Consider the following 288,358-nt stretch of genomic DNA (forward strand, 5'->3'; position numbering starts at 1 on the left):
TTACCTTTTGTTTGAGCACTGTGGCATTTCCACGTGGCACAGGTCAAAGTAACACGCCAATAATTCACCCTATGTCCAAATTATTGATACAAGTAGGCATATAGATTTTCTATGAAATCCATAAATGGGAATTAGATTAAGTTACATTTAGGCCCCAGAGATTGTGTCTTTGAGTCACAAGATTAATAAAATGCACAAGTAATAATACCAGTAGAGAACGTTACTGGATGTAGAATGAATAAAAAATTCTTATGATGAATGTCCTACCTGTCCATGATGCCCAGCATCTGTTTACATAAACTGTTTACATAAATGCAGGGCTATGCGCAAGGAGCGAGTTTGGATAAAGTTCTCGAAGCACCAAGGGTTGGTGTACTTGTTCTTCCATCCAGGAGCTATAGACATTCAGCAGGGTAAGGTGGGATCCCTCGGCTTGGTGGAACGTGGCCTTCTTCTGGTCAGCCAGGGCCTGCTTGTCCCGGGGCGGCACAGAATAAAATGACAAAAGCGACGACTGGCCATCAACTGATCAACACCAATCACATTAGGCTACAACTGTCTCATTATGGTCTGAGGCTTCCACCAATATATGACAAGTTAGGGAAGTCATTCAACCATAATTCACCACCATCAACAAATGTGATAGCTACGATAGCAGACGATTTTGGAAGTAAACCCATAATAACCCACCATGCACAAGGGTATCCAAATCCTACAGAGGGTACATGTGCACAAGGACTTGAGCATTTGCACGCAAAGTTGTACACTCCACCATGCATTTCAATAGAGAAAACAATCCAAATTTTAGTAAGCTAGTTAACCTACAGTTGAAGTCAGAAGTTTACATACACTTATGTTGGAGTCATTAAAACTAGTTTTTCAACCACTCCACAAATTTCTTGTTAAGAAACTATAGTTTTGGCAAATCGGTAAGGACATCTACTTTGTGCATGACACAAGTAATTTTTTGAACAATTGTTTACAAACAGATCATTTCACTTATAATTCACTGTATCACAATTCCAGTGGGTCAGAAGTTTACATACACTAAGTTGACTGTGCCTTTAAACAGCTTGTAAAATTCCAGAAAATGATGGCATGGCTTTTGAAGCTTTTGATAGGCTAATTGACATCATTTGAGTCAACTGGAGGTGTACCTGTGGATGTATTTCAAGGCCTACCTTTAAACTTAGTGCCTCTTTGCTTGACATCATGGGGAAATCAAAAGAAATCAGCCAAGACCTCAGAAAAAAACCCCACAAGTCTGGTTCATCCTTGGGAGCAATTTCCAAGAGATGAACGTACTTTGGTGCGAAAAGTGCAAACCAATCCCAGAACAACAGCAAAGGACCTTGTGAAGATGCTGGAGGAAACAGGTACAAATATCTATATCCACAGTAAAACGAGTCCTATATCGACATAACCTGAAAGGCCGCTCAGCAAGGAGAAGCCACTGCTCCAAAACCACCATAAAAAAGCCTGACTATAGTTTACAACTGCACATGGGGACAAAGATTGTACTTTTTGGAGAAATGTCCTCTGGTCTAATGAAACAAAAAAAAGAACTGTTTGGCCACAATGACCATCGTTATGTTTGGAGGAAAAAGGTGGAGGCTTGCAACCCGAAGAACACCATCCCAACCGTGAAGTAAGGGGGTGGTAGCATCATGTTGTGGGGGGTGCTTTATTGCAGGAAGGACTGGTGCAGTTCACAAAATAGATGGCATCATGAGGGAGTAAAATTATGTGGATATATTGAAGCAACATCTCAAGACATCAGTCAGGAAGTTAAAGCTTGGTCGCGAATGGGTCTTCCAAATGGACAATGACCCCAAGCATACTTCCAAAGTTGTTACAAAATGGCTTAAATTCAAAATTTACCCAACTTATTGTGGGAAGTTTGTGGAAGGCTACCCGGAACGTTTGACCCAAGTTAAACAATTTAAAGGCAATGCTACCAAATACACTCAATTGTATGTAAACTTCTGTATTTCGCTAAGGTGTATGTAAACTTCCGACTTCAACTGTATGTCAACAAGTAGTAATATTATATTTTGTTAGCCAACGAGACAAAAAATAACAGTTTTATCCAACTGCAGTGAGTTACATTTTAATGTGATGCTAGCTTGTCTTCTGCTAGCTAGCTCCCTAACATCTGTAGATATTAGCTAATATGTGTGCTGTATAACAAAGTTGGGATGTGCACATTTGAAACCAATTCGAGAGACATCAGGCAATTTAAGTAATGCATCAATACATTTATTATCAGCCAAAACTAGCAGAATGTGGGGCTGACATTCAGGTAATTTTGATCGCTAGCTAACTCGAAAGCTAACAATATTAAACATGATGTTTTATGACAAAATAGTAGTTGCAGACACAGCAGATACATTTATTCTAATTTGAATAGCTTTCACCATTGTAAAGCTCCAGAAGTTGATTTATTTTAACCGTGCATGTTCTTTCTGTGATTTTCACTTACACCACTCACTGGCCTGGAGGACATTAATAATAGCCATGGTTACACAGTATTTATGGACCTATGATCGGAGGTTTCTTGGGCCTGGAGAAGACGTTCTACACAGGCAGCATGGACACAACGGTGAGCATCTCCTTACTGCATGCCCAGGTGGACGGACATGCTCGGCTTCTTACACAGCACGGGCTCCAGAGGGATCTCAGCCCTCTGACACAAAGAAAGAGACAGACAGAGGGAGAGGAGTGGGGAAGAGTGTATAATATTTAATCACATTCATTACTATAATATAATGGTTGGGGTCAAGGCAATTTGAACTCAGACTAGTCACTGACCAATTTTAAGTTAGCTTGTTGTTCCATACTCCATTTTATCCAGCGAGTAAACCTTTGTCAATCAAATGAAATTGTATTTGTCACACACGCTGAATTCAACAGACCTTACAGTGAAATGCTTACTTACACGGCCTTAAGCAAAAATGCAGTTTAAAAAAAATACCAAATAAAAGTACGAAATTAAAGTAATTAGGGTGGCTGGAGTCTTTGAAAAATTTCAGGGCCTTCCTCTGACACCTCCTGGTATAGAGGTCCTGGATGTCAGGAAGCTTGGCCCCGGTGATGTACTGGGCCGTACACACTACCCTCTGTAGTGCCTTGCAGTCGGAGGCCAAACAGTTGCAATAGCAGGCAGTGCAGCAACCCATCATGATGCTCTCGATGGTGCAGCTGTAGAACTTTTTGAGGATCTGAGGACCAATGCCAAAATCTTTTCAGTCTCCTGAGGGGGAATAGGTTTTGTCGTGCCCTCTTCACGACTGTCTTGGTATGCTTGGACCATGTTAGTTTGTTGGTGATGTGGACGCCAAGGAATTTGAAGCTCTCAACCTGCTCCACTACAGCCCCTTAGATGAGAATGGGGGTGTGCTCGCCCCTCCTTTTCCTGTATTCCACGATCAACTCCTTTATCTTGATCCCGTTGAGGGAGAGGTTGTTATCCTGGCACCACACGGCCAGGTCTCTGACCTCCTCGCTATAGGCTGTCTCATCGTTGTCGGTGATCAGGCCTACCGCTGTTGTGTCATCAGCAAACTTTTGTCCAGGTGTGAAAGGGCAGTGTGGAGTGCAATAGAGATTGCATCATCTGTGGATCTGTTGGGGCAGTATGCAAATTGGAGAGGGTCAGGGTTTCTGGGATAATGGTGTTGATGTGAGCCATGATCAGCCTTTCAAAGCACTTCATGGTTACAGACATGAGTGCTATGAGTCGGTAGTAATTTACCTTCGTTTTCTTGGGCATAGGGACTATGGTGGTCTGCTTGAAACATTTTGATATTACAGACTCAGAGAGGGAGAGGTTGAAAATGTCAGTGAAGACACTTGCCAGTTGGTCAGAGCATAGTCGGAGTACACGTCCTGCTAATCCATCTGGCCCTGCGGCCTTGTGAATGTTGACCTGTTTAAAGGTCTTGATCACATCGGTTGCGGAGAGCGTGATCACACAGTCATCCGGAACAGCTGGGTCCTGTAGTTTAGCATCTGCTTCATCTAACCACTTTGTTATTGACTGAGTTACTGGTGCTTCCTGCTTTAATTGTTGCTTGTAAGCAGGAATCAGGAAGATAGAGTTATGGTCAGATTTGCCAAATGGAGGACGAGGGAGAGCTTTGAACGCGTCTCTATGTGTGGAATTTTGTATAACAGATTTAAGTTTCCCTGCAATAAAGTCCACGGCCACTAGGAGTGGCCTCTGGATAAGCGTTTTCCTGTTTGCTTATGGCGGTATACAGCTCATTGAGTGTGGTCTTAGTGCCAGCATCGGTCTGTGGTGGTATGTAGACAGCTACGAAAAATACAGATAAACTCTCTAGGTAGATAGTGTGGTCTACAGCTTATCATGAGATACTCTGCCTCAGGCGGGAAAAACCTTGAGACTTTCTTAGATATCGTGAACCAGCTGTTGTTTACAAATATACACAGACCGCCACCCCATGTCTTACCAGAGGCTGCTGTTCTATGCTGCCGATAGAGTGTCCAACCTGCTAGCTGTATGTTATTCATGTAGTTGTTCTGCCACGACTCGGCGAAACATAAGATGTTACATTTTTAATGTCCCGTTTGTAGGATATACGTGCTTTTAGTTCGTCACATTAATTTCCCAGTGATTGTACGTTGGCTAATAATACGGATGGCAAAGGCAGATTAGCCACTCGTCGCCTGATCCTCCTTCCGCGAAATATCAGTCTCTTACTCCTGCGAATGACCGGGATGAAGGCCTGTTCGGTGTCTGGAGTAAATCGCTCTCGTATGTGTTATGTACCTTGAGAGACAGCATGGTGCTGGACAGGTTAGTTATCTGGATCTCAGGCACATTGCTGGTGAACACCTCATCTCTGTATGCTCGCTCTGTAAACAGACGGTAGCATTAGTTCTTCCTGCTCTACCAGACTGCTGCTTAGCTTGGGCCTGAGAAAGATAAAGATAGCGATTCATTTTGATTGGATTTCAGTTTAATACTTTGGAAAAACACAAAGTATATTCATCATTAAAAAAAAAAAATTGTGTTCCTTCTCCATGCATGATAATGATATCTGCATATATCTATTCAGCCTACCTGGGATATGGGGGTCACCACTAGTTGGTCGCTGCCAGTCTTGGAATTGTAGACATTCTTCTTCACAAAGCCTGGGTCCACCACATAGTACATCTCATCATTGGTTAGAGACATCTCAGCAATGTTAGTGACAATTATTACCTGCATAATCAAATATCACAAAATTATTAGGCTTAGGCCTTCCTCCAATATCGGGCATGTGTGGCAGCAGAAGAGTGTGTATGTGTTTTTGGGACCGTTCTGGTTTGTGTTAGGGTGGGCCCTTCTGGTACCTTTCTGCTGCAGGGGGGAGCATGGTCAAAGATACGGGTCTGCATCTCGCTGGGCAGGGCGGAGTAGACCAGTAGGATAATGATTTCAGGCCCTTCAGGTCTCAGTGACTTCATCCGTTCATTCAAGGTGTGTCAATCTCCTCCTGACCTGCCAGAAACACCGGGACATCACCTGCAAAAAAGGAGCGAAAGAGTCACTGATGGCCGAATCCTAAACTTTTTTGGGGCGGCAGGGTAGCCTAGTGGTTAGAGTGTTGGACTAGTAACCGGAAGGTTGCAAGTTCAAACACCTGAGCTGACAAGGTACAAATCTATCATTCTGCCCTTCAACAGGCAGTTAACCCACTGTTCCTAGGCCGTCATTGAAAATAATAATTTGTTCTTAACTGACTTGCCTAGTTAAACAAAGGTAACATAAAATAAAATAGTTGGTCTTGGGAGTTATAGGAGAGATGGATGAGACAAAACCCCTCACTATGGTCATTGGTGGCACTAATTGCAGTGTTTGTCTACATAACCTGGTTCAAGTATTCATGACATTACCCTGAAGAAGGCACAGTGATGCCCAAACGTTGGGGATTAACCCAGTAAATTGCTGGGAGTTTATATATGGAGTGTGTGCCTTTATAGTTTATTCGCCGTTAGTCAGCACCTCCACACACAATCGTTTTTCCGGGTGTGCGCCAGCTCATGTTTTTTATGAGACAAAAATAAAACAATGTAAACTGATGACCTGGAATAAAATAAAATAAACGTTTAGGCACGCGCCATTGTCTCTCCTACTTCATCTTGTTTTTATAATGTTAGTATAATATCAATATGAATGTTATGTAAAAAATTATGGAATTATATATGACATTAGAATTATGCCTTAATCAATTGACTTGATGGATCATCTTCTCACACAAGCTTTTATCGACGGGTTAGTGGTTAGAAACATGTATCTTTATGATTCTGGGGGCCAATTACCTTCTGTCAAGCTATGGAAATGTGACGAGCATGATGAGTTTGCCGTTTGTGAAGAGAATAAAGACATCCATTCTATCGAGACACGAGGAGAGCGCATGACAAGGACAGCTGGAGCCTGCCTGATTGGTAGGGCTAAGCATGAACAGTAAAGTATGGTTAATTTAGCTATTATGTCATCCAGTTTAGTCCGATGTTAATATTGTAAGGCTAAATATTGTGGTTTGCGTAACATTGCGATGTTCTAACCTATAGCATTAGTTATTCAAATCGACAAAAACATGAAATTAGGTCTGATGGTATATTTGTTGAAAGTGACGAGCATTACAAGGCAGAAACATGGAGATAAGACAGATATTGTGCACTCCTCGCCAGCTGTTACTTCCATCCCAAGGCTGTGTTACTCCCGCCCCGCCGGCAGGTACAAAAGTAACATTGCGGTAGTTCTGTTCTCAGTCTATTTCATTTCAACTCACTGACCCTAGAAATGAATGACAGTTGCTAATGGCAGAGGACATATACAGTGCCTTGCGAAAGTATTCGGCCCCCTTGAACTTTGCGACCTTTTGCCACATTTCAGGCTTCAAACATAAAGATATAAAACTGTATTTTTTTGTGAAGAATCAACAACAAGTGGGACACAATCATGAAGTGGAACGACATTTATTGGATATTTCAAACTTTTTTAACAAATCAAAAACTGAAAAATTGAGCGTGCAAAATTATTCAGCCCCTTTACTTTCAGTTCAGCAAACTCTCTCCAGAAGTTCAGTGAGGATCTCTGAATGATCCAATGTTGACCTAAATGACTAATGATGATAAATACAATCCACCTGTGTGTAATCAAGTCTCCGTATAAATGCACCTGCACTGTGATAGTCTCAGAGGACCGTTAAAAGCGCAGAGAGCATCATGAAGAACAAGGAACACACCAGGCAGGTCCGAGATACTGTTGTGAAGAAGTTTAAAGCTGGATTTGGATACAAAAAGATTTCCCAAGCTTTAAACATCCCAAGGAGCACTGTGCAAGCGATAATATTGAAATGGAAGGAGTATCAGACCACTGCAAATCTACCAAGACCTGGCCGTCCCTCTAAACTTTCAGCTCATACAAGGAGAAGACTGATCAGAGATGCAGCCAAGAGGCCCATGATCACTCTGGATGAACTGCAGAGATCTACAGCTGAGGTGGGAGACTCTGTCCATAGGACAACAATCAGTCGTATATTGCACAAATCTGGCCTTTATGGAAGAGTGGCAAGAAAGCCATTTCTTAAAGATATCCATAAAAAGTGTTGTTTAAAGTTTGCCACAAGCCACCTGGGAGACACACCAAACATGTGGAAGAAGGTGCTCTGGTCAGATGAAACCAAAATTGAACTTTTTGGCAACAATGCAAAACGTTATGTTTGGCGTAAAAGCAACACAGCTGAACACACCATCCCCACTGTCAAACATGGTGGTGGCAGCATCATGGTTTGGGCCTGCTTTTCTTCAGCAGGGACAGGGAAGATGGTTAAAATTTATGGGAAGATGGATGGAGCCAAATACAGGACCATTCTGGAAGAAAACCTGATGGAGTCTGCAAAAGACCTGAGACTGAGACGGAGATTTGTCTTCCAACAAGACAATGATCCAAAACATAAAGCAAAAAAAATACAATGGAATGGTTCAATAATAAACATATCCAGGTGTTAGAATGGCCAAGTCAAAGTCCAGACCTGAATCCAATCGAGAATCTGTGGAAAGAACTGAAAACTGCTGTTCACAAATGCTCTCCATCCAACCTCACTGAGCTCGAGCTGTTTTGCAAGGAGGAATGGGAAAAAATGTCAGTCTCTCGATGTGCAAAACTGATAGAGACATACCCCAAGCGACTTACAGCTGTAATCACAGCAAAAGGTGGCGCTACAAAGTATTAACTTATGGGGGCTGAATAATTTTGCACGCCCAATTTTTCAGTTTTTGATTTGTTAAAAAAGTTTGAAATATCCAATAAATGTCGTTCCACTTCATGATTGTGTCCCACTTGTTGTTGATTCTTCACAAAAAAATACAGTTTTATATCTTTATGTTTGAAGCCTGAAATGTGGCAAAAGGTCGCAAAGTTCAAGGGGGCCGAATACTTTCGCAAGGCACTGTATAAGTTGTTTGTCATAAAATAGGTTCCCTCTAGCTCTATCAATCTCAGGGGAAAAAAGTGTTACTTTCGTCACACACACACACACACACACAGTAGTCTCACAACTATAGATTTTATTAAATGCGTGTCTATGCGCTCCCTCACTAAATCTCAATGTTCTGTATGGAAAAATAACTTTTTCCCCGAGGTGGCTGGTGAAGACTAGAAGAGCGCTGGGCTGAATAAGGGAGGAGAAAGAGAGAGGAAGGAGATAGAGGCTGGGTAGTGAATGTTTTTTTTTTTGGGGGGGGGGGTTCTACTCAGCAGCGAGGCAGACTTTATTGCTTTGGAGTGGCTCTCACAGTGAAGGGTACTTGTTGGAGTCTCTCTGCCCAAGTACAATTGCTCAAACGAGGAGATGTGTATTTAATTGCCTAGTTAAATAAAGGTTAAATAAATAATGGTTAAATAAAGGTTAAAGAAAATAAATACATAAATAAAGGTTAAATAAATAAAGGTTAAATAAAGGTTAAATAAATAAAGGTTAAAGAAAGGTTAAAGAAAATAAATAAATAAATAAAGGTTAAATAAAGGTTGTATCTTATCGCAGGCGCTGAAGTGTAGACATTGTGGATGTATGCATTGTAACCATTTTTAACCGTACCTGGGGGCGCACTCATGAGGACCTGCATGACGGTGATGAGATTGGTATCCAGGTGGTCTGTCTCCGGCTCTTTGCAGTAGAGCACCTCCACTGGGAAAGTGCGTCCTGGGATGGTGAAGATGGGCGCCTCAAAGTAGTACTGGGAAAACTCAAGTCAAATCAAAGGTTATTTGTCACATGCTTCAGAAGCAACAGGTGTAGACTAACAGTGAAATGCTTACTTATGGGCCCTTCCCAACAATGAATAGAATTTAAAAAACATGTTTTTATATTTTTAACTTGAGAGCATCTAGTGTTGACGAGGGCACAATCAGCATCATGTCTGGGCGTTTCTTGACAGATGATTTAAAGGAATTAACACACCACTCATTATACTATTCTCAAAATGGAAGGAGTCAAGGAAATATTTAGACTGTTTTGCTGTTATGAACAAGACCATGTGCACCTTCTTGAGTAGATCAAAGAGCATGTCAGTATGGAGTCCTCTCGTGGGCCTCGTCAAGCATGACGAGGGTGTACTGACCCATGTCTGGGTCTATTGGACATTCCCTCGGCAGCATACCATATGTCATGTACTTACTTGATCATCGTCTCAGGGCTGGTGCAGAACAGATGGTGTAGTCCACCTGGTGTGGAAAATAATTGAGAGGTGAGAAGTCCCTCATACACAAAGTCACTGACTAAAAGCAAATCCAAAAGGTATACCAAGGTAAAACTGCTCACTCAACTCCTGGCCCAGACAGCAACCATACTCTTCAGAGACTCTCTTGGCCACAGACGGGGCACAGACGGAGTGCAGCCGATCTTCCCCCGAGTGGTGTAGCCTGCCTCGGCCAGGTACTGGGTGATCTGGGTGGTTTTCCCAGAGCCAGTCTGGCTGCCACACGACGGGGCTGAGTGCAGCCGATCTTCCCCCGAGTGGTGTAGCCTGCCTCGGCCAGGTACTGGGTGATCTGGGTGGTTTTCCCAGAGCCAGTCTCTACAACCACAATCAGGGTCTGATTATCGTGGACAGCCTGTCATAATGAAAAAGAGAGGTGACCAAAGCTGGATACCATGTATCATTTAAACCGTTGAAGTAATATTGAAGTCAGGTAACCTTACAAATAAAGCAATGTCTGACAAACAACTTTATTTCTCTCTATATGGCAATGTCTATTGTTGACTTGTGTGAGCTTCTCCTTTAGCTTGTAGATGGGCAGGCTCTCTCTCTCTCTGCTGCAGGATGGTAAGCTCTGTCTTCTTGCCATAAGAGGCCTGGTTACCGCCAAAGGCATGTTTCTTCCACTCCGGGAAGCCATCTGGCATCATGCCAATGCCTCTGATGTTGGCTGCAATCTGCCTTCCATCAACTGTGTAAGAGGGAAGTGTGTTTAATTGAGATGAACTGGCATGATATTTAACCTCCACCCCTTCAGATGACTGGTCTAGGGCCCTGGCAGGAACCTTCCACCCACACAACCTCTCCTACCACCCTGGGCCATATAGGACACAGCACACTATAGCAGGCCACTCTATCCGGCCTGTTAGGATGCTAAAGGAAAGCAGATAACCATCTCCAGCCCTGCTAACCCTGAGGGCTACTGCTGCTACACTGGAGGAAGCCTGACGTCGTCGGTCGTGCCTCAGACTGGGTCGTCTCTAGTTGAGCTTCATAAATTTGATTTTACACATAACTCTAACCTTTACCACACAGCTAACCTTATGCCTAAACCTAACCTTTAAAAAAAGGTTAGGTTTAAAATGTGCTTTTAATCCTAACTCTAACCTTAACCTCACTGCTAACCTTATGCATTAACCTAACCTTAAATTAAGAAAAATTAAACTTTGTGGCTGTGGTAACTAGTGGAAACCATCAGACTGGACTTTGTTTTACTACGTGGTAGTTACCTTTTAGAGGGCAGAAAGGACGCATGAGGTAGAAGCCCAGGGATAAATCACATGGTGGGAAAGCATACTGTATGTCTACATCTCTAATACAATGTTTGTGTGTGGCCAAGGCCCTTGCTTGTCGAGGTCAACAGGAATGCATCCATCTCAGCCATTTGATGAGCGTGGTTCTCCTTAGCCTAAGCACTCTGCATCATGGCTGTCTGGGACAGCGAGCCGTCTGGATTTTGACAGAGGGAAAGAGAGATTTAGTTGTTCACACTACTAAACAGGATGAAAACAGTTAGGCCTGAAAGGTATGGTGAAAGTAGGGTGGAGAAAAAGGGTAAAGTAGGGTAAAACATGTTAAAATCATCCTGATTGCGAAGCTCAACAACGTCAGTTATAGATTTGAACATGATGCGTGAAAAATGCTAATATCGCTACTGTGACCTGAATGGGATTTGTACCTGAAATGCTAAAATGTTAGCATTTGGAAACAGTGCCAGGGAAACTAAACAAAAGTATGGATTGCTGTCATCCTTTGTCAATAGACTGCTTACAGGGCAAGCAAACCAATTTGTAGTTTTGTAATTTGTGTGAACTATCCCTTTAAGTACCTTACTGTGATTGTTTTCCAATGTTTTTTTTTAAATTAGCTACTTAGCAAAGAGCAATTTCTCAATAAATCATTTTGATAGGACTGTCTGGGAGTGGTCTGAGTGGGGAGGGAAAAACAGAAAACTAGCTGTTAATGGCAGAGAAGTTCAGAAGTATCTTTCTTATTTGTCTATTAACTAATTTACCACCTGGTGATGGCACCAGGAATGCCAAAAGTCCCATCTCACCAAAACAGGATGACATTTCTGGCAGTCATTTCAAACAGATCTTACACTAAAAGGACATTATCACTTTCACAGTATTATCCCAACCTCATAGTGTGGAAATATAAAACACAGCAAAATCACATTTTGGACTGCACTGGGCATTTAAGTTCTTCAACTCTGAAGTCTGCCATTCACTACAGCACAGGTGTCACTCATTCTACGGAGGGCAGAGTGTCTGCGGGTTTTCGCTCCTCCCTTGTACTTGATTGATGAATTAAGGTCAGTAATTAGTAAGGAACTTCCCACACCTGGTTATCGCGGGCTTAATTGAAAGGAGAAATTTAAAACCTGCAGAAACCAGGCTCTCCATGGAATGAGTTTGACACCACTGCTCAACAGCATATGTTTTGTTTTCAGAAAAAACGCTATTTTTGGTCACGTTCCCCATTCTCTGATTTTACATGCATCAACTAATGGTCCAGTGCCACACCAGGCACCAGATTGCAATAAATCATGTGGTTAGCTAATATGTAAAATACCTATCCAGGCGTTCTAAGATCGGGCATGTGTCAGCAACACCTGGGCAGAGGAACGTGCCCATTGACAACAAGCACATTACATAATAAACTTTGAACTTCGATCACACTTCTGGGTTCTGTGTGTAATACTTCAATTGTGTCACCGGGTGGGGCTAAAATCATTGTCAATATGACCATTTTAACCTACACCAGTGTGGCTGCCAATTACATTTTCTAAATGAAACATTGACAACAATGAGAGCAATACAATATTTAATGAGGGCAGAAAGTGTAAGGAGTACATTAGCACAGTGAAACAATCACTCAAAGCTAAATAAAGACAATGTCCGAGTACATAGTTCCATGCATTTCCCTTCGTTTTATAAAAGATAGCCTACTATAAAAGATAAATTCTGTTTTAGGAGAACAGTGCTCTGAGACAAAGACATTCACCCACTTTTCAAATTACTACCCAGTCCCCTTCCTACTCAATTTGTCCTTTTTCTGAAGTTTTCACCACAGGTCAGATGTGACATTCAAGTAAAACGAACAAATAAAACAGCTTCGTTGTCCTTGATGCTCAGATAGAAGATTGATTCTCCTCATGGGGATGAGACATTGACTCATATTACCCAAATAAGCCTGTAAGGACAGGGGAAGCAATGACCTGGCCCCTTAACAGTCTCACTTTGCTAGTCGTCTTCTATACAGATCAAGAGAGAATTAGGCCTACCAATACCTCAGATCAAAATGAGTGGTTGAATAAAATCAGCTGAGCAGACACAAAACACATCATTTACACGTCTAAAACAAGTAGACAATGCCCCAGCTTGACCAATAAGTAAGAGTTAGTGAGGCCTGTTGGCACAGGCACAATGTCTCTCCACGGTATTTCTCTACCAACTGATACAGGACTGTGTCCATCTCTTCCTTTGTGTGGAGATACAGGATAGACATTCTAGCGCCGACGGAAGGCGCGGGAGATTCTCCATGCGTTGGGCTCTTCGTAGCGGTTGTAGAGGGGCTCGAGGCGCTGCTGCTTCTTCTGTTTGCTGAGGCGTGTGGGGTCGGACACTTTGAAGAAGGCCGGTGAGAACTCTACCAGCCAGCGTGGGTCAATGGTGGTCACTTCCCTCATGTACTCTTTCGTGGTCAGCACCAGCTCGTGGTACACCACCCTATGGGGCAAGAGGATAAGGATGTCCAAGATGTCTCAGTAACAGTTGACATTCAATGTAAAACTAGTGACTAATCCTTTAGTCCCCATGGTTATCAGAAAAGAGTGTTGACTCACCACTCAGGCTGGCGGTTGAACAGGGCACTGGAGGGGTGGATGTACACCACCTGCTGGTCAATGAGGGTACGGTAGCCTTCCTGGGGATCCTTTTTGGCTGCGTTCCGGAAGAAACCACTGCAGATGGCCTTCTGTACACGCACTGTGGCCTTTCCACAAGTCACCACGTCCAGTTTGTGTCTGAAAACAGGTCAAAAAGTGTTTTGGGTTTGTGTGAGAAGATGTCCTGTGAGGTGTCTTTGTCAGACGTACAATTAACTCCATTGTCGAATGGATAGCGGGTACTACCTGTCCATGATGCCCAACATCTGTTTGCGGATGTCCTGGGCTCTGCGCAAGGAGCGGGCCTGGATGAAGTTCTCGTAGCACCAAGGGTTGGAGAACTTGTTGTTCTTCCAGGAGTTATACACTGCCAGCAGGGTAAGGTGGTCTCCTTCGGCCTGGTGGAACTTTGCCTTCTTCTGGTCAGCCAGGGCCTGCTTGTCCTGGGACAGAGAATAAAAAGGACTGTTAGTCACCAAATGGTAAACAAAGGTACACCGTAGAACTGCCTCAGTGAGTTCTCCACCCATAATGGTAAACCTCAACACAACAGTAACCTGTGCTGCAAAGAAAACAACATCTAATCAGGATTCCCAGAGGAGCGATAGAACCCTATTTCAGTGTTTATGAGTCCCGTGATTTGCTGTACCTTGGGCCTGTAGAAGACGTTCTGCACAGACAGCATGGAGACGATGGTGAGCATCTCCTCACTGCAGCCCAGGTGGACGGACATGATCAGCATCTTACACAGCATGGGCTCCAGAGGGAACTCTGCCATCTGACAGAGCGAGATGGGAAGGATTCATTAGTTGGTCGTGATTCCTCACTGTCACGTTTCTTAACAATCGTCTCCTTTTTTTGGGCTCTAAACTCCATCTTACCCTGCGTCCAAGGCGAGTGAGCAACCCTTCATCGTCCAGAGACCCCAGAGTGTAGAGCTGCTCCATGGCCGTGATCAGTGTCTCCATGGGTGGCGCGTCCATGAAGTCAAACGACAGCAGGTCATTGATGCCCATAGCCTGAAGAAAGTAAGGAGAGAGGGAGGTGAGAGGGTGACACCGGATGAGTAGGTCTGCGCAGACAAGTATATATAATCACAGTGAAGATTGCCACTTTTGTTACTGTGTGCATACCTTGAGAGACAGCACCGTGCTGGCCAAGTTAGTTCTCTGGATCTCAGGCACGTTGGTGGTGAGCATCTCGTCTCTGTAGGCTCTCTCTGTGTACAGCCTGTAGGTCTTCCCTGGACCAGTTCTTCCAGCTCTTCCAGCCCGCTGCTTGGCTTGGGCCTAACAGAGAAGATACATTGAACAGAGAGGTTACATTGAAGCCCTTAGTATACTAAATCCTAATTGCAAGGTACGCAAAGGGATTTAGACAGGCAGAGGGGTTACAATGTGGGAAACATTTAGAATATGAATTGAGTGATTAACCAGCCTACCTGTGAGATGGGGGTCACCACCAGCTGGTCAATACCAGTCTTGGAGTTGTACACCTTTTGCTTCACAAAGCCTGGGTCCACCACATAGTAGATACCGTCGATTGTCAGAGATGTCTCAGCAATGTTAGTGGCAATGACGACCTTTCTGCTGCCGGGGGGAGCAGGGTCAAAGATACGGGTCTGCATCTCGCTGGGCAGGGCGGAGTAGACCGGTAGGATGATGAGTTCAGGCACTTCAGGTCCCAGTGACTTCATCCGTTCATACAAGATCTCACAAGCGGTGTCGATCTCCTCCTGGCCCGTCAGAAACACCAGGACATCACCTGCAAAGAAGACGCGAGAGAGGACAAAGTGAAGGTTGATATCTGTTGACAATCAAGGTAGAATCTCAACCTGACATTTTAGAGCAATGGATTTTCATTTAGGTCAACGACTTTGAATTACAGTTTGACTATAGACTAGATATAAAACATGTTAAAACCATACCCGGGGGCTCAGTCAGGTGGATCTGCATGACGGTGATGAGACTGGCATCCAGGTAGTCTGTCTCCGGCTCTTTGGTGTAGAGCACCTCCACTGGGTAGGTACGCCCTGGGATGGTGAAGATGGGCGCTTCGTAGAAGTACTGAGAGAACTTGACGGCATCAAGTGTGGCCGAAGTCACAATGAGTTTCATGTCCGTGCGTTTCTGCACCGTCTGAAAGAGAGAGAGGAGAAGGGTGTTTGTGTCTCCTTGACATTGTAGAGATGTTTAGAGCCTCAAGTCAAGGCGAAACGAGGCCCTGGTATACCTTCTTGAGCAGACCGAAGAGTACGTCGGTATGGATGGTCCTCTCGTGGGCCTCATCCAACATGATAATGGCGTACTGGCCAAGGTCCGGATCTATCAGACACTCCCTCAGCAACATACCATCCGTCATGTACTTAATCACTGTCTCAGGGCTGGTGCAGTCCTCAAAACGAATGGTGTATCCAACCTGGAGTGGATGAACGAAGATAGAAATCACTAAAATCAGCATTGTTCTGCGATCAGATGTGTTAGACATCGCCTCATGGTCACATGTGTTAAGATATATGCAGTGTAGAGCGATCACTCACCTCCTGGCCCAGACAGCAACCGTACTCTTCAGAGACCCTCTTGGCCACGGACATGGCTGCCACACGACGGGGCTGAGTGCAGCCGATCTTCCCCCGAGTGGTGTACCCTGCCTCAGCCAGGTACTGGGTGATCTGGGTGGTTTTCCCAGAGCCAGTCTCGCCAATAACAATCAGGATCTGGTTATCGTGGACAGCCTGTAATAGTGGAGTACAGCTGTGAGCAAAATCAGATGGCAGGAAATGATTAAAAACAGTTGATGTTGACATAAAAATAACCAGCAAGGTAACAGAAGCTAACTGTTGCACAAACCTGTATGAGCTGCTCTTTCAGCTTGTAGATAGGCAGGCTCTCTCTCTGCTCCAGGATGGACATCGCTGTCTTCTTGCCATAAGAGGCCTTGTTGCCCCCAAAGGCATGTTTCTTCCACTCCGGGATGTCAGTTGGCATCATGCCGATGCCTCTCATGTTGGCTGCAATCTGTCTCCCATCAACTGTGTAAGAGGTTGTGTGTTTAATAGAAATGAATTGGCATGATATTTAAAGTAACTGTCCAGTGAAAATATTAACTTTTAAAAGTAAAATTCTGTTAACTCATACCCACATAAATGTTGTTAACTCCTCCTACACAAAACTCCCACATCAAACAGACCGCTTCAAAATTGCTTGCCATTTCCTTAGAGTATATCATACTCCTTAGGAGGATGAGCTGGCCAATCAGTGGTCTAGAGGAGGATGAGCTAGCCAATCAGCAGTCTACTCGATTGAATATTTCTAATGACCAGTATACACCCACACCATTCCAACACAGGAAAGCTGCTTTTTAACATACTGGGAAGGAAAACTATTTCACTCATATTGTAAGTAATTCCAGGTCATATTTCATAGAAATCTGGAAACACTGGACATTCACTTTAACATCCATCCCTTCAGATGACCAGTCTAGGGCCCTGGCAGGTACCCTCCACCCTGGGTCATTTAGGACACAGCACACTACAGCAGGCCACTCTATCCGGCCTGTTAGGATGCTAAAGGAAAGCAGATAACCATCTCCAGCCCTGCTAACCCTGAGGGCTACTGCTGCTACACTGGAGGAAGCCTGACGTAGGCGGTCGTGGCTCAGACCGGGCTGGGTTTTGGATTACTGTATGCTTCCACACTGACTTACCGTCAGGCAGGGGGTCTACCCAGTGTTTGTTCAGGCCCATGGGGATGGAGTCCATCTCGGCCTCTCGCTGACACTGCTTCACTTCCCTCCTCTCCTTAGCCAAAGCACTCTGCATCATGGCTGCCTGGGACAGCGAGCCGTCTGGATTCTGACAAAGGGAAACAGAGAGGGCTGCATTGGTTCACACTACTAAAAAAGGAAGAAAACAGTCAAACAAAATTGCCTTGAAAGTAGGATGGTCAAGGCCACACGGGAACATACCTTGACAATCTTGACAGGGCTCATGTCCATACTCTGTTTAGTGTGTCCTCTCAGGAACGGAGGCTCCTCCTCCACCAGCTCAATCTCCAGGTCCTCGTCTGAAAGAAAGACACAAAGCTATTCAGAACCCAACGCACTGATGTGAATCTCAGCCGACACTGGTTTTCTATACACAATAACAAAAGACATGTTTTACCTTCTTCGTCATCTACTTTGGGGAGGATACCGGTCTCCTCATCAAAGTCAGGGAACTCCTCTTTAGAAAGAACATTAGCAGCAATCATCTGAGGGCAGATCATTTTAAAAAAAGAGCATGATTAGATCAAAATGACATTAAAACAACAGGCACGATGTCTTGATAAGCTACGCGTGTACACATACCTGTTTGATCTCCCACTTCTCGGGGTCCGATATCTTGGTCAGCCTCTTGCGCTCCAGTGTGTCGTCCTCCAACTCAGGGGCGTGGCCCAAGTTGAGGTTGGTTGGGCGGTCGGGGTTCCTCATGATTTTCTCCTCCTCACCATCAGGGCCCTGGTTCCTCCTCCGGTTGGGGTTCAGGTCCTCCCCTGTTTCCTGGTCTACATCCTGGAAACCAAGAGGGGAACAAGTGTTTCAATAATTCAGAAAGGTCTTTCATAGTCCTTTCCAAAAGTTTCAAATTCCTTTTTTTTTTGCCATCATGATTATCAGAGCTTGTTGAGAGACCACATTTGCTCCATATAGTATATCACACCCAAAGGACCGTAGGCCTTGACTTCATTCCCGCCTCACCTTCATACTGAGACTGGTCTTGGAGCCAGTGAAGGACAGCACCTTGATCTTGACCCTTTGACCTTTCTGGACCACATCAGCCACATTGGCAACGCGTCCCTCTCTGCGCAGCTCGGAGATGTGGACTAAGCCCTCCCAGCGTTTCCTACAATGCGAAACAAATAAGGCTTTCAACACTGGCCACTCAAAAGCAAACCAAGTTCAAACACAAACTAGATCCATTACTATTGAACTAATGACCTTCGACATAGCATTAACCCAACTGATTTACTGACCTCAGCCCTTCCAGTTGCACGAAGCAGCCAAACTGCATGATGCTGGTGATTTTGCCATTGAAGATGTCCCCTACAGTAGGCTCCTCTGGTGGAGGACGGTCCACGTGTTTGTCCTTCCACCGGTCCGAGCCTTCCTTTGTGTCCCTGTCTCGGTCTCTGTGGGGGCTGGGGGTACGGCTGCGCTCATTCCAGCGAGACGCACGTTTCTTACCACGGTCACGGTCCCGCTCACGGTCTCTCTCTCTCTGACGGTCCCGGTCCCTAGAGCGAGACCTAGAGCGTGAGCGGGACCGAGAACGGTGACGCCGCCTCCTGTCCCGGTCTCGGCTCCGACTTCTGCTGTGCCTCCTCTTTTTGTCCGACCTGAGAAATACAAAACAGGTCACATAACCTATGTAATAACTGAGAAAAACGTTGCACTTGAAACCAATAAGAATTTTACTGGTGAAAGCCCTTTACCTGCTCTTGCTCTTTGAGTCTGATCTGCTCACACTGGGCATGAACATCTCCAACTCCTTCATGGCAGCGTCGGCGATCTTCACATCGTCTTCATCCAATATGGCCTTGGGGGAGGGGGTCCGAAACGGTAGGCCAAATGTCAGCAGGTCAAAGTCAACCACAAAGTAAAGCCTATAATATACATTTCACCTGCGAATTAACCAGGTTATAACAACAACAAAACGTACCTTGGGAGCAGGATCGTCTGGCCTGCATAATGCAGGAAACAATTCCTTCAGCTTGTCCTTGTCACTCTTCTGCTTGACCACAGGTTCAAAGGCTAAAATCAGAGTAAAGGGTCAGCAACTCAGCATATCATCAAGCCCACAACATTGTAACAATAGCACATGCACTGAGTGTACAACACATTAAGGACACCTGCCCTTTCCATGACATAGACTGATCAGGTGAAAGCTATGATCCCTTACTGATGTCACTTGTTAAATCCACTTCAATCAGTGTAGATGAAGGGGAGGAGAGGTTAAAGAAAGATTTTTAAGCCGTGAGACAATTGAGACATGGATTGTGTATGTGTGCAGTTCAGAGGGTGAATGGGCAAGACAAAATATTCAAGTGTATTTGAACAGGGTATGGTAGTAGGTGTGAGATGTACCAGTTTGTGTCAACTGCAACGCTGCTGGGTTTTTCACAAACAACAGTTTCCCGTGTGTATTAAGAATGGTCCATCACCCAAAGGTCATCCAGCCACTATGACAACTCTGGGAAGCATTGGAGTCAACATGGGCCAGCATCCCTGTGGAATGCTTGACACCTTGAAGACTCCACGCCCTGACTAATTGAGGCTGTTCTGAGGGCGAGGTGTAACTCAATATTAGGAAGGTGCTCTTAATGTTTTGTACACCGAGTACACATAGCCCAGCCCATACCTTCAAAAATGTGCGCTAAGTGAAAAGCACACATCACATCAGAGGATACAGGTGGAATACAGATCACATACCTTTGCTTGAAGATGCCTTTGGTGGAGGCCGCATCGTTTGAATAAGTCTGAGCAAATTGCCGACGAGTGAATCCTGAAAGATGGAAAATAAATGTTACGTCTACATATCAGTTCCATAAACATCCATTTAGGTCAGGGGTCTCCAACAGGTCGATCGCAAGCTACCAGTAGCTCACAGCCCAACTATGAGTGGCTCGCCAAACAATTCTGAAAGTAGAAGCAATTTTCACGTATTCCACCGCACAACTGTCATAAACGAATCTCACAAGTATCAGACCCCGTAAGCTCCCAGCTACTATCTAATCAACGCAACGTTGACATTATCCCAACCCTGGTTAGCCACTACTGGCTTAAAAAGCCAAATCTAACACAATATCTACCAATTAATATCCAGCAATATTGCCCGCGTCTGTCTGTGTGGTGCATGTGTTTGTCTATCACTCTGTGTGTAGCCAGTTGATGTGGGTTGACAGAAATAAACTGTTAACTGCAAAGTCGGCTTACCTGGCAGATGTACACTACAGTTCAAAAGTTTTCGGGTCACTTAGAAATGTCCTTGTTTTTGAAAGAAAAGCAAATTTTCTGTCCATTAAAATAACATCAAATTGTTCAGAAATACAGTGTAGACATTGTTAAAGTTGTAAATGACTATTGTAGCTGGATATTTTTTTCTGGAATATCTACATAGGCATACAGAGGCCCATTAACGCAACCATCACCCCTGTGTTCCAATGGCAAAATGGTTTTCTAATGATCAATTAGCCTAACAACGTGCCATTGGAACACAGGAGTGATGTTTGCTGATAATGGGCCGCTGTACGCCTATTTAGATATTCCATTAAAAATCAGCTGTTTCCAGCTACAATAGTCATTTATAACATTAACAATGTCTACACTGAATTTCTGATCAATTTGATGTTATTTTAAATGGACACCATTTTTTGTTTTGCTTTTCTTTCAAAAACAAGGACATTTCTAAGGGATCCCAAACTTTTGAACGGTAGTGTATATAATTTGTATAGCAGAAGTATATCATGAGTAAGCATATTGTTTTATATATATTTCTTGTTATTTGCAAACTTTGCCATGAAATGAGCAGCAGCTGTACAGAACCATCACTAGACCGGCACAGATGGCACATTCCTTACTTGCTAGATGCGCAATTAAAGGGCCAGATGCTCAATTAAAGTGGAATTACACACAATAATCAGACCTAAAACAATATTTAAGCATTGACATGGACTCAGAACATTCAATTTTCTTGATTCTCAATTGTACTTTTCAGATGTAAAAAAATATATATATGTATGAGATTTTATAGACCCCCCCCCCCCTCCTAGAGTTGTTTATTAACCATTAATTGACCAGGTATATTGACAGATAACAGTGCACTACTTTCTCTTTTACACTAAGGATCAGGGGAGAGAAGAATGTGTCGATTTGAAAGCTGGAGAAACTTACTGTGAATTCTGCTCCATTTTTCAGCAGAAGTGATTTGAAGCCATCAAATGTTGGTTGCTTTTCAGCAAGGCTGATGACAAACTCAGCTGTAAAACAGCAAAGAAAATAACCACATTAACCACGTTAACTAGTCCTAAACATTTCGAGTGTAGCTTTGATTTGCTCGCTAAAATGGCTACTATAGCATATCAGCTAGGGGCAGCGAGAAAGTTCGCATCGTTGTTAGTAACGTTATTAGCTGACTAAACTCAACTACACGGTTTACTAGTTAGTTACCTAACTTAGCTACGCTAATGAAATCATTAACTAGTTTAATAGCTAGCTGGTTTACCCGAGAAGATGATCTCGAGTTGCTGCTAGCTAACGCGTCGCTAGCTGTTAGCCATTGTATTGCCAACTAACAAATATTATATTGAAAGTTCACTTTCAGTTTTACATACCTAGATCTTTATCACTTATCCCCAAATGGTTGTCGAGTTCTGTGCACACTTTGGATACCAACGAGAGGTATTCCAGTTGTTCTAGCTCGTTATCGCCGATGTGTGACATTATCCAAGAGACTGTTTTGTGTTCAGAAGAAAACAGCAGCATTCATTTTTTTTTTGGTAAGTGTCTCGTCAGCGACACTAAAAAAGTACTTCCGGGTAACTGAAGTTTGTAAACGTGTCAAATAAGAGTCCCCACGTAATAGTATAGCAGTGTCAATAACCTGTATTTAGTCATGAAATATGAAAAATACTTCTCTGAACATGAACAATTATTCATATTTGCTCATTTTTAAGTGACATTTGATTTAAATGTGTTTTAAAACATGTCCCATTGTCAAATAAATGCCTCCAATGCAAATAACTGTGCATGAAATATAATAATATATTATATTCCCTACAAAACTTTTGCATAGCCACCTAGAATAGTTTTTGCTCTATTAGGCAACATGTTTTCCATGATTTGGTGGAGTAAAAAGCCAGCAAAACTCCATTCAATGACCCATGAAATGACACCATATATGGATTCTACTGACCCTACTGAGTATTCTACAATACTTTTACTGCGGCACCTATAATCGTTTTTAAAATTATTATAAGCCCATATGTAATGCATATACAATGATTTGCATTGTACCACATTGTCCAGGCACCCCACTGTAAGCTGTTAGACCACAGTAAAAGTCCTGCAACACTTCCTATGACATAACTTTTTGTTCAAACTCTTGTATTCTAGGGACTTTAGAGAGTAGACTGGACCCTGGTTTTATGGACAAAAAATATATTGTTTTTCCTGTACAGTGCAAGTTGTTTGTGCAATACAACCAAAATACAATTCTCTTTAGTTTAAATTTTCCCCCCATGTAGTTATAATTTCTTTAACATAATTTTAACATTATGCTCTGTGCAAAGCTGCAAAAAAATATTGATATTGTATCACATGCATAGCGTTTTACCGTGGACTTTTATTTTGAAGGCAAAATCTGATAACCAGTCTTAGTGTGGATAGCTGGTGCTGCTGCCATGCCGCTATTACTTTTTTTGATGATGGAGAATGACACCATTTCCGATTCTGCCGGAAATTACTATGTGTGGTGTAGTTCTTCAATTTTGTCGCCTGGTGGTGCTAAAACCATTCCCGAGCTGGACGCTCGTGGAGCATTTAAGCCCTGAACAGCGCCTGACAGGTGACAATGTCTCCAAGGCTGCGTGCCGCCCTCAAGACCAGAACCAATCGAATGAAGGGACGACGAGCCATGTTCAAACATATCCAGAAAGCTGAAGCATAGAGTAAAACATGTAATGTAGCCAGCATCTTTCAAAATTAAGTCAACTTTATACTGATATTACACTGATTGTTTGTTAGCTAGAAGCTCACTTGGCTAGCTAGTCTTGTGAGCTAGCAGTTAGCTAGGTAGTCGTGTTAGTTAGCTACTGTAGCTAGCTAGTTATTTTTTGCTGGTTGTGAGCTTGCATAACTGATATGTGCATAATTATAATGGGCACTTCCTGTTTTATGGGTAATATTTACATGTACAGAACTCCATTCCTGGCAGGCTGATTAGATTAGCTTTCAGCCTCAGAGCTTGAGCAGCTCAATAGCAGCTTTAGAGGCTGATGAAGTCACAATGCTGCCTTGTAGGCTGTTTCATGGGAAAAGCTCCTTGCAGGCATATTAGCCGTTAAAAGTACCTTATAGGCTGATGCCTATGATCCAGTGGGTAAGCTCTATTCCTGCCAGGCTGATCAGATGCAATAGCAGCCTCAGTGACTCATAAATTAGGATGCTGCCTTGTTGGCTGTTTCATGAGCACATTTTTTTTTTATCATTCTGAATGGGGTCAACACTGCTACATGACCTTAATTGTAGTCATTCTTCAAATCGGTGATAGGATGTACTACTTCAAATCAAATTTTATTTGTCACATACACATGGTTAGCAGATGTTATTGCGAGTGTAACGAAATGCAGGTGCTTCTAGTTCCAACAGTGCAGCAATATCAACAAGTAATCTAACAATTCCACAACAACTACCTAATACACACAAATCTAAGTAAAGGGATGGAATAAGATCTGCGCTAAACAAAGAATCAAGATGTTTATCTGTCTCTCTGTGACCGCCAATAACATCACAACGAAGTTGACTACAAATACAAAGTTGCCAATGTCTTTTCAATTGTTAAGCAAGCGAAGGACAAATTAAATGTTAAATGAATGCTTAAAATGGAAACAGAGAGAACTGCATTAAAATATAAATAGCCTACAGTATAGGCCGCACGTACAGTAGGCCTATATAATTAAATATTACTGAACTCAATTTCATGTTCATTCAATTGAGTTCTATTTTGATAATTGTAGGCTACTGTCTGTTGTTGTTTTTTTGCCTCAATACATTTCATGATGTGTAACAACAAGTGTACAATGATGTGCCAAATCTTGATTTAGTGCATTGTTATAGGGTAAGCATTAGAATTAGCCGCCTCAGTATTTGTTTCTAGGAGCTGATCTGTCATCAGTAATGTGGAATAATTCTAATGTTAAAGTCAGATTTGTATGGAGAAAGCTGATCTGAGAACAGAGTTGCCTTAGTATTGACACATGCCTCAACGACGCACTTAGCAAACTTTCTCTCTGCGTGGTGTTTTGAGAAACGTATGTATTTCATTGGCTGTTGTAGGAAAGATGCATCATTAAAACACTCTTAAGCCTAAGTGCCATTGCTATCGGGAAACCGGGCCTTGAGCAGTTTATTTTTAAGTGAACATTCCTGGCAACGGTTTTTGACGATTATTTTTTATTTAAACTAAATACAGACAAGACAACCCTAAAACATCTGAACACCTCTCTTTCTAGAAGCATGAAATAAATCTGTACTAGAACCCTACAGTGCATTCGGAATGTATTCTGACCACATGACTTTTTCCACATTTTATTAGATTACAGTCTTATTCTAAAGTGGATTAAATATAAATCTACACACAATACCCCATAATGACGAAGTGAAAACTTTTTTTTTTTTTTTTTAAATACAGAAATACCTTATTTACATAAGTATTCAGACCCTTTGCTATGAGACTCGAAATTGAGCTCAGGTGCATCCTGTTTACATTGATCATCCTTGAGGTGTTTCAACAACTTGATTGGAGTCAACCTGTGGCAAATTCAATTGATTGGACATGATTTGGAAAGGCACACAACTGTCTATATAATGTCCCACAGTTGACAGTTCATGTCAGAGCAAAAACCAAGCCATGAGATTGAAGGAATTGCCTGTAGAGCTCCAAGACAGGATTGTGTCGAGCTACAGATCTGGGGAAGGGTACCAAAAAATGTCTGCAGCATTGAATGTCCCCAAGAACACAGTGGCCTCCATCATTCTTAAATGGAAGAAGTTTGGAACCACCAAGACTCTTCCTAGAGCTGGCCGCCCAGTCAAACTGAGCAATTGGGGGAGAAGGGCCTTGGTCAGTGAGGTGACCAAGAACCTGATAGTTACTCTGACAGAGCTACAGAGTTCCTCTGTGGAGATGAGAGAACCTTCCAGAAGGACAACCAACTCTACAGCACTCCACCAATCAGGCCTTTATGGTAGATTGGACAGACTGAACCACTCAGTAAAAGGCACATGACTGCCTGCTTGGAGTTTGCCAAAAGGCATCTAAAGGACTCTCAGACCATGAAACGAGATTCTCTGGTCTGATGAAACCACGATTGAACTCATTATCCTGAATGCCAAGCATCTGTAGGAAACCTGGCACCATCTCTACGGTGAAGCATGGTGGTGGCAGCATCATGCTGTGGGGATGTTTTTCAGCGGCAGGGATTGGGAGACTAATCAGGATTGAGGGAAAGATGAATGAAACAAAGTACAGAGAGATCCTTGATGAAAACCTGTTCCAGAGCACTCAGGACCTCAGACTGGGGCAAAGGTTCACCTTCCAAGAGGACAACGACCCTAAGCACACAGCCAAGACAATGCAGGAGTGGCTTCAGGACAAGTCTCTGAATGTCCTTGAGTGGCCCAGCCAGACCCTTGACATGAACCCAATGGAACATCTTTGGAGAGACCCGAAAATAGCTGGGCAGCAACGCTCCCTATCCAACCTGACAGAGCTTGAGAGGATCTGCTGAGAAGAATGGGATAATCTCCCCAGGTGTGCCAAGCTTGTAGCGCCATACCCAAGAAGACTCGAAGCTGTAATCGCTGCCAAAGGTGCTTCAACAAAGTATTGAGTAAAGGGTCTGAATAAACATGATATTTCAGTTTTTTTCCCAAATACATTTGCACACACTTCTGAAAAGCTGTTTTTGCTTTGTCATTAAGGGGTACTGTGTGTAGATTGAGGGGGGGAAATGATTTAATCCGTTTTAGAATAAGGCTGTAACGTAACAAAATGTGGAGAAAGTCAAGGGGTCTGAATACTTTCTGAATTCACCATGTCATTTTAAGACACAAAAACCTTTTATGTTATACTTTTGTTCTATTATATTAACAGTGAAATATAAAAAATAAGTGTCTTATGATTTTAAAAAATGTTGTGAAATGAATTCCAAACTAACCGAACGTAGTTCACATCTTAATCATATCTAATAACTCGTTCTTCCCATTCACAATTAGACATCAGATTTCCTCATCAACATCCTCCCTTAATCAACAATTGACTAGACTAGACTGGTTCACGTAAAATAAATGCTTTTAAGAAATGAAAACAAAATCTCCATATGCATGAGCTGTAGGTAGACTGGACTCCTGTAGGACTCCTTTAGAATTCTGGAACCCCAGGCTCAGGGCAGTAGAGGATCTCTAGCTTTGGGTATGGAGTGACTGAAGGGACAAAATGCACAGTAACACCCAGGAAGAGAGAAATGGGACACACAGATCATATACAGCAAAACCTAAATAATACTATATTGTCTTCTTTTCAAGAAAGACACAATATGCAAGAGTTTACTATGCATGCAAATCGGTCCATTCTAATCTCAATAAAGGCCATATAGGCAACTAAGACAAGAGGTTGAGTAGAGACAAACACAACAGCATAGAACAGAGCAGTGAGACATACAATGAATGGGGAGAGAGAAGGGAAATAGATACCATAATCTGGTAAGGGACAGATCGAAATTTACTGGGGGGAGGTGCCGGTCAAACTAAAGGTATCATTTAAAAAAATGCGCCCCCCTCCCCAAAGTTACAAATATTTTCACATGACCCTCCCCTTGTACTGTAAAATCAATTAAACCCCCCCCCCCCCCCCCTCATATAATTAACTCTAAATAATGTTTACGACCACAAATAACAATAAATGTAGCGACTCTGTGTTTATAAATATGGATATCGACTTTGCAACTTCAGCATGCTTTTGTGGCACAGTTGATGGGCCAGAAGGATGATGTAAAACTGCTCATTTACTGCAATTCTACACATTTTGTCATAGGGGAACGAGCTCACCTTAAATGCAGAAGAATACTCTGATATCTCAGGTAAGCCTCATCAGTTGCACTGTCCTTTTAGAGATCAATAGACTGTCATGGAACTGAAAGTAGGAGTCTCGTAATTTACTACCTAGCATATTTAAACAGGGCTTGTTTATAGCCATAGCAGTGTTGGATGACACAGGGAATCACCGCGCCATGGCAAAATGAGTAGAATTGCATGAATTGAGTTATAAAATTGCAAAATCTTCTCTCCGGCCCATGACAAAATATGTAGGATTGCAGGAAATTTACTTTAGAAAGTCATTTAAAAATATATTTTCTGTCAAAAGGGGGGCCGCTATTACGAGGGGGGATACATTTTTGGGTGGCCCTCACACACATCAAAGTTGCCCATCCCATAGCTACATCACCATGGTTTAGAAGAGGGTGAGTAAAGAGAGAAACGTAAAGGGAGGTGGAGTGTGAGCAGTAGCTACATAGTGTGTGTAAAATAACACATGCGCAGAACGTGATCCGGATTCTAAGCTTTGAGAAAGAGGTTTCTGTAAGGGTGGGGCAGAGGGCGAAAACTCCATATTCGTAGCCAGGGCCTAGAGTTTACACCATAGAGAATGATAGAGGCCTCTAGTGGCCAAACAGCAGTATTATCATGGGCAGCGCGATTGTAGGCTTCCACCATTTTAGTGTAGTCAACAGGGTGGGACTTCTGTTGGAGTCCTGTCCAACCGGGTCATCAGGAGGGATCAGCCAATCATGAAGAAGAAAATTGACTACTTCAAAATGGAGATTGCCTCAATGGCGCTGCCCATGCTGTCACAGACGCTATAATGGCACATATAGAAAGATCAGTTCTCTATCTATCTCTATGGTTTACACACTGTGTTGACATAACACACTCACATACACTTTGCTTTACACAGCAGTTCACACAGGGCCAGGGACCCGGTGAACTATGTGCGATTCATTGTAGAATTTGACAGTAGTGCTGTTTTTTTTTGTTGTTGCGGCATCTCATGTCCTGATAACAAGAAAGAGCCACAGAACATAGTCAATAGGAGAGACTTGCACTTTTTCTCTCGCTCTCCATCTTTCTCTCCCTCTCCCTGTTATGTAATAGATGGCCAGGAGAGGTTGTAGGCGTGATGTAACCTGACAGACGCGGCATCCTTCCTGCTCATCCCGGCATTACCCGCCCTTTTCCTCCCATTCCTCTCTGCACGTCCGCACTCACTGACCCAGTCCCAGGACCGCCTGCTTCCTCTCATCTTTCTGTCTGCTTACCCTCTCTCTCCCTGGGCCATCGATGCAAGCAGAGTATAGCCTCACTGGCTGCCCCCTGCTGAGGCCTCCTGGATCTAAGCTCCTTATGCCCCGGCTAGCATATTCCCATAACCCACTCATAAACACACAGCAGCACTGAATCACTGCTATCTAAGATGAGCTGCAGCCACAAGTGCATCATCTCTCTTTCTCTGCACTCTCTTTTCAATGTGAGTTTTTACAACTCTAGGGAGTTGAATTGGTTTCCTTGTCTTACTTTGTTATGCTGAGTTACCCAGCTGCCCTATTTTTCAAACCTTTCTTTGCACTACCGTCTCTGAGAACTCTCTCCTTCCCCTCAGCAGGCCTACTTGCTCCACCTCCTTTTCTAAAGTCTCTTCCCTTCCCTCGTTAAGATTTTTTGTGTCCTTTATCCCCCCAAATTCTCTACTAGTTCTCGCCCACAGCTCAGGCCCCAGCCAAAGGCTTTTATAAGGATCCCCACTCCCCTCTTCTCTTTTCCAGCGTGGTGTAGCCTACATGTTCCTATATGTCACCTGACCCGGCAGAGTGGAGCTGAGGACACCCGAGAAGGGATGAAGTGGAGACTCTTGCGTAATGGACTTATACGTGTGCAGACGTGTGTGTTTAGCCTATGTGTATGCGAGCGAGAGGGATGGAGGGGGAGTAGAATGGGAGAGGGAGGGAGAGATGGAAAGTGACAAAGAGCGGGAGAGGAGTGTAGGAGAGAGAGTGCGGGCAAAGAGAGGGTACCACTGTCAGAGTCAATTCCTTGTTGCTTGTTTACAAGTGACGCGGGAGAGGAAGGGGTGCGGGTGACAGGTAGTCATGCCCCTGTGTTTGGCATTACTTTCCCCTGTTTAACCGTCATGGGGGAATTATCCACAGAATGCAGGGCTTTTTCCATGTTTATTTCTTGTCACTTCATCTGAGCGGTTTGTTGCATTAATGAGCCTGGGGCAAAAAAGAGAGGAAGGAGAGAGATCCAAATAAATCTGTACGGTTGACTGACAGGCAGGAAGTAAATTCACAATGCCGCTACATGTTCAGTATGACAATGGCCGTGTTCGAGAGCATCAAATCCACAATGCATCGTGGGTAAATGTTGACTGATCTACAAATAGTAATGAGTTATTTATGGTGCTAAAGGATTCGTAGATCAGTCAGTCGGCAGTCGCTTGCGCCTACAATGTTGAACAAGCCCAAAATGTGTTTGGCTGCGTTTAGACAAGAAGCCCAATTCAGATTTTTTTTCCCACTAATTGGTCTTTTGACCCATAACATCAGATCTTTTCAAACCGGATCTGTTTCAGAGCTGATCTGATTGGTCAAAAGACCATTTAGTGAAAAAAGATCAGAATAAACACAGCCATAGTATTGGAGAAAGAGTGCGTAAGAGCGAGAGGGAAAGTTTCTGAATGCCCGTACACGTGTGAGTATATACTTGAATTGACAGCACAGCTGGCTGCAATGTTTGCTGCTGAGTGGAAAATTCCTACAACGGAGTATGAAGAGAGGGAAAATAGGGAAGAGGAAAGGAGGGGGCCACTAAGGGGGCAGGCAGGTCTAGGGTCGGAAAATCAGGGGAGGGATTGGTTGGTAGGAAAGCTGCCATTGTGAGATCACAGCCCCCACAACAGCTTCCACCTACATGGTGATTGAGCGGGCTCCTTGCAAAAGATTCATAGCCAAGACAAGAAAAGTATCAATGAGAAAACGCTGCGTGTCTGCTATAATCTGTCAATTATGTGACTCTTTCAAATTGACTGGCTTTTGGGCTGACTTTCACATTGATGAAAGTATAGGTTTTTGTAGAGCTAGGTTTTGTATATTGTTCATCCCACTTCTGATTCTTGTAAAATCATGGCAGGTATACATCTATGTGCAAAGCTTGCCCATGCTGACCTGAAGCTGTGAAGCCTGGGTAATGCAGTCTTTTTGCTGCCAGGCGGTGAACAGTCAGCCTGGCCATGTCCTCACCTGAGGGACCCCTCACACCGTGCTCTCTGGGAGTGTGAACGCTTGGGATGATACCCTCCGCATCAATTGTTTATAGGAAAACACACCTGCAATCTAGTGCATTTAAATCATCCCTGTTTGTAAAAAAACAACATGAGACCTTTTTTAAAACCATATACGACACTTTGAAATCTAACATAGAGACATCCGAGTTGATCAGCCACCAAAGTGGAGAGAATTCAGTGTGACATGTAGCCTACTGATGTGACTTGTACTGAACAGTGTTAGCAGCCCCATCCATTCAATCCCATAGCGATGTGACATGACAGGTTCTGTTTACTCATAATTTGCCGCAATTTCTGCATGACGCGTTTCCATCCTTGGCTGAGTGCAAACATAACTGAGCAAGTGTACATTTCCTACATCATTTCCCCCCCCCCCCCCGAAAAAGCCTCCACTTTTCCACAAAACATTTTTTGAAATCGTGAATATTTCAAAACATAAAGAGCAGTGAAAATGTTTGTTTATACGTGTTCTTATTGCAGTGGAAAGATGCGTGCCAATCTGTTTTGGGTATATACAGTACGTGTTTCTGTAAAGCAGTGTCTGGGAGGGATGGAGAGAGACGTTAGGGGTTCTGGTGGTGGGAGGGGACACTGACAAACACTACTTGCTTTTGTTTCCAGGCCTTTCTTTGTGTGTTAGACAAACAATCAGTCCGCTCCAGAATTCCCCTGTTTACGTTCCCTTGGCGGTGTCTTTTCCTCAGGACGGCGATGGGGGGTCACTGAATTGGGAAATGCAGACTGTTTCGATGTGTATATGTCAGGTAAACATGGGTGAAGTCAGTGAAGTCCACACAACCCATCTCCCTTCCTTCACAAGCATTCTTTCATAGTGGTGCCTGTCAACAGATGTATCAGGTAAGGCCTGGATATAGCCTACTCAGTGTACTGTATGTCTAGCCGTGCTGCAGTAGACTACATTAAACACTGGATCGAACGTTTCACTTGTCTCCTACTCTCACAACTACTAATCATTAATTAAGATAATAATCCGTTGTTTCTCTCTCCCCTATCATTACCTGCCAATTACCATAGTTTGCTAAACTGAGACTAAGCTTTTTTTTCCTGACACATTCGCTTACCCGATGCTCAGGTAACACACTTAACAAAGGGATGGAGGAGGAGGCAATAACAGACCAGGGAGCGGGAGAATTTAAATTTAGTCACATATTTATTACATAAATATATAGTAAAATAGACCAGCGACAATTACCATAAAAATATCTTCCTTTAAAATCCTGACCATAAACAAAGATTTGAAAATCACACACTGACAATTACAAACACGCTGATTGTCTGGACCGGTCATAAGCAGCCCACCACAAAAACCTGACATCACACCACCCACTGGACTCTTATTGGAGAGGGAGGGTTCAGATGCTAGGGCGAGAAGGGGATAGGACGAAGGTACAGGTTCAGGAGGAAGGGGGTGGAGTTTGGGTTGGGGTTAGTTGGTTGGTGGTGGTGGGTGTGATGACGGTGTGGGTGGTGTGAGAGGAAATCACAGTATATATATTCAGAGGTTTTGTGTGTGTGTAAGAGAGTCTTTTGCCCAGAGCTTGCCTACTGCCTGCCTGTGTTTGACTACCTTGTGTTTGTCCCTGTGCTTTGTGGAAATTGATCCTGAATACTGTTCGTCATGTCCTTGTAACAGTGACTGCATCTGAGATAGAGGGAGAATCTCAATTGCATACTACTCGCGTCCTCTCTCCTTCTCAAAACCCATTGGATGGGAAAGCCAGAGGTCCTTCCCCTCTGACCTTTTCCTCCAATAGGTTTTGAGGAGAGGACTCGAGGGGTATGCAATTGAGATTCTCCCAGAGAAACTGAGGAAGAGAGAGAAAGATGTAAAGAGAGAAAGTATCAGGTCCCTACTGGTGACAGTCTTTAGCCTGTTGAAGGCCACATGTTTGTCTGTGTACTTTGTCCCCTCTCTGACCACCACAAGTTGCGGCAGTCTCAGATCAAGACTACAGCCTTGCAATATCCTTTCTTCAAAGTGTCTGTTGTACACTGCAATCACACATATCCAGACTGAACCTCAAGGTAAGAACTACAGGGTCATCTGGCTTTTTCCAATGGCTGCAGTCGCTTAAGAACCCCCCCCCCCAAAAAAAAAAAATAATCTCATTCTAGAGGCTCTGTTTAAAGTTGAGGTGTCATAGGGAACGTGTTCTGCAGTGTGTTCAAAGACAGGTATACTGTACAGACACAGGGTGTCATTACATAGACCTATGTGTTACGTGGCTGCCACAGACTGACCTCTGACCTGACCTTGCGAAATGTCATGGCCCCAGAGTATCTGTGAAACACCCACCCTCATAACCTCCCTGCAGCCCTCAGCAATCGCAGTGAAGCAAGGAACCTAGATAGAGGTCAGTGATAGAAAAGTATACCAAAAAGTCTTAGTTGTAGTAGACAGCGTGTTTTCTTTCATATATTTTGACAGATTTGCATGTACTGCTGGCTGAAGGTTTTGAAGTCTGTTTTATGTATCAATAACCACAAATACACTGAGCAGTTGAACAACGGACTGGTTGAATTTGTTTTGTGTGTGTGCGAAACAAAAATGACTCAAAAAGAGAAAATAAATTCTAACCCATCGGTATTGAGGCTCACAACTTTCCATTGGTCAAATTTGGTAAGACAATAAAACCCATAGCTTTGAATCAGGTGTCATACTTGAAGTGCATCGTCGAGATCTTTTGAATAAAATTGGCACGTGGCCCCTCTCTGGATCGCAAAAGTTCAGATAATATACAGCGACACAAAGATCATACACAAACATCTGTACACAAACACCAGGACTGGAGAACAAAACCTCACCCAGAGTGCAGTCTCTATTCCAGGACTGGAGAACAAAACCTCACCCAGAGTGCAGTCCCTATTCCAGGACTGGAGAACAAAACCTCACCCAGAGTGCAGTTCCTATTCCAGGACTGGAGAACAAAACCTCACCCAGAGTGCAGTCCCTATTCCAGGACTGGAGAACAAAACCTCATCCAGAGTGCAGTCCCTATTCCAGGACTGGAGAACAAAACCTCACCCAGAGTGCAGTTCCTATTCCAGGACTGGAGAACAAAACCTCACCCAGAGTGCAGTCCCTATTCCAGGACTGGAGAACAAAACCTCACCCAGAGTGCAGTCCCTATTCCAGGACTGGAGAATAAAACCTCACCCAGAGTGCAGTCCCTATTCCAGGACTGGAGAACAAAACCTCACCCAGAGTGCAGTCCCTATTCCAGGACTGGAGAACAAAACCTCACCCAGAGTGCAGTCCCTATTCCAGGACTGGAGAACAAAACCTCACCCAGAGTGCAGTCCCTATTCCAGGACTGGAGAACAAAACCTCACCCAGAGTGCAGTTCCTATTCCAGGACTGGAGAACAAAACCTCACCCAGAGTGCAGTTCCTATTCCAAGACTGGAGAACAAAACCTCACCCAGAGTGCAGTCCCTATTCCAGGACTGGAGAACAAAACCTCATCCAGAGTGCAGTCCCTATTCCAGGACTGGAGAACAAAACCTCACCCAGAGTGCAGTCCCTATTCCAAGACTGGAGAACAAAACCTCACCCAGAGTGTAGTCCCTATTCCAGGACTGGAGAACAAAACCTCACCCAGAGTGCAGTTCCTATTCCAGGACTGGAGAACAAAACCTCACCCAGAGTGCAGTTCCTATTCCAGGACTGGAGAACAAAACCTCACCCAGAGTGTAGTCCCTATTCCAGGACTGGAGAACAAAACCTCACCCAGAGTGCAGTCCCTATTCCAGGACTGGAAAACAAAACCTCACCCAGAGTGCAGTTCCTATTCCAGGACTGGAGAACAAAACCTCACCCAGAGTGTAGTCCCTATTCCAGGACTGGAGAACAAAACCTCACCCAGAGTGCAGTCCCTATTCCAGGACTGGAAAACAGTGGTGACACAGAGGCAGTTTGACATGGAGCCTTAGACTGAATTTAGTAGTGGGTAAGGTACTGTAGTATCGTACCATCCCACTGGGCACAGATGTCACTTCAACGTCTGTTCCACGTTGGTTCAATGTAATTTCATTGGAAAAAAAAAAAAACGGAAAGAAAATGGAAACAACGTTGATTCAACCAGTGTGTTCCTAGTTGAATGGGTATTGTTAAATCTATGGGCTCAATTAGACCAGTCTGTTACTGTGTGAGAACATTTGGTCCCTTCGCTGGATTTCAAAACTAGCTTAACAGAGCATTTCTCTGGCTTTCCATACAATACAAGGCTTTAGTGGAGCGTTGGCCGATGGACTTGCAGGGTAACCTGCGCTGGGAGTGTACATGTCAGATCAGTGCCATGGGAAAGATAGGAGACAGCATGGGAAAAGGAGGGGTTAAGAAAAGCACCCTTTGAGGCCTCACTTTCAAACCTGAGCAGTCCTGACCGATCAAACCCGTTTTCAACCTGACAAACATTGCATATGTATTCATACAGATGGCTAATTCTCTAATTTATATATATATATATATATATATAATGTGTATATGTTAATTAATTGTACATTCCTTGCTGCCTAGGGATATATTTTCCACCACACCTTCTACAAAAATATCTGCACAATTAGTCACCTCAATAGACATTGTACGCACATAGGTAGTCCAAGCAGCATAATGCAGACCAATCAATTCACCAACTGTAATCACCTGCCGTCAAAAGCTCCTAAAGGTGTTACCTATTAGTGCTATTAATTAATTGGCAACAATTTGGTCCAGTAGTTAACAGACACAATTACAGGCCAATCTGATGAGATCGCCAGAGCGATCGCTTCACCCCCCTTCACGCGTTATAATATTTACAGCTCTCCATGTCTGAGGTAGTGACCAGGTCACAGCGCAGGTCAAGGAGCGGAGCTCCAAGGGCCATAGAGGGGTTATAGTGCTTTTCAATGACCATAGGTCAACATACTACTGTATACAAGCACATCTAGAGGAGGGTTTACCGATAGACACCTGACAGTCATGACTTTTAAAAGTCAAAATGACAAAATGAAGTCGCACACAAGTACGTGCCCAACCTCTTTCTCTAGACCACACACACACACACACACACACACACTCCTATTCCTGTAGTATAGTTATCATTGTATCATTGGCAGGATTAAAATGTCATAATATGGTTTTCAATAGATCCCTCTGAACTCAAGTTTTTCTTGCCTCTGTTGCATCAGAGTTGCCTTCACGTGGGTGTTGGCTCTAGTCAGTTCTAATCCTCTGTAACGATATCCTCATAAGGTTATTCTCCAAAAACGTAAGCTGGAAAAACATATTTCTCCCAAGTTCCCAACTCTATTACCTGCATTTTCTCAAAGCAAACCAATGAACGCCCACACCAATCATCAATCTCTATACAAAATACCGCAGTACAGTGTCACAGAGCAGCAATACAAAACGCAATCAATAAGGCATCCAACACCTGCCATGCCCCTAGCGGCCAAAACAAGACAGGACAAACGGAACACTATTAATATTAACAGTCTGTTTTCCACTTGCAAGCTGAACGTCATTTCAGCCGAGCCCTTAAGTTGTACCCTGCTCGCATTCTGCACTCACGAGGTACAAGCCCCGCACACACCTCCTAACGGTTCCAACCCCCCCCCAACCCTCTCCGCCCAGCTTATTGAACACTCTTGGCTACATTCTTCAAGGAAAATAATAATGGAGGTCTATGACAAGGCTCAGTTTTACAGAAACCTGTCTTGTACCGCGGCCTCAAAAGATGCTTAGGGAGTTGGGGACAACAAAGAAGGTCTGTGCTTGGTCAGCACGGCAACCATCCACAACACACACAGAGGCACGTGCACACCCAAACAGACACAGAGGGACACACGCAACACAAAACGTACATACACACACAACCTGCTGGGACAAAAACTGGTTGAATCAAAGTTGTTTTCAGATCATTTCAACCCCAAAATTCGGTGATGATGTTGAATCAACGTACAGGAATTTGGTCATTTTTTCACCCAACTTTTAACCTAAATCCAATGACATGGTGAATTTTGTTGGTTGATTTCACGTTGAATTCACGTTCTTTGACAACTCCACCAAATGTAAATCAAAACTAAAAGTTGAACTGATGTCTGTGCCCAGTGGTACACACATCCAACACAAACAAATTTGAGCCGTACCACGCTTCCAATGGATCACAAAGTATTGGACATTAAGCACACATCAATAGAACAGGTCATGACACAGGAGCAAAGCTTTTCCTCAGATGGCGAATTGCTGCCATATTGGATGGAAGCCATTCATGTGGACCATTAGCCAACTGTGTGGGGGAGCTGGGAAATGCTGCTTACTCTTTAGCTGTAAATTCATACACCAGAATATCAAGCAGGAATCCACTGTCTGTGATGGTTACAATTCATTTTATACACTGCATGTGTTTCTGTGTGTAGTAAGCAAAGGTGGGACATGTTCCTTCTGGACCATAGGGCATAATTGGTTTTGGGGCAAGGAACTGTCCCAAATACAGAAAACTCCTGTCTGAGTGCTCACCGTGTTGTCAGTGTTTATCACCAAACACGTGAACACATGCACCCACATTCAGCCACCCACCCACACTGAAACAGACAGATAGAGAGACAGACAGTAACACACATAGAAATAGTCTCTCGTTTGGGTCTAACAAAGCTATGAGGGTATGGTGCTGTTTCTTTGCAGAGGGAGAAAGGATATGGGGAAATTAAATGGAAAAGGGTCGTTCCACCAATTCGGTGCCTTTTGAGAAGTGTACAAAACATTTTTGGGGGGTGATTTCACAAAATGTTTACCTTCTGTCATAAAGATCTTTTTTTTTAAATGTTATCCCATCTCAAAAGGTTGAATAAAAATGACCATAGTAAGTGCCTATTAAGTGCCAAATAAAGTAACAGGGTTGACAAATTAATCTTGAATCAACCATGAATCCCCTTAAGACAGGGGGGATGGAAGCTTGTTCTGTGTAACAGGGAGGGGCAATTGAATTCAAGCTTTTAATTATTTTTGTCAAAACATGCCCAGTCTGTCTATTTATTGGTAACAGGGTTGATGTGTTATGCTCGTCCCAGTCAGTTTTCCACCACAAATCACCAGAAAATGGCAGAGTAAAACCAGCTGACCTGCTTTTACACTATGATTTGTCTGTTAATGTTCAATATTTATTCATATATATATATATATTTAATTTAATAACTATTATATATATATATATATATATATATATATATATATATAATAGTTATTAAATTGAGAGTTCAGCTCACATCTTGCAGAATTTTGGCACTCAAGCAAGACTTTAATATGGAATTTATTTAATTCTCCATGTGATCTATATTAAAAGGCACTTAATTCAATATAACTGGCTTTTAAAATTGCAATATTTGAGCACAATTTCTACTTAAAATAGCAAAGGGATTGGGTGGAACGATCCAAAACCAAAGAGCAGGAGAACAGGACGCAAACAGTACATACCATGACATTCTCCATCCAGAGAGCAAAAAAAGATGAGCTAACAATGGTGGTTCATCTAATGTTTATCATCATTTATTTAGAAAATGTTATTTTTTCCTGAGAGAATCCTTCAATAGCTTTCTTATCCAGTCCGGGAAACAAGTGTGTGTCTGCGATTGTGTGTGTGTGTGTGTGTGTGTGTAGAATGGGTCACTGTGTTCTAGCCAACACTCTCATGGGTGGGTGCATGTTAAAACTAATCATGCAAATTCATATTGTCTCACGGTTAACAACCTAATAGGGTCTGACAAGACCAGCACCACTCACTCAGATATTTCACTTCATTAAAAGCTTACCCAGAAACATTGGTTAAACATTTTTTTGTCAACAGCTGTGGCTTCGAGGCTACACCAACACTTATATAACGGTTCAACTAGTTCAAAGTAACAGTTCAAATGGAAGCGCTATTTGGCCATTATCGGGTACAATCAGTGTATTTAAAGTCTACATGCTGACACAATCAACGACTACTTTTCTAGAATATTCTCCAGACAGCCTTTAGAATCTAGGCTGCTGAGAGTGCATCTCAACAACGTACGTGCTGCTATGTCAGTGCACGGCCAGTTAAAGCGGTCTTGTTTATGTGGTAACTTGGCTCGTTCATCAGTGCATTCGCCTGTGTCTCGTGAGTTGCATGTGTCTGACCATCATGAGGAGAGGTTAGAGGTCATCCTGCCAATCGCACGTTACTCGCATCTCACCAACGTACGTAACTCACCTCCCACTGAGCACCATAATGTCTTGAAGTACATTCATTTGGCCACTACCCACTAAGCACGGACTTACGCTGACGTCTTTTGGAGTACTGAACTATACTTTTCTTTACCCTCTGACCTCTTTTTTTGGTGCGGTTTTAACATCCACGGACCAGAGCGAGTCTGAACCAATCATAGACGTTTATGTTTGGTTTAGATTTGGTCTGGTCTGGACCGGCCTTTATTTGGCCCAAACAGACATCTATAATTGGTTCAGATTTGGTCCGGACCGGCGTTAATTTGGCACAAACATATACGTCAATCAAAGACATCTATGATTCACAAGTTTGGAGAGCACAGTACAGCAGTGCACAGTACATTACAGTACAGAAAGGTACAGTACGATACAGTAGAGTACATTAAAGTAAAGAAGGGTAAAGTATAGTTTAGTACAGTAGAGTACAGCACAGTAAAGTATAGTACAGTATAATATAATGTATTTTACCCTACATTACTCTTATACTCTACTGAACTAAACTGTACTCTACTGTACTGAATTAAACTGTACTGTAGCTACTGTACTGAACTGTGCTGTAATGTACTGTTATGTTCCAACTTGTGAAACATAGCCTAGACATCTATGATTTGTTCAGATTAGGTGTGGTCCGGACCAACCAAATTTGTACTTGTTTGGGGGCGGAGCTCATTAGGGCTCCCGAGTGGTGCAGCGGTCTAAGGCACTGCATCTCAGTGCAAGAGGCGTCACTGCAGTCCCTGGCTCGAATCCAGGCTGCATCACATCCGGCCGTTATCGGGAATCCCATAGGGCGGTGCACAATTGGCCCAGCGTCGTCCGGGTTTGGCCGGGGTAGGCCGTCATTGCAAATAAGAATTTGTTCTTAACTTACTTGCCTAATTAAATAAAGGTTCAATTTTATATTTACAAATAACACACAGAATGCTTTGCAAGTGTCTGTTTTTACATTTAACATGTACATTTTGGTCATTCCGCAGACTTACAGTCCATTAAGGTAGATAAACAACAACATATCACAGTCATAGAAAGAAAATAATATTTCTGTAACCGTGGTCTGCTGGTTTATTCTGTAGGTTGGAATGCTTGGAACATCAAGCTCACATAAACGCATGTGACCGGTGGAGGAAATAATAAATAATAATATTTGCTGCAATCTTCAGATGGCTCCTCTTTCCTATATTCAATTGATTTATTGTTATATAATTTATATAAATGTTACATATTTTCAACTTTCATTCAGAATGGAAAATTAACCTTACTTCAACGTCTGGAAAATACGTATTTTCGACATCTCTTCAACGTGATTTTGCTTACTGGGTAGATTCAATATTTTTAACGCTCAACTGTGCAAGTGATGAATTTTTCTCACTCTAATTTCTAAATGAAAAATGCAAAGACACAATTCACGTCTGAGGCTGCATGGGCCTTGTTAGGGTATCACTGAATTGATCCACCAAACCATGAGAGTGTTGTATCGTGTAGACAAATACTGTAACACAGATACAGCCATGCACGTACGCACGCACGCACAGAGATTCCGGAGCAGTTTACAACAGCACAACTCTATCCAATCTTCTATGATATCAACAGCGTCCTTCCAACTCCACTTGTCCTTTTGCCATCTCAACGAGTGGGCTTGCTGGTCCCCAGGCACCAACCGGTGAGCTAGGTCATGGTTGGAGTGTGAAGACAGGGCCTTTGGGCATCCCGTCAAACCTGGGTCCATTCACTTGAAAGCCCTGAGCCTCGGCACACACAGAGTAGCAAGGGTCTTTGCTCCCAGATCAAATAAGGATCACTGGGATTCATGCAGTTGAGTTGGGGGAATCCAGACAAGGTTGAAACCGCTTTAATATAAGCATGGCTGGCAGGCTGGCTCGCCAGTAAAGGGAGCACGCTTTTGGAGGGGTTGGAGGGGAATTGCATAGACATCTTGCTACTTGCGTTTCTTTTTTTGTCTTCACAAAGCTCTACATTTGGTAAAGGTGGAGCAAACAAAGCCCCCAAAAAACAAAACATCACAGACAATCCTGTCCCTCTTCCCATGTGTCAACCTGTTGGACTGAACCATGATAAGACAGCTGATGAATGGACAGGGGTGTTGGGGGATTCCATTTAATTGGCTTTCCTAAATGAATGTAGTGGGCAGTAGCCAGGCAAGCTGATATATTGGAAATATTAGTGAAGTCTTGACATTCCCCTACCCTTTGTTATTTAAGGACTTTAGATCAGTGATTCTCAACTGTTTTTTTAATAAAAATAAATAAATACTCCAGTCTGAGCTTAAACGACTTAAACCAGGTAGAAAGTGTGATAATGAATTTAAATGTGTAAATGATTTCATCTCTGAAAATGTTTTCTTCAATATAGAGCTGTTAGCAGCACTATTTCGGTTGATTTCGTGGGTCTCAAGCCAGTGAGTTTATTAACATTCTTCATCAAGAATATGAGCAAAATTATAATATTGACAATGAAAGAGGTGGGGATGTTGTTCTCATCATATAATAGTTTTCCAGATTGTATGTTGGCAATTATTTTTTGAGATGAAAATATTGGGTCGCGAGTGAGACAACCGGATTCATTTTGGGTCCCGGGACAAAACCAGTTGAGAACCACTGTTTAAGGTCACTAACCCCCCCCCCCCCCCCCCCCCCTCCCACTCTCTACCCACTCTCATCATTAACCATGAAGAGACCAGTCTGTTGTAGGTAGACACACATTGTAGCCATGAAAGCATTAAGATTTGCTGCCAGGACATACTGTAGGGATGGCTAGCTATCTCTTTTCTGAGAACAAGAGGCACAGGGTCAGTTTAATAAAGTCATGGGGTAATTTTGAATATGGGTCGACATGTGAGAGTGCACACACAAGCACACACACAGATGTATGAAGCATTAATATACATTGCACATTTTTTTTCTTACTTTACAAGATGGCGGGATGCAGGAGCTGGCAAGGAAGTGCTCAAGCCTCAACATCCAGTATGTGAGTGTTGCATATGATTTTACATATACTGGTTTTTCATATTTCATTTTCTGTATTTACGTCCTTGGTTATGGCCAAAATCAAACAAAATAAAAATCAAACAGAAACATAGTTTTTTTTTTTTGGGGGGGGGGGGGTGAAAAAGTATTGCACCTTGCAGATGGGCAATATTCTCAGTTTGTTTGTGTGTAACATCGATGTGACACCACCATCCGTTCTGCTGGTGAGCGGAAGTGAGGTTGCGGGTGCCGGGCTCAAATCCAGCCCCGTCCTGTCAGCTACATTCAATACCATAGAGCACTCAGCCATTACAAAAGACTTCCCCCAAGCTTTGGGCCATTCACATTTGGCTTCACTATATATGGTTATGGAAATATCTGGGAGTGGCCAACTGCCAGCCAGCAATCCATTTCAGCATCTGATGATGATGCAAGACTTTACTAATGTTAGGTATCCTATCCACGATCCTCCTAGAACCAATTTAATAGGTAGCAAGCGCAAAGGCTTGAGGGTAAGTCTTCTGTAATCACTGCATATGCGCACGGGCCACAAGCACATATCGTTTTGCGCACTTCCACATGCGCCCGTGAATCATCACTCCTCCCAAGTTCATTTGAGTTTTGTGTTGTGTGAGGTATGAGAAGATTGTGTTTCATTTTTTTAACGTTTTTTTTGGGGGTTGCATTATTTTTCCTGTTTGTGTTTTTTTTTTTTTCAAAGTCGTCTTTCATTAAAAAAAAGGAAACAAAATATATATAAAAAGAAAATATTCCTGTTTTTGTTTGTTGTAAATTCCTCTTGATAAAAGGGACGGACAATCGGACAAATACACAGACAACAGAGAAGTCAACACAAACTATAGGTGATGTGAAAAATAAGTGACATTTCTGTCTACGTTACACTGCACGCATCGTCAAAAAGTGACTACGGCTGTTCTTTTTTTCCCGTTTTACACAGAGCAGTCTAAGCGTCATAAACAAACATCAACAAAAAATAACATTGAGATAAAATGTAGAGAGAAAGAAACTGCTTATTCTCCAAGCGTTGAACTTTTGTTCAGGAGTCTTTTTAAAGTCATCTTTTTCCTCATTTCGCTTTTCTGGGTTCATAATCATACCCCCCCCCCAAAAAAAAAAATTTCCTCAGAAGGTAAAGCAGCATTTCAACCCCTATTGTCACACACATACCCAATCGGCTCACGAGAATGAAGGACATCACTATTGCGATAACTTTTTTTCTGTTATTGATTCTTTTTCAAAGAAGCTTGGAATTTAATCCATTGAGTGCCGATTCTGTTTCTCTTGCCGATCGTCTCCATTTGAAAGTTGGTGGCTCTCCTTATGGAAAGCTGAAGGGGGTATTTGTGGAAATGAGGGGGGGGATTAAATGTTACAATGCGGAAGTGAAGGGGGAGACCATCTGATATACTGCCATCTCCCCCTTCTCCAAGTTCACAAACGGTGCTTCGACAACGGGCGACGATCCCCCTCTAACCCATGCCAGATGAAGGAAGTCTCTCTGTCCTGCTCCCTTCGCTCTCTCCTACTCTCTCGTTCACTCGCTCCCACTGCTCCTTCGCTGTTCACATTCATTCGGCGATGCCACCCTAAGTGAGCTGCTATGGCCATCCTTGTCTCACAAGGGAGAGGCCTAGATTCCGTTTGGTGTCCAGGGACGTCTCCTGCCCAGTGGGTGACGGTTGGAGGAAGGCTGTTGATTTAATACTGACAATGTGACTGGGTTGGTTGGGAGCCCCGTCCCAGTGGGCCTCCATTAGAGTAGGCCAGGACTCCCAGAGGAAGGTTCATGACTGACAGATGAGTTGGGGCTAGGTTGTGCAGTTGCTGATGAGGGTGGGGAGAGGGGTTTGGACCACTGCAGTAGTGCAAAACCCAGACCAGCGTTGCTTGGGCCAGGGCCGGGGGTGGGGAGACTAGTGGAGTGGGAGGGTGGGGCACTGTGGAAGGGGATTCTGGCTGCTCCACCAGAGCGGTCTGAGGTCTGCTTACAGTGGATTTCTTGGTTGACTCCTCCTCCAGCGGTTGAGGTTGAGTTTGGACTCCTCCTACGGCGGTTGAGGTCGAGGCAGCGACGCTTGGCCATCTGCTATGAGTACCCGCCATCCCGATCCCGCCCGTCGCTCCGCGTCTTCAGGCGTTCATCCACATGCTCCCGGGGTGCTGAAACCCATCCGTCCATTCATCCCTCCCTCCGCCTCGTTCACTCGTTCAAAAACTACTGCTTGGCATTCAATAAAAATATGTTGTATTTGAACTTTTTTCCCCTCAAAAACAGTGGTAAACACAGCCAGTGGCCTGGCCTGGCCACCTTGGGGTTCTACGCTTCCTCACGGTGTATCGCTCCTCTTCCAGGGTGACAGCTGGACTGTCCATTGTACTCCGTCACGTGATTGATTTGCTTCAGTTTCAACAGAAGAAAAAAAAGAGAGTGATTCCAAATTGAGAAACTTGGTCCCACATAACAAAAAAGAGAAAAGCTGAACATAATGGTTACCATCCTCCCCTCCCCCGAAAAAGAGATAAGTGACCGTAGGGAAAGGCAGGCCCTCCTGTCTTCAGTGGTATTTCCTTTTGTCTGAGTGATAACACTGACATTGTGTATCCTGTGTTTGTATGATTTGTCTTAATGTATGTGTGCCTACGAGGTCACACGTGCCTATGTGTGTTTGTTGAGTATCCTTAAAAGTGTGTGTGTGGGAGGAGGCTGGGGGCAGCTGCCCTGTGTCCAGAGGTGAGGTAGAGCCTGGCGGCGCCCCAGCCTTGAGGGTGTGCCCACTTTGAGGTAAATGGCAGCCGTCATTGGCCTTGCCCTTTCTCAGTGACCCCTACAGTAACGACCGACTGTGTATGGAAGCCTGAAGGGGCCATACTGAGCTGAGTCACACAGGCGCGGATTCAGACTTACTTACCCTGCAGGTCAGGGCTACAGCACAGCAGTATATACAGTAAATAAGGCTTTGAGTTTCTGAGGGTAGGGGTGTGTGTGTGTGTGTGTGTGTTTCAGGATGCTGTTCAGTCTCCAGGCACTGAATCTGCTTGCCAGCTATTAAATCTATATTTTCCCTCCCCCCCCCCTCTCCTCTGAGAACTCCTGCCAGTGGCGCTTCTCCTTCTTTCTCTCTTTTGTTCACTGTTATGACCTTCCTTGGAGAGAAAAGGGCTCAATTGTCATTCATGAGAGGGTCTACTGTTGGCACCAGAAGCACAGGCAATGACAAGGCAGGTCTGCCCAGTGTGTGTGTGGGTTTGAGAGAGTGCCAGTCACAGGCGCTTGCCTAATGACAGAACCAAAGGTAGATACGGAGCCGTGGTCTGTAGTTTTACACATTTACACATTTCAGACAACTGGAGTAGCCTTATAATACAGCACCTGACTTGGTTAAAAACATGCTCACGGTCCAGTCTGAAAATGGCTCAGTTGTGTTCAGCCGTGATTGTAGGTACTAGTAGCTTTACTCTACGGTAGGAGTTATATGGCACACTCAGTAACTCTGTGTGTGTCCGGGTGTGTTGTCAGTGACGTATCTCCTGAATCATTGTCTTACACTAATTCGGGGAGTATAATTAACTGACCGGTTTTAAAAGATGGTTGCCATAAATTCAAACAGGTGCAAACCTGCAAAGAACACCATCTAGTGGCAATGTGTGACAACTGAGGTGCCTCCAATAGGGCTCTGAGAGGGGAGCCAGAGTGTGTGTGTCTGTGTGTGTTGGCCTTGGCAAAGGGCTGCAACTCCCACTGGATAAAACACCGTGCTCAGACAGGGAGGGCCGCCAAACTGATTCCCAAAAACAGGTATGAAGAGGTGGTAGGTCAAAAAAAATGATATCCTGTTTGTTTGACTCCTGCTGCTGGTTGCGTTGTTTGTTGTTTACCACGTAAATGTCGGAAAAACACAAGTCCTGCCAAAATCCTTCCCAGCTTCAGAAAAACATCCCTTCCTTTCCCAAGATGCCTCAAGTCGCTCCACTACTTCCTCCGGGGGTGCCACTCACACTTCCTGGTCCTCGAAGACCTCTAGGAAGAGAGGGGGGAAAAGTTCCGTCGGACACTCCACCTTCATGTGGAGGAAGCGGCTGGCGTGGCACGCCCCGATCATGCGCAGGTCCGTCACCTTCATCAGCAGCTTGGGCCAGAAGTGGGGAATGTTGTGCTTGCGGTAGTTGATGTAGTGTTCAAACGCCAGCAGGTAGGTCTCCTGGCATTTCTCGATCTTGTCAATGTTCGTCAGGCCCGAGCGGTCTGTGGCCGGGGGCAACGGGAGGGAGGGAAAAAAAGTGTCAGTAAACGGAGAGGGTAAAATTCCACCTAGCCTATCAGAGAGAAAGATGTAGGCCAAGTTGTTTTCAGCTAATAGTACAGCAGATTTTATTTATACTTACTTATAGTTCCTTCAGATCCACACAAAGTGCCTAGGTAGTAGTGGCTAGGGGGTGGATTTGGAACTCGGCCTGAATCCTCTGACCTGAATGACCTCAGTTGACCTCTTGCCATTGACCCTTGACCCCGTCCTCACCTGAGCTCATGAGCAGCACGGCCTGCAGCAGCGCCACCTCCGTGTCATCCAGGTTGAACTGTGCCAGGCTCTTGCCCAGGTCGAAGATGGCATCCGACACCACGCCCAGGCCGCCGTTCTTCAACTGCTCCCGCTTGACTGCCATCTCGCCGCTAAGGGTCAGCGTCTCACTCTCTGGGTCGTAGCGCACGGCGGCGCGCAGCGACATGATCTCCATACAGCAGCCTTTCAATAGGATGATCTGGTCCTCACAAGGCAGCTGGACAGAGGAGAGGAGAGAGGGAGGAGGGAAAAGACGTGAGAGTAACAGCAGAGTTTATTGGTCGGTCACAGTAATAGACTGAATTGTACACCAATATAAATACCTAGATTTTCATCAAATAGTAAGATAGCACAAAGGTGTGTGTGTGTCTGTTTGGTTTTACTACTTTTACTAAAAAGGCTATTTTATGCTTAGGGGTGAGGCTAAGATTAAAATTAGGGTTAGAATTAAGGTTATGGTAAAGGGTTAGGTTTAGGAGTTAGGTTTGAAGTCAGAAGTCCCCACAAGAATAGTAAACAAACAACAATTTCACCAACTGGGGACATTTTGTTGGTCCCCAAAAGGTCAAATGCTATTTCTAAAGGGGTTTAGGGTTAAGGTTAGAATTAGTGTTAGGGTTAGAATTAGGTTTATGGTTAGGAGCTAGGGTTAGTTTTAGGGTTAGGTTTGGGGGTAAGGTTAGGTTTTGGGGTTAAGGTTAGAGTTAAGGAAAATAGGATTTTGAATGGGAATTAATTGTATGTCCCCACAAGGTTAGCCGCGCAAGACTGTGTTTGTGTGTGTGGGGAGCGTGCATTGATAGCGAATAGGATGGGTAAGATCTGGCAGCAGCCTGTTCATGTCATGTTCAGTTCAGAGAGAGAAAGGAGGAGAAAGGGAGGGCAAGAGAGACGGTTAAGGAATGTAAACAACATTAACTTGAAGGCCCTTTTCCATTCTTCGATTGGAATTTCAAAGGACATTTACATAAGTCGACATTCTTTCCAGCTGCAGTGGTGTAGGCTTCGTGTGTAGTGTATGTAAAATAATGTTATATCAGCAGCAGTCTACGTTTACCCATTCAGCCATTTTGTTTGCCCTGTGACCTTGTTCCTCAGGGTGTCGTCAGAGAAAATGTACATCATGCACATTATACATATTTCAACATGCACTTTCTACATGCATAAACGTAGTGTAGTCAAGGTGCCAATATTCCCTCAAAGTTCCTATTGCATGTCATTGTGGTGTGTATATTCCTTAGATGTGCTGTGATTCATACAGTGTGCTGAGGGGGCTTACATTCCACGCCCACACACACACACACAGGGCTTTACCTCCGAGAACATGGGCAGTTTTTTGGCAAAGTCGACGACGCGGGTGATGGCAGGGGTGATAATCTTGGTAAACTCACTGAAGGCCTCCAGGTCCACCTTGTCTCCGTCCGACGTGGGGGCCACCGGAGACTGACCTATGTCCTCCGGCTAGGGGACAGGACAGGGGACACAGGGACACAAGTCAAGAAACTTGAGTTAAGTCCTTTGTTATGCCATGAGAGTGTGTTAATTTGGTTGCTAGTAAGATGCCATGAATTAAGCACATCCAACAAAAGTGTGAAATTAGATATAGCAGACATTACGACTGAATAGTTTTAAAAAATATATATAATAATAAATAAATAAAAATGGTTGACATAATTGAGGAAGATGAGATGTGTAGTAAACAACTTCTTAGAGCGCTAAAGAAAATCCACTTAGAGATACAAAGCTCATGGTCATATGCAGAACATGTGGTTGGTTTACATGCACCACTAGCAGATGGGATTCTACGAGGCTCTCTAAAAGACACATCTGGCTTAAACTCTTAACCTTAGTCCATCCCATTTCATTGTGAGTTGAGAAAAGGCTGAAATGTAAAATAACATAAGGCTTTGTCTTATTTTATAGAATTAAGGACGCACAATCTATACAAAGCTTATGGATGGCGTGACTGTCAGGATTATGCGCCCGAGAGTCAGGTAATTACCTAAAATTGGAATAATACAATAATGCTTTGATTACAGTATATACATTTTCCTCAGCCTAACTAAAGCTGAGTTTCAGTGGTTCAAGGACAGCTGTGTTTATGTTTCAGAATTGAGAAATAGTTATATCTTGACAGAACAGAAAAACAAACGAATTTCAACTGAAAACATGCCACGTTCTACAGCTCTGTAGTGAACTAACTCAAACCAACTGCAAAATGAACCTGTCTAGGTTTCAAAGGTTGACAAAGTCATTCTGGGGTTAAAGACGGTAAACCAAAGTATGCTAACCCTGTCTAAGCCGCTTGTTAAAATAGGTCAAAGATCATGCATTTACTGTCTTTTAAACCACTCTATTAGCAAACTGAGGTTTGAAGCTAGGTTGGGTGACCAGACTGGCATTACAGGGGGGGGAACTGGTACACAAAAGTAAGGGTCAACAATCCATTGTAACCAATGCCCTCAAACAACCTCATCATCACTCAAGCAATTCAATTTGCAAAGGGGCTCTTTCCATCTTGACCTTCAATCAAATAGGTTAGACATAATATAATGGGTCCTCTGCAGGACACAGGGCTGGAGTTGGAGTGGGCTGGAGCTTTTTGATTTGGCCGGTGATTTTGATTCTAAGTGGCTGGGCGGTAAATGTAGTCTATGGCTTGTTAGCTACTGTTAAATGTAACTTATTTACTAGCATACATTCTTGTCCAGAGCGACTTACAGCAAGTGCTAACAAAATGCATTACATACTGTAGAAAATGTATATTAAAGGGAAAATTCACCACTAGACACTATCTGGGGTGTTTTTCCAGTCTCCCTACATAATTATGAGTGATAAGAGGGAAAATTCACCACTAGACACTATCTGGGGTGTTTTTCCAGTCTCCCTACATAATTATGAGTGATAAGAGGGTGGTTCAGACATAATTATGCATTATAGCTGTATTATTTTTTTCGTGCCAGGAGACGTCATTGGTTGATTGAGCCTGTTCATTAAATTACTTCACCAATCAGTGCGTATACAGCAGGCAAGCTAGTTGTTTACGTGCTTGATGGACAGACAAGTGGGTTTGAGGAGGCTTGAAGCACCGGGCATTTGTTATGACATGCATTATATGGATTAGGTCCACAGAATTATACCTAGGAGGAGCGGCTTCTATGGAGAAACGTTGAATGTCCTTTGAGCTAGCTATTTATTAACAAGCTTGAGCTAGCAAGCTTTTGTGTGCAGAGTGGCACCAGAATTAAAAACGCGTCTTACCTTTCTGTAGTTAATCAATCCAACGTGAAAACTAGGCCTATGATATCCTTAACTAGCATTGAAAAAGTTAATTAGTTCTTCTCAAGCTAATTAAAAATATATATATTCTGAATAAAGCTTCAACGTGACATCAGTAACCTATGGTTCGGGGGGCAGGTAGTTTAAACACGCACAGGCAAAGATTTTCAGCTTGCAGGCAGACAATGGAATACGTTTCTGGTTGACAAGAGTGGGGGCTTTGCATAGGTGCTTTGTTGCGTTTTGTTCTGTTCTGAGTAGAAAAAAAATGCCTGGAACATAAAATAACGTTATTAACCGGTGCCCATGCTTCTAAAATAACGGTACTGTTCGTGGACAGTATTGGTCACTTTCATTCCAGGATCCATGTTTGTTCTTTTTGAAAACGTATTAGATGGTTTTCTGATATGTTCTCTGAACCGGTTCCAACCCCTACAGACAGCCCTATTTATGTTAGCCGGAATACATTGAAGACAGCGATAAAAAATAATTGCGAGACCAGCAAGCAGCAGCGGCGGCCTAAACCAGATGAATCAGGAGGGCAAATGACAGTAATTTTGCTGCTGCTAGCTAGCTAGCTATATAACCTATATTTTTACACGAGGCGGTGTTGTTCAGTACAGTACAATTTGGTGATTGATTCGGACATAACGGGGCTTGCTAGTACCACTACAAGCCAAGCTATCAACGTTTAGCTATACCTAACATGTACTGTAGTCTAACGTTATAGCTAGCCTCAGTGCCGCTCATTAGGAACAAAACTGGAGAAATGTTTGGATGATGTTGGAGAGTAAAGGAATGACTGGCCTTATGACTCTAGTCTTGGAGTAACTATACCGCTGTGTTGTAGCCAGCCAGCTAGCGTGTCTGTTGGATATCTCTGTTGTCTGTTGGATACACCTTGCTGCTACAGTAAGAATACAGATGGTACAGTGATTGTCCATGAATGTCTACGTGTTTTTCGTTTTTCTCTCACAGACAATACCACTTGGATTTAAAGAAGTTGACTCAAGAAAGAGTTATTACACTTTTTTATCCAAAGTGTAATTAATAACTTCACCATGCTCAAAGGGATATTCAATGTCTGTTTTTTTACACATTACCATAGGTGCCCTTTTTTGCGAGGCATTGGAAAACCAGTTTTTTTTGTTGGTTGGTTGAATCTGTGTTTGAAATTCACTGCTCGACTGAGGGACTTACAGATAATTGTATGTGTGGCGTACAGAGATGAGGTATTAATTCAACAATTGTTAAACACAATTACTGCAAACAGTGAGTCCATGCAACTTAATATGTGAATGGTTAAAGTTGCAAACCTGTAACTTTTTGGGCGACCCGACCAAATTCAATTAGAAATGTGAGTTATAGATCTGTCATTCTCATTGAAAGAAAATCTAAGATGCTTCCCGTTCTTGGTTTTGTACATCAGCTTCAAAACAGATATTTCAATGGTTTAGTTAGATGGTACAATGATTCTCTACACTACACTTGCTTGTTTTGTCGCAAACTGAAATTGGTCTTAGAATTTTAGCATCCAGGAAATGGCAGAGCGATTTCTGCATAGTGCATCTTATTTAGGCTTGCCATAACGTGTTTGAATTCTTATTGACTTAAGACATTTCAGCTTTTTAGACATTTGTAAAAAATCTTGAAAAACATAATTCCACAATGAGATAGTGTGTAAGGTGAGTGACAAAAAAATATATAAATGTAATACATTTTCAATTCAGGCTGTAACAACAAAATGTGGAAAGTCAAGGGTGTAAATACTTTGAAGCCACTGTATGCAAGTATTCCCATTAGTATATATTTTTCTACTGTATATACAGTATGTCATACATTGCCATAACTTCCTGCATGTAAACTCACCTCGGTCTCCAGAGCAAATAAACGTTGTCTTGAAAACAAATCTGTTTTATTTTAACATGTTTACTTGCCAACAAATTCAAGTTTAAATGATACACCAACAACCATCATTTGTTTTAGCAGTAAGATTGAAGCTAGTTTACCAAAGTACATTTCATGAATATCACAATTTGAAGTCGGCACTATTGGTTTCTAATGCAGCTGGAATCATTTAGTCACTTGTCAGTACACTTGTATAAAATATATATATATATAAAAAAAATGTATAAAACACCATTATATACATATGTTCAACAGCTAGCAATAACTATACCACAATGCAGTTGAGCATACTAGGCATTCTATATTATACTACAGCATCAGTCTAACTGAATATGGATGATTCGTTGGTTGAATGTTCCTGGCAGGTTCCAGAATGTTTGTGTGCTGAACGTCTTCTTGTGTTGGGTAATGGCAGCTGGTTTAGCAGGCTTTGGCGCTGTGGTGATGTTCTTCACCACCCACTGCTTCGACCTCTTTGCAGATGATTTCTATGTACTGCAAGTCTCCTTGAAAAGACATGAAGACTGTTCATGAGAATGTGTAACCATACAATAAACCATGTTAATCTATAAACAAAAAAGGGTACAGTAGACTGGTGTGTTTTTTTTTTTACACTTAAAGTCAATAATTGGGCATTGAGATGGGCTGTTAGCAAATATTTGAAAAGTTTGAGGGGGGTTTGACTTGTAGACAGTCTAGTCATTTATTGTTACATGCACCAACAGTTGAGTAGACAAGCACTGCCAACAATAGTGTGAATAGGCTAGAAGAGTATACTAACAGCCCCTCTCCCCCTTGCCCATGACTCTTAGTTCCATTATATATAAAAGTAATTGGACGAAGGCGTCTTCTGTAAGGGGGAGTTTTAAGAGCCTCGACGCTCCGTCTGAACATTAACATGCATCGCTTGCAGCACGGTTTTGGAAGCATAAGGACATTATCTTTCATATCAGCGAGAAATAATGTTAAAAAACAATAGGTTAAATTGATTCACACCTTTATAGGGTTAGGTCTACCTGTGCTAATTAGCTATCAGCGTCTTCGAACGGCTGTATGTAAATGGAAGACAGACACCACAAACGTGTTGTCACTGAAAAATAATGTTGGCTGCAGCTGTTTTAAAACAGGTTATGTGTATTTTGCATTTGTGATATGAAAGTATAGGGATATATGTTTCTAGAACCGTACCACAATTGAGAATCGATTCACGTATAGATGGAGTATTTGGCTGTCTTAGCTTCCAGAGCCAATTCGCCCTTTTAACAGAACATGTAAGGTCCTTGGACTAAAGAGTAACGCTAGCCTCCTTTAGTCCAATATTGGGCTACTCTCCCCCATGCCAAATAACTGATTGCAAGGGTGTGAAACATTTGAGGAGCACTTGTCTTGTAGACAGTTTAGTGTATTGGTGATTTTGTTTTCTCAAGATGATATTGTGCTTTCATAAATACCCTTGGCTGTCGTGGCTTGGTTCAAAGTCAGATGATGTTGGCCTTGAGCTTATTCCAGGCTTAAAGTTGTCATCCAATGGGTCTAAAGGCTCTGTACTACTAAAGCTGGTGTCATGGTCATGGTCGGCAAGATGAATCATCAGCAGCAGGATTAGTCTCTATGGCACACAGTAGTCAGTGATTAGCCAACATTTTACTACTTTGTCCCCATCAATACACGCTCAAAGGTACTATATTCACCCCCCCCCCCCCCCCCCCCCCAAACGTTAACAGATCATGCATACTAACCTTCACACACACATACACACAATACCCACCCCCAACAGACACCAGCCAGTCAACCATACCATCCCCTCCTTACTAATACCTCCTTTTCTCAAAATGTAGACTTCAAGCCTTGCATGAACAATCAACACATCTTCCATAATACAGAGAACTACAGTAGAGGTTGTAGCCTACTTGTAAACACACCAACTATGACAAGACACGGACCATGTTTATGCCTAGCTCCAGTAGATGTATTTGCTCATCATGCAGTCATGGAAAGATTTGGTAAATTTTCGTATGGTATTTTAGGTGACTTACACTAGTTCCTGGTGCTGAGCTTGATGTTGATGCCACTGCAGATGTTGTTGGAATCGGACTCTAAATTGAACACAACGTTAGTCTCTGCGGTAGTTAGTTAGCTAGCTAACGTAACCTAAAGAAGCTAACGCTAACTTGCAAAGTTACAAATCACATCACCAGATAGCAGCTGGCTAATTACATATGATATGCTTTGGAATGTCTAGCCAGCGTATTGTGAAAGCCAGTTATCAAAATGTTGGTTTAGATAAACACATGTAGTTTGCTAGCTAGTTAGTTAGCTAGGTAATATTAGCAACGTTACCTCGACTTGACTTTTTTTTCTGCAGCGTTGATGTTGGCTGATTGGATCCCTTCCTCTTCGAAGTGAAGTAGGAAATTGATGGAATAGCATCACTTTTCAACAGTCGACGACATGGAAAAAATCATCAGTTGAGACTTCAGTTCCGTTTTGAAACACTCTGGCTGAAAGTGCTGGTTACAAATACAGGCATTTGTATATTTCTCACATCAACTGGATACACCTCCACAGAGCGGTGGACATACGTCCTGAAATCTGGATATTATCGTTTGCTTTACAACCACGAAATGTAGCTGGCCCGTTTCTACCGGTGAGATGCAGAAACGCTCGTATTTGCGTGTAGTGAGGATTTTTCAAATATTTTTTTTATGACACATAGGATAAGTTAACATATTAATGGACATATATAGTGAAATAGAGCATAGGACTTTTTAAGCCTCATGTACATATTTTTCTGCTTATAATTTCTGACATTTGGAAGGCTATTTGTTAGCCAACTTGTCTATAATTAGATATGTGCAGCTTCTCTTCTGTCATTACTTAATGCTCGTCTAGAACTCTAAATAAGCCCTTGCTCGCTAGAATGTCATAAATCAACAATCTAGTTGAGATTGGTTAAATTTGAGGACATTTAGGGACCAGGGAGATTTCCAAATGACATCAGTTTAAAGGAAATGAAAAGCTGTGAAAACGATCAAACAACTGATAGTATTTCATTTAGTCTTGAATGTCAACTTTTATTCTCTCAAGATGCGGAAAGAAATAAATCAAATTTCTCAACTCCTGTTCCCATTTGTATGCCATTTGATAAATGCAAAGAGACATCACTTACAAAACATCAAAATGTATGCATACACTGCTGTCCGCTCGAGTCTCAGTCACACCACATTTTGGAGTGTATTCCACAAGTTCTCAAGTCTCAAGTCTATTTGCTCATTTTTCATGCGACTGACATGCGGTAATGACAAATAGAATCTTTGTTTTAATTATTGTGATATGTCCACATGTTTTACCAGTACGGCATACCCCTACTATTTATTTACTGGTACTCCATACCAGACCTGTTTCTATTAAAGTGTTAGAGGTGAAGTACTATATTCATCTGTTAGGTTAATCATATGACTTCAGGCTAGACATGTGTTATCTTGGTAGTAGGTGTGGTTCAGGAATGCTCTCAGCATTCTTCTAATGCCTGGCATTTGAGTCCCATTAAATTAGCACTGCTGTGCCCAGAGCCACATGTGATTTGTATCGCTGTGCATTTCTGATGGGCCGTGTTGTAGGCTATTTTGGGAGTATAAGTTGATAGGACATTTCTGTTATGGTGTGATGTCATTGCGTCATCACTTTTGCTGAGCTTTAAAACACACACACACACACACACTCACACACACACACACACCGACCACAGCGCCAGAGAGAGACACATTATGTCACTGCTGTGGCCAACACGCAAGCACATATACATTTCACACACATACTTCTCACTCTCTCTGTCTCTCCTTCTGTCACTCACTCCCTCTCTCCACATTGAACCATTAGTACTTAGTTCTCCACAGTAAAACCATTGCTACACCCTTGTAACATGCTATCCCAAACCTACAGTGTCTATAAGGTCCCTAGTCTAGAAACTCTAGGTTTATGGATGAGACATGTTTTAAATGTTATATGTGTTCAGGTATTTATAGAAGAGCGTTATTTTATATATTGGCTGGTAAACCTGCAGCTTGCTCAAATCCAATGTTTAGTTTTGGGTTGGCAGTGCTTGGACACACCTCGTAATGGTTAGGGCTATTTAAACAAGCAAATTGACTGTGGCTTTGCGGGTTAATTGTCTGTGGTATGGGTGATTCTCTCAATCTAGAGCCTTTATGGGAGAATTGGGGCCTTACACTGGTGTGTATGTGTGCGTGCATGCACATGTGGGTGTATGAGGGGGACATTGTATCGTAAGTGTGTGTGAAAAATAGCACATAGAAACATAATATATCTTTAAGTGTGTGTACATGTGTGTGAAGAGGTAGCTTTATCAGTGTTTGTGTGTTTACACCAAACGTCCCATTTCCTCCCCCTCACACCCCGCCACTTCCTGAACACGGTTGCCTAGCAACACCGACGACGACACCTGCCATACACAGTGAGCCTCTGGGACCCCCGCCCTTTTCCTCCCAGGTAGATCACCCGTTCCTGGGGCACGTTGCTAATAAAACCCCCTGCTTATTTCCAGGGCTTAGTGTCAGCCATGCTGTGAGTGAAGAAGCCAGCTGATAACCCAGCACCCGCTAGGCCTAATCCCTGGCTAACACTTCCTGCCGCTGTGCGCCCAGAGCCACCTGGCCCATGGAAAACATATGGAGATCAGTAGTCCTACCAGTACTGCCACAGGGTATCCTGACAGGAATAGCCCGGACAACATGGGAACATACTGTAGTAGTAACTGATCGGCAGTCGAGATGATGGATGGCACTCAACGTAAATGCTAACGGCGCTATTTAGCGTAAAGCCCAATTTATCACAAAGGAGTCTAAAACAGCCAGCCAGTCAACAAAACAGAGAACCAAACAAATACTTATGTAACCAGCCATTTAGCCAGCCAGTCAACCAGAAGCTGGCAAAATTATCAGCCCTATTGGGGTGAGGCAAATGGTGCTCATCCTCTTACCAGGAACTTGCGTTTCTGTTTCCAGTGGGAGCCCTGTGCGTTGGTGTGGCGGTGGGCCTCGGTCAGCATGCGGATCAGCTCCCACTCTGAGCCGGTGGGCTCTGGCCGGTTCTGCAGGGTCTTCACCATCTCCTCCTTCTTCCTCTTCTCCCGGTTCTCCTCGATCAGACGCCGCTTGGCCACCCGCTTGGAGTCGTCCAGGACAACTGAGAGAGAGAAAAAGAGGGAAAGGAAAAAACGAGGGAGAAATAAAATGATTTCAGTTACATCAAGGAGTCACGAGTCCAAGCAACCACATGACTTGTAAAATGTGTGTAATTGTGTAATGTGTGAGTGTGAGTGTGTGAGAGACACTCACGATCCATGGCCATGCCCACTGCGATGCACTTCTTGAAGCGGCACAGCTGGCACTGGTTGCGGGTGATCTTGTCGATGATGCAGCAGCCATCGTACTTACAGGAGTAGGCGGGGTGGAGGTTCTTCTGAATCGTCCGCCGAAAGAAACCCTGGGAGAGCGAGAGGGAAGAGATGAAGAGAGGGGGGGGGCGAGGGAGAGAGAGGGTGGAGACAAAACGGAGAGACAGAAAGGGAAGAAGGAAGAAAGATAGAGGGAAGGAAGGAGAGAGAAAGAAAGCGTTCAGCATAACACTGTTCAGTGCCACCTGTCATACAAGGAAATAAAGTGATGAAGAGAGCATCTTTGAATTCTCAACTTTCTCAGCTTGATAAAACACACCTAAAAATACAATATTTCTTGTTATTTGCTTGAGCTGTTATGGATCCAGGCGGTGTGTGTATATGTGTGTGTGTGTGTGTGTGTGTGTGTGTAAGGGGGAGGATTTGACAGGGACGGTGGGAGTTCACACAAGGCAAAAAGACAATGATGCAGGAGCGAGAGAGACAGACCGACATCCTGGAATATACAAGGCCTGAGGTCATCTGCCTTTGGCCTAAAGAGCAGGAACCCAAGACTTCATCAAATAATTTGGAAATACAGACATTGTCATCCTACAAGAAACATGGTATAGAGATGGACCCACTGGTTGCCATCAAGGTTACAGAGAGCTGGTAGTCCCATCCACAAAACTACTAGGTGTGAAACAGGGAAGAGACTCAGGGGATATGCTAATTTGGTATAGAGCAGACCTAACCCGCTCTATTAAATTAGTCAAATCAGGAACATTTTACATTTGGCTAGAAATGAATAAGGAAATTATCTCAACAGAGAAAAATGTCCTCGTGTGCTACCCGGCAGGTAGCCTAGTGGTTAGAGCGTTGGGCCAAAACAACCAACAAAAACGGGTTACAACTCCTGCAGCTCTAGCATGCTGGGTCTGTACAGTCAATGGTAGGCTTCAAGGGGACTCTTATGGTAGGTACACCTACAGCTCATTCCTTGGCAGTAGTACTGTAGATTACTTTATCACTGACCTTATCCCAGTCTCTCAGAGCGTTCACAGTCAGCCCACTGACACCCCTTTCAGATCACAGCAAAATCACAGTCTACTTGAACGGAGCAATACTCAATCATGAGGCATCAAAGCCAAAGGAACTGCATGAATCAAATCAAATTTTATTTGTCACATTTTAGCGAAATGCTTGTGCTTCTAGTTCCCACCATGCAGTAATATCTAACAAGTAATATAACAATTTCACAACAATTACCTCATACACACAAGTGTAAAGGAATGAATAAGAATATGTACATAAAAATATATATGGATGAGCGATGGCCAAACGGCATAGGCAAGATGCAGTATAGAGTACAGTATATACATATGAGCTGAGTAGTGTAGGGTATGTAAACATTATATAAAGTGGCATAGTTTAAAGTGACTAGTGATACATTTATTACATCCAATTTTTTATTTTTAAAGTGGCTAGAGATTGAGTCACTATGTTGGCAGCAGCCACACAGTTTTTCCAGTCTCTCGGTCCCAGCTTTGATGCATCTGTACTGACCTCGCCTTCTGAATGATAGCGGGGTGAACAGGTAGTGGCGAACAGGTAGTGGCTCGGGTGGTTGTTGTTCTTTTTGGCCTTCCTGTTACATCGGGTGGTGTAGGTGTCATGGAGGGCAGGTAGTTTGCCCCTGGTGATGCGTTGTGCAGACCTCACTACCCTCTGGAGAGCCTTACGATTGTGGGCGGAGCAGTTGCCATACCAGGCGGTGATACAGCTCGACAGGATGCTCTCGATTGTGCATCTGTAAAAGTTTTTGAGTGTTTTTGGTGACAAGCCGATTTTCTTCAGCCTCCTGAGGTTGAAGAGGTGCTTCTGCGCCTTCTTCACCACGCTGTCTGTGTGGGTGGACCATTTCAGTTTGTCCGTGATGTGTACGCCAAGGAACTTAAAACTTTCCACCTTCTCCACTACTGTCCTGTTGATGTGGATAGGGTGGTGCTCCCGCTGCTGTTTCCTGAAATCCACGATCATCTCCTTTGTTTTGTTGACGTTGAGTGTGAGGTTATTTTCCTGACACCACACTCCGAGGGCCTTCACCTCCTCCCCGTAAGCAGTCTCGTAGTTGTTGGTAATCAAGCCTACCACTGTAGTGTCGTCTGCAAAGTTGATGATTGAGTTGGAAGCGTGCATGGCCACGCATTCGTGGGTGAACAGGGAGTAGATGTTGTTTCCTACCCTCACCACCTGGGGGCAGCCCGTCAGGAAGGCCAGGACCCAGTTGTACAGGGCGGGGTCGAGAGCCTGATGATGAGTTTGGAGGGTACTATGGTGTTAAATGCTGAGCTGTAGTCGATGAACAGCATTCTTACATAAGTATTCCTCTTGTCCAGATGGGATAGGGCAGTGTGCAGTGTGATTGCGTCGTCTGTGGACCCATTGGGGTGGTAAGCAAATTGGAGTGGGTCTAGGGTGTCAGGTAGGGTGGAGGTGATATGATCCTTGACTAGTCTCTCAAAGCACTTCATGATGACAGAGGTGAGTGCTACGGGGCGATAGTCATTTAGTTCAGTTACCTTAGCTTTCTTGGGAACTGGAACAATGGTGGGAACAGCAGACTGGGATAAGGATTGATTGAATATGTCCGTAAACATACCAGCCAGCTGGTCTGCGCATACTCTGAGGACGCGGCTAGGGATGCCGTCTGGGCCGGCAGCCCTGCGAGGGTTAACACGTTTAAATGCTTTACTCACGTTGGCTGCGGTGAAGGAGAGCTCGCAGGTTTTGGTAGCGGGCCGTGTTGTTGGCACTGTATTGTCCTCAAAGCGAGCAAAGAAGTTGTTTAGTTTGTCTGTGAGCAGGACCTTCGTGATCCACGACGGGGTTGGATTTCTTTTTGTAGTACGTGATTGACTGTAGACCCTGCCACATACCTCTCATGTCTGAGCTGTTGATTTGCGACTCTACTTTGTCTCTATACTGACGCTTATTAGCTTGTTTGATTGCCTTGCGGAGGGAATAGCTACACTGTTTGTATTCGGTATTTGGTTTCCGGTTGCCTTGCCCTGATTAAAAGCAGTGGTTCGCGCTTTCAGTTTTGCACGAATGCTGCCATCAATCCACGGTTTCTGGTTGGGGAAGGTTTTAATAGTTGCTGTGGGTACAACATCACCGATGCACTTGCTAATAAACTCGCTCACCGAATCAGCGTATTCATCAATGTTAGTGTCCGACGCTATGCGGACCCTATCCCAGTCCACGTGATCTAAGCAATCTTGAAGTGTGGAATCAGATTGGTCGCACCAGCGTAGAACAGACCTGACCACGGGCGTTTCCTGTTTTAGTTTCGGTCTATAGGCTTGGCGCAACAAAATGGAGTCTATTTTCCGAAAGGAGGGCGGGGCAGGGCTTTGTATGTGTCGCGGAAGTTAGAGTAACAATGGTCCAGGATTTTCTCCGCCCGGGTCGAGCATTCGATATGCTGATTAAATTTAGGGAGTCATGTTTTCAGATTAGCCTTGTTAAAATCCCCAGCTACAATGAATGCAGCCTCAGGATATGTGGTTTCCAGTTTACATAGAGCCCAATGAAGTTCATTCAGGGCCATCGATGTGTCTGCTTGGGGGGGATATATACGGCTGTGATTATAATCGAAGAGAATTCTCTTGGTAGATAATGCGGTTGACATTTGACTGTAAGGAATTCTAGGTCAGGTGAGCAAAAGGACTTGAGGTCCTGTATGTTGTTATGATCACAGCGTGTCTCGTCAATCGTAGGGCATACCACCCCGCCCTTCTTCTTACCAGAGAGATGTTTGTTTCTGTCGGCGCGATGCGTGAAGAAACCAGGTGGCTGTACCGACTCCGATAGCGTGTCTCGAGTGAGCCACGTTTCCGTGAAACAAAGAACGTTACAGTCTCTGATGTCTCTCTGGAAGGCAACCCTTGCTCGGATTTCGTCTACCTTGTTGTCAAGAGACTGGATGTGAGCGGTGAGCGATGTGCCCGTCTATGGAGCCTGACCAGAAGACCGCTTCTTCTGCCCCTCCTGCAGCGCCGTTGAAACTGAGCTGCACTTCCTAACCTCTTGCCAAATTTATTACCATATTAGAGACACATATTTCCCCTGTTGCCACAAGAAAAGGGCAACCAGTGAAGAAAAAACAATTGTAAATAAATACAGCCCATATTTATGTTGATTTATTTACCCTTCTGTACTTTAGCTATTTGCACATCGTTACAACACTGTATATATATCCATACTATGATATTTGAAATGTCTCTATTCCTTTGGACTTTTGTGAGTGTAATGTTAACTGTTAATTTTTTATTTAACTTTTGTTTATTACCTATTTCACTTGCTTTGGCAATGTAAACATATGTTTCCTATGCCAATAAAGCCCTTTGAATTGAATTGAAAGTTGAGAGAGACAGATAGAGAAGGATCTGAAGTTGTAAAGCAGGGGGAGGGTGTCAGGCTGTCACTTGGACTACAGTGAGGCAAACAGATGACAGAACTGACATAGAGATGACATACTGTCAATATTGTGGAAGCTGTCACACTGCGTATGTGTGTATCTGTCACACACCCACTTGCTCACTAAAGCACTTACTTAAATTTGCCTGTCAAAGGGAGTTAGCGAGTGAGTGAGGTAGAGAGTGAGTAAGGTAGCGAGTGAGTGACGTATCGTGTGAGTGAGTTGGTGAGTGAATGGGGTCGCATGTGAGTGAGGTACAGCGTAAGTGAGTTAGCGAGTGAGTGAGGTGGCGCGTGAATGAGGTAGCGAGTGAGAGAGTGAGGTACAGCGTATGTAAGTTAGCGGGTGAGTGAGGGCGCGAGTGAGTGAGGTGGCGCGTGAGTGAGGTAGCGAGTGAGAGAGTGAGGTAGCGAGTGAGAGAGATAGCGAGTGAGGTAGAGCGTGAGTGAGGTAGCGAGTGAGAGATAGCGAGTGAGGTAGAGCGCGAGTGAGGTAGAGCGCGAGTGAGGTAGAGCGCGAGTGAGGTAGAGCGTGAGTGAGGTAGAGCGCGAGTGTGTGCACAGTACAAAAGTATCCTTACTTGCCCGAATTCAATGCAAATGAAGGTGAATACCCTTGTTAATTTGTGGTTAATGTTGTGATGAACTCTTCCCACACCTGAGCTTTGTATTTAGTGTCTCCTGACCTTGTCCCAACTTTCCCCACAAATGACCCAGTGCTTGAAGTAAAAAGAAAAGGTGCAGGCTCCATCCAAAAGTGGTGGCCTATAGGGAGCGCATGCCCTGTGTATCTCACCTTGCAGCCCTCACAGGTGATGCAGCGGTAATGGTAGCCAGTGGCCTTGTCTCCACACACCACACACGGTTCATCCTTTTCCAGATAGCTGGGGATGTACCCTGCAACACACAGAGAGAGGTGGAGAAGGAGAGAGTATGACGTCAGGTCCTGAAGTTCAATCTATTGCCACGTAGTACTGATGCTGTAAACATCAGAGGTCTCAAGATATGTGTAATAGATATCTCCCAATATATAAACCAGGTTTGCGTCAATTCCATTTCAATTCCAGATAGTTCAGGAAGTACACTGAAATTACAATTCCACTTCTTTTCAATTAGGAAAATGTGGAATTGGAATTTGGTTAACTTTCTGAAATGACTGGCTTTGAAATGGAATTGACCCCAAGCCTGGTCCAAACAGATACAATAGAAGACAGTCAAATAAAAAAAGTCATGATCTTATCCTAAGACCTCGGCCTACGGACCCCATCACATGAGAGTCAGGAAACAAACCACTAGAGGAGATGAGTGTGTGACAATGTGTGTGTGTGTGTGTGTGTGTGTGTGTGTGTGTGTGTGTAAATGTGTGTGTGTGTGTGCGCGTGTAAATGTGTGTGTGCGTTAATGCGTCTGTTCGCCTGAGAGAGAGGTTATTCTGTACTGTCTGTCTTTTCCTGGCCTGTAATGGAGGTGTAATGGAGGTGTAGGTCTGTAAATACATCTCCTCATATGAGGAATTGTACTTGGGCAGAGACTCCAACAAGTACCCTTCACTGTGAGAGCCACTCCAAAGCAATAAAGTCTGCCTCGCTGCTGAGTAGAAACCCCCCGCCCCAAAAAAAACATTCACTACCCAGCCTCTATCTCCTTCCTCTCTCTTTCTCCTTCCTCTCTCTTTCTCCTCCCTTATTCAGCCCAGCGCTCTTCTAGTCTTCACCTCAGGGAAAAAGTTATTTTTCCATACAGAACATTGAGATTTAGTGAGGGAGCGCATAGACACGCATTTAATAAAATCTATAATTGTGAGACTGGGGGAGAAGGTTTACGTGTTACACAAACACATACACTGCCAATGGAAGATCCTTGGACGCAGTTTAGGGAGCCAAGAAGTGCTGTCTGTCTGTGCGGGTTCCTCTCTCTGCATTACTGCATGGTGGAGGAGTGTGTGTGTGTGTGTGTGTGGGACGAAAGTAACACTTTTTCCCCCTGAGATCGATAGAGCTAGAGAGAACCTATTTTATGACAAACAACTTATATATGTCCTCTGCCATTAGCAACTGTCATTCATTTCTAGGGTCAGTGAGTTGAAATGAAATAGACTGAGAACAGAACTACCGCAATGTTACTTTTGTACCTGCCGGTGGGGCGGGAGTAACACAGCCTTGGGATGGAAGTAACAGCTGGCGAGGAGTGCACAATATCTGTCTTATCTCCATGTTTCTGCCTTGTAATGCTCGTCACTTTCAACAAATATACCATCAGACCTAATTTAATGTTTTTGTCGATTTGAATAACTAATGCTATAGGTTAGAACATCGCAATGTTACGCAAACCACAATATTTAGCCTTACAATATTAACATCGGACTAAACTGGATGACATAATAGCTAAATTAACCATACTTTACTATTCATGCTTAGCCCTACCAATCAGGCACGCTCCAGCTGTCCTTGTCATGCGCTCTCCTCGTGTCTCGATAGAATGGATGTCTTTATTCTCTTCACAAACGGCAAACTCATCATGCTCGTCACATTTCCATAGCTTGACAGAAGGTAATTGGCCCCCAGAATCATAAAGATACATGTTTCTAACCACTAACCCGTCGATAAAAGCTTGTGTGAGAAGATGATCCATCAAGTCAATTGATTAAGGCATAATTCTAATGTCATATATAATTCCATAATTTTTTACATAACATTCATATTGATATTATACTAACATTATAAAAACAAGATGAAGTAGGAGAGACAATGGCGCGTGCCTAAACGTTTATTTTATTTTATTCCAGGTCATCAGTTTACATTGTTTTATTTTTGTCTCATAAAAAACATGAGCTGGCGCACACCCGGAAAAACGATTGTGTGTGGAGGTGCTGACTAACGGCGAATAAACTATAAACTATAGAGGCACACACTCCATATATAAACTCCCAGCAATTTACTGGGTTAATCCCCAACGTTTGGGCATCACTGTGCCTTCTTCAGGGTAATGTCATGAATACTTGAACCAGGTTATGTAGACAAACACTGCAATTAGTGCCACCAATGACCATAGTGAGGGGTTTTGTCTCACCCATCTCTCCTATAACTTCTCACAGGCTAACTATTTTATTTATGTTACCTTTGTTTAACTAGGCAAGTCAGTTAAGAACAAATTATTATTTACAATGACAGCCTAGGAATAGTGGGTTAACTGCCTTGTTCCGGGGCAGAACGACAGATTTTTACCAGATTGTTACCTCAGCTCGGGATTCGATCTACCAACCTTTTGGTTACTGGCTCAACGCTCTAACGACTAGGTTACCTGCCGCCCCAACTAGCATGATACTTGAAACCTATGCTGTCATTTAGTCACTAGGTGGGTTAAGAAAAAATACGTTTGGAACCTAAAAACAAATAAACACAACTGTACAACCAAAAAACACTTCCGGGTCAGTTATTTTTACTTACATCGCTCAAAACCACTTTTTGTTGATAACTCTGCGAAACATGATTGGATTGGGCAGGGGGGGGGGGGGTGTCATCCTCCACATTAGGACTGTGCTGACTTCACTAAGTCATTCTAGCATCTGTGTTATCTGAGAAAATGGGTGTGTTACTTTCGCCCCGTGTTACTTTAGTCCCGGCTCTCCCTAGAGAAAGTAAAAAGGTGTTTATATGTGTGTGTGTGTGTCCGGACCACACTGAGTACAGTCTTACAAGTGTCAGTCTGGCTCTCTCAGAGGCAGAGGAGTGGACACTGGAAAGGGACAAGGCAGTACAGGACAGGGTAGGGATGCCCAGTCTCACAAGCCAGTCTGGGGGTTTTGATAGGAACCAGAGCCAAAATCAATAGTGCTGCTGAAGCCCACACCCTCTGCTATTGCTCCAATAGCTCAATTGAAGTACAGTCCCATCTGTTGAAATGTTCCGACCCAAAAGGATGTATGTAACTGACCTGTATTCTCTGACCCAGTCTGTCCGTATCCCTTCATTTCTGTTTAGAAAAGAAAAGTGACATTTAAATCTATTTTCAATGAATGCAAAATGGAAGAGTCAATGCTCTCTTCATAGAAAAACACTCCACTTTATTTCATCTAATTGTATCTAAATAAAGTCTTTCAAAATCAAATTCAGGCAAAATGACATACTGAATTTACTGACATACTGTTTTGGGGACAAACTTCTCTAAATCCTTTAAAAATATACTTTTACACGTTTCCTTCGTGGGTTCTTCAGATGATAAAACCCTATTGAAAAAGGTTGAGGGTGCCATGCCATGTGCCAATAGCACTTAGGTAATAAGAACCTGCACTATGCCCCACCACCCCTCAAAGCCCGGCTCAGACATAAGTTTCCCAGCGGAGATGGACCATGGTGGGTCACATGATTCAGGTCTAGCTGGCTGAGAGCAAGGTGGGTTGTTGGGGGCTACGGGCTTCCTCATTGGTCTGTCCGTCCATAGGCCCGGGATGAGTATCGTGGCAAGGAAACAAAACAAGAAGCGGATTTCACTCCTTTAGGAAAACAGCCCTAATGTTGGAAACATTTATTTTCCAAGCTATAGCACACAATATTTTACATACAGCAGGTTTTCAAAAGGACCAAAAAGATTGGTACTGTATGCTTCGTGTTAGCTTTTTTTTTTTTTTCATGAAATAAATATTGCAATACTAGTATCGTCACAGCCCTATCTGCCCAGTTGGCATTCAGGAGATGACAAGCGCAGATGTTTTCTAGCATCTCGGCAGATGACACAGATTCCTCTAAACTGTTTTTCTTGCTCTCTCTCAACTCCCGGCACTTTAAGATGTCAATCAGAGACTGCAGTCTACTGCAGGAAGAAAGATAGCAGAGCGGCTGGCTCTCGTTTACCGCTGAAAGATGTGGCTCAGGCTCCCTTGTTTCTCCTCATAGGTGATAAATACATACTCAAAATGTAAAAGGTGCCAGTGAATTATGAGCTGTGACATCTGTGTTTCCCACACAAGCACACAACGTACAAACCAGGCGACAGGTTGGGAACACAATTCAGGTTTGAGTTTTTGCAGAGTTGAAGACTCTAAGGCTGTAAAAATCGAACCTAACAGTACATTGCTTACATAGTGTCTTTGTTTGCAAATGGCTGTAAGTCTACCGTAACTGTACCTACCAGACATGCTCTTCACCGAACATGAGCTGCTCTTTCTTTTCCTTTTCGGGCCATCGATCCACCTGCAGAATGAGAAAAGAAGAGAGAGAGAGAGAGAGAGAGAGGGAGAGAGGGGGGGGGGGGGGGGGAGTGTATGTGTAAAGGAGGAAGCAGGAATTTAAAACACAGGCAGAGTGGAGGGCATGTCTGCATATTTTATCCTTGAAACGGAAAAGGCGCAACACTCGCTCACCATAAAAATGTATTGTTTTATTTAAGCAAGGTTAAAAGATTAACGTTTCAGCCCTTCAATGGGGATTTCATTTTTTGGGTTGCACCTCGACTCAAGTTGATTGAGCGCCCCCCCACTTCTTTGCATGTTTCAACATGCCAGTTCTCCAACAGGAACCTTTCAGGACTCTAGCAGTGCTCTAGTTTAAGGGGGTGGAGAAAATGTCTGCCCTTCCACTTCAATTTACATTGGAGGGGAAAGCAAGAACAACAACCACACACACATACACCAATGCGCAAACATGCACACAGTCGGCAACACACAAATACACACCTACGATTTTCAATATCATTACATTTGAAAAATGTTATGTCAACATTTCCCAGGCGGCCATGTAGGCATTAATGAATCAATAATAGAATCATACAATCAATTCGACTTTGTTTTACCTACCATAACTACATAATGGTAATAATTTATTTGAATGGTAAATCTCTATTGATAAACTGGGCAAATTGTGTGTGTATGGAAACAATCTTACATTATCCTACTGACCAACAACATTTGCATAGAAGTAGGTTTTTGTAGGTTTTTGGTTAAAATTTGTTAGCTTCAGCTGTAAGCTAGGTGGGAAAGTTAGCTTTCCGTGAATGTTGTTTATTATAGAGCTAGCTAGCAGGTTACGGGTATCTTCTGGCTTTGTAAAGTGTTGTAGCCTGTATGGAAATTGTTTTGCCTAACAGAAAACAAATGAACTGTTTTAAAATGCAGTGTCGCATTATTCAAGTGTCTTTATTATGTACAGTATTAGTGAGGCACGAGCCAGAGATGCAGCCATTGGCTCAGAGCAATAAGTGAGTAAAACTGGTTTAGAAAAAGTTTCACCGGAGAGGCACAGGGCGGTGGCCCTATAAAGGGGACCTTGGCTGTGCCGATAGTCAATAGACTAGGAACTATTTATTTATTTAACCTATATTTAAAGGAAAGGGCTATATCGGCCAAAAATATAGTCCGAACCGATCGGTCGTTCTCACACACACACACACACACACACACACACACACAGCCCATCTGAATAAAGCACACCTCTGTAACAGGAGAACTTAGCACACTTAGCCTAGGAGAGAGTGCACTAATAAGTAACGCTGTAGGATCTATCGGACGTCAACACTAATGTTTCCCTGCGGTCCCTCTGCAGCCCTCCAGACACTCCTGAGCACTTCAGCTTCTTGCACCATGAGAAGCTCTTTAATGCCAGCTCCAGGTCTGCTAGGGGAGTGGGTCTCCATCAAAGTGTATAAAACCTGATATAGCTTACTAAAGTGAATTTGGACACTCGTTTGTCTGAACTCTCTCTCCCTCTCTGCTCTCAGTAAATAGCGATCGTTGCTAAGGGAATCCTAAGGACATAAGTGGTTGTTTCACTGGCTTCCTAATTGGGATGAGTTGTTTTCAATTATAGTAACGTGGGTGCCACAGTGAGCCTAATCAAGCCTTAAAGGGGCAATCTTCCAGTTCAAATACTAACAAAGTGGACACCCCGCCACTGTTTTGGTGAATAGCTGAGGGATGGGGCTGGAGAAATGTAACCACTCTCAAATTCTTAGACAGAGCCATGGATGCAAGGACTGACCATCCATTATATCAAAATGACAGTTTAACCATGTTTTGAGGCTATACAGTGTTGGTTTACATTTACCTTTTTTTTACAAACATTGGACTAAAACAAGCTTATATTTGGGGTTCTGACGGGGTATATTATTCAAGAATAAATGGGTACACATCATCATTTATACGTCCAAAAAATGGATAGCAACTGCAGATAGCCCCTTTAAAGTATTGAACTAAAAGTCTTAAAGTCAACTCTTAAATGTTTCATAGAAAAATAGAATAAAGGTATACTACTGCCGCCTGCCAAGCCTCCATATCTAAATCACCCTCACAGGCAATCAATTCAGAAATAACTTGAATGAAAACACAACCTCCACCATCACAGCCAACCCGACAGAGATGAATAAGCTGAACACCCTAGCCGGAGCCCTCAGAAGTGGCTAGCCTAAACCTAGCGTCCAGCCCCCTCTCAACTCTCTGTTGTGCCAGCTATAAAAAGATGCCTTCAGAGCTTCACACACAGCTCAAGTCTTCTGCTGAGGCGAGAGTGAAATAGAAGGAAAAACCTACTCTGTGCACTGCTTTTCACCACAACAACAAAAAACATCAATTATTTCATACTCAAATGGAGGGAGGCCAAGTGGGGGGGGGGGGGGGGGGGGCAAGTGCCTTTTAGGAACTCAATTCAAGGAGCCATTTGCAGTTTGCTTGGTTGCAGTGTAGGCTAATACACACTAGTGCCGTGATGGAAAAAATATTGCGATGCTTGGTACATGGCAAAAATGAACTCACAAAGCAGACAAGCTATTTGGTCCTTTAAAAACCTGATGTAATTAAAATACTGAGAGCTATAGCTTGGAAAATAAATACATGTGACTGGATGACAACATAACGATGTTTGTCTTCAACATTAGTGCGCTTTTCCTAAAGAAGTTAAATCCGCTTTGTGTTTTGTTTCCTTGCCACAATACTAACGAGTATCACAATACTGGTATCGTCCCGGGCCTACGGACGGACAGACCAACGACGAAGCCCGTAGCCCCCAAAAACCCAGCATGCGCTCAGCCAGCTAGACCTGAGTCATGTGACCCACCATGGTCCATCTCCGCTGGGAAACTAAGTATCGCGAAACTGGTATCGTCCCGGGCATAATATCCACCCTCTGTGGGTCGGAAACAGGGGCAATGGAAATGAAGCCTGTGAAGTGACTTCCATTGTCGGACGTTAATAAGGTGACACTCCATCCTAACTCCTCCTCCACATTTACTGGATTGGTTCAACAGTGCAGACGAGAACCTCCCCCGACAGTTTTTTTTCCTTCTCGTCAGGACCTGCTACATTAGGTTAGCTAATACCAACGCCAGAAGCTGAGGAAACATTTTGTGTGTGAATTTGTATATACGTATTGGTACGTCGCAGAGCTAAAGGGAAGCTTTTTGAAGTGCCCCTATCTTATGAAAACAATGCTTCATTTGGGTACAATTATGTAAGGACTTGGCGGCCAAGCAGGTTTTAAACTGTGCCACACTGCTCGGGAATTACAGCACATAGCACTTTTGCAGAAACATACTGTACAACAGGACTAAAAAAAAACATTTTTAACTGCAATGTGATCTTACAGGTTCCAGCACATAGTTGTGTGAATCAGATAGCAAAATCAAAGTTTGATTCCCCAAGGTTTGATTCCCCAGGATTTGATTCCCCAAGATTTGATTCCCCAAGATTTGATTCCCCAAGGTTTGATTTTCTGCTCAAAAATCAAAGCAAGCAACATTACTGTAGCAATGTACCATCCCTGAAAAACAACAACACAGGCACAGTGCAATTAACCTGCAAAACAAAAAGTGACAGTCCAAAACATGAAAAAAACATTTCTGACCTTATAACGCAGTGTGAGTGTAGAATATGCATTGCGAGAAGAGTGGCTGGCCTCTCAAACAGCTGGCAAATTGGAGAGACATCTACTGTACAGTGAACCTGCTGCCAGCCATGTTTTAGCTCTGAAAAGACTCTCTCTCTCTCTCTCTCTCTCTCTCATTTCTCGAAATAAACCCCTTCTCTCTCGCTCTCCCTCTAGCCCCGCCCCTGCTCTCTGATTGGACGTGGGACAGCCTCTCCACCTGAGGGTCTGACAACGGGTTTTGGGATGATTGATGGTGGGTTGATATGGCAACTAACAGGTAGCTGTCAGGCAGGCTCTGACCACAAGGCGGGTTCCATGGGTCTATTTCTGTACTTCAGCAACAGAGCCGAAAGCGCAATGACTTGAAATGAGGGCGACTTACTTAAAGAGATTTAGAAACATAGCTAATTGTCGACGACCCAACATTTACGAGGCAAAACAGAAATCGTCAATGCTCGAATGCAGAAATATCAAAGACATTACATTGACGGACCCCTTTAAAACTGGCTCAGATGTCTTTTTATGAAGTAGCCCTATCATGTGACTCAAGTCTTCAGGGACTGAAATACTAAAGTAAACAAGTCGTGTACCTTTAAGAGAAGCCTGACTTCAATCTATACCCCACCAGCCTATGCAGGACGTCGGGCCCTACATTTAGGTCCAGTACTACACAGTAGCTTATTGTTCCCAGTGAATTGCGCATACTAAAACCAGATTTGCATCGGATTTCAGGCGTGTAAAGTCTTGTTTGCTAGACAGGTTATTTACAAATAATGCCAGTGAAATCAGAGATAGAAATTAGAGCCATGCACACACACACACCTCTCTCTCTTTCTCAGGTCAGTAATTACAAGCAATTATACTTCTGGCTGTGATAGAGGTCCCTGCCAAAAGGAAATCAAAACATTGTTTGTCTCACATGTCCAATGAATGCGTAACAAGATGACAATAGTGTACTACAGGCATTGTTGCTTCTCATACTGTTTCATAATGAAGCTGGGCATATCACATCCACTGCTATTCATCTTCCATATGACACAAGGAAGTCGTAAAAGCAATATTGATGTCATGAGAGGAAGGGAAAGCAAAGTCGTCTATTCCACATTGGTTCAACCAGCGTGTGCCCAGTGAGCAGTGACCGCAATTGCATGACAGAAATGGCATTGTTTGGTATGGAAATTGAATTAAGAGTCACAGAGGCTGGAGAAATTCAAGAAGCCAAAATACAACTTGTACAATGTCGGAAAGAGAAAATAAATACCCTGTTTGTACGGATCTCTCATTCGATAGTGAAGCCTGTCGGTTTCACACTGCAAACCTTATCTGAATAGAGAGGATGAGCGTGTGCGTGCCCGTTTGATAACGGATATGGGCACAACAGCTGTAAGAGAATAATCCAGCCCGTCTCTGTTCTCTACACCACTTCCATTTCCGCCATCTTATCAGCAATTAGAACAGATTTGATCATCCAATTGCAGTGACTTCGTTGCAACAACGACATTGACAACGGTGTTGCCAAATAGCGCTCGGCAAACCATTGCCTACATAAGTAGAATAAGATCGGGCAGTGGCTTTTTGGCAAGGTTGAGAACACTAAGGAAACAAAGAAAGCTGGTGCTAAGCCATTTGCTACCATCAGCAACCACAGCACCACAAGACATGAAATTACTGTGCGTCTCTCGTTTTATTCCTGCCTCGAGCAAGTGCAAGAGAAGAAGCGGGAGACTTCCCTGCACCAGCCCTGTATTACTTTCATCTACTCTCATCCGAACAGTGACGTTAAAAGGGACAGTTCAGCAAAGTTGCGTATTCAGATATTTGTTGCCTTACCTGAACAGCAGGAGTGACTGCAATCCACAGTTGCTAGGCTAAAGTCATTCCTTGTTCACAGACTGCTTTCAAGGTAAGGAAACAAATGTATACATCTGTCATTTGGTTCAACTATCCCCAGTTTCACTTCAAAGGTTCGCAAGGACCTAAAGGAGCGCTTTAATCACATTCACTACAGTATCAAACAGTTCAATCTACTCCAATGTGATTAGCAAACAGTCCAAATCAGGATCAAGCTCTTTAATTCCTCCCCGTCTTTAATTAACACAGCGACAGCAGCCTTAATTTAGCCCTGAACCTTCACTACACACACGCACGCACGCACACACGAGCCCAACTGCTAATCTACTGACAGGGGTCCATCGCGGCTGAGAAATTTTGTCCGGCTCCTGTGGCTTTCCTTTCATTTGCGCCTGGGTAATATGCCAAAGGGCTCTGCGCCGGGGAATTTGACACAGTATTCCAGGGAGCCGGAGACCCTCTCCGTGGCCCACGTGTCACAACCACGACACACAACACACACAAGCACAACGTAGCGTACACACACAAGGGCAAGCACAAGCAAATAAACACCCACACAAGCTCACGGACGCACGCAAACACAGACCTTGATGCACGTACTGTATCCAACCGCTCTCAAACACATCAGTATGCATAAATAATGTAGACACACGTACCACTGTAACAGAACACAAACACCACCACTATCAACCATATAAAACTATAGGCTATGCTACCAGAATGTGGTGTCATTCTAACCTAGCCAGGCTGCTCTCTCTCTCTCCCCCAACCCCCATATTGCTCTCTCTCTTCCTCTCTCTCCCTCTCTCTCCTCATCTCTTCTCTCTCTCCTCTCTCTCTCTCTCTCTCTCTTCTCTCGCCTCTCTCTCTCTCTCCAATCGCTCCGAGGCAAATCAGACTGACTGATAGTTGTGCTTTTTGAGCAGGAGGAGGTTGCTCTTTGATAAAAGTCCTTGTTTCACTCTGACACAGCCTGACTGGTTGAGACAGAGGAGCTTCCATTTCACTGATGTTGTGTTCTAATAAATGATGACAAGGGAACGACCTGTGTTCGTGTCTGGTGGACTGGCTCCGAGCAGTTAGTAAGTTACACACGTGTTCAGGGTCGGGAAACCTGGAGTACTAGTTTTTAGGTTTCTTCGAAAACGAGATCATTTTTTTTTAGCTGTTTCAACTTGCAGGCAGTAGACAAAGAGGAAAGAGAGAGAAAGAGGAAAGAGACAAAGAGGAAAGAGAGAGAAAGAGAGGGAGAGAGGAAAGAGAGAGAAAGAGAGGGAGAGAGGAAAGAGAGAGAAAGAGGAAGAGAGGGAAGAGGGAGAAAGAGGGAGAGAGGGAAGGGCGAGAAAAAGAGAGGAAAGTGAGAGAAAGAGGGAGAGGAAAGAGAGAAAGAGGGAGAGAACGAAGAGCAAGAAAGAGAGGGAGAAATGAGAGAGAGAAAGAGGGAAGAGAGATGGATGAGAGAAAAGAAAGAGAAGCACAGCGAGAGAGAGAGCAGACTTTCAAAACAAAAGGGTAAAACCCAGGAATTCTACACTTTCCGCAGAAGACCCCTAACCCATAAGACCATGTGATCCCTATCCACTGTGTGATGTTAGCGGCAGGGTTATAGCCTGTATGGTTGAGACCAGGAAGTGGGGGGCAGGACTCACCGTTTCTCCTCTCCCTCTGATAGGCTAGGGTCCTGCTCCTTGGGCATGTGTTCCATTCACCTTAATTCCATCCAACAGCCAATCATGCGAGACTGAGGCGGGCCCCACCCTCGGATGCTCGCTGGTCATTCGCAGGTAGGGGGGTCAGTCAGTGCGACATCACAGGGTCCCGGTCCGGGCGGGCTCTAGCCTCCGGAGCGACCCCCCTGTGCTGGCCCTAGGACTGACGAATGGACTGGACCGGACAAGATCTATCAATGAGAGAATAGGATATATTCAGTTAGCAAGAACTCCACGTAAACAATCAGTTAGCATGACTTCCATATACAGTAAGCGACTTCCATACGTTTGGTTAGTATGACCTCCATGTATACATTCAGTTAGCTTGGCTAAATGTATACATTCAGTTAGCTTGGCTAAATGTATACATTCCGTTAGCTTGGCTAAATGTATACATTCCGTTAGCTTGGCTAAATGTATACATTCAGTTAGCTTGGCTAAATGTATACATTCCGTATACATTCCGTTAGCTTGGCTTAATGTATACATTCCGTTAGCTTAGCTTAAAGCGCACATTCTGTTAGCATTAGCTGGATAGGTTATTGTCATGGGAGAGAAGCGAGAATAGAACAGAGGGAATATCATTGACTGCCAATCAACAACAGTGGATACAAATTTTGTTTTAGTGCCAACCATGTTACTCAACAAGGATTCTCGTTCCTTTTTCTCTGTCTCCCTCCTGTACGTAAATAGAACAGACAAGAACTACCATGATTTCAGATGACATGTCCTCGTGTTTCCGTAGGGTTCAGACCATAACAGACTTGCCAGAGAGTGGTCTTTCATATTGGCCACATTGTTTATGCAACCTTTTCCAAACGCTTCATGGGAGAAGGTCTCACACGTTGGCCTAACATGCGTGACCCCTGACTCCTGGCCAGACGACGACAGGGCTTTCCAAGAGTTTCTGAGAAACACACACACACACACATTTGCATATACACACACACACAAGCGACCTATTCAACCTTTTTGACCGCTCTATTCTTCCTCCCCTAATCCCTCGCTTCAACGCCTTCCCAATCCCAAACAGAGGGATGGAACGATTGCGAGCACGAGATTGTTGTCAGCAATCGCTAATATAACAGTGGCACCGCGTAATTGCCACATAATAGTGCGAGTTGAAATGCTGCGATCTCAACGGTACAATGGACTACATCGCTTCACCAAGCTTACTGTGTTCTATTTCACAGCACGTCGACTGCTTTAAAGCCGGATTGTCGTGTCATTTTATGGTAAGAAAGTGAAACCTATTGTGCCTTTCATGTATTCCGTTTTCCTCCAAGAGTGGCTGAATATTTTCCATCTATATTTCACATGGAAAATCATTTGCTGGTGTATGAATCTTCTTCATTGTAAAATTACAGACAAAAATGATCACTGATTTATTTGACGGTCATGTTAGCTTGACGTTTCGACAGTTCCCTCTTCGAGGTCAAAAGCCCAAACCCATGAATCAAGGCGTGTGTACGTAACCCCAGCCTCCGTGTCACACTTAACGATTTACAAGATGTCGACTGATGCACAGGTGGGAGTTTTACTAGCCAACTTCACCATTTACTATGTTAAACAAATGTTGAACCGCGGCATTAACAGCCTCTCTCAATCTATTTACAGCTTGAACACGCTCCGTGATAAGAGGAACTTGAGACGAACGCATACCAGCCGCACAGCATCATGGGGGGAAAAGGGGAGGGGTGTATGTTCGAGAAGTGGTCGGCCTCCTACAGTGATGTCCTGACCCTGATAGATAACGCTAATAGCTGACCATAATACAGCGGCCTATCTAGCCATTTATTATCAAGGTTATCGTGCAGAGGTGGGCTGCAGGACTAGCCAGACCCCCGTGGACATAATATATATTTCATATTCTACAGCGAGTTCAAGGACATTTCAAGGCAACGTACCATAATGTGATGCAGTGGTTCTTGTAATACTACGGTGGACTGTTAATAAGAACAAATATAAGAGCTCAGCTGGCCTATCAACTCACACGGCATGTGCTGGTTTCAGAGCTGCTAACACGAGACACACACACACACGCAGACAGACACACACACACGGAATCCAGCGCAACACACGTGCACTGCATAGTCATGTAGTCTCCTCGACCCTAAACCACAAATGTGAGGACAAATTGTGATAAAAAGCTGGATAGGACAGTAATGAGACACATTCACCAGAAGGATCACAAGAAAACCATTGACAGAGCTATCCCTGTGCTGCTTCTGCATGTACCCGTTGGAAGAATTTGTCCGCGGCAATAAAACAGACAGAGGCTAAAGGGACTCATTGTGTTACAGTCAAATGGAGAAAAACAATGCAACCACATCTTGAAGTTCAAGAATGATTTAAAATCGGTTAAATCTCCAATACGGTCCAATAGATTAGATTAGATAGAGAAATGTTCTTCTGTCTATGTGCGATGTCCCATTTTCACTCTATGCCCGACCGCTAGCTCATTTCTAGCCTCATCAGTGCTGTGGCCTTGCCTGCACCTACTCAGATATCCATGCGTATGCCGTCTCCCTATAGCCAAGGTCAAGCCCATACAGACTATCAAACAGCCCACCCCTACTAAAGCATGTTTTATTATTACATAGGGTTCTTGAGAGAGAGAGAGAGAGAGAGAGAGAGAGAGAGAGAGAGAGAGAGAGAGAGAGAGATGATAAGATTATGGTAGTCAAGAAGAAAAGCAAGATGGCGCACGGGGAGAGGCTTTCAAAAGACAGAGTACAGCACACAGTAAATCTATACTTTCCTCTGAAAGTCCAGTAAAGGAGAGAGAAGAGAGACAGGAGAGAATGGGAACAGAGAGAGAGGGAGACAGAGGTAAATAGGGAACTTTAATTAGATCACAGTTGGTTGGCCTGGGGAGAGAAAATGAACTTAGTTTTTAGGGCTTACAAACCAATAACAGGAAAAGGGAAAGAAAACACTGAATAATACATTTAAGGTGGAACGGACAGCGTTTGACTGCTTTGCAGTACAATACAGACAATACAAACAGACAATCATATCAGTCAAAAATATCAAACTCCTCGTTTGTGCTACAAAACCAACTTCATAAATGGTTTTAAAAATAGTTTATGTTTGACTCAAAATTCCACAATGTACTGTAAGTGTAAGGCCTTGTTGGCAGAATAGATGTATGCAGTACACTGAATGATTTATATAATTCACCAAGACATTTCTTGGTTGTCCAAAACATATTGCTATCAGGTTGTAAATCACAGCTGGCCTGGAACATAAGTCAATATTTTGGAAAAAAATGTACAACTGTAATAACTAAGTCATAACATGGCTAATATGCTAGCGCACATGTCAAATACAAGGCCTGAGTATAAGCGAGTCAACAGTTGAGTCACCTACTTTATAAAATGACAGTCTGATGTGCTCTCATCTGTGAATTCAACTTCAATTGCGCTGCTTTTGTGTGTCCCGTTTACAGCGCACAGCAGAGGGAAAGTGTACAATCCTAGCTCGGCTACTAAAAACGTGCAGTCTGGCTTTGGTTTTTAAAGCTTGACAATGAATAACCCAAAAACAAAACTCCATCCAATGAGAAACATATAGGCCTATTACAGCAACATTTGAGCAGTAGCCTAGGCTGGCTACTCAACTGTAAGACATTTTGAGTCCGCCACACAGCAATGCTGCATTCAACCGCACCAGTGACCCCTGCAGTTGCAAATAAAGGCAAATCATGTTTTAAGTTGAAATGTTACAATAACCTATAGCTCTGATTTTGTTATTTGGAGTTATTAAATACTTTTTGATTAGGGTTGGAGCATATTATGGGCATCTGCAAGCACAGCAGCAAAGGCTGGACAAATAGTATTTATCTATTCTTTTGTTTTAATATGTTAAAATGCTATACAAAGCATCCTGTGTGCATACAGTGCCACAGACGCTGTATCTCTCAGAGTCTGGCAAGCGTGACTAGCACATGTAACAAGAAACATAGGTATATACTGAATGTGCAGACAGCTACAGTATGGATCTAGTCAAGTGGGGGATGATTACTTGAGAATAATCAAATCCCATTTCATGTCACTGTAAGGACCGACGCTGGAGATGAGAAGCAAGTACAGGGAGTGAACATTTAATGGAAAATGGACATCAAACAAAACAAGAACAGGGTCTGGGCCGGAGGAACAAAACGACATGACGACAATAATGCTGACGGGCAACAAACTGAGGATCAAACAGATATAGTAGGGGCAATCAACAACGTGAAGGAGTCCAGGTAAGTCCAGTGAGCGCTGGTCCGCGTAATGATGGTGACAGGTGTGAGTAATGAATGGCAGCCTGGCGCCCTCAAGCATCAGAGAGGGGAAGCGGGAGCAGGCGTGACAGTCTCATACATGCCGAATATAACCTTGAAATGCTTACTTACGAGCCCCTAACCAGCAATGCAGAGTTTTTAAAAAGTAAGTAAGTGAAATTGGCTAAATAAATGAAAGGAAAAAAATAACAAGGCTTTATACGGTCGGTACCGGTACCGAGTCGATGTGCAGGGGTACGGGTTAGTAATTGAGGTAATATGTACATGTAGGTAGGGGTAAAGTGACTATGCATAGATAATAAACAGAGAGTAGCAGCAGCTCATGTGAGAAGTGTGAAGGAATGTGAATGTATGTGTGTGTGGCGTCAATATGCATGTGTGTGTGTGTGTGTGTTGAATACATCTCTAAACAATGTGAGCCCGGCCATTTCTTCAGTCACTCTCACTCACATGGCCTGATCTGTTTCCCTGTCAAATCAACCCTCCAACTTTTAATTGGGGCTTGAGAATCTGGGCTCGCTCCCCGAGCTGCACTTTAATTGGCATACTATAAAATGCCAACTTTAAAACGCATGAGAAAGAAAAACGAGTGAACTTGTGATGTTGGCGCGTGGGGCAGCCTCTGTATCAATTAAACATCCCTCTATTTATTTAGTCTTTTAGTTCCCACCAATTTGATTGACGTCTCTCAGTTCTTTATTTGGGGGGGGGGGGGTGGGGGAATGACAAAAGGGAGGAGAATTGATCGGTTAAAAAGGAGGAGAGAGGGAGAAGAAGCTCTTGATGGAGGAAGAGAGGGAAGTTTAGATCAAGGACGTCTGAGGTTTAATGTGTAGTTGATGTGACGGAGTGAAATAGGTTGAACTGTAAAGAGGAACTTGACAGAGAGATCTAGGGCTGTCGACTTGTTTGGAGCTTGAAGAACTGCGGGTGCTCGATCTGCTGCAGTGCAATCAGTGGAAGTCTCCTAAGACTCCTTTCCAAGTTGGTGTATAATTCACCCTGACTCACATGGCCTTATTGCAGTTGGTGAAAGTAGTGTTAATCAATGCAACGAGGCTCCCCTACTAAGGGCTTTATAGACCATACTTTGTATTTTTTATTTCACCTTTATTTAACCAGGTAGGCCAGTTGAGAAGTTCTCATTTACAACTGTGACTTGGCCAAGATAAAGCAAAGCAGTGTGACACAAACAACAACCCAGAGTTACACGTGGGATAAACAAAAGTACAGTCAATAACACAATAGAAAAATCTATATACAGTGTGTGCAAATGAAGTAAGGAGGTAAGGCAATAAATAGGCCGATAGTAGCGAAGTAATTACAATTTAGCAATTTACACTGTAGTGATAGATGTGCAGATGATGATGTGCAAGTAGAAATACTGGTGTGCAAAAGAGCATAAAAGTAAATAAAAACAATATGGGAATGAGGTAGGTACTTGGATAGGCTATTTACAGATAGGCTGTGTACAGCTGCAGCAATCGGTAAGCTGCTCAGATAGCTGATGCTTAAAGTTAGTGAGGGAGATATAAGTCTCCAACTTCAGTGATTTTTGCAATTCGTTCCAGTCATTGGCAGCAGAGAGCTGGAAGGAAAGGCAGCCAAAGGAGGTGTTGCATTTGGGGATGACCAGTGAGCTGAGATAAGGCAAAGCTTTACCTAGCAAAGACTTATAGATGACCTGGAGCCAGTGGGTTTGGCAACGAATATGAAGCGAGGGCCAGCCGACGAGAGCATACAGGTCGCAGTGGTATATGGGGCTTTGGTGACAAAACGGATGGCACTGTGATAGACTGCATCCAGTTTGCTGAATAGAGTGGTGGAGGCTATTTTGTAAATGACATCGCCGAAGTCGAGGATCGGTAAGTTTTACGAGGGTATGTTTGGCGGCGTGAGTGAAGGAGGCTTTGTCTAGATTTAATTTTGGATTGGAGATGCTTAATATGAGTCTGGAAGGAGAGTTTACAGTCTAGCCAGACACCTAGGTATTTGTTGTTGTCCACATATTCTAAGTCAGAACCGTCCAGAGTAGTGATGCTAGTCGGGCGGGCAGGTGCGGGCAGCGATCGATTGAAGAGCATGTATTTAGTTTTACTAGCATTTAAGAGCAGTTGGATGCCACGGAAGGAGTGTTGTACGGCATTGATGCTCATTTGGAGGTTTGTTAACACAGTGTCCAAAGAAGGGCCAGATGTATACAGTATGGTGTCATCTGCGTAGAGGTGGATCAAGGAATAACCCGCAGCAAGAGCGACATCGTTGAGAAAAGAGTCGACCCAAGAATTGAACCCTCTGTTACCCCCATAGAGACTGCCAGAGGTCCGGACAACAGGCCTTCTGATTTGACACACTGAACTATATCTGATAAGTAGTTGGTGAACCAGGTGAGGCAGTAATTTCAGAAACTATACTGAGATTAGTGTGTAAGTATGCACATCTCAGTGTCATCACCACCTTAAGTCAGAGAGAGAAAACCTGTGTGTGTGTGTGTGTGTGTGTGGACTCCTGAACCACGTGCCAGACACACACACACACACACACACACACACACACACACACACACACACACACACACACTGCCCAGCCTACTCCAGTTGCATTACACTATGCAGGAGGACATAGGATCACTGTTCCCTCCGCTATAGCCCTAAGCCTGAACGTGCCCGTCATGAGGTAAACAAGTCACCTGGCAAAGAGACACACAGATGCCTTTTTTCGTTTTTTTTAACTGACTCGTCACTACATCAACCCAACAGCCCTACGGTAACGTAGTGATCCTGCCACTTGACAGAACCCCTGGTATTCCAGATAGAGACTTGTTAAGACAACAAATCACAATCAAATCAAATTGTATTGGTCACATGCACATATTTAGCAGATGTTACTGCGGGTGTAACGAAGTGTTCCTAGCTCCAACAGTGCAGTAATATCTAAGCCACCCCATTAACATTCACCTCCTGACAACTGACCTGGGGTTGGATTTCTATACTCCCACTGGGGACCCTAACCATTATGAGGAATTCACATAGTTGACCTAAGACCAGTTGGTGAGGTTGAAAAGTAAAGAGAGCGGTGTGTGTGTGTGTGTGTGTGTATCAGTTGGCCTGGTGTATTTGATGTCCAGCTGGGAGGGCACATTGACACTATCCTGATTACTTTCTAGTGGTCATTATAGGTCACAGCTAGCCACACACACACACACACACACACAAGCAGATATATGGTAATCTATAGTAATATATTGCACTACAGAGACAATTGAGTATTGCAAGCACACATACATTACCTCATCCACATCCGCACACACCCTGTCCCCCAACCTTTCTCCCTCTGTGATGGGAACCGTGGAAGCAAACCCAACCTTGAACTCAGAGGATATGCCCTGCTGATAGTTGCTGTGTGTGTGTGTGTGTGTGTGTGTGTGTGTGTGTGTGTGTGTGTGTGTGTGTGTGTGACAAGGGCATATGGGACGTGCTGCAGAGCCTCTTCCCTAGGTACAGTATGCAGAGCAGGGTAGGAACACTTGGCACCATGTTCTGTCTGTCTGTCTGTTTTCCTCTTTTCTTTTATACTATTGAAAACAGTGATGAATAGAGAAATAAGCGAAAGCCTTAGGAAACTGTCTCTTCTACCACTCTGCAACAGTACACAAATTGTTTCACATTTTTCAACAACATTGCAGCAAGGCCCCCAAGGCAAAACGGAGCCTCAAATCACATGAAGTAATAAGGGACCTTTTATCCCAAACAACAGAGACGGTGTGGGGGTTAGAGAGAGGGTGCCTAGGGGTTAGATATGTTGGGGTTATATATGAAGGGGTGCCTAGTCAGGGGGTGTAGGGTAGATAGACAATAAGATCTGGTTATATCTTGCTCTTGTGTACAGATCCAGGATCAGCTTATACATCCTGAATTCTAACCTTAAACATTAAGGGATGGGAGGGGGGGGGGGGGTTAAAACTGACATGAGATCAGTATCTTGGACCAACTTCCTTTCACTTGATAGACAGACAGGGGCAGCTGGCTGAGGGGGATACAGACAGAGGCACTGGGACTGATATGAAAGACAGATAGTGGCAGTTGTGGGACAGGGTGTGTGTGTATGTGCTGCACGTAGGTGTGTGTGCAGGGGGAGGGCGTTAGACGGCAGGCTGGAGTGGGTGACAGATAATAGTTGTAGGGTTCAACCCACAGGGGTGGAGACTATAAACAAGGCAGAGGCTGCCCCGCCCCCTCTTCCACAGAGCTAAAGATCCGCATTATGTTTTGCGCATTTGTTTCTTTACCTGTACTTTACGGACACATTTTTGTGGTCACCCTCCCTTCACACATTTCTCACTGTCAATGGTGAATGTTAAATCTTCAAGATTTACCGGTGAAACGTCCATGCAGTATCTGCTTGCCAGCAGTTTGATCTCCATCAGTTTCATGGAAATATATATTTATATGTTCTTAGTTATATGTACGCTGTCGTTTTGAAGTACAGTGCTGTTTTGGACAGTGAGTGAATGTTGGAGCAGATTGAGTTAAAACACTGTAGCATACCTGCGTTTTGGTTCAATCAAAGCACAGATTTTGCCTTGTGGCACATGTTGTTGTCGGACGATAGGAAAGAAATGACAGTAATGTTCAGTTCTATAATTATTTGATCATTCAGACATTGAATCAGCTTTGATCAACTCCATTAAACACCTTTCTCCATTCATCACTGAGATTGAGCAGAGTAGCTTGTTCTCTGGGCAGCAGAAGGAGACGAGCAGAGACTGTGGGTACAGTAGAGAATCTCACACGTGCATAAACTTTAAACCTTTAGCTATTGGGAAGAGGGTTCCAGAGATTTCGGATCCATAGCCACTCCGTATAAAGGGGTTTACATAGACAATGGTAGTCAGGGCAGTTGCGGTAAATAGGTTTAATGTACAGTGTGGATGGAGGAACAAATACAGGTAAAAGAGTGGAAATGCAATGATGTAAATAAGGTTATAATCCTGTCCTATAGCTCCCTTTCGCTCCCCTCCCTCACTTTTCTCTCCTCCCTCTCACCCCCCCATCCCCGTTCCAGCCTGTTTTGGCAAAGGCAAGTTAAGACGCTCCCAAGAATGTGACTAGCGTTCGGAAAACAAATCCAACTCTTTTTCTTTCTTCTACCCCACTGTCTTCTTTAAGGTAGATCTATCAAGCGTCTCAAGCCTGGGTACTTCCAAGAGGAAAATAAAGGGATTTGAATGGATCAAACCCGCTACGGGTCAGCCTCCCTCCTTTCCGGTCCCTTGACTTGATGGAGCACAACATATTTTTCAACCTAACCACTTGACATGAAGGTTGTTCTCCCACAGTCCACCTTAACAGAAACCCATTGCGTGAAAACATACATTCTGTACTTAGTTTGTTTTTGTTCTGTTGTTGTTTTTATATGGCAACTTCCCACCCCTCTGTTCATCATTTCCGAACAGCAATTGGAAATTGTAGTGAACTACACTCAGGGAATGACTTGATATTTGTACCTTCAACAGTCTTTTGCAAACCCTGCTACGCTATTGGGCGATACGCCATAACTTTCCATTGGAACCAAAGAGAGAGAGAGACAGAGGGGACACTGAGTGTTCTTCTCAAGTTTCAACACAAAGAATCCCACTGTCTGACCGACTGCGTGTTTCTACAACAATGAGTTTGTTTATAGTTTGGATAAATCCATTTCACAAGACTCATTAAATCGCTGAATACAGTTGAGAACAAATATATTGCCACCCTTGCACTTTTGAAATTAAGCATTCTATGAAAATAACACCCTCCCTATAATCAAACATGGGGAGGTTTGATAATGCTGTGGGGTTGCTTTGCTGCCTCTGGTACTGGGGACATTGAACGTGAGCATGGCATCATGAAATCAGCAGGTTATCAAGGTGTTTTGTAGTGCAATGTTCAACCCAGTGTCCAAAAAACTAGGTCTATACTGAAGGTTGTGGGTCTTCCAGAACGACACCGACCTCAAACACACATCAAAAGCACCCTGGAATGGTTCAAGAAGAAACGCTGGACGGTTCTCGAGTGGCCGGTGAAAATTCCAGATCTGAACCACAACCATAAACTATGGTGAGATCTGAAAACAGCAGTTGGTGGAGGGCACCCCTCAAACATTGAAAAATTAGAACAGTTTGCTGTTGCCAGTAGAATGGTGCAGCAAGCTCATTGACGGCTACAAGAAGCATTCGTCTGCAGTTATATTGGCCAAAGGCTGTGCAACCAAGTACTAGCTCTGGGGTGCCAATCATTTTGTCCATGCCATTTCCATTTACTTTCTAAATTAAAATGGTAAACTTTACAAAAATACATTGGTTCTGCAATGTTGAAAATCCAATAACAAGGTGTGGTGACCTGAAGTTATTTTCAATTTCAAATTATTTTAGAAGAAATAGGGAATTTGCAAGGATGCCTGGAATGATGCAAGGGGGCAATATAAAGTGGAAGTGGGAAGTTTACATACACCTTAGCCAAATACATTTAAACTCAGTTTTTCACAATTACTGATATTTAATCTGAGTAAAAATGCCCTGTCTTAGGTCAGTTAGGATCAAAACTTTACTTTAAGAATGTAAAATGTCAGATTAATAGCAGAGTTAATGATTTATTTCAGCTTTTATTTTCTTTCATCACATTCCCAGTGGGTCGGAAGTTTACATACACTCAATTAGTATTTGGTAGCATTGCCGTTAAATTGTTAACTTTGGTCAAACGTTTTGGGTAGCCTTCCACAAGCTTCCCACAGTAAGTTGGGTGAATTTTGGCCCATTCCTCCTGACAGAGCTGGTGTAACTGAGTCAGGTTTGTAGGCCTCCTTGCTCGCACACGCCTTTTCAGTTCTGCCCATTAATTTTCTATAGGATTGAGCACATTTCTCCAAAAAGAACAATCTTTGTCCCCATGTGCAGTTGCAAAACGAAAGGCTTTTTTATGGCGGTTTTGGAGCAGTGGCTTCTTCCTTGCTGAGCAGCCTTTCAGGTGATGTCGATATAGGACTCGTATCTTCACAAGGTCCTTTGCTGTTCTGGGATTGATTTGCACTTTTCGCACCAAAGTACATCCATCTCTAGGAGACAGAACACGTATCCTTCCTGAGAAGTATGATGGCTCCATGGTCCCATGGTGTTCATACTTGCATACTACTGTTTGTACAGATGCACGTGGTACATTCAGGTGTTTGGAAAATGCTCCCAAGGATGAACCAGACTTGTGGAGGTCTACAATTTTTTTCCTAGGTCTTGGCTGATTTCTTTGGCTTTCCCATGATGTCAAGCACAGTGGCACTGAGTTTGAAGGTAGGCCTTGAAATACATCCACAGGTACACCTCCGATTAACTCAAATGACTACAATTAGCCAATCAGAAGCTTCTAAAGCCATGACATAATTTGCTGGAATTTTCCAAGCTGTTTATAAAGGCACAGTCAACTTAGTGTATAAACTTCTGACCCACTGGAATTGTGATACAGTGAATAAGTGAAAAAATCTGTCTGTAAATAATGTTGGAAAAATTACTTGTGTCATGCACAAAGTAGATGTTCTAACCGACTTGCCAAAACTATAGTTTGTTAACAATAAATTTGTGGAGTGGTTGAAAAACAAGTTTGAAGTTTTAATGACTCCAACCTAAGTGTGTGTAAAACTCTGACTTCAACTGTATTAGTCCACAACTGTATAATGCCTAAATTACATTAGATGAATAACAAACTAAAAACTTTAAAAGCCTTCATTGCAGAAGGCAAGATCATGGTTAGGGTTGCAAAATTCCAGGAACTTCCAATAAATTCCCTGCTTTTCCAGAAATCCTGGTTGGAGGATTCTGGATTTCCTGCTTATTCCCTCCTGATTCCGGGAATCCTCCAACTGGGATGTCGGGAAAACAATGGAATTTATTGAAAGTTCCTGGAATTTTGCAACCCTAACCATGGGAGAACAGTGAATCAGGGACCAGATGTATTTCACCTCTGTGTATGTTCATCTCGCATAGTAATGGGGGTTGTCTCTCGTTCTATAAATCACACACACAAATCAATTGAATCACCTACATACACGTGTGCACCAACACACAAACTATATCCCATATCCTTATAGATGGGACAAGATAGAAGGACTGACATGACCTCTAAGGGAGGTCAGGACATGCAGGTACGCTATGCTTTATTGTGTGTCTTTATTTCATGGTCACAAAGTGGAGGATAGCTGAGCATTGGCAGACGCTCAGATCAGCAGGTACACTTTTATGAATGGGGTAGCCAGGCCAAGTTTCAGCATGGATACAAAGGGAATTCCACCGCCAGTGTGTGTGTGTGTGTGTGTGTGTGTGGTCATTAACAAGGGCAGCCATGGGTTTGTGTGTGTGTGTGACATCAGCCAGGTTGGGAATATGAGGCCGTGGGCTGTGCGGGGTATTCTTTTTTTACAATAGATAGTATCAGATTGACAATATCGCAATATTATTTTTGCGCTAGTTGGCTGTACCTGCACCAAAACCACAGTATGCCAATTTGTTTTCAGAAATTGTATTTCCCTGACTGATCAAAAGTCATTTTCTCATGATTCTCTCATCCCTCAACAGAGATATAGTGAGTAATAATTTAGGACCATGGAATCGCAATAAAATCCCAGTCGCAATATTATATATATATATATATATAGAGAGAGAGAGAGAGAGAGAGAATCGTGAGAATCACAATACATACAGAACTTAAGTATCGTGATAATATCGTATCGTGAAGTCACTGCCAACTGTGTGGGCCGAAAGCTTAAACCATGGCACGGTCACACACAGTAACCTCTTCTAACTGTGCCAGTGATCAAGGCAGTAAGGATTGACATGCCGACAGCCCCAGGTGGTGACTCCATCTAGCCCACGCTGTGGGGTAGGAAGAATCTAGGGAAAGTCCCCAGGTCCATAACATGCCAACCAACACTCCCTTATTTACTAGGCAGATGTGAACAGAGCACAATAATGAATTTACGGCTGTCCCCGACTAAAAACAATCATCTTGGTCGATCGAGAGTAATCTGTTCTTTCGACCAATCGATTGGCCAACATTTTTAAACGTGTATTTTTCCATATATAGACATATTCTTTGTGTTTTTATCCAATCAACTATATGCACTGAGCTTGTATGATGCTTTATGCACACTGTTTCATTAAATAATTAAGAAACACAAATGACAAGAGGGAATCCGACCACAATTGATTTGATTGTGCCGGGCCAGGCTCAGACTCTTCTGACTGAAAAGTTCTGTTATCTAAATCCCTAATTTGTTTAGGAAAAACATTCCCTATTCCCTCAGCCCTTGCTTTCTTTACGGGACACATTTATGCATTGCCTTTATGTGACTAATAGGGCCTGACCTATAGCATGTCATAATTACATCAATACATTGGTTTTAACAAACTCCGAACACGTGTGACAAAAAAAATGGATGCAGAGGACGTGACAAATAAACTTGAAACTGGGGAATGTTTACTGGTTGCTCAGGGGGTAAAGGGGAAGTCGGATATATGGAATACATTTGAGTAGTAATGGAAAATACTGGCGATCAAGGAAACGAAGGAGCAAGGCCTGTGTGCATATTATGTGTGCCAAACAGGTGCTCTTAGATTAGAATATAATTTTTCTGAAGATTTGGAACAATGTAAACAACAATAAATAAAGCATACGCGTACCAGACAGTCTGTTGTAAAGTTGTTTTGCTTTTTTGTAAAGCCTTTATTACAGCAAAGACCAAAAACTGTCGCATTCATTCGTGAAAGCAATTTCTGAAATTTATTATTCATTGTGTACGCAAATTACTCAAGGGCCTCTTCAATATTTTATTTTAAATCATGAATGACTCGAATGCTCTGTGATGATATGAACAAATTAATGATTGATACAGTAGCCTATAGAAGAATTGAAATGTAGGCCTAAGTAAGTTACGGTATCAAGACTAAACAGGATGCGCTCTTAGGCCTGGTGGTTATACAAGGCTGCTATAATAAGCCTAGCAATGATAACTACGTGACTTATTATTATAATGATGATCATAACAACAATAGTAATCATAAAAATAAGAAGGACATCAAGAAAAAAAAGAGGGTTATTATTGTTATTATTATAAATATTATGTTTCTGATCATTTGGAACAGTGTCAACAACACTAAATAAATTATAAGTAATAACAGAGAGGCTGTTCTAATGAAAAAACACGTAAAGCCTTAATTACAGCATAGCAAAGATTAAAAACAGACAAACTTGTGAAATTGTTTATCCCACATGTTGTGGTTACGTTAGGCTTGGTGCTCACGGAATCAGTAGGCTATTAAACAAACACTCAAACAGAAGCAGGATCTGTCTTATTTCTGTAGATATGCAAAACCAGACAAAAGATTGGATACAGCTACTCTTTCAAGGGTTTTTCTTTATTTTTACTATTTTCTACATGGTAGAATAATAGTGAAAACATCAACACTTTGAAATAGAACATATGGAATAGAAGTAAAGTGTTAAACAAATCCAAATATATTTTATATTTGAGATTCTTCGAAGGAGCCACCCTTTTCCTTGATGACAGCTTTGCACAGTCTTGGCATTCTCTCAACCAGCTTCATGAGGTAGTCACCTGGAGTGCATTTCAAGTAACAGGTGTGCCTTGTTAAAAGTTAATTTGTGGAATTTCTTTCCTTCTTAATGCGTTTGAACCAATCTGTTGTGTTGTGACAAGGTAGGGGTGGTATACAGAAGATAGCCCTATTTGATAAAAGACCAAGTCCATATTATGGCAAAAACAGCTCAAATAAGCAAAGACAAACGACAGTCCATCATTACTTTAAGACATGAAGGTTAGTCAATATGGAACATTTCAAGAAATTGCAGTCGCAAAAACCCTCAAGCGCTATGATGAAACTGGCTCTCATGACGATCACCACAGGAATGGAAGACCCAGAGTTACCTCTGCTGCAGAGGATAATTATAATTACAGAGTTACCAGCCTCAGAACTTGCAGCCCAAATAAATGCTTCAGAGTTCAAGTAACAGACACATCTCAACATCAACTGTTCAGAAGAGAACATCATGAATCAGACCTTCATGGTCGATTTTCTGAAAATAAACCACTACTAAAGAACACCAATTAATAAGAAGAGACTTGCTTGGGCCAAGAAACAGGAGCAACGGACATAAAACCTGTGGAAATCTGTCCAAATGGTCGATTTTTGGTTCCAACCGCCGTGTCTTTGTGAGACGCAGAGTAGTGTGGTTCCCACCGTGAAGCATGGAGGAGGTGGTGTGGGGGTGTTTTGCTGGTGACACTGTCTGTGATTAATTTAGAAATCAAGGCACACTTAATGAGCATGGCTACACACAGCGTTCTACAGCGATACGCCACCCCATCTAACTCCGCTGCTCCCTCTGCCACATTGTTCTCAACACCAATATGCTGGTTAACTTTGCTATTATGCACTTAGCAACATGGAAAAGGCGGCAATTCAACAGCGCACTGATGTTTCAGCGCTGCGGACAGCGAGTGCTATCCAATGCAGGAGAAAGAGCATTTGATATAAAATAATATTATTTGTATTAGTGTTGCACCATTGTTCTTATGTAACATAACCCTATACAATTTCAGTAGCACATCTTAAGAGTGACGGACTGTGCCATCTACACGGCCTCCACAATGGATTAGTTCACTCAGAAAAGGCGCTAATCAGACAGGTGTCTTGTACAGTCGTGGCCAAAAGTTTTGAGAATGACTCAAATATTAATTTGCAAAGTCTGCAGCCTCAGTTTGTATGATGGCAATTTGCATATACTCCAGAATGTTATGAAGAGTGATCAGATGAATTGCAATTAATTGCAAAGTCCCTCTTTGCAATGCCAATGAATCACAAAAAAAAATTTCCACTGCATTTCAGCCCTGCCACAAAAGGACCAGCTGACATCATGTCAGTGATTCTCTCGTTAACACAGGTGTGAGTGTTGACGAGGACAAGGCTGGAGATCACTCTGTCATGCTGATTGAGTTCAAATAACAGACTGGAAGCTTCAAAAGGAGGGTGGTGCTTGGAATCATTGTTCTTCCTCTGTCAACCATGGTAACCACATGCCGTCATCATTGCTTTGCACAAAAAGGGCTTCACAGACAAGGATATTGCTGTCAGTAAGATTGCACTTAAAGCAACCATTTATCAGATCATCAAGAACTTCAAGGAGAGCGGTTCAATTGTTGTGAAGAAGGCATCAGGGCACCCAAGAAAGCCAGGACCGTCTCCTAAAGGTGATTCAGCTGCAGGATCGGGGCACCACCAGTACAGAGCTTGCTCAGGGATGGCAGCAGGCAGGTGTGAGTGCATCTGCACGAACAGTGAGGCGAAGACTCTTGGAGGATGGCCTGGTGTCAAGAAGGGCAGCAAAGAAGCCACTTCTCTCCAGGAAAAACATCAGGGACAGACTGATATTCAGCAAAAAGTACAGGGAATGGACAGCTGAGGACTGGGGTAAAGACATGTTCTCTGATGAATCCCCTTTCCGATTGTTTGGGGAATCCGGAAAAAAGCTTGTCCGGAGAAGACAAGGTGATCGCTACCGTAAGTCCTGTGTCATGCCAACAGTAAAGCATCCTAAAACCATTCATGTGTGGGAATGCTTCTCAGCCAAGGGAGTGGGCTCACTCACAATTTTGCCTAAGAACACAGCCATGAATAAAGAATGGTACCAACACATCCTTCGAGAGCAACTTCTCCCAACCATCCAGGAACAGTTTGGTGATGATCAATGCCTTTTCCAGCATGATGTAGCACCTTCCCATAAGGCAAAAGTGATAACTAAGTGGCTCCGGGAACAAAACACCAATATTTTGGGTCCATGGCCAGGAAACTCCCCAGATCTTAATCCCATTGAGAACTGGTGGTCAATCCTCAAGAGGCAGGTGGACAAACAAAAACTCACAAATGATGACAAACTCCAAGCATTGATTATGCAAAAATGGGCTGCCATCAGTCAGGATGTGGCCCAGAAGTAAATTGACAGCATGCCAGGACAGATTGCAGAGGTCTTGAAAAAGAAGGATCAACACTGCAAATATTGACTCTTTGCATCAACTTCATGTAATTGTCAATAAAAGCCTTTGACACTTATGAAATGCTTGTAATTATACTTCAGTATTCCATAGTAACATCTGACAAAAATATCTAAAGACACTGAGGCAGCAGACTTTGTGAAAATTAATATTTGTGTCATTCTCAAACATTTTGGCCACGACTGTACACAATTCTTTAAAAAAAAGTTTTTGCTACTGCTCGACCAAAGAAATCTCGGTCGACCAACAGCCTATCGACCAAACAATCGACCAGTCGACTAAATGGGGTCAGCCCTTAAATTAATTACACACAAGTGCGCACATTAATACACGTTTACAAACACACTCTGACATTCTGACGCACAGCCACTTTTACAACGAACATTTGATTTACAGACATGTAAATTACACACACACACACACACACACACACACACACACACACACACACACACACACACACACACACACACACACACACACACACACACACACACACACACACACACACACACACACACCCCACCATGAGCAGTCCACCAAGAAGTTGTCCAGGTCCCACAGTTACGGTGCAGTCCAGTGAAACACTACCAATTGTTCCTGTGCTGTGTGTACAAACAGGCCAGAGGAGCCAAACACAGGCCACAACTCAAATAAAAAAACAACAGGCTCGGGCCAAGAACATAAACATAAATAAATAAAATTTTAGGAATAAATATGTGTAAATGTATCAAGAAAAATAGAAAAACCTCGACAAATTGGGATGAGTTCATGAGGTTTATCCAGGCAAGCTTCCAAGGAAGGGATTGAGACATTGCCCAGAGTAGTGAATTTTGCATCTCAGCCCTCTCAGAGTGTGTTTGTGTGTGTTGTCATTGTAAACAAGCGTACCCCACACAGATGCACTATCACTGGTCTATATCATACAGGTGAACATACAGTATACCACAGACACACACACCCTACAGCTCCTGTCACCTTTCAAAACAAAAGGAGGCCACCTCTATAATGACCAATAAAAGATAAATAGTAATAGTGCTGGTAGGAGGGGAAAATCCAGACACACACACACACACACACACACACAGCTGTAGAGCCCCCCGCCCAAGGGCCGGTTCCTACAGGGGATCGAGGTGTGTGAGTGTGTGTGTGTGTGTGTGTGTGTCCCGGTCCCTTCCCCACTGGTGCGGATGTAAAGGATCCCAGTGAAAGGGAAGAAGGTGGTGGGCTTGGCAGGCGCAGGCGGTTGGAAGGTGATTTGCTTGGCAATGCTTGTGGATCAGGCCGGGGCGGACCACTCTCTCTCTAACGCCTGTGTGGTCCTGGATCAGATTAGCACCCCGGGCCTCTTAAAACACACACACACACAAATAGACGCAGACTCGCAGGTATACACAGATGTGCGCACACACACAGACACTTTGATACACATACAAATCTGCTCTCAAACACACACCCACACTCAGAAATACAACAATAGACACACACACATGCACACACACACTTTATCAACTCGGACAGATCACCGAACACATACTCTACAGTCAGACAGAGCGACCAATAGAAAACAGATAACCGAGAAAAAAAGGAGAGGAAAGCAGATTTAGGAAGGAAAGCAAAGGGGACAAGGGTGGGGTTTTCATGGCAAACTGCCCTGAGGTTATTTAACCACCCCTTTTCCATGCGTTCTCTTGTTCTCATTTCATGCCCCCCCCAGCCTGTGTGTGATTATGTGTGGCATTACATATGTATTTCAGAGTCGACACGTGTGTATACTGTCTGGTATTTTCTCTCTGTGATCTCCTATGTGTAGGAGTATACCTATCTTTTTCCTGTCTGTCTGTCTGTGTGTGTGTGTGTGTTGGTGCTCGCGCAATGGTCTTCTACGTATTTGTTTGTGCATGGCTATTTGCTTAGAAAGCCTGGGGGGGGGGGGCGCCGCTGGCTATTTCCACCACGTCCAGGTCTGTGTGAGTCTAATTCATGTCTGGGGTTGTATGTCAGGGCAAGTACAGCTCTGTGTGAAGAGTATGGGTCTATTTATTAATGTGGAAACACATTCTCCCTCCCTCCCTCCCTCCCTCCCTCCCTCCCTCCCTCCCTCCCTCCCTCCCTCCCTCCCTCCCTCCCTCCCTCCCTCCATGGCTATTGAACTGCAGTGATATTGAACGGCCGCTATACCTAAGAGTGTGTTTGTCTTCCAGTTTCCTTCCCCAGCGCGCCAATGCAGCTGGACAGAAGGTTGTTGGCTAACGAGCGCTCGCTAACGACACGAGGAGCTATTGTTATGACATCAGTGGGTTCCGTTTGAAGGCATGTGGATGGGAGGGGAAGGGATAGTTGGGGATTCCCAAAAGATTTGCGGTGAGACAGACAGCACTCGCTGTACACATGAAAAAACACTCTAGGAGCTCAGATGCAATAATTGAATGAGCTATTAACCAACGTTTTTGACAGACAAGCTGTCTTCATCAGGGTATAATGGCAAACACTGCGGGTCACTAGTTTATACAGTGTCAAAGGACACACACAGGTGTCTGTGAATCATGGCCGGGTGTGGCCTGATATCATTGGGTAGCTCTCAGATATAAACAGAACATACAAAAAGCATGAATGGAAAGCATACAATCATAGATACACAATTTGGCTACATAGACCTACAAACATTTACAATGAATAGCAAAAACACAATAATCACCAGAATGGCTTCAGATGAAAGTCTACGTTGAGACCGAAGGCAGCGAGGGTCTTTAAGTTAATGATCCAGGCAGCCTCTCGTTTTAACAATAAATTGTCGAGGTCACCCCCTCTCCGATATAACATGGAGACGAAATCGAGCGGTTAGCTTCCAAAAAGTGGGCCGCAACTGGGTACGTCGAGTTTTTGCACCTAATGGTGCAACGATGCTCCGAGATTCGTACCTTTAATTTGCGCTTCGTTTCCCCCCACATAATTTTTTACCACAGTTTTAAGATTTACCACAGTTTTAAGATTTACCACAGTTTTAAGATTTACCACAAGTTTTAAGATTTACCACAAGTTTTAAGATTTACCACAGTTTTAAGATTTACCACAAGTTTTAAGATAAATAACTGCCTTAGTGGAGCATGTGATAACACCTTTGATTGGGATCTGTTTCACTGTTTGGGGGTGTTTGAAGGATCTACATTTATAAGTGCCATTGCATTGAGCACAGACATTACACTTGTAGTTTCCATCCGGTAGAGGCACAAATAGTCAACGTTGTGCAGGGATATTTTGGGGTGGTAAATCAGAGTATGCCAATTGATCTCTGAGACTTCTACCCCGAGAGAATAGGACCAAGGGAGGGTTCCCGAAAACACATTACCTAGACTGTCATCAGATCAATGTTTGTGAACGATTCCCTTAATTTGTTCAGAGCACTTTGAATAGCGGGTAAAAGTATGCTTTTTGCGAGACTGTCCTTGAAAGAGATCATGTCTCAATTTGTTGAGAATTTTCTCAACAGCAGTATTAATCTGACCCTTTTTGTATCACCTCTCCTTGAATTTTCTTTATGTCCTTTGACACTGTATAAAGTAGTGACCCGCAGTGTGTGTCATTATACCCTGACGAAGACAGCTTGTCTGTCCAAAACGTTGGTTAATATTCCATGATTGCATCTGAGCTCCTAGAGTGTGTGGCTCTCCTTTTCTTTTCCATGTGTTCTTCTCGCCGGCCCGCACCTCGCCCCAACAGGTGTGTTTCCTGCCTCCAGAGCACTCCCTGTACAACCTTAATATTTTCCATGTGTTCTTCTCTCCGGCCCGCCCCTCGCCCCAACAGGTGTGAGTTTCCTGCCTCCAGAGCACTCCCTGTACAACCTTAATATTTTGGTGTGTGTGTGTGCGTTTGTACGCTCGGCATTGCCACGGCAACACATTAGCATCTCTGTAACGATCCTATGGTAGGCTGTCGTACCATGGTAAGCTGTGGCTCTAGGCAGACAACTATAGCTACTCTACAGTTCACTCTCGCTAGGCCTATACCACATCAAAGGAATTCCTGTATATGAGTGGCACAGGCTAACGCCAGCACAGCGAAACTAATGGCATAGCCTAGTGACAAGTAGCCTAGCGACAAGTAGCCTAGCGCAGTGTTTCCCAACCCTGGTCCTCCGGTACACAACAACAACAAAGGACAGATTTGTTGTAGCCCTTGACAAACACATCTCGTTCAACTTATTGAGGGCTTGATGATTCGTTGACAAGTTGAATCAGACAAGTTGAAGACTCCTTCTACCTAGGTAGCCTGGCGTTATCGGAAAGGAATCCCACGCCGTTCTGCGGGCAGGCCGGACGGTTTTTGACAAGATCGAGTACAGCAGAGATGACTTTTCTTAGAAGGCGAGGAGAACTTACGCAGCAGGTTAGGAGAATGAACGTAGCAGGTTAGGAGAATGAGGTTACGGTTAGGAAAAGGGTCAGGGTTAGCTTAAATCATAGCCAGAACCAGGCCTTCTCTCGGAACAGCCTTTGTTTCCATGAACGCAATTCTGGTTAACCTGGTTGTCATCAATTGTCATCTCACCACCAATAGAAAAGCTCTGACTCAGAGTATGAATTCTTAAATGAGAGCTGGCGGTGAGTTCCCACAGAGAAGAACCACTCAAACTAAGTAATTACAGGCACAATAAACGTTTTTTTGAGACGTCATATCACTACTAGAAAGTGAATTTGTCTTTCCCCAACCTTTATTACTCGAGTGGCGCTTTATTTCACGGTAGAGAAATGACCAGGCATTTTCCTTTTGAATGACATGCTACAATTGTGATGGTGAACAAACAGTTGTTCACATCGTTAAGTGAACACACATCATGTGCACGCACGCACACACACACACACACACACACACACACACACACACACACACACACACAGGTCGTCATTCTAAATAAGAATTTGTTCTTAATTGACTCGCCTGGATAAATAAAGGTTAAATAAACACTTTGTGAGATCTGTGTTCAAACGTGAACGCTTCAATAATGAAACATACACACCTTTATGTAAACACACAAACCACCACAAATACTTGTGCAGGTGTGCATGAATCGAACATGCACACACACAAACAGACATGTATAAGGGCTAAGGGTGTATTCACACACACAGCTATATGCAGTGCTGCCACACACACACTAAAAGGTCTGGGGGGTGAGTAAGCTCCAGTACATTGTTCTGCTTCACGGTCTGTCCTATTTACGATCTCGAGAGAAACAGTACACAGCTAGAGATCCAAACTTCCTCTCCCTGTCTCCCTGTCTCCCTGTCTGACAGACAGACAGACAGACAGACAGACAGACAGACAGACAGACAGACAGACAGGCAGACAGACAGACAGACAGACAGACAGACAGACAGACAGACAGACAGACAGACAGACAGACAGACAGACAGACAGACAACCTTTTGATGTCCTCCTTAAACATGAACACACACACACACACACACACACACACAACCAACTCCCTTAGCCATTCACATAACTCCCAAATGAAAATACAGCTATGCCCTTGATAGCCGTGAAGCATTGGCATGAAAGATTCCTCCGTTCCATACCGTACTGTGTGACTAAATAACTCCCTGTCCACTTAACTAGACCATGAACTGGCTGGCACATTTATCATCGCATTGGATAGGTGTGTTCTAAATTAGCATGCCAATCCATTCAACAAACTCATTGAACCTCATTCATCACTTTTGAGCAGTACGACTTTCCATGTAAAGGGCTTTTTTTACTTAACAAGGCCTTCAGAAACCGAACAGGTAAGCACACACTTCCTGAAATGTGTGATTCATGTTAAGTGGGTTTTGTGAATAGGTTTTCCTACTTGATAAATGAGGCTGTTTAGAAGAGCTGAGGCGCCACAGTGTAATACCCTAACCTGACCTATAGGGGGCAGTGTGGGGCAGGAGGAGGGGCAACCCTACCACAGCTCCACCTGTTGCAGCCCTGGTCAGTAGCCTGAGGAAATACTACCTAAATCCCAAATTGACCCCTAGCCTCTACTCCCTAGCCACTCCTTTAGATCTGAGAGGATTGAATGTGTGGTTGAAGTAGAAGCAAATTGGTGACAATTCCAGCCAGTCAACCACAAGGTCAGATTAGGCATATTACCATAATGCCCACCTACCCAATACTTTCTTGTCTACAGGATGACTAGGGTCTAGGGTTTGATATAGAATCCAGTAAAATAGAGAGGAATTTTGAAATTGACACAGAGTGACTAAAGCAGCAGCTCAAGCATCTATTTAATAAATATTTCTCACGTCTCTGCATTATGTGTCCCTAGTATACTTCGGGGTATTGCAGGCTAGATTTGCCTCAGGCCTAACCCCTGCTAATGCAATGATATGGAGTCAGATGGCATAATGTAGTGGGCCATTGGATCACTTGGGATCCGTCTCAAGCCAGCACAGAGATGGTACACAGCCTAAGCTCATTATTAGAGGGATATTGGCCCACGATAATCTTTGCAATACAGCTTATCCATGTGGGAGGAGAGGGGGGTGAAGGGAGGGAAGTAGGGCGGGATGGAGAGAGGGAGTGGAGGAGGTTTGGTTGGCTCGCTGGGGACAGAGGAGCAGCATGCATGTGTGATATCTAGCAGGGAGGAGTGGGGGGGAGAATACTGTCGCAATTGCAAGTCCGCTGCGCAGGAGAGGCACACACACACACACACACACACACACACACACACACACACACACACACACACACACACCAGAGGAGAGAGATCGCACAGAGACACCCTGATGCTACACTGTGTGTGTGTGTGTGTGTGTGTGTGTGGGGGGGGGGGGTGTATCTATTTCTGAACTAAATTGGTGATGCTCTCTGCAAAAGAGAAAAAGAGAGAGAAAGAAAGAGAGAGAGGGAAAAGAGAGAAGCTTGGAGAGAAGCTCTTTCCCAGTTTCCCAACATCTACACATAGACACACACTGCCAGGAAGCAGCCACTGGTCAGACCTGGGGAGCGAGACATTCTGGATCACACAGCCAGATCACACAGGCAGCCAGCCAGCCAGGCATCTGTAAACATCATCCATACTATACCACTCCCTCTCTCACTCCCTCCCTACCTCCCTTTTTACTGCTTTCTCGCCAGGATGTGAATGCACAACGCAATGTCCAGTTGAACTATAGGCGGCACTAGGAGAGTTCCCCCTAAAAGGCAAGGGACTCACCACTGCCACTCCCCCCCCCCCCCCCCCCCCCACCCCCTGGAAGGAAGAGAAGAGACTGAAGTAGCCATCTGGAAAGCTTCAAGGTTAGTTCAAGTCTGTATGTAGACAATCAACATTAGCAACTCCACTTCCAAACCCAAATAAAGACATATCACAAGAAATGAGAAGTCTGGCGAGGGGACATTGCTCTTTATAACAAGTATGACACGCAGCCATAACAGAAACGCAAAGCTAACAAACTCCCTTCAACTCTCGCACATCTCTAATGTGTCCTGTCCTAAAATAAAAAAAATAATCGATGCAAATATGCTCGCTCTCTCTCTCTCCAACCATCCCTCCCTCCTTCCCTCTTCACCCCTCCACAGAGGACACAGTCTCTTTTGAACTTTACACTGGTCTCTCCCACCTGAACAAGAGGGGAAATAACTATGTGAGAATGCTGTTCATAGACTACAGATCAGTGTTCAACACTATAGTCCCCTCCAAGCTCATTGCCAAGCTGGGGACTCTGGGACTGAACACCTCCCTCTGTAACTGGATCCTGGACTTCCTGACAGGACGGCCCCAGGTGGTGACAGTAGGCAACAACACCTCCGCCACGCTGACACTCAAGTCGGGCCTCTCAAGGGTGTATGCTCAGTCCCCTCCTGTGCAACCTGTTCACCCACGAGTGTGTGGCCGCGCACGACTTCAACACCATCATCAGGATTGCTGACGACACTACGGTGGTAGGCCTGATCACTGACGTCGATGAGACAGCCCACAGGGAGGAGGTCAGAGACTTGGCAGTGTGGTGTCAGGACAACAACCTCTCCCTCAATGCCAGTAAGACCAAGGAGCCGATCGTGGACTACAGGAGACAGAGGGGAGCGGTTCGAGAGCTTCAAGTTCCTTGGCGTCCCACATCACTAAGGACTTAACATGGTCCACACACACCTGCACAGTTGTGAAGAGGGCACGACGGCGCCTCTTCCGCCTCAGGAGGCTGAAAAGTTCTACAGCTACACCATCGAGAGCATCTTGACTGGTTGCATCACCGCTTGGTATGGCAAATGCACCACCCTCGACCGCAAAGCGCTAAAGAGGGTTGTGCGGACAGCCCAGTACATGACTGGGGCTCCCTGCCATCCAGGATCTCTATATCAGGCGGTGTCAGATGAAGGCCCGAAAAATTGCCAAAGACTCCAGCGACCCAAGCCATGGACTGTTCTCCCTGCTACTGTCCGGCAAAACGGTACCGGAGCATCGCTTCTCGCACAAACAAGCTCCGAGACAGCTTCCAGCCCCAAGACATAAGACCGCTAAATAGTTCATTAATAGTTATCTGGACTATTTGCACTGACCCTATTTTGCACTGGCTCTATGCACACTCACAAGACAATGTAAACACACTATATACACACACTCGCACACACACACAACAATGACACTCCGACACAAAACCCACACACATTCCCTACATACAGTAGTCCTGATTCCTAGTCACTTTACCCTGCTTTCATGTACATATCTACCTCAAATACCTTATACCCATGCACATTGATCTGGTACTGGTACTCCCTGTACATAGTTTCAATTGTGTGTATTTTATTCCTCGTGTTCCTTTTTTTATTAAGGGCTCGTAAGCAAGCATTTCAAGGTTTAGCCTACACCTGTTGTATTTGGCATGTAACCAATAACATTTGATTTGCCTAGCGTTAGCAGCAGGGTTGTCGCTAGCTAGATGTGAGGACTCGGGAGGGCCCAGGTGTTTCTTTGAGCGCTTTAGGAAATAAAACCAAGTGTGCTCGTTTTAGCTCGACCCAGGCACCGGTTGGGCGGGGTTTGCACTTTGCACATTTGACACCGTTCTATTGGTCAGAACATGAAAACTCGTGGAGGCTTGTGCAGAGATAACAGGAGATTCTCCTGTAGACCAGCTGCCCGGCAGGTTAGCTCTACGTTACTTAAACAACAGACTATTTCCCTGTGGTACCTATGAGTCGGATAAAGCTACAGTACTTTTAAGAGGATTATAAACTGGCTGGTGTAAACAGGTGAACCGCGAGATATCCTGGGCTGCAGTGTTGGGGTTGTTAGCTGCAGTAGGTGTGAGTGTGGTGTGAGAGTGTGTGTGTGTGCGTAAGTAACTGCATGCTCGTGCGGCCGCACGTGTATCTCCATCTCATACACGCAGGTGTTCTTCCTCTCGCCTTTTCATGTCCCTGCCTCAGAGTGATAGGAGCGAGACTCTGACAGGGTGCGAAAGCCTACATGGAACACAGTGCACACGTGTAAAGGTACAAGCATGGTGAAACACGTCCTCATTTTAGGGACTGGCAATGGGTTTATTTCACACCAGAGCGAGGAAACGCTTTGAAATGCAATGTGGGGAGGACATTTATAGGACAATCTATAGTAGATTATATAGGTGACACCTGGGATGTATAGGCCACATACACATTTTGAACACCTGCTCCTTCCATGACAGACTGACCAGGTGAACCCAGGTGAAAGCTATGATCCCTTATTGATGTCACCTGTTAAATCCACTTCAATCAGGGGAGGAGGCAGGTTAAAGAAGGATTTGTAAGCCTTGAGACAATTTGAGACATGGATTGTGTATATGTGCAATTCAGAGGGTGAATGGGCAAGATAAAATATTTAAGTGCCTTTGAACTGGGTATGGTAGTAGGTGCCAGGCACTGAAACGCAGCTGGGTTTTTCACGCTCAACAGTTGCCCGTGTGTGTCAAGAATGGTCCACCACCCAAAGGACATCCAGCCAACTTGACACAACCGTGGGAAGCATTTTTTAAATATTTTTTTTAACCTTTATTTAACTAGGAAAGTCAGTTTTAGAACAAATTCTTATTACCAATGACAGCCTAGGGACAGTGAGTTAACTGCCTGTTCAGCGGTAGAACAACATATTTGTACCTTGTCAGCACAGGGATTTGAACTTGCAACCTTCCAATTACTAGTCCAACACTCTAACCACTAGGCTACCCTGCCGCCCCATTGGATTCAACATGAGCCAGCATCCCTGTGGAACACTTTCAACACCTTGTAGAGTCCATGCACCGACGAGTTGAGGCTGTTCTGAGGGCAAAAGGGGGGATGCAACTCAATATTAGGAAGGTGTCCCTAAATGTTTGGTAGACTCAGCGTATGATACATCTCAAATGTATTGCGGTTATGTGTCCTTTGGTGCCTATTCTCCTACCTAGAACTTCATACTGTACTGCATAGTCTTCTCCATCTATAATGCTGACCGTTGTGAGAGCGCTAAAATGGCCTCTCCATCCAAAGTGTTCCTTTGGTCAAGGGCAACATCATAAACAAACCCTGCAGAGCTTCCTTAACCCTCCAGTGCAGCGTTTCTGACGCCTGTACCTTCTACGGCTTAGAGTGGCACTTGTAATTCACACTGACAGACTTCTCCCTCTCGAGTGGGGGTAGAGTTGTTGACATGCCTACCGTGTCACGACTCCACCCACACCTAAATAAAATAGGAAAAAGATCTATAAAAAGGAAATTGGATGTAGGGTGATATTTGTTATATAGTCTATATCACCTGTAGTTTCCTGTACTGGGTGGTATTTGTTATATAGTCTATATCACCTGTAGTTTACTGTACTGGGTGGTATTTGTTATATAGTCTATATCACCTGTAGTTTACTGTACTGGGTGGTATTTGTTATATAGTCTATATCACCTGTAGTTTCCTGTACTGGATGGTATTTGTTATATAGTCTATTACCTGTAGTTTCCTGTACTGGGTGGTATTTGTTATATAGTCTATCACCTGTAGTTTCCTGTACTGGATGGTATTTGTTATATAGTCTATATCACCTGTAGTTTACTGTACTGGGTGGTATTTGTTATATAGTCTATATCACCTGTAGTTTACTGTACTGGGTGGTATTTGTTATATAGTCTATCACCTGTAGTTTCCTGTACTGGATGGTATTTGTTATATAGTCTATATCACCTGTAGTTTCCTGTACTGGATGGTATTTGTTATATAGTCTATATCACCTGTAGTTTCCTGTACTGGATGGTATTTGTTATATATTCTATCACCTATAGTTTACTGTACTGGGTGGTATTTGTTATATAGTCTATATCACCTGTAGTTTACTGTACTGGGTGGTATTTGTTATATAGTCTATCACCTATAGTTTACTGTACTGGATGGTATTTGTTATATAGTCTATATCACCTGTAGTTTACTGTACTGGGTGGTATTTGTTATATAGTCTATATCACCTGTAGTTTACTGTACTGGGTGGTATTTGTTATATAGTCTATCACCTATAGTTTACTTTACAGGGTGATGTGTTATATAGTCTATATCACCTATAGTTTACTGTACAGGGTGATATTTGCACAGGTTGATTAATCTTGTTATCAACAGCAGATTTTTCCCCAGTGAGATGAGGGCAGTGGAAGGTAGGCCCGTAAATGACAGGTAATCCAAGAAGGAAAACAAGTAGGCTGCCAGTACGATGCAGAGAACTATTTACAGATCATATATACAGTACACTGAATACATACAGTGAGCCCCAAAAATATTGGGACAGTGACACATTTTTAGTTGTTTTTTGCTCTGCACTCTAGCTCTTTGGATTTGACCATCACCATTAGGTTATGTGGGAGATTATCAGCTTTAATTTGAGGGTATTTTCATCCATATCAGGTGAAATTCACTTGTGTCTATTAAAGTAGTAAAAGGTTCATTATTTGTGCGTCTGTCACGTTTGTAATAATGATTCGGGAGACAGGCGAGGGAATGCGTAATATTTTTTTTTATTATACCCCAAATTACGAAGCGCCGTGTAAGGGCACGAGGACGAAGACCAAACCAACACGTAACATAAACACGATTGAAACCCAAACAAAAGAACGTGGAGTACCTCGAATAAATAACACAAGCGCACAATGATTATCACAGGGGACGAGACCCGTAATCAGCTGCGCAATCCACAAGGGCACCAAAGCCCAAAACACACAGCACAGGTACTCACACGCACCAACGGACATTGTAACAATTATCGACAGCACCACGGTGAACAAAGGGCACATATATACAAATACAATCAGTGGGAATAGGGGCCAGGTGTGCCTGATCCGTGGGAATAGGGTGTGCCAGGTGTGCTCCGAAAGTTCCGGAGGGATCCGTGATAGCGTCTAACTTTTTCACTCTTGGACGCTATTTATACAAAATATGTACAACTTTATCACGTCAGTGTATAAAGGCAACATGAAAAATAACACAATATATACAAAGGAGTACGTAAAGGGATCATCTATCTGAGTAGCGTGGTGTGTAAAGCACATGCTAGAAAAATCTGTGGGGAGCGACAGTATCTAGGAGGGGGATCCATTTTCCCTCTTTTTGTAGTAGCAAACGGCCAAAGTCACCCTCTCTCTCATTCCTCTTCACTTTCTCTATTGCTCAGAACTTTAGTTTGTTGTGTTGGTGCTGGATGAGGGTCGTTCTCGTCCTTGCGTCTAATAGAGCTTTTGCGTTCCGTGATCCGTGTTCATAAAATCAGCACACAAGTAAGCGCTGTATTCAGCCCGAGACATACTGCTACAAATAACATTATAATTCTTAGAAAAACATCTAAATAAGAAGCTTGACCTTGCCATGTTGTGTACATGAAATGACTAATCCTCTCACTGAATGCTGGTCATAGTGAGACTTAATTCATAGAAAAACACTGAAGTACATTATCCAAAATAACCAGATACACACTAATAATCCCTCCCTATCTGAGTGAGTTGCTTTAGATTAGTCATATCTCAGTGTCGGGCCAGTAACCGAAAGGCCGCTGGTTCGAATCCTTGAGCCGACTAGGTGAAAAATCTCTCGATGTGCCCGTAAGCAAGGCACTTAACACTAATTGCTGCTATAAATCGTTCTGGATAAGAGTGCCAAATGACTCAAATGACTAAAATGCCAAATGGATCTGTGGGTTGTTCCATGTCATTACCTAAAAGGAATAGAGAGGCTGTTTACTCCAGTGGAGGCTGGTGTCACTTTTTTTAAACATTTATTTTTGTACTTTTTACCCCCAATTGGTAGTCAGAGTCTTGTCCCATCACTGCAATTCCCAGACAAAGGTTGAGAGCCATGCATCCCCGAAACACAACCCTGCCAAGCCACATTGCTTCTTGACACACTGTTCGCTTAACACGGAAGCCAGCTGCACCAATGTCGGAGGAAACACCGTACAGCTGGCGACCAAAGTCAAAGTGCGTGTGCGCGGCCTGCCACAAGGAGTCACTAGAGCGCGATGGGTCAAGGACATTCCGGCCGGCCAAACCCTCCCCTAACCCGGACAACTGTGCGCCGCCTCATGGGTCTCCCGGTTGAGGCAGGCTGCGACACAGCCTGGGATTGAACCTGGGTCTGTAGTGACACCTCAAGCATTTCGATGCAGTCCCTTAGACCGCTGCGCCACTCGGGAGGCCTGGTGTCACTTTAAAGAGCCCCCCCCCATTCTCCAGCCTCCACTGCTTCTCGCCCATCTGAACTCTTTTTGACCCCCGTCTGGCATAGCTTCTCCCTGTACAAACTAAAGACATACATCCCCCTTGTGTACACTGCCAGAGACATACACTGAGTATACCAATCATTAGGAACACTTTCCTAATACTGAGATGTACACTCCCTTTACCATCAGAACTGATTCAATTCGTCGGGGCATGGACTCTACAAGATGTCGAAAGCGTTCCACAGGGATGCTGGCCCATGTTGACTCCAAAGCTTCCCACAGTTGTGTCAAGTTGGCTGGATGTCCTTTAGGTGTTGGACCATTCTTGACACACACAGGAAACTGTTGTGTGAAAAACCCAGCAGCGTTGCAGTTCTTGACACAAACCGGTGCGCCTGGCACCTACTACCATACCCAGTTCAAAGACACTCTTTTGTCTTGCCCATTCACCCTCTGAATGGCACACATACACAATCTATGCCTCAATTGTCTCAAGGCTTAAAAATCCTTCTTTAACCTGTCTCCTCCTGAAGTGGATTCAACAAGTGACATCAACAAGGGATCATAGCTTTCACCTCAATGTCATGGAATGTTTTGTGTACTCGGTGTATAGACGAGAGCGAGCATGCAAGGTCACGAGGGCCTGCTGGATGCTATGTTAATGACCCCAGAAATGCATAGTCAATGGATGGGTTCGCTTTAGCACTGCGGTACCTTGTGGAACGTACTGCTGCATCGGGGACATCTAAGCCTTCCTGGCTTTCGTTGCGAAAGTCCCTTAGCCTCCGCCGCGCCACCCTAGCTGGCCTTTCTCTGACCCTAGTGTCTGCATGCTATAGCTAATCACATTGTACTGGTATATGTAATTATATAGCTCATTAAGCTAAAGCCCAGGGGTCATTACCATTAACTAGCGTGTGCAACTGTTTTGCTACACCAGGCACATCTAAGGCCAATTAATATAAAGTTCAATGGTTCCAGAGTTACCCGTTAGCCGTGTCATTCTGCGATTGAGCCTCTGCGTCTTCGACATTGTAATTCATTCGAGGTTGTTTGTTCGACCGGAGGCGAGCTACTGTAACTTGACGGCTAGTTTTGTCACCAACATCCGGATATGCTAATGAGTCATTAAAAGCTATCTGGGTGCAGCACCTGGTCACCTCGTGTCATCGGCGTCTTTCGGGTTAAAGAGAACCTTCAGATATTAAAACGGAGATGCCGTAAACAGACAGTAGAGTGTGAAGTGTGTGGTGGTTTGGTTTGTGTGGGGGAGTCCAGCATCTTCCTATGGATGTGAAGACATGAGTGAGTCTACAAAACCACAAATAGACCTATAGTTTATTCTGTACACATATACACCTCCCATACACATAATAAACACACATCCGCACAACACATACACCCACCCACACACACCTCAGCACCTACACATCTGACATGTGGACTAATAGCCAATAGGGAGGAACCCCTGGTCTGCTGCCCAGGCAAACAGGGAACAATAACATCAACGCACATACCATACCAGATAACAGCAGCCTTTTAAAGCAAGGACCACTGCCAAACACTCTGTAAACTACACCAATGTGTGCTAATATGACAGGAACGTGGGTATTACACATTGTAGGCAGACAAATTGACTCATAAAGCTCTTTGAGTTTGTGCAAAGCACTCTATACTGTCAATGCAAAACATGAATCAATGTCAGTGCTGGACAGTACAGTGCCATGAATGTACATTTGGGTTATCACTGGGCAAGGCACGCCCTTCATTTGAGAAAGCGTTGCAGAACTGCTATGTGCTGCTAAATGGAGTTGAACAGTACGGCCTGAGTCTCTGAGGCAGTAGCGGATTTAGGGAAAGGCGACAGGGGCAGCAGCCCAGGGCGGCATGGGGCGCCCTCACAAAAAACAAAATATACAATTTGGAACGGTGACATTTGCGTGATTGGTTTTCTATCGCTCATTTGCACATCACGTCAATGATATCATGTCACTGTGTGGGACTGTGGGTCAATTAACCTTGTCGGAGTGGGCGCCCTGATTCTAGTTTGTGAGCTGGGCAGGCTACTGCCTGGGAAGGTCTCCCACTCAGAAGTACAAGATGGGGAGGGGGTGGGGGTAGGGTGACCTCAGGTCTCCCCACTGGAAGCCTGAGGTAGGGAGAGTGGAGGAATCTATCAAATAGTGAACCTCTAACTATGTACAGTACTGCAATTTAGTTTGTGTTTCTTGTTTGAGGTGTCTTATTTTTGTATATATTTGTACATTTATATATTTCTAAATGTTATGATTATTTATTTGTGTTGTTCCAAATGTCTGAATAAAAATTACAATTAGTGGGGGGGTTCGCCCAGGGAGCCATACAAGCTAGAACTGCCACTGTCCTGAGGTGTACCTTTACCTCTTTATTGACTTCCTGTCACTCTCCCTAATCTCTGCAGTGAGAGAGAGGGGAGAGAGAAGAGAGGGAGAGAGAGGAAGAGAGAGAGAATGTGAGAGAGAATGTGTGTGAGAGAGAGAGAGAGAGAGAGAGAGAGAGCAAGAGAGCGAGAGAGAGAGAGTGAAAGAGAGCGAGAGAGAGTGAGAGGGAGTGAGAGAGAGTGAGAGGGAGAGTGAAAGAGAGAGAGAGGTAATGAGATGGGAGAGAAAGAGTCCAGCCCTCCATATGGATGTCGGCTTTTGAGCCACTAAATCAAACCCATTACATCAATTTCCTCTAATCTGGGCAAAGCCTGCCCCGAGCAGGAAATACCAGGCTCGGCGTGGGGCCCCAGAGAAAAGAAGCCATTGTGCCTGCATGCAAAGCATAAGCTGAGGAAGATCTGATTAGCTCACTGCTCTGCTGGGTGAGTGTTTCCGCCGCTGCCAATCAAGCCAGGCCTCCTCTCTTCTGCCCACGCTCCACTCGTCAACACACACCCACATGGACACACACACACACGCGGTTGAAGGTTGCTGGTTCGAATCCCCGAGCCGACTAGGTGAACAACCTGTCAATGTGCCCTTGAGCTAGGCAGACATCTGCTAAATGGCTACAATGTCAATGTAATGTAAATGCAATTGTAGCAGCACCATTCAAGTGAAACTGAATTGAACTGAACGGTATCAAATAGTCTTACTGTACGTTCTGCCGACTGGCTGCTGCTCATGACTTGATTTCCTTGTTTCTGCAACAAGTGTGCCACAAGACAACATCCTGTTTAGGAATACATCCTGATTGGCCATGAGGGGTACACACCCCTGACATGCACACATTTCACTGTTTGTTGTGGCTTCTGCCTGCTGGCATCGGGCATGGCAACTGCAGTTCAGGTTTGCATGGTTTGCGCCTGCTGCACAGTGCACACCCACACAGCCTTGGCGCTATAGTAACATCAACGGTGTATGAGACCGACTGCTTGATCATCAGATTTAGGACGTGTTAAAGAGGATATCTACCAAGAGTGGTCATCACAACACATGCTATGCTTCTCCTGGCCTACTGTAATTCCTCTGTTCAAGGGAACCCTGCCCAGGAACCACGTGTAATGTCTAATGTGCAATGCGTTCGGAAAGTAATCAGACTCCTTGTCTTTTTCCACTTTGTTACGTTGCAGCCTTATTCTAAAATGAATTTTTCCTCATCAATCTACACACAATACCCCATAATGACAAAGTGAAAACAGGAAGTCCCATAGGGCGGCGCACAATTGGCCCAGCGTTGTCCAGGTTAGGGGAGGTTATGACCGGGGGAGGGCTTTACTTGGCTCATTGCGCTCTAGCGACTCCTTGTGCAGGGCCGGGCGCCTGCAGGCTGACTTCGGTCGTCAGTTGAATGGTGTTTCCTCTGGCACATTGGTGCAGCTGGCTTCCGGGTTAAGCGGGCGGGTGTAAAGAAGCGTGGTTTGGCGGGTCATGTTTATGAGGACTTATGACTTGACCTTCGTCTCTCCCGAGCCAGTTGGGGAGTTGCAGTGACAAGACAAGATCGCAATTCGATATCATGAAATTGGGGAGAAAAAGGGCAAAAAAATGTTTTTAAATAACAGAAATACCTTATTTACATAAGTATTCAGACCCTTTAATATAAGACCTGAAATTGAGCTCAGGTGCATCCTGTTTCCACTGATTATCCTTGAGCTGTTTCAGCAATGTCTAATGTATATCTTAGAGCAGGGATCATCAGCTAGACTCAGCCGCGGGCCGATTTGTTCTTGAGCGGTTGGTCGGGGGGCCGGACCATAATTACTAATCATTTGTAGACTCCAAATTGACTGCAAGAAGTCCAAACAGATATATTGTTTCACCAAAATATAATCATTTCAAACTTTGCTTACATTTATATTCAATCACGTGTCTCTCTATCATGCGTGGGAAGACTTGGGAACAGATTTCTTAAATTAAAACCACTTGGAGCTGATTTCCTGGTGTTTTTAACAGTCTTATGTCCAACAACAAACATTTTCCTATATACAGTATATATTATTATTCATCATTTTTTCTCAGAAAACTTGAGAGGCCAAATAAAAAACCCTGCGGGCTTGCTAGTTGGGGAACCCCGTCTTATTGTTCCTACTGTGTATCTTGTGTTTAATGTATTTGTTGACTTGTCTGTTGTTACTTGTGAATGATTTTGCAGCAAAACCACTTTCCCCCCAGGGGACGATAAATCCGTCTACTGACGACTGATGTTTATTGGCAGACTCTGAAAGATCTGAATGAGTCATAGTGTTCTTGACAAGCAGATTGTCAAAGGAAAGACACAGTCAAATAGTTTCACAGATGCACAGAAAACAAAATGAATGACCTCTGTTTCAATGGACAATGGCTCCTTTATGTATATCCACATGTCCATATTTTGTGGCTTCTTCTAAGGGCCCACCCTGTGTCCACTGTCTTTAACGGTGGGACCACCTGTAAGAGCTATCCATCTTGACACCACTCCTCACCTCCGTGACGAGCCGTCCATAGGTCCGTAGTATGTGGTTTCTGTCTGTTGTTCCTTCTGTTTGTCAGTTCTGCTTCTGCCCGTCGTTTAGATTTTCAGAAACGATCTTGCGGAAATGTAAAGATCCCCATTTACACAGTGTGCAAACACATAACCATTTGTGCATAAGCACACAAGGGAATTCGCAATTCCCCAACTTTATTGACGTTTAAGTTGTGAGCCGACGACTACATTGTCTCTCAAAGTTCTGGAATGTTAGTTTGTGTTATTTATTTATTTTTTGTCTAGACAAAGCGGGTGGCTATTTGGGAGTGGGATCTTAAAATGCATGCAATGGGTCCTATGGCTCGGCAACCGCTTTTGATTTCAGATTGCCCCTTAAATCTGGGAAACCCACTAATTACGCAGTTGTTTGTTTTCCTGCTCTTTGGGTATTTGATGTAGGTTAAAGTTTAAGGCTATAATGCACTGGGTTGGAATTCCAGTTCCGCTTGCCATGTAATGACCCTAATCCTTCCGAGCAGGAACTGCTCCTACGCAAAGAACGGTAATTTGTTTCCCCAGTGTCACACACACCAGCCAGAAGCATAGGTAACAGCGGCACGGAAACCATCAATTATGCTAATTAAAAGTGTGGGGGGGGGGGGGGGGGGGGTGTTTCTCATCCCGAAGAGCGGCAGAGGAGAAATGAAGGAGAAAGGGAGAGGGAGAGATGGGACAAATGATTGTTAAAGATTGTTAAAGATAGAGAGGCGAAAAGATAGATGGTGGAAAAGTCATTTCGCATGCTTTCCAGCCAAAACAGTTCGGAAGAGTTCGTGCATATAATATGATGACATTTTGTGGCGTTTTTGTTTGTTTTGAACTTCGGTAAGGGTTTTGTCAGCTGTTCCGGCACCCAGAAATCTTTCTCGAGGCCAGCCGAAGTTTGGGAGTCCCTTTGTCAGTCAACTGTAGGGATTCTTCAATAAAGTCTTTGTCATTCAACAAGAGATGACTCCTTTTCAAGCACATTTTTTCATTGAGAAATAATGCACCAAAATCTTAGTTAGATGTAATATTGCGCGACTAAGATCTCCTCTGCAAAAACGTCAAAATTAATGACAGATTTCTTGAGTTATCTTCGATTCATTCTGACTATTTTGAGGAAGTGAATACTGGCTACGGCGTCTCGAAACAGACAAACAGTACTATTGCCGATTTTTTTCTCGTTCCTAAGCAAAAGTCTTTGAAGGGAGCATGTGAGCACACTAGTTCAGTTCGCCCAGCCGACTTCGGCTAGCCGCCAGCTGAATTGAAGCATGCTGACGCCTTAAGGGGAAGCAGAAAAAAAGAAACAGGGGAGTGGGGGGTGGGGGTTGGGGGGGGGGAGACGAAAGGGGGAAGGAGAGAAAGAAAACAGAGAGATAGCCTGGTGACTCTCTCCATAAAGCCTTGTCTCTGGGGCACAATGTGTAATCAGTAATCAGAGTAATTAGCTTATTAAACAGATAGACAGTAACGGCCCTGATATAGTCACCCAGCACTAATCCTCATCACCACAGGAGGCTCAGCTAAGCAAAGACCCCAGGTCAGTTTCCTGTAGTCACTTTGGGAGTTTGGGTCGCTGTTGTGCTGCTGAAAGCTGATCGTAAGACCTGTGTTTGTGGACAATGTCTCATTACAGTGTCAAAATGGCCTACGATGAATGTGGTAAAAGAGTATCTACACAACACAACTTACTTACCAAGTCCTATTGAACATCTTAGGCTCGCCATTCATTATTTTATCTCTATGTGAACCTTTGGCACGTAAAATGAGTAACCAAGCAGTCCATTGACTTGATTGATCTGTGAATCTGAATTAGCAGATCTAAACCTAGCAAAAAAACATGCCTAAGATTTGCAATCCATGTCCCGTGTATTGGGCTATCAGCACAGTCCGGAGAACAGAGAACTGGCTGTACAGCACTAGAGCAACTCTTAATTGCTGCACTATTCCACCTCCCACCTCAGACACTTACAACCTTGAGGTTATGACAATGGCCAGACAACAGTCACATTCAAGAGCCATTTTATAGAAAAATAACAGATTTTAATAACCGCTCAGCATGTGTGAGAATGATGTCATCAACACTCGCCAGTCACCCAGGTGAATACTGTAACGCAGCTGGTCATCTGGTTGGAGAACGCAGACTTTCCTGCTTCGTATGGCTGGAGAAAGCGGCGCAACACATTTTGGCAGTGTAACAAAGACGTTATTATTTCCCTCGAGGGGTAGGGATCTTAAAAACATAAACGCTCCTGAAATGTTGCACATTTTGGTATTAAAAAGCAAAGTAGGAATATTTACAGTCTGTCACATTTGAGGCTATAACGGGCAGTAAATAGTTGGGAAGAAAACACCTGTATGTGTGGTTGAATGAATGCTCGCACAAATAAGCGCCTGCACACACACTCGCGGGCACGCAAGCACACAGACACGTGTGGTAGCTGTTTTTGGGTCGACTGCAGAACCAGCTCTCTCAATAAACAAGGATTTTACAGCAGGAAAGCAGTGTTTTATTAATGAAGTGAGATGATGGTGGTCATGTGAGGAGGAGTATGGGATGGAGCAGAAGGAGGAGTAGAGGAGAGGGGAGATGTGAAGGCATTAACCTTCCCGCCATAAGAGAAGGAGAGAGGGAGTTCAAAACAATTGTCTCAGATTGAATTATCAACTTCTCTTTGGAAATGTATGGGCAGGATAAACAAACTCAGAGCTCTCTACATCTCTGGGCTAACATGCAATACTGTACAATTTTCCAACGTGTGGGAGGAAGATTAATATTTTAATACAGTACGCTCTCTATTTTGCTAGTTTCATCCACATTAAAGGCTATATGACGTTATGGCGTGGAACCATGCCAATGGAAACAGCATGTCAAAACAGGCAGAGTAGAGGGGAGTGTTTCTAAGGTACATAAACATGTGAATGCTATAGGTTAGGCGTTACCACCGAACAACCACCTTGTTGACACACACCGCCATCGAGAGGATTGATTACGTACCACCTTCAACGCTAGAACTATCATTAATATGATCTGGGCAGCGGAGAGAAAGCAAATAGGCCTAAAATAAGCATCAAAAGGGGATTTTTGACATTCCGAAAATAGAGATGAAATCCCAAGGGGAAATGACTGGGTTTGGGTTGAACCACAGACAGGCAGCAAAACTGGGCCTCGCTTGTGCGTGCCGCTGCAAATAAACACACACGCAAGCGCACCCACATCAGCACACACGTATGTGCACGTACACACGCACGCAAACAAGCAAAAACAGTCGCAAAGATGTGGTGGCGGGTCATCAACAGTTTGGATGTTTCCCCCCTAATGTATTCGATCTTCCGTATAAGCCGCGCAAGGATAAAAAGGTTGCTTACTTGACATGAGGATGTGGACTGAATTCTTCTAGCTAGGACACATCTATACAGTGCACACTCTATACTGGCAGCGCTGGTCTGTTAACCAGGAAACCATTTCTTATTGCAGAGTGGCATATTGCACAGGGAGGGTACAATCAATGGGCTGTGAAAGGGAGAAGTAAACCGCTAGCCCGCTAGGCGCTAACGCTTCTATACACTTCCTACTGGAGTATAGCCTCAAATCAAATTGTATTGGTCACATGCGCCAAATACAACAGTGAAATGCTTACTTGCGAGCCCATTCCCAGCTGTGCAGAGTTAAAAAGTAAGACAAAATGTAGGTAAATAAAAAAAGAAACAGTAACAGATTTAAAGCAATAACGAGGCTATATACAAGGAGCCCCAGTACCGAGTCAATGTGCAGGGGTACGAGGTAATTGTGGTTATACAATATGTACATGTAGGTAGGGGTAAAAGTGACTAGGCAATCAGGATATATAATAAACAGAGTAGCAGCAGCATATGTAAAGTTTGTTGTACAGGCACCATTAGTCAGGCAGCCACAGCCTGGCTCTTTGGAGTCTTTTCCACTTTAACATAATGTATATCTTTGCACAACCAGTGTGTACAGACATACAACCACTACAACCGCTCCAGTGTAGTGAATGCCTCGAACTGTTAGAGGAGAGGGTCCACAAACAGTACTTTACAAACCGTACTGTTCCTTATCCTGCTTGCCTGACTGCCAGTGTGTGAGTGATGGGAGGTGTGTGTGTGTGTGGGGTCGTGTGTGTATGGTTTGAGGCCGCGACTGTTTACTGTTGTGATAGTGTGTGTGTGACTTGAAAGAGGTGTGTGTATGTGTGTGTGAGAGAGAGTATGTGCATGGGTGGCTTTGACCTGCCCTTACTGGGAGATCCTGCTCTGTGTGATCTGCGTGAGCATGTGAAAGGGGGAGAGGAGAGGGGTGTGGCTGGGGCAACCCTCTGCCTGAAGAGCTGCTGTAGGCAGGCTGGAGATCCTGCTCTGTTCTAACACACCTGGTTCAGCTAATCAGAGCCTGATGAGTAGCTCATTAGCAAAATGTGCTGTGTTAGAGCAGGGTCGAAGCAAGAACCTGCACGACACAGACACGCACATCCGCACATAAGGGAAGGTAAGACCAGCGTACACACAGTAAGCTGTTTGGACCACACAGGAACCCAAAGCCAAACATACAGGGGATCTAGAAGGACAGATACATGCCTATAGACAACATCCCAGCTATACAGCAGTTCACTGAGGCCATATGCTATTATGTCCTTGATAAACCCATCACCATTAGCCTACAAAAGCAATAGAAAAACACCAACATAGGAAGTGTTGCTAGTAAATGTTAGGCTGGTACCAGTGGAGGCTGGTGGAATGAGCTATAGGAGGATGGGCTTATTGTAAAGACTGGAATGGAATCAATGGAACGGTATTATCAAACATATGGAAACCACATGTTGGACTGCGTTCCATTTATTAAATTCCATCCATTATAATGAGCCTGTCCTCCTATAGCTCCTCCCACCAGCCTCCTCTGGCTGGTACAGCATTATGTTTTGTTTAAGTAAATTGCTGTATCCTACCTACAACACAGGTCATCCAATTATATTACACAACCACATTGCCATGGTGACATTCTCTTGCTAGGATCAGAAGTGTGACCAATTTTGTGGTGAAAAAAAGAACCCCTGTGTCGTGGTAGGAAACTAAAATCATTTATTTGAAATGTTGGAATCTGTTGGATGGAATCCATTAAGCATGATTATTACGGTAAAAGGCAGCGTTTCATAGTGACCACCATGAGATATATCAGGCATATTAGAGCCTTGTTCATGTCCACCTGCTGTTTCGACACTGTTTATAGTGCGGTAACACTTTTTATAATATGGGGTCACTGTGGAGCAGTTTAAGGAGACCAGACGGTAGGGTATCTATCGATTAGCTAACGACATTGATCCACAGTGCCTCCAGTGCCTGTTGCCATGGGTCATGTATAGGTCTGCACGTTCACACACACACACACAAAGGGTGAATCTAAAGCATGATGCCAGGCTGTCGCTGACAAGTTAACAGTAAAATGCCTCGTGTTCAATACCAGGCCTTTACAATATTCTGTCCAGGTTGGAATGCTCTTCAGTTTATTTTCTGTAAAAAAGTAGGCTGCTTGTCTCCATACCAGGCCTGTTGAGCATAAATCAGAAGGTGCATCACTCTCTTGACCCAAATACTGTACACTTAAACAGTTAGAGGTCATATATAGGTTATAGGTCAGGGGTCGGCAAATGGCAGCCGGGGGGGGGGGGGGCCAAAAGTCTGGTAAAAACTTTATTTGTTAAAAAGAAAACTGCAAAATCACCAGGAATTCAGCTGAAAATGTGTTTAATTTAGGAAATCTGTTCCGAAGTATTCCCACGAATAAAAATGTAAAAAGAGACGTGACTGTGTCTCAATGTAATTAAGGTATGAAATTGTCATTTTCAAATACAATTTGGGTTTAGTTGTGGTGAATTTGCAGTGTACAAATTATTATAATTATGTTCCGGTCCCTCGACCAGCCACTCAGACAGTGGCCAAATCTAGTTGCCTAGGATCACCACTTTATTTTAAGAATGTGAAATGTCAGAATAATAGTAGAGAGAATGATTTATTTCAGTTTTTATTTATTTCATCACATTCCCAGTTGGTCAGAAGTTTACATACACTCAATTAGTATTTGGTAGCATTGCCTTTAAATTATTTAACTTGGGTCAAACGTTTTGGGTAGCCTTCCAGAGAGCCTTGACAGAGCTGGTGTAACTGAGTCAGGTTTGTAGGCCTCCTTGCTCGCACAAGCTTTTTCAGTTCTGCCCACAAATACTCTATAGGATTGAGGTCAGGGCTTTGTGAAGGCCACTCCAATACCTTGACTTTGTTGTCCTTAAGCCGTTTTGCCACAACTTTGGAAGTATGCTTGGGGTCATTTAGAAGACCCATTTGTGACCAAGCTTTAACTTAACTGATGTCTTGAGATGTTGCTTCAATATATCCACATAATTTTCCTCCCTCATGATTACATCTATTTTGTGAAGTGCACCAGTCCCTCCTGCAGCAAAGCACCCTCACAACATGATGGTGCCACCCCTGTGCTTCGTGGTTGGGATGGTGTTCTTCGGCTTGCAAGCCTCCACCTTTTTCCTCCAAACATAACGATGGTCACTATGGCCAAACAGTTCTATTTTTGTTCCAGAGGACATTTCTCCAAAAAGTACAATCTTTGTCCCCATGTGCAGTTGTAAACCGTAGTCTGGCTTTTTTATGGTGGTTTTGGAGCAGTGGCTTCTTCCTTGCTGAGCGGCATTTCAGGTTATGTCGATATAGTACTCGTTTCACTGTGGATATAGATACTTTTGTACCCGTTTCCTCCAGTATCTTCACAAGGTCTTTTGCTGTCGTTCTGGGATTGATTTGCACTTTTCGCACCATAGTACGTTCATCTCTAGGAGACAGAACGCGTCTCCTTCCTGAGCGGTATGATGGCTGCATAGTCCCATGTTCTTTATACTTGCGCACTATTGTTTGTACAAATGAACGTGGTACCTTCAGGCATTTGGAAATTGCTCCCAAGGATGAACCAGATGTGTGGAGGTTTACAATTGTTTTTCTGAGGTCTTGGCTGATTTCTTTTGATTTTCCCATTATGTCAAGCAAAGAGGCACTGAGATTGAAGGTAGGCCTTGAAATACATCCACAGGTACACCTACAATTGACTCAAATTCTGTCAATTAGCCTATCAGAAGCTTCTAAAGCCATGACATAATTTTCTGGACTTTTCCAAGCTGTTTATTAAAGGCACAGTCAACTTAGTGCATGTAAACTTCTGACCCACTGGAATTGTGATACAGTGAATTATAAGTGAAATAATCTGTCTGTAAACAATTGTTGGAAAAATGACTTGTGTCATGCACAAAGTAGATGTCCTAACCAACTAGTGTTAACAAGAAATTTGTGGAGTGGTTGAAAAACAAGTTTTAATGACTCCAACATAAGTGTATGTAGACTTCTGACTTCAACTGTAGCCAGATTGTCTGTCTGTTTATCTCTCTGTCTGTCTGTCTGTCTGTTATAATATGATTCCTTATTTAGTGGATTGATTATTTGCCCAGCACCAGTATTCATTTCGGGATTAACTTTGTTTGAATAATGGAGCCCAACAGATTATCTATCAAAGAATGAGCTCAATCATTTCAATTCTGCACCAATCTTGCTGCTGAGAGAGTGTGTGTGTGTGTGTGTGTGTGCGATGAGCATGCGTGCATGTGTGTGAGTGTGTGTGTGTGAGTGCGCTCGTGCGTGCCGTGTGTATGAGTCAGAAGAGGCTGGTGGGAGGAGCTATAGGAGGAAGGCTCGTTGTATTGGCTGGAATGAAATAAATGGAACGGTATCAAACACATCCAACATATGGAAACCACATGTTTGACTGTAGGCCTAAGTGGGTGTGCACGACACATGCGGGCGATGCGTGTGTGTATGAACGTTAGCGCGTGTGCACGACACGTACATGTGTGCACAAACACTGCAGACTTTGTCAGCAGCAGCCTTGCCGCAACAGGTGAGATTCATGAGGTGTTAAGAATGTTCGCCTGTAACCCAGCAATGGGACTCTGGGATTCCGGGGGCTGCTGCATACGCCTCTACCTAACACAGTTCACGCTATACAAAGAGTACTTTTAGTGGCGTCCACTTGCCACATCCATCAAATAGGCATATGACATTACTTCAAATGGTGAAACCCATCCGTAGGTATTACTGTACGTGCAGATGTCTAACATTCCACATGAGGACCCAGTTAAATGAAGACCGAAAAGCAAACCATTCACCTTCAGTCCCACAGCCATCTCTGGCCATGGCCAAAATGGCCATTCTAATGCTTCCTAAACGGGCTCAATGTTTCAACCCCCACTGTTCACCATCCCTCCTAGTTGCTGACTCAAACGGTGTTTGCTGAAAGCTTATGTACCACTCCGCTGCAGCCATTAAGATGTATTACCCACCCAACATCTGTCCAACAATCCTCAGATCAATGTTCCGCCTGTTTCCGCCTCTTTCCTAATTCGTTCACCAGAATTACACTGTGATTTCATACTTCTATCCCTTTCTCCCTCCCTCTCTCTCGCTCTCCCATTTACCCAGCTGGAGAGGAGAGGAAAGGGGGAGAGGAGAGGAGAGGAAGAAGAGGAAGAGGGAGAGGGAGAGGAGAGGAGCTCCAACAACAGCCAGTAACAAAAACACTGTCAGACCGGCATTATAACCAGGGTTGAGTTCAATTCCATTTAAACTCTGTGGAGCCATACTAACAACAACTTACTTAAACCTAAGGTTTAAACTTTCTCTGTAACAAATCCCACATCAGCCAATTAAAAATAGGTCAACTTGGCCACCAGGGGGATATTTTGAACCTCCAAAATCAAGGTCTAGGTCATTCCGCTTGGTCTGTAACCAGTGAAGTGTGCCAATATACAGTATATTGCATGGTGAATCCTTGACTAGGCTACTAAAAGTTGGACAAAATTCCAAAGGCACGTTTTCACATACATACGTTTCGGATTATGCGTTTCACACACATCCATGTGCTTTTACAGAATACATATATAGGAGGTCTTTACAACATATTCACACATCGTATATAAAAATGAGCAAAAGAGCCTTTTGGTCTTGTCATGTACCCTCATTACTATTGCAGTCAGGTGGTGTACAACACTAAGGTGCTAAAGCTCAGAATCTTCAGTAACTGCGCATTCAAGTCGGGTGTGGTCCAAAAAGTGTTTGACCACGCCCAGCTACGTTAATGCTTTTAATTGGCTCGGAAATAATCACGCTGGATGTCAGCTGGTTGTGGTAGCCAGGTGAAAAGCTAACACCTAGCATATTCAATTCAAATTCAACTCATGAAGAGAAAAGTCCACGTAGGACACGAATGTCCAAATTCAACCACAACCTGCATTATAGTTCTAAACTGTCCTGTCTTAATGTTTACTACAGTTCCACCAGACACTGTATCGGGACGCAAAGTGAAAGGTCTTAAATTGCAATGCCGGTCAAAACAAAAACACATACACTAGACAGGGCATTTGGATTTATGTATCCCTAGACACAGTGATCCCATAATATTCCCATATTCCAGTGTGGGAGTAGGGGGCGTGAGTCGAGCAGACACACAAGGCCCCGGCTCAGGGACACACCATGGAATGCTGGGAATGTGACTCTTTGATTTCCTGCACTGGGCTGGTGGGAACAGTTACCGTTAATATCAGGACCCTGACTTTAACACCACACTGCAAGAGAGAGAGAGAGAGAGAGAGACACCGAGAGAGAGAGACAGACAGAGAGAGAGAGAGACAGAGAGAGAGAGAGAGAGAGACAGAGAGAGAGAGACAGAGAGAGACAGAGAGAGAGAGAGAGAGAGAGAGAGACAGAGAGAGAGACAGAGAGAGAGAGACAGAGAGAGAGAGACAGAGAGAGAGAGACATAGAGAGAGAGACAGAGAGAGAGAGACAGATGGAGAGACAGAGACAGAGAATCGTACATATTTTCACATTAGGATGAAGGCAGCATAAGACCCTATTTGGAAACACTTGGCATTCGATCAGTGGGAGTCGATACATCTCACTGTAGACTGGGCTATAAGTTATACTGCCTGAGTATGTGAGAGAGAGTGAGTGAGTGAGTGTGTGTGTGTGTGTGTGTGTGTGTGTGTGTGTGTGTGTGTGTGTGTGTGTGTGTGTGTGTGTGTGTGTGTGTGTGTGTGTGTGTGTGTGTGTGTGTGTGTGTGTGTGTGTGTGTGTGTGTGTGTGTGTGTGTGTGTGTGTGTGTACACATATGTTTGTGTGCATCTGTGTAGAGGGCTGACCCCTCGCAGTGCGGAAGCGGACGGGAGGTCAGACAGACAACATTCAAATTAAAATATATTTTTGTCCCGCAGCTTAAGCTACATGGAAACGGTTGTCTTATTGTTCGTCAAACTATTACAGACTACAAAGGGAAGCACAGCCACGAGCTGCCCAGTGACACGAGCCTACCAGACGAGCTAAATTACTTCTATGCTCGCTTCGAAGCAAGCAACACTGAGGCATGCATGAGAGCATCAGCTGTTCCGGATGACTGTGTGATCACGCTCTCCGTAGCCGACGTGAGTAAGACCTTTAAACAGGTCAACATTCACAAGGCTGCAAGGAGCACACGGATTACCAGGGCGTGTGCTCCGGGCATGTGCTGACCAACTGGCAGGTGTCTTCACTGACATTTTCAACATGTCCCTGATTGAGTCCGTAGCCATGAAGTGCTTTGAAAGGCTGGTAATGGCTCACATCAACGCCATTATCCCAGAAACCCTAGACCCACTCCAATTTGCATACCGCCCAAACAGATCCACAGATGTTGCAATCTCTATTGCACTCCACACTGCCCTTTCCCACCTGAACAAAAGGAACACCTATGTGAGAATGCTATTCATTGACTACAGCTCAGCGTTCAACACCATACTACCCTCAAAGCTCATCACTAAGCTAAGGAACCTGGGACTAAACACCTCCCTCTGCAACTGGATCCTGGACTTCCTGACGGGCCGCCCCCAGGTGGTGAGGGTAGGTAGCAACACATCTTCCACGCTGATCCTCAACACTGGAGCTCCCCAGGGGTGCGTGCTCAGTCCCCTCCTGTACTCCCTGTTCACCCACGACTGCATGGCCAGGCACGACTCCATCACCATCATTAAGTTTGCTGACGACACAACAGTGGTAGGCCTGATCACTGACAATGACGAGACAGCCTATAGGGAAGAGGTCAGAGACCTGGCCGGGTGGTGCAAGAATAACAACCTATCCCTCAACGTAACCAAGAATAAGGAGATGATTGTGGACTACAGGAAAAGGAGCACCGAGCACGTCCCCATTGTCATCGACGGGACCATAGTGGAGCAGGTTGAGAGCTTCAAATTCCTTGGTGTCCACATCAACAACAAACTAGAAGGGTCCAAACACACCAAGACAGTCGTGAAGAATGAAGAACCCCCCCCCCTTGCTGCTACAACAGCCTCCACTCTTCTGGGAAGGCTTTCCACTAGAAATTTGACAACCTGACTTGTCGGAAAGGTTGCATCCTATGACGGTGCCACGTTAAAAGTCATTGTGCTCTTCAGTAAGGCCATTTTACTGCCAATGTTTGTCTATAGAGATTGCATGGCTTTGTGCTCGATTTTATACACCTGTCAGCAATGGGTGTGGCTGAAATAGCCAAAACCACTAATTTGAAGGGGTGTCCACATCCTTTTGGCCATGTCGTGTAATGGGCCACGTGAGAATCTCTGGTAACTTAACCTATTTTTTGGCACATTTTGATATTGCCTATAAGGTGCAAAATTGCTAAGACTATGGCTGCCAAGCAAGCTGCATCACATACAGTATGCCTAAAATAACATTAGCGGGACTGCGGTCGGGTTCGGGACCAATTCTTGCTGGAGCGGATGAAGAAATCAGTCCCGCGCAGACCTCTACATCCGTGTGCATGTATGTGTGCGTACAGTACACAGACATACCGCATATAGCTATAGGGGGCGAGAAGCAGCCAGTAAAACCTACCAGTATCCTGTTGTGTGTGGAGGTTAATGATATCCCCAGGCCTGTAGTTTGTTCTGTGTGACCGTTGGCCTCCGCCCTGTGAGAAATAAACAGACGATTGTTCAGAAGAGGGCGAGAAGGAGTGGAGGTACAGCACAGTGGGAGGGGAGGGATACAAGCATATGGAAAACAAACAGTGCAAGGAAGGCAGTACACAGACGAATAGGGACAAGACTCTTACTCTCTTCTACTCTCTAACAAGACTATGTCCCGCATGCAGACATTAAACGTGTCTACTATAGGTTTCCCCCATATATTTACAGCACAACACAGCTCCAAACAACAGACACGACACAGCTCTCTCTATGGATCTCCCCTCTCCGTGCTTCTCTCCTGTAATAGCGCCATGTTACTGTAGCTCCAAGCTCCAGGGGCAAGCATTAACACGCATGTTCTCAATCTCCCTACCGCCTGTAGTACTCTGCTCTAATCTGCTGCTAATGTCCGCCATACCTGTTGCCTGCGGTCGTATCTGTGGCCCATGCAAAGCCTGCTTAATGGGGCCACAGACTGTGCTACGCAGAACAACAACGTGTTCGGAAATAGACATTCCTGCATGTTTGCTGAGGATTTACACCAGACTTTTCTGTTTCTGTCGACGTGGGCCGACATCTGTGTCGCGGGCCCGGCATCTGTGTCGCGGGCCCGGCATCTGTGTCTCAGGCCACTGGTACTTTTCAGCTGGCATTTACATAACAATGGCTAACCGTGAACTTCCAACACCTTCTCACAGAGCAACAATCTTGAACGATAAAGAGGTCGTTGATAACACTAGAGCGCACATTAACATAAAACCCTGGCGGCCCACTGGTGTGGGGGTAAGTCTTAAGGGAAAAGTAGCACAGCGAGCTAGCTGGCTGGGGCCTGGGATTTCAGATCTGGGCTCTTAGATATGGGGTGTAATCTGATTATGTAATCAGCTCTTGTGAAAACAGGACTCCTGTTGTTGTAGATCCCGGGCCTTTACAGCGTCGTTTGCATTACTGTTAATTAATTGGGCCAAAAAAAAATGAAAGACATGGAACTCTGAGAGGAGGAAGGAGAGGGAAAAAAGAGAGGAGAAGAAGGAATGGGCACAGAGTGGAAACTGTTCCACGGTTCACCGGGAGGAGGAAGCTGTTAATGTCATTACGGTCCTATTCGAAGGGAAGTGCCGGGAGGAGGGCGTGTGTGTGTGCCTGTGTGTGTATATGAGTGTGTGTGTCTGTGCGTGCATGCATGCCTGTTTGTGTGGGGGTGGGGGAATCCCTCCCGCATGGCAAGAGCTGCTCCTGTGGAAATGGGATGGTGGGAGTGGGGTGTTGGAGGTAGGGGGGCGTCCTCTCGACATGCCTAATTTGTGCCTGATTAGACAGGGTCAGGGGTCGGGTGCTATGTTTGCTCAGAGGGCCTCATGGGCTTGTAGACAAAGACCTGGAGGGAGGGGGGGGGGGTACTTTTGGGGTGGATGGTTGTTTGTGTATCTGTGTGGGTGGGTGTGGTTGGTGGTGGGGGGGTGGGTGTAGTTGAGGAATAGAGGTCAGACATGCCGTGAAAAAGGACTGCACCCAGCTCACTGAGAATAACTCCACCATGTGTTCATGACGAGGCGAGCAGCATATGAGAACAGGGTGAGAGAAGGCTGGGTTTAATTCCTCCACCCCTCTTGTCACAGACAGTATGTGACAAGAGTCAGACTATCCACCAACATCAGTGGTGTTAAAAGACCAGATAGATGGAGGAATACAGGGACAGAGCAAAGTGAAAAGCAGGAAGAGCTGGAGGGCTGAGCACCCTATTGAGTCAAGGAAAGGAGGGCCTGTCTTCTGGTAAAAGACACAGGCTTCAAAGTCAAGTCTCGGGTGCTTTACTTTCAGAATGAGGCGGACAGTGCCAACTCCACTGTTCTCACATCAGCCCTGTGAAAGGCCGCCTTTGTCAGACTGAAAGTCGTGAATTAGCTTGTGGGCTTCTTCCCCTGCTGAGAGCTATCGAAAAAAATAAAAACAACGAAAAGAAAAGAAAAAAAGGTAGCTTGGGATTGAAGGGAGGGAACAATTCACGCAATAAAAAGAGAGGTCCTATGATGCCCTCTGCTAGAGCTGAGTCGATCTGCTAAGAGGGGTTCGACCATTAAAAGATACAATAAGAAAGCTCTGCCTATTAAGAAAGCGATCAAAGTATCCTACTGCCAAAGGCACTCGCGGTCTGTAGCTACAGTTACAGTGCATCCACGTTCTAAGCTGATAAGCTGAAGCTACAGGCTTATAACTCTATCCAACGTAGATAGGAATCTCCCTGCCGGCTGCTGTTTAGACTGACTTGTCAGGGATGAGTAGCTTCCGTATTGGATTGGAACAGTTACCTGCTCCCTCGCCATCTGACATGTGCAGCTGGGCGTATGTGTATGGCTGTGCCGGGCACCGTGGGGTTCGTTAGTACAGTGACTCGCTCAAGCTGCGGATTCACGACGCCTGCTAAGTGTGCTTTCGCTGCTGCGGACTACTGAACACAGGGTACAGCTTCCTTGCCAAACACGGTGATGGGCACTTCCGTATTGACGCAGAACAACAGAAATACAGAGTATGTGTAGTGTCTGTATGGTGAGTGTGCACTATTTGAGAATGTAGGTGCACTTGTGTGCTGGTAAACGCAATAGCTTGTGTACGTGGAGACGCGTGTTATTCTTTTGATAATGTGGCAAACGATCGTATGCTCATGCAATTTTTACACTCATAGCAATATCATGTACATGTCCAGGTTGTCCATCTGTAGAGACCTCGGTCTAATTAAGGCTAGGCCTGAGATATACACTGAGTAGACAAAACATTGAGAACACCTGCTCTCAACTCAATACTAGTAAGGTGTTCCTAATGTTTGGTAGACTCAGTGTACAACTAACCTTCTGAAACGTAAACAATAACAACGTCCTCGTACCAAAGCATAAACGGGTGCCATGGTAAACCATCAGGTTACACAGTATTGCAAAAGGAGGTTATGTTTGTGTACCAGACGGTTGCTTCAGAGGTAGACCTGACGGTACTTCTTCAGAACAAACAGAAGAAATCATACTAGTTTCTATAGAGATGTATATCTACTTTAGCTGTTGTTCTCCCTGCAGATGACAAGCAATGGAACATGGGGTGCAGCATGGAAAGCTGACACCTGGTTCCTATCCCACTATTATGTGTCATGCATTTTCTTGATCATACTTATTGAATTTCCTAAACACAGCAGATGCGTCTGACGCACTGGTTCTATAGGCTGCAAATGGGTCCGTTGAAAAAGGAGGACAACCATTAACAATGACCTAAGCTATAATGGGGCCAGCACTGACAACAGCATATATCAAACAAGGTCAACTGTGCTCTGAGCTTCTTTCTGGCTCGAATCTGTGGTCTAGAAATAGAACTTGGTACTTTCATTTGAAACGGCTCTCGACTCTGCAATAATTCACAACTTCAAAAAAGGGCAAGACGACAAGATAAAGAGGGAGTTCAGGTCTCTCCGCGATAAGACATGTGGATGTGGAATCCTCCCAAGGCTACTCGTCAACACACATGAGAGTGGAGCCCAGGACAGGGGAGGAGTTGTGGGAGAGAACAGTAGGCCTTGGGATAAAAGCTAAGTGTACTCGACGACCTCAGCGTCAACGGAATCCAGCCTCAATCGGTTCTGAGAAAAAGAACGTGGAGGGTGATGTCATCAGGGCGACTTCAAAAGGTTTGTGTCCTGTTCACCCTGACAGATCCTTACGATGACAATCTAGCTGACCTGAGACAAGCCTAGGGGCACGAGGTCGCGACCTGCAACCTTTAGACTCATCATACTCTACACTGTAGGAAGCTGTTAAACGCTCCCTATGAAAACAGCTTACTTCTCTCAAAGTGATCTGTGGCCGCCCTCTCAATCGATTTCATTGAAGTCTAACACAAAGCAGACCTTTCGAAATAGTAGGCCTTGATGCATAGTCTGTGCACGACATTATCTCGAATCTGAGGAAAGAGGCCCTCCCTGCTCGCGTGAACGCGATAGCAACAGTAACTCTGCTTCCTTTCCAAGCAGCTCACTCTCCACGCATAGCAATCAATCACAAGTGCAACCCAAGCTGCAGTTTAACAGACAGTCTTTACCTTTTAACATTTCCAAGAGAGTGCCTCTGCAGGTTACGAGATTCCTGGTTACAAGACGGCTATACTTTTTGTGGGGATTCGTTTCCTCGCTACTGACTAAGGAAGGTGTTGGGTTGTGGGGAAAAACATCACACCCCTGCCAAGAGGATAACATCGGATCGCATGAGCATAAGGTACAAGGTGTGTCTGTTTCAACTGAAAACACCTTGGGGCTAGACTCGGTGGGCCCCAAGTTCTCCCCGCCTGAAAAGGCCCCTTCTCTGGTGGCAAGGCTTTGATGTTGTGAAGGTAATTCACTGGCCTGTCACATGGTTCAGTGACTGATGGTGGGGATTGAAGAGATCAGATCCTGCCTCGAGGGATATGCCCCTTGCATGCAGGGCTTGAGACGGAGCTGTGCAGGGCCAAACATATTAAGATATCTAGCAGCAGGGTGACTGGAAATAGCATATGCTGCGATGGACCAATTATGGCTAGTGACCAATGTTCCCTAAAAAAAAATTCTGTCACTGAGCAAATTTCAGGTCTGCTGAGCGGCAACTTGAACATGGTGAAAATTCTGTGCAACTTCCGGCGCATGTTTACTGTGAACACTGAGGCTGTACCCACTTTAAGTTACAGTTTTAACAGTGGCCAAGTAGGCTACTGTGGCTTTTTTGATCATAACGTAGCCCTGCCAGAGTGGCCTACTATAAAAACAATGGAGAAAATGCATCCCATAACATTTTAACATGGAAATAGCTGTTCTATCATTCAGCCTACCGTAGCAGCCAATGTGTTTAATGTTCTGTAGCCCTACATTCCATGAGACTTTTGAAAGAAAGAAAAAAACATGTAGGACTTGACACTAACCTGTTCATCCACTTGTCCTTCAGACAAGGAGGTGGCAGAAAATGTAGTTTTTTTATGGAAAAAAAAAGTGATATATATTATTCCTATACCATTATTACAGAGAATCAGACAAATTAGGCTACCCTCTGCCTATAGGCTACTTGGTTTATTCAAGACCGTCTCAAAATACAACACTAAGAGATAAAAAAGCTATTTACCTGACTCGCTTTTCAAAGATGGCTAGAAATGTACACATTCTGTGCTCTTGTTGGAAGCAACCACTCCCCCATTGTTTACTAGAAATTAGCTATAACTGGGCTAATAACTCACTAAATAGCAAACAATATGAACAAATGTGCACAGGTGGCTACATGCAGCTCTCGCTTTGACCTCAAAACAAGCATCTACTCACGACCGCTCAGGCAATCCAGTTCAAAGTGAATGGCACAGATCGATATATGGCAATGGCCATTTGCATTTGGGCCTACTGCAGCTCTGATTGGTTATAACGCACCGTTCTGTCTAGAGTACGGGCCTGAGTCATACATGTCAATGCAATAGAATCCTACTCCAATACGTTCTGCCTACAAGAAAATCTGTTGCACAGTTAGTTTTGCATGTACTGTATGTTAGATTGAAAGTGGTTAATATTGCATTGATTCGAGCACAATTCCCACAGCAGATCAAAACGTAGTGTTGACTAAAGGGGAAATCTCTAGAAAGTTTAGTAAAGTTCAATATCGTGCTTCTCGGGCTGATACTTAATCTGCACGGCAGTCCGGGGGGAGCTGTGAGCACCTTAGAGGGAACATTGCTAGTGACTACTTGTGCAAGTGCGGTAACCAGGAATCGTAAGCAGACATCAAGGGTTGTTGATCAATTTCAAGCAGTTAAAGTTAACTACCTTTTTCCTGAACTCATAAGTGAAGTACTGATCAGCAGAGATACCATTTTTTAAATGGGCGGCACTTGTTTTGATCCAGCTCATGGGTCCAGGAAGCACGTATTTGATCCAGCTCATGGGTCCAGGAAGCACGTATTTGATCCATCTCATGGGTCAAGGGAGCTTGTATATGATACAGCTCATGGGTCAAGGGAGCTTGTATTTGATACAGCTCATGGGTCAAGGGAGCTTGTATTTGATACAGCTCATGGGTCAAGGGAGCTTGTATTTGATACAGCTCATGGGTCAAGGGAGCTTGTATTTGATACAGCTCATGGGTCAAGGGAGCTTGTATTTGATACAGCTCATGGGTCAAGGGAGCTTGTATTTGATACAGCTCATGGGTCAAGGGAGCTTGTATTTGTTCCAGCTCATGGTTCAAGGGAGCTTGTATTTGATACAGCTCATGGGTCAAGGGAGCTTGTATGATACAGCTCATGGGTCAAGGGAGCTTGTATTTGATACAGCTCATGGGTCAAGGGAGCTTGTATTTGATACAGCTCATGGGTCCAGGGAGCTTGTATTGTTTGATTAGATATGCACTTTGAAGCTCTTGCATCCTTCATGTGAAACCAGGTCTGTTGCATCATGGGAGCTTTGGCAGTTGACGACTACTCTCTGAGCTCAGACTCTGAAGCCAATCAGCTATGGTTAGTGCTATCCGGAATCCTTGGGACGTCCCTAGGCTAAACCCTAACCCTTAATCCCTAGCCTTACCCTAACCATTTTAAAGTTTGACTTCAATTGGGTAGGGAGGAGGGACATTCCAAGGACCCTGGATAGTAAGGACCAATCAGCTAAGGAGCATGACGTGTGCATCCCTAATAGAGCCTGTAGCATTGGCCTTGGAGTGTTATCATGGTCACTGGACTGGTTATGTGGAGCCCCCCCTGTTCCCATGTTGTTGAACTCTGACCTCCATTATCACGTAAAAACTAACACACTAACCATTCACTAACTTCATACTTCCCTTGAGACAATTGAGAAGGCAAAATGGCAAAGAAAGTTACTTTTTGTCTAATCCCAGTCAAACAGAGAGTAGGTTAGGTTATGAATGGGAAATGTTATCAAGAAACAATGACAATGCTCTGTTTTCATACCAGCAGTCTGGGGGGCGAATGGCTCCCCTGCAAGAGTAGGCAGGGCAGCGATGGCGGGTAAGCATCCATCGTCAGTAAGACACTAAGTGCCTCTGTAAATGAATAAAAATAGGGGGTCTCTGTTTTTTGTTTCTGTGTGCAGCTTCAGGGGGTTGAGAGGGGACTGGGGAGCCAGGCCATCTTTCAGTATTATGAAATGTAATGTATTGTATTGATTTTTGTTATATATCCCAAAAACCAGCGAAGTATAACACTAAATAAATAATAATAGGCCTAATGAAACAAATATAGATGTATAGTCCAATGAATATAAAATAAAGATATTAAAGCCACAAAACAAGATATGATGCAAACAAGTGTATCTCATGAAAGAGAAACAAAACCAGTTGTATGGTTTTAAAGCTGATCTAAAGAAAATATCGTGGCATCTGTACATCTGGCATCAATAGAGATTCAGGCTATTAACACACATTGATGCAATTCTAGCAGTTATCTGATCTAATACATGCCTTAAAATGAAGCCATGGCGTTACGATCACCATGTCCGGCATATCAGATGGTCACTCTTGCGCTTGCATGACTAACACGTGCAAAACACTCTATATCCCATCATCTTCAGCTACAAGCCATTGTGGCTAGAGGACAAAAGCACACACACGTGCCCATCTGTGACCTACAGCCCATCTGTGACCTACAGCCCATCTGTGACCTACAGCCCATCTGTGTGTCCAAACTAGCCAGAGAAAGAAAGAAAAAACACAACATGTTCATGGTGTCATTCCAAGGGCGGCCGTTTAGAGCCACTGAAAGACTCCATTCACATTGTATAACACACAGCACTCAGAGGGAGAGAGAAACGAGAGACAGACAGAGAGAGAGAGAGACAGAAAGAGAAACGAGAGAGACAGACAGAGAGAGAGAGAGCGAGAGAGAGAGAGAGAGAGAGAGAGAGAGAGAGAGAAATGAGAGACAGACAGAGAGAGAGAGAGACAGAAAGAGAAACGAGAGAGACAGAGAGAGAGAGAGAGAAAAACGAGAGACAGACAGAGAGAGAGAGAAACGAGAGACAGAGAAAGAGAAACGAGAGACAGACAGACAGAGACAGACAGACAGACAGACAGACAGAGAAACGAGAGACAGACAGAGAGAGAAACGAGAGACAGAGAAAGAGAAACGAGAGAGACAGAGAGAGAGAAACGAGAGACAGACAGAGAGTAACGACACAGACAGAGACAGACAGACAGAGAGAGAGAGAAACGAGAGACAGACAGACAGAGAGAGAAACGAGAGAGACAGAGAGAGAGAGAAACGAGAGACAGACAGAGAGAGAGAGAAACGAGAGACAGACAGACAGAGAGAAACGACAGACAGACAGATAAAGACAAGGCCAAGTTGATGAGCAGCTGCACAACTGTGCAGCTCGCAGAGAGAGGCAGATGAAAGGGAGGAGGGAAAGACAATTCAGACGGCTTGTCAAAACTCAAATGTATTGCCGGTCAAGCAGCGAACAGCAGTGGCCTGGAGTTAATTTGCATGGAAGATGGGTCGGGAAGGAGGGAAAGAGCGAGGGAGCGGCTATTGGGCCAGTGTGTTTAAATGCAGTAATTGTGAGCATGACAGAGGGAGGGGGGAAATATCTGGGCTGGGAATAACAGGTTCTTAGCACACTGAACACATTATGCTTAAGCTCATAGAAGAGCGATGTGATGGAGAGAAACACATCCCTTGAATGAAAATGATATGGAATCGCTTTCCTTTATAAGGGTTCGGGCCTAACTCACACTCATGATTGGATGGACCCTGGGTGTTGTTGGTCCATGTCAAATCATCGGTGATGTTCAACTTCGACGCACACTTATTACTGTTGGATAAATAAACCAATGAGATCATCTGAACTGGACACATGTCAAAGGAACCCCCTGGTTTCTAGTAACATCATGTTCCATCTAAGCCGCTCTTACCGGTAAGATCAGGTCCCATACATGGGACAATGCTGTAAGCCCTACTATCCCTGTGCTGTCTTGTTAGGACCCTTGTATTGGGGTAGGCAGACTGCCTCCACAACTACCTCTGTGCCTTCCCTAGTATTCACCACTGTGCCCCCTACGTCAAGCCCAATCACAGCTTGCTTGGTGTGAGGCGTACTGTATGGTAAGCCCCCTGTAACATTCCTGTTGTGGCTACAGTAGAGCACGCATACGAAGGCCCACACACTACCCTGTCCCGTGTGCATCCTGTGTCTCTTTCAACATGGTGCGGTAGTCGCTACTGACGTCCCCTGTCCATCCCACGTGTCTCTTTCAACATGGTGCGGTAGTCGCTACTAACGTCCCCTGTCCATCCCACGTGTCTCTTTCAACATGGTGTGGTAGTCGCTACTGACGTCCCCTGTCCATCCCACGTCTCTTTCAACATGGTGCGGTAGTCTCTACTGACGTCCCCTGTCCATTCCACGTCTCTTTCAACATGGTGCGGTAGTCGATCCTGACGTCCCCTGTCCATCCTGTGTCTCTCTTTCAACATGGTGCGGTAGTCGCCACTGACGTCCCCTGTCCATCCCGTGTCTCTCTTTCAACATGGTGAGGTAGTCGCTACTGACGTCCCCTGTCCATCCCACGTGTCTCTTTCAACATGGTGCGGTAGTCGCTACTGACGTCCCCTGTCCATCCCACGTCTCTCTTTCAACATGGTGCGGTAGTCGATCCTGACGTCCCCTGTCCATCCCACGTGTCTCTTTCAACATGGTGCGGTAGTCGCTACTGACGTCTCCTGTCCATCCCACGTGTCTCTTTCAACATGGTGAGGTAGTCGCTACTGACGTCCCCTGTCCATCCCACGTGTCTTTCGTCCCCTGTCCATCCCACGTGTCTCTTTCAACATGGTGCGGTAGTCTCTACTGACGTCCCCTGTCCATCCCACGTGTCTCTTTCAACATGGTGCGGTAGTCGCTACTGATGTCCCCTGTCCATCCCACGTCTCTCTTTCAACATGGTGCGGTAGTCGATCCTGACGTCCCCTGTCCATCCCACGTGTCTCTTTCAACATGGTGCGGTAGTCGCTACTGACGTCCCCTGTCCATCCCGTGTCTCTTTCAACATGGTGCGGTAGTCGCTACTGACGTCCCCTGTCCATCCCGTGTCTCTTTCAACATGGTGAGGTAGTCGCTACTGACGTCCCCTGTCCATCCCACGTGTCTCTTTCAACATGGTGAGGTAGTCGCTACTGACGTCCCCTTTCCATCCCACGTGTCTCTTTCAACATGGTGCGGTAGTCGCTACTGACGTCCCCTGTCCATCCCACGTGTCTCTTTCAACATGGTGAGGTAGTCGCTACTGACGTCCCCTGTCCATCCCACGTGTCTCTTTCAACATGGTGCGGTAGTCGCTACTTACGTCCCTTGTCCATCCCACGTGTCTCTTTCAACATGGTTCTGTTACCAACACCTCAGTGACATTTGTAGTAAGATTTAAATCTTAAATCAAATTTGCAAGGTTGATATTTAGTCAGTGGATCCCCAAATTTGCAAGGTTGATATTTAGTCAGTGGATCCCCAAATTTGCAAGCTAAGGCAGAGAGGGTTTCTTTACCTAATTTAGAGCTCATCAGATGAAGGCCCGTGCATTCTGAAAGAGGAGCAACGGGTGCCTGGCAACAACTTGTGGTGTGACACAGCATCCATTCACACTGTTAAAGACCAGAGAACAGGGCCAAGGAGCTAGCGTCGGGTGCTGAGCGCCATTAGCACCCATCCTGACACATTCATCGGCTGCTTAGCGGAGGTGACTCATGCGATTCGGGGATTACTCCGTGCAGGACAGGGGAGGAAAATCAAAGGGCCGTATGAAGTCGGTGTTGAAAAGAAGAGAGGAAAGGAGGGCTATCAAAGGGGGAAAGAAGGGAACGAAAAGGGGAGCGAGCCGTGAGGCAGAGCTAATAACACTCTTCCATAATTAAAGAAGACAGCTCCTTTGTGCTTCCATGTCATTAAAACAAGCTCCCACACTGCAGGTAAGACGGGCCTTCCGAGTTCACAGTCGAAGCGTAAAAGCTGGGAGACAAGTCAGAATACCACAACTTTGATTCCGCTGCATGAATATTTCAAGGCTCAAAGTCCCATTCATTCCACTGAAGGACTTAGTTGGAAACGAGATGAAAATGAGCTCATGCATCAAAGTTCTGTCGTTCATTTACTGTACATGCAAGGTCATATCAATACACTGGTATCAACAGCCCAAACAGGCCATAATACGTCAAAGTACTATTAATAGAGTTAGCTTCAGAAACAGCACAACAGCTTTGTTGGAATCGATTTGTCGTCTATTTATACGATAGGGCTGGGAATTGACAGGGACCTCATATTATCATGATACTTAAGTGCCGATACGATATGTCACGATACGATATGTCACGATACGATATGTATTGCGATTCTCACGATTCTATACGTTTCGAGATTCGATACTGCGATTTTATTCCGATTTGATGTTCCAAACATATTGCCGACTAGATGTCTGCCGAAGAGAGACGAGGGAGCATGAGAAAATGTGTTTCATCAGTCGTGAAAATAAAAGAGATGAAAACATGTTGGCTCACTATTTCAAAAGAAGATGGAGAACAAGCAAAATCAAATCAAATGCTATTTGTCAGATGCGCTGAACACAACAGTTGTAGACTTCACCGGGAAATGCTTAGTACTGAGCCCTTTCCCAACAACGCAGTTAAAAAGTATGAATATTTCCCCCCAAAATGTTAATAATATTAACACAATAAATAGCAATAACAAGGCTATAAACAAGGAGTACCGGTACAGAGTTAATGTGCAGGGGGGAGGAGGTAGTTGAGGGTATATACAGTGCCTTCAGAAAGTATTCCTACCCCTTGACTTATTTCCCATTTTGTTGTGTTGTGTCCAGTGAGTGTACATAGAGTCAGTGAAAAAGTCTCAATACAATAGTCCGGGTAAACATTTTATTAACTGTTCAGCAGTCTTATAGTTTGGGGGTAGAAGATGTTCAGGTGCCTTTTGGTCCGTGACTTGGCGCTCCGGTACTGCTTGCCATGCGGTAGCAGAGTGAACGGTCTATGGCTTGGGTGGCTGAGGTCTCTGACAATTTTCCAGGCCTTCCTCATACACCGCCTGGTATAGAGTGGCGCAGTGGTCTAAGCCACTGCATCTCAGTGCTAGAGGCGTCACTACAGACCCTGGTTCTTTTCCAGGCTGTATCATAACCGTCCGTGATTGGGAGACTCATAGGGCGGCGCACAATTGGCCCAACGTCATCCGGGTCGGGTTAAGGTTTAGCCGGGGTAGGCCGTCATTGTCAATAAGAATTTGTTCTTAACTGAGTTGCCTAGTTAAATAAAGGTTAAATAAAATACATAACAAATTTGAATAAATAGAGGTCCTGGATGGCAGGGAGCTCGGACCAGGTGATCTACTGGGCCATCCGCTCCACCCTCTGTAGCGCCATGTGATCAAGGGCGGTGCAGTTGCCATACCAAGCGGTGTTGCAGCCAGTTGAGATGCTCTCAATGGTGCAGCTCTATAACCTTTTGAGGATCTGAGAGCCATGCCAAATCTTTTCAACCTCGTGATGGGGAAGAGGTGCTGTCGCCCCTTCTTCACGACTGTGCTGGTGTGAGAGGACCAGGGCATAAAAGTAACACCCACCACTCGCCAAATGTACGTATTTAAGTGTTGGCCAGTAAGAATGTATATTTCACCAGACACGTTGGCGGATGGTCAATTTGCCGGGCTCTACAGCGCAAGCATTACATTCGCAAATAAAAATAATCAAAAGTCAAGTATGACCACAAAATGCTGCTGTAGCTGTATCAAAGTATTCCTGCTGTTTTGTTTCATAGATGCTATTCGCACAAAGAAATCCAAATCCTATATCCCACCTCAAGCAGCAACACTGCCTGACAGGAGAGCTGTGCGCTCCAAGTGAAGTGCTGAAAGATTCATTTTTGGAGGCTCTGCGCACAGACATAAAAGTTGTCAAAAGTCTTGTCCTCGTGTTTGTTGGCTATTTACATAGTTTTGTTCAGAAGCTCAGTTGTTTTTTCAACGTTAGTTTGAGTTTGCTGCTTTAACTGATAGCAAAGAGACGCCCTAGTAGTTAGATCCCAAATCTCACACAGACGCAGTGACACAACTTGAGTGGCCCACGGTAACCCCTGCCCTTAAAGGGCCAGCTGAACATTCTGCCTCATCTGATATTTTGGTAAAAAGACTTGGTTCACAAAATGTTTTATTAAATTGAACAAGATACCACATTACTTCTTACTAATACATGTATTGTTTTAGAAACATTACAAAGCATGGTCATCAGTATGTTTTGTTCATTTTTTTTACGTAAGTATGGCCAAAAATATTTTGGCTGATAAAAAATCTGACTGGTCAATCTGGCTGGTGAATTTTTTTTATCTACCTGCCACAGTGGCTGGTGGACAAAATTTTTAATTTTAGGCCCTGGAGAGGACCATGTTCATTCCTTGGTGATGTGGGCACAGAGGAACTTAAATCTCTCGACCCGCCCCACTATATCTCTGTTGATGTGTATGGGGGTGTGCCCTCTGTTTGGGGTGTGTGCCCTGTGTGCCCTCGTCCCTCTGTTTCCCACAGTCCACGATCAGCTCCTTTGTCTTTCTGACATTGAGGGAGAGGTTGTTGTCCTGGCACCACACTGCCAGGTCTCTGACCTCCTCCCTTTAAGCTGTATCATCGTCGTCGGTGATCAGGCCTAACACTGTTGTGTCGTCAGCAAACTTGATGATGGTTTTGGAGTTGGGCGTGGCCACACAGTCATGGGTGAACAGAGAGTACAGGAGGGGACTAAGCACACACCCCTGAAGGGCCTCCGTGTTGAGGGTCAGATGGGTTGTTTACCTACCCTCACCACCTTGGGGCAGCCCGTCAGAAAGTCCAGGATCCAGTTGCTGAGGGAGGTGTTCAGTCCCAGGGCCCAGAGCTTGGTGATGAGCTTGGAGAGGACTATGGCATTGAATGCTGAGCTGTAGTCAATGAAAAGCATTCTCACATAGGTATTCATCTTGTCCAGGTGGGAGAGAGCATTGTGGAGTGCAAAGTTATTTCTTCTTCTGTGGATCTGATGGGGTGGTGTGTGAATTGGAGTGGGTCCAGGGTATCTGGGATGATGGTGTTGATGTGTGTCATGACCAGCCAAAGCATTTCATGGTTTCAGATGTGAGTGCTACAGGATCATAGTTGTTTGGACAGGTTATCTAAGAGTTCTGAGGAACAGTGACAATGATGGTCTGCTTGAAACATGTTGGGATTACAGACTGGGACAAGGAGATGTTGAAAATGTCCGTGAAGACACTTGCCAGCTGGTCTGTGCATGTTCTGAGAACGCGCCCTGGTATTCTGTCTGGCCCGGAGGCATTTCGAGTGTTAACCTGTTTAAAAGTCTTACATCGGCCATGGAGCTGTGAGTAATAACTACAGCCGGCTGACGCCAGCTAGTGTACTTTTTACAAATCGATACTTGAGGAGTCATAAAAATCATCTAAAATAATATTGCGATATGTAACTGTATCGATTTTTGCCTGCATCACTATTATACTAACACACACACACACCCAACACATATGCAACACATTGACAGCCAATGACTCCCTGGAGAGATCACGCTTGTCAAGACCTTCAGGTTCTACTGATGTCCCGTTGAGAAACATTGATTGGCCTGGGGCTGGGCGGTTGACCAGTTGGGGTTTTTACTTTACCTTCTATAACGCTATTTGAATGTTTGGTTTGTAAAGTAAATTTTTTGACTTTACATCCTCTCGGTCTCGGTCACTCTCTCGCTCCATACCGCTTTCCACACAGACCTAGCTATGCCCCCTCACACTCAAGGAGCGCATTTGTTGATCCTCTACGACGAGACACTTGCGTTCAGCCTCTGCATGGTCAATGCAGCACATGAAACAATGTTGATGACAACGATGCCGTTTTCACTTTGCTTCTTAATATAAATCCACTAGCGTTCTAGAATTACACTATTCGTTTGTGTTTCTTACATCTGCAAACAGCTAGTTTTTACTTTCTTAGTAATTGGGTCTAACTCTTGTTAGCTGTTAATCACTAATGCTAATCACTAGCTAGCTAATGAATGTAATGTATGAATGTATGAGTCAGAGCAAACATATTTAGCTATACAGCCTGATAATACAAGTGATGTTGTGTACCTACAGTACATCTGCATGTTTTTTTTGTGCAAAAGTATCTTCTAAATCAAAGAGGAATACGTGAAGCAAGAATATGTTAGCTACATGAAAGTATCTAAGAGAAAACATTAAATGAAGCCAAAGTTTAGGAAACACTTGTCAGCATTTTGGTTCCTACCCTTTCACAATATATATATTTTTTTTTTTTACTTGTCGTCATGTCAAACACTGTATTCAAAGTGCCCACTATTATAGTTGAACTATAGAATTAGAATAATAATTATATTTCCATGATTCCAACAGTTCACCAAAGTGTTTTGCTCTAAATCACAAGTCAAATTGCAATTGCAACATTTGGTTAAAAATAAGGGCCAGATTTTGCCCTTATCGTGGAGCCCTACGTGGCAATGCGGAAATGATCTCAAATTAGTGGAGGATATGCAGAAATTGGTGAAAATGTCATTGAAAAGTATAAAACAAACAGAATGGAGAAAGACACATTGAAATCACTTAGAATTTGTGTTGCCACCCCAGGATCCCTCACTACTCATAAAGCAAATGTACAACTTTTATTATTCAAAAACATAAAATAACATCATACCATTTAATCATTACAATACCGTGATTAAATATTTTGGTCAAGTTATCCACTGGTTGTCGTATATACTGTTGCCAATCCAGGGTCAGTGTATAGGCCAACAGCAGGCTGTATGAATGCCCGTGCACATTGACAGTTGAACTTTTTCTCCCCTTCTTCAATGTGCAGACCCTCTCTTTGTGCATTTTGTTTTCCCTTCGTCTTTCTGTTTAGGCTATTTCTTTCCTCCACCCCTTCTCTTCCTCTCCTTCAGGGAATAAATTGTGAGTGGTCATATTACTCATTCAAGCGTAACGGCACAGTCATCACACACCTGGGTTCACAGAATGGGTACACACACAAACACAACTCACACTCACTTTTGTGGATAAATAAAACATCTTTGAAATAAAGCCAGGCATTGGAGTGAACAGCCCAGTGTGGGTCCTAGTTTGTACTCTGAGAGGACCATGGCTAGAGAGTATACAGCTTTTGTGAGATTAACATCAAAATAATATTTTATTTTGCATTTTAGCTAACCCTTTACCTAACATTAACCTAATTATCCTAACCTGCTTTGTGAATTATCCTAACATGCTGCGTAAGTTCTCCTAACCTGCAACGAAAAGTCAAATCTGACAAATGCTGTATCCCATCTAGTCAAAACCCTCTGACAGTGTGTCTGGTGGGGCAAGAGAGAGCACACCCCCTAGAGAGGAGAGAAAGCACCTCCCCAAATGCCCAGCTCACCCTCCTCTTCACACAATCACATCTGATTCCCACTGACAGGCCCAGGCAGATGGGCGCAAACACACACAAATCCACGGAGGTGCAAAGAGGCTTTGGGAGAGGTAATAGAAAAGAGAGTATGTGGTGGTGTCAGTGCATGTCTGCTCAATGTGCTCCTCTCCATTTGTCAATGTGTGTCTTTCTGTATATGTAAGTGTGCAGCAGTGCTATGCTCTCTCTCTCTCTCCTTCACGTGAAAGCTCACTCACATGCCCCCTGCAGACACAATGAGAGGGAGAGGATGAGAGAGTGAGCGCTGTTTGCGACGTATGGCCCCGCCTGCAGAAATCAGAAAGAGAGAGGGAGAAAAACTCTGTCACTGTGACTGACCCAAACTTAAGGAAAGCTTTGACTATGTACAGCCTCGGTGAGCATAGCCTTGCTATTGAGAAAGGCCGCCGTAGGCAGACGTGGCTCTCAAAAGAAGACAGGCTATGTGCACACTGCCTCACAAAATGAGGTGGAAACTGAGATGCACTTCCTAACCTCCTGCCCAATGTATGGCCATATTAGAGACACATATTTCCCTCAGATTACACAGATCAACAAAGAATTCGAAAACAAACCCAATTTGGATAAACTCCCATATCTCCTGGGTGAAATTCCACAGTGTGCCATCACAGCAGCATGATTTGTGACCTGTTGCCACAAGAAAAGGGCAACCAGTGAAGAACAAACACCACTGTAAATACAACCCATATTTATGCTTATTTATTTTCCCTTGTGTACTTTAACCATTTGTACATTGTTACAACACTGTATAGATATATAGATATATATAATATGACATTTGTAATGTCTTTATTGTTTTGAAACTTCTGTATGTGTAATGTTTACTGTAAATTTTGATTATTTATTTCACTTTTGTATATTATCTACCTCACTTGCTTTGGCAATATGAACCCTATGCCAATAAAGGCCCTTGAATTGAATTGAGAAAACTAGGGGAAATAGGGAAAGGGAAAATAAGCTAGAGGTCTGTTTTGGAGGGTGTTGAGTCCATACCCTATAGAGAAAACACAGACATTCTGTCCTGCAAACTTATGGTGGAGGGTCTGTCACTGCTGAGATATATTCTCGGTCTGTGTTATATTAAGGCCACATGCCCTATTAGCTGATTTGCTTGATGATTAATGCTCCCATTAAGCTGTCATGTAATAATAGCATACTTTCCTTCCAGAACCATTGGAGAAAATACATAGACACACCCTTATTTGTGTTAGCTCAGCTCCAGTACACCCGCTGTGTGTGTGTGTGTGTGTGTGTGTGTGTGTCATGTTGTGTAAAAGCATCTGTGAGTGTGTGTAAGCGTATGTGCTAATCTGAGCGTGTGTGTGTGTGTGTGTGTGTAATGTACACGATGTACTTACCATGACATGATACAATGCCAGGCCCTTGCGTAATCTGTCTCTCTATTCCCTGCCTGCCCTGCTGCCTACCAGGCTGGTTGTTTGTCTGGTTCGGACCCGGGACAATAGAAGGGAGAATGTCCTCTGCCTATTTGTCTATGTGCTCTGATGTTTAAAGGCATTGTCCTTGTGGAGAGGCGACACCAATGGATCTATACCATGAACAGAGGGGGCTTTATCGGGTGAAGTCACAAGCTTGCCTTTGTCTTTTAGCTCATTGGCGGGGTAAAGGCCTCCCTTAGCCTTTAGCATGTGTGATGGAGAGAAAGAGTGGAGGCATGGAGGGAGTGAGGGGTGTTGAAGGAGAGCCAAAATCGAATTGTTCGTAGCAGACGGCCATGAGATTTAAACATTGTCAGTTTACAGCCTCCCCAGAGCCAATAACATCTCATGTATGAGGAGTTCAAGGCCAATCCAGTCCCGAGGGCTAAAAACATGCTAAGCTAATGACAACTCTCAACAATAAAGGTACATCATAAAGAAAAGCTTTAGGTGGCTAAAGGGTCACTGCTGAACCCTAAAGGGTAAAGGTCAATGCGGTATTTCCTAGAAACCACAAAACTCTGCTTGCTACGATTACAAGAAATCCTTGCTACGATGGCTAACGCTACAGTAGAGAGCTAGGCCTAGCATAGGCTAACCTAGCCTCCTGTCTTTCTCAATTTTTAATAAATATTTAGCCTGAAGGCCTAGCTGAATGGAGTCAGACCTATAAAAACAAGAATATGCAGGCCTGACATATGCAGCAGCCCAGCTCCGGAGCTTCCACTGTTTTCACAAGACCTGATTACTTTCTGCTCACCAGGCCGCGGTTAATGGCAGAGGGAGAGAGCTACACTACTGCGCAACACTGTACCTGGCCTGTCCTCACGTGAACCTGCCGTTCAGTAGCCATTTTGTTCTTAAAAGGCAATGCTGTTCCACCCATAAAAGCAGAGTTATAAATTATAGCATGTGAGAGCTGGTGCTGGAGCCGGAGCCTAATCAACTAAGAGGGATATTATCAAATGAATAGGGTCGGGTTGTGACTGAGTCAGGTGAGGTTTTGGGAATCGGTACATTTATTAGGTACTTCATTCTTGGCAAAGGCCAGGTGACCGTTGGTAAAAGATAGGCCTAGTTCCAATCCATATCAAATGAGCAGTCTTTCTAAAGAAAAAATTTGACTAGAGACAACAATGACGTCGATATATACAGGTACATTAGCATGGATATTGATTGCGATAGATATTCATAACTGGAGAAGCAGCGACTCGATGAATCATTTCTGGCTCGCTGTAGGGGAGTTGAGGTAAGTTGAGCCACCCTTGTTTCTAGGAAACCATACACAAAATTAATAATTTGACCAAATATTTAGGAAGAGGTGACCATTTCCTGGAGTCTGTGAAGGAAGAATCCACATGGAAAAAGTGGTAAGCAAGTTGGTAAAAAAAAATCTATATATTGTTTTACCAAGTCAAATAAATGTACTGTGTTAGAAGCTTCATGAGGTTTGTATCTAAACCGAAGTAGATTATTTTAAGATTTTTCTATACATCAGTGGCTATAAGCTTCACTATGAGGTCCTAAACCTAGCATGAAAGTGCAGCCTTTTAGCTTTGTGGGCTAATATAGTCAAAATGTTTGCCTTGTGGTAAGTTGAGCCAATGGTTGAGCCAATGGTTGAGCCAATGGTTGAGCCAATGGTTGAGCCAATGGTTGAGCCAATGGTTGAGCCAATGGTTGAGCCAATGGTTGAGCCAATGGTTGAGCCAATGGTTGAGCCAATGGTTGAGCCAATGGTTGAGCCAATGCCAAATTGAGCATATTGAAGTGTTTTCTTCCCAGGTGTATTGCAAGACATTAACGCTGGGATATGAGGTAAGAACACGGTCTGGCCTCTGTTAATAGTGTTAAACCTGTGTTAAAAGATGATGAAAAGGAAAGACAAAAAAGTGATTGTGTTGAATTGTGTTTGGGAAATAAAGATAGTCATGGTTTTTAAAAGGTAGTGGTAATATTTCATTAAGTACAGAAATGTGTAAGCGGCTTAACTTATCCCGTCCCGCGATTCAACTTACCCCATACTCCATTGGTAAGTTGCGCCAAGAGATCACATTTTTTGGACAAGCTACAGTATGTTTTCAAAGCTGTAATGTTTACAAGAATTCAGATTATTTCCAGGGATACACAACATCCTGAAATATATGTAGGCATCTTTGTTAGAAATAATACTATATTTCCCTTGACGGAGTGACGCTGAATGTAAAAAAAATGGCTTAACTTACTCCACTCTCCCCTACTGCCCAGCTGATCGTGCCTAATATCATCATTAAGTCAAATCCATTTCCTCTCCCCCACACCCTGCCTCAACCTTTCTCTCTCCCTCCCCCCTCACCGGATAACCACAACAACAGTCAACTAGGGCTGGCAGGGGAACAAACACGCGGCCGACAGCACAGCATCAACATGGTCAGTTTCCCCGCCCTCAATTCCCCACGCCAGATTCTCTAATTGCGTACATGTGCTCTGCTGCAGTGGTTTCCTCAAGTCTAAAACACAGCCACACACAGCAACACCGCTGTGGGGACACCGCTGTGGGGACACCGCTGTGGGGACTTGGGACACAGAGGGAAATGGCAAAAATACAGTTCTGTTCCTGTGGCCTTGAGATTCTCAGTCATCGATGCGCTTGAGAAATCAGAGCGATTCGACATCCTGGATGGGGATCTTGTCCCCATCGGTACATGTTATGGGAAATCTAGCCTGATGGTTCCCTTGGTAACTGTCCCCCCAAAAAAGCATGGAGTGGGTTAGGAGAGTGAGGGAAGGGGAGGTGGGAGTGGGGGCCGAGGGCGAGTGCCTCACACCGTTTTACAGCTGTGGGGCTAATGGATCCTGTGACAGGTGCTGTTAAACTCACGCAGCTGGCAGACCACCAACGTAGCTCATCGCACATACCAAACACACCTAAGAAGGAAGCCAATCCACAGAGGCTGAGTGGCCTTCTACAGTCAACTCCATGTGACTTCAGAGCCGCACGAGACAATATGGTCGCCGACACTCAGAGCAGTCCATTAGGAACCAAACCACTGGATCTCCCACAACCAAAACAACACTTGACGCTATAAACTGTACATTATTGATGGTGAAACACATGAACTACAGTGTAGCAGCAGATCAGGTCAATCTGTGAGTCCGGTATTTAGAAGGCACTCCAAGGACAGGTATGCAAACTTTTGTGCAACTTTAAAGCAGAGGTAGATGGTTTACAAGAGCTGCGATGAAATCATTGATAAAGTGGTTACACTTTCCGTGACCTATCACTGAAGCCTTCTCGATGAAGCCTGCTTTCTTCAGGGGTAGTGCACGGCCTGAGGTTATAATGAGTTATAGCCTAACAAGTATGTCCTACTGTAACAACAAAATAGTGATACCAGTTTATGCTAAACTGATATGAGACACTAGCACTTTACAACTCGTCAAGTTTGTTGGTATGAAAACATTTGATAGTGATCCATTAATCAAGGGGGCGTACTGTGTGTTAAGATACAGTGCTTTCAGAAAGTATTCACACCCCTTGACTTTGTTGTGTTACAGCCTGAAATTTAAAAAAAATATTTTAAAAAATGGAGGTTTTGTGTCACTGGCATACATACAATACCTCATAATGTAAGTACGTCTTTCGATACTGGTCGAATAGTCAATAGGTATTCAGCCACTTTGTTACGGCAAGCCTCAGTAAGTTCAGGAGTAAAAATATGCTTGACATGTCACGCAATAAGATGCATGGACTCATGGACTAGTGTTTAATATAATGCTGGAATGACTACCTCATCTCTGTACCCCACACAAATAATTATCTGTAAGGTCCCTCAGTCGAGCAGTGAATTTCAAACACATATTCAACCACAAAGACCAGGGAGGTTTTCCAATGCCTCGCAAAGAAGGGCACCTATTGGTAGATGGGTAAAAAATAAAGCAGACATTGAATATCCCTTTGAGCATGGTGAAGTTATTAATTACACTTTGGATGGTGTATCAATATACCCAGTCACTACAAAGATACAGGCGTCCTTCATAACTCAGTTACTGTAGAGGAATGATTTCCCCATGAGGCCAATGGTGACTCAAATAATGACAGAGTTTAATGGCTATGATCGGAGAAAACGGAGGATGGATCAACAACACTGTAGTTACTCCACAATACGAACCTAAATGATATAGTGAAAAAAAAGGAAGCCTGTACAGTTTTGGAATATACATGTATTTTGGAATAAACATGCATCCTGTTTGCAATAAGGCACTGTAGTAAAACAAAAAAATGATTGGCAATGAAAGAAATATAATGTCCTGAACCGAAGTAGAGGTCGACCAATTAATCGGAATGGCCGATTAATTAGGGACGATTTCAAGTTTTCATAACAATCGGAAATCTATTTTTTTATTTTTTATTTTTACAACTTTATTTTACTTTTATTTAACTAGGCAAGTCGGTTAAGAACACATTCTTATTTTCAATGACGGCCTAGGAACAGTGGGTTAACTGCCTTGTTCAGGGGCAGAGCGACAGATTTTTACCTTGTCAGCTCGGGGATTCAATCTTGCAACCTTACAGTTAACTAGTCCAACACTCGAACCACCTGATTACATTGCACTCCACGAGGAGACTACCTGTTACGAGAATGCAGTAAGAAGCCATGGTAAGGTTGCTAGCTAGCATTAAACTTATCTTATAAAAAACAATCAATCAATCATAATCACTAGTTAACTACACATGGTTGATGATATTACTAGTTTATCTAGAAGGTTCTGCGTTGCATATAATCGATGTGGTGCGTATTCGTGAAAAAGGACCGTCTTGATCCAATGTGTACCTAACCATAAACATCAATGCCTTTCTTAAAATCAATACACAAGTATATATTTTTAAACCTGCATATTTAGTTAATATTGCCTGCTAACCTGGCTCGTTGCGAACTCTGAGCATTGAGCTGTTTATGACTTCAAGCCTATCAACTCCCGAGATTAGGCTGGTGTAACCGATGTGAAATGGCTAGCTAGTTAGCGGGGTGCACGCTAATAGCGTTTCAAACGTCACTCGCTCTGAGACTTGGAGTAGTTATTCCCCTTGCTCTGCATGGGTAACGCTCATGTTAAAAGGAACCACCAGCTTTCATATGTTCACATGTTCTGAGCAAGGAATTTAAATGTTAGCTTTCTTACATGGCACATATTGCACTTTTACTTTCTTCTCCAACACTTTGTTTTGCATTATTTAAACCAAATTGAACATGTTCATTATTTATTTGAGGCTAAATTGATTTTATTGATGTATTATATTAAGTTAAAATAAGTGTTCATTCAGCATTGTTCTAATTGTCATTATTACAAATAAAATAAAACATTTAAATCGGCCGTTTAATCGGTATCTGCTTTTTTGGGTCCTCCAATAATCGGTATCGGCGTTGAAAAATCAATCGGTCGACCTGTGTTTGGGGTAAACCCAACACAGTAAAAGGAAAACCTGGTTCAGTCTGCTTTCCAACAAACACTGGGAGACAGTGATTGTGGCATAGTTACAGTTTTGACTTAAATCGGCTTGAAAATCTATGGCAAAAACTGATAACGGCAGTCTGGCAATGATCAACCACCAACTTGACAGCCTGAAGAATAATGTGCAAATATTGTACAATCCAGGTGTGCAAAGCTCTTACAGGCTTACCCTGAACGACTCACAGCTTCTAACATGTATTGACTCAGGGGTGTGAATAGTTATAGAAATAAGATATTTCTGTATTTCATTTTCAATACGTTTGCAAAAATTTCTAAAAACATGTTTTCACTTTATCCTTATGAGGTTTTGTGTGTAGATGGTCCAAAAAATATATTAAGTCAATTTTGAATTCAGGCTGTAACACAACAGAATGTGTAATAAGTCAAGGGGTATGACTATTTCTGTATTTTATGCTATTAGCTTACACAATAAGTACTTGTGTACAGAGCATTCGGTAGAGATGGAAATATTTGCTTCCCGAAGACATATGTTAACACCAAAAAGCAGGTCCAAAAGAACACACAAGCAATAAAAACACTGTTTAAATCCTTGTGTTAAACAACTGTGATACATACAAATACCTGATGCTATTTCATAAAGACATAAAAATACCATCTGATGCAATTTCATCCAAGGCAGTGTCATTTAATGATAGAATGTACATTCAATACCAGGTCAAAAAGCATTTGACTGCACTACAACACACACTGCTATTGAACTCAGAGAGGGGAGTGGGACTGGTATGGTCAAAGACGATTGGCTAAGACCTAGGAAGTGACAACGTTTTCAGAGATGATAAAAACAGATAAAAACATTACACTAAAAAACAGATATGCCTATACAGAAAGTGCCATTAACAACAAAAGAGAATATAGCTACAAATAACACAGCAAAAATACAGCATTTTACAATACAGCATTTTACAATACAGCATTGGTTAGCTTCTAAATTCCATTCTGTTTTGGTTAGACAAGCTACTTTGAACCAAGTACTGCTCCATATTTTCTGCATTTAAATTGGAGGGTTGAGGGTTGAGACCAGCAACTCCCCCTGCCACCTTCAGTAGTCTCAATATTGATGTGTAATGTCCAAACCCCTTCAATCCACATACTCCTCCTCAAAAATGCAGAATTTCCAATCTGTCTTCGCCACCAGATTATTTTGATTCTCATACCTGTGCGGCTGAATGTACGTATGCTCGTTAAACCCATGTGCAACACCAGGACCAACATGGCCCTTTGGAATGATGGTAATCAGAACCTTAGATTGGTCTTGATTTTTATTTTGGGGATTCTCTTTGTTGTGTCCCAGTTATTCAAGTAAAAAAAGAAAAAGAACCACATTCAGTAAGCGCTACCAAAAGGAGAAACGGTGATGTTGCACAATGAAAACCGTTGGGGATGAAAGATGTGTATTTCCACAGAAAGCAAAACATCAAAGATCTGTCTGTTACAAAACCCACATGCCTTGATTCCACTAAATCCCTGGTGCTTCGTGTGAGAATAAGTACAGTGAACGACATTACAGTTTGACTGGATGTTACAAGGAATCTAAAGGCTTTCTTCTTCCCAGCAAGCCCACAACAAGCACATCCGGTCTGCACGTCTCCCTTAAAAAAGAGCCACAAGGCTGAGAATCCAGCCCAGACCCAAAACGATGGACAAAAGCTCAATGGTGACATTTGCAGTGCAGGGATGAAGGAGTGTGTGTGTGTGTGGGGGGGGGCAGTGCTACGGCCAAAGTCAGTAAATCATTACGGTAATGTGCAGCAGGCCTGCCATCTGAGCATCATACACAGCTGGGAGCCCCAGAGGCTGCCTGGCTAACGAACACTGGGCCCACAGAAGAGCTACAATCACACAAAACGTTGTGGACATGCATAAACACAAACACACACATTCACAGCGGTACTCACAAATGCACGCACACACATAAAACATCCAGGCACGCACAGACACACACACTGATACACACATACACAAAAGCACTCAAAGTGCATGTCAACAGATAATAATGAATCAATTAGGGTTTTGTTAATTGACATGCATGTATAATGGCTGGTGAGTTTAAGGGCTACTGGTGCCACTAAGAAAGGTATCATCAAATGCAATCCACCTTAATTCAAAAGAACAAATTAGTGGTAGCAGACACAGAGAGAGAGAACAGAGAGAGAGAGGGAGAGGGAGAACAAGGGAGAGATAAAGGGGGGAGAGAGACAGACAGAGAGAGACAGAGAGGAACGACAAGGGTAATCAGACGGAAGGGTCATATGAAGGTATAGGATAAAAAGAGAAGCAGGCATGCCAGAGGGAGGGGGAGGAGTGTGATCCTCTGTCCAACAAAAGCACTGATCCACAGACATCTGTATAACACATTTTTCCAGCCTGAGTTGTCTTTTTTCTCCCTCTCTCTCTCTCTCATCTCCAATGGTAGACAGAGCAGGATCCAGGGACAAGACCAGAGGCAGGGCAGCCAGGCAGGGGTGGAGAAGAGAAGGGGTACTGTATTAGAGGAAGCCTCCAAAACACACTCACAGCCACAGCCACACCCACGCACAGAAACACAACGTCATTCTGTTTGTATGACGAGGCCTATGACAATCTGGACCCTCTATTTCTGAAACTATCCGCCGGCATTGTCGCAACCCCTATTACCAGCCTGTTCAACCTCCCTTTCATATCGTCTGAGATCCCCAAGGATTGGAAAGCAGCCGCAGTCATCCCCCTCTTCAAAGGGGGAGACACCCTGGACCCAAACTGTTACAGACCTATATCCATCCTGCCCTGCCTATCTAAGGTCTTCGAAAGCCAAGTCAACAAACAGATCACTGACCATTTCGAATCCCACCGTACCTTCTCCGCTGTGCAATCTGGTTTCCGAGCCGGTCACGGGTGCACCTCAGTCACGCTCAAGGTACTAAACGATATCATAACCGCCATCGATAAAAGACAGTACTGTGCAGCCGTCTTCATCGACCTGGCCAAGGCTTTCGACTCTGTCAATCACCATATTCTTATCGGCAGACTCAGTAGCCTCGGTTTTTCTAATGACTTCCTTGCCTGGTTCACCAACTACTTTGCAGACAGAGTTCAGTGTGTCAAATCGGAGGGCATGTTGTCCGGTCCTCTGGCAGTCTCTATGGGGGTGCCACAGGGTTCAATTCTCGGGCCGACTCTTTTCTCTGTATATATCAATGATGTTGCTCTTGCGGGCGATTCCCTGATCCACCTCTATGTAGACGACACCATTCTGTATACTTCTGGCCCTTCCTTGGACACTGTGCTATCTAACCTCCAAACGAGCTTCAATGCCATACAACACTCCTTCCGTGGCCTCCAACTGCTCTTAAACGCTAGTAAAACCAAATGCATGCTTTTCAACCGTTCACTGCCTGCACCCGCACGCCCGACTAACATCACCACCCTGGATGGATCCGACCTAGAATATGTGGACATCTATAAGTACCTAGGAGTCTGGCTAGACTGTAAACTCTCCTTCCAGACTCATATCAAACATCTCCAATCTAAAATCAAATATAGAGTCGGCTTTCTATTCCGCAACAAAGCCTCCTTCACGCACGCCGCCAAACTTACCCTAGTAAAACTGACTATCCTACCGATCCTCGACTTCGGCGATGTCATCTACAAAATAGCTTCCAATACTCTACGCAGTAAACTGGATGCGGTTTATCACAGTGCCATCCGTTTTGTTACTAAAGCACCTTATACCACCCACCACTGCGACCTGTATGCTCTAGTTGGCTGGCCTTTGCTACATATTCGTCGCCAGACCCACTGGCTCCAGGTCATCTACAAGTCCATGCTAGGTAAAGCTCCGCCTTATCTCAGTTCACTGGTCATGATGGCAACACCCACCCGTAGCACATGCTCCAGCAGGTGTATCTCACTGATCATCCCTAAAGCCAACACCTCATTTGGCCGCCTTTCCTTCCAGTTCTCTGCTGCCTGTGACTGGAACGAATTGCAAAAATCGCTGAAGTTGGAGACTTTTATCTCCCTCACCAACTTTAAACATCTGCCATCTGAGCAGCTAACCGATCGCTGCAGCTGTACATAGTCCATCGGTAAATAGCCCACCCAATTTACCTACCTCATCCCCATACTGTTTTTATTTATTTACTTTTCTGCTCTTTTACACATCAGTATCTCTACCTGCACATGACCATCTGATCATTTATCACTCCAGTGTTAATCTGCAAAATTGTAATTATTCACCTACCTCCTCATGCCTTTTGCACAAAATGTATATAGACTATTTTTTTCTACTGTGTTATTGACTTGTTTATTGTTTACTCCATGTGTAACTCTGTGTTGTTGTCTGTTCACACTGCTATGCTTTATCTTGGCCAGGTTGCAGTTGTAAATGAGAACTTGTTCTCAACTTGCCTACCTGGTTAAATAAAGGTGAAATAAAAAATAAATATAAAAATAAGCACATCTGTCATACAGTCAGTGTATCATTTCAGTAAGCTTTTAATGCCATGTAGTAGACATATATATTTTTGTGTTTGTCTTTTCATTTCCAGCTTGTAGCGGTATAACCGATTTGAGCACATTGGACGGATATTAAGTCAACTTTGAATATGACCGTAATTGAAACTGTACAGCCTACGGACTTTGATGTTAGTCTTCATTGGAGAATACATGTGCTGGAGGACATCTGCAAGATGATGCTGGCTGTAAGGTTCTGCTTTTCTTTTCTTTTCTGTGTGCTTTTTCTTTGTGTTCTTGAACGTAGGCCTGTTTCTTTGTGTTCTTGAACGTAACCCTGTTTCTTTGTGTTCTGGAACGCAGCCCTGTTTCTTTGTGTTCTGGAACGTAGCCCTGTTTCTTTGTGTTCTGGAAGGTAGCCCTGTTTCTTTGTGTTCTGGAAGGCAGCCCTGTTTCTTTGTGTTCTGGAACGTAGCCCTGTTTCTTTGTGTTCTGGAAAGTAGCCCTGTTTCTTTGTGTTCTTGAACGTAGCCCTGTTTCTTTGTGTTCTGGAACGTAGCCCTGTTTCTTTGTGTTCTGGAACGTAGCCCTGTTTCTTTGTGTTCTGGAACGTAGCCCTGTCTTTCATTTTTGTTCATTGATTTCACCTGTGTTTGTTTCTCACCTGGTCTCATCAGCTCCCTATTTAGTTCAGTTCTTTCTGTTTGTACAGTTGTTAGGTATTGTTTGTTTTTGACTGCCTACCTGTGTTTGACCACTGCCTGCGACCATGATTCCTGCCTTCTGCGAAGGCTTAATAAACATCTGCCGCACTCTGCGCGTGAATCTACACCTTGTTCTCCCTGAGTATACATTACAGAATACCTCACCTAAATACAGAATAGATTCAGCGGAGCTACAGCGGTGCCTAACCCAGCAAGAGGAGCTTATGGAGGAAATGTGTCATGTTCTCCTCCAGCCTATCCCTACTCCTCCGATACCAGGTATTGTAACCCATAGCCCTCCTTCGTTCATACCCATGGCTGGAAAGTATGACGGTTCACCTGGGAAATGTCAGGGATTTCTGATGCAATTCAGCAAATATACTGAGCACGACCCCATTAAATTCGCCACCGACAAGAGCAGGGTGGATTTAGTTGTGTCTCTACTCACAGGCAAACCCCTTGATTGGGCCACCGCCACATGGACTGCCAACAGCACAAAACTCGGTTCCGAGACCCATTTCCACACCCTCTTCAAAGAGGTATTCGATCACTCTGCCTCCGGTCGTCCTATAGGAGACCTCCTCATAGAACTTCAACAAGGACGCAATTCAGCTGCCTAGTATGCCCTCGAGTTCTGCACCATGGCTGCAGGGAGTGGATGGAGTGAGGCTGCTCTACTTACCTTCTACTGAAGAAGGAGGAGATGGCCTGTGGAGGTGACCTTCAGGATTCAAATCAATACCATCGTATGTCCATCTCCTCCGGCGGTCGGCGAGGAGGTGGTCGATGAACTCTGCCACCCAGGAACCCAAAACCTTCTCTTTCCGTGATTCTTAAGGATAGGCCTTAAATCCGAATGGTTTGGGATAGGCTTAAAACAAAAATCTCAAAAACAACTTTCTATCGCTGGATTCAAAAGTGCAACCTTTGGAATCAGAGGCAGATGCTTACATCCGTCCACATCCACAGCACCCTAGCAAAACCAAAACCTACTTGACGGTAACAGCACTCACTGACTCGTATCACGGGTAACCTAGCTGTCCTCTCTGCTTTCGTGTGTGTGTGTGTGTGTGTGTGTGTGTGGGGGTGTGTGTGTGGGGGGGGGGGGGCGCACAGTACATGGCATGACTGTTTGTGTGGAGTGGTGGATTTAAGTACTGTACGTTGAAGAAGCCAATTGGATACACAATATGTCAAGGCAAGAGAGAGCCAGGGAGAGAGAAGGAGAGAGAAAGTGAGTGAAAGGGAAACCGAATGGGGGAGAGAGAGAGAGAAAAAAACAAGATCATAAAAGGGGATTACAGTGCAGTTAAAGGAGGCTGGATGTCAGCCAAGGGTCGGGCCCCTTTCCAGCTGCAAATGTACAGGGGTGGAAAGAGCTACACAAACTGCACTGGGTAACCAAGGAGGTATGAGGCCCACAGGAAAAGGAGAATGAGACTCAACACCTAAGGGTGGATGAGATCAGATACAGAGGGATGAGATCTCATTCCACCCAGTTTACCACCATTGCATGTTAATGCTAAGCTTTAAAAAGGTTCAATGCAGCTGTTTTTTATCACAATATCAAATCATTTCTGGGTAACAATTAAGTACCTTAAAATGGTCAAAAAGAAACTAAAATAACGTCTCAACAAAGAGCAAATTCTCAAGTGAGAATTTAGGTGTGGTTTGAGAGGAAAAACAAAAAATGTGCTGTTTTTAGGAGAGGTTTGGAACTCTCTTTCTTATTGGTCTATTAACTATGGTGATGTCACCATGGAATGCCAAAACTCCCTCCCAGCAAAACAGGCTGAAAATTCAAGCGGCCTTTTCAAACAGCTCTTAAACTAAAAGGGCATTATCATAATTTAGACAATTTCACAGTATTATTCCAACCAAACATATAAAAAACTGCAATGGGCCATTAAATAGCTGGTTGATCCATCCACATGCTCTTAATAAGCTGAGGCAATTAGTCTGGCTATAGATGTATCCCCTATTCAAAGAAAGCCACCTCGCTCCTCCTGCTCTCCCCACTCAAAGTGCACCTTCCTGGTGTTTCCCCCCCGCCCTCCCCCCAATCCCTGTGTAACAACTGAATTAATGTTTGCAGACCGGGTAAGCCCTGTTCAGGCTGACATTTGACTTGCGCTAGCTACAGAGCCTAGCCTTACTAGCCTAGAGCACACTCAGTAGGCTACAGCCTGGTTAGGCTAAATTTCATTACCTTGACTGACCTATTTAGTGTAGCCTACCTAGCCTAAGCGCTAGTGGACTCTTACCTAACAGCCTGGGATACATCATGAACTTGACTGACATGTCCTATTTAGCCTAGCATACCTAGCGAATAACAGCTTCAAACAGCACCGGTGTGGCGGGGTGAACCAAGATCCTTTTCTTCCCCTTTATCAGCACCTTCTATTAATAGTACCGTTGCTGTGATGTTTGAGTCCAGTATGTTCCACCAAACACAAGCCGGACCACATCCCAGAGGCATGCCTGGCAGCTAGCGTGCTCACTGAACACTAATGTATGGACGTGTATGTTGTAAATATGCAGGGCAGAGGCAGATACCAGGGGGAGGAAAAGGGGGCAAGCTGAGAAGGTATTTCAGGAACATAGCTAGCTGTTCAAAGGGTCTGGAGGTGAGGGGCCAATCCAAATAGAAGAGTTTACAGACAGGCCAAGGGGTTATACTCAGACGTTTGCTGAGAGGGTTGGATACTGTGACACAGGGTTCCCCAACTGGCGGCCCGTGATTTTATTTGGCCCCTAAGTTTTCTGAGCAAACAACAAAATGATAAAAGATCCCAGAATGGTTCCACACGCACAAAAAGCTTATTTCTCTTACATTTTGCGCACAAATGTGTTTGTTTAGGACAACATTCCACAATCAACAGCCTTATCCACTCTATGCGAAGGAGATGTGTCGTGCTGCATGAAGCAAATGGTGGTCACACCAGATACTGACTGGTTTTACTTATTTTGCACCATAATTTGCAAATAAATTCATAAAAAATCCTACAATGTGATTTTCTGGATTTTTTTCTCATTGTGTCTGTCATAGTTGAAGTGTACCTATGATGAAAATTACAGGCCTCTCTCATCTTTTTAAGTGGGAGAACTTGCACAATTGGTGGCTGACTAAATACTTTTTGCCCCAATGTATATACAGTATATACACACACACACACACACACACACACACACACACACACACACACACACACACACAGTTCAAAAGTTTGGGGTCACTTAGAAATGTCCTAGTTTTTGAAAGAAAAGCAAATCAGCTCCAAGTGATTTTAAAGTAAGATATATGTGATTGTATACGGATGTAAGGAAGGCTTGAATTTCTTATGTTTTAGTCAAATATTATATCTGTTTGGGCTCCTTGCGGTCAACTTGCAGTCTACAAATAATTTGTGATGATCTTCTGGCCTTCTGACCATCCGCTCAAGAAAAGAATTGGCCTGCGTCTAGTTGATGATCCCTGCTGTAGCAGGACAAACACACACCACACACACACTGAATCAGCAGCAAGGGACACACACTCACTCTCAGGGGTGTGGCACCGACAGTGGCACACTTTGCACCCGGCTAACCTTGGCAGGGATTAAATGAGGTGCTTTGCCAAAAGGCACGTGGGGCACTTTATTGGCTGAAGGGTTATGCAATGATGATAACACACCGGAGCTGGCAGGCAGAGCGCAGAAAGAGAGGGCGGAAGAGCGAGTGAGGGGGGTCCAGAAATTACAGGAACACCATTAACCATGGGCCTGTCCTCCTTTATAGCGGGCTCTGGCAGGAAGGTGGAATGGATAAAGGATCATGAATAAAGGATATTATACCACCAGACCCACGGCGACAAAGGTCTAAGTTTAATGAGAAGGTGCAGAACATGGCTGACTGATCTGGAACACTTCCAAATACCAAAGTTAGGTTATCCATTCATCTCTCCCCTACCTGTGTGTGGGGAAAACAAATACGGATGTGTGATTTTGGTTTTTACTATCCTCGTAGGGACCAGAAGTCCTTACAAGGATAGTGAAACAAGGAAAATATGCCGGTCCCCACAAGCAAAAATGCTATTTTAGGCTTAGGGGTTAGATTTGGGGTTAGAGTTACAATGGGATAGGGTTAGAATTAGGGTTAGGGGATAGGTTTAGGAGTTAGGGTTAAGGGTTAAAGTTAGGGTTAGGTTAAGTATTAGGAACAGAGCTCAGAGTGCTAGATGCACCTTACAATGACAATGCATGAACCCATGGGAAAAATGCACTCTGCTTTGTGACAGGCAGGATGAGGAACCCTGACCCACACGCACAAGCCTCAGGGCACACAGGTCACCATAGAAGATTAGGGTTAAGCACCACCTCAAAATGTTAAGGTGAGGCACCCCACCCCAAAGGTTAAGGCTAGAGTTCAAGCCAAGAAGAACGGGAGACATGCGAGGGCGCCGACAGTAACAGGGAGAGAACCCTCACAGAGGCCGTTATGTCCTTCCTTCCAAAAGGTCAGCTACGGTTGCAAAGAAGAGTCATCAGGCGAAAGCAGCAGTTGGCCGCGCAACCGCCACCTCTGACAGGTGACTTCAGTGTCCCGACTGTTAGATGCATCCCTGCTATGATCCATGCATGAATCAGTGGCACTCCGCTTGACCGTCAACACACCGGAGAATGAGAGCCCAAGCGTGGACTATTCGGCCCCCCATTGTTCCAGTCTAGATGTATATACCCACCCAGAAAGGTCAGATGGAGAGCCGCACCATTGTTATGCCCCCTGCCTGCTTTGAGAGCAAGCCACTGAGCCCGCAAGCCCTTGTGTGCGTGTCTGTCTGTCTAGCTATCCGTCGGGTGGCCCCTCCCTCGCCGCAACCTAAGCTCGAGCTCCTTGAAACTCAGCCCGCATCTACGTTCCTCTGCATCACCACGTTGACCCTCACCGAGGGAGACTGGGGCGACGAGGAGCAACAGACTGACCACGCAGCGCGCCCACACACCCACACACACACAACGTGGTCCCTTAGGTCCAAAACATTGCCTTTCCTGTGTCTGCACATGTCTGCACATGTCTGTGTGGCTGAGTGGAGCAAGTGGGAAGGAAGGTGAGTAAGTAGAGGAGAGGAGAAAAGAGAAAAAGAAGGGAAATGGAAAAACACAACAAGCAAAAAAAGAAAAGAACTCAGGGCAAGCACCTTATGGCTATCACCTCAGCGGAGGAGTCGAGCTGCACCGCGTTTCGTCCTTCTCCTACTCCTCAGGTAGCAGAGACGGGGGGAAAAAACAACAACATCTATCTACAAAAAAACTGGTGGCGGTAAAAAAAAAGTTGCCAAATTGGCCCAAAGTGCAGAAGGTCCACTGTGAAGACACAGAAGAACTGCTGCTAATCCCATCCAGTAAGAAAACAATTAGAGGTTGGAGAAAGCAGCTCTTCTCTCCTTGACGGTTGGGGAAAATAGGTTTTTGTTTGGTCCCCTCAAGGATTGTGTGTGTGTGTGTGTGTGTGTGTGTGTGTGTGTGTGTGTACAAAAGTCCACAAATAGATAGTAAAACAAGGAAGTGGGGGACATTTCCCAGGTCTCCATGAGAGAAAAAAGGGTTAGGGTTGTAACCCTATTTTAGGGTTAGGGTTACAATTAGTATTGGAGTTAAGGGTTAGGGTCAGTGGTTAATGTTTGGGTTAGGCTTAAGGTTAGGGAAAATAGGATGCTGTGTCTTGTGTGTGCTTTTACATGTTCATCTGCCTGTGTTATCCACTGTGCCAAATGAGTCGTTCCCTCCCATGGCTTTGCCTGGATATACAGAAAACCTATCCCACATGCTCGTAACAACTCCAAACAGAAACTATTAACCGACGGAACTCTGTGTGCATACCATACGGGTTACTGGATGTGTGAGTGACCCTGTGTGTTAGCGCGGCCTCTCTCTCTCCTTCCTCCCTCTGTGTGTGAATTAAAGCGCTTCCCTCTATTCTTCTTGCGGCGCTGTGAACTACAGCAACCCTGTTTACTGGAGGGTTCCACAGCTCATTTGTGTGGTGAGCGTGTTGGAGGGAGGCTGAGGAAGCGGAATACTTGTGGCTGTCAACAAAAGACACGGAATGCCCTCTCTAAACTAGCTAGCTAACGATGCCCACCGCTAGCCTCCAGTTGCCACATACGTCCCCTTATCTCTGCCCTCCCCCTCCCTCTTTGTCTTTATTTTTCCCTCCTGCCTTCTCTTTAACTTGGGTTACTAGTCTGGTCTTGATTACAGAGGTGTACACTGTATACAAAGCTTTGTGACTCTGTTTATTGCCGTTTGGACGCAACAAACACGCTAATTATGGATATCCTAGCTGTACAAAATAGCCCAAAGTGACCCTGACCACAATGTGTGCTTTCTTGGTGGAATCAAGCGTTTGAAATCAAGACCAGCTCTTTGCACCATCACTGCACTTTTCATTATTACTCAAGCAAGGAACAAAGTGTTTCGCTGAGCCCTCAATCCCTTACACACACACACACACACACACACACACACACACACACACACACACACACACACACACACACACACACACACACACACGCGCGCGCGCACGCACACACACAGAGAGTGAGCCAGCATGTTCTTACGTCTCAGGGTAAAATTACCCAGTTCTTCCCCGATTATTTCCAGACTTACTGTATTACTTATCTACAGAGGGTGTTACTTATAAAGATTCACTGTTAAACAGCAACGGACCCTCTTTTGTCCTCAGCTACACACAATACGTACTTATCCATGCTATGATATCCTTATCTCTAATCCTATAAGGCTGAGCCCACACAAAGTCAAAAGGAAAACACACATCGCAATCGGGAGTAGGGACACTGAAAGCAGAGTGGTCCAACCAGGTCCCACTCTCCAAACAGTTCCTTTTATTCTGTTCAAAGACAAGACTAGACTGATTGTATAGCGTGGTCGCCCGACTGTTTAAGCAGGGTCTCAAGTTCATATCACTCCCTCCCGGCTGCACCTGTTTGTGTTGTTTTTTTCACTTCAACGGACACCGCCGGAGGGGAATGAAAGAGAGAGAGAGAAAAAACGTTCCCATACATCCATCCAGAGTGAGACGTGTTTTTATGCAGAGCAAATTTGTTGGCGTGGGTTCTTATTGAACATTAGGCAGAATTGTTGGATTTTGAAAAATATGACAAATTCAATGTATGCAATTGTGCAACAAAAAAGTGATTTATGGTTAATAAGTAATGTTTAATAAATAAATAAATAAATAAATACACATATACATATATATATATATATATATATATATATATATATATATATATATATATATATATATATATATATAAACTCACCAACAACCACGAGACCATAGCAGGTTAAAGTTTCCGCCAGCATGTCTTTGAGGTACACCACATTATTTTGTAAAGCCGAACAAAATAGCGCTATTGTTTATGTTATATGACTGGAACTATTCATCTTTCAAAGCTATATTAATAATGACCTTTTGGAAATGCTCCACATTGTCAGGAATTACCGTTGGATGATGGATGGGGAGGAAGGTAAACTAATGTTTAGGAGCGTTGGGACAGTAACCATAAGGTTGATGGTTCAAATCCCAAGATGTCTAGGTAAAAAAATCTGCCGATGTGCCCTTGAGCAAGGCACTTAACCCTAATTACTCTGGATAAGATCATCTGAGTAGAACACTTGGAAAAGAAAAGGAGAGCTGCACACTCTAGGAGCTCATTTTGACAGACAGACAGACAGACAGACAGACAGACAAGCGGTCTTCATCCTCTGTGGAGATGGAGGAACCTTCCTGAAGGACAACCATCTCTAGAGCACTCCAACAATCAGGCCTTTATGGTAGAGTGGCCAGACGGAAGCCACTGCTCAGTTAAAGGCACATGACAACCAACTTGGAGTTTGCCAAAAGGCACCTAAAGGACACTCAGACCATGAGAAACAAGATTCTCTGGTCTGATGAAAGCAAGATTGAACTTTATGGCCTGAATGCCAAGTGTCACATCTGGAGGAAACCTGGTAACATCCCTACGGTGAAGTATGGTGGTGGCAGCATCATGCTGTGGGGATGTTTTTCAGCGGCAGGGACTGGGAGACTAGTCAGGATCGAAAGAAAGATGAACGGAGAGATCCTTGATGTAAACCTGCTCCAGAGCGCTCAGGACCTCAAACTGGGGCGAAGGTTCACCTTCCAACAGGACAAAGACCCTAAGCACACAGCCAAGACAACGCAGGAGTGGCTTCATGACAAGTCTCTGAATGTTCTTGAGTGGCCAAGCCAGAGCCCGGACTTGAACCCGATCGAACATCTCCGGAGAGACCTGAAAATAGCTCTGCAGCGATGCTCCCCATCCAACCTGACAGAGCATCTACAGAGAAGAATGGGAGAAACTCCCCAAATACAGGTGTGCCAAGCTTGTATCGTCATACCCAAGAAGACTCAATGCTGTAATCGCTGCCAAAGGTGCATCAACAAAGTAGTGAGTAAAGGGTCTGAATACTTATGTAAATGTGATATTTTCATTAAAAAAATTATACATTTGCTAAAACTTCTAAAAACCTGTTTTTGCTTTGTCATTATGTGTGTAGATTGACGAGGGAAAAAAAACAATTTAATACCTTTTAGAATAAGGTTGTACCGTAACAAAATGTGGAAAAAGTCAAGGGGTCTGAATACTTTCTGAATGCACTGTACATGCCTGTATGCCTATTTAAAATGCCTATTCAACCCCGGTTGCTTGTAGGGCTACAGCCTATCTGAAAGCAGTCAGGATATAATGCAGTTGGAAATTGACAGCAGAAGACCTTTATTCGATAATTTGGGAGAGTATTCATTAACAAAAATAAAAAGATAGGCCTATTTTAACAATTACAAGTTTTTATGAGTGCGCCCCATAAAAAAAATAGGCACCGGTAGCCTATGTAACAGTGTTGCTTTCGTCCCTCTCCTCACCCCAACCTGGGCTCGAACCAGGGACTCTGAACACAACTGCCTCCCATGAAGCATCGTTACCTATCGCTCCACAAAAGAAACGTGGCTTTTGCAGAGCAAGGGAAACAACTACTTCAAGGTCACAGAGCGAGTGACATCACCGATTGACACGCTTTTAGCGAGCACCGCTAACTAGCTAGCCATTTCACACCAGTTACACTCACACACAAGTGTTGTTATTGTCGGTCAGTCATAGCTGCACTACAGTCAGGCTCCATGTGTAGCAAGTAAAGTGGGAGATTTCTAATCAATACAAAATATAGTTACAATTATGGAATTAAGTTGGCGAAATGAGAAGGAGTAGGCTACAATGATCAACCAACAGGTGGGCTGTTGTCCGCTTTGTGGTTCTAATGGCTGTCAATCTCGTGAGCTAGCATGGACGTTTCTACCTTGAGAGACAGAGCGGTATAGTGCCATGGGGGCATGAGTGGTGAGGGCCTGGCTCCAAAATAATGTGTTTGACCTCATTCTGACCCCAGAGCTTTAAAGTATTTGCAATTCAAGAAAAACATGCTGTTGTAGCAGAAATTCTCATGTAATTGTTAGCCTATATAAGGCGGTAGGTAGCCTAGAGGTTAGAGCGTTGGGCCAGTAACCGAAAGGTTGGTGGATCGAATCCCCGAGCTGACAAGGTAAAAATCTGTCGTTCAGCCCCTGAACAAGGCAGTTAACCCACTGTTCCTAGAATTTGTTCTTAACTGACTTGCATTGTTAAAAAAAATATATTACAAAAAAATAGCTGTAGCTTCAGTTTAACTTATGGATGTTCTCAAAGAGGGGGAAAGGGCTGAATGGAAGTGAACAACTTCCTTTTGACGTGGAAAAACAAACAACTACCCCGCCGGAAAGGATACCAGGCTCTGGGGGAGGGCACTCGCCATGACAACCAGGCACCAGCAGCTGTTCCAGAGCTCATAAGCCCCTTATGAAGAGGGCCTCAAAGGACGGGTGATGTGGTGTCAGGGCAACCCTAGCTAGTCCCATGGTAGGGTGGGTATTGCTTGCCCATTATGCCCCACTTCCATAATGTAATGAGTTTCACACATTGACTTTAACATTGACACTTTAAGTCCAATCAAAAATATACCATTTCAGCCTGAGACCATATGAGATTAACAGAATAGAAGATCATATTTGCATTATACTATCTAGTCTGCATGACATTATACATACAATGAAAGAGACTTGATAATGGCTCCATGGCACAACCCATTTGATAAAACAACTGTTTCTGATATCTCCCATAGCAGACACAAGCTTTCATTTCACTTAAAAGGCTGCCGTTGTTGGTCTTTCTCTGGGCTAGTCTAGCGGCAACAGGAAGTTGCAGCGGTAACAAAAGTTACGTTTGAACTCGATGACTGCAGTGTCTTAGCAAACCGTGGGTTCACGGACTCAACCAACTTCTTTATGACCCATGTCACACGGCCTACTCCGCAACCAAAAGAAAGTGAAAACATGTAAATTGGTTGTAAGCAGAGGAGAAGCATAGTGTCATCTGTCATATGTGCTTTATGTTAAAGCACAGTGTGCACTGTGTCAATATGAAATAGCAGATTGGGTGCAATTGACGCCATACCTCCCATGGGTTTGTAGACTAAACAAAGTAGTCATTGTCCTTCCATCACCACTCTGTGGCTTACTAGGCCCCATCTCCAGACGTTAACCTCAACAAAATGATCTTGAACTAACCGTGACCCCAGACCATCCCAGCCAATCAGCTCAGGTTACAATAAAAATAGAGCAGTGAAAGTGAAGCTATCATAACAAAGAATAAAATGACTCAACACTACACCGTAAGCACTCCATCTACCAACCAACAGTTTACTCTTCATCTGGTGCTCTCTGGTTGACCCATATTTCTTTACTGCTCTAATACTTTTGTTGAGGTATTTCTTGGACTGCTGACTGTGGGGAGAGGCAGACAAGCCAACCACTTCCCTCTGTTCAATGACGGAGCTGACAAATAAAACCACAATACTAGTCAACAGCACCCACTGCCTTGCCTCACTCCAACCTAACATTATAGCATTATAGCATTGCACTATTGAGCCTGCTCTGCAACCTAACATTATAGCATTGCACTGTTGATCCGACACTGCAACCTAACATTATAGCATTGCACTGTTGATCCTGCTCTGCAACCTAACATTATAGCATTGCACTGTTGATCCGACACTGCAACCTAACATTATAGCATTGCACTGTTGATCCTGCTCTGCAACCTAACATTATAGCATTGCACAATTGATCCTGCTCTGCAACCTAACATTATAGCATTGCACTGTTGATCCTACACTACTCAGAACCTTCATCATTGTAACCACTTGCTCTGCATGCACAGATCAACTAAATTTCATATGGCAATAATACTTTCAGTACACTGCAACCAAAACGTATATTACAGGTGTATTACCAATATACAGTGCTTTAGGAAAATATTCAGACCTCTTGACTTTTTCCACATTTTGTTACAATACAGCCTTATTCTAAAATGGATTAAATAAATAAAAATCCTTGGCAATCTACACACAATACACCATGACGAAAAAGCAAAAACAGGTGTTTAGAAATGTTTGCAAATCTATAAAACATAAAAAACAGATACCTTATTTACATAAGTATTCAACCACTTTGTTATGAGACATGAAATTGAGCTCAGGTGCACCCCGTTTCCATTGATCATCCTTGAGATGTTTCTACAACTTGATTGGAGTCCTCCTGTGGTAAATTCAATTGATTGGTCATGATTTGAAAGGCACACACCTGTCTATACAATGTCCCACAGTTGACAGTGCATGTTAGATCAAGAACCAAGCCATGAGGTCGAAGGAATTGTCCGTAGAGCTCTGAGACAGGATTGTGTCGAGGCAGAGATCTGGGGAAGGGTACAAAAACATTTCTGCACCATTGAAGGTCCCCAGGAACTCAGTGGCCTCTATCATTCTTAAATGGAAGATGTTTGGAACCACCAAGACTCTTCCTAGAGCTGGCCGCACTGCCAAACTGAGCAATTAGGGGAGAAGAGCCTTGGTCAGGGAGGTGACCAAGAACCTGATGGTCACTCTGACAGAGCTGTAGATTTCCTCTGTAGAGATGGGAGAACCTTCCAGAAGGACAACCATCTCTGCAGCACCACCAATTTTATTTTTTATTATTTCACCTTTATTTAACCAGGTAGGCCAGTTGAGAACAAGTTCTCATTTACCACTGCGACCTGGCCAAGATAAAGCAAAGCAGTTCGACACATACAACAACACAGAGTTACACATGGAGTAAAACAAACATACAGTCAATAACACAATAGAACAACTGATATACAGTGGGTGCAAATGTAGTAAGACTAGGGAGGTAAGGCAATAAATAGGCCATAGTGGTGAAATAATTACAATTTAGCATTAACACTGGAGTGATAGATGTGCAGAAGACAATGTGCAAGTAGAGATACTGGGCTACAAAGGAGCAAAAAAATTAATAATATGGGGATGAGGTAGTTGGGTGGGCTATTTACAGATGGCTGTAGCATGAATGCCAAGAATCATGTCTGGAGGAAACCTGGCACAATCCCTACGGTGAAGCATGGTGGTGGCAGCATTTTGCTGTGGGGATGTTTTTCAGCAGCAGGGACTGGGAGACTAGTTAGGATCGAGGCAAAGATGAATGGAGCAAAGTACAGAGAGATCCTTGATGAAAATCTGCTCCAGAGCACTCAAGACCTCAGACTTACCTTCCAACAGGACAACAACCCTAAGCACACAGCCAAGACAACACAGGAGTGGCTTCGGGACTAGTCTCTGAATGTCCTTGAGTGGCCCAGCCAGAGCCTGGACTTGAACCCGATCAAACATCTCTGGAGAAACCTGAAAATAGCTGTGCAGCAACGCTCCCCATCCAACCTGACAGAGCTTGAGAGTATCTGCATAGAAGAATACGGGTGTGCCCGTACGGGTGTGCCAAGTTTGTGGCGTCATACCCAAGAAGACTCGATGCTGTAATCGCTGCCCAAGGTGCTTCAACAAAGGACTGAGTACTTACATAAATGTGATATTTTATTTCATTCATTTGCACAAATTTCTAAAAACCTGGTTTTGCTTTTTCATTATGGGGTATTGTGTGTAGATTGATGAGGAAAACAATTTAATACGTTTTAGAATAAGGCTGTAACATAACAAAATGTGGAAAAAGTCTAATGGTTCTGAATACTTTAGGCACTATATCTCTCTCATATTCCAAACCTCTTAAATAATTATTATTTCCTGTCTAGAAAAAAAAAATAACTTACCAGAAACAATTGGATCCACTTGATTTCCAGGTGAAATTTCTTGTTAAAATGTCACAACCTGGAATAGAAATGACAATTACATTTAAATGCCACTGAAGTATGCATTTGTGTGGATATATCCCCATAGCTTTGGTTTAAATGTCAGTCTCTAAGCATTGTAATGCAGCAGGAAAAAAATAAATCTGTGTAAGTGTCTTTCCAGTAAAGTATAGACTTAAAATGCCCATCTGAAAAATGAATTTCTCTCAAGTGTAGAGTCAAGGTTCAGAATGCATCCGGTCCAAAAATATCCACTGGGATTACAGTGAGCCATGTGGTGAATCATACAGTTGGAGATTCAGGCAACCCAAAGACTGGCATCACTCCCACTGTATGCTAAATGCATCCTAAGTCAGTTCTCCTGAAAAAATACTGTAGCTTGCTTCCTCCATTGTCCCAAATGAGAGAAGAGGTGAGTGTACAGGGAGACAGGTTTTTTTTTTCTGGATCAAACAGGGTCTTCAGTGGTGTCCGTGGCAAGGGGCTTGTTTGGCCTGGCTGAATTTTAGAAAACACTTTCTCAAATTTCTCCATGGAGGATTAAAATAAAATTAAGTTTGGACTTAAACGACCTGAAAAAACATAAAACCTTTTTTTTTTTTTTTTTTTTTTAATCGCCCAAGGATTTCAATGGAAGCAAAATCCCTGGGAGAGAAAGAGAGAGTAAGTAATGCTAACAGCGCCAATAGTGACAGATGGGCAGGGAGTGGCGATACACTCCGACTCTCCCACCTGAAAGGCACGAGTGAGGGATCTGTGTCAACACTGCTCCATCCTCCGGCGCCGGTCCTCTCATTGTCTCTGACAGATGCTCCACTACAGTCAAACACATTCACTTTGAACTGCACCCTCTCCCACTCTTCTCCCTCTGAAAACACACATCAAGCTGTTTCTCACCAACTACAACCGCTAGCTATTCGCGAACACATTCCTGCACCACACTACACTGCGCATACAACATGCTAACAGTTCCATATAGCCCAGTGACTTCACATTTTGTCACACGATGTTCAAAAAATAAAGAATGCTATTTTTCCAACAAATGAGAAAACTATTCAAGATGAATGCTAGACAATCACCAAACTGCTCACTGTGCCGTCAGGGGGATCCTCGCACATTTTTTATATGGTTTTGATGATATCCTCACGTTGGCAGGCTCCTAATTCCTTAAACAGACAGCAGTGCCTGCTGTCATTCATGGGCAATATTCACATGACAATATCTGTAGCACGTATGCATGGTGCTAGTGTAGAGCAGACAAGGTGACCCATGGTCATGGCCAAAGATAGCTCCTTGTGCTGTGCATTTGTGTGCTACGCAAACATGTCAATGACCTTATGCTTATACAGGCAGCAAAGCTCCCACTAAACCTATCCCACGCCCTCCTCCCCATTTCCAACCACCAAAACCTGATATCTGCACCTGTGGAGTCATAAACACTGCACTAGAACAGGGGAAAATAAAACCCTCCCCCCCCTTCTGCCTTTTATTCTGGTCTACTGTACTAACATATCTCACAGATATGTCAAGTAGTTCTCTCTAGCAAAAGGATTAGTGGCCTCAGAGACGCATAAAACGACAACTGTTGAAAAAAATCCACACGATTAAACAGCTCAATACGCCTGAGGTATGAAAGGTCAAGTGTCCTCCAGACGCACTATACATTCAATAACGACAAAAGTTAGCTGAAGAAACTTGATGTCGGTGATCCGTGTGTGTTCTGGCTAGCCAGGGACAGGCAACAAGTAGTTGAAGGTTCAGGAGGGGTGGTAATCAGAGGGAGCTGCAAAGGGTGCTGGTCAAAGCAAACCTCTACAGTGAATTTCATGTGGCCAGCTTTCCATCTTAATCCTCCAGCCAAATGGAGGTGTCTAACCTAACGCTTAGCCTATTGCTCGTCTTAGGTACATTTGTTCAGTAATGTAAGTGGATGGTGCAGCCTGCAAAGGATTTATACAGGATTTACGTGATACATTATATTCCCCAATCGTCTCTCAGTCCACTGCTCGCTGCTACTATAATAATATATCTTCCCTGCCACTCCTGGATCATTGAGAGCTGCAAACATTTATTATTTTAACAAATTAACTTACATAAGAACAATTACGGTGCTTGTGCAACTCAATAAATACCCTTTCAACTTTGAATAACCCATTTTTTGAAATTCTGAATGTACAGACAAAGTACCTCACATATCAACATGGATACAGTGGCCGTCTATACCATGGCCTGATATCTTCAATAGGTTCAGACTGAGTACGAACGTATATGTAGATATACATTTTATCATCCGTATCGAATTTGGCAAATGTACCAACATAATGCAATTTAGTCAGGACAGTAGAGTACACTCATTATTCAATGGCACCTTTTTGTTTTTGGCCATTATGGCTTTGCACATCTGATGACATTCATTTATATTCACTGCCAAGAAGGTCACGGGCGCTCTTGGGATGCCACTTGACGTGGCAGCCACAGAAAGTGAGTCCACTCCTACCTATTCAGAAGATAATGAAACAATTCCAATGTCTACGCTTCATTAAGGTTACATGTGTAACAAACTCTTTTGCCTTTTGATCCTGGCTTTGGCTTGCCAACTTCGTCAATGATCCATCTGGCTTCAGATGGATTCTTGGCCAATTAATCAACTGTTCAACAAGACTTTGCACAGCAATAGTGTCAGAAATGTAATGACCTGTATGAAAGTTTGAAGGGGCTCTCCCTTACTGTTGAGAGACCATTAATTAAAAAAAAACACATCTCTTGACCAATGGGTAAAATAATATCTTAAATTGTGTAAAGAATCATGTAAAGAATCATGTAAGAATCATCTAAGAAAAGCAATGGTCCAAACTGCATGTCCCTATCATAATCTGTTCAGAACTTATTGGAGTTTCTACCCTCATCAAGGACAACAACCACACGAGCCACTGCCTGTTCACAACCGCTACCATCCAGAAGGTGAGGTCAGTACAGCTGGGAACAAGAGGCTGCTAGCACATTAGAGGCTGCTGCCCTATATATATATATATATAGACTTGAAATAACTGGCCACTTTAAAAATTGGAACACTAGTCACTTTAATAATGTTTACATATTTTGCATTACTCAACTCACATGTATATACTGTATTCTTTCCTATTCTGCTGTATCTGAGTCTATGCCGCTCTGACATTGCTCATCCAAATATTTATATATTCTTAATTCCATTCCTTTAGATTGTGTGTATTGTTAGATATTACTTGTTAGATATTACTGCACCGCTGGAGCTAGAAACACAAGCATTTCACTACACCCGCAATAACATCTGATAAACACGTGTATGTGACAAATCCAATTTGATTCAAATCAATGGAGGCCAGAGGGAAAAAAAAGTGGTCATGAAAATGGCATCACGTCAACCTGGCTGGATGCTGGGAAAGAATTAAGGCTACAGGACAGGCTTACCATTGAACTTGTCATCTTTCTTCTCAAATACGGAGGACATAAAACAATAAAGAGGTAGAATAGATATACATTGAGACATGACGTGGTATTTTCATATTGTAATATATGATGTTCATATTAACGCAAAGTTCCTGTTCTTTTTCATAGTTTTCTCACAAAAAAACATGTGTATCTCTGTTAAATGTCAATGAGCTTTTTTTATTTTCAAAGCCTTTTACATTTAATTCGGCTCATTTCATGCTAATTTAACTTTGAAGACGACGAACACAAAATGTAAAATCATATTGCATATTATCGGGTGCATTAGGTTAAGAAATCCTACTTTTTTTTATATAATGTTAATGATTTGTTAGAGAAAGAGCCCACTGAACAATTCAGAACATTAAAAATGTCTTGGTAAAATTTATTTTGAAACATATAGAAGTGAAATGTCATCACCAAAGCATGTTTTCTCCCACTCTGGGCAGAGTCACCTGAATTCATTGCGGGTGCATTGAAATCAGAAAACACTGTTGGCACTCATGTCTGTTACTTCCTTGAGGGACACTGTTTATATTAGCAAAGGAAACTAACACACTATACATTTAATACCTGGAATAAGCAGTCAATCGCTTGTCAACCCATAAACCTGTACTGCCTCCCATCTTTAGAGGCTCCGAAAGCTCTTTAAAAGGATAGTTCAGGATTTTGGCAATGACGCCATTGGGAAATTATTCAGACCCCTTGAATTTTTCCACATTTTGTTACGTTACAGCCTTAATCTAAAATTGATTTTTAAAAAGTGAAATATCACATTTACATAAGTATTCAGACCCTTTTCTCAGAACTTTGTTGAAGCACCTTTGTCAGCGATTACAGCCTTGAGTCTTCTTGGGTTTGACGCTTACAAGCTTGGCACACCTGTATTTGGTGTGCAGATCAGCAGGTCCTCTCAAGCTTTGTCGGGTTGGATGGGGAGCTTCGCTACATAGCTATTTTCAGATCTCTCCAGAGATGTTCAATTGGGTTCAAGTCCGGGCTCTGGCTGGGCCACTCAAGGACATTCAAAAACTTGTCCCGAAGTCACTCCTGCGTTGTGTGCTTAGGGTTGTCCTGTTGGAAGGGGAACATTCACTCCTGTCTGAGGTCCTGAGCGCTCTGGAGCAGGTTTTCATCAAGGATCTCTCTGTACTTTGCTCCAATCATCTTTACCTCGATCTTGACTAGTCTCCCAGTCTCTGCCGCTGAAAAACATCCCCACAGCAAGATTCTGCCACCACCATGCTTCACCGTAGGGATGGTGGCAGGTTTCCTCCATATGTGACGCTTGGCATTCAGGCCAACAAGTTCAAACTTGGTTTCATCAGACCAGAAAATCTTGATTCTCATGGTCAGAGTCCTTTAGGTGCCTTTTGGAAAACTCCAAGTGGGCTGTCATTTTCCTTTTACTGAGGAGTGGCTTCAGTCTGGCCACTCTACCATAAAGGCCTGATTGGTGGAGTCCAGCAGAGATGGGAGAACCTTCCAGAAGGACAACCATCTCCACAGACAAACTCTGGAGCTCTGTCAGAGTGACCATCGGATTCTTGGTCACCTCCCTGACCAAGGCCTCAATTGCTCAGTTTGGCTAGGCTGCCAGTTCTAGGAAGAGTATTGGTGGTTCCAAACTTCTTCCATTCAAGAATGATAGAGGCCACTGTGTTCTTGGGGACCTTCAACACTGCAGAAATGTTTTGTTACCCTTCCCCAGATCTGTGCCTCGACACATTCCTGTCTCAGAGCTCTATGGACAGTTCCTTTGACCTCATGGCTTGGTTGTTGCTCTGACATGCACTGTCAACAGTGGGACTTTATATAGACAAATGTGTGCCTTTCTAAATCATATCCAACCCAAATGTGGGAAAAATAATCAAGGAGTCTGAATACTTCTCTAGTCAGCTGAACTTGTGGATACCATTTTTATGTCTCTGCTTCCAGTGCGAAGGAATTTAGCGGTAGTTTTGCGAGCCATTCGTAACTAGCTTAGCAGCTCCTAATCTCTCGAACTACCACTTTAAGCTTTTCATGGACAAGAGGCAAAAGGGGTTTTCATAACTACGTACCTTTTAAGTGTTTTAGATTTGAAACATTCAGTAAGTGAGTGTACATTTGATGGAATTTCAGAGCCACATTTTACACCCGTAGGGAAATACCTGAAAAGTGCAAACATGAATTCAGCAGCAGCATCTACAGACTTAGACAACAACTCAACCCCTGATCTCTACCCACAGCTCAGGGTCAGGGGTCAGCAGTGCATTGTGAAGCCCTGATAATTCCAACAAACTGTAGTCTCTGTCGTCCAGAGCTGTCGCCGATATCAAATGTTGGTTTCGCACACACTAACGGTACCCTTTTAAAGCAGTGCACAGCGGCTATGGCTGTTTGGTGTTGCCTTGCATAAGATTGTCATGCTATTCCTTACGCTAAGGTAGCAAAGGGCTGTTGACATGTCTCTCAGAGGGATAAATATGCACCGGCACAGGCTGGCCAGATAAGGTCAGCTGTGGACTGGTAGGGTTCAAACGGTCAGTGGCCCAGGACTCCCGTGCCCTTCATTTTACACAAACAGGAGGACAGCAGGAAGGATTTAAGAGTTCACTCGGTGGTAAACGGCTAATAACGTTCCAACCTCCCGTTCAGGGTCAGTCAAGCCTCTTATTGCGGTCTGTGGGGGAGGTCGACTAGCAGCGATACTTCAATCCCTGGGTCGTCTGTCACTTCTTTTGCAAGCTGTTTCTCCCTGGCGCTTTCCGTAGCATTGTGCGGGCGGTTCACCGTGGGTCTGTGTGTGACTGCGGGGGTGTGCGTGCTGGGTGTGTATCTGTGTGTGTGTGTGTGTATCTGTGTGTGTGTGTGTGTGTGTGAGAGAGAGAGTTAGGAGAGCAGTGAAAGGAGAGAGCAGCACATCTTATAAGCTAAGTCAACAACATTATATCTGCCTCATTTGTTTAGGCAAAGATGGTAGTTAGCAGGGTTAACAGTGAAAGGGGAGATTGGGAAATGCCTCTCAGTGTGGAAACCCTGGCATTCAAGTATACTGTAATTTCCATTCCTACATGGATGGTTGCGCACACTGATAATGCCATGCTTAACAATATTTCAGGCTGACACAGATGGCCAGCAATGGACGAATGTATGTATGGCCTAACAGTAGACAGTATAACAATATAAACACAGTAGAGAACAGAACTGTAGTCCTTAAATACCTAACCGGACCAAACTATAACAACAAAGCCTTGGCTGGATGGAACTTGAACCACACAGCAGCCTGTGTCTGAAGCAGCTTGACTGTGGTCGTTACTATAAACACATGTCTTCCGTGTGGGATGACAAGTGGGAGCTAGAGTCATGCCATCGTAAGGCTGATGGATAAGAAGGAATGGTTTTAAATGTAGGTAGCCTATACCATATCCTCCTTTCCACTCATTCCAGCCAAAACTACATTTTAAAAAACAAATGGGCCTCTGTCTGGACGCTAACTTAAAGTAACAGTATACCTGGATGTTTCTGGCAAAGCAATTTCGCTCTAATATACAGCTATCAGTTTTCAGACTTTCCCAGAGGAGCCAAAGTCAGTGAGTCAGTTAGCGACGCCTCACCAGAGTAGCCAAGCCAAAACCAACCCCCAGAGAGAGTTTGCCAAACCTCACTCTTGAATCATAGCCTTCTGTTTGCATATTATGGAAATCGGTGGAGCTATATTAATCTATGGGTGTAAATCACGAAAAGCATGCGGTGCAGGGTAAACAAGCGCCATGGGGGGTATGCAAATGACAACTCACTCTGACACAGATAAGTTGCTGGCTTGGAACATTAAATACAATCAGGTCCATAATTACTGACACCCTTACTAAAGATGAGAAAAAAAAGACTGTATAAAATAAATAATACAAATACTGAGCTATATTGTACGCCATACAAATTTGGGGAAATTATATTTTATACTAATAAAATTGCCCAAGTAATAGAAAAACTCTCAAACGATAGGGGTCAAAGTTATTGGCACCCCTGTTGTCAATACTCCGGGACTCTCCCCTTGCGAGGATAACATCACTGAGCCTTTATCAAAACATCTTTATGAGATTGGAGAACATATTGGGATGGATCTTAGACCATACCTCCATACAGCATATTGAGGACATTAAGGTACTTTTCTACATATGCTTCCGATTTTGAAACGCCAAACCCACCACTGGTGTGCGTGGCAAAAGATTTATATTTTCATGTCATCTGACCATAGCGCCACCTGGAGTTTGATAAACAGCATTGGCACTTGGAATGGAACCGCTGCTACAGTCAGATGACATGAAAAGAGGCTATTCCATTCGGTTCTAGTCCATTTGTTTTCTAACAATAATACATAAATTATTTGGCGAGTATATATATGTTATTTCATTACCCCTCTTGAACTAAAACCAATATCTTTGTGTTTTAAAGTCACTTTAATCTATGAGTGGCCGGTTGCTGTGCATAGTTTATAGAGCTGCGCGTAGTTTATAAGTGCTAAGCTGTAGCGAACACACACACACACACACACTAACCGAGCCAATGTGGAGATTAATCAGCTGGGGCCTGTCAAAAATGGGGCCCATCCTTCGCAGGCAGGGCAAGCCAAATAACTCTCCTTGTACTTTCTCTGCACTCTCCAATGCCCAGAGAGAGAGAAACGTAGAGAAAGAAGGGAGAGAGAAAGAAAGAAAGAAATATTTTTTTTGTCTGGTTTCTGTATAAGCACTTTTGTGACATCTGCTGACATAAAAAGTGGTTTATAAATACATTTGATTTGATCAAAAAGGGGCTTAAGTGGTGGGCGTAACAGGGGTGTGGCAGGAAGCACGTTCGGCCCATCAGCGTGGCAGAATTTTCTAGTCGATTTTAGAGGCCCCATCTTGGAGGTGTAGAGACATTTTTAAGCCGATTTCCTACACTTCTATACATTTCTCTATGGAGCTGAGAGACAATGTTGCAGTTTTAAAAGCACATTTCCTGCAATTCTACATATTTTGCCATGCAGCTAAGAGAAAGTATTGCCGTTTTAAAGCGAATTTCCATGGGCTTTTGCTCAAACATAATAAACAATCAAATCTATTGTTAAATTCATTGTTTCTTTAAAAAAATGTATTATCCCTGACTGTCTAGCCTTTATTTTGGTGATGGTTAGTTCTGAAAGATATATATATATATATATATATATATATATATATATATATATATATATATATATATATATATATATATACTTTTTTTTTTAACTATATATATATATGTAGTTTCCTGTGTGTATCAAGAATGGTCCACCAACCAAAGGACATCCAGCCAACTTGACACAACTATGGGAAGCACTGGAGTCAACATGTGCCAGGAACCCTGTGGAACGCTTTTGACGTCTTGTAAAGTCCATGCCCCGACGAACTGAGGCTGTTCTGAGGGCAAATAGGAGTGCATCTCAATATTAGTACACTCAGTGTATAGGTCCATTATCTTTTCTACATATTATATAGCTGGTTTAAGTCGTTTAAGCTTACTCTGAAAGCATTTTTTCATCCCCAGAATGTATTTCAGGATGGACTTAGGCGCGGTGTGGATTTAGGAGAAAAAAATCCCAGAAAGAAAAATAAAGAAAAGAAAGCCAGAGATCCTGGTAAGGTCGGATAGCATTCTGACACCCTTTTCAGAAAAAGGAATGCCTGACCTAATTCTCTGCCTTTCCCATTCCCTCTCAGTTCTGTGTTACAGAGGAAAGAGTATCTGGCTGTTATAGGCGGCCATTGCAGAGATGGACAAGTAGATCTTGTGATTTGTGTTTATTGTCCTTTACAAGAAATGCAAACAGCTGATGAGAAGTCTGTTGTGTTGACATCCTCAGAATAGCCCATGCCTGAACTGTGAGCATGCGCGCGTGTGCACATCCTCAAATCCGGTTCAATAATAAATTATTTCATTGGAACATTCACGCACACACACGCACGCACACACACACACGATCTCTCTGGGGCCACACGGCCAGCCTTGGCCCCATAGCGTACTCCAGATGTGGAATGCAGGGACGCACAGGGGACAGTTGGACACTTCCCAACCTGGACAAGGGTCAAGGACTCAACCGAGGCAAGGTGGAAATGGAGTATCTGTTTGGAACATGTCCCACGAGCCAATTCTACTGTACCGATTTGCTCCTCAGTCATAGAGTTCAACTCAATTTACAGGCTCTTAGGGCAAGAACAGCTGTACAGAAGACAGTTATCTATATTAACACTTGTCGTCCAAGTTGTCAAAACGTATATGCGTGTGTGTGTGTGTGTGTGTGTGTGTGTGTGTGTGTGTGTGTGTGTGTGTGTGTGTGTGTGTGTGTGTGTGTGTGTGTGTGTGTGTGTGTGAGGGTGTAAGAGTGCTGCTTACAAATGCATGGAGGACTATCTGTACTTGTATGTATGCATTCATATGGGTATGTGTACTCTTGTCCCGGTCAGTGAGTCTATTGCTCTAAAGGTCTGGTCACGTGCAGTAATCACAGATCCATTGCATCATGAGGATAATGTTTCCTCACACCAGGGAACTATAGAGAGATATTCACATGATCCTGAACTCTGCCCTTTCATATGAGTACATAAACACCGACACAGCCAGCTGCACTTAAACATATGTCAAAATCTTAAAGGCGTACTGTACATTGATGCATAACACCGTCCAAAATGCACAAGTACACACCCAATAGACTCTAGAGGGTTTTTAATTACTGTTCACAAAACAATGTCCATACAGGCTAGAACACTTTACAATGGAAGAAGACACCGGTAGCTTTCCTTGCTAGCTTACAGCTAAAGCAAATATCAATTAACTACCCTAGTACTTTGTTTGTGTTAATATGCAAACCATCATGCTAAATATACTGATTTCAAAGCTGTTTGCCACCAAAAACTTTATTCATTCACTTATTCTCTCTCACAAAGACTATCTAGTATTGCCTCAGCGAACTGACTGCCTTGTGAATGACATCATTACTGGTTAAAGAGACAGTGCACATTTTTTATAAAGAAAGCTCCTTCTAGGCTTGGGCAGTATACCGTATATACTGTATACTGGGGTACTTGGAAAAAGCCACAGGATGGTTTTCCAATATCGTCAATACCGTCAAAAATATTTATTTGAAGATTTTCAATAATTGTGAATATTTGTAGATACTTTTTAAAGTTATTACCAGCAGTGCAATAACTTAGGAGATAAAGCAGATTGCGTTCTTCATTTCACCTGTCACATTATTTTAAATGATGAAGCTTACCGTAGTTCTCCCAGAACAGGTGAGCCACTCTCACGTGTTGGTTTGTAAATAGCACAACAGGAGAAAGCGAGCTGGTGAGTCCATAGCGTTCTATATCAATCAGTGAGTCTCTGTTGTGCAGCGCACATGAGTTGATGAAGTTACACTTGAAAGCAATTTACGTCTAAATGTTTGCTTTCAGATACATTATTCATACAACAGCCTGTTGAAACCACTTCAAATTAGTGGATTCGGCTATTTCAGCCACACCCGTTGCTGACAAGGTGTATAAAATCAAGCACACAGCCATGCAATCGCCAAAGACAAACATTGGCAGTAGAATAGCCCTACTGAAGAGCTCAGTGACTTGCAACGTGGCACCGTCATAGGATGCCACCTTTCCAACAAGTCAGTTTGTGAAATTTCGACCCTGCTAGCGCTGGGGGGGACCAACTCCATATTAATGCCCATGATTTTGAAATGAGATGTTCAACGAGCAGGTGTCCACATACTTTTGGTCATGCAGTGAATCTTATAATGGATTTCTGCCAGAAATCAAAGAGCTCTGGATGAGTTATCTGTACAGCTGCCATTTTTCCTTGTGCTTCCTACAAGCGTTAGTTCCCCTGTGCTTACTACTAGCGTTCTACTCATTTCTGCTCTGTGTACTACACATGCTGCTCTTCCTTAGAAAAGCATGCATCACAACTTTGTTCATTTGTGCAATTTCTCTGGTTCACTTTCGCTTGAAAATGTCCACACTCACTGAAAATGACATTTGGTAGAGACTAGCTATGCTTATATAACTTCATGAGTTGGATTTGCCCGTTTCGCTCGTTAGCATTTAGCTAACATTGTCTATGTGATTTCGCTATTATTTTGTGCTAATTGTTTTAGCATTCTGGTGTGCTATGCCGGTAATACCATAAATCGCAGTATAAGAGAAGGATGGTATGACAATGTGAACATCTGGATACCGCCCAAGCCTAGCTACTTCTATGCAAATGTTGTTTATCAGTACAATAAAATAAGTCCCAAATAGAAGGGAAACAGATTGTTTGTCATCTGTAGCCCCATGAAATCACCTAAAACAAGCTCAGTAACTCAAAGCATGGATAGGCCTAGGCGACATCTTAATTTACCCAGTTTATCAATAGAGATTTACCAATCAAATAAATGATTACCATTATGTAGTTAGATTTATTTGTATTTGTAATGACTGTATAATTGACTCATTAATGCATACATGGCAGTCTGAAAAAATGTTGATGTATAGAAATTCAAACTCAAAAGCTGCCCAAAGATTGAACAGAGCAGTAGCTGATTTCATATTTTCGGATCAAGGTCCATTCTGTGACTTTGGCTAATATTCCTTCTTTTTTGCCGTGGAATCATTTTTGTATTGAGTATCGTGATATTATCGTGTATTGTGATACTAAACCTGGTATAGGTCAACATTTTGATATCGTGACAACACTACACTACATTGGGCTCCCAAGTGGCGTAGCAGTCTAAGGCACGGAATCTCAGTGCTAGAGGTGTCACTACAGACCCTGGTTCAATTCCAGGCTGTATCACAACCGGCTGTGATTGGGAGTCCCATAGAGCGGCGCACAATTGGCCCAGTGTTTTCTGGGTTAGGGTTTTGCCTAGTTAAATAAAGGAAAATAAATAAATAAAACATTGCTCCAAACTGTTTTTGTGCATTAATTAGGTTGGAAATAACTTATAGGTGTTGTACAGAGTTCTTCTTCGAAAGCGAGATCTATGTCGGTCATGTAATGACACGGCACTCTATAAATATATGAAAGAAGTGTCAACAAGCTGTCGGCTAATGGGCATCCTGGTAAATCCAAATCAAATCAAACAGTCATCAGGGGTTCAAATAAATAATCGGACATTCCGATTAATCGGTCGACCTCTAGTTTAGATGGTACAATGATTCTCTACATTATACTTACTTGTTTGGTCAAATAAACTGAAATGAGGAACTATTACAATTTTATCAACCAGGAAATGTCAGGGCAATTTCTGCATAGTGCATCTTTAAATCTCTGAAATATCCCCCCCAAAAAATGTACATTTAGCTTGACAGTAAATTACTTCAGCAATCAGTGCTGATAGAGCAACTTGCTGTGGATCGGGTATGTGATTTAATCTGTAAAGGGAAGTTGTTTAGAGCAAATGCTATTTTAAGGGGGAGGAGAGAGCGAGAGAGGGTGGAGGAAGCTTGCCTTGAAGCGCTGGGCATCTTCTTATGACATGCATTATCTGAATTGGCCCACAGAATTACACCTATGGAGGCGAGCGGCTTCTATTGAGGAACTTTGAATGTCTTTGGTTTAACGTTGGACCAGAGCAAGCGTTAGCTAGCTAGCTAGCTAGCCAGCCAACTAACAAACTTGTGTGTGAAGAGAATTAACTAGAATTAATAACACATCTTACTTTTTTGTAGTTAATAAATCCAATGTGAAACAACTTGCAGTGAAAAAGTAAATCCATTCTTCTCTAATTAAACATCTCTTCCTAATTTCTGAATTACACTTGTAATATTGTCAGTAGGCTATAGTAACCTATGTAGGCTATAGTAACCTATAGTAACCTATGTAGGCTATAGTAACCTATGTAGGCTATAGTAACCTATGTAGGCTATAGTAACCTATGTAGGCTATAGTAACCTATGTAGGCTATAGTAACCTATAGTAAGTAACCTATGTAGGCCATAGTAACCTATGTAGGCTATAGTAACCTATGTAGGCTATAGTAACCTATGTAGGCTATAGTAACCTATGTAGGCTATAGTAACCTATAGTAAGTAACCTATGTAGGCCATAGTAACCTATGTAACCTACCTATGTAGGCTATAGTAACCTATGTAGGCTATAGTAACCTATGTAACCTACCTATGTAGGCTATAGTAACCTATAGTAACCTATGTAGGCTATAGTAACCTATGTAGGCTATAGTAACCTATGTAGGCTATAGTAACCTAGGCAAAGATTTCCAGCTGGCAGGCAGAGGCTGGAATAAGATTCTGAGTGACAGAGTGAGGGTTTGCATAGGCACTTTGCTACGATTTATGTGGGACTGGAAAAAAAATGCCCAGAACATAAAATAATGTTATTAACCGGTTCCCATGCTTTTAAAATATGTTCTGGAACAGTATAGATCGCTTTAGTTTTCGGATCGGGTTCTGTTCCTCCAATAATTGTACTATTTTCCGTTTTTTTTTGGTTCTGTTCCCTGAACCGGTTCCAACCCTTGATAGTCATGGTGTGTCAGTCAAAGACACGGACGGTGACGTTTCTACTTGTTGGTAATAGTATACCTGGCAAACAACAATCTCCATTTCTTGACGGGAAAAGTGCTAATTGTTTAAATGCAGCCACACCCATGAGGACACAATGGGAATTCACACAGACATGCACACAAACGCACGTACGGGCATACAAACACACACAAACACACCCAAGTCCCCTTGAGCTATGACTTCATTGTGACATGCACCCAACCACTGCCTCTTCACAGACACACACACTCTCACAAAAGAATATCAAGAGGCCTTCTCATAGCCAAGTCACCTGATGCATGAAATAACAGGTGTGCAGGACGGGAGAGGGAGGGAGTGACGGGGGTTAAATTGAGAGCTGAGATAACAATCGGGACAAGATGACAAGATGACAAATGGAGGTAGAATCAGCAGCAGCGGGCACGGCAGCGTCAACAAACAGAGGAGTGTTTTGTGTCGTGGAGTTTCCTATTTCCTATGTGCAGGGCCCCCTTCGCCGGTTGGGTTGCTAGCGCGCTTGCTAATCTTCCGGAGGAGAACTCCTGCAAGCCCTCATTACAGGATCTCACCTCGGCTAGCAACCCAGCCCCAGCCCTGCCCTATCACAATTCGTATGATAATATCAGTGATAGTGATAAATTACTGTGGGTGTTCAATTAATTACTGTGGTTTATGAGATTATTTCACCACAGGAATAAAAACAAAACAAAACCAGTAACTGCCCCAGGCTTGGCTTACTGTTGAATGTACAGAAACTCAGTCGGAGTGTAATCATGTGGAGCTGAACAATATGATTCCGGAAAGTTCATCTTTCAGATGTCTCTCGTCAGACAAACATTGAACCCTGGGACTGGGATTGCGGCTCACTGGGCAAAGGGTCATGTCTTGTCCAAAGAAAATGATGGAGGGACAACATCAACACTTCAGTATAAGACAAAAAAATAAACTATAGTTATTCTCTCTGTCTCTCTCTGTAGCCAAAGGAATATTTTACACACATCTCTCTGTTCATCGCTCCAGGGAAACTGATGTGGGACTATGTGTTAAGGGAGAGAGCCAGAAGTGTGATCAAAAAACTTGGGCGCTCTCCAACTGAAGCAGCTTGCAGTAAATTAATATGTAAGCCTTGTAGTGACAGTCAAAAGGAGGCAGGATGTCATAACCCAGCACAGTAAAAGCTTAATAAGGCCTACTCTCTCACACACACATTATCCCAAAGTAAATTCACTTCCCCACACACACACACAAACACACACGCATTATCCCAAAGGAAATTCACTTCCACACACACACACAAACACACACGCATTATCCCAAAGGAAATTCACTTCCCCATACTTGGAATTCCACAGTCTTGGGTGAAGAGCCAGGGCTTTAACGAAAAGCCACGTTTCTATTTTAAGGGCCGACTGTGCAACAAGGAGCTCTTATTTGGCCTTGTATATATATGTTAGCCAGTTAGCGTTAAAAATAAAATAGGACCCTAGTGTAAGAAGGGGCCTTAAATTTGAAAGGCTCAATGAAGAGGTGGACGGACTGCTGCTTGGGACCTGCCATACCCTCAGCTCCTGGAATAAGTCCATCGAAATTTCCTGAAGCGTGAAAGATTACAAAAACAGGGCAATAAAATGGCAGTGTTTCTTCACCATAGACACCCATTTATTCTCCCCACCCTGATTGGCAGTTCTGTGGAGGCTTCGGGAGGGCAGAGCTAAGATCGTGGCCATCTTATGTAAACTTCCGTGCTCGTTTGTAATTTCCTTCCCATTCTGTTGCAGTTTGATGATTGTTCTGAGGTAGTATGCTGACTCGGCACGCTAACTGAGAAAGTGTTTCTTGACAAAGTAAAAAATAATGGGTAAGATTTTAAAAAATATATATATAATAATAATTGGATGTTAATAAACAAATTTAGCAGTTCAATTTTCATTTAAGCAATAAAACGATGACCTATTCACAGATGGCAAGGTACAATAGATGAATAGAACTTGGTCCGCTGCCAACATTCTAATCATCCCCTTTAATTCGGTCTAGCCGATATGGCCAAAATGTCAGATTTTTTTACAGTAGGACTGTGTTTGACAGGTTCTTAATTTCTACATTTGCTTTATGAGTAGTGCGTGACCCTAGGGTGAGACCACATACATTTTACGTGATTTCAATGAGTCTTTCTCCATTCTGATTGTTTTATACTGTTCCATCAAACTTCAACCAAAAATGTATTTCCACACTGCCACGTAGGGCTGCACGATATGGGCAAAACATCTAGGCCTTATTTTTAACAAAATATTGCATTATGATTTGACTTGTGATTTACATCGAAACACTTGGGTAAACTATCAGAATCATTCTAATCCTATAGTTAGAATGTAGTGCCCACCACAGTCTGGGTTGACATGACACCAAATTAAAAAGCTTTTTCATTCAGGTCAAACAACACTGTATTCAAAGTGCCCACTATTACATTCTATCTATACATTTAGAATACTCATAGGGTCTTTATGTGGAGGCGTTATTGGGCGCGTTCGATTGGATAACTTTTGTCAAGTCGGTGTCATCGCCTTTTAAAGTGTGTTGCATTATGGTTATAAAAATTGTCGACTGCAGGAATTTGACAAAACTCCAGTGATCACAGTTTATGCAGTTCTTTATGAAGTCGCCTTCAATTCACTGCAGTTGCTTCTCACCAACTGCAACTTGCAGCCTTCACCTGCATTGTGGGAGGCACTACTTGTCAACCAATCATTGGGGTGTTTTTGTTTGACCCACGTTCACATGGCCAAAGACGTGACTGAAACAGGAACCAACTTTGCCGCGATTATAAAGCTACAGGGGGTGAAACTGAAAGTGACATGAGACTTCTCTCTAACTAATTAATTGTACACAAGCGTTGCAGTTTGTGAGTGTGTGATATAGGGGTATATTATTTATACAGAAAACCTATATAAAACTATAGCATTTATGTTGACACTGCCATGTTAATCTGAGCCTTGCTGAACTACAAGGAAACAATTATACCTTAGGGACTATTTTGTTAAAAAAAAATAAAGAGTCAAGATTAGACTACTACTACTTAAACTACAGTAGTTGTAGTCCAGAGAAGCCCTGTGTATATGTATACTGAATCATGCCATTCAGGGTTGCTACTCTGCTTTCCTGTGACATCTCCGCAAATCCGTCACGACTTCATTTCTCTCCCAGTGTGTAAACACAAACAGAGAGGCTACTAAAATGGGCCCATGCCAGACAGTGTCAGATGGACTCCGACTCGTAAAGCCGTCGCCCTGGCAAAAATAATGCTCCCGCGCCGCGCGCCAAATCTTCCAGCTCATGAAAGAGGTTGTAGAGCTGGAGGGAACAAGCAGTCGTAACCAGGGCTACATGACTGCTTTTGATATGTGTAAAACAGCCTCAACTCCCCCTGTCCAATAAAGGGACATTTTATACCTTATCATGTCCCTGTGAGCTGAAGTCGGCTGCAGATTAAGACAGAAAGAGAGAGAGAGGCAGAGAGAGAGAGAGAGAGGCAGAGAGAGAGAGAGAGGCAGAGAGAGAGAAAGAAAGAGAGAGAGGTTTTTGTATATTATCTACTTCACTTTCTTTGGCAATGTTAACATATGTTTCCCATGCCAATAAAGCCCCTTGAATTGAATTGAGAGAGAGGCCCTGAGGCAGAGACTGGGCTCATGGAAGTCTCGCAGTCATGATCATACTAGGAGTGGCAAGAGAGGTGGAGGAGGGCGCTGTCTGGCAACCATTTGCATGGAAATCCCAGCCGGGAAGAAAAAGCAAATAAAAAGGAGCAGAGACAGAAAAGTTATGGGGACCCTGCCTGCTAGGAAATGAAGAGAGGAGGCTTGGCTTAGCTTGGCTGGAGCTGAAAGAACAGAGACGAAAAAATCTTTGGAAAGCCACACATTTGCCTCTGAAGGCGAGACGCAGACGGTTTGTTGGTAGTGGTCTGTTTGTGTGCGCGCGTTGTCGTCTGTGGTAGTGTGCGTTATCTCAAAGACGCCAGGCAAGCTTATCAGCAGTTAGGGGGCTGCGTTGTCTTCTGAACAGGCTGAAAGCAGCCAGTCAAAGTTCAGCTTCATTAGTAGTGTAAGGAACTCAGCCGCCACTTCACTCAAGTTCACACTGAGAGGTGAACAGGTACCTACGGTTCATGAAGTTCATTGTATGTGGGCTGAAAAAGTTTGGTGCCCAAAATCAATCATTGCATTCAAGAAGAAAAGCAACATAGAACAATTTGTCACTTTTTGGGAGACCTGACCAAATTCACATAGAATGAGTTATAGATCGGACATTCTACTTGAAAGCAAGTCTAAGAAGTAGTAGATCTGTTCTATATCTGCTATTTCTATGCTTCTTGTTCTTAAGTTTTGCTTTTGAGTCTTTTACGTTCAGTTTTGTACACCCGCTTCAAACAGCTGAAACAACAATATATTTGGTTATGTAAAATATATTTCACAGTGGTTCAGATGGTACAATGATTCTCTACACTATACCAGCTTATTTTGTCACAAACTGAAATTAGGTGAACTATTATAGTTTTAACAACCAGGAAATGGTGGAGCGGTTTCTGCATAGTGCAACTTTAAGCTTAGGGTGACGTAGAAGCGCAAGTGAAATGGTGCCTGAGGAAAACCATTGGTCACTCAGAAATGACAACCCACACTCAGTAAATAGCCCCTTCTTCACCTCAGCCAATGGCGAGTCACAATGACAACCCTAAACCATTTAAGTCTCCCCTGACCTCATGTCGTTTGACCCCTATCTACTGGTTAAACCATAGACGAGTGGTCACCAACCTTTTCTGGGTCAAGATCACTTTTGCAGTCAAAAAGCAAGCTGAGATCTACCATAAAAACATGAACCTAATAAAAACAGTTCTGTAGGAATGAGGTTTGAACAGTAGGTTTAATACATTATCACAGCATATTGGCTATATGTCTGGCCTGCCAATGTTGTTCTTCTCAGACCGTATTATATTTAAAAACTCGAGCTTTGATTAGAAAATAGAGGAGTTTGTGTAGCACCTGCGAGTTCCCAGTTGTCTTGAACAAGGTATTAGTCTCAGCAGAGGGAGGGAGAGATTAGCAGAGGGTCCGCCTCTCACGACCCCTGCTCTCTCCTTCCTTTCCTCCGGTGAGACTAACCAGGAGAGGGGACACCTTCTTGTCTTCGACCTGATGGCGATACTCGAGTCAGTAACACATCTGCCTCAGGCACAAATTCACGTTGTTCCTATGACCAGAGAAAGTGAAATACTCCTCAATATTAAAATAGACACAACGAGCTGCTAATAATAGTACAAACGAAGGGCTATCGATACACTTGGCTACGCATTCATGCAGTTGCAGCGCGAACTGAAGTAGAGAGAAGCACGTTTTATGTTTTGTAATAGTGTTGAATCATTTTTTGGGGGGCAGTGCTGAATAAAAACTTAAACATGAGCCTCCCGGGTGGCGCAGTGGTTAAGGGCGCTGTACTGCAGCGCCAGCTGTGCCATCAGAGTCCCTGGGTTTGCGCCCAGGCTCTGTCGTAACCGGGCGTGACCGGGAGGTCCGTGGGGCGACGCACAATTGGCCTAGCGTCGTCCGGGTTAGGGAGGGCTTGGTCGGTAGGGATGTCCTTGTCTCATTGCGCACCAGCGACTCCTGTGGCGGGCCAAGGCTGCCGGGTGCACGGTGTAGCCTCCGACACATTGGTGCGGCTGGCTTCCGGGTTGGATGCGCGCTGTGTTAAGAAGCAGTGCGGCTGGTTGGGTTGTGTATCGGAGGACGCATGACTTTCAACCTTCGTCTCTCCCGAGCCCGTACGGGAGTTGTAGCGGTGAGACAAGATAGTAGCTACTACAACAATTGGATACCATGAAATTGGGGAGAAAAAGGGGTAAAAATTCTAAAAAATTAAACATGAACTCGCTCATTAAAACAGCAGCTCTTTGCTGTAGCTATTCTTTGATAGCGATTTCTTTTAAAACAATTACTACACATAGACTATCTATAGTAATTGTTTTTATGAAATAGCTGTGGCCAGGGTCATGGAAGCTTTAGTAGGCACACAGTTCTTTTTGCGATCCGATTGGCCAGCGCAGTTGGCACACTCAATTTATTTAGCCACAAATCTCCCGGTCCACCTGGTCGGCGGAGTTTGTCTTTTCAGACAAAGGAAATGGCAAAAAAATGGGAACTTTTGAATCAAGTGCACCTACTGCGCTCAACTGGTTGGTGACCACTGCCATAGACCGTAAAATGAATTGACAAAGCCATCAATGACGTCACCCCATTGCTTCCTATGTGAAGTCTCAGTGGGCATTTGAAGATCAGGAAGTGTTGTTTTAGTGCGTTGCCATCTTGCTTCATGGAGGAGTTTTTGGAAACATTGCACAGTTTAAGCTATTCTAGGAAGTGACTTTGCAGGCAAGCTCAGTGCTGTCCCCTCTGAGTATCTCAAATTGAAGGCCGACCGAGGTACTGCAGGTTGCAATTTATCTTTAACTTCTGTGTGCAATTTTCAAATAATCGGTTAAAGGAAATACCTCTGGTGAAATAGAAACCAGTATTGGTACCATGATTGTGTATGAAAGATGTTTTGTATCCACGAATAGAGTTGTGATTGAAATTTCAGAAAATGTTCAGATTTCACAGGAAACAAACAAACAGAAATATAGTTGCTAGACAGGATAAAAACCTGTTACTATTGACTAGAAATCAATGAGTGTGTCAAACACAGAAGCATGGTGAAGAGAGTATAAAAGGGATTATAAACTGGCTGGTTCGAGCCCTAAATGCTGATTGACTGACATCCATGGCATATCAGACCGTATACCACAGGTATGACAAAACATGTATTTTTACTGCTCTAATTACATTGGTAATCTGTTTATAATAGCAATAAGGCACCTCGGGGGTTTGTGATATATGGCCAATATACCACGGCTAAAGGCTGTATCCAGGCACTCCGCACCGTGGTGCATAAGAACAACCCGTAGCCGTGGTATATTGGCCATATACCACAAACCCCCAGGGGGACCTTGTTGCTTAAAGATAGTCACTTGTTTGTAACTGCACAAAACAACCTCTAATGCATCGGGCCAGGACATGTTTCAACTCTACCTCTGGGAGAAAGATGACATTTTGGTCAACCGTGTTAATAAAATAAAAATGGTAAACGTTGGCATTGTCACACACTGTTATAACACTCATTTATCAAAAGCGCACATTTTAAAGCCTTTGGGAGAAGGTCAGTCCAATTCAATTCAACCCGGCGGATCAACAAATTGGATGCACAATGGTATGTGAGCATATCTCAGGACAGACAACGCTGGCTATTGTTTATCCAGTCAAACAATTTCAATTGTTATCCGCTCACATCTATGGGACCAACTCTACATTACCTTCATCTTAATCATTCAAATGGACTTTGATATAAAAGGTTTTATCCGTCGTAAAGACGATGTGCCTCAAATGCTGTCATTCGCAGAGCGACAACATACAGATCAGCTGATGGCATTTTGTGCTGGACTGCCTGCACCTTTCTGAACGGAGACCACGAGAGCAACCTGTGAGCGCATGGCATAAATCGGTGACATAATCTAATTAGTCATAAACATGAGCAGGGACAATCACGCGAGAGCACTCCGGGGACATGTGTGGGATGACTAACTCTGCTGCACAGTATTCAGGTCAAGTCGACATGAAAACCATTCACTGTCAAAGCAAAGAACATTGTAACCCCAAAAAATATCATATTTCTCAAACACAGTACATTGTCCAGTCTTAGTCGATATTGTAGAAGTAAGTAATGGAATCCGGACAAATTCCAGTCTGGCCCCATTGCCCACTCTCACTCTCAGCCTACTGTTCAGGAAAGGGCTCGACGTGTTTGACTACCCAGCATGTCACGGTCTCTCTGTAGTCTCCTCTTCTCTGCTCTCTCTGACATCATAATAGAGTGGATTCAGATCAGGACATCGGCTGCACTGCATAGCCTGCTTATATAACTGAACTCCATCTCACTTTATCTAAGCTTCCAGCACCACTGCCCCATACAGAGAGAGACCGAGGGGCAAATGAGGAGGAAAAGCTGAAATGTCTTGAGTCAATAAGTATTCAATCCCTTTGTTATGGCAAGCCTAAATACAAATTTGCTTAACAAGTCACATAATGCGTTACATGGACTCACTCTGTGTGCAATAATAGTGTTTAACATAATTTTTTAGGAATACCTCATCTCTGTACCCCACACATACATTTATCTGTAAGGTTCCTTAGTCAAGCAGTGAATTTCAAACACAGATTCTACCACAAAGACCAGGGAGGTTTTCCAATGACTCGAAAAGAAGGGCACCTATTGGGAGATGGGTAAAAAATACATTGAATATCCCATTGAGCATGGTGAAGTTAGTAATTACACTTTGGATGGTGTGGCTCAGTTGGTAGAGCAAGGAGCTTGCAACGCCAGGGTTGTGGGTTCGATTCCCATGGGGGACCAGTACAAAAACTGTATGCACTCACTACTGTAAGCCACTCTGGATAAAAGCGTCTGCTAAATGACTAAAATATCAATGCAAGTGTATCAATACATCCAGTCACTACAAAGATACTGTTGACAGAGAGGAAGGAAACCGCTTAGGGATTTCACCATCCGGCCAATGGTGTCTTTAAAACAGTTACAGAGTTGAATGGCTGTGAGAGGAGAAAACATTGTAGTTACTCCACAATACTAACCTAAATGACAGAGTGAAAAGAAGAGAGCCTGTATGGAATAAAATTATTCCAAAACATGCATCCTGTTTGTAGTTAGGCACTAAAGTAAAACTGATAAAAATGTGCAAAGAAATTAACTCTATGTCCCGAATACAAAGCGTTATGTTTGGGGATAATCCAGCACATCACCGAGTACCACTCTTCATATTTTCAAGAATGGTGGTGGCTGCATCATGTTATGGCTATGCTTGTCATCGGCAAGGACTAAGGAGATATTTAGGATAAAAAGTAACAGAATAGAGCTAAGAACAAGCAAAATCCTAAAGGAAAACCTGGTTTTGTATCCTTTCCAACAGACACTGGGAAACAAATCCACCTTTCAGCAGGATAATAACTTAAAACACAAGGCCAAATATACACTTGAGTTGCTTACAAAGATGACATTGAATGTTGCTGAGTGGCCCAGTTACAGTTATGACTTAAATCAGCTATAACATCTACGGCAAGACTTGAAAATGGCTTTCTAACTTGGCAGAGCTATAAAAAAAAATATGCTAATATTGTAAAATCCAGGTGTGGAAAGCTCTTAGAGACTTACCCAGAAAGACTCACAGCTATAATCACTGCTAAAAGTGATTCTAACATGTATTGACTCAAGGGTGTGAATACAGTACTAGTCAAAAGTTTGGACACACCTACTCATTCCATGGTTTTTCTTTATTTTACACATTGTAGAATAATAGTGAAGACACCAACACTATGAAATAACACATACGGAATCATGTAGTAACCAAAAAAGTGTGAAAAAAATTCAAATATATTTTATATTTCAGATTCTTCCAAGTAGCCACCCATTGACTTGATGAAAGCTTTGCACACTCTTGGCATTCTCTCAACCAGCTTCATGAAGTAGTCAGGTTCGTGCCATGGGGGAGATCTTCATAAGCTATACTCAGCCTTGTCTCAGGGTAGTAAGTTGGTGTTTTGCAGATATCCCTCTAGTGGTGTGGGGCTGTGCTCTGGCAAAGTGGGTGGGGTTATATCCTGCCTGGTTGGCCCTGTCCGGGGGTATCGTCGTACGGGGCCACAGTGTCTCCCAACCCCTCCTGTCTCAGCCTCCAGTATCTATGCTGCAATAGTGTATGTGTCGGGGGGCTAGGGTCAGTCTGTTTTATCTGGTGTAATTCTCTTGTCTTATACAGCGTCCTGTTTGAATGTAGGTACACTCCCTCTAATTCTCTCTCTCACTCCCGGAGGACCTGAGCCCTAGGACCATGCCTCAGGACTACCTTGCCTGATGACTCCTTGCTGTCCCCAGTCCACCTGGTCGTGCTGCTGCTCCAGCTTCAACTGTTCTGCCTGTGGCTATGGAACCATTACCTGTTCACCGGACGTGCAACCTTGTCCCGGACCTGCTGTTTTCGACTCTCTCTCTCTACAGCACCTGCTGTCTCGAACTCTGAATGCTCGGCTATGAAAAGCCAACTGACATTTACTCCTGAGGTGCTGACCTTTTGCACCCTCTACAACCACTGTGATTATTATTATTTGACAGTGCTGGTCATCTATGAACGTTTGAACATCTTGGCCATGTACTGTTATAATCTCCATCCGGCACAGCCAGAAGAGGACTGGCCACCCCTCAGAGTCTGGTTCCTCTCTAGGTTTCTTCCTAGGTTCCTGCCTTTCTAGGGAGTTTTTCCTAGCCACCTTGCTTCTTCATCTGCATTGCTTGCTGTTTGGGGTTTGAGGCTGGGTTTCTGTACAGCACTTTGTGACATCTGCTGATGTAAAAAGGGCTTTATAAATACATTTAACTGATTGATTGACTGATAGTTACCTAGAATGCATTTCAATTAACAAGTGTGTCTTGTTAAAATTTAATTTGTGGAATTTCTTTCCTTCTTAATGCATTTGAGCCAATCAGTTGTGTTGTGACAGGGTACGGTTGGTATAAAGAAGATAGACCTATTTGGTAAAAGACCAAGTCCATATTATGGCAAGGACAGCTCATATAAGCAAAGATAAACGAAAGTCCATCATTACTTTAAGACATGAAGGTCAGTCAATCTTACTGATATCCCCCCCCCCCCCCCGTACTAAACATAAACAGTATGCACTAATACACACATAATAAACCATGTAAACCTGTACACATTAGTGCATTTTTGTTGTTGTTGTTGTTGTATCTTTAACTCTTATTTTACCAGGTAAATTGAGTGAGAACAGATTCTCATTTACAGCAGCAACCTGGGGAATAGTTACAGGAGAGAGTAGGGGGGGGGGGATGAATGAGCCAATTAGAAGCCTGGGATGATTAGGTGGCCATGATGGTATGAGGGCCAGATTGTGAATTTAGCCAGGACACCGGGGTTAACACCCTTACTTTTACGATAAGTGGCATGGGATCTTTGGTGACCGCAGACAGTCAGAACACCCCTTTATCATCCCATCTGAAAGTGACGGGAACCCAAATTGTAGGAGGCTGAGTTACTGTACACAAATGAAATCATTGAAATACAGAAACTTCCCAAAGCCCACACGGGGTTTATTTGCTTTCAGAAACATGTTTATGGTGTAATGTCTGATTTGGCCAAGGGCCGAGGCTAATCAACCGAGGCAAAGAAGACAGAGTTTTAAACACCTAGGTAATGATTAATGTGTAGGTGGAAATCTGGATGAAAGTCAAGGACTCGATGTATTAGGTTTTATCATAGAGCTGGGAAATATCTCCCTCCCAAATGTAAACAGCTATCAGTATCCCTGATATTTGCCCTACCACTTGTATGGCGTTGTTCTGAACCCACTGCCCCCAAGTCGTTGTGACATCGTCAAGTTCGCCACGCCCACCCCGTCCATTGGTCTGCCCTTAATGGAGATTGTGCGCGCCCGGTCGAGCGTGTGTAGCAAGCTAATTAGTTTAAATATCAAACAGTACTGCCACAGCAGCATAACATTTGATTAACACTTGATAACACTTGATTTACATCACCATCAATATTCGGCCTGGTTGGCTGATAGCACTTAATAATTTCCTTAGCTGCGGGAAAGTTGCTGGAGCTGCTGCAGCACCCCTGATATATGTAAATACATGTGCCAAAGTTATAGAATTACTGCTGTCTGTTCAGAAAGAAATTACATTTTCAGAATAGCCTACTGTACCCGAGTAGTCCTATAATGTAGCCACAGAGGATCAATAGCTTTTTATTTTTTATTGCCTAGATGTGGTTGGAAAGCAAAATGGCTCCTGCTGAAGAGAGAAGACTCTAATCTGTCTGCTTTAAGCTACCTTAATATTTAATCAACTTCCAAATAGGCCTATTGAGCAAACATTGTTTTAAGTAAAACAAGAGAGAAGTAGGCTTTGGCACGAGCGCATAGCGAGCTGTGCATTATTAGGCGAGTCAGTGAAACTGAAAAGCTTTTTTAGGACTATAATTTTCTTGTCATATTGTACAATATGTGTGTCTCCACACACACCTAGGCCCAGGCTATTGATGGATTCAAGACAAGGTTGTTTTTATTGATCTTAGATTCTCAGTTGGTCAGTGTCAAAGTAGCCTGTCATTTCCATCAGTTGTGCCGTATTACAAAAGTATCCAGTCCTGCACAATGATGTATAATTGCATGAAATGCGCTTATAAAAGGCCACATTTTTCCTGGACCCTAGGCTCCTAAAAATGGTCCCCATGTGGTCAAAAACAAAACCATCAGTGATTGGATCATTTCGAACCAATCAGAGTATCAAAGCCAATGACACATTTTCAAAACGCCGCTTTACCCATGTGTGTTCTGGGTCTGGCCCAACCCATCCGTTTCTGGGACCAATCAGACGGTCTAGAATGGATTTGCTCGAGGGGGGGGGGGGGGGGGGCATTCCTGCAGAGCCAGGAATGACCAGATGCAGGAACGCCCCGAATTGCGGGCTGCAGTTGTACACTATTGACTGATTGAGGAGAAGAAACTTTAATGTCCATGGGCGTGGTGTTGCGTTTGGCCAGAGCATAGAGTTTGGATAGCCAGGCAACATTTAAATGGACATTACTGTATGACAGCACTAAGAAAACAGACACATTTATTATAATAGAATAGTAAGTAACGTTGTACCAAGCTATTGACATTACACAGGAATTTCCCAAACAAGACTAAATGATTTGGCTGTGCGTAACTGCCATGTGTTCCATGATATTTCCCAGGTCCATATTGTTGGTATGCCCTATGACTGTCAGAAATCAATATTCATGGAGCTATAGGCCTAGAATTATCCGTTTCATTCTGCGGTATCATAGCAAATGTGATGTGTAATTTGTACTGTAACCCTTAGAAGTTGGCAGTTAGCCAAACTATTTGCTGCAACTGTGCTACAAACATACCTGCACCAGATTTGAACAATATGACACTTACATGCTAAAATAATATTTGAACCTCCTACACACAAAGCCACACAACCTGCACAATAATAGACAGATGCGTGTGCGTGTGTGTGTGTGTGTGTGTGTGTGTGTGTGTGTGTAGTATCATAAATTAATAAATACAAGTTAGGCCCCTCAGTTGATTATGTGAACACATTGCACACGGACTATCTGCATCGACAACTACATCAGACAATAAATTAAATAAACACTACAACAACAGTACAACAGTAATTGCGGCGAATTATATTTTAGCACGCAAACTGTAGGAGGCCAAGGTGAAGCTATACTGTAGCCTACATAACGCTGCTGATCTGTCAAACCATGCAGCTACTAGGGCTAGCTTGGACAGAAAAATACGCACAAATGCGACATGCACGGTGGGTAGAACACGTTTGAAAGTAAATATGTGCCAATGAGACTCACCGTCAGGTTCTTCTACTGTTTTGGACGGGAATACGGTTGTTTTGAGACTGAAACGAGGATGAAAAAGTCAAAGCCTCTCCGTATAAAGCGCAAGTGGAGTGGTAGGGTATGCAACTGCACAGTACCGGGCTTTTCTATTTAAAAAAATTCCTCTGCAAAGCGCCGCTTGCCGTCAAAACGTCTCGTGCGGTTCCTAATTTGCACTTAAACAAAGTCACAAGGTGCTCTTTATTTGGGATTTCCCATGAGGTGTGTGTAAAAAGGTGCTCCAGTAACGTTTCGGTAGGCTGCCACGACAGGGAAATGGAATCAAGAGATATACTATTGCTCCTCCCTCCGCATATGTACAGTATGGGGCGCACACTGCTCTGGGCCAATGCAATGCTCTGGGCCCGCATAAAACAATTTAATAAAACTAGCTATCTACCGCTCTCTACAGGACTACCACTCTCTACAGGACTAACACTGTAAAGTACAAACACATCTACCTCTGATTCTAAAAACGTCTTTAAAAGTAGCAATATTCGCTTTGAATGTGAGACCATGAGAATGAATGTAGCCTAGTGTGGAGATGTTGCGCATCCCCTGGCATTCACACTGATACAAGTCTGGCGTGGTGCGTTATTCTCGTCCTCATATAGGCTAGGTTCGCCGAGGACGCGGTCCAGCTCCTCCCTTCACAAAAAAGAATGAAAGACCTCAAGTACCTGACTTGCCTTACCCGATGGGAGATGAGGTTAGGTGAGGACCATGAGCTTTTCTCAATAAGACAAAACCATTTTCAATCAAACTATTAAATACCCTAAAATAAATTACACCTATGAGATGAAAATATGAGGCTATTAATAAAATAAAACAATTCTTATCACATGCCATGCTTATTGTCTGCTTATAATGATACACCTTGAAGGTATTCTATAGTCTACAGCATATTTGTATGGACCCTGAAAACCTACGCATCTGACTGACAATATTTTGCACCGAACGCTGAGGGAGGACTTGGAGACAGGGCTCAACACTTGGGCAATGTTAAATACTCTACAGATAGCAGATGGGAAATTGTTATTAATAATGCGAGAAAGCCTGTCTGCAAAGCAGAAGTTTGGGTCGTATCCAAGAGCAATATGGGAGTGGATTGCATTTTCTGTCATATTGTATCAGTAGGAAGAGCTCCACATGTTACTGCCTAGAGACAACAAACTGGCTAGCTTATATAAGGATTTGATTTAATAACTTCCAAAATATGTATTTTACCATGACCCCAATGATGATGATTCCAAAACTGTCCATTGCTTTATATTAAGGTGACGTGCTAAAACATGACAACTTTTGCTTCCATTCGGCCTAAATAATCCCCCTCTTTTTCCCATTAAACAGAGCACTAAGATTTATATCATGGCTGACAGATATTTCCATCAATAGCATATGGATCCTTTTCTAGGTGGTAAGAGCTCATATATAAGAATTATGCTATTTCTGCTGTTAGAGAGAACTCACACATTAAATGGCACAGGGTTTGAGAAATCATGAGACATGATGATATATGCTTCCAAGGCATCAACGATGATTCCGAAAAATTCTGTCTATTTCACCCATTTCCATCTCATCTAAGAGCTGCATGGACATGGCTGAGCAGAATGTATGCTTACTGGCTCGGTTCAGTCAAACCTCAGTCACATCATCTAATCTTCCAGACAAATATGTTTAGAGAAAAGCACACTATCAGGTGTATTAGGATATGTTTTCAGAACATTTAATGCTAGCACTTGTGACATGTACATTGGATGGAATCAACTATCGATTGAAATCCCCCGTGTGAGGGAATAGAGATGGATCCTTCGTTGCTAAACCCTTGTCAACATGGTGTGTGCCTGACTGATGTACAGCAGATGGGATCTGGGAGGTTTGATATGGGGAGTTGCTGTCTTTGATGGCAGCACCCTACACATTTCCGTTTGATCACACTGAGCAACAGTGTTTTCCCCCGGAACAAAGCAGCTAGTCCATCATAGGCTCATCTGACAGTCTGATCAAATTTATGTGTGTGTGTGTGTGTGTGTGTGTGTGTGTGTGTGTGTGTGTGTGTGTGTGCGTGCGTGCGCGTGCGTGCGTGTGTGTGTGTGTGCGTGCGTGCGCGTGTGTGTGCCTGTGCGCGTGTGTGTGTGTGTGTGTGTGTGTGTGTGTGTGCGTGCGTGTGCATGTGTGTGTGTGCGTGTGGGTGTCTGTAGGGGATTGAAGGGGCAGAGTGGAGGACTAGAGTGTCGAAAGGGCAATAGTAATTATTTTAGCTTCCATCGTGTGTTCAAATGACATGTAAACAAAGCAGTCAGTCCAATCACTGACTAGAGCACCCAACTGTTGTTCAATCCCTCTTGATATTGGTTGCTAGTCCCCCGCTTTAACCACTAGGCTACCCTGCCTAGTGGTTAAGCAAGCAAGCTGTATGTGAATGCAGGGCCTTTGATGGCGAACGTTCTCCAGCCTTTAGCATTTTTAAACTAAAAGGCATTGTTTCCAATGTATCTCACAGATTGCTGTGTGCAACAACAGTGGAACAGGAGGTTTGTTCCAGTTTGATCCCACAATCAGCTTTTTCATGTTGAAAGGCAGTGTTGAACGAAACCATCAGCCTTCCAATTTCACCTCTTCTTTGTCACAAAGAGGTTGACAGCTACTGGAGATGGTCTACGGTTGTCTAAGTTTGGCTAACTGCCATTAACTCTCAAAACATGGGGTTGATCATTCCACGCTCATCTGCAGAGAACTGATTTCCACGTTTGCACTACAAACAAGAAAAGAAAGTGCCAAAGATATAGAAACATCACTAGAATACCTAATCTTGGCACCCAGAACCAATTTTAAAAGTGCACGCTGACCAGCTACTCGATCTAACAGTAACAAGAGACTACTGGAATATTACCATTTGAAGCCATCCTCCCAAATCATCCAGGGATGATGGTTTAGGCGGGATACAGTAGGTCAAGACTATAATTGGATCATGTGAGACATGCAAAGAAAGGAATGTCCACTTCCCGCCATCAAACCACACGCTACACAAGCATTTCGCTACACCCGCGATAACATCTGCTAAATATGTGTATGTGTAACAGTATAACTTTAGTCCGTCCCCTCGCCCATACCCGGGCTCGAACCAGGGACCCTCTGCACACATCAACAACTGACACCCACGAAGCATCGTCACCCATCGCTACACAAAAGCCACGGCCCTTGCAGAGCAGGGGGAACCACTACTTCAAGGTCTCAGAGCAAGTCATGTCACTGGTTGAAACGCTATTAGCGCGCACCACCGCTAACTAGCTAGCCATTTCACATCCGTTACATATGCAACCAATAAAATGTGATTTGTGTTAACCGTGACAAGCGCTATGTAAATACTTGACCTTAATGACAAGTCTACAGCTTGTAAACTCTAATCCAATAAATGAATGGGATAGTAAAACCCCTCTTAAAAGGAATCCAAAACACACATGTGCGCACGAACGTACAGTGCACACACTCACAGTCAGCTTTCAATTCCTATAATCCAATTACAAATATGCACTTTTGGATTATTTTTAATTATGTCACACGCACGCACGCACACAAACACACGCACATGTGCACGCGCACACGCACGCACACACACACACACACACACACACACACACACACACACACACACACACACACACACACACAAAGCCCCTTGACATAGATGCAGTGGGGGGAAAAAACATGTCTCAATTCAAACCATTACCTTCCTTATCTGTTATTGTCCTATTGCTTTTAATTGTTACTTTACTGTCCTTAAACAACACTCAATTTCAGGTTATGTGCACTGAACCTTGATCAGCCGTGTTCAAGTGTATTTGCAGTAGTGTAAAGTAACTAAGTAAAAAATACTTTGAAGTACCACTGACATTTTTTGGGGTATCCATACTTTACTATACTATTTGTATTTTTGTCAACCTTTACTTTTACTCTACTACAATCCTAAAGAAAATAATGTGCTTTTTACTCGTCTCCATTTTCCCTGACATCCACAAGTACTTGTTACATTTCTAATGCTTAGGCAGGACAGCAAAATGGTCAAATTCACACAGCTGTCAATATAACGCAATTTCATCCTACTGCCTCTGATCTGGTGGACTCACTTAACACAAATACTGCGTTTGTAAATGGTCCCTGAGTGTTGGAGTGTGCCCCTGCCTGTCCATTTTTAAAAAACACAAGAAATTGTGCCGTCTGTTTGGTTAATGTAAGGATTTTGATGTATAGCATTTACTTGAACTTTTAATCAAGTATGACAATTTAGTACTTTTTCCACCACTGTACTAAAGTACATTTAAAACCAGATACTTTTAGAGTTTTAATCATGACTTAAGTTATTTTCTATTAAGGTACCTTTACTTTTACTCAAGTATGACAATTGAGTACTTTTTCCACCATTGCTTATTTTGTGGTGAATCATGTTAACCCCTCGGGTTCCTGTCATGTTGATTGTATCACGCAGAGCACCAGTTCCTCGGATCACTGATAGGCTAGTCACTGGGAACATTTTTGCTTAATGGTCCACAATGGTTTACATATGCCAATGGATGGAAAGAAAAAATGTATGCAGTCACTACTGTAAGTCGCTAGAATAAGAGCTTCTGCTAAATGACTAAAATGTCAATGTAAAATGGATTTCAGGAATTTTGTTCCTATCAGCCTTTACATACAGTACATCAGAGTTCTAAATCAACATCATTACATTAGATTGATTGTGCTAATTTACTTTTGTAAATATTCATGGGACTGCTCTCTTACCCAAGTGTAGGCAGGAGGAGGGAGGTTAGCCCACTATTTATGTTGATGCGTAATATGAGCCATTGTTATTCATCATTTAGAAAGGCTTTTTAGTAATTACAACTGCTTCCAGGTCAATGAGTGTCCTCCTCAGATGAAAGCCAAAGGGTTAATTAGGCTACGATTCTCACTGAGGATTCACCCTTTCTCAATAATAGACAGAAAGAATTTGGCCTCAATCAATCAATCAATCCACACTCACTTTAATTCAGGACCTCAATCAACATAACTCACCATGCATAGGTTGGAGAATGGTTCATTGTTTTCAACGCAGATTTTGTTAAATTCCCTGAAATGAATGAGCTGATCTTGCAGGGGATGCTTAGCAAAGAGGATGTTGTTCGTTGTCCAGTAACTCCGAATTCGTAACACTTAAACATATACCTGTCTTTGCAGTGATCTGTGAAATAATAGATAATAGAAATATAACTGTATAGAAATGTAACTGTATATTTACCAAGAAATATACTGTATATCACACATATGGTGCCCTGCCAAATGTGTCTCAAATTTCCACATCTTTCCTTTCTCTTCTTTCTGTGACCGTGTAGATTTTGGGGGAGATTGGGATTGTATGGTTTAAGAGAGGTCCTGCAGTGGCCAGTGTGTGTGACATTTTCTTTGGTAAACCCTATTGAGGAAGTGAAAATTGCAACAAATTGAGTGAAGAAAGGCCCAGGGCAGCTACAGCAACATACTGTGCCTTCAGAATGTGTTCACACTCCTTGACTTTTTCCACATTTTGTTGTGTTACAGCCTGAATTTAAAATGGATTAATTTGAGATTTGTGTCACTGGCAATGATGTCAAAGTGGAATTATGTTTTTAGAATGAATTACAAATTAATACAAAATGAAAAGCTGGAAAGTCTTGAGTCCATAAGTATTCAAGCCCTTTGTTAGGGCAAGCCTAAATAAGTTCAGGAGTAAACATGGTCTTAACAAGTCACATAATAAGTTGCATGGACTCACTCTGTGCAATAATAGTGTTTAATATGATGTTTTATGTACCCCACACATACAACTATCTGTAAGGTCCCTCAGTCGAACAGTGAATTTCAAACCCAGATTCAACCACTTCACAAAGACGGGCACCTATTGGTAGATGGGTAAAAAAAAACACACAAAAAACAGACATTGAATATACCTTTGAGCATGGGCTTTTCACAGTCCCCAGGTCCAGAACCAATTCAAGGAAATGTATAGTATTATATTACAAAGCCACGAGTGCATAGAACTCCCTTCCACCTTAGTGAACAGCAAACCTGGTTTAAAAAAATAAAATAAAGCAACCTCACGGCACAACGCCTCTCCCCCATGTGACCTACTTGTTGTGTATATGAACAGACAGGTAAACTATTTTTACCAAAAGTATGTGGACACCTGCTCATCGAACATCTCATTCCAGAATCATGGACATTAATATGGAATGGTTCCTCTCTTTGCTGCTATAACAGCCTCCACTCTTCTGGGAAGGTTTTCCACTAGATGTTGGAACATTGCTGCTATAACAACCTCTACTCTTCTGGGAAGGTTTTCCACTAGATGTTGGAACATTGCTGCTATAACAGCCTCTACTCTTCTGGGAAGGTTTTTCCGCTAGATGTTGGAACATTGCTGCTATAACAGCCTCCACTCTTCTGGGAAGGTTTTCCACTAGATGTTGGAACATTGCTGCTATAACAGCCTCTACTCTCCTGTGAAGGTTTTCCACTAGATGTTGGAACATTGCTGCTATAATAGCCTCTACTCTTCTGGGAAGGCTTTCCACTAGATGTTGGAACATTGCTGCTATAACAGCCTCTACTCTTCTGGGAAGGTTTTCCACTAGATGTTGGAACATTGCTGCTATAACAGCCTCTACTCTTCTGGGAAGGCTTTCCACTAGATGTTGGAACATTGCTGCTATAACAGCCTCCACTCTTCTGGGAAGGCTTTCCACTAGATGTTGGAACATTGCTGCTATAACAGCCTCCACTCTTCTGGGAAGGTTTTCCACTAGATGTTGGAACATTGCTGCTATAACAGCCTCTACTCTTCTGGGAAGGTTTTTCCACTAGATGTTGGAACATTGGTGCTATAACAGCCTCCACTCTTCTGGGAAGGTTTTCCACTAGATGTTGGAACATTGCTGCTATAACAGCCTCTACTCTTCTGGGAAGGCTTTCCACTAGATGTTGGAACATTGCTGCTATAACAGCCTCCACTCTTCTGGGAAGGCTTTCCACTAGATGTTGGAACATTGCTGCTATAACAGCCTCCACTCTTCTGGGAAGGTTTTCCACTAGATGTTGGAACATTGCTGCTATAACAGCCTCCACTCTTCTGGGAAGGTTTTCCACTAGATGTTGGAACATTGCTGCTATAACAGCATCCACTCTTCTGGGAAGGTTTTCCACTAGATGTTGGAACATTGCTGCTATAACAGCCTCCACTCTTCTGGGAAGGTTTTCCACTAGATGTTGGAACATTGCTGCTATAACAGCCTCCACTCTTCTGGGAAGGTTTTCCACTAGATGTTGGAACATTGCTCAGGGACCTGATTCCATTCAGCCACAAGAGCATTAGTGAGGTCGGGCACTGATGTTGGGCGATTAGGCCGGGCTCGCAGTCGGCATTCCAATTCATCCCAAAGGTGTTTGATGGGGTTGAGGTCAGGGCTCTGTGCAGTACGGTCAAGTTCTTCTACACCGATCTTGACAAACCATTTCTGCATGGACCTCGCTTTGTGCACGGGGGCATTGTCATGCTGAAACAGGAAAGTCCTTCTCCAAACTTTTGCCACAAAGTTGGAAGCACAGAATCGTCTAGAATGTCATTGTATGCTGTATCATTAAGATTTCCCTTCACTGAAACTAAAGGGCCTAGCCCGAACCATGAAAAACAACCCCAGATCATTATTCCTTATCGACCAAACTTTACAGTTAGTCCTATACATTCGGGCAGGTAGCGTTCTCCTGGCGTCCGCCAAACCCAGATTTGTCCGTCGGGGTGCCAGATGGTGAAGCATAATTCATCACTCCAGAGAAGGCGTTTCCACTGCTCCAGATTCCAATGGTGCCAGGCTTTACACTACTCCAGCCAACACTTGGCATTGCGCATGGTGATCTTAGGCTTGGGTGCTGCTGCTCGGGCATGGAAACCCATTTCATGAAGCTCCCAACGAACAGTTCTTGTGCTGAAGTTGCTTCCAGAGGCCGTTTGGAACTCGGTAGTGAGTGTTGCAACCGAGGACAGATGACGCGCTACGTGATTTAACCTAAAACACAAGGTCAAATATCCTGTACACTGGAGTTGCTTACCAAGACAACATTGAATGTTCCTGAGTGACCTAGTTACAGTTTTGACTTAAATCTATGGCAAGACATGAAAATGGCTGTCTAGCGATGATCAACAACCAACTTGAGTTTGACATTTTTTAACAAGAATAATGTGCAAATATTGTACAATCCAGGTGTGCAAAGCTCTTAGAGACTTACCCAGAAAGAGCCACAGCTGTAATCCCTGCCACAGGTGATTCTAACATGTATTTCATTTATTTCTAAAATTATGTTTTCACTTTCTCTTTATTGTCTATTGTGTGTAATAATAGATGGGTGAGAGACAAAAATATATATTGAATTCAGGCTGTAACACAAAGAAATGTGGAGTAAATCAAGGGGTGTGAATACTTTCTGGAGGCACCGTAGATGTCCTCAGCCACCTTAGCTTTTCTGTGGGTGTGTGTGTGTGCGCGTAAGGCTTACGCGCGTGTGTCCACAATAATCCATGTGCGTGTGTGTGTGTGTATTGCTGTGCGTATGCGTGCGTGCGTGTGAGTGCGCATTTGTGTTTCAAACGAGGGTAGTTTATACGGCAACCAATTAGCCTTTACAATTTACTATTCTCCCTTTGTACTCTCAGAGAGGAATGCTAACAAATGAGAGTTCATGTAGCAAATGCATATTAGGGACTGATATTACAGAGGTTTGTCTGCTCTGCTCAGAATAATGGATTGGGTCGTCTACAGCTGTCCACTCCCTAAACGGCGCCAGCGCGTAATCTGCCTCATGATGAATTTCCCCCCTGATTTAAGTTAGCATGTTTTCCTCTGGGGCAACACAGACCCTCCAAATTAAACACTAATGTGATAATGATACACTGTAAAAGCAGCTGTAACACAGCGCAGGCAATAGTTTCACAAAATGAAAGACCCTTTCTATAAGATGCTGTTTTTAGTGTGTGGTTTAAGTGAGTGGTGACAAGCCAAGGCGGAGAGGGTGTGAAGTGTAAAGCAATATGTAGCCAAGATGTCTGTGGCCACGGAGAACCGTGCAACAACAAAAACTGATCCAAGCTGTATCCGGAGAAATGATATTCCCCTGTGGGTTTTCATTCTGTCACAGTATGAACACGAGGGGCTAATCCAATGTTAATTAAGAAGGCAGATGAACCCAAGTTGCTGCTAGTACACAGTATATCACGTCCCTTTGTTGACATGGAAGCCCCATTCATTGTCATGGCAACCGATAAACCTGTCATGACTAGGAAAACCTCCAACAGGTTAAACTGTGAATAGTCTCTGTGCTAAGACGATACCTAAAGAGTGATGTTGATGAGAGATTTCACACCAAATTATGATACATTTGTTCTACTTGGTTCTTCAAATGAGGCATACAGATGTAGGATCTTAATTTGAGCCAGTTTGCTACAGCAGGAAAACAATCCTGCAGCTACAGTAATGTGAATTATTATATGGATTATAATTAATGGACATTTTTGTAGGGGCTGATACATTTTTCATAAGGAGAAATCATGTCTGAAATTTCTAAGTGGAACTTACAAACTTCAGAAGCCTTTTCAAACCTTAAATACACTACAATATTTGAATTTCCTACAATGCAGGAAAGTTCTGTAACAGAGAAATCCGATTAAGAGCCTACTGTACATATGTAAGAGTATGCTTAGGACTCAAATTTGTTAATGCTGATTTTGCAGTTTCGTAAGTAACTCATATGGCTGTTGTATATTGTTGGCCCATGGTCTTGTTATTGTTTTTGTTCACTTTCCTGCATTGCGTTTTTATTTTTTCATTTTTTTTATTTTATTTATTTATTTTACCTTTATTTAACCAGGTAGGCTAGTTGAGAACAAGTTCTCATTTGCAACTGCGACCTGGCCAAGATAAGGCATAGCAGTGTGAACAGACAACACAGAGTTACACATGGAGTAAACAATTAACAAGTCAATAACACAGTAGAAAAAAAGGGGAGTCTATATATACATTGTGTGCAAAAGGCATGAGGTAGGCAAATAATTACAATTATGCAGATTAACACTGGAGTGATAAATGATCAGATGGTTATGTACAGGTAGAGATATTGGTGTGCAAAAGAGCAGAAAAATAAAAATAAATAAATAAAAACAGTATGGGGATGAGGTAGGTGAAAATGGGTGGGCTATTTACCAATAGACTATGTACAGCTGCAGCGATCGGTTAGCTGCTCAGATAGCAGATGTTTGAAGTTGGTGAGGGAGATAAAAGTCTCCAACTTCAGCGATTTTTGCAATTCGTTCCAGTCACAGGCAGCAGAGAACTGGAACGAAAGGCGGCCAAATGAGGTGTTGGCTTTAGGGATGATCAGTGAGATACACCTGCTGGAGCGCGTGCTACGGATGGGTGTTGCCATCGTAACCAGTGAACTGAGATAAGGCGGAGCTTTACCTAGCATGGACTTGTAGATGACCTGGAGCCAGTGGGTCTGGCGACGAATATGTAGCGAGGGCCAGCCGACTAGAGCATACAAGTCGCAGTGGTGGGTGGTATAAGGTGCTTTAGTGACAAAACGGATGGCACTGTGATAAACTGCATCCAGTTTGCTGAGTAGAGTGTTGGAAGCAATTTTGTAGATGACGTCGCCGAAGTCGAGGATCGGTAGGATAGTCAGTTTTACTAGGGTAAGTTTGGCGGCGTGAGTGAAGGAGGCTTTGTTGCGGAATAGAAAGCCGACTCTTGATTTGATTTTCGATTGGAGATGTTTGATATGGGTCTGGAAGGAGAGTTTAGAGTCTAGCCAGACACCTAGGTACTTATAGATGTCCACATATTCAAGGTCGGAACCATCCAGGGTGGTGATGCTGGTCAGGCGTGCGGGTGCAGGCAGCGAACGGTTGAAAAGCATGCATTTGGTTTTACTAGCGTTTAAGAGCAGTTGGAGGCCACGGAAGGAGTGCTGTATGGCATTGAAGCTCGTTTGGAGGTTAGATAGCACAGTGTCCAAGGACGGGCCGGAAGTATATAGAATGGTGTCGTCTGCGTAGAGGTGGATCAGGGAATCGCCCGCAGCATGAGAAACATCATTGATATATACAGAGAAAAGAGTCGGCCCGAGAATTGAACCCTGTGGCACCCCCATAGAGACTGCCAGAGGACCGGACAGCATGCCCTCCGATTTGACACACTGAACTCTGTCTGCAAAGTAATTGGTGAACCAGGCAAGGCAGTCATCCGAAAAACCGAGGCTACTGAGTCTGCCGATAAGAATACGGTGATTGACAGAGTCGAAAGCCTTGGCAAGGTCTATGAAGACGGCTGCACAGTACTGTCTTTTATCGATGGCGGTTATGATATCGTTTAGTACCTTGAGCGTGGCTGAGGTACACCCGTGACCGGCTCGGAAACCAGATTGCACAGCGGAGAAGGTACGGTGGGATTCAAGATGGTCAGTGACCTGTTTGTTGACTTGGCTTTCGAAGACCTTAGATAGGCAGGGCAGGATGGATATAGGTCTGTAACAGTTTGGGTCCAGGGTGTCGCCCCCTTTGAAGAGGGGGATGACTGCGGCAGCTTTCCAATCCTTGGGGATCTCAGACGATATGAAAGAGAGGTTGAACAGGCTGGTAATAGGGGTTGCGACAATGGCGGCGGATAGTTTCAGGAATAGAGGGTCCAGATTGTCCAGCCCAGCTGATTTGTACGGGTCCAGGTTTTGCAGCTCTTTCAGGACATCTGCTATCTGGATTTGGGTAAAGGAGAACCTGGAGAGGCTTGGGCGAGTAGCTGCGGGGGGGGGGGAGCTGTTGTCCGAGGTAGCCAGGCGGAAGGCATGGCCAGCCGTTGAGAAATGCTTGTTGAAGTTTTCGATAATCATGGATTTATCGGTGGTGACCATGTTACCTAGTCTCAGTGCAGTGGGCAGCTGGGAGGAGGTGCTCTTGTTCTCCATGGACTTCACAGTGTCCCAGAACTTTTTGGAATTGGAGCTACAGGATGCAAACTTCTGCCTGAAGAAGTTGGCTTTAGCTTTCCTGACTGACTGTGTGTATTGGTTCCTGACTTCCCTGAACAGTTGCATATCGCGGGGACTATTCGATGTTAGCGCAGTCCGCCACAGGATGTTTTTGTGCTGGTCGAGGGCAGTCAGGTCTGGAGTGAACCAGGGGCTATATCTGTTCTTAGTTCTGCATTTTTTGAACGGAGCATGCTTATCTAAAATGGTGAGGAAGTTACTTTTAAAGAAAGACCAGGCATCCTCAACTGACGGGATGAGGTCAATGTCCTTCCAGGATACCCGGGCCAGGTCGATTAGAAAGGCCTGCTCACAGAAGTGTTTTAGGGAGCGTTTGACAGTGATGAGGGGTGGTCGTTTGACTGCGGCTCCGTAGCGGATACAGGCAATGAGGCAGTGATCGCTGAGATCCTGGTTGTAGACAGCGGAGGTGTATTTGGAGGGCCAGTTGGTCAAGATGACGTCAATGAGGGTGCCCTTGTTTACAGAGTTAGGGTTGTACCTGGTGGGTTCCTTGATGATTTGAGTGAGATTGAGGGCATCTAGCTTAGATTGTAGGACTGCCGGGGTGTTAAGCATATCCCAGTTTAGGTCACCTAACAGAACAAACTCTGAAGCTAGATGGGGGGCGATCAATTCACAAATGGTGTCCAGGGCACAGCTGGGAGCTGAGGGGGGTCGGTAGCAGGCGGCAACAGTGAGAGACTTATTTCTGGAGAGAGTAATTTTCAAAATTAGTAGTTCGAACTGTTTGGGTATGGACCTGGAGAGTATGACATTACTTTGCAGGCTATCTCTGCAGTAGACTGCAACTCCTCCCCCTTTGGCAGTTCTATCTTGACGGAAGATGTTATAGTTGGGTATGGAAATCTCAGAATTTTTGGTGGCCTTCCTGAGCCAGGATTCAGACACGGCAAGGACATCAGGGTTAGCAGAGTGTGCTAGAGCAGTGAGTAAGACACACTTAGGGAGGAGGCTTCTGATGTTGACATGCATGAAACCAAGGCTTTTTCGATCACAGAAGTCAACAAATGAGGGTGCCTGGGGACATGCAGGGCCTGGGTTTACCTCCACATCACCCGCGGAACTGAGAAGGAGTAGTATGAGGGTGCGGCTGAAGGCTATCAAAACTGGTCGCCTAGGGCGTTGGGGACAGAGAATAAGAGGAGCAGGTTTCTGGGCATGGTAGAATATATTCAGGGCATAATGCGCAAACAGGGGTATGGTGGGGTGCGGGTACAGCGGAGGTAAGCCCAGGCACTGGGTGATGATGAGAGAGGTTGTATCTCTGGACATGCTGGTTGTAATGGGTGAGGTCACCGCATGTGTGGGGGGTGGGACAAAGGAGGTATCAGGGGTATAAAGAGTGGAACTAGGGGCTCCATTGTAAACTAAAACAATGATAACTAACCTGCACAACAGTATACAAGGCATATTGACATTTGAGAGAGACATACAGCAAGGCATACAGTAATCACAGGTGTTGAATTGGGAGAGCTAGCTAAAACAGTAGGTGAGACAACAACAGCTAATCAGCTAGCACAACAACAGCAGGTAGAATGGCGATTGATTAGGCAGAGAGGGTCGGATTAACTACACACAGAGCCTAAGTGCGGCTGGGGCCGACAGATAAAACATAAACAAGCAGAATGGATTACCGTGAATTAATGGACAGTCCAGCATGCATCAGCTATGTAGCCAAGTGATCAGTGTCCAAGGGGCAGCGGTGGATGGGGCAGGGAAGCTGGACTGGCGAGTGTTATCCAGGTTAGAAAACTAACAATGACTAAATAGCTTGTAGCCAGTTAGCTGGTTAGCTTCTGAAGGTTCTTGAGTGTGTTCTAAAAATGTAAAGATAATAGAGGTTCCGTATCACATTGGGTGAGGCAGGTTACCGGAAGGTATAAACAAATAAAAAATCGAAAAGGGATAGGAAGTAAATATGGGTTCAGTGAGTGTTTGGGACGCGGCGATTCAGATGGTTAGCAGGCCTGTGCTAACAAGCTAACAGTTAGTAGACGGTGCTAAACACGGTAGCAGTTAGCAGGCCGAATTTGCAAGCAAGGAGATAGCAAGGGCTAGAGAGTTAGCCTTTGGGGACGTCGCGATGGGGGGAGTCTGTTTATTCCTCTTCATGCGGTGACATCAATGGACCGGTCGTGGGTCTGGATATTGTAGCCCAGGAGCTCAAAATGTTCCGTTTGCGATGGGAATCCGGGGGTGAAAAATAAAAATAAAATAATAGATAGGTCCGTTATGTTCTGGTTAGAGTCGCGTTGTTCGAACTGGCGAGAGCTTTCCGAGCTAAAGGTTAGCTGATGACCGGTTAGCTGACCGGTTAGCTGAAGACCGCTAGCAATGTTTTGCTGAAGCTGGTAGTTAGTTTGCTAGTTGGCTAGCTTCAGTTGAGGGGTTCCAGATCCGAAGTAAATATAAATACTTTAGGAAAAAAAGCTACGCTGGGTGAGGCGGGTTGCAGGAGAGTATTTAGAAGAAGTTGAGGTTCAGCAAAAAGTTTTAAAGATATGTGAAGAAAACGAAACGAAAACAAACGATATACGATATAAAACGAAAACAAACGATATATACAAGGAACACGACAACACGTCCTACTGCTACGCCATCTTGGAACAAACCTTTAAGCATCCATATCTGAAATGTGCTATATAAATCAAGTTTGATTGGATAATTAATCACTTTTTTCATGCTTACACATGCATGTAGAACAAAAAAACCCTGCGGGTTCGACAGTCATGTTTAACTGAGTCACTTACATACTGCTTACCAGGCCCAGCCGGTGTGTAGCTGAAAAACACTCACTGAGGACTGAATTCTATGTACAACTCTATGGGGGCTGTATTCTAATTCTAATGGTTAAACAAACATGTGATGTGCCATGTTGAAGACACGACATCAGCCTCAGCTTTCGAAGGAATATTTATGAGGCATTCTCAGTATTACCTTTGACTTGTATTACCCAGGTCGCCATGGGAACCTATGTTGCAACTAGAAACGAATGGGTACCTGGCTCTCGAAAGGAAGGAAATCGGTGAATGAAGGCAGGCATTATGGGTTAAGGCACTTACGGTGTAACTAATAACACATAGACATGTTGCTAGCTGTAATGGGCAAAGATTTATGTTTTTTTCCCCCCCAAGCACTATTACATGGCTCTGCTAAACCCATTAACCCCATTACCGAAAAGTTTATTTCATACAGTCAGTCCCAAGCAAAATCATAAAATCTCCTGACTCTATGAGACAAGCAGATGTTTCGAGGAAGTCATTACTCTTCAGAAGAGGACACAATGGGAGATTCTCAATTGGTCAAAATGCCTGTCCTCTCTTTGGCTCCTCCGTCCTCCTCTCCTCCGTGACCCAGAAACCAGTGGTCGCCGTATGAAGGAGAGTGTCAATTTGTTAATAGGCCAATGGAGGAGTTTGCTCCAATCCTCAATTGCCTCATCCAACGGAGAATATATTATAATATACAGTGCCTTGCGAAAGTATTCGGCCCCCTTGAACTTTGCGACCTTTTGCCACATTTCAGGCTTCAAACATAAAGATATAAAACTGTATATTTTTGTGAAGAATCAACAACAAGTGGGACACAATCATGAAGTGGAACGACATTTATTACAACTTTTTTAACAAATCAAAAACTGAAATTGGGCGTGCAAAATTATTCAGCCCCCTTAAGTTAATACTTTGTAGTGCCACCTTTTTCTGCGATTACAGCTGTAAGTCGCTTGGGGTATGTCTCTATCAGTTTTGCACATCGAGAGACTGACATTTTTTCCCATTCCTCCTTGCAAAACAGCTCGAGCTCAGTGAGGTTGGATGGAGAGCATTTGTGAACAGCAGTTTTCAGTTCTTTCCACAGATTCTCGATTGGATTCAGGTCTGGACTTTGACTTGGCCATTCTAACACCTGGATATGTTTATTTTTGAACCATTCCATTGTAGATTTTGCTTTATGTTTTGGATCATTGTCTTGTTGGAAGACAAATCTCCGTCCCAGTCTCAGGTCTTTTGCAGACTCCATCAGGTTTTCTTCCAGAATGGTCCTGTATTTGGCTCCATCCATCTTCCCATCAATTTTAACCATCTTCCCTGTCCCTGCTGAAGAAAAGCAGGCCCAAACCATGATGCTGCCACCACCATGTTTGACAGTGGGGATGGTGTGTTCAGCTGTGTTGCTTTTACGCCAAACATAACGTTTTGCATTGTTGCCAAAAAGTTCAATTTTGGTTTCATCTGACCAGAGCACCTTCTTCCACATGTTTGGTGTGTCTCCCAGGTGGCTTGTGGCAAACTTTAAACAACACTTTTTATGGATATCTTTAAGAAATGGCTTTCTTCTTGCCACTCTTCCATAAAGGCCAGATTTGTGCAATATATGACTGATTGTTGTCCTATGGACAGAGTCTCCCACCTCAGCTGTAGATCTCTGCAGTTCATCCAGAGTGATCATGGGCCTCTTGGCTGCATCTCTGATCAGTCTTCTCCTTGTATGAGCTGAAAGTTTAGAGGGACGGCCAGGTCTTGGTAGATTTGCAGTGGTCTGATACTCCTTCCATTTCAATATTATCGCTTGCACAGTGCTCCTTGGGATGTTTAAAGCTTGGGAAATCTTTTTGTATCCAAATCCGGCTTTAAACTTCTTCACAACAGTATCTCGGACCTGCCTGGTGTGTTCCTTGTTCTTCATGATGCTCTCTGCGCTTTTAACGGACCTCTGAGACTATCACAGTGCAGGTGCATTTATACGGAGACTTGATTACACACAGGTGGATTGTATTTATCATCATTAGTCATTTAGGTCAACACTGGATCATTCAGAGATCCTCACTGAACTTCTGGAGAGAGTTTGCTGCACTGAAAGTAAAGGGGCTGAATAATTTTGCACGCCCAATTTTTCAGTTTTTGATTTGTTAAAAAAGTTTGAAATATCCAATAAATGTCATTCCACTTCATGATTGTGTCCCACTTGTTGTTGATTCTTCACAAAAAAATCCAGTTTTATATCTTTATGTTTGAAGCCTGAAATGTGGCAAAAGGTCGCAAAGTTCAAGGGGGCCGAATACTTTCGCAAGGCACTGTATATATAATAATATTCTACCGCAGAAGAGTTTTGAAGTCCACCCCACCCCTTTGAAACAGCTTGTTGAGAAAAGCATGCACACATTTATTAAAAACAACATGCTTCTAATTCTTTAATTTATACAATGCACAAGAAGATACATTTGTTTTCATACACATACCCCCTCTGTTAACATAATTTGCCTGATGATGCGCTAGTGGAGAAGGAGAGTCTTATTTCAAACAAGCACATTTGTTTCCTTGCCACCTCTCTTCGATTAACTTTGACATTTTTCAAAAGGTGGCAAGGAGAGGGCAGAGGAGAGGAGGCGAGGAATGGAGGAAATCTCATTGTAATTCTCCCAATGTCTTTAAATCCTAATCCTTAATGGCGCCCAAATTATCTCTCATGTCCTCCTGGTAATACGAGAATGGCTGTGCTCGACCCACTGTCCGGTTCATACTTGGTAAATCCCCCTAAATCCCCATTCTCTCCGGCATAATCTGATGAGAGAATCTGTTCTCAACCCAGCGTCACATCTCTGGCATCTACCGCTGATGGAGTTCATGAGCTGGGCCTCTCTGAACTGGATCTGTCTGAGCTGACGTCTGTGTGTGTGTGTGTGTGTGTGTGTGTGTGTGTGTGTGTGTGTGTGTGTGTGTGCGTGTGTGTGCGTGCGTGTGTGTAAAATATGTAAAAAAGAAACGTCCTCTCACTGTCAACTGCGTTTATTTTCAGCAAATTTAACATGTGTTAACGTCTTTCTGAAAAAGGGACAATTCAAGTTTTTGCTGAGTTTATATATCTATGGTGTATGTAGGCACCTGAGCTGAGCAGTAAGAGAAACTGGGCATCTACCACCCCACTATCAGTTAGGGGGTTAATGTCTAACCTCCCCACACACACACACTCTTTTGATATGAAATCACCATCACCCACTAATTAATTAGTACTATTGCAGATTAAAAGTGTTAGAGCTAGTAATGCTATATTAATTTGTTTTAATTAGCTGACATAGCCAACTAATACTGTATACAGTTGAAGTCGGAAGTTTACATACACCTTAGCCAAATACATTTAAACTAAGTTTTTCACAATTCCTGACATTTAATCCCAGCAAAAATTCCCTGTTTTAGGTCAGTTAGGATCACCACTTTATTTTAAGAATGTGAAATGTCAGAATAATAGTAGAGAGAATGATTTATTTAAGCTTAAATTTCTTTCATTACATCCCCAGTGAGTCAGCAGTTTACATACAATCAATTAGTATTTGGTAGCATTGCCTTTAAAGTGTTTAACTTAGTTCAAACGTTTCGGGTAGCCTTCCACAAGCTTCCCACAATAAGTTGGATGAATGTTGGCCCATCCCTCCTGACAGAGCTGGTGTAACTAAGTCAGATTTGTAGGCCTCCTTGCTCGCACACGTTTTACAGTTCTGTCCACAAATTTTCTATAGGATTGAGATCAGGTCTTTGTGATGTCCAGTCCAATAACTTGACTTTGTTGTCCTTAAGCCATTTTGCCACAACTTTGGAAGTATGCTTGGGGTCATTGTCCATTTGGAAGACCCATTTGCAACCAAGCTTTAACTTCCTGACTGATGTCTTGAGATGTTGCTTCAACTTCAATTTTGTGAAGTGCACCAGTCCCTCCTGCAGCAAAGCACCCCCACAACATGATGTTGCCACCCCCGTGCTTCACAGTTGGGATGGTGTTCTTCGGCTTGCAAGCCTCCACCTTTTCCCTCCAAGCATAACGATGGTCATTATGGCCAAACAGTTCTATTTTTGTTTCATCAGACCAGAGGACATTTCTCCAAAAGGTGAGATCTTTGCCCCCATGTGCAGTTGCAAACCGTAGTCTGGCTTTTTATTGCGGTTTTGCAGCAGTGGCTTCTTCCTTGCTGAGCGGCCTTTCAGGTTTTGACTAGGGGTGAGCTTCTCTTCTTCTCCTGCTTGCACCATGCAGTGCAGGTAGCAAAAATGATTGCTGTCCTCATTATAAAACTATTAACTAACTATATAAGCTCAGCAAAAAAATAAACATCCTCTCACTGTCAACTACTTTTATTTTCAGCAAACTTGTGTAAATATATGTATGAACATAACAAGATTCAACAACTGAGGCATAAACTGAAGCATAAACAGACATGTGACCAACAGAAATGGAAAAATGTGTCCCTGAACAAAGGGGGGAGGGGGTCAAAATCAAAAGTATCAGTCAGTATCTGGTGTGGCCACCAGCTGCATTAAGTACTGCAGTGCATCTCCTCCTCATGGACTGCACCAGATTTGCCAGTTCTTGCTGTGAGGTGTTACCCCACTTTTCCACCAAGGCACCTGCAAGTTCCCAGACATTTCTGGGGGGAATGGCCCTGGCCCTAGCCCTCACACTCCGATCCAACAGGTCCCAGATGTGCTCAATGGGATTGCGATCCGGGCTCTTCGCTGGCCATGGCAGAACACTGACATTCCTGTCTTGCAGGAAATCACGGACAGAACGAGCAGTATGGCTGGTGGCATTGTCATGCTAGAGGGTCATGTCAGGATGAGCCTGCAGGAAGGGTACCACATGAGGGAGGAGAATGTCTTCCCTGTAACGCACAGCGTTGAGATTGCCTGTAATGGCAACAAGCTCAGTCCAATGATGCTGTGACACACCGCCCCAGATCATGACGGACCCTCCACCTCCAAATCGATCCCGCTCCATAGTACAGGCCTTGGTGTAACGCTCATTCCTTCGACGATAAACGCGAATCTGACCATCACCCCTGGTGAGACAAAACCGCTACTCGTCAGTGAAGAGCACTTTTTGCCAGTCCTGTCTGGTCCAGCGACGGTGGGTTTGTGCCCATAGACGACATTGTTGCCGGTGATGTCTGGTGAGGACCTGCCTTACAACAAGCCCTCAGTCCAGCCTCTCTCTGCCTATTGCGGACAGTCTGAGCACTGATAGAGGGATTGTGCGTTCCGGTTGTAACTTGGGCAGTTGTTGTTTCCATCTTGTACCTGTCCCGCAGGTGTGATGTTCGGATGTACCGATCCTGTGCAGGTGTTGTTACACGTGGTCTGCCACTGCGAGGATGATCAGCTGTCCGTCCTGTCTCCCTATAGCGCTGTCTTAGGCGTCTCACAGTACGGACAATGCAATTTATTGCCCTGGTCACATCTGCAATCCTCATGCCTCCTTGCAGCATGCCTAAGGCACATTCACGCAGATGAGCAGGGACCCTGAGCATCTTTCTTTTGGTGTTTTTCAGCTTCAGTAGAAAGGCCTCTTTAGTGTCCTAAGTTTTCATAACTGTGGCCTTAATTGCCTACCGTCTGTAAACTGTTGGTGTCTTAACGACTGTTCCACAGGTGCATGTTCATTAACTGTTTATGGTTCATTGAACAAGCATGGGAAACAGTTTTTAAACCCTTTACAGTGAAGATCTGTGAAGTTATTTGGATTTTTACGAATTATCCTTGAAAGACAGCGTCCTGAAAAATATCTAAAAATGACCATATAGCCTAGTGACCATATAGCCTCTGTTTCACCTGTCTTTGTGATTGTCTCCACCCCCCAAGTGTCACCCATCTTCCCCATTATCCCCTGTGTATTTATACCTGTGTTTTTGTTTGTCTGTTGCCAGTTCGTCTTGTTTGTCAAGCCAACCAGCGTTTTTGTGTCAGCTCCAGTTTTTCCCCAGTCTCTCGTTTCTCATCCTCCTCAGTTTTGACCCTTGCCTGTCCTGACCCTGTACCCACCCGCCTGACCACTCTGTCTGCTCCTGACCTTGAGCCTGCTTGCCGTCCTGTACCTTTGCCCCACCTCTGGATACCGACCTCTGCCTGGCCCGACCCTGAGCCTGCCTGCCGTCCTGTATCTTTCCCCCTGTTGCTATAACAAACATTGATACTTCAACACGGTCTGCATCTGGGTCTTACCTTGATACCTGATACTAATTGTTTAAAGCAAAACTATCAAAACTATTGCTGATGGTGAACTTGAAAAATCAAAATCAAATCTAATGTAATCCCCAATCAGAATGTAGTCTAGCTATAGTCAGATGAGAGTTGTCTCTGATGGTAGCTTAGGCTACTTTTATGCCGGTAAAACACCATTTTCAATAGCACATTTGATCAAAATAACCTATCAAATTACATGGGTTGTCACTCAACTAATGGCCTAATATTGTGCAAGTCATTTTACAAAAATTTGAATGCTGAAGGTGACACACAGATGTGACAGATGGGGAATAGGCCTACCTCTCATTAGTCAGCATGCGAAGCTGCGTTCAGCCCGCAATTTGACTATGTTATTAATATTGCCTGGGTTTGTTCGGCATGCAAAATAACTTGTAGATCAATGACTGCCAACATAATTACATGCATAGTTTGAGAGGACGCAGTTGTCACAAAAGATGAGAGGTATTTTTGGAAGGTAGAAAGAAAGTAATTTGAGCAACCAAAAAAAGTGTGAACCGGCGATTCTTTACTTTTGAATAGATTTGCTGGCCGATTTGCTGCTACAATTTGAATGGTTTGGGTTCCTGCTGACAGATGCACTCATATCTTAAACATTTTAACCTGGGACCGATGTGTATCGGTGAATTGTTACTTCTCTAAATTAAAACCCATTGATGGTGCGTCACAGACACTGCGTACTTTTTGGAGACAGCGCTATGGTAGCTTGAAAAAGATTGGTAGGTGTGGTTGCTAACTAACTGTAAACAACCTTAGCTAGCTAACTAACCATCTTAGCTAACGGTGTGGTGAAACAACTCACTTGTTTACCATTAGTTAGCGGTGCTTCACTCTTTGCTAGCAAATGAAGGCTGTCTCGAAAACGGACAAATCCAATTCTGTTTATACTGTTGCAGTTTGTGATGTCTCCACTTTCCAAGTGTATTGCTAGCCATCATTATTTGAGAGTTGGTTATTGTTGAAGCATCATTGCTATTTCCACCAGATCTCAACCAAACCTAAGATGTGTTTATTTTTGGTGTGTATGTTACGTGTGTAGAAGACACAATCATCATGGTCAATGAAAATATAACAGAGTACAAGGGAACAGAAATGAGAAGCCAAGACATCCTGAATGCATACCGATTGACATACTGAATACTGAATGACAGCCATCCCTGAACAGTCACCACTCCAGATTCGAGAGCAGGTAATTCAATTCCCGGTGACTACTCCAGATATTTTCACAGTCTTGCACTCACCATAAGCTTTCAAACACACACTTCATTTAACTATCTGCTCCTTCAAACGAATCATTAGCATATTCCAGCTGCCGAGTGTCACATTAATTTGCACATTTTATGACCCTTATTAAGGGCTGAGTTTAGTGTCTCTGCATTAGCCTGCTGCATCACATGATTCGGGCGACACAGAAGGCACATTTTCATTAGGCCCTCAAAGACAAGGCAAGACAAGGTGCTAATCACAAGCATCAAAAATGGTGTATTCTTTTTATGTTACTAAAGCAAGACCACCTCAAAAGGGCAATTTCTGTAAAAACGAAATTGACTGGTTAAATCATAAGACTAAAGCAATTGATTACTGTCGCTAATAAAATGCCTGCCGCTCACTCATGACTTTACAATTCAATGGGGGTTGTATCATAATGTGTAAACAATTCTGAACCTGGTTGGTATATATACATTTTTACATTATGTGTTAGACATTTAGCAGACGTTCTTATCCAGAATAACTTACCTGACCGATTAGGGATAAGTTCTTTGTTCAAGGGCACATTAACAGATTTTTCACCTAATTGGCTATGGGATTACGAACCAACAACCTTTCGGTTGTTACTGACCTAACACTCTTAAACGCTAGGCTACTTGGCGTCCACAACATGCGACCCTCAGCCTTCCTTGTGAGGCTATTTACGTGGTATTACGCAGTGGCTGGGACATATTCTCACCTCCTGCATTTCAATAGCTCTTCACACAAACACTCATGGAGTGTGTAAATGACAAGGTGACATTGTAAAACAACAGATGAGAGTGCATAATTTTTTTTATAAAGGGAGATGTATTATTCATAGGCAACCTATATTTGACTTTGTGTATACATCAAATGTTATCACAATGAGTATTCTCTCCAAAGTTAATTTCATCCTAGTTTTGACAGCATTTACATACAAATATCACAGGTTGATGTTTATTGCCATGAATCTTGCCCTGGAGGCAGAACTGAGTGATTTCCGCTAGATGGGCCAACTGAAAAGTAAAAATTGTCTATATCGTAAGAATGATAGAAAACAAACATTTGCTTTTTGGTCTTACTTTAAGGTTAGGGTTAGTGTTTTATTACTTTGTGGCTGTCTCCAGGCCAAGATTCATGACAATAAATGCCAATCTTCAAAAATATGTTTTTTTTGGAAGAGTGGTCAGAAAAAAAGCTATTTCTTAAAGAAAGAAATAAGCAAACACTTTTGGTGTTCCCCAAAAGGCATGTGGGAGACTCCCCAAACATATGGAGGAAGTTACTCTGGTCAGATGAGACAAAAATGTTGCTTTTTGGCCATCAAGGAAAGCTCTATGCCTGATGCAATCCCAAAACCTCTCATCACCCAGAGAACACCACCCCCACAATGAAGCATGGTGTTGGCAGCATCATGCTGTGGTGATGTTTTTCATCGGCAGCGACTGGGAAACTGGTCAGAATTGAAGGAATGATGGATGGCGCTAAATACAGGGAAATTCTTGAGCGAAACCTGTTTCAGTCTTCCAGAGATTTCAAATCAAATCAAATGTATTTTATATAGCCCTTCGTACATCAGCTGATATCTCAAAGTGCTGTACAGAAACCCAGCCTAAAACCCCAAACAGCAAGCAATGCAGGTGTAGGAGCACGGTGGCTAGGAAAAACTCTCTAGAAAGGCCAAAACCTAGGAAGAAACCTAGAGAGGGACCAGGCTATGTGGGGTGGCCAGTCCTCTTCTGGCTGTGCTGGGTGGAGAATATAACAGAACATGACCAAGATGTTCAAATGTTCATAAATGACCAGCATGGTCAAATAATAATAATCACAGGCAGAACAGTTGAAACTGGAGCAGCAGCACGGTCAGGTGGACTGGGGAAAGCAAGGAGTCATCAGGTCAGGTAGTCCTGAGGCATGGTCCTAGGGCTCAGGTCCTCCGAGAGAGAGAAAGAAAGAGAGAAAGAGAGACTTAGAGAGGGCATACTTAAATTCACACAGGACACGGGATAGGACAGGAGAAGTACTCCAGATATAACAAACTGACCCTAGCCACATAAACTACTACAGCATAAATACTGGAGGCTGAGACAGGAGGGGTCAGGAGACACTGTGGCCCCATCCGAGGACACCCCCGGACAGGGCCAAACAGGAAGGATATAACCCCACCCACTTTGCCAAAGCACAGCCCCCACACCACTAGAGGGACATCTTCAACCACCAACTTACCATCCTGAGACAAGGCCGAGTATAGCCCACAAAGATCTCCGCCACGGCACAACCCAAGGGGGGGCGCCAACCCAGACAGGAAGATCACATCAGTGACTCAACCCACTCAAGTGACGCACCTCTCCTAAGGACGGTATGAAAGGGCGCTAGTAAGCCAGAGACTCAGCCCCTGTAATAGGGTTAGAGGCAGAGAATCCCAGTGGAAAGAGGGAAACCGGCCAGGCAGAGACAGCAAGGGCGGTTCGTTGCTCCAGAGCCTTTCCGTTCACCTTCCCACTCCTGGGCAGACTACACTCAATCATATGACCCACTGAAGAGATTAGTCTTCAGTAAAGACTTAAAGGTTGAGACCGAGTTTGCCTCTCTCACATGGGTAGGCAGACCATTCCATAAAAATTGAGCTCTATAGGAGAAAGCCCTGCCTCCAGCTGTTTGCTTAGAAATTCTAGGGACAATTAGGAGGCAATTAGCAAGCCCATGTAATTCTTTGTAGGTTAGCAGTAAAACCTTGAAATCAGCCCTTGCCTTGACAGGAAGCCAGTGTAGGGAGGCTAGCACTGGAGTAATATGATAACATTTTTGGTTCTAGTCAGGATTCTAGCAGCCGTATTTAGCACTAACTGAAGTTTATTTAGTGCTTTATCCGGGTAGCCGGAAAGTAGAGCATTGCAGTAGTCTAACCTAGAAGTGACACATTTTTTCTGCATAATTTTTGTACAGAAAGTTTCTGATTTTTGCAATGTTACGTAGATGGAAAAAAGCTGTCCTTGAAACAGTCTTGATATGTTCTTCAAAAGAGAGATCAGGGTCCAGAGTAACGCCGAGGTCCTTCACAGTTTTATTTGAGACAACTGTACAACCATTAAGATTAATTGTCAGATTCAACAGAAGATCTCTTTGTTTCTTGGGACCTAGAACAAGCATCTCTGTTTTGACCGAGTTTAAAAGTAGAAAGTTTGCAGCCATCCACTTCCTTATGTCTGAAACACCTGCTTCTAGCGAGGGCGATTTTGGGGCTTCACCATGTTTCATTGAAATGTACAGCTGTGTGTCATCCGCATAGCAGTGAAAGTTAACATTATTTTTTCGAATGACATCCCCAAGAGGTAAAATATATAGTGACAACAATAGTGGTCCTAAAACGGAACCTTGAGGAACACCGAAATTTACTGTTGATTTGTCAGAGGACAAACCATTCACAGAGACAAACTTATATCTTTCCGACAGATAAGATCTATACCAGGCCAGAACTTGTCAGTGTAGACCAATTTGGGTTTCCAATCTCTCCAAAAGAATGTGGTGATCGATGGTATCAAAAGCAGCACTAAGGTCTAGGAGCACGAGGACAGATGCAGAGCTTGGTCTGATGCCATTAAAAGGTCATTTACCACCTTCACAAGTGCAGTCTCAGTGCTGTGATGGGGTCTAAAACCAGACTGAAGCATTTCGTATACATTGTTTGTCTTCAGGAAGGCAGTGAGTTACTGCGCAACATCCTTTTCTAAACATTTTGAGAGGAATGGAAGATTCGATATTGGCCGATAGTTTTTTATATTTTCTGGGTCAAGGTTTGGCTTTTTCAAGAGAGGCTTTATTACTGCCACTTTTAGTGAGTTTGGTACACATCCGGTGGATAGAGAGCCATTTATTATGTTCAACATAGGAAGGCCAAGCACAGGAAGCAGCTCTTTCAGTAGTTTAGTTGGAATAGGATTCAGTATGCAGCTTGAAGGTTTAGAGGCCATGATTATTTTCACCATTGTGTCAAGAGATATAGTACAAAACACTTGAGCGTTCCTCTTGATCCTAGGTCCTGGCAGAGTTGTGCAGACTCAGGACAACTGAGCTTTGAAGGAATATGCAGATTTAAAGAGGAGTCCGCAATTTGCTTTCTAATAATCATGATATTTTCCTCAAAGAAGTTGATGAATTTATCACTGCTGAAGTGAAAGCCATCCTCTCTTAGGGAATGCTGCTTTTTAGTTAGCTTTGCGACAGTTTCAAATAGGAATTTCGGATTGTTCTTATTTTCCTCAATTAAGTTGGAAAAATAGGATGATCGAGCAGCAGTAAGGGCTCTTCGGTACTGCACGGTACTGTCTTTCCAAGCTTGTCGGAAGACTTCCAGTTTGGTGTGGCGCCATTTCCGTTCCAATTTTCTGGAAGCTTGCTTCAGAGCTTGGGTATTTTCTGTGTACCAGGGAGCTAGTTTCTTATGAGAAATGTTTTTAGTTTTTAGGGGTGCAACTGCATCTAGGGTATTGAGCAAGGTTAAATTGAGTTCCTCAGTTAGGTGGTTAACTGATTTTTGTCCTCTGGCGTCCTTGGGTAGACAGAGGGAATCTGGAAGGACATCAAGGAATCTTTGTGTTGTCTGTGAATTTATAGCACGACTTTTGATGTTCCTTCGTTGGGGTCTGAGCAGATTATTTGTTGCAATTGCAAATGTAATACAATGGTGGTCCGATAGTCCAGGATTATGAGGAAAAACAAAAAAAAACATTTATTCCATGGGACAAAACTAGGTCCAGAGTATGATTGTGACAGTGAGTGGGTCCAGAGACATGTTGGACAAAACCCACTGAGTCGATGATGGCTCCGAAAGCCTTTTGGAGTGGGTCTGTGGACTTTCCATGTGAATATTAAAGTCACCAAAGATTAGAATATTATCTGCTATGACTACAAGGTCCGATAGGAATTCAGGGAACTCAATGAGGAACGCTGTATATGGCCCAGGTGGCCTGTAAACAGTGGCTATAAAAAGTGATTGAGTAGGCTGCATAGATTTCATGACTAGAAGCTCAAAAGAAGATTTGAGACTGGGATGGAGGTTCACCTTCCAGCAGGACAATGATCCTAAGCATACTGCTGAAGTAACACTCGAGTGGTTTAAGGGGAAATATTTAAATGTCTTGGAATAGCCTAGTCAAAGCCCAGACCTCAATCCAATTGAGACTTAAAGATTGCTGTGCACCAGCAGAACACATCCAACTTGAAGGAGCTGGAGCGGTTTTGCCTTGAAGAATGGGCAAAAATCCCAGTGGCTAGACATGCCAAGCTTATAGAGACATACCCCAAGAAACTTGCAGCTGTAATTGCTGCAAAAGGTGGCTCTACAAAGTATTGACTTTGGAGGGGGGAATAGTTATGCACGCTCAAGTTTTCTGTTTTTTTTGTCTTATTTCTAGTTTGTTTCACAATAAAAAATATTTTGCATCTTCAAAGTGGTAGGCATGTTAGGCAAATCAAATGATACAAACCCCCCAAAAATCCATTTTAATTTGAGGGTGTAAGGCAACAAAATAGGATAAATGCCAAGGGGGTGAATACTTTCGCAACCTACCTAATTCTGTTCTCCCCATTGATGACCGTTGGTGAGCAGGCAAGAGGTGAGGCTGGGGTTGAGGTCTTTGCCAGAGCCCCATTGATGTGTATATCAGCGTAGATCAGCTCCTGACCCCTCATCAAAAATACTGGTCAGTCACACACACACACACACACACACACACACACACACACACACCCCCCCCCCCCCCCCACACACACACACACACACACAGTGATTACATTGTCAATGGTGGTTATGATTAGCCTGGTGGACCCCACCTGATCGTTGAGTTCACCTTACAATTTAATTCCAAATATCATAAAGTGTGAAGTGAAATAGAATGGTGAACACAGCGGTCAGGCTGGTTCCACCAGGCTACGTTATTCCCTGGACATTATATGCATCTAATAAGTAGAAAATAAGCAACAAAGAGACAGCCAAGTGGTAAATGACATTATGTTCCAAAGAAAGGACAAAGCTTTTCGCTAATGCACTTCTTAACCAAAATGACACTACTAGTTGTATCTGCTTGGCTGGGGAATTAGCTTACTATTTTGTCAAGCTGGGTATTTTTTTAATACAACGTTTCACATAACACACATTACCTGTCTTTGCTAATGAAGCTGTTTGTGTCATCAGGGCAGTAACTCGGGGCCACTATCAGAGGCATCATGATGGCATGTCCTTTCTATAGGAGTCGAAGGAGACTGGCAACAACAGAGGAGGTGTCACAAGTGTATTTGTGTTGCATGGCACTTTTCTTCTGAGGTCTTGCCTGCTGACAAGCTGTAAAAATAGTAAGTGAACAGTGAATTAATTTTTGGAGGTCTCTAAACCATTGCAATCACATTGCTGGACATACTCAAACCAACCTTTGCTCCTTTTGGTAGGGCCCGGCATCCATTCATGACCAGGGGATCAGTCTGTGCACTTTGTCTAACAGAAAAACTGGGTCAATGATTGTCATCATCCCTTATTAACATAACTTGAGAAATAACGTAATCTCATTTGGAAGCTAATTCTATGCTTGGATTACATTCTGGCCGGTGACGCCATTACGCTATGCAATCCACTGTGAAATGTTTTACTATGGCCCTAGGTTGGTTTGAATTTGTTGCTGCTAGATAGTACACTGTTGTAGTTAGACATGAGTTAGCTAAGATCACCATAGCTGCATCCATATATTTATTTGTGCCCTAGAGACATGGATTGCACCTCGGAGACTGTTTAGTCTAAATTACATTAATTTAGAGTGGCATGGAAATACGATTACATTGCTAAAGTAGGGAAATAATTAGTAGGAAACAGCTTTGCCATGTTATGATGTCATCAAATTTACTTTAGAGAGATGGCAATATTGCCATTACAGTTCCTAGCAAAATGTATCAAAAATTGTTAGCAATGCTACTGTTAGCTGGCAAAAAATAATAGAGTGGTCCCCTCAATCTTAGTTAGCTGGCTAAAGTTATACTGCATCTAAAGTCAATCTGCCAACATCACATTCATGACAAAAGGGTTTCCTACAAGTTGTAATGTGGTAGAATAATGTTAGCCAGGGAGCTAGCTAGTTGGTAGCTAGCAGTGGCAGTCAGTGCCGTTTAAGATGAGGGAAGACAATTTATTTTTCATGAGCATGGCCTTATTTCTATTATAGCATATTGGATGACTGTCATTCATATTCCATTCACCCAGTTCAATGTAACAACTATAGGTTTAGGCTACTACATGATACTCAAATTGTCCCTATACCCATCATGAGGTTACTTCAACCTAGTCTATGAATGACAGTTTACAACATAGGTGCACATTTAAAGTGACAGACAGTGGCACATGAACATACAGTGACATTCAATACCGCCTTGCACACTCTTGCCTGCATCTAGCTGATATAGGGTGTAATCATTAGTCCAGCAGTTGCAAATGAGAGTTTCTATTGGACATATTCAGGTAAGTTTATCCCCGTTTTGATGCATTTACTTTTGTTGAAGAAACATTTTTCAATAGAATCGGAGGAATGAATGCACCCATGATCACGCATAAACACAGTTCACTTTCATACCAGCCACGTTGTATTCCTTCTCGCATCTATGCACTCTCCTCCTCTCACCTCTTCCCTTCGCTTGTCGACTTCAATGCACAACACATCAGCTGTATGTGACCAGGCGTAAAAAACATTCTAAGCCAAACCGCTACACCATTGTCGCCATATTAGCTAAAGTAACGTCATAGTAAGCATAGCTAATAGAACTAATGCGTTAGTAAACCTGCGACAATCATGCAGTAATGTTACAGTGTACAGTCAGTAAGCAGTTACACAGGCAGTACCGGTGGCAATAAATTTGTAAAACCAAAAGCTTACTTTGACTTGGAAGAGTTCCAGTGATGTGTTGGAAAGTTCTAGCCAGCTAGCTAACATAGCATCCCTCTGTTTGAGCAGGGTGTTTCAGTAGGCTAAACTAGCTAGCTGCATTTGCTAGCTAAATAAGTGAAACTTGAAGTGAAAAAAAAGACAACCTCTATCTATTTCTCTCTTGCTTCTCCTTAATTTTGGAAGAAATTAATTTGTTCAGAACTATTCAACTACTGTATTTCTCTCTCTTTGAGTCAACTACTCAACAGATTTTATTCATTGCTAGCTGTAGTTTATGCTTCCAGTACTAGATTAATTCTCTGATACTTTGATTTTGTAGACAACATGTCAGTTCATGCTGATAGGTTGGAGGACGTCCTCTGGAAGTTGTCATAATTACTGAGTAAGACTATGGAAGGGGGTGAGAACCATGAGCCTCCTCGTATTGAAGTCAATGTACCCAGAGGAGGAGAGAAGCTAGCTGTCCTCCGGCTACACCATGGTGCTACCCTAGAGAGTGCTGTTGAGGCTACTGTAGACCTTCTTTGCAAAATAGGGTGTTTTAATCAATTATTTGGTGATTTTATTATATTTAGTATAGTTTTGTCTAAAAATGATTACTTTTTAAATGTTTAGAATTTTTTTTTTAAATAAGAAATTCCCTGAGGAGGATGATCCTTCCCTTCCTCCTCTGAGGAGCCTTCATTGGGAGCTAGCTAGCTAACGTCAGCTATTCTAGCCATGTTAGTGATAATGATTATTAAAATATACATCACCAGATACATAACCAGCAGTCTATGGTCTAGCTACTGGTATACTCACCACCATTGGGGACCAATGAACTCCAACCACCTGCAGTATTCTGCATGATAGGGTCCTTCTGCATGGCATGCAAACCATATTCTTGGTTGTGCATCCGGCTGGAAGCATGCATTGCATGGTCAATCCCTATAGGGCTTTTTCGTCTCAAACGGCAGTGATCCTTTGAACGTGTTGGTTGGGGGTGATGAAACAACGGAGCCCCATTCAATGAAGGGAAGCAAAGTAAAGGCGGAGAGGCGATTTGCACATGGAGCTCGGCAAAAGGGGTTATGATTTGTTGACATAATTGTAAAACCAATCTTAATTTACTTGTTGTGACACACTGAGGTTTCAAACTCTATTTAGACAAGACTGACTTTGACCAAAATTATCCTATTTACACTTTGTAGTCAATTATGACACTAGAGTATATATTTCTGACTCATATCGATGCTACATGGGTTGTTTTCAAAAAGAGTTGTTGATTTCTAGGGGCCGTCGCTCCTTAACCTGATTTTCATCCAGTCAGCCTCAGCTGATTAATCAATAAGGCCAATCCATCATTAAAATATGAAACACTTGGAACATGGCTTGCATTCACTAGATGCATGAGGGACACAGCTGTAAACACTCAATGTCAGATACTGTGTTATGTGTGTCAGAACTGGATGTAATATTCCTAAGAAAAACTGGCTGAGTTTTGAAATGCTGGGCGCCAGAAAAGGTCATTTGATGGGTAGGAGTGTTTATGTGAGCATAGCTTTTGCTGGCAAACTAGACAGCTACACCAAACAACTCTTGATATACATCAGGCTCTTCTCTTTAGCAAAGGAGGCTGAGGAGAGGAGGAGGTACTGGGAGAGATTCAATAGACCACGTTGAGACAGTTGACCATATGCTGCTGTAGCAGGGGGCGGGGTTGAACTAACAGCATCATCTGTATAAATCCTTCCTTAATGATGCTGGGTTTATACATACCTACATACTGTATGTATAGTACACACTCAATGACACACACATACACAGACCACCCCCTCCACACACACAACATCCACACATCATCAAATCAATGGCCAGCGTCGACGTTATTAGTCACAGTACTTACCACATTCATATCGAATCCCCTTGACAAAGGGTCTCTCCACACACACGCTAACATACGACCCCCTGCTGAAAGCATAGGTTATCAAACCATCGGGGTGCTTTGGTGTAAGACCTTGGTGTGTCCCTGCAGGCTGACCTTGAGGCTCCCCCAGGTAGTATGGCCATGTGGCGTGGAGTGTGTTGAGATCAATTAGATCTGGCCCAGCTGTTGATTTATTCATCAATAAGCAGTTTTAGTGGGAGGTCTGCAGTGGTGGCAGGAAACTGAAGCCTCCTGCAGGGTTAATATTTAAAGGGGCCCTTTTGACTCTCAGACTCTCTGGTCAAGTGAGGGCCACACTGGGCTCTTACAGTATGTTCACCCTGCTGAAGTTGGACAATATGCCCATTTTGTTCCTTGAATTGTTAAAATGACATGTGTTTAAAGTCTAACTTAACAGTTACTTTATATCGGTAAGTTAATGACATTTCAATATCTTTGGTAATAACAGTGCAATTCAGATGTTTCCCATAACCGGATGTTTTACTCACTCAGAATAATAAAATAATAATCTACATCCACTTCATAATGTTGAGTAATTATGTTGTAGTTACCACAGTAATTAAAGAGTATTAAGTATTCTGTCCCTAATCACCTCACATTCTGAAGCATAAATTAGACTTGGATGTTTCCAGCCTATTAAAAGTGAATGAAATAAAAAAGCTGCAAAAAGCTATTATGTCCCTGGACGCTACTTTGGTTAAGAATGACTTTGTGTGCAGTGAGCTTAATGGTTGTTTTCAAAGACAATACGTCCTCCTGTGAGCATCATTTCACAATTCCGTAAAGCTTTAAGACCTCATTTCCTCTTTCTTGGCTTCTGTAACAACACGACTTGTATCTGGGTTTAGAAACAAACCCAAAGGTCTTTGAAGAAAATCAGTCAACTGATTTCCTAACTTCTTAGGCTGTCTAAATGTATCTATTCCTTTTGTGCAATGTTCTTGAGGTAGATAGGCTAGAACTCACGTTGTATGTCAGCACACTGGGAGATTTTCATTTCCTATTTTTCTGATGTATTTTTCCCTTCAAAGGAGAGGCGCTTTGATGTCCCTCAAATCTCATTAGTGTTGGGGAACGGTGGCGGCAGAGGCCGATTTCCACCGGTTGGCCAGCTCCCCGAGAACGAGATGAGAGAGACAAATCCCTGCAGAGCAGAATCAAAACGGACGTGGCCCGCCGAGAGGGGGTGCACGTTGCCGACCTCCTTGCTCTGTGGCGGAGGCGTAGCTTGTTTAGCGGTGATTAGCAACACCCAGCGTGGCGGGGTGAGTCACTCCCGCTACCACTCACTGCACACAAACGGAAACATCAACTGGTAAACATATTCGCTCTCTCACACTCTCCCACAACAGACCCAGGCACAATGACAAACAATTTTGTTTTGGTAATGACAGACTTTCTGAGGATGTTTTCTGATTAGTTCTCTACCTGTCTGGTCCTTCTTCCTAGAATTGGTGGGTAATGGTTTCAGTACTGACTTCATGCTGAGAGCAAATCCTGTTCAAAGCTGGTAGAGTTGCCAGATTAGACGATGCTGTTCCTTGTGGCTCTACAATGCAGACCTGTATGAGAAAGTCTCAAGACCTCATCATCCATCAGCGGGCAACCTGCCGAGAAGCCCATATCGGCCATCCAACAACAGAACCACAGCTGAAGCACCATGGTCATTTGATATCTTCCCTCCACTTTATCCATTCCTAATGAGGATACGGCTGAGATCAGCCTCAAATGATGTTCAATATTCTCAACTAAGTACAAGGACATATATCCTCATTACACTGATGAATCAATCCTTGTGCCCTTAAACCATGTAGGGCCGAAGTGAGGCTGCGGTGTCTGATTGGACTAATGTGTTACGGTTATGACTGGGTTATGCTTATGATTTATGAAGAGTGGGGGAGTGTCCGAGTCAGTGCCAAACGAGGGCTCTCTGTACAGGGGGGTGTCTGTTTGCATTACAGTGTTTGTGATGGTATGGACTGTTTATGGGTGCTGTACTGTGAACGCCCGCTCTGCTCTCGCTCTCGCTCTGTTTACGTTAGTGTGTAATGTTGAGATTTCCATGCTGCGTGGATGTCAGTATCTGCCAATGGGCAGCATATGGAAGTATGTAAGTCCATGGCCAGTGCGGTCGGACCACAAGGTTCAAGGCTTCTTGAGATGCTGTTAGACCGCTAGCTCAGATACTTACAGAAAACAAACATTTATTCAACCGTTCCTCACCAGAGTGCGTTTAAGAGAGCAGAGCCATTTAGACACTGATGAAAGCAGGCTGCTCTTTACAGCTCCACGTCTCACCAACAAACTATATAGCTGCGGTGTAATGGCTGGAAAATGTCTCTCTCTCTATTTCTATCTCGCTATAAACACACTCACAGTATGCTTCCTTTACGTCTCCTTACCCTCTCACACTAAATATGTTCCTCCCGCCTCTACATCAACTAACCTGACAGGCAGTCACACACACACACACACACACACACACACACACACACACACACACACACACACACACACACACACACACACACACACACACACACACACACACACACACACACACACACACACGACAGATTCCTGCCTGGACACACTCTCAGCATGCGGCCCTATTCATAACAAATTAGGGTGTTTAGTATTTATTAGGATCCCGGCAGCAGCTATTCTTCCTGGGGGTCCAAACAGGATTAAAACAAGTCCATAACACATCATAAATAAAACCATAGAGTATACAAGACATGATTACATTATTACTGTGTTATTACAAATGTACAATATAAAATGTACAATACAGGGCCTCCCGAGTGGCGCAGCGGTCTAAGGCACTGCATCGCATTGCTTGAGGCTTCGCTTTTGCACAGTGTCATCCGGGTTAGGGGAGGGTTTGGGCCAGCGTCGTCCGGGTTAGGGGAGGGTTTGGGCCAGCGTCGTCCGGGTTAGGGGAGGGTTTGGCCAAGGGGGCTTTACTTGGCTCAATGCACTCTAGCGACTTCTTGTGGCAGGCCAGCCGCCTGCCGGCTGACTTTGGGCGTCAGTTGAACGGTGTTTCCTCCGACACATTCCGGATTGAGGGGGCAGGTGTTAAGTAGCGCGGTTTGGCGGGTCATGTTTCGGATGACATATGACTCGACCTTCGTCTCTCCCGAGCCTGTTGGGGAGTTGCAGCAATGAGACAAGATCGTAATTGGATATCATGAAATTTAGGAGAGAAAGGGGGTAGAATACAAAAAAAAGATGTATACAAATAAAATGTACAATACTACAATGTCACAGTAATACAATGTGTGTGCAGAGTGTTAGTGTGTGTGCGTAAGCGTGTGTGTGTGTGTCTCTTCACAGTCTGCGTTGTTTTATCTGGGGGGGGGGGGGGGTATTTTAGATCTGATTTAACTCCTCGCTTTAGTTACTTGATGTGGAAGAGAGTACCATGTAGTCATGGCTCTATGTAGTACTGTGCATTTCACAGAGTCTGTTCTGGATTTGGGGACTGTAAAGAGACCCCTGGTGGCATGTCTTGTGGGTTATGTATGGGTGTCTGAACTGTGTGCTAGTCGTTTGAACAGATCAATGCCTCTCACAAAGACAAGTATGATGCAGTCAATCTCTCCCCTATTTGAGCGAGGAGAGATTGACATGCATGTTATTGATATTAGTCCTCCGTGTACATTTAAGGGCCGGTCTGTTCTGTCCTGGGCCACCTGAAATTTGCCTATGTCCTTCTTTGTGGCACTTGGCAATATAACTGGGAAGTAGTCCAGGTGTGAAAAGATTAGGGCCTGTAGGACTGGTCTGTTGATTGTGTATGTTTGCGTATGATTTGCATGGAGGCCCTGATCACCGGCTGATCTAGGAGCTGTGAAAGCAGTGGAGCTCTGAGTCTAGAGCACACGTGTTGTAAAGTCTCATGGACACAGAACTGCTGTCACTGGTACTGTTATACAGGAAGACCCGAGGAGACACCAGGTGTAGGAAAAAAAGGAACTGAGACTAAAGACTGTTTTTCAGAGAGAGACAAGGCGAGAAGAAGTAGGGAGTGAGGGTTATATGAGGAATGAAGGGAGCAGATGAGGGTAGAGATGGTAGCATAAGTGACGAAATTCTCCAACATAAAGCAATTAATTCCGAAAGGAGAAGATCAAGCAATCTGACATAGTCTTGATATTTCGTAAACAACTGGTACGTTTTTAAAAATCTCACCATCCTATTTCCACTCAAAGTTTCATTGATAGATTTTGATAAAACAGGAAGTCACATATTATTGAGCTTGAAACAGATAACATGCTGACTACACCGGTCATGGGGGTTCATCCACGTGCGCCATCGTGCACATATTGATTTGTTTATTCCCACCAGACGTGATCATGACACGCAGGTTAAAATACCAAAATCAACTGTCAATCAATTATGTTACTTCCGGGGCAGGTAAAAACACACAACATCTTCATGGACATTTAGCTAGCTAGCTGATGATACTTAATTTGTCCTGGGAGTTGGGGTATTATTTTACCTGACATGCATATGGTCCTCTTCTTTATAATTTTGAACTGGGTGTCATACAAAATCCTCTGTTTCTCTACTCCAACGATTGATCCACAGATAAAAAGGGAAACCTAGTTCATTTTTAGTTAGCTGTCTTTAATTATTCTCTCCTCGTTTGTATCTTCCTGAGGGCACTTCAAATCAAATCGAAGTTTATTGGTCCCGTACACAGTTTAGCAGGTGTTATATCGATACAGCGAAATGGTTATGTCGCTAGCTCAAACACCTAAAATGTAAAGAATAAATACAAAAAAAGAAAGGCAAGAAATCAAGAACAAATCAATCCAATTAACAACCCAAATAGCACTGTAGCACAGAACGTCACTGCCAAGTACTGAAGCGCATAGCGCGTAAAAATTGTCTGTCCTCGGTTGCAATACTCACCACCTATTTCCAAACTGCCTCTGGATGCAATGTCAGCACAATAACTGTTCATTGGGAGCTTCAAGAAATGGGTTTCCATGGCCGAGCAGCTGCACACAAGCCTAAGATCACCATGCGCAATGACAAGCGTCCGCTGGAGTGGTGTAAAGCGTGCCTCCATTGGACTCTGGAGCAGTGGAAAAGCTTTCTCTGGAGTTATGAATCACGCTTCACCCTCTGGCAGTCCGACGGACGAATCTGAGTTTTGCGGATGCCAGGAGAATGCTACCTGCACGAATGCACAGCATCAACTGTAAAGTTTGGTGGATGAGGAATAATGGTCTGGGGCTATTTTTCATGGTTCGGGCTATACCCCTTAGTTCCAGTGAAGGGAAATCTTAACACTACAGCATACAATGACATTCTAGACGATTCTGTGCCTTCAACTTAATGGCAAGTTTGGGGAGGGCCCTTTCCTGTTTCAGCATAACAATGCCCTCGTGCACAAAGTGAGGTCCATATGGAAATTGTTTGTCGAGATTGGTGTGGAAGAACTTGATTGGCATGCACACAGCCCTGACCTCAACTCCAACTCCAACACCTTTGGGATGAATTTGGAACGCCGACTGCGAGCCAGGCTTAATCGGCCAACATCAGTGCACAACCTCACTAATGCTCTTGTGGCTGAATGGAAGCAAGTCCCCGCAGCAATGTACCAACATCTAGTGGAAAGCCTTCTCAGAAGAGTGGAGGCTGTTATAGTAGCAAAGGGGTACCAACTCCATAGTAAATGTGTATGATTTTGGAATGAGATGTCAGACGAGCAGGTGTCCACATACTTTTCCTCATGAAGTGCATGTACAGCAGTAAACGTAATTAGAGTGAGTTATGTCAATAATACAGTGTATAAATAAATATGTGGTTTGTACACCATGTATGTGTACATTTATTAACGCGTGCACACGCAACGTTCGCACGGGTTTGCATGTAAGAGTGGAGTGGAGATGAGATGATCAGCCTCAATACTTACTACAGTGGCAGGGCTGATCCTTAAGGCGAAATGATCAAAGCATTAGTTGATATACAGCTGAGTCGTGAAGGATGCACTTTTGCTAAGTGCAAACTAATTGCTGTGTATTGATGTGTGTTGTCGTGATGTTGTACTAAACCTCCATAGCTTCTTTACGTTTTATGGGATCCCTTCAGTTGATAACATCCTCATACAGTGTATGGAGAATGAAACAGGAATACCGCTATGCTATCTTCTATCGAGTGTATGGAAAGTAGGCCTATATATCGCACATATGACTTCAATGTCTTGCTGGATTTTGTGAAGGTGAAATGTCACTGTTAAATATTTTTTTAACCATCGCCTGAGCTTGGGATCCTCCTTTCTTTTCCTTTAGGTTTAGACACATCAAGTGAAGTCTTGCTTACCCAAACCGCTGAGGCAGTTCACAGCATACTGCTGTTCCATATCGCTTCCATTACCTGCGGTGCGTCAACATTAGCATTACCACAATTATCCACTTGTGACGATGTGATGATTATAACGTGGCCAATTTCGGGTTTGTGTTCTTCACTTTTTGAAATAGCTTTTTTTTCCAAATGGATACTGTAACGAGTGGTCAGATTTATTTCCATCCACTTTGAATAAAAACTGAAAGCCAATGAGGTGGATACCATCAGATATGGAACTAAACTGAACAAAAATATAAACGCAACATGTAAAGTGTTGGTCCCATGTTTCATGAGCTGAAAAAAAAGATCCCTGAATTTTTCCATACTCACAAAAAGCTTGTGTCTTTCTTATTTTATGCACAAATTTGTTTACATCCCTGTTAGTGAGCAATTGTCCTTTGCCAAGAAAATCTATCCACATGACCGGTGTGGCATATCAAGAAGCTGATTAAACAGCATGATCATTACACAGGTGCACCTTGTGCTGGGGACAATAAAAGGCCACTCTTAAATGTGCAGTTTGGTCACACAACATAATGCCACAGATGTCTCAAGTTTTGAGGGAGCGTGCAATTGGCATGCTGACTTGCAGGAATGTCCACCAGAGCTGTTTCCATAAAATGTAATGTTAGTTTCTCTACCATGAGCCGTCTACAACGTCGTTTTAGAGAATTTGTTAGTACTTCGAACCGGCCTCACAACCGCAGACCCCGTGTAACCACGCCAGCCCAGGACCTCCACATCCGGCTTCACTTGCAAACGGACACCTGATGAAACTGAGGAGGAGTATGCCTGTAATAAACCCTTGTGGGTGAAAACTCATTCTGATTGGCTGGGCATGTCTCCCCAGTCGGTAAGCCTATGCTCTCCCAGGCCCACCCATGGCTGGGTCCCTGCCCAGTCATTTGAAATCCATAGATTAGGGCCTATTGAATTTATTTCAATTGACTGATTTCCTTATATGAACTGTAACTCAGTAAAATCGTTGAAATTGTTGCATGTTGCGTTTGTATTTTTGTTCAGTGTATAGTATGATGTTGCACTTAAAGCTCTTTCTTTCTGCGTTCTGTACCTATTCAACCCCAGTGCCCCAAATCCGGATGGGGTAACAACATATTGAAACTTTCTCTTTGAAGGCCTCTTTCAGGTGAAGCATCGAATCAAAAGCTCAAGTGACCTGACAATGGTCCGCTCAGCTCAGGGTGCAACAGTGATACCCAGTGATCTCTCTGCAGCACATTTCACAGTCTGCAGCCCACCCTAATCACACACTCAATGGGCCACCAGGAGCCAGCCTGGGTTATACAGTAGGGTACGTACAACAACACACAGAGCACAGACCAGCAGGGAGCAGCGTTTCATTTGACCTATTTAGAGACAATAAATAAGGGTGTGTGTGGGGGTGGATTTTTGGTGTGTGAGTGTGTGTGTGTGTGTGTGTGTGTGTGTGTGTGTGTGTGTGTGTGTGTGTGTGTGTGTGAGAGAGAGAGAGAGAGAGAGAAAGTTTGAGAGAGAGAAAGTGAGAGAGAAAGCGAGAGAGCAAGAGAGTGAGAGAGAATGTGCTGAGAATGTAACAGGTAGCATGTCATAACACAAGGCTCTCAATATTGATGACAACCATCATGTAAAGAGCATAATGCATTGCTGAATGCGAGATCTTCCACATAGGTTGAACATGTAGGCAGGTTTTCCTTACTTTATATTTGCGTGTGTGTCTGTACAGTATGTTAAATGTAGATATTCTTATTGTCCCATAAACCATGTCAACTGGATTTGCTGAGAATCTTCACAACATCCGAAGAGAACCCACATCAAAATCCCCATTGTGGAACGAATATAGCTGTTCCACTGTTCTAAATTCTTAGGAAATAAGGTGCTATCTAGAACCTAAAAGGTTTCTTTGGCTGTCCCCATAGGAGAACCCTTTGAAGAACTCTTTTGGTTCTAGGTAGAACCCTTTTGAGTTCCCTGTAGAACCCTTTCCAAAGAGGGTTCTACACAGAACCCAAAATAGTTCTACCTGGAATCAAAAAGGGTTTTCCTTTGGGAACAGCCGAAGAACCCTTTTGGACCGCTTTTTTCTAACAGTGTATACTGTAGTGTCCATCCGACATGTATCCCAGTCTCTCTTGGAACACTGCATAACCACATGTATATGATGTACTAGGCCAGCGGTGACTGGATCTGGAGGTTGTGATGTACAAGCTTTCTGCCTCAATAAAATACATAGGGATGTGTGTGTGTGTGTGCATATGTTTGTGTGCCGGAGTGATCCCGAATGCTCTGAAGCACATGTGCCCACTCAGGCATCACATCCAAGCCCATTACCTATGCAAGGTTCCCTTACTCTTGATCAGTGGCTATTTTAGCATGTAAATCTTGGTGGGGCAAACCAGCAAAAAAGAAATGCATGAATGCCAGCAAAGCATCTACACAACACATCACAGAGCATTCATTGCACTATAACAGTGACAAGCGGTGCCCACAAAACTGCTAGGGCCCACATAAAGGTTTCTCAACAGCAGAGTCCCGACACGTTACCACTGCTACACCTGGATACCTTGTCTGGCAGTGAAACAGTTCATTCAGCCTCATTTACTGCCTTTAAAAAAACAAAGCTGATATGGCTGACTTGCTTAAACAAATGTGGTTTCTACTGACAATTGTTATGTACAAACTATGGCATAAGAGGACGACGAGCGGATAAGAGGCAATCCAAAATTTTGATTAAGACTTTAATGAGTGAGCTAGGACAGACGTAGTCAATATAACAATTTTTTCAGCACTTTTGAAATGTACAGTGACAGAATTCAGAACATGCTCCATACTTACATTATTCTCCTTGTACAATAAGTCAGAACCCTAGGATAAATAAAGTGGGCATATAAGCAGACAATGAAAACGCTTACAATATTGGATGATGACATTTCAGGCTACAGGCTACATGTGCACCACCAACAGCTAACAACATACACTTAGTATTACTTTCTTAGCTACAGAATACATATCTCCCTGGCATATACAGTGGGGAAAAAAAGTATTTACTCAGCCACCAATTGTGCAAGTTCCACTTAAAAAAATGAGAGAGGCCTGTAATTTTCTTCATAGGTACACTTCAACTATGACAGACAAAATGAGAAAAAAAATCCAGAAAATCACATTGTAGGATTTTTTAATGAATTTATTTGCAAATTATGGTGGAAAATAAGTATTATGGCATAAGAGGACGACGAGCGGAGTTCACGACTTGCAATTCTGAGTTGGATGACCGTTCAAAACGTATTTTCCCTGTCGGAGCTCGTTTTTTTTCAGAGTTCCCAGTTGTCTTGAACGCACTATAGTCAGATTTCCCAGTTCCAAGTTTCCAGTTATTTTGAGCGTGGCAGAAGTCATGTTGGATTGACATCATGGCCAATATTGAATGTTTATCCTTTTAAGCTTGGAAAATAGACTCTTAAACAAAGACTTAGGACCACACACCAACTACACTGAATAGCAGGCTAGTGATTGCTTTGCAATGCTTGCAGAGAACCACTGATTCCTTCCAAACCACTCATTGTTGAATTTGCAATTTCCAACTTGCTGTGTAATGTTTATGTCCAATGGCCGATGAGCACCAATACGTTATATCTTTAATTTCTCTTCATTATTTATCTTCGTAGGACAAGGATTGAAAAGGGCTTGCCAGTAGATTGCTGACTTGATTCATGATGATCACTGCTTGTCTAGCTTGCTACAGTAGCTAAGATTTTGAAAGTATGGTGTTGCCTTGATGTTAGTTTTTTTTCTTTGCTTGTAACTATTTTATTTACTTATGTTGTAAATAATGTTGCTGCTACCGTCTCTTACGACCGAAAATAACTTCTGTACATCAGAACAAGTCCGATGCAAAGGATATACTGCTTTCTCGGGAACGGGCCCAAATCCCTGTTATTTGTGTGAAGAAAAGACAGAGAAAAAGGGGGCAGAGGTCGGGCTGCTCTCTGAGAATCTGTTTGTGAATAAACTTCCACTACCATCCGTTCTATTGGCCAATGTGCAATCATTGGAAAACAAAATGGATGATATACGATCAACACTATCCTACCAACGGGACATTAAAAACGGCAATATCTTATGTTTCCCGTGTCGTGGCAGAATGATGACACAGCTAATATAGAGCTGGCGGGATTTTCCATGCATCGGCAGGACAGAGAAGCTCCATCTGGTAAGACGAGGGGCGTGGGTGTGTGTCTATTTGTTTACAATGACGGCCTACCCTGACCAAACCCAACTGTGTGCCGCCCCTGTGTCCAAGGAAGTGAAGGTAACCTGTCTAAACGATTACCGCCCAGTAGCACTCACGTCGGTAACCATGAAGTGCTTTGAAAGGCTGGTCATGGCTTCAATTCGCATACCACCCCAACAGATCCACAGATGATGCAATCTCAATCTCACTCCACACTGCCATTTCCTACCTGGACAAAGGGAACACCTATGTGAGAATGCTGTTCATTGACTACAGCTCAGCGTTCAACACCATAGTGCCCACAAAGCTCATCACTAAGCTAAGGATCCTGGGACTAAACACCTCCCTCTGCAACTGGATCCTGGACTTCCTGACGGGCCGCCCCCAGGTGGTAAGGGTAGGCAACAACACGTCTGCCACGCTGATCCTCAACACTGCGGCCCCTCAAGGAGGTGCTTAGTCCCCTCATGTACTCCCTGTTCACCCACGACTGCATGGCCAAACACGACTCCAACACCATCATTAAGTTTCCTGACGACACAACAGTGGTAGGCCTGATTACCGACAATGATAAGACAGACTATAGGGAGAAGGTCAGAGACCTGGGAGTGTGGTGCCAGGACAACAACCTCTCCCTAAATGTGAGCAAGACAAAGGAGCTGATCATGTACTACAGGAAAATGCGGGCCATAGTGGAGCGGGTCGAGAGTTTCAAGATCATTGTTGTCCACATCACCAACAAACTATCATGGTCCAAACACACCAAAACAGTCATGACAAGGGCACGACAACACCCTTTCCCCCTCAGGAGACTGAAAAGACTTGGCATGGGTCCTCAGATCCTCAAAATAGTTCTAAGCTGCACCATCGAGAGTATTCTGACCGGTTGCATCACCGCCTGGTATAGCAACTGCTCGGCATCTGACCGTAAGCCGCTACAGAGGGTAGTTCGTACGGCCCAGTACATCACTGGGGCCAGGCTTCCTTCCGTTAACTCTTTCTTGAACTGCATTGTTGGTTAAGGGCTTAAGCAAGCATTTCACGTTAAGGTCTACTACACCTGTTGTATTCGGCGCATGTGACAAATAAAGTTTGATTAGATTTAATTAGATCAGTCCAATCAAAGCTACTGTAGATATAACGTGATTTGACGTCATTTTATTTTGTGGCCAACAACATTGAGCCTTCTTGGATGAGTCTTCTTGGATGGTCACTTCTAATGTAACTCTATGGCAGCACCCAAGGGGCTTGCCTTTCGAGCTCTACCCTTAGATTTTGTGGTGACGTAGTGTCCCCATGAGTGACAGAACACTGAGACAATCACGGTGCAACTAGAAAACAATACCAACCCCTACGCACCGAATTTTCCGCTGGCTGCCCCACCACCACCACAGAAAGCACTGAGCTAGTCTGAAACACCTGCATTTTGGAGCTGCCTTACTCAAGAAAGCAAAAAAGAGACCAAGTTTGTATGCAGCTTTATTAACTCAATTGTGTTTTTTTTTAGGTTTTATTATTGTTTACAAACTGATATGTGACAAAAATAACATGCATAACAGGCGGGGCTCCATGGCAAACACAAAAGAGTGTATGGCCAATGACCTCAAGTTCAGATTAAGATCCATTGAGAATTTGAGTATCTTTGTGATTGCTGAAAGACACCTTCTGTGTGCTTACAGCTGTGCTGGCACACAAGTACTCACACATGCACAAGCATACCCAGGCACAGGAGCACACACACACTCCACCACTCCCATCCAAACGTTTGTGAAACAGTTTGTGGAAACACAAGGCATATTTCAACAAATGACCCAGCTATACAATGTTTATGCATTGGTAGCACGCACTTCACAAAGAGTAAAATATGCCCGCTCATACACTGAAGTACAAGATCAACACTGCATTCACAACACCCCACCTGCAACGAATAGTGGCCGCTAGGATTCGACAGTGTGGAGGATCAAAGTCTCAGGCTCTCGCTGCAGGCGCAAGCGATTTAACATGGCAAGGTAGCCCTGATAAGTCCCGTTCAATATTCATAAGAGAAGAACAAATACGAATGTTTTTCCAAAAGCTTGCTTCCCTGCCTAACTTAGAAGCTGTCTAAAATGACTGGGAAACTTGCAATTTGGGCTCCTAAACCCTCCTGTTGCACAGTTCCCCATCATGCCTCTATGCACTCAGCTCGAATGACAAACCTGCTGGCTCAACACCAAATTGAAAGGTACAGATGTGTCTGCAGGTGCTGCGGTGCTGAGTAATCCAACTGTTACGAATGAAAACTGCCGGCAGCACTCACAATTATAGCCGTTTCTTCAGCTTTTATTGTGTAATTGTAGTTGCAATAATCTGGTAGCATTTTATAATAACTTCTCATAATAAAGCATTTATGATGATTACATTTGGTCAGTTCTATGAATAATATGCATAGTATTTTAATGACACCTCGCATTTGTGTGATTAGTTGAGTTCAAATGATGAAAAATGCCTTCCTCAGTTGGGTTCGCCCCCCTCTTGGCCACAATTGAAGTGTTTTCTTCATCAGCGTAATTATTGCTGGGATATGAGGTTACACCAAGGCCTGAGTCTATGTTAAAAGTGTTTAAAAAGTACAGTGTTAGACATGTGTTGTGCCAAGAGACCAGTTTTTTTTGGACAAACTATGTTTTCATGAATTCTGGTTACTTCCAGTGATAAACAAAATCTTGAAATATATTTAGATATTTATATTTCCCTTGACGTTATGATGCACATTTCTAACACTTTGTACTTTCAAAAACACTTTAAACATAAGCACACAATACAGAGGATTTAAGAAAATGTATTGAACATGTATTATTCCAAAACAATCACACTGTTGTGATGTGTAACTTGAGAGATTATGACTGCTTACAAGGTAAGGAAACACATATCTGAATACATCATTTCGCTATCACATGAAATTTAAAGAGTGACTGACCTTCAAAGGCCCAGTTGAGGTGCTGCCAAACAAAGCCACGTGTGAAAATAGTCTGCGGCTAAAAGACTGAAGCACTGGAAGCATTTAAAGGTTATACATGCCAAATTTCTACCTGCAAATTATACATGTGACATTTCTACCTCAATCACATGACCCTAAGCATAATGGGATGTTAATTGCTTAATTAACTCAGGAACCACACCTGTGTGTAAGCACCTGCTTTCAATATACTTCGTATCCCTCGTTTACTTAAGCGTTTCTGTTATCTTGGCAGTTACCTGTATATAGCATTTCTACCTAAATCACATATCAGTAGTAATGAAGGAATAAACATCCACGAGAGAAAAACTTAGTGGTCCAGTCAGCTGTTGTGTAAAGGTTACATCAAGTAGATTTCCGCCGCGGGTCTGTTTTTTTCTGGAACGAATGATCAGGGGACCGGAACATAATTACTAATAATTTGTAGACTGCAAATTGACCGCAAGATGCCCAAACAGATATAATGTTTGACTAAATTATAATCGTTTCAAACCTTGCTTATGTTTGTATACGATCACGTGTCTCTCTATCATGCGTGGGAAGACTTGGGAACAGATTTCTTCAATTAAAATCATTTGGAGCTGATTTCCTGGTGATTTGACAGTCTTTAATGTCCAACAATGAAAATTCTTCACAAATTCCAGAAAACTTGGGTGGCCAAATAAAAGCAGTTAGGGAACCCTGGGTCTTTCTGTGTTATGATTTGTTTGTATTCGCGAGGTTATTAGCAAAACATTCACATTACAACTCTTCCTCAAGTCCTTACAACAGTTTTTGTGAATAAAATGTTCAATATGTTTCCTGTGTTGCATCCATTTTGAGACCTTAAGGAACACCAGGTACTGCTTGAATGTCTACCAATGGCATGCATGTGCGTCTTTTTGTGTGAACTTACACTGGTCACTCAAATAAAAGTATTTATAAATTATAAATATCCCACACTTTAGATGAAGCCACACAAAAACACTTAATTAATGACTAGTAAATGGTTCATAACGACCTACATTAAGCATTTTATGAATGGAGTAATGATTAATACACAATGAATAAACTATTTACTAATTCTTTATAAATGCTTTATGTCATAGAGTTACTATAAAGTGCCACCCATAATCCATTTAGCAATGATCGTCTTCATGAGCTCTTCTCCTAATAAAAAAAAATAAGTATAATGGGAAGATAAGGAGAAAGTTTTATTAGTCTTCTTTCGAGGTTTCTTAGATTTGATGACTTTGACTACTTCTATACTACTTAAAGCACCTGTGCAGACCAACTCACTCGCTATCTCTCTCAGAGCGATCTTCTTGACCCTAACCAGTCAGGCTTCAAGACAGGTCACTGAACCGAGACTGTTCTTCTCTGTGTCACGGAGGCTCTCCACGCTGCCAAAGCTGACTCTCTCTCCTCTGTTCTCATCCTCCTAGATCTATCTGCTGCCTTCGACACCGTGAACCATAACATCCTCCTCTCCAACCTCTCATGGCTGGTTGTCTGAGGCTCTGCACACTCTTGGCTTGCATCCTACCTGGCAGGCCGCTCCTACCAGGTGACAAGAAGAGGATCTGTGTCTGCGCCACAAACTCTCACTACTGGTATCCCTCAGGGCTTGGTTCTAGGCCCTCTCCTCTTCTCGAGGTCAACCGATTATGATTTTTCAACGGCGATACCGATACCGATTATTGGAGGACAAAAAAAAGCCGATACCGATTAATCGGCCGATTTTTAAAATGTATATATATATACACAAATTTTTGTAATAATGACAATTGCAACAATACTGAATTAACAATGAAGACTTTTATTTTAACTTAATATAATATATATGGGCTTTTGGATGGGTGTTCTTAAGGTGATTCCACAGGTTGGTGGTATTTTTTGATTTAGCCGTTGCTGACCCCATGCTTATATCTTTATCACAAATAAGACACCTTGCTTTCTCTGGTGCCAATTCCATGTAATAGTCTCACACTGGTGCTCTGCTTTTCTCTGCCATCTGTAAAACACACACAGCTCTGAAGTGACAATGATACTGAAGAGTCTGCTTAGGAGACAAATACTCTCAACTGTTTGAATAAAAATAGAGTTTAAGTTACCTGTGATGAATGTTGAAAACAAAAACTGTAATTTCTACATGCAGGAAATCCTATTTTAATAATGGACATGGTAAGAATTGACTACCAAAGTGCGAATCATAATTCCCATGACACCTTCAAGCAAAATCTGAAAAGCGATTCCTTCATTCATTTATTCCATAGGATATTTTTAGATTCACTTAAAATAAGGTCTGTGTTTCGTGTAGGCTTACACCACCTTGCCAATTTTATAACTGTGTAGATATCCATAGGACAAGGTAACTCTGATCAATATTGGCTAAATATAAGCGAAGATAATTTTTTTTTGTAGAGTGGATTTATGAAAATATTTTGACAAACGTGAGATTTACACGGGTATCAAAACGCAGAGGCGGTTTAAGTCTGAAACACAGACCTTATTTGAAGTAGATCAAGACATTCTCTATGGAAGACATGAACGGTAAAATAACAAGGAACCCCTCTCAAGTTCAGCCGCAAGTTATTACAGGAATTATAACGCGTCGACTATTTCTCTCTAAACCATATACCTTTGACTATTACGAGCCTGCTGCTGCCTACCACCCATCAGTCAGACTGCTCTATCAAATCATAGACTTAACGATAATAAACACACAGAAATACGAGCCTTAGGTCAAATCTCGAAACTATCACCTCGAAAACAAAACATTTATTCCATTCCGTATTTTATCTAACGGGCGGCATCCATCAGTCTAAATATTCCTGTTACATTGCACAACCTTCAATGTTATGTCATAATTAAGTACAATTCTGGCAAATTATTTCGCCAAGAGCCAGGCAGCTCAAACTGTTGCATATAACCTGACTCTGCGTGCAATGAACGCAAGAGAAGTGACACAATTTCACCTGGTTAATATTGCCTGCTAACCTGGATTTCTTTTAGCTAAATATGCAGGTTTAAAAATATATACTTGTGTATTGATTTTAAGAAAGTCATTGATGTTTATGGTTAAGTACACATTGGTGCAACGACTGTCGTTGATTGATTGTTTTTTATAAGATAAGTTTAATGCTAGCTAGCAACTTACCTTGGCTTACTGCATTCGCGTAACAGGCGGGCTAATCGTGAGGCAGGTGGTTAGAGCGTTGAACTAGTTAACTGTAAGGTTGCAAGATTGGATCCCCCGAGCTGATAAGGTAAAAATCTGTCGTTCTGCCTCGTTCCTAGGCCGTCATTGAAAATAAGAATGTGTTCTGAACTGACTTAGTTACCTAGTTACATAAAGATTCAATAAAGGTGTATATATATATATTTTTTTTAAATAGGCAAAATCGGCGCCCAAAAATACTGATTTCCGATGGTTATGAAAACTTGAAATCGGCCCTAATTAATCGGCCATTCCGATACTCTCTCACCAAGTCACTCGGCTCCGTCATATCCTCACATGCTGTCTCCTCTGCAGATAACACAACTACTTTTCTCTTTCCCACCTTCGGACACCCAGGTGGCGACATATATCTCTGCATGCCTGGCAGATATCTCTGCTTGGATGTCGGCCCACCACCTCAAGCTCAATCTCGAGATGACAGAGCTGCTCTTCCTCCTGGGGAAGGCCTGCCCGCTCCAAGACCTCTCCATCAGGGTTGACAACAGCACGGTGTCCACCTCCTAGAGCGCAAAGAACCTTGGCGTGACCCTGGACAACACCCTCTTGTTCTCTGCAATCAAAGCAGTGACTCGCTCCTGCAGGTTCATTCTCTACAACATCCATAGAGTAGGACCCGACCTCACACAGGAAGCGGCGCAGGTCCTAATCCAGACACTTGTCGTCTGCAACTCGCTGTTGCCTGGGCTCCCCGTTTTGGCATCAAGCCCCTGCAACTTATCCAGAACGCTGCAGCCCGCCTGGTGTTCAACCTTCCCAAGTTCCCCCATGTCACTCTGCTGCACTGCACACGCCACTGGCTTCCAGTTGAAGCTCACATCCATCTCGTGAGGTTAGCTTGTGAGATTAGCCTCGACATAATCCCCCAATAATTTCTCAATGGGAGATTAAACACTTGACACAATAATTCACAATAATTCAAACAAAACTGACAGCATGTGGCCCATAGCAATACAATAACGGCCTTCACTCCTTTTGGGTAATTATTTTGTTTTTGACTAATTCTCTATCTATAGGTTTTCATTTTATTGAAAGACCCATGTGGCAATGATGCAACCCAATTGTTGTTGAACTCAATATAGTGCCTGTGAGCAATAGCCTCCTCTTCATCTTGAAATCTCCATGATGTTTAGTAGTAGGGAACATGATGTACCTATCTGTTGACAGTTGACACTGCATGACAAGTCTTCAGGGGTACTTCCATCGATCTTGGTTAGAGTGAGAGAGAGGGTGAGAGCCAGGTGATGTTTCATCATATTTGAACGCAGCAAAGAACGCTTTATCAAAAGTGCTGTATCTTACTTTGTAGTCTCAGAGGAATATTTGTTTCTTGGGAATTCAATGTGTTTTCTCTCACTCTATGTCTCTAGTTTTCTGGTTTAAAAACATGGGTGTCAAGCCTTCTTTAACCTGTCTCCCCCCCTTCATCTACACTGATTTGAAGTGGATTTAACATCAAGTGACATCAGTAAGGGATCATAGCTTTCACCTGGATTCACCTGGTCAGTCTATGTCATAATATTTTGTACACTCAGTGTATATCAGTAGGATTTATTATTGATTTGTTGTTATTGTCACTTGTTATGACCTATCACTTGTTATGACCTATGACTTGTTATGACCTAAACATTTTTGTGATGTACAAGTCAAAACGAACTCAGACTCCTCACTGTACTGTGGGTTATTTAACAGGGCTCTTAATGCCTGCGTCCCAAACAACACCCTATTCCTTATGTAGTGCACTACTTTTAAACAGGACCCATAGTGTAGTGCACTAAGGGAATATGGCATAATTTGAGACGTATATTATTCTACGCAGGCCTGAGAAAACAGAGCTTGAAGGGCCAAGGAGGAAAGCACAGCGCTATCAGAGTTATGCGAGGGAGATGTGAGTAGCGCTTATTTCTCATGTATTGTGCCAAACCAAATGTCTTTGTAAAGCTTTTGTCTTCACTTGTTTAAACTGGGCTCACTTGTTAGCGGCGGGCCCATTGTATTGTCAAGATATCAATCATATTGAGCAGAAACAAACACGAGATTGTAGTATGTTCCGGAAATGTAATTACAGCATAACCATTATTTGATGATGTGAAATACTTGTTATCAAATAGATTGTACATTCACTGCAATGCCTGACTACACGTATAATAAATACAAAAGCAATCATACGGGGGTCAAAGCGGGTCAAAGCGGGTCAAAGCAGGTCAAAGCGGGTCAAAGCGGGTCAAAGCAGGTCAAAGCGGGTCAAAGCGGGTCAAAGCCGGTCAAAGCGGGTCAAAGCGGGTCAAAGCAGGTCAAAGCGGGTCAAAGCGGGTCAAAGCGGGTCAAAGCGGGTCAAAGCAGTTCAAAGCGGGTCAAAGCGGGTCAAAGCGGGTCAAAGCGGGTCAAAGCAGGTCAAAGCGGGTCAAAGCAGGTCAAAGCGGGTCAAAGCGGGTCAAAGCGGGTCAAAGCGGGTCAAAGCGGGTCAAAGCGGGTCAAAGCAGGTCAAAGCGGGTCAAAGCAGGTCAAAGCAGGTCAAAGCAGTTCAAAGCGGGTCAAAGCAGGTCAAAGCGGGTCAAAGCAGGTCAAAGCGGGTCAAAGCGGGTCAAAGCGGGTCAACATAGCAGCGACGTCGTCATGTCATGTTTGTTTACTGCTAATCAAACTCTTCTACTCATTCTTTTTCCAACAGCCATCCAAGTTAACATTATATTGGTTATGCGTGGATTGAGGATTTATTCCCATGCCTGCCTACATAATCATGGTATGAGCCAAACAAAGTCAAATAATGGGTCAAAGAGGGTCAGGATAGTTTCTAATGAATGTGTTCAACTCTTTCTGATTCTACCGACCAAACAACAGGGACACGGTGCTACTTTCTGTTCTAATTAGTGGTTAGTAATTAGCTGACGGGGGGTTAATTAGTAGTCAATGGCTCATTGCTGCAGTGATTGACTAAATGTAAAAGTCAATGCAATTCACTGTGTGGATAGGGTTTTTGTAGGTATTAACTATTGATATTGATAATACTTGTACTGTGTTGCTAGTGATGAGGATACAGCGCAAGCTGATATTGAATCCTTTCCATGAATCCTTTTCCCTGCTTCTATTCTAGCGATGGAGCATCTGAGAGGAGCACCTGAGATTCAGGTCACATTGCAAACCCAGAGTGTTCGCAGACGTGTCTTTGAACCATGCTACCGTACATGATCTCTCACTCTCTCTTTCTCTCGCTCTCTCTTTCTCTCGCTCTCTCTTTCTCTCACTCTTTCTCTCACTCTCTCTCTCTCTCTCTCTCTCATTCTCGCTCTCTCTCATACTCCTTTTCTCTAAATCTCTCTTGCCTTTTCTCTCGTCCGCCTGGCCAAGTTTTTTCACTCATCCATTCACTGTCTTTACCTATTAATCTCTTTATATTGGTCCCGCCCTCTCTCTATCCCTCTGCCTCTCTCTATCCCTCTGCCTCTCTCTATCCCTCTGCCTCTCTCTATCCCTCTGCCTCACTCTGTCCTTTCATCTTTGTTGCCAGGACAACGCAATATATACTGTGATATGCGGTGCTGTGTTGTGTCTTCATCGACATTGACGCAGGACTCTTGGCACTGCTGAACTCCCCACATTGCAAACTCTCCCGATGCTTGGCATGTTCCCTGACCCAATCCTGACATCCCTGTATTGCACTCTCGAACTCCAAATGCAATCTCACCCAGTATAGGAATACATCTATGAATGTCTCTCTCCCTCTTTCTTTCTCTCTCTCTGTCTCTCTTCTACCTCCCTCTCTCACACAACCTCTCTCTCTCTCACCGCCCCATCTCTCTCTCTCCTCTCCCTCTCTTTTGCATTGCAGGGGTTTTAGCCTTTCTCTTCCAGGACCCTGGTCCTAGAGCATGTCCAGTTAGTGATTAGAGCACTCAGCGCATTTCTGCGCCTGGCTAATGTCAGAGTGTTAATCAGAGAGAGAGAGAGAGGGGGGGGGGGGGGGGGGGGAGAGATCTGGGTGTACTGGGCAGTGCTATGGTTTCCTGTCTGTGTGTGTGAGAGGACTGTGTGTGGGGGGAGGGGTGTGAATGTGCCATAATATCAGTAACTGACAGCTTCACACATTGCGCCTAGCGCATCGCGGAGAGGACATACAACCATGAAGGAGGAGTAATGAGTGATGCAGGATTGTGGGAAATGCCAACCCAAACCCACACCCAAATGACATATCACGTCCAAACCACTCTGGTCCACCCTCAAGGAGGAATCTGACAATTCATTAAATGCAACTTTTTCTGCTCCATGGTTTTTAATTCTCCAATATTGGTTTTGTATTTCAGAGTAAATCTACCAGATTTGCAAATCCCTCTGGTATTTTCCACCATCATTTATGGGGGCGTTATTGTGTAGGGGAGTGCACACTATATATTGAGGTAGCCAGAAAGACAAATCAAAGCTCATATGATCCCAGCTCCCAGATTTTATTGCCAAGTATTAGAAACTGAATATGGGGGTCGGTATATGGGGGTCAGTATATGGGGGTCCGTATATGGGGGTCAGTCACAGGAGGTTAGTGGCACCTTAATTGGGGAGGATGGGCTCCTGGTAATGGCTGGAGCAGAATGAGTTGAATAGTATCAAATACTTTAAACACATGGTGTGATGCCATTCCATTCGCTCTGCTCCAGCCATTGTTATGAGCCGTCCTCCCCTCAGCAGCATCCACTGGTGTCAGTGTGTGTGTTTGTGTGCAAATGCGAGTGTGTATGTTTGCATGTGCAGTGCAACTCAGTAAGCGTGTGTGCATGCGTGTGTGTGTGTGCGTGCACGTGCTCATGTGCGCAACCTGGTGTGTGCGCACGTGTGTGGTACATGCATGCGCACATGTCTGTTAAAGTGTTTTATGGGACGAAAAGAGTGGATAGCTCATTCTGAGTTGGCAGCAGTAATCGACTGGCTAAATGGCTGAAGACTTGCCAACTCAGCACAAGCCTGAATAAGGGAATGTGACAAGAAGGAGAAGGGCAGGGCAGGGAGGGGGTAGGGGGGCAGTGCAACATTACCCTTCATGGTCTTTATACATTAATACATTAAATATTAATCCACTTTATTATAGACAGGGGACCAAAAGGAGAGATACAGGCATAGAAACAGATTGCATAGCTACTCTAGCTTCAAGCTACTCTAGCTTCATTTCATTTCAAGTCATGCACCGTGACAACCCATCTATGACGTTTTAGTCATTTAGCAGTTGCTCTTATCCAGAGCGATCTACAATTAGTGCATTCATCTTAAGATAGCTAGGTGGGACAACACATCACAATCGTATCATGCACATTTTTGCTAGAGTTATTTAAGAGATAAGGTTTCAAGACAGGGACTCCACTGTCTTGACTTTAGGGGAAAGCTTGTTCCACCATTTGGGTGCCAGGACAAAGAAGAGCCTGGACTGGGCTGAGCGGGAGCTGCCCTCCCGTACTGGTGGGAGGGCCAAGAGACTAGAGGTGGCGGAACGGAGTGCTTGGGTTGGGACGTAGGATTTGAGCAAAGCCTGAAGGTAAGGAGGTGCAGTTCGTCTTGCTGCTCCGTAGGCAAGCACCAGGGTCTTGAAGATGATGCGAGCTTCGACTGGAAGCCAGTGGAGTGTGTGGAGGAGCGGGGTGACATGGGAGAACTTAGGAAGGGGAGCCCAGCCAACAGAAAGTTGCAGTAGTATAGAGGTAAGATGACAAGTGCCTGGATTAAGACCTATGCAATCTCCTGTGTGAGGAAAGGTCACACTCAACGGATGTTTTAGAGCATGAACCTGCAAGAGCGAGTCACTGCTTTAATGTTTGCAGAGAACGACAAGGTATTGTCCAGGGTCATGCCAAGGTTCTTTGCACTCTGGGAGGGGGACTCTGTGGAGTCATCAACTGTTATGGAGAGGTCTTGGAGTGGGCAGGCCTTTCCAGGGAAGAAGAACAGCTCCCTTTTGTCGAGGTTGAGCTTGAGGTGAACTTGAGGGAGGTGAGATGTCGACCAGACATGCAGATGCATGTCGCCACCTGGGTATCAGCAGGGGGGAAGGAGAAGAGTAGTTGAGTGTCATCCGCATAGCAATGATAGGTGAGAGGATATGAGAGAGCCGAATGTCTTGGTGTATAATCGAGCCCTGGGGGACACCAGTAGTGAGAGCAAGTGGTACAGACACAGATCCACGCCACTTGTTAGGAGAGACCTGTCAGATAGGATGCAAGCCAAGAGTGTGCAGAGCCTGAGAGGCTCAACGCTGAGAGGGTGGAGAGGAAGATCTGATGGTTCACGGTATCAAAGGTAGGGGATAGGTCTAGGAGGACGAGAAGAAAGGAGAGAGTCAGCTTTAGCAGAGCAGAGAGCCTCTGACAGTGGAGAGCGGTCTCAGTTAAGTGAGCCACCTTGAAGCCTGACTCGTTAGGGTCAAAAATATTGTTCTGAGAGATAACGAGAGAGTTGGTTAGAGACAGCACACTCAAGTGTTTAAAAAAAAAAAAAGAAGAGATAGCGTTCTGTAGTTTCTGATGTCAGAAGGGTCGAGCGTTGATTTCTTGAGGAAAGGAGCCACTTTGGCCTTCTTGAAGTCCGAGGGGGTGCAGCCAGTGGTCAGGGATGAGTTGATGAGTGAAGTGCGGAATGGGAGAAGCTCTCCAGAGATGGTCTGGCGAAGGGGATGGAGCAGGAGGAAGATTAAGGAGGGAGGATAAAGTTGAGAACCGTTTCCCAGGGTTGGAGACAGACGCTTGACATTTAGAGTGATATAAAGTGGCTTTTGCAGCAGATACAGAGGAAGAGGAAAAGAGAATAGGTTAGAATAGATGAGCGTAGCGGGAGAGAGCTAAGATTGCGGCAGCACATGATCATCTGGGTCGGGACTGAGTGGGAAGGGTTGGAGTAGAGATGGAGAGAGAAGGAAACAAAGAAGGGATCAGAGACATAGAGGGTTACAGTGAGATTAGTAGGTGAATAGGCTCTAGTGAAGATGTGGTCAAGCGTTTTGCCTGCCTTGTGAGTGGGAGGTGACTGGGAAAGGGTGAGGGCAAAAGAGGAAAGGAATGGAAAGAAAAAAGGTAGAAAGAAAGAAATTGAAGTCAGGCGTCGGGATGTTAAAGTCGCCCAGTATGATTAGAGGTGAGCCATCGTCGGGAAATGAGCTTATCAAAGGGTCAAGCAAATTGAGGAACTCTCCCAGGGTACCTGGTGGGCGATAGATGACAACAGTGTTAAGCTTGGTGTAGAATCGAGCCCTGGGGGACACCAGTAGTGAGAGCAAGTGGTGCATACACAGAGCCTCTCCACACCACTTGGTAGGAACGACCTGCCAGGATGGATACAATCCAGGAGTGTGCAGAGACTGAGACCGTGTTAAGCTTGAGTAGACAAGTGACAGTGACAGCATGGAATTCAAATGAGGAGCTAGACAGGTGAGAGAGGGGGAAAACAGAAAATCTCCACTTAGGAGAAATGACTAGCCCTGTGCCACCACCGTGACACGCAGATGCTCTCGGACTATGAGAGAACAGATGGAGTAGCAGTGTTCTCTGGGGAAATCTATGTCTCCGAAAACTGTAGGGACTGAAGGGCAACATAGGCTGACATGAACCCAGCCTTATTGAGCGCAGATCGGCAGATCAAAATGTGCACAGGGTTCACCAAATTAGAAGGGTTGCAGCCACAGAGTGGTGCGCGTCTGTAAAGCCTACAGGGAGAGGAGCAAACTGGGATGGAAAACACACACATGCCAAAGCTACAAAAGAGCTAGGTAAGATACTAAAGTGGTGTGGAGCCTTCCTCTTGTTCCTTCCTCGAACATCTCGGCAGAACGTCTTTGTTTTGCTGACTATCAGAACTCAGTGTAAGACCCAGATGCAGACAACTAGAGTTACATATGTTTAGTGACCCAAACAGGGGGCAGGCAAAAGACAGGTCAAAGGCAGGCAGAGGTCCGTAATCCAGGGCAGAGTCAATAAGGTACAGAACAGCAGGCATGCTCGTGGTGAGGACAGGCAGAGGTTTGTAAACAGGTCAGAGTCAAGCAGGTACAGAACAGCAGGCAGGCTCTGGGTCAGGGCAGGCAGAATGGTCAGAAACGGGGAAACTAGGAAACAGAACTTGAGAAAGCAGGGAGACTGGAAAACACGCTGGTAAGACCTGACAAGACGAAGTGGCAACAGACAAACGGAGAACACAGGTATAAATACACTAGGGATAATGAGGAAGATGGGTGACATCTCGAGGGGGTGGAGACAAGCACAAAGACAGGTGAAACAGATCAGGGTGTGACAGTGACAATACCTCCGCTTGAGAATACCACCACTTACAGCTGCCGCTGAAAAAACAGGGGAGACTGAAGTACTACTGTAGCACTAAATGCCCAGCAGAGTTGAAAGACACACCTGTCAGTACTGATTCCAGATTTCCTGGCAGAGGATAAGAAAACATCTCCCTACAATACAACACGCCCACAAATTAGCAGGACTGTTACACATATAGGCTTGAAACTAATCTAAATCCACAATGCCAATCACAAGGACTGAGCTATCAGACAGTTCAAACAGCAATGATTAAATAGGCTACTAGGTAAAAGACAGCACTTAAATTCAATTTCCCTAGCAAGACAATACCAACAGCTACTTATTGATTCAAAAAATATACTTGCTGCTCTTGTAAAAATTGATCCCCTCCCAAACTATAAATTGAGATGGGGAATCAAACATAGAATTGCCTGAGGTGGTGCTAGAAACCTATTACGACTGTCAAACAGTCAGGCGTAGCTTTCAATAAGGGTGTCTGATCTTGATTGAATGTCTGTATAGAAACAAGTACTGTTTGCCAGTGAGAATAGGGAACACAGTAAGACATGTTTTGCATCGTCTGTTCCCGACTGGCTGTTGGACATTTGTGAATTCCTACAATGGTTCCTATTTCTTTGCTGTTCCACACATACATAGCTTTAATCAAATCAAATCTAGTTGGCTCCCTCTCACCAATACAGTCTTTCCTTCTAACCATTGGAAATGTATGGTTAATACGTAACGCTCACATTGATGTTTTCAAGCATTCCCATAGGGAAAAGATGTGTACGGAACCCATACATATTTATTATCCGAGCTGTCTCACGAGTGTTAGATTCAACATACAACGGTCAAGTGTAACAGGATGGGCCGTCTTTGAGCCAAACATGGAATCAATTACTCTTGATTGGCCAGGAAAAAAACCCAGAGGTTTAAAATGCAGGGAGATATAATACTCCTCCGGGGGAAACCAGGAAATATGGTCCGACTGCATTCCCAATGTACAGTTGGAGATAAAAGATGCCAATCAAGACATTTCAACATCCATATGTTGTGCATTTCTTCAGGAGCAATGTATGGATGTTGTGTATTATGGTGGGTTGCCAGCTAAAGGAAAGCTGCTGGTATGTTTAGTGTTAATAGTGCAGTATGTCAAGGTTGGAGGAGTTAGTTAGAATAATTCACCTCATTGGAGCTAAATCAGAAAACTACTAAGGATATCAATGCTGTCAATCGGCTGTATGAGTTGGAAAATAGAAAGAGCAGAATCTTTCTGTGGGAAAAAAAACAAAATACTTAATGATTGGTAGGCTTACTGAAATAACATTCATTCATAATATTAGCAAGAATTTACAATGTTTCTAGTGCTGTCTCTTACCAAATCATGATATACTTTTAAAAACAAGACACTTGTTTTTTTCTCAGATAAATTAGCTTTGAGGGAGAAAGACACAGGAAATTAAATATGTGCTTATTTCTCAATTTTTGGTAACATAACAGAGATGATCTATGCTTCATATTGCCATTACATTCTTACCAACAAAAACAGCAGATTTTCTTTTTCTAAATTACTTTTAGTGCTGGTGTTACTATACCAAAGTAAAGTGGTTGGTTTGATGTCAGCGACTCAAATGCAAGCAGAGCTGTGTCTGTATTTGAAACTATTTCCCCCTCATTGATGCAACTACACATTAAATCAGAACAATGATAGATGGAGCCAAACCACAGGCGGCCAGTGGCACCTTAATTGGGGAGGACGGGCTCATAGAATGGCTGGAACGGAATGGTTTCCATGTGTTTGATACCATTCAATTAACTCCATTACAGCCATTACTATTAGCTGTCCTCCCGTCAGCAGCCTCATGTGGCCACCAAACACAGGTGAACCTATGGCATCGGCCAGAGCCATGTATTTTCTAAATATACAGTCCATTCGGAAAGCATTCAGACACTTTGACTTTTTCCACATTTTATTACGTTACAGCTTTGTTCTAAAAATGGATTAAATCATCCCACCCCCCTCAATCTACGCACAATACCCCAAAATGACAAAGCAAAAAGCAGTTTTTATAATTTTTTTGCCAATTTTCTTTTACATTTAAATATCACATTTACATAAGTATTCAGACCCTTTACTAAGTACTTTGTTGAAGCACCTTTGATAGCATTACAACCTTGAGTCTGTTGGGCATACACAGCTGTATTTGGCTAGTTTCTCCCATTCTTCCTTGCAGATCCTCTCAAGCTCTGTCAGGTTGGATGGGGAGCGTCGCTGCACAGCTATTTTCAGGTCTCTCCAGAGATGTTCAATAGGGTTCAAGTCCGGGCTCTGGCTGGGCCACTCAAGGACATTCAGAGACGGGTCCCTAAGCCACTCCTGCATTGTCTTGGCAGTGTGCTTAGGGTTGTTGTCCTGTTGGAAGGTGAATCTTCACCCCCGTCTGAGGTCCTGAGTACTCTGGAGCAGGTTTTGATCAAGGATCTCTCTGTACTTTGCTCCGTTCATCTTTCCCTCGATCCTGACTAGTCGTTCAGTCCCTGCCACTGAAAAACATCCCCACAGCATGATGCTGCCACCACCATGCTTCACCGTAGGGATTGTGCCAGGTTTCCTCCAGAAATGATTCTTGGCATTCAGGTCAAAGAGTTCAGTCTTGACCTCATCAGACCACAGAATATTGTTTCTCATGGTCTGAGAGTCCTTTAGGTGCCTTTTAGAAAACTCCAAGCGGGCTGTCATGTGCCATTTACTGAGGAATAGCTTCCGCCTGGCCATTCTACCATAAAGTACTGATTGGTGGAGTGCTGCAGAGATGGTTGTCCTTCTAGAAGTTTATCCAATCTCTACAGAGGAACTCTGGAACTCTGTCAGATTGACCATCGGGTTCTTAGTCACCTCCCTGACCAAGGGCCTTCTCCCCTGATTGCTCAGTTTGGCCGGGCAGCCAGCTCTAGGAAGAGTCTTGATGGTTCCAAACTTCTTCCATTTAAGAATGATGGAGACCATTGTGCTCTCGGGGACCTTCAATGCTGCAGAAATGTTTTGCTACCCTTCCCCAGACGTGTGCCTCAACACAATCCTGTCTCAGAGCTTTACCTCATGGCTTGGTTTTTGCTCTGACATGCACTGTCAACTGTGGGACCTTATATAGACAGGTGTGTGTGTGCCTTTCCAAATCAATTGAATGTCCAATCAATTGAATTGACCACAGTTGGACTCCAATCAAGTTGTAGAAACATCTCAAGGATGATCAATGGAAACAGGATGCACCTGAGCTCAATTTCAAGTCTCATAGCAAAGGGTCTGAATGCTTAATTACTGTAAATAAGGTATTTCTGTTTTTTTATTTTGAATACATTTGCAAAAATGTCTAAAACCTGTTTTTTCTTTGTCATTATGTGGTATTGTGTGTAGATTGACGAATGTTTTTAATTTCATCCATTTTTGAATAAGGCTGTAAGGTAACAAAGTGTAGAAAAAGTTAATACTTTCCGAATGCCCTGTATGTCTCTGGTCTCAGCTGGTGTGAATGAACTCATGTTATGTAAGGTAGTCAAGGGAAATTTCTTATAAGCATCCGGTTAGTGTCCCGCTCCTTGAAAGTGTCATGTATTGTCATGTTGTGTCTTGTTTCTGTCCTTTCCCTTCACCCTGTCTCCCTCTGCTGGTCGTTGTTAGGTTACCTTTTCTCCCCCTCTTTCCCCCAGCTGTTCCTTGTCTCCTCCTAACTACCTCGTCACCCCTTTTCCCACCTGTTCCCTTTTTCCCTCTGATTAGTCCTCTATATCTATCTCTGTTTTTGTTCCTGTCTTTGTCGGATTCTTGTTTGTGTTTTTCATGCCTGAACCAGACTATCGTCATGTTTGCTGCAACCTTGTCCTGTCCTGTCGGAATCTGCCGGTCCATCTGAGCCTACCTATGTTTTGTTATTAAAGAAGTTCTGTTTACGTTAATTCGCTTTTGGGTCCTCATTCACGCACCTTAACAGAAGAATCCGACCAAGAATGGACCCAGCGACTTCGGATCCTCTCCACTCAGCCGTCGAGATCCAGGGAGCGATGCTAGGCAGACACGAGCAGGAATTGTCTGCTGCTCGACATGCCGTTGAGACCCTGGCCACCCAAGTCTCCAACCTCACAGAACAGGTTCACCATCTCCGCCTCGATCCACCGGCCACTTCCAGGGCTTTCGAATCTCCGGAGCCCAGAATCAATAACCCGCCGTGTTACTCTGGGGAGCCCACTGAATGCCGCTCGTTCCTCACCCAGTGTGATATTGTGTTTTCTCTCCAGCCCAACACTTACTCCAGGAGCACTGCTTGTGTCGCCTACGTCATATCTCTCCTTACTGGACGGGCTCGTGAGTGGGGCACGGCAATCTGGGAGGCAAGGGCTGAGTGTACTAACCAGTATCAGGACTTTAAGGAGGAGATGATACGGGTTTTTGATCGATCTGTTTTTGGGGAGGAGGCTTCCAGGGCCCTGTCTTCCCTATGTCAAGGTAATCGATCCATAACAGACTACTCTATTGAGTTTCGCACTCTTGCTGCCTCCAGTGGCTGGAACGAGCCGGCTTTGCTCGCTCGTTTTCTGGAGGGTCTCCGCGCAGAGGTAAAGGATGAGATTCTCTCCCGGGAGGTTCCTTCCAGCGTGGATTCCTTGATTGAACTCGCTATTCGCATTGAGCGACGGGTTGATCTTCGTCACCGAGCTCGTGGAAAGGAGCTTGCGTTCTCCGTTGCCCCCCTCTCCGCATCACTACCATCTTCCTCTGCCGGCTCGGGTGCTGAGCCTATGCAGCTGGGAGGTATCCGCATCTCGACTAAGGAGAGGGAACGGAGAATCACCAACCGCCTCTGTCTCTATTGCGGTTCTGCTGGTCATTTTGTCACTTCATGTCCAGTAAAAGCCAGAGCTCATCAGTAAGCGGAGGGCTACTGGTGAGCGCTACTACTCCTGTCTCTCCTTCAAGATCCTGCACTACCTTGTCGGTCCATCTACGCTGGACCGGTTCGTCAGCTTCCTGCAGTGCCTTAATAGACTCTGGGGCGGAGGGCTGTTTTATGGACGAGACCTGGGCTCGGGAACATGACATTCCTCTCAGACAGTTAAGGGAGTCCACGGCCTTGTTCGCCCTGGATGTAGTCCTCTCCCCAGGATTCAGCGTGAGACGCTACCTTTAACCCTCACTGTTTCTGGTAATCATAGCGAAACCATTTATTTTTTAATTTTTCGTTCACCTTTTACACCTGTTGTTTTGGGCCATCCCTGGCTAGTTTGTCATAATCCTTCCATTAATTGGTCTAGTAATTCTATCCTCTCCTGGAACGTCTCTTGTCATGTGAAATGTTTAATGTCTGCTATCCCTCCTGTTTCCTCTGTCTCTTCTTCACAGGAGGAGCCTGGTGATTTGACAGGGGTGCCGGAGGAATATCACGATCTGCGCACGGTGTTCAGTCGGTCCAGGGCCACCTCTCTTCCCCCACACCGGTCGTATGATTGTAGTATTGATCTCCTTCCGGGAACCACTCCCCCCCGGGGTAGACTATACTCTCTGTCGGCTCCCGAACGTAAGGCTCTCGAAGATTATTTGTCTGTAGCTCTTGCCGCCGGTACCATAGTCCCCTCCTCCTCTCCCGCCGGAGCGGGGTTTTTTTTTGTTAAGAAGAAGGACGGGTCCCTGCGCCCCTGCATAGATTATCGAGGGCTGAATGACATAACAGTGAAGAATCGTTATCCGCTTCCTCTTATGTCTTCAGCCTTCGGGATCCTGCAGGGAGCCAGGTTTTTCACTAAGTTGGACCTTCGTAACGCTTACCATCTCGTGCGCATCAGGGAGGGGGACGAGTGGAAGACGGCGTTTAACACTCCGTTAGGGCACTTTGAATACCGGGTTCTTCCTTTCGGCCTCGCTAACGCTCCAGCTGTCTTTCAGGCATTAGTCAATGATGTCCTGAGAGACATGCTGAACATCTTTGTTTTCGTTTACCTTGACGATATCCTGATTTTTTCACCGTCACTCCAGATTCATGTTCAGCACGTTCAACGTGTCCTCCAGCGCCTTTTAGAGAATTGTCTTTTTGTGAAGGCTGAGAAGTGCTCTTTTCATGCCTCCTCCGTCACATTTCTCGGTTCTGTTATTTCCGCTGAAGGCATTAAGATGGATCCCGCTAAGGTCCAAGCTGTCATTGATTGGCCCGTCCCTAAGTCACGCGTCGAGCTGCAGCGCTTTCTCGGCTTCGCGAACTTCTATCGTCGTTTCATCCGTAATTTCGGTCAGGTGGCAGCTCCTCTCACAGCCCTTACTTCTGTCAAGACGTGCTTTAAGTGGTCCGTTTCCGCCCAGGGAGCTTTTGATCTCCTCAAGAATCGTTTTACATCCGCACCTATCCTTGTTACACCTGACGTCACTAGACAGTTCGTTGTCGAGGTTGACGCGTCAGAGGTGGGCGTGGGAGCCATTCTTTCTCAGCGCTCCCTCTCTGACGACAAGGTCCACCCTTGCGCGTATTTTTCTCATCGCCTGTCGCCGTCGGAACGTAACTATGATGTGGGAAACCGCGAACTGCTCGCCATCCGCTTAGCCCTAGGCGAATGGCGACAGTGGTTGGAGGGGGCGACCGTTCCTTTTGTCGTTTGGACTGACCATAGGAACCTTGAGTACATCCGTTCTGCCAAACGACTTAATGCGCGTCAGGCGCGCTGGGCGCTGTTTTTCGCTCGTTTCGAGTTCGTGATTTCTTATCGTCCGGGCTCTAAGAACACCAAGCCTGATGCTTTATCTCGTCTCTTCAGTTCTTCAGTAGCCTCCACTGACCCCGAGGGGATTCTCCCTGAGGGGCGTGTTGTCGGGTTGACTGTCTGGGGAATTGAGAGGCAGGTAAAGCAAGCACTCACTCAAACTCCGTCGCCGCGCGCTTGTCCTAGGAACCTTCTTTTCGTTCCCGTTCCTACTCGTCTGGCCGTTCTTCAGTGGGCTCACTCTGCCAAGTTAGCCGGCCATCCTGGCGTTCGGGGTACGCTTGCTTCCATTCGCCAGCGTTTTTGGTGGCCCACCCGGGAGCATGACACGCGTCGCTTCGTGGCTGCTTGTTCGGTCTGCGCGCAGACTAAGTCCGGTAACTCCCCTCCTGCCGGCCGTCTCAGGCCGCTTCCCATTCCCTCTCGACCGTGGTCTCACATCGCCTTAGATTTTGTCACCGGACTGCCTTCGTCAGCGGGGAAGACTGTTATTCTTACGGTTGTCGACAGGTTCTCTAAGGCGGCTCATTTTATTCCCCTTGCTAAGCTTCCTTCTGCTAAAGAGACGGCACAAATCATCATCGAGAATGTTTTCAGAATTCATGGCCTTCCGTCAGACGTCGTTTCGGACAGAGGTCCGCAATTCACGTCTCAATTTTGGAGGGAGTTTTGCCGTTTGATTGGGGCTTCCGTCAGTCTCTCTTCCGGCTTTCACCCCCAGTCTAACGGTCAAGCAGAACGGGCCAATCAGACTATTGGTCGCATCTTACGCAGTCTTTCTTTTCGCAACCCTGCGTCTTGGTCAGAACAGCTCCCCTGGGCAGAATACGCCCACAACTCGCTTCCTTCGTCTGCGACCGGGCTATCTCCTTTTCAGAGTAGCCTCGGGTACCAGCCTCCGCTGTTCTCATCTCAGTTCGCCGAGTCCAGCGTCCCCTCCGCTCAGGCTTTTGTCCAACGTTGCGAGCGCACCTGGAAGAGGGTCAGGTCTGCACTTTGCCGTTATAGGGCGCAGACTGTGAGAGCTGCTAATAAGCGTAGAACTAAGAGTCCTAGATATTGTCGCGGTCAGAGAGTTTGGCTCTCCACTCAGAACCTTCCCCTTAAGACCGCTTCTCGCAAGTTGACCCCGCGGTTCATTGGTCCGTTCCGTATTTCTCGGATCATTAATCCTGTCGCAGTGCGACTTCTTCTTCCGCGATATCTTCGTCGCGTCCACCCGGTCTTCCATGTCTCCTGTGTCAAGCCCGTTCTTCGCGCCCCTGCTCGTCTTCCCCCCCCCCATCCTTGTCGAGGGCGCACCCATCTACAGGGTCCGTAGGATTTTGGACATGCGTCCTCGGGGCCGTGGTCATCAGTACCTAGTAGATTGGGAGGGGTACGGTCCTGAGGAGAGGAGTTGGGTTCCCTCTCGGGACGTGCTGGACCGTGCGCTGATCGATGATTTCCTCCGTTGCCGCCAGGTTTCCTCCTCGAGTGCGCCAGGAGGCGCTCGGTGAGTGGGGGGGTACTGTCATGTATTGTCATGTTGTGTCTTGTTTCTGTCCTTTCCCTTCACCCTGTCTCCCTCTGCTGGTCGTTGTTAGGTTACCTTTTCTCCCCCTCTTTCCCCCAGCTGTTCCTTGTCTCCTCCTAACTACCTCGTCACCCCTTTTCCCACCTGTTCCCTTTTTCCCTCTGATTAGTCCTCTATATCTCTCTCTGTTTTTGTTCCTGTCTTTGTCGGATTCTTGTTTGTGTTTTTCATGCCTGAACCAGACTATCGTCATGTTTGCTGCAACCTTGTCCTGTCCTGTCGGAATCTGCCGGTCCATCTGAGCCTACCTATGTTTTGTTATTAAAGAAGTTCTGTTTACGTTAATTCGCTTTTGGGTCCTCATTCACGCACCTTAACAGAAAGGGGCAGCTCTAGCCTTTAGCTCGATACGGATGTTGCCTGTAATCCATGGCTTCTGGTTGGGACATGTACATACAGTCACTGTGGGGACGACGTTGTCAATGCACTTATTGATGAAGCTGATAACTGAGGTATACTGAGGTATACTCCTCAATGTCATTGGATGAATCCCGGAACATATGCCAGTCTGTGCTAGCAAAAAATTTCTGTAGCGTAGCATACGCGTCATCTGACCACTTCCGCATCTGACCACTTCCTTTTTGCTTGTAAGCAGGAATCAGGAGGATATAATTATGGTCAGATTTGCCAAATGGAGCGTGGCGGAGATCTTTGTATGCATCGCTGTGTGTGGAGGAAAGGTGGTCTAGAGTTTTTTTTGTGCTGGTAAAGATTTTGTAAAACTGATATAAGTTTTCCTGCATTAAAATCTGCGGTCAGTAGGAGCGCCGCTTCTGGGTGAGCATTTTCTTGTTTGCTTATGGCCTTATAGAGTTGGTTGAGTGCGGTCTTAGTGCCAGCATCGTTCTCTGGTGGTAAAGAGATAATATACAAATAATATAGATGAGAACTCTCTTGGTAGATAGTGTGGTCTACAGCTTATCATAAGGTACTCTACCTCAGGTGAGCAATACCTCAAGACTTCTTTAATATTAGACATTGCACACTGTAATGATGTGGCGGTGAGTCGGAAGCAGGTGCAGGTGAAACATTTTAATAAAACAGCAAAACCAAGAACACGACACTAAACATAAGGCAGAACGCTGATACACAAGAACAATACCAACTGGTGAGTGAACCTGGGAGATTGACATATAAAAGGGAGGAAATTATTAAGGTCATGGAGTCCAGGTGTGAATCATAATGATGAATCCCAGGACCGGTGGTTAGTACTCTGGCGACATTGTACACCGGAGAGGAGGAGCCGGAGCAGATATGACATGCACCAGCTGTTATTGACAAATAGACACACACCCCCACCCCTCGTCTTACCAGACATAACTTCTCTGTTCTGCCGGTGCATGGAAAATCCCGCCAGCTCTATATTATCCGTGTCGGTGAAACATAAGATATTACAGTTTTTAATGTCCAGTTGGTAGGATAATCTTAATCGTAGGTCATCAACTTTGTTTTCCAATGATTGCACGTTATCCAATAGAACGGATGGCAGTGGGAGTTTACTCACTCGCCTAAGAATTCTCAGAAGGCAGACCGGCCTCTGCCCCCTTTTTGTCCGTCTTTTCTTCACGCAAATGACAGGGGTTTGGGCCTGTTCTCAGAAAGCAGTATATTCATCTCGTCGGACTCATTAAAGGAAAAAGCTTCTTCCAGTTCGAGGTAAGTAATCACTGTTCTGATGTCCAGAAGTTATTTTCGGTCATAACAGACGGTAGCAGCAACATTATGTACAAAATAAGTTTAAAAAATAAGTTACAAACCACGCAAAAAAATTAACAACATAGCACAGTTGGTTAGGAGCATGTAAAACGTCAGCCATCCTCTTCGGGCGCCTTCTTAATGTTTTGTCATAGGGTACATCAGGGGTAGGCAACCCTTGTTCTGGAGTGCTGCAGATTTTCATGTTTTTGATTTACCAACCTGGAAGAACAGGTCTGTTGAATTTAGGTAATCACTGAACTGATCAATTAGCTCAGTTGGTCAGGTGTAGTGCCTATTGGAACAAAATCTTGCAGTACCTCTGGCACTCCAGGAACACGGTCGCCTACCTCTGCAGTACATGATTCGAAATTAGAAGGCCATACGAAGCTACACTCTTAGAAAAAAGCATTCTAAAAGGGTTTTTTGGCTATCCCCATAGGAGAACCCTTTGGGGTTCCATGTAAATTTAGAACCTCCTGTGGAAAGGGTTCTACAGTATGTGGAACCCAAAATGGTTCTACTTGGAATCAAAAGAGTTCCACTACCTGGAACCAACAAGGGTTCTTCCATGGGTTTTCTTATGGGGACAGCCATAGGTTTAGGTTCTAGATAGCACCTTTTTTCTAAGAGTGCACGTTAATCTAATTTGTTGCTAATGTCTGCACAAAAATATTTTACAAGGATATGTCAGGCCTTTCCGTTGCATCCCATTCCATACCACGTTAACGCTATGAGTCAATGTCCTACTTAATTCAACCAATAAGCAGAGAGAAATTCAAGCGCTTTGTGGTTTATTCAGTTGTACAGAATGTCCTTTCAAATATGGAATGTAAACAATGGAAAAATTGTTAGATTAAGCAATAGCTATTTGTCCTATGGGACCGTCAACAAAGTCAGGAAGTTTTGCAATATAGGCTACTGACCATTGTGGAGAGTTGGCTGTCAACCATTCATTTGAATATTAACATATTGTATGACAGAATAAATATGAGAATAAAATGAGAATAAGTACATGAGAGGAAAAATGTAGAAAATAAATAAAACAAAGAGCACAATTCCTTATAAAGTAATCTTGGAATTAAATTGAAATTGGCTATACAAATATCTTGCTGATATTTGAATAGCGAACAGTTCAGCTTCCAAAAACAAACGAGTGTGAAATAAGTTGAACATGATAACAGTGTTTTAATTTCGATGCCAAACCCACCATTGGTGTGAGTGGCCAAAGAGGTATACATATGTTGTCCAACAAATGTAAACGCCTGGAGTTTGCTTAACGGCATTGGCACTTGAATTGGAACCAGTGCTTTGGTCAGATGAGGTCATTTCCATGTAAAGGACCAATGAGCACCAACATGTGAAGTTCATAGGAGCATGTCAAATTGGGCATCAAATGAAAGCAAATAATCTATCTTTTTGAGATATTAAGGCATAGATACATTTTTCAACCATTTTACATCCCAAAAATTAGGAATAAGCAAAGGCTTTGATTTCTGGTCAAACAGATGGAAAATCTACCAGAAAAAGTATTAAAAGGTATTAGAAAAACATCTAAACACAACAATGTTGAAGACCCCTGCCAACAAATATCAACAGTTTTGGAGAAAGTTTTCTGCCTTCTGTAAGTTTAAGAAACATTGCCTTGTGCCTTGAAATTCCATTACCAAAAAGAAAACATCTTTAAGATACAGTATTTAGGAGGAGGGATGATAATGAAAGTTCACAGAAGTAACAAGTAAAGATAGACCTATCAATTAATTATAGTGTATTTTCTAATTTGTTAAGTGATTAAAACTTGAAATTCTGTTACCAAAACAGTAACAGAATTTCAGAAAAATCTGTAACGAATTGGCTACAATGGGAAATCATAGTACTCACAAACCACAGTTGGGTTCATAAGTTTGGACAGCACAGTAGAGTACAGTTCAGTACAGTACGGCACAGAAGAGTACAGTACAGTAAAGAATAGTATAGTTCGGTACAGTAAACAGTAGAGAACACTAGAGTTGAGTACACTATAATGTAGTGTATTGTACTGTACTGAACTCTACTGTACTCTACTGTGCTGTACTGTACAGTTCGGACCAAACAAATTTGTTCTTGTTTGTCGCCAGAGCTCATAAAAAGAATAGCCAGTGTGTAGAATAATACCCAAATATGCAATGCAGAATATTGCATAATTATACCTTTGTGTGCCTAATTAGGATACATCACCATGAAGAGAATTACATTCATATTCGTAAATATGTATTTCTGTGCAGTACAGATCAGGGACCCATGATGAAATTCCGTAAACCGCAATTCCGTCAAAGTCAATGTGTCATGTCACCTGACACCCCATTCTTTCTGCCGACATCTTTGAAAAAATAATTTTGAGCAGATATTTAACAGAGTTTCCCATGATATGAAAACAGAGCTCATTGGCACACCAGTGGGGGTTTGGCATCAAAATCAGAAAAACCTGGTTGCCCCATGCTAGGAGACTGAAACTTTGCTGCAAGTGAATCTTCCAGCAAGACAATAGCCCCAAGCACACATCAAAATCATTTTTAATTGGCCACAAAATCTACATTTTGCATTGGCCATCTCAGTCCCCTGGACGTGAAACCATTTGAAATTGGGACTTGAAACCATTTGAAAACCTGTCGTTTTGTAATTGAAGAGGGCAGTCCATAAGCGCAGAGGAAGGATATCAAGGATCTGGAAAGGATTGGAATAACAACAGCATTGTAAGGATCTACAGGAGAACAACCAGGTAAAGGGAGGCAGCCTTATTATGGCCAAAAGTGTTGATGTGCCCTTTGGTGACGTGGTGGTATAGGAAAAGCTTAGGTCACATGATTCGAGGCACACTGAAGATTCAAGTATATATACAGTGGGGTCTGAAATTATTGACACCCTTGGGAGAAATAATATTATTTTATACTCATACAATTGCTCAGAGAACTAGATTTTGGTTAACAAGTAATACTTTTTTTCTCAACAAGGTAGGGGTCAATTATTGACACCCCTGTTTTCAGTGCCTTACAATACCTCACCTTGCGGGGATGACGGCACTGAGCCTTTTTCTAAAATGTTTATGAGTTGGAGAACACATTGGGAGGGATCTTTCTCCTGTAGACCCTTACAATGTTGTTGTTTAACCCCAGTTTAAACTAAGTTCAGCTGACCCAAAAGTCAACGGGGTCAAATGTTGTGCTACCTTTCAGACACATATGGTACCTGATTGCATTTTCACATTAAGTGCAGTGTTGCTTACTGTAATACTACAGGGATGTCTCCAGTTCCATTGGAGCGCAATGGGGGATGTGGGGGTGGGGGGGGGGTGGGGGGGTGAAGGATTCCACGCTGGACAGATTCCCCTTCAATACTACAATGTGTGTGTGCCTACCAGTATGTGTATCACAGATGAAGCAGGCATGCGTGCGCCGCCAGCCCGCCCGTCCACAGTGCTACGAGGCACCAAGACCTACTTGAGCCCTGTCCAACCTCATATATAACACTCAGATATAAGACTTGTGCATTCTCAGGTTGATTAAATACAGTACTACCTGCTGTGTTGTCTGGGAAATGATCGTCTGGTGGTTGTTCGTGTGTATCGTACCGCACAACCATAGGAGGCCGGTGGGAGGAGCTGTAGGAGGACGGGCTTATTGTAATGACTGGAATGGAATTAATGGAACGGAGACAAACATATGGTTTCTAGACATTACAATGAGCCAGTCCTCCTATGGCTCCTCCCACCAGCCTCACACCAGTCAGTAATTTTTTCTGGGCTCTATGTAAACGCCTTGCCGTGGGGGTGCATGCATGTACAAAAGGATGATTCTTTGTGAAGAATGAATAACGTATACTGATGAGGTGAGGTGTCAGGGCAAGATCATTTTACATTGAAGGTGAAAAGACAATGAAAAGAGAGTGAGTCATTTTGAGGTATTGTCTAACAAGGCCACACTGACTGCAGGGGCCTCTAGAAGAAAATGTTTTATTGTAGAGCGCTGTGAGAGAAAAAGAAGATGGCTGAGAATGGAACAGATGGGGAGAGGAGAAGCAGGAAGTGGAAGAAAGAGAGAGAAAACAAGGTAAAACGTGTAGATTCATGTACAAGGTCATGTTTAAAAGGATAATGCAAGATTTTTGCGATCAAACCCTACATACCCAGAGTGAGATGAACTCATGGATAAAAATGTTATGTCTCCGTGTACAGTTTGAAGGTAGTTAGCAAGGGATTTGTGCTAATGCTAGTTAGCACAATGACTGGAAGTCTACTGGAACAGCTAGCTAGACTCTGGGTAAGTAGAAAGGGAGTTAATTGCCAAAATCTTGCACTATTCCTTTAAGAGGAGGGGTGGTGAGTATATTGATGTGTTCAAACCAAGTGGGAAGGTGGTATTTATCACATATCAACATCTGTTGACCGGCCATCCAACTGGTAATCATCCCTGAGCTCCCACATGTTGAACTCCGAGGTCACCTACTAAGGAAATGACATCTATAACAGCATTTTAGGAAACAACAAAACACTGTTTATTAAAAGCAACCTATTAATATGGTTTTTGAACACTATAATTTGTTTACAAGCATGATAGCTGTACTTTTAGTTTATGGTTGATGCAGCTTGTTTGCCATCAGCCAGAGTTCAAAGCACGTGAATGCATCCAACACGTGAATGTAATTACCACCTTCCCACTTGGTTACGAATGCAGCATAAAGCATCTGTGGGGTTTGGAGACAATGGCTAAGAGGTGGTCAAGATATAGATGTCTTCCACCAGGGAGAATGAGAGAGCTGTTAGATATGCCCTGATTATATCACATGATAGCCCCTAGCTTAGACATGACATGAGTGAGGATGTGATAGTTGTAGAATTCCCTCGAATTAATGGTTGTTGAAGATGCTATAGGACCATTAGTGGATGTGAGGAGTGATAGGAGACAGGGCCACTCTGAAGTTAAGTGCTTCCTATATATAATGTGATACAGTGGAACAGTGGAGGCTCCTCAGAGGAGGAAGGGGAGGACCATTAAAATTATAAAACATTAAAAATGTTATACTTTTTAGATAAAACAATACTCAATATAATCACATCTCACCAAACAACTGATTAAAACACACTATTTTGACTGTTATGAGAGTGAAATCTATGCGTGATCAGGGGTTTATTAATTCCGCCGATTCTGTTGAGAAATATTTCTTAAACGGAAGCAAATGGAACCAAATGATGATAAACCTACCTGAAATTGTCCAATAGAAACTCTTGTTTGCAACTGTTGGATTAATGATTGCACCCTATATCAGCTAGATGCAGGCAAGAGTGTGCAAGGTGGTATTGAATGTCACTGTCTGTAACCTCAAATTTGTCTCTCAACCTGTGTACATTAACGTTGTAAACTTTCACTCATAGGTTGTAGCAACCTCATGATGGGAATAGGCAGTGGTGTAAAGTACTTAAGTAAAATACTTTAAAGTACTACTTAAGTATTTTGGGGGGGTATCTGTACTTTACTTTACTATGTATATTTTTGACAACTTTTACTTATACACCACTACACTCCAAAATAAAATAATGTACTTTTTACTCCTTACATTTTCCCTGACACCCAAAAGAACTCGTTACATTTTGAAAGCAGGATAGAAACATTCTCTATTTCATGCACTTATAACATCCCTGGTCATCCTAATGCCTCTGATCTGGCAGACTCACAAATGCTTTGTTTGTAAAATATGTCTGTGTTGAACTCTGCCCCTGGCTATCCGTAAATTAAAATAACTTGGCCCAGCGTCGGTTCTTAACGGACTTCCCTAGTTAAATAAAGGTTAAATAAATAAATAAAAATGATCAGATTAGGGGGTGTGCTGTACCAAATTGAACAAATTGCGGTGAACAAGTACAATTGAGCATTAGACGACACCTTCTCAGTATGGATAAGTAGAATGCTAATATTTATTGATTACTACACAAGTTCTTGCTAAACAGTATGTTTTAAATAACATGTAGCATGATTAGTACACTGTATGCAGTTTTAGTAAGTGGTAGTCAAGACATACTGTACAGTATTTCTCCCAAAATCGTTATAGCCTACTGTGGACTAAATGCACTAACCATACTCCTACTCTCACACCAATGCATACAGTAGACTAGAGTGTGAACAGCTGGGCAGCATCCTCATCAAGCATACTGAATAAAAAGTAACCTCATGGTGTACTAATCTGCACTCCCATTCACTTCAATGGTCCAACAACAGAGGGTGTTATATAAGTGTAGTGACATCAATCATCTCCTGATAAATTCAAGGTACATATGTTGTATGTCATCCTAATCCACCAGTGGTTTAAATACATCTGAATTTGTGCTGAGATATCCCTGTGCTTAAAACGCATGTGCCCAAATTAAAGCACCCTTTTTGGTTACAGGTAGAACCTTTTTAGGTGCCATGTAAACCCCTTCCACAGAGGGTTCTACACTGAACCCAAAAAGGGTCTACCTGGAACCAAAAGGTGTGCTCCTATTGGGACAGCCGAAGAAACCGTTTGGAACCCTTTTTTCTAAGAGTGTAGTTTAAAAAATGCCTGCGTAAACACATTGCAGGTTTGATTTTATTCCAGGCTCCTTCTTTTACCACATCTCACTGTACAGTACGTGCTGAACCACCATCAGGAGTATGTGAAGGACACATACTCCTTCACACTACCACCCCCCTCTCCTCTCTCCTTTTAATTTTCTCATCTTCTACTCAATCTAGCCTGTCTTCCTGTTTGATGCTCTAGCTAGTTGCTCTGACTGAGACTTGCTGATGTCAGATGGATATAGGAAGTCATTATTAGACATCTTTAGAAAGTTCTACAGTTGGCCCAGCGTCGTCCGGGTTAGGAGAGGGTTTGGCCAGGGTGGGGCAGTACTTGGCTCATTGCGCTCTAGCGACTCCTTGTGGTGGGCCAGGCGCCTGTAGGCTGACTTAGGTCATCAGTTGAATAGTGTTTCCTCCGACACATTGGTGCGGCGGGTGTTAAGGAGCGTGGTTTGGCCGGTCATGTTGCGGAGGACTTTCCCGAGCCCGTTGGGGAGTTGCAGTGATGAGACATAATTGGATAGCAAATTAAATCACAAAATTGGAGAGAAAAAGGTTCTAAAAGGTGCTAAAAGGGTTCTTCGGCTGTCCCCATAGCAGAAACCTTTCTGGTTCCAGATAGAACCCTTTTCAAGAGGGTTCTACGTGAAACCCAAAAGGGTTCTACCTGGAACCAAAAAGGGTTATCCTATGGGGAGGGTTGAAGAACCCTTTTAGAATCCTTTTTTCTAAAAGTGCAGTATCATAGTTGGCCAGGAAATTTCTATTAGCTAAACCGACCCTGGAGGGCTCCATTAATTCTGAATGAGATAAAATGACCCACACCGCATTTCCTGGTTCACTGCCGTTGCAATGACTCCCCAGTGACTCCCCATTGACTCCCCAATGACATACACTACTAGATTGGATCTAAAAGTTGGATCTAACAGCATTGGTTCAATGCCTGTATAATAGGCAGAGGGATGAGGCGGTGCAACCTCCTACCTTCATTTAGATGGACATTTCCTCAAGACACTGTCCTTCCATACCTGGATCAGCACCAAATACATAAAGCATCTACGCTTACTCCCTCATTACCCTGGCAACAGGATCACAACAGAAGAAACAGGGAGTTGTAAAGCGTCCAAGAGCTACCTCTCCTTAATGTGTCTCTCTGTCTTTTGCTCTCTCTGCCAAGCTGAAGACATTTCAACAACCCTTTCAGAACGCGCGGGCGAGACAAAAGGCTCTTGAGAATGCAGGGCTAGTAGGGTAGAGTGGTTCATGTTTATTTTAGAAGCCACTTGCCCCTGACTTCCAGATTCATTCTCATTGGTTGAGAGGAGCGGGGAGACTTCCAAGGGCAGATGGGGACTGACAGAATGCTGCCACAGTGCAGACAGGGGAAGGTCATGATGATGTAAATAATAATAATACTTAATGTGCCAATGCCTGAGGTGGAGTTGGGCGTACATATTGTAGAGACGATGGAGGTGTGTTGGAAGGCACACATGCACAATGGGTGTAAATAGGGCAGGAGAAGCCGGAAAGGGGATGAGTGTGTCAATGGAATATTTGGTGCAAAAGTCCATCTTGGTGTAATTTAGAATGGTGAATAGAATGTTGGAAGGATTGTGAAGGAACATTTATTTCAATTTCACTGCCATTTTGATAGGTCTATAAAATCTGATATGGAACAAAAAGCCATGTTTGTATTTCACATTTCTACAATACGACAAAACAATGACGACAACTCCAAATCCGCTGTCAGTGATAAGATATCAAAGGAAAATGAGAATATGAGAATTAATATTGGAGTCCTTATAGCGTTTTTAAACTGCAGGGTTTTTAAACTGTATCTACAAGTCAAGCTGTCTCGGGAGTTGTCCTCATACTGTATTCATGCTTATGTAAATACAAATTCATATATACTGTATGCTACAGTAAGTGTGTTTGGCATCCCCCATTGCACTGGGTAAATCCATAGATTTCCCTGGAAATGTAAATATAGATTCTACACACCATGACATATGTATGATTTTTTATTAATTTAAGTATGAATACAGTATGAAGACAACTCCAAAGACAGCTTGTTTGGTGAACCATCTGACCCACAGTCTCTCTGAGTACTGCCTGACTGCCTCCATTCACTCTTATGGTCAAAGTGTGTCAGTACTGTTAAAGCCCAACATGTCAATTGATTACCTCCACTGCTGTCTTACGCCTGCAGACTCTGTTAACTTACACTACATGTGTTTCTGTTCTTATCCCCACCAGGGTGTACAGGGACATTCATACACACATGTCAATCCAACAGCATTCATTAAACAAGGTAAACACTCACGCACACATGCACAAACACACACACACACGCATCATTAAACTGTTTAAAAGTAACATATTTATCGCATTAGATCAATGATACTCAATGCAGTGTGCATGGCCTGGGAAAACATCTTAATTAACATCTTAACAGAATGGTTGAGGGACAGCTATTGGGGAACTGTGGGGGGGATCTTGGAGAGTTCGGGTTCACGTTTTTCGGCCTGGTGGTAGATCTGCCAACATGCCCTTGAGCAGGGCGTTGACCCTGGATGCTTCCGTGTGTCGCTCTGAATGGGAATCTGTTGGATGACTGGTATGATGTAGTTGTTGAGCGGCTTCACTGCAACTATATTTTATGTTTCGGACATTCAATAAATAAATACAAAATAATACAAAATAAAATAAAACATTTAATTCTCTGGCAACAGCTCTGGCGGACATTCCTGCAGTCAGCATGCCAATTGCACACTCCCTCAAAACTTGAGACATCTGTGGCATTGTGTAACAAAACAGCACATTTTAGAGTGGACTTTTATTGTCCTCCGCACAAGGTGCACCTTTGTAATAATCATGCTGTTTAGTAATCTTCTTGATATGCCACACCTGTTATTTTGGCAAAGCAGAAATGCTCACTAACAGGGATGTAAACAAATTTGTGCACAAATTTTGAGAGAAATAAGCTTTTTGTTCATGTGGAACATTTCTGGGATGTTTTATTTAAGCTCATGAATCACAGGAATCATGTTGCGTTTATATTTTTGTTCAGTGTACAATGAGGGGAAACAGTTCTAATAAACCACATGGTGATCTACGATGATGACTTCTCGTATAAATTAAAAGAGAAGACATTGTAACAATGGTGATTTCTGACAACTGTAACCGCTTGGGACTGATGTGACAGCATGCACTAAACCAGAGAATGCAGTTATCATTAGAAATGATAAAGAATGTTGTTGAATTGGGACTAGAGTTCACTGAAAACAGAGTTTGTAGTTACACAAAGTGTACTCATCAGGAGTCAACTGTATATCATTCCTCAAAAAATTTGACCAATATCATGAATGAGCAGCGTTAAGACAAAATGGATGAGAAATACTTTTAGAAAGACGGAAGGAGATTTTCAGGAAAGTATCTTTTTTAATGTATCAATAACCACTACCTCAGGGCAAAACATTTCAGTGCTTTTAACACGATATGTGATCTCAAAAGTCTTCCGACTAGCTTGGAAAGACAGTACCGTGCAGTATCGAAGAGCCCTTACTGCTGCTCGATCATCCTATTTTTCCAACTTAATGTTAACATTCACTGCTATGCGGATGACACACAGCTGTACATTTCAATGAAACATGGTGAAGCCCCAAAATTGCCCTCGCTAGAAGCATGTGTTTCAGACATAAGTAAGTGGACGACTGCAAACTTTCTACTTTTAAACTCGGATAAAACAGAGATGCTTGTTCTAGGTCCCAAGAAACAAAGAGATCTTCTGTTGAATCTGACAATTAATCTTAATGGTTGTACAGTCGTCTCAAATAAAACTGTGAAGGACCTTGGCGTTACTCTGGACCCTGATCTCTTTTTTGAAGAACATATCAAGACTGTTTCAAGGACAGCTTTTTTCCATCTACGTAACATTGCAAAAATCAGAAACTTTCTGTCCAAAAATGATGCAGAAAAATGTATCCATGTTTTTGTCACTTCTAGGTTAGACTACTGCAATGCTCTACTTTCCGGCTACCCGGATAAAGCACTAAATAAACTTCAGCTAGTGCTAAATATGGCTGCTAGAATCCTGACTAGAACCAAACATTTGATCATATTACTCCAGTGCTAGCCTCCCTACACTGGCTTCCTGTCAAGGCAAGGGCTGATTTCAAGGTTTTACTGCTAACCTAAAAAACATTACGTGGGCTTGCTCCTACCTATCTCTCTGATTTGGTCCTGCCGTACATACCTACACGTACGCTACGGTCACAAGACGCAGGCCTCCTAATTGTCCCTAGAATTTCTAAGCAAACAGCTGGAGGCAGGGCTTTCTCCTATAGAGCTCAATTTTTATGGAATGGTCTGCCTACCCATGTGAGAGACGCAAGCTCGGTCTCAACCTTTAAGTCTTTACTCATCTCATCTCTTCAGTGGGTCATATGATTGAGTGTAGTCTGGCCCAGGAGTGTGAAGGTGAACGGAAAGGCTCTGGAGCAACGAACCGCCCTTGCTGTCTCTGCCTGGCCGGTACCCCTCTTTCCACTGGGATTCTCAGCCTCTAACCCTATTACAGGGGCTGAGTCACTGGCTTACTAGGGCTCTTTCATACTGTCCCTAGGAGGGGTGCGTCACTTGAGTGGGTTGAGTCACTGATGTGATCTTCCTGTCTGGGTTGGCGCCCCCCCTTGGGTTGTGCCGTGTCGGAGATCTTTGTGGGCTATACTCTGCCTTGTCTCAGGATGGTAAGTTGGTGGTTGAAGATGTCCCTCTAGTGGTGTGGGGGCTGTGCTTTGGCAAAGTGGGTGGGGTTATATCCTTCCTGTTTGGCCCTGTCCGGGGGTCTCATCGGATGGGGCCACGGGGGGCTAGGGTCAGTTTGTTATATACTTATTTTCCACCATAATTTGCAAATAAATTCATTAAAAATCCTACAATGTGATTTTCTGGATTTTTTTTTTCATTTTGTCTGTTATAGTTGAAGTGTACCTATGATGAAAATTACAGGCCTCTCTCATCTTTTTAAGTGGGAAAACTTGCACAATTGGTGGCTGACTAAATACTTTTTTGCCCCACTGTAAATGCAGAGATGTAAGTATATTCACACACATTTGCATTCCTACTGAAATTGAAAACAATTGAAACACATAACAAAAGCCTTATACAACTTATCTTGTCGCATATTCCAAGCTTTGGATATACATTTTGCAACCGGCATCACTCATTTTCTGGATAGCCAAGTTTTTCTTTGTCACTACTCCAGCATAGTCATTTTAAGGGTATTTTCTGAAGTTCCCAGTAAAGTCAATACTTAGACAAAGACCCCTGCTAGTTTAGCTGAGTTAAAGCCTGGTGAGGAGGGAACATACAGCTCAGTCCAGTCAGGACACCTAGAGGAAATGTAATCAGACTAACACAGGGACACATCTCACACCCAATGGAACAGATGAAAAACAGGATCATCACCTCACTCGCTCCCGTTATGAGAGAAAGAAATATAAGCAAAATGAGAAAGAAAGAAAGAAAGAAAGAGAAAAGGAAAGGCATAACGGATTCACGTGGGGGGGGGGGGTTAAAGCCTGAGAAGACGAGATGAGATGAGAAAGAGGGCAATATAGGGAGAGAGAGAGAGAGTGAAAGAGAGAGGGGTGGAAAGGAGAGAGGTAGCATAGTAAAGGAAGCGCTTGCAGCAGTCAGATTAGTGAGGGAAGCTGCAGTATATGTTATTCAGGCAGATTTCATGAAGCCACAATCAAAGCAACAGCTGGAGGAAAAGGCCACGGAGAGACAGGAACATGAGACAGGAACATGAGACAGGAACATGAGACAGGAACATGTCAGAACACGGAGAGACGGGAACATGTCAGAACACGGAGAGACAGGAACATGTCAGAACACGGAGAGACAGGAACATGAGACAGGAACATGAGACAGGAACATGAGACAGGAACATGTCAGAACACGGAGAGACAGGAACATGAGACAGGAACATGTCAGAGCACGGAGAGACAGGAACATGTCAGAACACGGAGCGACAGGAACATGTCAGAACACGGAGAGACAGGAACATGAGACAGGAACATGTCAGAACACGGAGAGGCAGGAACATGAGGCAGGAACATGTCAGAACACGGATAGACAGGAACATGAGACAGGAACATGTCCGAAGACGGAGAGACAGGAACATGAGACAGGAACATGTCAGAACACAGAGAGACAGGAACATGAGACAGGAACATGTCAGAACATGGAGAGACAGAAACATGTCAGAACACGGAGAGACAGGAACATGTCAGAACACGGAGAGACGGGAACATGAGACAGGAACATGAGACAGGAACATGAGACAGGAACATGTCAGAACATGGAGAGACAGGAACATGAGACAATAACATGAGACAGGAACATGTCAGAACACGGAGAGACAGGAACATGTCAGAACACGGAGAGACAAGAACATGAGACAGGAACATGAGACAGGAACATGTCAGAACACAGAGAGACAGGAACATGTCAGAACACGGAGAGACAGGAACATGTCAGAACACGGAGAGACAGGAACATGTCAGAACAAGGAGAGACAGGAACATGAGCCAGGAACATGTCAGAACACGGAGAGACAGGAACATGTCAGAACACAGAGAGACAGGAACATGAGACAGGAACATGAGACAGGAACATGTCAGAACACAGAGAGACAGGAACATGAGACAGGAACATGTCAGAACACGGAGAGACAGGAACATGTCAGAACACGGAGAGACAGGAACATGTCAGAACACGGAGAGACAGGAACATGTCAGAACACGGAGAGACAGGAACATGTCAGAACAAGGAGAGACAAGAACATGAGACAGGAACATGAGACAGGAACATGTCAGAACACGGAGAGACAGGAACATGTCAGAACACAGAGAGACAGGAACATGAGACAGGAACATGAGACAGGAACATGAGACAGGAACATGAGACAGGAACATATCGGAACACGGAGAGACAGGAACATGTCAGAACACGGAGAGACAAGAACATGAGACAGGAACATGAGACAGGAACATGTCAGAACACAGAGAGACAGGAACATGTCAGAACACAGAGAGACAGGAACATGTCAGAACACGGAGAGACAGGAACATGTCAGAACAAGGAGAGACAGGAACATGAGACAGGAACATGTCACAACACGGAGAGACAGGAACATGTCAGAACACAGAGAGACAGGAACATGAGACAGGAACATGAGACAGGAACATGTCAGAACACAGAGAGACAGGAACATGAGACAGGAACATGTCAGAACACGGAGAGACAGGAACATGTCAGAACACGGAGAGACAGGAACATGTCAGAACACGGAGAGACAGGAACATGTCAGAACACGGAGAGACAGGAACATGTCAGAACAAGGAGAGACAGGAACATGAGACAGGAACATGTCAGAACACGGAGAGACAGGAACATGTCAGAACACGGAGAGACAGGAACATGTCAGAACACGGAGAGACAGGAACATGAGACAGGAACATGTCAGAACACGGAGAGACAGGAACATGTCAGAACACGGAGAAACAGGAACATGAGACAGGAACATGTCAGAACACAGAGAGACAAGAACATGAGACAGGAACATGAAACAGGAACATGTCAGAACACGGAGAGACAGGAACATGTCCGAACACGGAGAGACAAGAACATGAGACAGGAACATGAGACAGGAACATGTCAGAACACGGAGAGACAGGAACATGTCAGAACACGGAGAGCCAGGAACATGTCAGAACACGGAGAGACAGGAACATGTCAGAACACGGAGAGACAGGAACATGCCAAAATATGGAGAGACAGGAACATGTCAGAACACGGAGAGACAGGAACATGTCAGAACAGCAGCAGAAAGGGAACAATTAATGGAAGCATCTAAATGGCATCTGCAGGAGAATACCAATGAGTGTGGTTGTGTGCGCTTGTGTCTGGCATGTGCTTGTGGGAGGGCCTATCTGTGAGGGTGTATGAGTATGTGTGTGTGTGTGTGTGTGTGTGTGTGTGTGTGTGTGTGTGTGTGTGTGTGTGTGTGTGTGTGTGTGTGTGTGTGTGTGTGTGTGTGTGTGTGTGTGTGTGTGTGTGTGTGTGTGTGTGTGTGTATGTGTGTGTGTGCGCGCGTGCGTGCGTGTCAGTCTAAGTAATTCATAAATCATCCTCCCCACTGCCTTGCAATCTTCAAGGAAATTTCCTGTGAGACTAATGCTGCTATCTTCAGGGGCTAATCTTTTAAACAGTAGCTAACTGAAGCTTCAGAATACATTTTGACGCCTGACTTTTAAAAATATGTTTAAAAAAATGCTAACCCCATCAAAGACTCCAACCATACGAAAAAGAGAGCAGTGTGTGAGCACCCAACCCAACTTTTTCCTCAAACATCAACTTTGGCACTGGCCTTGCTTGAAGCACCCTTGGGTGTAGATTATTGAAGCAGTGCCCTTTTCTGGCCTAAAACATTGATAAGCTCTGCTCTCGCTCAATTTTGGACTAGTCTAATACATCCTGTAAAACTCCCTTGCATGTGTAGCGGGGTAATATTTATCATTTATCTATATTATACGTACCTCACATGCGACCCGTAATAAGGCTATGTAATTTGTATGTTAACGAAGTCTATTAAATGAATTATCTGACTCCGTGAAGATGATTTAGCAATATGCAAGAAACTATCGTTAAGTTGAAGTAACACAAAGGTCAAGAAAGGTTTAAGAATGGTCTATATCAAAGGCAGATATTTAATTATATCGTAAAATGAACAGATTCACATACAAAGGGAAGGGAAAGGGGGATACCTAGTCAGTTGTACAACGGAATGCCTTCAACTGAAATGTGTCTTCCACATTTAACCCAACCCCTCTGAATTAGAGAGGTGTGGGGGCTGCCTTAATCGACATCCATGTCTTCGGCACCCGGGGAATAGTGGGTTAACTGCCCTGCTCAGGGGCAGAACGACACAAGGCATAAAGCTTAAGTTACAAGACAATACTAGCATTATAACACATTATTCTAGGCATGATCAGAGAGAGAGAGAGAGAGAGAGAGAGAGAGAGAGAGAGAGAGAGAGAGAGAGCCTGAATGGGCATGCCCCAAGAGTACATGGGGAGGAGAGAGAAAAAGAGAGAGTTTATCTCACCAGCGCAGGTCAGGAACAAAGAGAAAGAGACAATGAATTTGAGACCACTTTACAAGCATCTGAGTTGTTTGGATTCAAAATATGAGTTGTTGACCAATAGCATTACTGTTGAGTTAAGACAGACCTACATGATGTAAAGGCAACATAACCTCTGCTTCACAGAGATGTGAGACAATGGGGGATGGCAAGAGCAACACAGAGAAGGCTGAATTCCTGAGAAGACCATAAACATGCTTGTATATAGTTGCTGAGTCACTTTGGGGGCTGCCATGTTTGTCTCTTATATGCTCATTTGTTAAACTTCCTCATTACTACTGTACAGTACTGAACTGAACTGTAGAAATGCTATTGTATTGTGTAAAGATGGCTGCTATGTCTTCATCTGTGCATCTTGAGTCAATTTATCACAGCTGCAAAACACATTTCCAGTATGAGATAATGAAGCTAATTCGATGACGGTAATTCTAAACATGCACATGGAGAGAGACTGTGGCCGTCTTTTTGTTGTTGCTGCTGAATTCATTATCCAAACTGAATTAGGCTGTATTAAAACCCCCTAGAGTCGAATGACACACCCAATCGAATTAGCATAATAAGCATATCCCCATCATTTACGTTTATGAACCAAACGAAAGCAAACAGGAAGGTCCCACCCCATTTCGTTCCGTTTGCTTCTGTTTAAGAAACGTTTTGCAACAGAATCAGCGTAATGAATACACCCCTGTTTTATTTTTGCATGGGCTTTATCTCGCCTTCCTCATTGGCGATGTCGGCCTTCCGCATTGGCGATGTCGGCCTTCCGCATTGGCGATGTCGGCCTTCCGCATTGGCGATGTCGGCCTTCCGCATTGGCGATGTCGGCCTTCCGCATTGGCGATGTCGGCCTTCCTCATTGGCGATGTCGGCCTTCCTCATTGGCGATGTCGGCCTTCCTCATTGGCGATGTCGGCCTTCCGCATTGGCGATGTCGGCCTTCCGCATTGGCGATGTCGGCCTTCCTCATTGGCGATGTCGGCCTTCCGCATTGGCGATGTCGGCCTTCCTCATTGGCGATGTCGGCCTTCCGCATTGGCGATGTCGGCCTTCCGCATTGGCGATGTCGGCCTTCCGCATTGGTGATGTCGGCCTTCCGCATTGGCGATGTTGGCCTTCCGCATTGGCGATGGAAGGTGGCAGAGCAGCAGCGGTGTTTGTCACAAAAATGACTGTAATGACCTAACGGTTTGGGCTAGAAACTAATATGACTCCTCTATGGAAAGCTGAGACTCTTTTGCTCTACTTCACAAGTGTCACCGGACTCGTCTGAAGGTAACCTATTATGGGGACGCAAAATTAATGGGGGTGAATAGGGCATTGCCACAAAGGTATATGGGCTGTAACGTAACAAAATGTGGAAAAAGTCAAGAGGTCTGAATACTTTTCCGAAGGCGCTGTATATGGGTCATTCCACTGTAAAAAAAATGTAATACCAAATAATCTGAGTTTTCTTAAATCTCTCAGATATAGGACAGACACTAAAACATATTTCCTTCTGGTACATTCTTTTGGGACTGTTTTTCCATGTATGAATGTGTTATTCAATGTGTGTCTATGGGCTAATAGCAGTAAGGCCTAATTCAATGTATTTTTGATACCTGTATGGTTCGTAAAATTCAAAATCAAATAACTAAATGATCCTTGGTATGAGCATCTTAAAATAATTCCATATGATAGCTTAGTAGAAACCCAGCCACAGGCTCTTAGACTCTAGGTGGTTTTAAATTGTAATCTTACTGACATACTGTCAGCCTTAACATATAGTCTGAATAGAAAATGACAGTAGCCTACAATAAATATAGTTTCATGTCAGACCATATAGGCTACTGTAGAATGTACTAACCTAGTCTAAAGACTATGCAAAGATGACAGACCTGACAGAAACGCTTCCTTCTGTCACCATATTTGTACACACTCAACCTCTAGACATGGATGGATATTTAATGAATGTTTTTTTCATGACACAGATGACACAGATGTTTTTTTCATGACACAGATGACATCAATCTGACATCAGCATATGTATGGATGACCCTGTACTATGATCCAGCCTGGGGCAGAAGTCTCTACACTCGACCCCTCAATTGAACTCCCAGTGGTATCTTTGACCTGGCCTTCCCCATCAATGCCCATTCAACCGTGACTAGTCTATGCACATGCATGTCTTGTTGAATCCACTCAGCCTCTGATCTGAAGGTAAAGGGTAAAGTGGGATGAACTTTAGAATATCAGCTAGCCTCAGTTTACCAGTAAATGCCCCTGTTTACATACACTCACAAACGTACACACAAATACACATACTTTTCATTACATACACTACCGTTCAAAAGTTTGGGGTCATTTACAAATGTCCTTGTTTTTGAAAGAAAAGCTAATTTTTTTGTCCATTAAAATAACATTAAATTGATCAGAAATACGGTGTAGACATAGTTAATGTTGTAAATTACTATTGTAGCTGGAAATGGGTGATTTTTAATGGAATATCTACATGTGCGTACAGAGGCCCATTATCAGCAACCATTACTCCTGTGTTCCAATGGCACATTGTGTTAGCTAATACAAGTTTATCATTTTAAAAGGCGAATTGATCATTAGAAAACCCTTTTGCATTTATGTTAGCACAGCTGAAAACTGTTGTGCTGTTAAATAAGCAATACAACTGTCCTTTAGACTAGTTGTGCATTTTTTGAGCATCAGCATTTGTCGGTTTGATTACAGGCTAAAAATGGCCAGAAACAAATAACTTTCTTCGTCAGTCTATTCTTGTTCTGAGAAATGAAGGATATTCCATGCGAGAAATTGCCAAGAAACTGAAGATCTCGTACAACGCTGTGTACTACTCCTTCAAAGAACAGCGCAAGCTGGCTCAAACTGGTTCTAACTGGCAGCTTCATTAAACAGTACCCGCAAAACACCAGTCTCAACATCAACAGTGAAGAGGTGACTCCTGGATGCTGCCCTTCACCTCTTCACTGTTGCCGTTGAGACTGGTGTTTTGCGGGTACTATTTAATGAAGCTGACAGTTGAGGACTTGTGAGGCGTCTGTTTCTCAAACTAGACACTCTAATGTACTTGTCCTCTTGCTCAGTTGTGCACTGGGGCCTCACACTCCTCTTTCTATTCTGGTTAGGGCCAGTTTGTACTGTTCAGTGAAGGGAGTAGTACACAGCTTTGTACGAGATCTTCAGTTTCTTGGCAATTTCTCACATGGAATAGCCTTCATTTCTCAGAACAAGAATAGACTGACGAGTTTCAGAAGAAAGTTCTTTGTTTCTGGCCATTTTGAGCCTGTAATCAAAACCACAAATGTTGATACTCCAGATACTCAACTAGTCTAAAGAAGGCCAGTTGTATTCCTTCTTTAATCAGAACAACAGTTTTCAGCTGTGCTAACATAATTGCTAAATTGTTTTCTAATGATCAATTAGCCTTTTAAAATGATAACCTTGTATTAGCTAACACAACGTGCCATTGGAACATAGGAGTGATGATGGCTGATAATGAGCCTCTGTACGCCTATGTAGATATTCCATTAAAAAAATCTGCAGTTTCCAGCTATAATAGTCATGTACAACATTAACAATGTCTACACTGTATTTCTGATCAATTTGATGTTATTTGAATCGACAAAAAATGTGCTTTTCTTTCAAAAACAAGGACATTTCTAAGTGACCCCAAACTTTTGAACGGTAGTATACATGCATGCGTTCACATGCACATTCACACACAGACACATGCACGGGCACGTTTACACACACACACACACACGCATGCACTGCTCTGAAGATGCTCCAAGGCATGTGGGTCTTCTCTCCACTGAGCTGCCATGCCCCATCTTCATTAGTGTCAGGAGCAGTGTTGGTGCTCTGGGTTAAAAGCTTTAAATATGAATCATGATATTACAGGGTACGCCAACATGCGGCAAGGGGAGAGACAGGGATAGAGAGAGGAATATGAGTAGGCAGTGGAAAGGGCAGCTTTTATCAGGAACCACAGCCACGGTTTGTCAAGGACAGGACTGGTGCCACAATCTCAGAGAAGGAGACCATAAAACTGTGTGTGTGTGTGTGTGCGTGTGCGTGTGCGTGTGCGTGTGCGTGTGCGTGTGTGTGTGTGTGTGTGTGTGTGTGTGTGTGTATGTGTGTGCGCGTGCGCGTGCGCGTGCGTGTGCGTGTGCGTGTGCGTGTGCGTGTGTGTGTGTGTGTGTGTGTGTGTTGCTATCAGGGTATGTGTGAAGAGGGGTATATACAGACAGGGCTGATGAGCAAGAAGCTGACATTCGAAGAGAGCAATAGGAAAGTGTCAAAATCAATATATTGATATTGAAACGAGGTGGGGATGAGGATGAGGACAGGAGAGTGGAGAGGTCAGGTGTTGACGGACCAGGCAATCAATACAAATAGAGAAAGGTAGAGCGAGAAAGAGGAAGAGATATTTCCCGGATAAAGATAACCCAGGTTGCAACGGGTTCTCTCTCTCCCTCCCTCCCTACATGGGAAACATATGTTTACATTGACAAAGCAAGTGAAATAGATAATAAGCAAAAGTGAAATAAACAGTCAGAAATGAACAGTAAACATAACACTCGCAGTTTCAAGAGAATAGAGACATTTCAAATGTTACATTATGGCTATGTACAATGTTGTAACAACGTGCAAATAGTTGAAGTACAAAAAGGGAAAATAAAGAAATATAAATATGGGTTGTGTTTCTTCTTCACTGGTTGCCCTTGTGGCAACACCCCCTTCATCTACAGCCCAAACACTACAGAGTCAACCCACTGGATCCTTTATCTACAGCCCAAACATTACAGAGTCAACCCACTGGATCCTTCATCTACAGCCCAAACACTACAGAGTCAACCCACTGGATCCTTCATCTACAGCCCAAACACTACAGAGTCAACCCACTGGATCCTTCCTCTACAGCCCAAACATTACAGAGTCAACCCACTGGATCCTTCATCTACAGCCCAAACACTACAGAGTCAACCCACTGGATCCTTCATCTACAGCCCAAACATTACAGAGTCAACCCACTGGATCCTTCATCTACAGCCCAAACATTACAGAGTCAACCCACTGGATCCTTTATCTACAGCCCAAACATTACAGAGTCAACCCACTGGATCCTTCATCTACAGCCCAAACATTACAGAGTCAACCCACTGGATCCTTCATCTACAGCCCAAACACTACAGAGTCAACCCACTGGATCCTTCATCTACAGCCCAAACATTACAGAGTCAACCCACTGGATCCTTCATCTACAGCCCAAACATTACAGAGTCACTACAGAATCAACCCACTGGTTCCTTAATCTACAGCCCAAACATTACAGAGTCAACCCAATGGATCCTTCATCTACAGCCCAAACACTACAGAGCACCCCCTGGATCCTTCATCTACAGCCCAAACACTACAGAGTCAACCCACTGGATCCTTCCTCTACAGCCCAAACACTACAGAGTCAACCCACTGGATCCTTCATCTACAGCCCAAACACTACAGAGTCACTACAGAGTCAACTCACTGGATCCTTCATCTACAGCCCAAACACTACAGAGTCAACCCACTGGATCCTTCATCTACAGCCCAAACATTACAGAGTCAACCCACTGGATCCTTCATCTACAGCCCAAACACTACAGAGTCAACCCACTGGATCCTTCATCTACAGCCCAAACACTACAGAGTCAACCCACTGGATCCTCCTCCTGAATCCCCTCACAGTCATTACATTTCCTCAATAAATATTCTAAACCTATTTCAAATGTCTGGTCCTCAATTTCTGAATTTAGCAGTCAGAGGTTCCTGAATGTCGCTAACGACATGGCTACAAGTTTGTTTATATTGTTACTCACCGCATCATCAGGGTTGGGTAGGTTACTTTCTAAATGTAATCCATTACAGTTATTAGTTACCTGTTCAAAATGGTAATCTGATTACTTTTAGAAGAAGACAAAAAGGATCCATCAAACGCATTTGATGTGTCATCATAGTGGTCTCTGACTTATGGTCAGACTCGCTCAGTTAGAACAAACTTACACTTGCACCTTTTGTCAATGCTGAATTGAATGTTATTGAGAACACAAAAAGGTATCATCTATTTTTTTCACAAACATCCTCTCTGAATGTAAAAGTAATCCAAGAAGTACTCATCTAATTTTTCAAACGTATCTGTAATCTGATAACAATATCTTTGTTGGTAAAGTCACTGATTACAATTACAGTTTAAAAAAAAATCAGATTACGTGTCACTGGTTACATGTAATCAGTTACTCCCCAACCCTGCGCGTCGTACTAGCTGACCTTATCCTGGCCACTTAGAGAAAAATAAAGCAAGCAGTCTATAGTTTTATCTCATACGTTTTTGAGCTACAGCCATTCTGAGTTGAAATTAATTGAATTGGATTGAAAAACTGCAGCTATTCCAAGGATTATTTTTCTAAGAAATGGATGGTCCATTCCATGTCACAAGTTGTAACAGTCTAATGTGGAAATAGGCCATAATGTTGCCTTAGTTCTCCTTAATGGCACTGTGTAAAGACACCAAGGAATTCAACTCTGACTGTGTTCTAAGAGCTCTATGGAGATATTAAAGACCATTAGAAACCATAACATGGAAGCCAGTAGAACTGCTGTGGCCTAATGGTTTGATTGTTCACCAGGGATGGTCTAACAGTAACTAATACAGACTTTTTTTGAAGGGAATAAACCACACACAAAGGACCATATCCTGGACACAGATTGAGCGTAAAAGAAGGACAAACTGAATTACTATATTCGAGGACTGGCATGAATTGTGAGGATGACCACACACAAAGTTGCCAAGAATATGTTGTGATCTATTTAATAAACACAAGAGACCAGCAAAATGGACAAAATAGTGTTGTGGTATAGCAGGAACAGTGTTTTCTACAGTAGTAGTCCAAACCTAGCACTTGCACACTACTTTATGGTAAATAAGACAAGTGATTTCAACGACTAATTTCTCTGAACAGGGAATACATTACATAGTATGGAGAAGCAATACTCCAAGCCACAGCTTCATACTACTTGTCAAACATAGATAACTGAAACTGTATATTAGTTGTTGGGGTGGGATTGGCATGAGGTGTTTGGGGTTCTGTGGGTAGGAAGATTGGTAGGAAGATTGTTCCAAATCGGTTGTTGGATACTATATTTATTGAATATTATCTGAATTCTATAAATAAATTAAAATGGCCAATTTGGGTGCAAAATTAAATGATATTTCAACAAAATAATGTTTCAGGAATGCTAATCGTATCTGTTACTAACTACAGAAACGATCTCAGAATAATCTGAGATGGTGGGAGTCGAAATCCTCTTTCTTGTGCTTTTTGAGGTGGAACAACCCTGTCACAATCACCTGTCACTTCCGTTACCAACACCTCGGGGTGGACAGTCCTTCTGGGTTGATGTGGCCCATAGACATGCATTATGGTGCATCCACAATGAGCACTATGGAGAATTAGCAGAGCCATGTGACGCTTAAAAAGAGGCCACATATTAAGACGATCTACTTCACACACACACATGCACACACATGCACGCACACACTGTTGTTCTTGAATTCCTAAATGAGTACACTCCCCTTCATGCAGAAATGTTCTCTCCAGTGAACTGAAATGATTTAGAAAAGCCAAGTGAAGCTTAAAAAAAAGAGGCCACATTTTAAGAGGATCTACTTCACACACACATGCGCACAAACACGCGAGCACACACACACACACACACACACACACTTCCTGGTATGGTACCTACTATGTGTGCACGAGCTTAAACATGCACATAATTGGGAGCCTAAACATGTAATGTACATATAGAATCCCTTTTCATTTGATTAGAGCTCAGTGGGCTTAATAGTATATACAGTATTTGTAGTTTAACTTTTGAAAGGTCTTAACTTTTAATGTGGTATAAACACAACCAGTCATGACGTTTTCATCTGATTGTCAAACAATCACTTCAAAAGGCTCCTCCTGTAAGCCTGGTTACCTGCGCACGTTCGTCCACTCTAAAATAATTCCCGCATCCAGACAGTGCACTGTGCACCCGCTATTTGAAGAATGGGAAGAGACAACAGAACACCAAGAAGTGTAAGGAAGGACATTCGGGTGATTGACATTCATCAGGCCTACACTTGTAACCTGAATTGCTGCGTCCACTTGACCGCGCACGTCTCAGTCTCGGCAACTCAATATCTGCCACCGCAAAATGTCCCTTATTGTCGAACCACACCACATTTTGAGCTATTCCACACATTTTCAAGTTCATTCACACATTTTTCATGTGTGTTATACACATTAATGATACTGTAAATAATAGTGTAATACCTTACAGTTTTTGGGGGGCATTTTTGTTTTAATTATTGTGAAAGGTTCATGTTCAACCGGTAAGGCGTACGCCAACTATTTGCAGCACCAAGCCCACCTCAACTACCATCATTTCCATGCAAGTGACCATGTAGTCAGACAACCACTTAACGCCGTGAACCGCATCTAGAAGACGATCGGTCGATATTAGCCAGCACGTGAAATTAATCATTAGAGGAGCCAAGCGGCTCAATCTCTCCCCTTAAGCAAAGTGCAGGCTCTTCCATAACACCCAGGGAGAGAGGCTGTCCCTCTGTGGTCCATATACAGGGCTAATGGACCTGCAAATGCAGCCTGTGCCTGGGCCCATCCTGGTGATATATACCAGGCAAATGGACAGGGCACTTGTCTCTTCGTCCCGGATAATCGTCTTGCAGTCTCTCGGCTGAGCTAATAGTCATGGTAACTGATGTCTTGTCCTGATCAATGCCAAGCTAATAGTGGATGAGCAGAGTGCTTTCGAAAGGCGTTGAGGTAATGGTGATGGAATCAGACGCTGTCTGTCATCGAATGTATTTCCCCTTTAGTAAATGCTGCCTCTGGGGTTGAGTTTGAATTCTGGCACTTCTTCAATTCTAATCATAGACTGCTTTATTTGATTACTGCGTGTGGATTAAGTTTCTTCAATAATCATGGTAATAACAGATTAATAAATTAAAATATTTAAATTGAGCAAACAGAGCTGAGCTGTCTAATGATGAAATATTACGTCAATATTGAAAATGGGGTGGAAAATATCCGAGCCACCAATCACATCGCTGGGCAATATTCCACTTTCTATATGAAATCATAAGGTCAGCTACACTGAACAAAAATATAAATGCAACAAGATTTTACTGAGTTACAGTTCATATAAGGAAATCAATCAATTGAAATAAATTCATTAGGCCCTAGTCTATGGATTTCACATTACTGCAAATGCAGTTGAAGTCAGAAGTTTACATACACTTATGTTGGAGTCATTAAAACTTGTTTTTCAACCACTACACACATTTCTTGTTAACAAACTATAGTTTTGGCAAGTCGGTTAGGACATCTACTTTGTGCATGACACAAGTAATTTTTGCAACAATTGTTTACAGACAGATTATTTCACTTATAGTTAATTCACTGTATCACAATTCCAGTGGGTAAGAAGTTTACATGCACTAAGTTGACTGTGCCTTTAAACAGCTTGTAAAATTCCAGAAAATTATGTCATGGCTTTAGAAGCTTCTGATAGGCTAATTGACATCATTTGAGTTACAGTAATAGGTGTACCTGTGGATGTATTTCAAGGCCTACCTTCAAACTCAGTGCCATCATGGGAAAATCAAAAGAAATCTGCCAAGACCTCAGAAAATAAATTGTAGACCTCCACAAGTCTGGTTCATCCTTGGGAGCAATTTCCAAACGCTTGAAGGTACTACATTCATCTGTACAAACTATAGTACGCAAGTATAAACACCATGGGACCACGCAGCCGTCGTACCACTCAGGAAGGAGACGCGTTCTGTCTCCTAGAGATGAACATACTTCGGTGTGAAAAGTGCACATCAATCCCAGAACAAGAGCAACGGACCTTGTGAAGATGCTGGAGGAAACAGGTACAAAAGTATCTATATCCATAGTAAAACGAGTACTATATCGACATAACTTGAAAGGCCACTCAGCAAGGAAGAAGCCACTGCTCCAAAACCACCATAAAAAAAGCCAGACTACGGTTTGCAACTGCACATGGGGACAAAGATCGCACTTTTTGGAGAAATGTCCTCTGGTCTGATGAAACAAACATAGAACTGTTTGGCCATAATGACCATCTTTATGTTTGGAGAAAAAGGGGGAGGCCTGCTAGCTGAAGAACACCATCCCAACCGTGAAGCACGGGGGTGGCAGCATCATGTTGTGGGGGTGCTTTGCTACAGGAGGGACTGTTGCACTTCACAAAATAGATGGCATCATGATGGAAGGAAATTGATGTGGATATATTGAAACAACAACTCAAGACATCAGTCAGGAAGTTAAAGCTTGGTCGCAAATGGGTCTTCCAAATGGACAATGACCCCAAGCATACTTCCAAAGTTGTGGCAAAACGGCTTAAGGACAACAAAGTCAAGGTATTGGAGTGGCCATCACAAAGCCATGACCTCAATCCTATAGAGAATTTGTGGGCAGAACTGAAAAAGCGTGTGCAAGCAAGGAGGCTTACAAACCTGACTCAGTTACACCAACTCTGTCAGGAGGAATGGGCCAAAATTCCCTCAACTTATTGTTGGAAGCTTGTGGAAGGCTGCCCGAAACTTTGACCCAAGTTAAACAATTTAAAGGCAATGCTACCAAATACTAATTGAGTGTGTGTAAACTTCTGACCCACTGGGAATGTGATGAAAGAAATAAAAGCTGAAATAAATAATTATCTCTACTATTATTCTGACATTTCACATTCTTAAAATAAAGTGGTGATCCTAACTGACCTAAGACAGGGAATATTTACTCGGATTAAATGTCAGGAATTGTGAAAACTGAGATTAAATGTATTTGGCTAAGGTGTACGTAAACTTCCGACTTCAACTATACATGCATCTGTTGGTCATAGATACCTTAAAAAAGGTAGGGGTGTGGATCAGAAAACCAGTTAGTATTTGGTGTGACCCCCATTTGCCTCATGCAGTGCGACACATCTCCTTCGCATAGAGTTGATCAGGCTGTTGATTGTGGTCTGGGGAATGTTGTGCCCCTCCTCTTCAATGGCTGTGCGAAGTTGCTGGATATATGCAGGAACTGGAACACGCTGTCATACACATCGATCCAGACCAACTCAAACATGCTCAATGAGTGACATGTCAGGTGAGTATGCAGGCCATCAAAGAACTGGGACATTTTCATCTTCCTGGAATTGTGTACAGATCCTTACAACATGGGACTGTGCATTATCATCTAGCCACGGTATCTCTGTGCATTCAAATTGACATCGATAAAATGCAACTGTGTTCATTGTCCGTAGCTTATGTTTGCCTGTTTCAGCATAACCCCACCGCCACCATTGGGCCTCTGTTCACAACGTTGATATCACCAAACCGCTAGCCAACACGACGCCATACACGCTGTCTGTCATCTGCCCAGTACAGTTGAAACCGGGATTAATCTGTGAAAAGCACACTTCTCAAGTGTGCCAGTAGCCAGTGAAGTGTGCATTTTCCCACGACGCCAAACTTCAGTCAGGTCAAGATCCTGGTGAGGACGATGAGCACACAGATGAGCTTCCCTGAGACGGTTTTTCACAGTTTGTGCAGAAATTCTTCGGTTGTGCAAAACCACAGTTTCATCAGCTGTCCGGGTAGCTGGTCTCAGACGATCCCGCAGGTGAAGAAGCCTGATGTGGAGGTCCTGGGCTGGCGTTGTTACACGTTGTCTGTGGTTGTGAGGCCGGTTGGACCTCCTGACAAATTTTCTAAAATGACGTTGGAGGCGCCTTATGGTAGAGAAATTAACATTAAATTATCTGGCAACAGCTCTGGTGGACATTCCTGCAGTCGGCATGCCAATTGCACGCTCCCTAAAAACTTGAGACATCTGTGGCATTGTTGTTCAACAAAACTGCACATTTTAGAGTGGTGCACCTGTGTAATGACCCTTCTGGTTAATCAGATTCTTGATATGCCACACCTGTCAGGTGGATGGATTATCTTGACAAAGGAGAAATGCTCACTAACAGGTATGTAAACAAATGTGTGCACAACATTTGAGAGAAGTAAGCTTTTTTGTGCAATGGAACATTTCTGTGATCTTCTATTTCAGCTCATGAAACATGGGACCAACACTTTACATCAGGGATCACTAGATTCAGCTGCGGGACAATTTTTTTCTGGAGCGAATTGTCAGGGGGCTGGAACATAATTAAGCAATAAGGCCCGAGGGGCCCGACGGGGTGTGGTATATGGCCAATATAACATGGCTAAGGGCTGTTCTTATGCACGACGCAACGCGAAGTGCCTGGATACAGCCCTTAGCTGTGGTATATTGGCCATATACCACAAACCCCCAAGTTGCCTTATTGTTATTATAAACTGGTTACCAAATGAGTTACAGCAGTAATAATACATGTTTTGTCATTCCCATGGTATACGGACTGATATGATTTAACACAGTAAAACAGGCGCTTAGGGTGAGTTAAAGAAAATGCTGAAGTGGAGTAGCCAGCTGTACGTGACCCATGAGAGAATATAAGGTGTGATTGTGTGAGTGTGTGTGTGTGTGTGTGTGAAACATGACAGTCGACGTGCTGATCTTTCCCATCAAGTTCTGGGAAATGGACAGCGTACTACTGTGTAGACAGGATTGTTAAACAAGGCCCGGACCAATAGTTTTCACTTCCTATTCTCTCTCAGTCACTTTCTGGGAGTTATTGATCTAGCATGGCCAGGGGGAACATAGCTGCAAAACCATACAGATGTAGGCTTTTAATTTGAGCCAGTTTGCTACAGCAGGGAAATAATCCTACAGCAACAGGACATGTGGATTTCTGCAACAACAAAAAATCTCAGCGACAGAAGAGTGATCAAATTAAGGTCCTACATCTGTATACAGCTAAAACGCCCCACCTCTGATAGCATTTTCAATCTTTAGTAAAAAGGAGTGGGAGAAGCAGAGAAGCAGAGAGCAGAGCACCCTGTCAGAGTCAGGTTGAACACCACAAAAGAAGAAAAACAACAACATGACAGTATACATCTCTCTCGACCCTCCTTTTCACAGAGTACTGTCAGCACTACATTTCCAAGCCAGGTAGCTATTACTTTTCAACAAATTGCCATAGCACGGTAATGGGGAGATGGAGAGAAGTAGCAGACCTTGGTGCCTGGCAGATTCATGAAGAGCACCCGGCTGTGCCGACAGAGAGAAAACACACTGAATAATTTCAGTTAGCGCTGAGATTTGGAGAGTAGCTGGGTCAGGGGAAGGGCAGGCCTCCGCACCTCTACATTATTCATCCAACTATGCAAGGATACATCCAGGGTGACTTACATCGCTCATCATTTACATGCTATTCCTTTATGAATTATTGAGTCAATGATTTGTGGGGGAGTTGAACCGTGAAGGGGACATGGAGTGGAGGCTGTATGGACACATATAGGGATTGGTCACGTAGCTGTTAACGTGCAGGCTGTGCAGTTAAGTGAAACTTAGCCAAGC

The 288,358-nt window shown here is 43.6% G+C and overlaps 2 protein-coding genes, 1 long non-coding RNA gene and 2 pseudogenes across 7 annotated transcripts; all 5 read right to left on the reverse strand.

The window, feature by feature from the left end:
* Positions 1–11,856, reverse strand: part of LOC110492844 (ATP-dependent RNA helicase DHX8-like) — an 11,984-nt pseudogene extending 128 nt beyond the window's left edge.
* A 724-nt stretch (positions 11,857–12,580) lies between these two features.
* On the reverse strand, positions 12,581–22,255 carry LOC110491480 (ATP-dependent RNA helicase DHX8). The gene is made up of 22 exons (XM_021564962.3): positions 22,030–22,255; positions 21,590–21,675; positions 20,129–20,201; positions 19,359–19,450; positions 19,132–19,235; positions 18,673–19,035; positions 18,398–18,542; positions 18,008–18,211; positions 17,823–17,910; positions 17,627–17,724; positions 17,366–17,513; positions 16,510–16,691; positions 16,200–16,394; positions 15,893–16,078; positions 15,588–15,798; positions 15,102–15,424; positions 14,794–14,949; positions 14,542–14,679; positions 14,310–14,438; positions 13,907–14,103; positions 13,619–13,798; positions 12,581–13,502 (listed from the first exon to the last, which is right to left on the reverse strand). The coding sequence occupies exons 1-22, from the start codon at positions 22,178–22,180 to the stop codon at positions 13,283–13,285; spliced, it is 3,669 nt and encodes a 1,222-aa protein (XP_021420637.1). The 5' UTR covers positions 22,181–22,255; the 3' UTR covers positions 12,581–13,282.
* A 20,535-nt stretch (positions 22,256–42,790) lies between these two features.
* Positions 42,791–192,283, reverse strand: LOC110491482 (thyroid hormone receptor alpha-B). 5 transcript variants are annotated; one of them, XR_016487158.1, is made up of 12 exons: positions 191,674–192,283; positions 164,074–164,131; positions 122,117–122,192; positions 74,040–74,290; positions 66,815–66,876; positions 65,621–65,659; positions 62,484–62,584; positions 57,168–57,315; positions 56,810–57,015; positions 47,938–48,084; positions 46,448–46,840; positions 42,791–46,307 (listed from the first exon to the last, which is right to left on the reverse strand). XR_016487158.1 is itself a non-coding variant. In XM_021564964.3 (12 exons), the coding sequence occupies exons 4-12, from the start codon at positions 74,093–74,095 to the stop codon at positions 46,057–46,059; spliced, it is 1,269 nt and encodes a 422-aa protein (XP_021420639.1). In that variant the 5' UTR covers positions 74,096–74,290; positions 122,117–122,192; positions 164,074–164,131; positions 191,674–192,283; the 3' UTR covers positions 42,791–46,056. The 5 variants fall into 5 exon arrangements, 3 of the variants coding, with proteins under 3 accessions (XP_021420639.1, XP_021420640.1, XP_036802262.2); XM_021564964.3 differs by having other exon boundaries at positions 46,582–46,840; XR_016487159.1 differs by lacking the exon at positions 164,074–164,131 and having other exon boundaries at positions 191,674–191,993.
* Positions 51,795–54,438, reverse strand: LOC110491487 (uncharacterized). The gene is made up of 4 exons (XR_002468842.3): positions 54,151–54,438; positions 53,847–53,906; positions 53,262–53,419; positions 51,795–52,316 (listed from the first exon to the last, which is right to left on the reverse strand). It is a non-coding gene; the product is annotated as an uncharacterized LOC110491487 (long non-coding RNA).
* A 55,252-nt stretch (positions 192,284–247,535) lies between the features above and the next one.
* Positions 247,536–275,603, reverse strand: LOC149976563 (uncharacterized; annotated as a pseudogene).
* Between the last annotated feature and the right edge of the window lie 12,755 nt (positions 275,604–288,358).

This window comes from Oncorhynchus mykiss, chromosome 16, assembly GCF_057628025.1.
Source record: "Oncorhynchus mykiss isolate SJ-2025 chromosome 16, ASM5762802v1, whole genome shotgun sequence".
NCBI classification, from domain to species: Eukaryota; Metazoa; Chordata; class Actinopteri; order Salmoniformes; family Salmonidae; genus Oncorhynchus; species Oncorhynchus mykiss.

Excerpts from the sequence above, each read along its gene's own strand:
- LOC110491480 (XM_021564962.3), bottom strand. The coding sequence starts at position 22,180 with ATGCTGCTGTTTTCTTCTGAACACAAAACAGTCTCTTGGATAATGTCA. Across the intron at positions 14,950-15,101 it reads TGGTGACCCCCATCTCACAG|GCCCAAGCCAAGCAGCGGGC; the intron begins GTAGGCTGGTTA and ends CTTCTCTGTTAG. Across the intron at positions 13,503-13,618 it reads TTCAACCGCCAGCCTGAGTG|GGTGGTGTACCACGAGCTGG; the intron begins GTGAGTCAACAC and ends CTTGCCCCATAG.
- LOC110491482 (XM_021564964.3), bottom strand. The coding sequence starts at position 74,095 with ATGGAACACATGCCCAAGGAGCAGGACCCTAGCCTATCAGAGGGAGAG. Across the intron at positions 65,660-66,814 it reads TTCGGTGAAGAGCATGTCTG|AAATGAAGGGATACGGACAG; the intron begins GTAGGTACAGTT and ends TTTTCTAAACAG. Across the intron at positions 57,316-62,483 it reads TCACCTGTGAGGGCTGCAAG|GGTTTCTTTCGGCGGACGAT; the intron begins GTGAGATACACA and ends TCGCTCTCCCAG.